The 288,358-nt window shown below is 40.2% G+C and overlaps 5 protein-coding genes across 8 annotated transcripts; 2 read left to right on the top strand and 3 right to left on the bottom strand.

Annotated features, from left to right (window-relative positions):
- Nucleotides 1–19,655: 19,655 nt before the first annotated feature.
- Nucleotides 19,656–45,111, bottom strand: LOC124148743 (thiosulfate sulfurtransferase-like). 2 transcript variants are annotated; one of them, XM_046520000.2, is made up of 8 exons: nucleotides 44,998–45,111; nucleotides 40,848–41,013; nucleotides 37,154–37,349; nucleotides 30,212–30,307; nucleotides 26,617–26,758; nucleotides 25,036–25,134; nucleotides 23,323–23,447; nucleotides 19,656–20,460 (listed from the first exon to the last, which is right to left on the bottom strand). In XM_046520000.2, exons 2-8 carry the CDS (start codon nucleotides 41,000–41,002, stop codon nucleotides 20,401–20,403), a joined length of 873 nt encoding a protein of 290 aa, XP_046375956.2. In that variant the 5' UTR covers nucleotides 41,003–41,013; nucleotides 44,998–45,111; the 3' UTR covers nucleotides 19,656–20,400. The 2 variants fall into 2 exon arrangements, with proteins under 2 accessions (XP_046375956.2, XP_046375957.2); XM_046520001.2 differs by lacking the exon at nucleotides 44,998–45,111 and adding an exon at nucleotides 44,823–44,964.
- A 34-nt stretch (nucleotides 45,112–45,145) lies between these two features.
- Nucleotides 45,146–53,950, top strand: LOC124148745. The gene is made up of 2 exons (XM_046520002.2): nucleotides 45,146–45,331; nucleotides 53,352–53,950. Exons 1-2 carry the CDS (start codon nucleotides 45,150–45,152, stop codon nucleotides 53,788–53,790), a joined length of 621 nt encoding a protein of 206 aa, XP_046375958.2. The 5' UTR covers nucleotides 45,146–45,149; the 3' UTR covers nucleotides 53,791–53,950.
- A 16,598-nt stretch (nucleotides 53,951–70,548) lies between these two features.
- Nucleotides 70,549–191,013, bottom strand: LOC124148741 (alpha-mannosidase 2x-like). Of its 3 annotated transcripts, XM_048403095.1 has the most exons (3): nucleotides 190,711–191,013; nucleotides 144,669–144,772; nucleotides 70,549–74,116 (listed from the first exon to the last, which is right to left on the bottom strand). In XM_048403095.1, exon 3 carries the CDS (start codon nucleotides 74,024–74,026, stop codon nucleotides 70,784–70,786), a length of 3,243 nt encoding a protein of 1,080 aa, XP_048259052.1. In that variant the 5' UTR covers nucleotides 74,027–74,116; nucleotides 144,669–144,772; nucleotides 190,711–191,013; the 3' UTR covers nucleotides 70,549–70,783. The 3 variants fall into 3 exon arrangements, with proteins under 3 accessions (XP_048259052.1, XP_048259053.1, XP_046375955.1); XM_048403096.1 differs by lacking the exons at nucleotides 144,669–144,772; nucleotides 190,711–191,013 and adding an exon at nucleotides 123,546–123,681; XM_046519999.2 differs by lacking the exons at nucleotides 144,669–144,772; nucleotides 190,711–191,013 and adding an exon at nucleotides 110,368–110,492.
- Nucleotides 191,014–261,470: 70,457 nt separating this feature from the next.
- On the bottom strand, nucleotides 261,471–262,733 carry LOC125384402 (suprabasin-like). Its single transcript, XM_048403454.1, has one exon. The coding sequence runs from the start codon at nucleotides 262,731–262,733 to the stop codon at nucleotides 261,471–261,473; it is 1,263 nt and encodes a 420-aa protein (XP_048259411.1).
- Nucleotides 262,734–262,748: 15 nt separating this feature from the next.
- LOC125384403 (dynein heavy chain-like) lies at nucleotides 262,749–263,165 on the top strand. The gene has a single exon (XM_048403455.1). The coding sequence runs from the start codon at nucleotides 262,749–262,751 to the stop codon at nucleotides 263,163–263,165; it is 417 nt and encodes a 138-aa protein (XP_048259412.1).
- Nucleotides 263,166–288,358: the final 25,193 nt, after the last annotated feature.

Consider the following 288,358-nt stretch of genomic DNA (forward strand, 5'->3'; position numbering starts at 1 on the left):
TGTTGTTATTGTTGTTATTATTATTTTATTACTTAATAATAATAATAATAATAATAATAATAATAATAATAATGACGACGACGACGACGACGACAACAACAATAATAAAAAATAAAAAATAATATAATTATGCATTAGACTGAATAACGATAACAGCAGATGTGTAGTGTGATGTTTTGTTTGTTTCTTTTGTTAGTTTAATGAACAGTCGTAATATTCCATCTACAACATGGCTGCTGCTTAAAGATAACTGTGTCTCCAACAAATATAAACCAGTGGCTCATATACCACTAAAAAGAAGTTAAAGAACACAGTTTTCTTTCATATTTCTATAGTTCTGGCATGATGGATTAACTATAGTAATATGATAGAATCAGGTTTTCCACTTTCTCCCTGTGCAGGTGTATGGTGCTGACAATCCTAGGAGTGAGTGAGTGAGTGAGTGAGTGAGTGAGTGAGTGAGTGAGTGAGTGAGTGAGTGAGTGAGTGAGTGAGTGAGTGAGTGAGTGAGTGAGTGAGTGAGTGAGTGAGTGAGTGAGTGAGTGAGTGAGTGAGTGAGTGAGTGAGTGAGTGAGTGAGTGAGTGAGTGAGTGAGTGAGTGAGTGAGTGAGTGAGTGAGTGAGTGAGTGAGTGAGTGAGTGAGTGAGTGAGTGAGTGAGTGAGTGAGTGAGTGAGTGAGTGAGTGAGTGAGTGAGTGAGTGAGTGAGTGAGTGAGTGAGTGAGTGAGTGAGTGAGTGAGTGAGTGAGTGAGTGAGTGAGTGAGTGAGTGAGTGAGTGAGTGAGTGAGTGAGTGAGTGAGTGAGTGAGTGAGTGAGTGAGTGAGTGAGTGAGTGAGTGAGTGAGTGAGTGAGTGAGTGAGTGAGTGAGTGAGTGAGTGAGTGAGTGAGTGAGTGAGTGAGTGAGTGAGTGAGTGAGTGAGTGAGTGAGTGAGTGAGTGAGTGAGTGAGTGAGTGAGTGAGTGAGTGAGTGAGTGAGTGAGTGAGTGAGTGAGTGAGTGAGTGAGTGAGTTGGGATTAACGCTGCTTTTAACAGCATTCCAGTTATATCACGGCGTGTCAGCTTAAAGTGGGAGGAAAGCCAGAAGTGATGCAGGTCTCAGATGTTTACCACTTCGGTGAAACCCACGAAACATAATCAGGGTGAACCGGAATTTAAAACCACAATCATAGGTTTCTGGCCTGCCCCAGGGACTCAACTCTGCACAGCAAATCTTGGCGCCTTAGATGACTGGGCCACCCGTGCCCCCCGACAATCCTAGGAACAGAATATAGGTAGTTGTATCTCACAATCCTAGGATTCTGACATGCAACTCAGCACAGTGTATTGTGTCGCCTTGAAAGACTGCCACGTGTTATTTTCAAAATGGAGAAGTCATTTCAGCATCTTAGCTTCATGTGGGATAAGGGCTGTAGAGCTTTACTTCGGTTAATCCCTTGAGCAGTGGTAATGGTAAAGAATCTGGGAATTCAACCCAGAACCTTTGGATCCTTGCATGGCCAAGGGATGTAACTCTGCACAGAGAGATGAAGCACCTTAGACCACAGGGCAACAAATAAAGTCAAAGGTCAAGTCCATTTTACCTGGTTTGAGTATTATTTTGGTTTTGTGAAACAAAATTCAATTTTTTTGCCACGAATGAGAAGTAATGCAAGCAGTCTTTTATAAATAGTATCACAGGTCAGTTAATATGTGATAGTGAGTGTGTTTGGCTGAATCCCTCTCAGGATTGTAGCTATATCAGTGTTACCGTAGTCTGATGTGAGAGGAAAGCATGACCATGTAGGTCATACACGTACACCACCGTGGCGAAACCCACAACAATACTATGTTAACAAACCAAGAAACACAATCAGGGTGAATTTGGGATTCAAACCCATGATTATCAGTTTCTGACAAGCCTTGGACAACTGGGCCACCTTTGCTCCATTAACATGTGATAATTAACCCCACAGCTCTATTCTGTGTCAGTGTTGCTAAAGTAGGTCAGTGCCAGCAGATAGGGTAGGTCACTCCGCCAACAGTCACAGAGATCAGTGCTTCACAAACACTGGTATTGTTTATGTATCCATCAAGGAGGCTCACCCTCAGGTAACAGATCCTTACAGGCCGTGTATGTAAACTACTCCCAAGTTAAACAACACTCAATTCTTTCATATTTCTATCGGCTATCTGTCACGGCTCAAAAAAATTAAAGAATCTGTCATTCCATGACAGAATAACTATAGAAATATGAAAGAATCGGTGTTCTTTAACTTCTTTTGAGTTGTATACATTCATATGAATCTGAATCGTGGAACTGATCAATCAAGTTCTGAAAATTATTATTCTGTTAAGTAATCAATATCTTATTCAAATAAATATCTTAATGTCATAATGTTTTCCTTGAATAATATATATATATATATTTTTTTATTTATCTGTAATTTACTGACGAAATGACGTGAAAATGGCATTTATAGTGAGGCTAGACCCAGGACTGGGCAGTTCTAGCATTGTTGGTTAAAATCCTTATTAAAATACTTCTTAACCTGCTAACTTCCATTTCTAAATTAATCTTGCAATTATTGAAGATCCTGATGACAGAATGTTCATGTCACATTTTCAGCATGGTGCATGAAGACCTGGGCTAGATAAGGACGCTGACCTTTAATCATACACTGAGACACTATGAACACATATTTTCCGGGTATTTAGGCATGAAATAATCAAACACAACAAAATCGTTGTACGAGTTCGAATCTTATTCAATGTGTTTTGAGATGGTCTGCACAAAAACAATTTCTTTCTGATTATGAGTTAAAGTTGATTTTGCGTTTTTCACAGCATCTCAGAATAGTCTCCCTTTAGTGTTTAATATAGAAGAAAACTGTATTTCAGTTACCGCACAGATATCAGCTTAATGTCGAGGAAGATTAAATTGATGAATGTTGTAAATATTTACTGCTTTGGTTAAATCCACGAGGAACTGCAGAGAAAAATGACAGTGGTAAGAGTATACCTGGGGTTCAAACTCACTGCCTGTGAGTTCAGTCACAGCTAAGGGACACAACTCTGCACAGCGCGATGTATGTGCTTCAGACCATGGGGCATCTGTGCCCCCCCCCGCTGAGCAGACAGGAGTTCATTAAGAAATAAGTCTTGTCTGGCTGAGCCAGTCACTGATGCCATCTGTCTGAACCCAAACACCCCAGCAGATAGCACTGAGGAATAAATAATTAAAAAAAACATTCCACCTCTGAAGTACCTGGCACAGCGATCTGTTCTTAGTGATGGTGGTAGTGTAGGGAGGTGATGATGGTGGTAGTGTAGGGAGGTGTTGATGGTGGTAGTGTAGGGAGGTGTTGATGGTGGTAGTGTAGGGAGGTGTTGATGGTGGTAGTGTAGGGAGGTGTTGATGGTGGTAGTGTAGGGAGATGTTGATGGTGGTAGTGTAGGGAGGTGTTGATGGTGGTAGTGTAGGGAGGTGTTGATGGTGGTAGTGTAGGGAGATGTTGATGGTGGTAGTGTAGGGAGATGTTGATTGTGGTAGTGTAGTAGGGAGATGTTGATGGTGGTAGTGCAGGGAGGTGTTGATGGTGGTAGTGTAGGGAGGTGTTGATGGTGGTAGTGTAGGGAGGTGTTGATGGTGGTAGTGTAGGGAGGTGTTGATGGTGGTAGTGTAGGGAGATGTTGATGGTGGTAGTGTAGGGAGGTGTTGATGGTGGTAGAGTAGGGAGGTGTTGATGGTGGTAGTGTAGGGAGGTGTTAATGATGGTAGTGTAGGGAGATGTTGATGGTGGTAGTGTAGGGAGATGTTGATGGTGGTAGTGTAGGGAGGTGTTGATGGTGGTAGTGTAGGGAGATGTTGATGGTGTTGATGGTGGTAGTGCAGGGAGGTGTTGATGGTGTTGATGATGGTAGTGTAGGGAGGTGTTGATGGTGGTAGTGTAGGGAGATGTTGATGGTGGTAGTGTAGGGAGGTGTTGATGGTGGTAGTGTAGGGAGGTGTTGATGGTGTTGATGATGGTATTGTAGGGAGGTGTTGATGGTGGTAGTGTAGGGAGGTGTTAATGATGGTAGTGTAGGGAGATGTTGATGGTGGTAGTGTAGGGAGATGTTGATGGTGGTAGTGTAGGGAGGTGTTGATGGTGGTAGTGTAGGGAGGTGTTGATGGTGGTAGTGTAGGGAGATGTTGATGGTGGTAGTGTAGGGAGGTGTTGATGGTGGTAGTGTAGGGAGGTGTTGATGGTGGTAGTGTAGGGAGATGTTGATGGTGGTAGTGTAGGGAGATGTTGATGGTGTTGATGGTGGTAGTGTAGGGAGGTGTTGATGGTGGTAGTGTAGGGAGATGTTGATGGTGGTAGTGTAGGGAGATGTTGATGGTGGTAGTGTAGGGAGATGTTGATGGTGGTAGTGTAGGGAGGTGTTGATTGTGGTAGTGTAGGGAGGTGTTGATGGTGGTAGTGTAGGGAGGTGTTGATGGTGTTGATGGTGGTAGTGTAGGGAGGTGTTGATGGTGTTGATGGTGTTGATGGTGGTAGTGTAGGGAGGTGTTGATGGTGTTGATGGTGGTAGTGTAGGGAGGTGTTGATGGTGTTGATGGTGTTGATGGTGGTAGTGTAGGGAGGTGTTGATGGTGGTAGTGTAGGGAGATGTTGATGGTGGTAGTGTAGGGAGGTGTTGATGGTGGTAGTGTAGGGAGGTGTTGATGGTGGTAGAGTAGGGAGGTGTTGATAGTGGTAGTGTAGGGAGGTGTTAATGATGGTAGTGTAGGGAGGTGTTGATGATGGTAGTGTAGGGAGGTGTTGATGGTGGTAGTGTAGGGAGGTGTTGATGGTGGTAGTGTAGGGAGGTGTTAATGATGGTAGTGTAGGGAGATGTTGATGGTGGTAGTGTAGGGAGGTGTTGATGGTGGTAGTGTAGGGAGGTGTTAATGATGGTAGTGTAGGGAGATGTTGATGGTGGTAGTGTAGGGAGGTGTTGATGATGGTAGAGTAGGGAGGTGTTGATGGTGGTAGTGTAGGGAGGTGTTAATGATGGTAGTGTAGGGAGATATTGATGGTGGTAGTGTAGGGAGATGTTGATGGTGGTAGTGTAGGGAGGTGTTGATGGTGGTAGTGTAGGGAGGTGTTGATGGTGGTAGTGTAGGGAGATGTTGGTGGTGGTAGTGTAGGGAGATGTTGATGGTGGTAGTGTAGGGAGGTGTTGATGATGGTAGTGTAGGGAGGTGTTGATGGTGGTAGTGTAGGGAGGTGTTGATGGTGGTAGTGTAGGGAGCTGTTAATGATGGTAGTGTAGGGAGATGTTGATGGTGGTAGTGTAGGGAGGTGTTGATGATGGTAGAGTAGGGAGGTGTTGATGGTGGTAGTGTAGGGAGGTGTTAATGATGGTAGTGTAGGGAGATGTTGATGGTGGTAGTGTAGGGAGATGTTGATGGTGGTAGTGTATGGAGGTGTTGATGGTGGTAGTGCAGGGAGGTGTTGATGGTGTTGATGGTGGTAGTGTAGGGAGGTGTTGATGGTGGTAGTGTAGGGAGGTGTTGATGGTGGTAGTGCAGGGAGGTGTTGATGGTGGTAGTGTAGGGAGATGTTGATGGTGGTAGTGTAGGGAGGTGTTGATGGTGGTAGTGTAGGGAGGTGTTGATGGTGGTAGTGTAGGGAGGTGTTGATGGTGGTAGTGTATGGAGGTGTTGATGGTGGTAGTGCAGGGAGGTGTTGATGGTGTTGATGGTGGTAGTGTAGGGAGGTGTTGATGGTGTTGATGGTGGTAGTGTAGGGAGGTGTTGATGTGCTAGAGCATGGTGATGACAATGCGCCATTATAACTCATTGTGAAATTAGTTGTTTTAAACAGTATTTCAGTAATACTATAGTTTGCATTTAAATCCTATGTTACTTTTTGTTAGCAAGGTTGAAGGCCTTTATCAAGGATCCCAATCTAGGATTTGAACCCCGGATCTTCACAGCTAGTTGCTAGTTATTTGTAAAAATATATAATCATTATTTTATGGTGGCCTTAAACATTATGAATACAAAGTTATGAAAACCATGTATCACATAACATGTTGTTTAATGAATGAAGATATTCTTAGTGCCTTGCTGATAAACAAAAGCAGTATAAAAACTTTCAGAGTTAGTAACGTGGCTTGGCTTACTTATCGCATGACATAAGCATGGAATCAGCATAATCCCCAGGGAGCTGAGAATGAAAATTGAGGTAATAATAATGTAACACCATGAGCATTCACTTGAGTGGAATTATGTTGATGATGATGATGATGACGACGACAACGGCGACGATGATGCTGATGGTGATGATGATGATGATGATGATTATATACTGGATCCCACTTGCTTCATATTTATTAAAAATAGTTAATAATTTAGTGTGAATGTACCCGAACGCCATGGGACGTTGCACATTCTACTCCCAATTACACCAGAATGGACATATATGACAGAACAGAAGTAACATCAACAAAAACGAACATTATTTTTCAAGGAAACTGTACATTTATGGAAAAAACAATATTAATCATTAGATAAATACATATAATTGTTCACAAATGTTATTGCTCCCAATGTTAGTGTCGATTAACTCTTGTTAAATAATCAAAACAGTCACAGGTCATAATCTCGACATGACAAGTGGGGCCCTACAATTGTTCCTGGCTATAGAGTATGAGGTCTGAGTAAGTTCCACATGGGATTATATACCTATGTACAATAACAGTCTGAAGGGGTCCCTTGATATGTGATAAGCTTAGATTATGCCTGCACTTAATGCCTCAGTGTTGGCAGAGATTTGCCTGCATTATATTCATTATCCAATAAGTAATTTCATACTGCATTCATTGGTTTGTCTTCATGCTGGAATGGTGTTTCTCATTTCAGTGCAGAACAATTCAAGTGTGTGTCTTCATGGAGTTTGGGGCTGAATGTTTTTCTATCTTAGTGACGCATTATAACAAAGTATTTTTGCTTGAAATCTCATTATATATTTTCCCACGCCTATAATGTAAAAAATTGCAGGTGGAGGGGACCTTGTCATGAATATATGTTTTTTTATACTAGGTGAAACAGTTTTTTAATTCTTTCACATATTCCACCAATCCAGTAAAATTTAATGATTATGATTATTTTTAATTGCCCTAAACAAATTTATGTCTTCATCACAAATATGTTGAGTGTCCAAAAGGTAAACAATGAGACAAGCTTAACTTACACCATAAACATGAGAACATATTCACCTGACATTTTCAAGACCGAAATATTCATTTCCCACCTACCAACAATGACTTTTCAACCCAAAAATCTGTAAAGTTGTAAATAAAGAAATCGGGCCTTACACTGCCCAAAAAAGTATGCATGGCAAGATAAGTTCTTACATAAGGTTCTGAAGGATTGTCCTTCTAAATATCAGCAATTCTTAAATTATGTTGTTCCATCAATTTTTTAAATGTTCTTTTAAAAATAATTCAAATTATGTTCTTTAAAAAATAATCATCCACAGTACCCTTACTTTAGAGAAAAATCAAATGAAGTTGTGGCTTAGAACTGATTCTTTCACAAAACTGTTATTATTACTTTGTACATGAACATAATTGTTAGTATCAAAGTATTTCTGCACTGAATTCATAATTTTTAATCATTAATTTCACAATGCCATATTTCTCTTGTAACACCAAAGAAATGATATCAGTTCACACCACAAAGCCTCCTGTAATTACCTAGTGTAAACTGGGATATTTTATCAATATGTTTTTGTCATTCAGAACAGGTTCTCGATATTACCTCGACATTGACTGTTATTCAATAGGTAAAACTACAGTGATTGTCAGGGTATAACAGGCCCTGTTAGACTCCTCTGTTAGACTGCCCTGTAATCCTTGACAACTAATATGATAATTGAACTTGTAAGATCATTGGGTACAAACACTCAGTACGTGCCGACTACCGTATTACATGTATTTAAAGCTGGAATTAGTAATATTTTCCTTATTTGATGTCAGTCTTCAGAAAGTGGCACAATAGGGTCAGTAGCCCACTATCTGGACTCTGATGTTAATGTTTGGGGTTGCAGATATACAAATGGAGACTCAGGTCAAATTGGCAGTCACACAAAGTTTGATTCATGGCATAAAAAATTACTTTGTTTTGGTGTAAACTAAAATTTTACAATGTACATCAATCTTGCTAACAATTCAGCTCAGGTTGGTCAAAATGCAAATAGAAGCATACTACTCACAAGAATTTAAAAAACACATGAAATCTTGTGTTCTTGAACTTCTTAATCATTTGTGTAGCTGTTTTGTGTGTGTTTTATTTGGCATGAATTTGTGTGTTGGTCATTTAGAGGGAAAAAATAAATGCTGATATTTTTGTAAGTGTAACCTGTTAAGTCTTTCTACATAGAAATGTGTATGTATTTACTTCTGGGAAGGGGCCCATGAAGATCCGGGATAGAATAGGTCTTCAGCAACCCATTCTTGTCGTAAGAGGCGACTAACGGGATCGGGTGGTCGGGCTCACTGACTTGGTTGATGCATGTCATCGTATCCAAATTGCGTGAGTCGATGCTCATGATGGCAATAACTGGATTGTCTGGTCCAGACTCGATTGTTTACAGACCACCGTCATATAGCTGGAATATTGCCGCGTGAGGCGTTAAACAACAAACAAACAAACTTCAGAGAAGGAATTGTTATCTTTATAAGAGGATTACAGTGACCAGAGACTGCATACACAATTAGTACAAGTTAGCAGTACATGTATCACGAGGGGTTTCAAGTGGTTTTATGCGTTTCATACCACGAGCAAGGAGGCGAGTGGTATAAAACCTAATGTGGGATGCATAAAACCCCATCAGTCCCCTTGTGATACAGCTACATTAAATTTTTTCTTGCCGACATGTTTTAATATGACATTGTAAAAGAATTGAAACAAACTCAAAATTGATAGACACCAGCTGTTCCATTGAGTTGAGGTTAACCTGTGCTATGTCAGGTGACTTTCATTGACTCGGAAAGAGAGTGCAGCTTTTTGGTACGAAGTGGGGTGTAAGTGATTGATTCTGCTTGTCCAAAATACACATGCAGTCTGTCTTCTTCATGGTGGGGTATAAGAGAAATTTATTTCCCTCCAAGGCAGGATACATAGCATTTTATCAAGATAAAATCAGGTCATATCATTCTGACATGGAGGTATTTTATCACTTAATAGTTGCTTGAATTTTGTATGATTTTTGTGTTAGTATATTTTATGTTCTCATATTCATCAAAGATGAAGTGGTCGTGTAAACACAATTAATTTAAACTAACAGTATTTTTATTTATAGCATTGTGGCTTTTATCCCATTCCTCTATTTCACTGACAGATTAGGCTATCACAGTGCCAAGTATGTAATGAAATATTGTCCTTGCTTCAGAAAAAACACACAGTCTCCAGTGTTGCAATAGATTTCCCCCAAACCACAGGACTGGCTACTTGAAAATCTTACCAGTCCTTGTCAAAAGAGGCCAGTCCAAAAGTTTATGCATATTTTTTTGTGTTGTCTATTACTTCGAACTTGAATTAGGGTTGTTTAGTTTTTGTACACAACAGACATTATGGCGATATGGATTACTTATTGACAGATAATATTGACACCGTCCTTTGTGAAATGAACCCGTCATGCGGGGTGTTTGTAACTCTGCATAAACCCACATACACATCCATGCATGCATGCATGCATACAGAAATACATGCACACACCCATGCATTGCTGAAACAAAGTCAACCCCAGCAAAGACAAACATGCTTTTCTCAAAGCAAGACATGTTCGTAACTGACAGCTCAATGTTGATCCTACAAATGCACTTTTATTACTGCAAAGAACCACGAGTAGATCTACGTCAATAATTAATGTCTGCTTTCACAACCATTCAGGTTAGCCTAGTTAGTATTTATCAGAAAATAGTAAACATGTTTTGAAGCCTTGGAGACCAAACTTTTTATTCCTGACACAAAGATGAACCATATCATGCAGAGACACAGAAATCAGAAACAGCCACCCAAGTGTGACGTGCCCGCTCCCCTGACAGTTGCCTGACACATGAGTAGTTAGGATACTGTTGCCATGAGGGAATACTGTTGACATGCCATGACATTAACTATAGTGATATGGGTAGCATGTATTGTACTTGGGGCCCATGCCCTATAACCTACATTGGGGCCTATGCCCTATAAGCTATATTTGGGGCCTATGCACTATAACATCTACTTGGTGCCTATGCCCTATAAGCTCTACTTGGGGCCTATGCCCTATAATGTCTACTTGGTGCCTATGCCCTATAATGTTTACTTGGTGCCTATGCCCTATAACCTCTACTTGGTACGTATGCACTATAACCTACACTTGGTGCCTATGCCCTATAACCTCTACTTGGTACCTATGCACTATAACCTACACTTGGTGCCTATGCCCTATAACCTACACTTGGTGCCTATGCACTATAACCTCTACTTGGTACCTATACCCTATAACCTCTACTTGGGGCCTATGCCCTATAATGTCTACTTGGGGCCTATGCCCTATAATCTCTACTTGGTGCCTATGCCCTATAACCTCTACTTGGGGCCTATGCACTATAACCTCTAGTTGGGGCCTATACCCTATAAACTATACTTGGTGCCTATGCAATATAACCTCTACTTGGTGCCTATGCAATATAACTTCTACTTGGTGCCTATGCCCTATAACCTCTACTTGGCGCCCATGCAATATAACCTCTACTTGGGGCCTATACCCTATAACCTCTACTTGGTGCCTATGCAATATAACCTCTACTTGGGGCCTATGCAATATAACTTCTACTTGGTGCCTATGCAATATAACTTCTACTTGGTGCCTATGCCCTATAATGTCAGGTATGGTAAGGGCCCTAGCTTCCATCCCAGGGGATCAGCCTAATTTAAGGAAATGAGGACAACTTTTACAAGTTATCATGAAAGTGTTCATCAGATGTGTCGTCATGATGAAAACTAAACTTCATTCATTTGAACAACAGAAATATTTGGGACTTAAAACAACACTTAATGCATAGGTAATGCTAAAATGTGTCTAAAAAGCTGATTTTCGAGGTTTTCGGGAAGTGCTTTTCTCATATTTGAGCATGAGCAAGTCTTTTGCCCCAAGCTGACTTTCTCTGGACAACAAGCTGGAGATGTAGGTTCTACTAACACCACAAGAAGATGGTACAGACTTTGTCTTACGTCACAGACAAGCTCATACTTGAATTTTCTCTTGAAATATGGTAAATCGACCTTTTTCACTCATGGCCATACTTATAATTTGATCTTGGTTATGACAAAAGATAAACCAACTGAACTGCATAACTATTTAAAAATATATATCCAGAATGTTTGAATGCATTTAAGAAATGAAAAAAATTACTTTGATTTTTTAATAATTGTTTTTGGTTATTCTTGAAACAGAAAGAACCTCAGTCCTAGGGAACACTCTGCTGTCACTGGCTGTCCTGTGTCTGGCCTTGACCTCACTATAAGTAGTGAGCCAGAGAGTTAAAAGTTTGTCAAATCAGCAATCTTTTAACACTAACAGGTCTTATGCCTTTTCTGGGATAGCATATGGTTATAATGTTATAAGGTTATGACTGTGATCTAATGGTTTTTGTGCAACCATTGCCCTATAATTAAGATCATACTGTTAAGCTGATTAGAGAGATTTGTAAGTACCGGTAATGAATATACCTGTCGGTTGCATGTTAATCATGAAATATTTCACGTCTACGTAAATTCATGTAACACTTGATACACATGATTATGCAAGTGAGATTATTTTCTTTAGAACATTATGTTCAAGACGCAAAACCAGTCTGTGTTGTTTGATAACAGTTATTACTAATCCCCATATATGGTCATTGTTACCCTTCCATTAGGCAACACTTCATATTTTCCGGTTTATGGATTCAATGGACCTGAAGCCAAAAGACACACAATGAAAATAAGATAAAATGAAAGTAATTTATATGTATTTGGATTTGCCTAGATGCGTCATCTTTGATGAATTAAATAAATGAAAAAATACATCTACAAACTCAAATAAAATTAAAGTAACTGTTAAGTTTGTAGTGAGTGAGTGAGTGAGTGAGTTTGGTTTAACACCGCTTTTAACAGTATTCCAGTTATATCACCGTGTGTCAGCTTAATGTGGGAGGAAAGCCTGAAGTGATGCAGGTTTCAGACGTTTACCACTTCTGTGAAACCTAGAAACATAATTGGGCGAAACCGGGATTCGAACCCACAATCATAGGTTTCTGGCGTGCCCAAAGGATGCGACTCTGCACAGCAAATCGCGGCGCCTTAGACGACTGGGCCACCCGTGCCCCCTGTTAAGTTTGTAAATGATAATTGATCAAATGCATTCATTGGATGTAGTATCCGGCCACTGCTCCCATCTATCAAGTGAAAAAGGTCTTTTCTGAAGCAATTATAGAAGATATTACATTTCGCTCAGGAAATAATGGAATTTAGACACTTGTGTCCTAAACACGAATATAATCTTCTATTTATTACCAAAGAAGATGTTTACATACAGAGACAAATTTTAGGGTTTACCTATAAGGACAGCAAGTTGCAACAGAAGGTTATAAATACAGATACTGTTCCTGTGAAAATAGCAAATGTCCTACACTTTAAACAGTATTAGCATGATCAGCATTCATTCTCTGACCAAACAGATTGCCCCACATGACTTTGTGGCAAATCAAAAACTAAAATGTTGAGCTATACAAATCTATTTTTGTTACTTATATGTCAACCTACCCAAGCTAACTGGTTAAATTCTGTCAACCTTAACATTAAAAACTGTCAAGTTAAAAAACAAGGCATAAAAAAGGCTAACCTCACAGAGATTGTTGGCAAAATTAGATTAATAAGAATTGATCATAAAAAATCTCTACATATCACAAAGGTGATGCACTGCAAATACAGCCAACAACCAGTCTATACTAAGTTACATGACAGAAGTCCATATACCCCTTCAGTTCCAGTGAGTTAAACAAGCAACATCTGTTTCTAAACAGACATATCAACTTATATATCACACAATGACATATGGCGATAAATAGCTCAGTAACGAACGAAGCTGACATTTCAACAGGCCAATCATGATAGCCATATACATACTCCATGTTTATTACGCAAGGAAACATCAGATAAATTATTTCCAGATAATGTTCACATTTATCATTCAGCCCACGCTCCCACAGGAGATATCGCTTGTGTGAGCTGAACAATATCTCCAGATGATGGCAGATTTACATAAGCGTTAGCTCGAGTTTATAATATTAAAATCTGACACAAGTTTTACAACTTTAGACTACCTTTTACTAAAAAATAAAATACAGTTACTGATTTTATTTAATTATTATATTACTAGGGTGTGTTATGGTGGGTCATTATTCTTCGTAACGATCTCAGCACACGCAACATGCTGAGGTCAGACCATGCGATTCAGTGAGTGAGTGAGTTGGGTTTAACGCCGCTTTTAACAGTATTCCAGTTATATCGCAGCATGTCAGCTTAATGTGGGAGGAAAGCCCCAAGTGATGGAGGTCTCAGACGTTTACCACTTTGGTGAAACCCACGAGCACGGGTATGGTGCTGACAAACCTAGAAACATAATCGGGGCTTACTGGGATTCGAACCCACAATCATAGGTTTCTGGCATGCCCAAGGGACACAACTCTGCACAGCAAATCCTGGCGCCTTAGACGATTCAGACGAGAGGGAGTGAGCCTCAGTTAACGGTTTTGGCTGAAGCACATCATGTTCGTGGCCCAAGTTATCGTTCCCTCTCTGTGGGAGGAGGGTGCTAACCTATACATATTAAATAGCCCCCAAAAATATACAACTCATTGATTCCATGTCTGTGACATCAAGCAAAATAATGTTACAGTGTTACTGTTCAGCTGTGTCATCAAGAATTAATGTGGCCAAAATGTACAAATTGGTCGGATTTAACATATAAAACTCTTGACATTTCGTCCAGTTTAACAATTTAAACTATTTTCAGTGTTGTCTTCAGAGATATCAATGGAGCACAGGTAACCCAGTTGTGTAATGTGCTACGTTTTATGTGCAGAGTTACATCCCTTGGGTGTTCCAGGATTCTATGATTTGAATGCCCGACTCGCCCTGATTATGTTTCTTGATTTGTTAGCACCATACCTGTACATCACATCAGACATTCCTCCCACATTATTTTGTTTGTTTATTGTTAGTTATTGTTAAGTTAAATTATGATGGCAGCATGTAAATAGTCATGTCCGGACCACACAATCCAGTGATCGATATTGTGAGCAACAATTCGGGCCTTTGGAATATGAGACCACACTATCGACTAAGTCACCAAACCTGACCACCCAGTCCATTCAGGCGCCTCTTACAATCAGCATTGGTTGCTGGAGTGAGTGAGTGAGTGAGTATGGTTTGACGCCGCTTTTAGCAATATTCCAGCAATATCACGGCGGGGGACACCAGAAATGGGCTTTACACATTGTACCCATGTCGGGAATCGAACCCGGGTCTTCGGCGTGACGACCTAACGCTTTAACCACTAGGCTACCCGACAGCCCCTGGTTGCTGGAGACATATTCTGACCTGGAATCCCCATGGGGCCTAAACATTAACATGACAATGACTTGATGAATGGAATTATTGAGCCACAACCCACCAGATTAAAAAAAATCAGCCTTGAAGCAGCACCAACAATAGCCCAAGTTATCGCTCCCTCTCTGTGGGAGGAGGGTGCTTTCACATCAGACATTCCTCCCACATTATTTTGTTTGTTTATTGTTTGAGATGAATTATGATGGCAGCCTGTAAATAGTCATGTCTGGACCACACAATCCAGTGATCGATATTGTGAGCAACAATTCGAAATATGAGAACACACTGTTGACCAAGTCTCCAAACCTGACCATCAACCTTGAAACAGCAACAGCAATGGTTGATAGAGTGAACACTTATCAAAGCCAAACGCATGATGTAACCATTACACATTTGTCCTGCTTGTTTGCTGTTAAACACCACACACAGCAATAGTTCAGTTACTGAAGTTTTTGAGTCAGGACCAAACGAGCAGGTGACTGATCTTGTGAGCGTCGCAAGCTGTTAGGGTATAATGACACACAATCAATCAAATCAGCCGATTCGTTTAGTTACCTCTTTCAGAAAGCATAGGTTATTGTGATAATCCGATAGAAAAACTTAGTCTGACACAAGTTACCTCCCCTTGATCCCTTCAGTTGTGGATCTTGTAAACATTACATGTGAAAGCATGGCATTCATCAAGAGCCCTAGGGTCCTGTCATTGTAGTGCAATGACCATCAGTGTAACTCAATGTTAATGTATATGAATACTGCATTCTTAATATATGCTTCTGAAATATGTGCTTTGAAGTTAAATTAGGACTGATATAGGCTGTTCTTTTGGGTACACAGAAATACATCCCTGGCTGAAATCAGAATACAGAAGTGTGCCTAGCCGGAGACTGCAGAGACGTGAAACAGTACACACAACCATATTCCTTTTATTTGTAGAGACTCATTTTGGTGGAACACATTATTGTTAAAACATGGCAACTGTGTGTTGCAGTCACAAAATTTCCGAGTCCCGTGATGGGATTCGAACCACGGACCTTCTGATCCGAGGTTGTACGCCTTGTCCACATGACCAAAGAGGCTAACCCCGTCAGCAAGCTGACAAGGTAAGGATGTCATCTGTGGGATGACGCCACACCCTGCTACATGTGCATTGAAACAAAACAGATCTTATGAGAATGCATGATTAAAGCTGCAAAAGTGGGTCTGAAAAACACAGTCAACACATCGTCAAGTCTTCCTGCAGGTGCGAACTAGTTAAAATGTTCAAGCACCGTTGATTTACATTGTCCATTGGCGCAAGCGCTATGCAGTGATCAGTTAGGGTACATTTCTGTACTCAGCTTCCACCTAGGGTACCCTGCATCATACGACCACTTCAGCGTGTGTCTTTCATAATGTAGTGGTCATAACATTTCCGAATCACAGGATTTGGACCATGGACCTTCTGATCCGAATTCAGACGCCTTGTCCACATGACCAAAGAGGTTAACCCCATCAGCAAGCTGACAAGGTAAGGATGTCATCTGTGGGACGACTCCACACCCTGCTACATACTCCCCCGTCAACAGAAGGCACGTCCCAGGCCGCATAGTGAGGTACTGAGGCTTATTTTGCTCAAATTTAATATGAACGTGCTCAGCCCCACGTTGGGCACCAATGTAGCGGCCATAATTTCCGAGTCCCGTGATGGGATTCAAACCACGGACCTTCTGATCACAGGTCGGACGCCTTGTCCATATGACCAAAGACGTTAACCCCGTCAGCAAGCTGACAAGGTAAGGATGTCATCTGTGGGATGACTCCACACCCTGCTACACAAGAACACACACCCACATGGATATACTCAATACAAGCTTTATTTTCAATATATCTTAGATGACATAAAACATCATCAGCTTCTCATAAACAGGCAAAAAGCAACTTATTCTAGCTACAGTTGTAAATACTTTTCAGACAACACTATGAGCCCTACACAACTTAGTACATGCAGCAAGGAACATTTCAAACAACAAAGTTTTTAATAAGTTCTATTCATTTTCCTCCATGTCAAGCTCATCTGAATATGTAATACTGCCCGATAATCAATATTACTTGATGTTGATGTAAACACTGGAAACAAACAGCTTAATTTCAGAATACAAAGCTGCTGGGTCTGACAGGCCACTCTGTTTCAAGTGTCAAGCAGCCTTTGCCAAAATGGTAATTAACGCCTCATACAGCCAGAACAATACTGTCAAACACAACTACTCCAATCTGGAAGAATCACATCACCTGTATTGAGTGATGATGTGGCCAAAGAATTCATGGCGTAGTGTTTTTAGTACCATATTTTGACGTAATAAGCGCCCAGGGCGCTCTCAAAATTAGAAATAGGGGCTCTTATAAGAAAATTATTTTGGTGAAAAAAAACAGTAGAAAGATCTAAATTTCGTGGAAATGTTTACACACAACAGATATATTTTCCCATAATTTAATTGCCCATAATTAAGGGTACATATAACACACGAGTGCGTATTATACGCGAATAAATAAGTCTTGTGTACATTGATCAATCAGAAGGGGTGCTAATTGGGATTGTTCAATAGCCAATATATTTGGAAATATCGCTGTGGGCGCTTATTACGTCGAATACTGTATATGTAATGGTGCTATGAAGACAGATTACAATACATATTTTTAAAGTATGTCAGTGTAGCATTGTTACTGATTGTATGGTAAGATTGTCTGGTGGTATCTGTGCCTTGCACTCTGTGTGTGAACAGCTACAGTAAGAAAACTAAATAAAAAAGGCTTTAATTATTTTTTTCTGAGTGCTAAATCTTTGATGGCTACGAAAGAATTTATGGGACAAAAATACATAAAAATAGTAAAATTACATGACACAGTCTAATGTATAAACTGTTTATTTTTTAGTCTGTTTGAAGCTAATAGCTACACTAAGTAACCCCACCCCACCCCACCCCCCACCCCCCACCCCCAAATTTCCTAAAAATTATACATGCAAAACATTACAAATCTAGCGAATAGCTGCATGTTTGAAATGACAGGTGTTCCATACACTAGGCCTGGCTAAAGAGATTGATATCAGAACTATCGTCAATGGGAAGAAATATTAGCGATTATTGATATGAAATTATTTTCATCCAAATCAACCAAGATAAACAATTGTGATGAAATAAAGTTTAGATTTATCAAAACAGAATTGTGAAAATTCTTCTTTGACATTTCCTTTTACATTTTTAAAAATTCTGTAAACAAATGGTTTTTTTAAAAATCTCTGACCATGGTCAAAAAGAATATCATATCCTGCTAAGTCTTCCTGATACTTCATCGTGACAGCCGTAGTATTCACTATCAACTGCCTTTTGGTTTAATTTATTTGACATAAACACAGTCATTTCATGGAATTCTTGTACAGCAATACTTCTGATGTCTGTTGCGTTTATGGCTCTGCATTCTATCCATTTCTGTCATAATTACCGTATTTGATGAAATATGCACCCAGGGCGCTCACAAAATTAGAAATAGGGGGGGGCACTTATTAGAATATTATTTTGGTGAAAAACAACCGAGTTGAAAGATCGTAAATTTCGTGGTTTATGCTGACAGCCTGAAATGTTTATATGCGACAGATATATTTTCCCAGAATTTAATTGCCCATAATTAAGGGTGCATATAACACACGAGTGTGTATTACACACGAATAAATAAGTCTTGGGTACATTGATCAATCGGAAGGGGTGCTAACTGGGATGGAGCTTATTAGAGCGGGGCGCTTAATACGTTGAATACGGTACATGTTTTCACATTTGTCTTTATCCTTAACTGACTATCAGGATTTGTTTCTTGCTTTCCTTTTACATCATATTCTTTTGTTTTTCATTCAGATTATGTTTATTTGTATTGTGATTGTATGTCTTAGTTTCCCTGTTGCACATGAACAATAAACAGGAACATCACTCATTAAACACACCCAACATTCGACCAGAACCTTTTCACTACAGGGTCGGAACATTTTCACTGAAATTTTATGTAAGTTAATATCCTGATATCCTGTGGTGAGATAGAGCTATTCCTGTAACAGTTTCACCTGAGAGAACCCATCTGCATCATCCAGCTTAAAAAGTCAAAACATTTATATGTACAGGTAAACTTTTTCTCGTCAAGTTAAATCTTTATCAAAAGTGGTATACATACAAGGCACTCGTGTGAAATCAGTAAAGTTCAATATAACAGAGTCAAAAGAGATCTGCTACGGAACATGTATTCGTTCACAAATAACACTAGGTATAAATCGTAACTTCTTTCAGTGGCATTTAGAAGTTGGTGTGATGAACATGATGAAGAAAGACAAATTCTATGGACGAACAACTTCTTTATTACAATTAGTGCGACGTTTCCAGTCATCTCTATCAGTCTGCTTGCTGACTGTGTCAATATTAGAATGTCCTCTGTCAGGTTTACAGGAGAATCCTCACCTTAATCCAACCTTACATCAATCCAATCACACACCAAGTAGCACCGCTTATTAGTGCTGAGTAAAGTACTTCCGCTAAAGCAATACATGCACGCTGGCTCGTGTCGTCCTTTGACGCAGTCACAAAGACCACTCGCATTTTTCTCATTTAATTCACACTCGCGTTAATTTCAAGATTTACAGTAGGCGGGGCGGTGGGGTAGCCCAGTGGGTAAGGTAGGGCTTGGACGAGTCCAAATTTACTACCCAGGTACCCGACCCTACCCGGGTACCCACTGCAAGTCTCAAGAGTTGGGAACAAAATGTCTGATTGGTAATTGTTTTATTGTTTTACCGCAGCCCTGGCTAAAACCAATTAGATACATGTATCAAACAATCAGATCATGTGTTCACTGAACGTTGCTGAAGCTTTATCTTTACTCAAACATATATACGGTAAGTCAAATGAATGTGTGCATCGTCAGAAAGAAATACGAACATTAGCGACTTGTAATGTAACCACTGAGCTATAGTGAGTTTTTGTCATTAAACAATATATCATGTGGCTAACCATGGGTCCGGGTAGTCCTGTGGGTACCCGGGTCCTACTTAGGACCCACCCGATCAGAGTACCCGAGTTACCCATCCCAGCCCTAGGGTAAGGCTCACCATGATGAAGCCCTGGGTTTGATTCCCACATGGGTATAATGTGTGAAGCCCATTTCTGGTGTACCCTGCTGTAATATGGTTAAAAGCAACCTCAAATCAAACTCACTCACTCTAGGTATATGAGACGTGATGTATGCCAACAATACATGTCTTGCTTCGTGAAACATCGCTACAATTGCAATAAAGTCCAATACTATCATACAATCATCTATACTATCTTGTCATTACCATATAGCTCTATTTCAGTGACAAAGACAACCAGTGAAATTATTATTATAAATGGTGACAAATTTCATCCAAATGGACATTCATTCGTACTTGACAACATGTAATGTGAAAACAAGAGAATGATTTGACTTCAATACATGAAACACAAGGTTGAAAAAACTTCCATACATTCAACACCTAAATATAATAATGACTAAAGTTATAATATAGTGTATAACATACAACCCTGTTTAGTGCAGACCGCAGATCTTGACACAGATCACTATCATCTTAAATATAATTTCAATGCAAGTTTTGTGTAGAAAATAAATTTTATTATTGCATTTAAATGTCAGTAATGAAAGTGCATAGTATGATTATTGCATATATTGTCAATACTGATCCTAGAGCCCGGCTGCTGTCACTTTCCAGTTACACACAAGTCAGTATCAGCTCTCTGTCCCCACTCAAGCCAAGAGCCCTGCAAATACACAAACATCTAGGTCAAAGGGGGACAACTCTTGTGTGACAAAGGTTTACTGCCAGTCGGACTCTATGTGACCAGCTGGGTGATCGCCAGTGGGGCAACATTAAGAAGTTATTTAAAATACAGCTATTTTAAGCTCATGCATAAATTCTAAACATGATCAAATCACACAAAAATGCATGGGCAGTACGAAATATACAGGCTAGTTCGAATGCAGCATGGATAGTGAAGCAAGAAGTTAAGGATTTTCCTGTATTAGATATGTATGCGATGTAATGTCCCTGCACCATTTTGTGTTGTATTTTTTTGTTTATTTTATATATGTTTTAACTTTCAGGCTGTACTTTAAATCTGAGTATGCAGTATTTTGTTACTTCGAGGGGCGGTCGGGTAGCCTAGTGGTTAAAGCGTTCGCTCGTCACGCTGAAGACCCGGGTTTGATTCCCGTCATGGGTACAATGTATGAAACCCATTTCTGGTGTCCTTCGCTGTGATATTGCTGGAATATTGCTAAAAGCGGTGTAAAACCACACTCACTTGTCACTTCGATGCTGTATTTTAAGTCATAACGCACACATAACTGGACATTTGTTACAATTAATGAGACATGCCAGCTTTTGATGCCTAAAACATAATTGGTAATGAATGTCCAGTTATGAGTGCATTGTCCATAAAATATTCTTCCTGGTCCCATTTGGTTAACTGATGAATACCGACTTAATGTGGGTATGAAACAATATGCTCACATTGTTACATTTTCCACCAAATGTTTCAAACATTTGTCCTGCGCCATGACTGGGGAATTTATATATACATATATATTTTTTTTACGAAGAGCCTTGGCAAGTCTAGATCAAACTAAACCAAGTCTAATTTCCTTGATTCAACATATATATATAGCAGAAGAGGAAAGGTTCTTTCTGAAGAAATTATTTTTTTAAAGAAATGTTTCACTGACTAAGTGTTAGTCTATTCAATGATATATGGCCAGAGGTATTAATTTTTATATTTTATATTGTTGAACAAAACATGGCAAATGTAAACATGAACTGCCTGCTGATGTGATTTACATATTGACAAGTATAGTCCCTCCATGGCAATGTGGTTAGAATGGCAGACACTGACATCGGCAACAGGTGCAGGCAGGTCAATTTCACCAGCCTGCTGGTAGCTGATTGTTTTCACGTCTTGGCACAGTTCAATAACTTCCCATAAAGAAACAACACAACATGTTTAGTGATATTCTTCATCTGTAAATGGGGACAAATGATGCGAGGGCCATTGGTAGCATGGCAGGTGGGGATGGATGAACTAGAATGTGTTTTTACTCCACACTCTTTTTTTGATACATTACCATATTCGACGTAATAAGCGCCCCGCTCTAATAAGCGCCCCGCTCTAATAAGCGCCCACGGCCATATTTGCTAATATACTGGCTCGTGAACAATCCCAATTAGCACCCTTTCCGATTGATCAATGTACAAAATACTTATTTATTCGCGTATAATACGCGTATAATCGTGTGTTATATGCACCCTTAATTATGGGCAATTAAATTCTGGAAAAATATATCTCTCGTATATAAACATTTCAGGCTGTCAGCATAAACCACGGAATTTATCTTTCAACTCTGTTTTTTTCGACAAAATAATATTCTAATAAGAGCCCCCTATTTCTAATTTTGAGAGCGCCCTGGGCGCTTATTACGTCGAATACGGTAGTTCAAGTTGTTACTGTAAATGTGTACGCAAGTCTGTAAAACAATACTAGCAACATATTGGTCGAGAGAAATAACGGTTTCATTCAGAAGTAATCATTAACTGCAGAGTTTTGCTGGGAAATAAACACTACTTGTTTGAGACTTTGTCCAAGTTGTTTCCATGGAAACACAACAAATTAAAAACTTTAAAAAATATGAAAATGCAATAGTTGAGAATATGGTCATTGTACTAGTTTCATGCAATATATTCATTAGTTTCCATGGAAATGTAACAAAATGAAATTTTGAAAATTTCAAAATAGCAAAAGGCACCAGTTAAGCTGGTGAGCAATGCATATGGCAAGTTTTGTAGAACAAGGTTGAACAGAGATTTACACCAACATCCATACACAGATACACAACCAACTGTGTCACGGAATAAAACGGTTCCTCAAAAAGAGAAGTGACGTGAGAGTATGTATGCTCAACTTGCTCTACAGGAACATTTGTTGTAGTTTGTTTACAACAAATGTATTCAAATAATATCATCATTGGAGGAGAAAGGTCTGAAATGACCAACAAGAAGTCGACAACAGCCAATTAGATAGCAGCTTCCTCGAGCTTTACGGCAATCGTTTCAACCTGGCGACTTCCATTTCAGACTACACTTGAAAAATATGTTGACACAGTTCTCGATTAAAATTTTGAAAACTGAACAAACGAACATTCCGGAATTTCTAATATAAGGTTGAGATTGTATGGCAGTGCTTCCCACGTACTGTGCAACGCCTCCTCCGTTCAAATGTTTATCCCATGGAAGCGACAGATAGACGATAATTTTGACGGAATCAGTTGTACGGGCCACAACTGTCGTTTGGAATACCCCGTCTGAACGTTTTGGAGGTTGCATAATTAGAAAACACATTGACTGTCACTTTCATGATCTGGTAAGCGACGCTTTGATTGGATGGATGAAAGGTCGTTCTGACGTGACCCGTAATGGGATGTCCTCAGATCTTTGTTTAGCGATAGCGAGAACTAAGATCTGATTTGAATGAGATTGTGACATAACTGGGATACTGTTAAAAGCGGCGTTAAACCCAACTCACTCACTCACTCATGACCTCTATGAATGAATACAGGAGTTTTCTACTTACATAGTAGACTGGTACAACTTCCTTTCCCAGGATGTGAGCTGCTGTAGAAAGACCACATGCTGTTAGTCCAGCCAGGCAAGATGCTACAAGAGGCTTGCCAAGGTCAATACCAGCCTGGTCAAATACTGTAAGGGAGATAACTCTCACAGTTAACATACAGCTATGCACAAGAAGACATTATCTGCTTATCTGGACCATGCTTCTACAAGCTCTACCACAGCTTGTTAGTTGACAGGTTTAATTATATCTATGTTAAGTCTAAGTTAGATATAAACAAGCATGTCATTACAACGTCCACGACACAACAGCTGCTTTTGTAATCAGTGCGTCACCTTCAACATTATAGCCGAAATATGGTTTTGATCATCATCAGTACTTCACGGGCTACACTACGTTCTTCCATCACCCATGTTTACATACATGGGGGTGGCCTGGGATTTTGTATCAAGATAAGATGTTTTTAAGCTTCAGTTACAAAACCATATATTTTTATATTTAAAACAAGATATTGTTTTATTTATAACTATGAGCCTGAATAAAAAACACCTTGCAGCAATGTAATTTTTGTGACCAGTAATCTATTCAATCAGCATAATTATTTTATCAAGAATTTTTGGGGACAATTTATTTTTTTCAATAAAATCTCAGGCCCCCCTACAGAATATCAAATAGTCGGTCCCTAATAGGTCCCCAGTAATCTACACTAGTCATATGAGGTTGGTTGGGTGGTTTGTTGTTTTACGTCGCACTCAGCATTATTCCAGCTATATACGAATAATAAATAAATATGGTCTATAAATAATCGAGTTTGGACCAGACAATCCAGTGATTGATATCATGAGCATCGATCCACGCAATTGGGTTACAATGACATGCTTCAACCAAGTCAGCAAGGCTGACCACACGATCCCATTAAGCCCCTTTTACGACAAGCATGGGTTGCTGAAGACCTATTCTACCCCGGATCTTCACAGGTCTGTTGTATGAGGATCAGGTGGTCAGGCCTGGTGACTGAGTTGTCTGCTTGTCATCATACCTGTTGATTGCACTGCATAGACTATCAATCACTGGTTTGTCAGGTCCAGACTTGATTCTTTACCACAACACACAGCTGGAATATTGCTGAGTGTGATGTTAAACAACAAACCCAATCTCATTAAAATCAGATCTTAGTTCTCGCTACCACAAAACAAAGATCTGAGGACATCCCATTAGGGGTCATGTCAGAACAACCTTTTATCCAACCAATCAGAGCATCGCTTACCAGATTATAAAAGTGACAGTCGGAATGCAATTTCTAATCATGCAACCTCAAAAATGGTAACTCCGAACGATAGTTACGGGTTACTGACTGAATCCATACAATCTAGACCACCTATTAGCCATTCCAGAATGTTCTTTTGTTCAGGTTTCAAATTTGTAATCGAGAATTTGTCAAAATATGTTTCGAAGTGTAGTCGCCAATTTGAAATTAGTGCCGTAAAGCACGAGAAAGCTGCCTTCTGATTGATCATTCCATTGGTCTGTCAAAGTTCGCGGAAGGTCGGTCTGACATGACCTGTAATGGGATGTCCTCAGATCTTTGTTTAGCGGTAGCGAGAACTAAGATCTGATTTGAATGAGATTGACAACAAACCCCAACCACAATATGTTTTACATGTTGCATGAAACTTGGAATAAACATATCCTAACTGATCATGCATGTCAACTTACATTTCTTGAGATCTTTCTCAGACTTGAATGTTCCATCGGGATTGAAGATATCTTCAAATGGAATACATCTTGATCCAGGAATGTGGCCAGATTGGATTTCTGGATGAAAGGCAGCAGTAGTCATGGTTACAGGAATGAAAACAAACGTCTTATATTATTATATACATAAGAATGAAATACTGGAATTTATCAGTGACGATAGATCAAGTTATCAGTCACTAGTGACTGATATAAAAAAGTTATATCAGTCACTAGTGACTGATATAAACAAGGTGCCGGAACTCCTGAATCAAAACATTACGTTTACGTCAGATGCCGACTCTCTCAACCGCAGGTGCACAGCTTCTCTTCAACTGCGTCACTCGTGAAAATATTAGACTCTCCCCACTTCACTCGATGAGATAAAAGTGGTATTTGAGAAAACACATTAAATATCCTCTATATATCCTGAAGGCTGCATAACTACACTGGATTTTTAGAACAAAGCCTCTTGCCTAAGGAGACACCACAAGTAACATGTGTTTCAGTTATTATTCAAAATATTTCATACTCTTACTTTTAACAGAATTAGCATCTTTATGTTTATACTGTAAACTATGGTCATAACGAACTCAAAGGGACCACTAACTTTAGTTTGTTATAACCGTAGTTCGTTATAAGCTTATATACAGCCTACACAGCAAATAGATGGGTCGGTTTTTTATATCCGTCAGTCTGTTATATGCAAGTTCATTATAAACGTAGTTTTCTGTATATATTTTGACTCCTCAAAACTAACTGACACGTAAATTTATCAGTATGCTGTGATTCAGAGAAAAGTGTGACCCTAGAATGCCATTAACTGTGGCATTTCAGGCCTACAAGGTATGAACATGTAGCGGTCATAAAATATCCGAGTCCCGTGATGGGATTCGAACAACAGACCTTCTGATCCGAGGTCGGATGCCTTGTCCACATGACCAAAGAGGTTAACCCTGTCAGCAAGCTGACAAGGTAAGGATGTCATCTGTGGGATGACTCCACACCCTGCTACAAACACCCCCGTCAATAGAAGGCACGTTCCGGGCCGCATAGTAGGGTACTGAGGCTTATTTTGCTCAAATTTAATATGAATGTGCTCAGCCCCACGTTGGGCGCCAATGTAGTGGCCATAAAATTCCCGAGTCCCGTGATGGGATTCGAACCACAGACCTGATCCGAGGTCGGACGCCTTGTCCACATGCCTAAAGAGGTTAACCCCGTCAGCAAGCTGACAAGGTAAGGATGTCATCTGTGGGATGACTCCACGCCCTGCTACAAACACCCCAGTCAACAGAAGGCACGTCCCGGGCCGCATAGTAGGGTACTGAGGCTTATTTTGCTCAAATTTAATATGAATGTGCTCAGCCCCACGTTGGGCGCCAAGGTAGCGGCCATAAAATTCCTGAGTCCCGTGATGGGATTCGAACCACAGACCTGATCCGAGGTCGGACGCCTTGTCCACATGACCAAAGAGGTTAACCCCGTCAGCAAGCTGACAAGGTAAGGATATCATCTGTGGGATGACTCCACGCCCTGCTACAAACACATTAACATGGCTACCTGGGGGCAGATCTGTCTCTCCCATGAAGCTCTCCACATCGCGGGCATCGACTATTTGTTCACGCTTCGTCTCGACATTGTCAACCATCGTGTCGTAGTCCCTCAGCAAATTGGGATTCAGACGAGTTGTAAAATTCCCTCTCTGAAACAGACAGCCAAGTTGGGTTTTCACCTATGTCCACAATAAATTTTCAGTGTAAGCATTACCAAACACAAATTCATATACACATGCACCATGTATGACATACCACCCATGTTAATGTGTGGAATAACCAGGCTTAGCCGCATGTACCTTCAGCATAACGACAAAAAGAAAGAAGACGGAATAATACTAATCATTTAAGGAAGAGAATACATGGATGTCAACTTCATTATAATGAGTGAGTTGGGTTTAACGCTGCTTTTAACAGTATTCCAGTTATATCACTGCGTGTCAGCTAAATGTGGGAGGAAAGCCTGAAGTGATGCAGGTCTCAGACGTTTACCACTTTGGTGAAACCCACAAGCACTGTATGGTGCTGACAAACCTAGAAACATAATCGGGGCGAACCCACAATCATAGGTTTCTGCCTTGTCCAAGGGACGCAACTCTGCACAGCGAATCGCAGTGCCTTAGACGACTGGGCCACCCGTGCCCCCTCATTATTATGAGGAACACAACATTTAGGAGTATATACTTACTTCTTCATCAGGTGAATGTATGCCATGAGGCAGAGGGCATATAAATATATATTATAGGGCTGTTATGATTCATTCATGTATTCGGTGAATCGAACTGTATCCCTTCATGAATTGAATTTGTTAATCGTGGACACAAGAATCGAATATTTACAACAAAAATAAAATGAGTTATTTTAATAAAAATATCCATAAGTACTAATAATATGCATGTGTAGATTTCTTTAAAGACAGCACTCTTATATATTTAATTTGACAGCAATGTGGTCACTGGTCATTGTCGCATTTTAGCAGATACTAGTACCTGGATAAGTGCAGTATATAAATGTATAACATTATAATAATCATTTGTTACCATCAACTGATGACCTGTTACTGTATTCGTGATTAAATATTCATATTCGTTACCATATATTCGTGATACGAATCATATTCGCCTCACAGTGTATTCATTGCACCGCTAATATATATATATTTGAACAATCGAATACCATCTGTTGATTATTAATTACAAATATATATGTGTGTGTGTGTAATTAATAATCAACAGATGGTATTTGATTGTTCAAAATTGGCACACATTGACATTGACCTTGGTTCAAGATGGCACACATGGAACAGTGGCCTTACAAGGTGAAGGTCTTTCGTTTTCATTATGCTGTATGGCCACCATTAGATTCCAAAACTGACTGGCATCGTCGTCCCATGGAAGCAGTCAGATCCCGAATTATGGGATCAATGCAGAACAGACCGATTACTTTTTGGTATTAATATTGTATGGATGTCAGCATCTCTGTCAGATATTTACAATTTTACTACTCTTGTGTTTCTATTCTTCTGGAGTACTTATGTTTCCTCATAAAGAAGTACCAAGGTACTGTAGCTCACCAAAAACATTCAAAATGAGCTGATTGTAACATGTTGTAAAACCTCAATCTCATTAAACTCAGACCTTAGTTCTCGCTACCGCTAAACAAAGATCTGAGGACATCCCATCACGTCAGCCCGACCTTGCGCGAACTTTGACCGACCAATGGAATGACCAATCAGAAACCAGCTTTCTCGTGCTTTACGGGATAAATTTTGAATTGGCTACTACGCTTCAAAACATATTTTGACAAATTCTCGATTACAAATTTGAAACCTGAACAAAAAAACATTCTGGAATGACTAACAGATGGTCTAGAATATATTGATTCAGTCGTTAAACCCGTAACTATTGTTCGGAATACCCCCTGTTAAAGTTTTCGAGATCGCATGATTAGGAATCACATTCGGACAGTCACTTTCATTATCTGGTAAGTGACGCACTGATTGGTTGGATGAAAGGTCGTTCTGACGTGACCCCTAATGGGATGTCTTCAGATCTTTGTTTAGCGGTTGCGAGAACTAGGATCTGATTTTAATGAGATAGTGTAAAACCTCTACTGATCGAGGAAAGCTAGTTTGGCTTCGAAGATAGAAGGTTAGAGCATATGACATTACTGAGGTATCGGTAAAAGAACATTCACTTTCAGATCTGGTATTGACTGACTGCTTTCTGACGTATCCTTATAGCTGCTGAGTGAGAGACTGAGAGAGAGAGAGTTGGTGTTTTTACGTGCGCTTTCCGACTTTTTTCGCACACGGGCCCGCCGGGCCAATAAGTGGTTTTACCGAGGGGGGTATGTCCTAAAAGAAAGGGAAACCTGGGGGACTAGGGTTGCTTATTCAACTTTGGGGAAATTTGGAATTTGGAAGAATGTCGTGCTATAGATGGGAGTTTGTGTGGTCTTTTTTCTTTTTTTTTATAGGGTTTTAGTGTGGTACAAAATGATTTTGTAGTTAATTAGATGCGGCCTAGTAGAACTGCTGAGCATCACAAGACATTATATAGTAGACAGATGCTGCAACCAAGTCGACATATCAGACAATAAAAACATTCATCACATACCACTGCACTGAACGGTTTAGGCCATACCCAAAAAGTTTGCTTTGGAACCTGATTTTGGATTGTGCTAATATCAGCATTTTCAAGTGGACATTTGAATACTTTCTACAAATGTTATGAATATTTTCTCTCTTCGGAATTGACTTAATGATATTGATATTCACAATGAAAGCGCAATCAATTTTTTCACCTTACTTTCACATAAAGTAAAATAAGAAGAAGCAGAATCAAAATCTGAATGTCAAGCTCTAATGTGAACCCCACTGTGCCAAAATATCAACATTTTCATCCTTTCAGTCTCTGACAGACTGGATCAGACAATTCAGTGATTGATATTGTGAGCAACTATCCACGCCGCGAGGATACAAATGAAGATGCTTAAACAAATTCCACTGTTGAAGGTTTGGTTTATTTTTCATTTTACTGCCATGAACAAATATGAAACCCATTATGGCACAAACTTGGGCTTCAAACCCACAAACAGGATTCTGGTACACTTAAGGGAAGCAACTCTGTAAAGCAAAGTGTTGTGCCTTAGACGTCTGAGCACCTTGTTCCCCACTCATTAGAGGTAGTTGTGAGGTATGTAGATTGTGAGTACCGCATTCGACGTAATAAGTGCCCTGCTCTAATAAGCGCCCTCGGCGATATTTGCTAATATATTGGCTAGTGAACAATCCCAATCAGCACCCTTCCGTTTGATCAATGTATACAGGACTTACTTATTTGTATATAATACACACTCGTTACTTTTATGCACCCTTAATTACGGGCAATTAAATTCTGGAAAAATATATCTGTCGTGTATAATACGCACAGACTTTTCTTTTGTATCATTTCAGGCTGTCAGCATAAACCACCAAATTTACGATCTCTCAACTCTTTCACCAAAATTATATTACAATAAGAGCCCCCTATTTCCAATTTTGAGAGCGCCCTGGCCGCTCATTACGTCGAATACGGTATCTCTTAACAGCATCTACTTACTTTGACTTCGGGTTCTTCGTCTGTAACTTCATACCCGTTCTCCAGCCACTTGTTCAGACCTCCGTCAAGCACCGATATCCTGTTGTGACCATACAACTGAAAAATAATGTCACTCCAGTCACCATGGTTACAAACAATTTAAATAGTTTCCTTTGTAATTCAGAACTACTTTTTATTATGTACAGGTAGTTTCCCCTTAAACATAAAACATATTGTATCACATGTATAACAGACAGACATTTTGCTCAACTTGATGATTTGAGGTGGGGTTAAGGTCAATCTACCGCTAAACATCCCATAACGGGTCACGTCAGAACGGCCTTTCGCGAACTTTGACCGACAAATGAAATGACTGACAAGAAATCGACATTAGCCCACCAGAAGGCAGCTTCCTCAAGCTTTACAACACAAGTTTCAAACCGGCGACTACGCTTCGAAACATATTTTGACGTATTCTCGATTAAAAAATTTAAAACTGATAAAAAGAACATTCTGGAATAGCTGATAGATGTCCTAGATTGTAAGTATATATTAAAAAAAAAATCAATAAATGTCGTTCAGAATACCCTCTGTTAAATTTTTCGAGGTTGCATGATTAGAAAACACATTCCGTCCGTCACTTTCATCAGATCTTTGTTTAGCGATAACGAGAACTAAGATCTGATTTTAATGCGATTGGGTTAAGGTGAAATAGGGTTGAAAGTCAAACTCGGGACGTAGCGACACCAGTATACATGATGCATATGCCTTAAATAAAGATCATTAGGCGAGTATGCTTTTGAATAGCAAATATTAAATATTAGGAATAAACAATGCCTTGTGCAAGGTTATGGTGAACACAACACTGTTTATTGCTAATTTATGATATTTACTTTATGATAACACACAAGTGTAATAATATCTTTATCTTGAAGTTGAGGACACATTTTTGTTTGCTAAAGTAATTTTAGAAACAGTGTAGGAATACAATGCCTGAGTGAACCGCCCTATTTATAACACAGTGCCAAATGACTTGCGACCATGATTGTTTACACATCAGGGAACCTAAATCAACTTTTGTGGAATGTCATATCAAGGTTATTGAATAAACTGGCATCAGATCTATATATACATTTATTAAAAGTAGTTCCTGTAGGATGACCTCATTTGCATATTTATTGGATAGGTATATCATGTTTATTAATATGGTTTATCACATCCATAACACATTTTATTACCTACGAGGGCAAACATATCGGAGTTCGTAAAAATCTAGGGTCATATCACATCATGAGACAACAGTGTATTGTTTCCGTCATTTGGACGGGATTGTTGATGTCATTTGAATCTTATTGTGACGTGAAGTCGGCATGACGTCATACTAGAAACGTCACAGCTGAAGATTGTTCATCCGCCAAATTGTGGTTCCGTTGCTGTTGCAACTTGCTGTCCTTATAGGAAAACACTAAAAATCGTCACTGTATGTAGACATCTTCAGTAATAAATAGAACATTATATGAGTGTCAGGGAGGATCTGGGATTCGAAACCTCATTCAGCGGTGTCTGGCATGCCTAAGGGACATAACTCTGCACAGTGAATTTCGACCCATTAGATAACTTGGCCACCCATGCCAGTGTCAGTTATTTATATTGCCATTTTCAAGATCGCTGATGCGTAGCATGTGAAGAGCTGGTCAGTCCTCATCCTAGTACATGTTCAGTCAGCCATAACCCTTTCCCCATCACAGACATTGTCCTGATGTAAATACACACAATAGTGTTTCACATCCTGGAATATACCCAGCGGTCATACAAGGGATCTAAAGAACATATACCGTATTCAACGTAATAAGCGCCCAGGGCACTCTCAAAATTAGAAATAGGGGGCTCTTATTAGAATATTACTCTGGTGAAAAAACAGAGTTGAAAGATAAATTTCGTGGTTTATGCTGACAGTCTGAAATGTTTATATACGACAGATATATTTTTCCAGAATTTATTTGCCCATAATTAACTGTGCATATTACACACGAGTGCGTATTATACTCGAATAAATAATTCTTGTGTACATTGATCAATCGGAAGGGGTGCTAATTTGGATTGTTCACTAGCCAATATATTAGCAAATATCGCTGTATGCGCTTGTAAGAGCGGGGCGCTTATTATGTCGAATACGGTAGGTATGTTGTGGGCAACTTGACATCTACAAGCAAACCAGTCATCCATGCTAGTTAAGAGGCTGCCTCCCCTGAATCCTGAACACCATGAACGTTTTCACTCCCACTGCTCACCCCTGAATCCTGAATACTACATAACATTAATATCAAAAGAGTAGGGAAAAAGGTGCCATTTAAAGTTAAATTACTGAAAAATATATATATAATAAATTATAAGGAACATGTTTACATACGCCATTTATGAACACACAACACCATTTAGAAAGAGGTCAAATGCAACAAATGTTATATTTGGGATAACACTTTCTGAGTAAAGTACAGATTCTCATACTTTTTTGGGTTGAGTCCTGTCCGGGTCTTGAACCCACACTGCCAGAGTGAGGCACCTAATCGCCAGCACACAAAGTCACCAATCTAACCCACTCAGCCACAGATGCTTCCACAAAAATGAAAGTCCGACAACTGGTAGTCCAGATCACATACTTTATGTTTAATTGCTGAATCAGTATATCAAATACGAATATATTTCCATCCTGCCCGTCACACAGCTGAGTCTTGTATACCTATGAATGGAACCCTGAATCTTGTGTACCAATTGTTGGCAGTCTCGGTAAACAGGTTGATAAATTGTTGCTTGATCAAAAGAAATCACTTGTGACCCAACTAAAACACACTGGTAAACTTGAGACAATCAAACTAGCAATTGTTAAGAAAGTTATAGTTATTTAAGAATTGAACATCAGTTTGGATGGGTTCATTGAAGTGTGAAGTGTTCCACAGTTTGGATGTTTCCTGCTCTAAAAAGTCATTTTGATGGAAGTTCTACGATCTGAGTCAGAGGACTATACACAGAGTGCCAGGGGTGTCACGAAATGTGTATCTTATGATACGATACATAACGCGATACAAGGATCACGATATGGTTAAAAAGTCGGAGCACCTTTAGAATACAGCAGCACAACTTCCCTTGATCACCATCTCTGTCGCTGGTCACATGTTACTAAGACAAGCAATTGGTTTCTGTGAGAATCCATCTGACTCGAACTTGCGACTTTCAAATTGTTCGTCCAACCGTGGTCTTGTGGAAGAGCGTCCGCCCGGAGAGCGGAAGGTCCGATCCCCGGCCGCGTCATACCAAAAGACGTTAAAAGATGGTACTTGTTTTTACCCTGTCTGGCGCTCAGCATAAAGGGGGCTAAAACAAGGACTGGTCGGCTCGGAGTCAGTATACTGTGTCTGAGTGGGGTATTCATGTTAAACTGCGGCATGGTATCTCAGTGAGCTAGCACTTTAAATCAGCATCAGTCCGGACTAGTACAAGCAGCCACGCAAACACGTGCATGCACGTCACTATATAAGTACAATAATCTTGGACGCGACGTTAAACCCAATTTCACCTCACCTCACCTCCAACAGCTAATCGACTGAGCTATGTCCACTCTTTTATCTAGTCATGACTAAATTGTTACAGAAATCAACGGAAAAGGTCAAATAGGTCACAGACACTTTGAGGATTATGGGTAGGCATGGTGTCCTTGTGATCCCGATGCCATTTGGCACATTCATCACATTCCGTAATCTACAAGATACTGAGTGGTGAGGAATGAGCGAGTGAAAGTGGCTTGGGTGGACAGTTTCAAATTGCCTCAATATTCCTCACTAAACTATACTCAACATTTAAGGGTCACCCATATAGCTAAGGACGATACAATTAAAGGTCTCCTATTCAAATTTGAAACTGACAGTTAGCAGCCCCAGTTGTCAAAGACCAGATTATTGTTAATGTTTGTGGCTATATTAATGAAAACAATATTTGACCCATGTTACTAATGCAAGGGCAGATAAACACTGACCAAATTTTTACAAATTTAAGCATTGTGTGCACGGTCACAAAGTCGTATCGCCCGAACACAACCAGTTGTCAGTAGCTGCATGTGCGAATCAGGGTATTAACACATGGTTTTAAACCCCATTACCGTATTCGACGTAAAAAGCGCCCCGCTCTAATAAGCGCCCACGGCGATATTCGCTAATATATTTGCCAGTGAACAATCCTAATTAGCACCCCTTCCGATTGATCAATGTACACAAGACTTATATAAAATACGCACTCATCTGTTATATGCACACTTAATTATGGGCAATTAATTTCTGGAAAAATATATCTGTCGTACATAAACATTTCAGGCTGTCAGCATAAACCACGAAATTTACCTTTTAACTCTGTTTTTTTTCATTAAAATAATATTCTAATAAGAGCCCCCTATTTCTAATTTTGAGAGCGCCCTGGGCGCTTATTACGTCGAATACGGTAACTGTAGTGAATGACAAGAAACATATGTAACAATGTGTCGCTTTTTGAGTGTTAAAAATCGAGGCAGAGCTATTGGGATGCTTCAAACTGGCAATGGTCAATGTCAGGTGGCTGTACATTGTAACGTCACTCAGAGTATGATTGGGAGGCCGTGGCAGATGTACCAGGCCACTGAAACCAACCCTAAGCTCGAGGACCAGGTCGTCCTGGGGTCACTTCACAGAGGCAGGATAGGTACCTTGTGAAGCCTGCCATACGTGACCGATTTCTGACATCACATCAGATGAGTGACACTTTAACACCAATAATGTCCGCATTAGCAAGAACACGGTACGAAGCAGACTGCGTTCTGCTGGGCTCTGTTCTCGACGTCCAGCAGTTCGTCCACAACTGACACCACGTCACAGACAAGCTTGCCTGCAACGGTGCCGACATCATATGCGTTGGAATCAACGTCAGTTGTCATCAGTGCTGTTTAATGATGAAAGCAGAATCAACCTGTCCTTCCATGATGGCCGTAGCCGTGTATACAGATGGCAATGTGAACGTTTTCATGATGCTACAGTAGTGGCGCACTATACATTTGGGGGTGGTTCCATAATGGTCTGGGGTGGCATTACAGCTACTGCAAGGACACGATGACACGCTGCAGAGTACCTATTGAACTGTTTCTATCACCAGTTACCTATTGACTACTTCCTATAGTTGGTAATAAAGTGTGTCATTAATGACAATAAACACAATTTTAGTCAATATGGCCTCATTATTTATATAAATTAGTTTTCAGTCCCATATGACATGGGGGACCCTTCAAGAGTTGCATTTTATCTATTTTATCTTGCTCTCTTGACGTTTTTGTGTGAAGAATTGTATAAATGAATGTGGAAATTTTAAAGCAATAGCTGACAAGTACATTTATTTGCACACGTCGACACTTCGTCTCCCATCTTGTAAATGCACGAAAAGGGGGTATTACCCCCTTAGACCCGCAGCACAGCTCTTACCCATCGCTAGCCTAGAAACCTCTTTGATATGTTGCTAAAGATAGATAGCGAGTGAGCAAGTTTGGTTTAACGTCGCTTTTAACAGTATTCCAGTTATATCAGGGCGTGTCAGCTTAATGTGGGAGGAAACCCCAAAGTGATGCAGGTCTCAGATGTTTACCACTTTGGTGAAACCCACGAGCACGGGTATGGTGCTGACAAACCTAGAAACATATTCGGGGCGAACCGGTATTCGAACCCACAATCATAGGTTTCTGGCGTGCCCAAGGGACGCAACACTGCACAGCGAATTGCGGCGCCTTAGACGACTGGGCCACCTGTGACCCCCTAGAGATAGATAGTGTTAGTACCGGCAACGTTGTGGATGTGTGCATCATGAATATTCATAATATACGTAACAGACGGCATTCCTGTGCATAATAATGGAAATTACTGTTTTGAAAAAATAATATATGTAAATTAGCTTCCATTTATGACCTATGAATTTGGTTGAAACCGAAAAATAAAATATATTGAAAATAGAAGTGCTTTCATAAATTAGCATTTGCTTTAAAATGCGCTGCTGCAGGCTATATTAAGTTAACAAACATTGAAGATAAAATATTCAATTGAACATAAAATGCGCCCCAATGTCACAGGACATTGTGTCAATGATGTGCTTTGCATCAAAATGTCACAAGTTACGCGATAGGGTATTGAGATATGTTTGTAAACGTTCGTGGTGCTAAATTCTAAAAGTAGGCCTAAAAATATATTGTTATGTACCACAATACTTAACTTGTGCCATATTTGCATGAAATTCTCCATGTTGCATTGGGCATGGTTGACAAGGGGTAATTATTTATTTAGTGTGTGTATCTGACAAGACTATATAATTTGGGTTTGTTCTAACAGTATCATGCAATCAGATTTCGCATCATGTTCCATGATGGGTGGTAAGAGGTAGCCAAAGTAGCTATCAGACCGGGTTATTTAAAACTTGATAAAAATTACTTTTTAAAAATCGATGCAAAATTAAAGCATAAATTCATTCATGGGTAGGTGCAGCATGTTTTGAAAAGTCATCAATGTATACTACTCAAAATAAGTTAAGGACCACCCAATTAATTTCATGTGACGATGATTAATCTGTCCTGGTAGTATACACAGGTGAATAATAAAGTGAATTGTGCTGTGTCACTCGGGGGCACAGGTGGCCTAGTCGTCTAAGGCGCAGCGATTCGCTGTGCAGAGTTGCGTCCCTTGGGCACGACAGAAACCTATGATTGTGGGTTCGAATCCTGGTTCGCCCCGATCATGTTTCCAGGTTTGTCCATACCCGTGCTCGTGGGTTTCACCGAAGTGGTCAACGTCTGAGACCTGCATCACTTCGGGCTTTCCTCCCACATTAAGCTGACACGCCGTGATATAACTGGAATACTGTTAAAATCGGAGTTAAACCCAACTCACTCACTGCTGTGTCACTCACCCTGAACAGCCACCAGGTACGCACAGAAGGCCTTGTGTTGAACCTGTCATATGCTATGATGTGAGTGTCACTTGAGATTCCGAGGCCCTGTACGTAGTCAGTGAAACACTTGGGGTCAGGGAGATTGCGAGGTATCAGAGGTGTAGGCTGCACGCATTGATTCAAGTCAAAATGCTTTGATCCAGGAATATGACTTCTGCAACAAGATTGGTATCAAAATATTAACCATTATAAATACTGTTATCGTCAAAATAGTTAACCTCTTCTATGCCTGGCACACTAGATACATGACATCCTGATCTAGCTGGAATATTGGTGACTGGGAGCTGAAACTAAAAACACAACTGACCTTGTGATGTGATACACAGACTTGTTTGTAATTTGTTTAACGCCGCACTAAGCAATATTCCAGCTATATGACAGCTGTCTGTAAAGAATAGAGTCTGGACCAGACAATCCAGTGATTGACATCATGTGCATTGATTTACACATTTGGGTTATATGCAGACCATTATAGTGATATTGTATGTAGGTATGCTATAAAGTTTAGCAGAAATTCAATGTCATAAATGAGGACTGTGGATGAAAATAGGGCGCGGTGTGGATGGCGCCAACGGGACAGTATGCGTGGGCAGCATAGTTGCAGACGGAAACATCAGGCAGGAAGATTTGGAATGCCGCTGTAGAAGCAGCAGCCACGAACCCATGGTAAAGTGACCTAGGGCACGTGAATGTACGGGAGTGACGTAATTGCCGGTTGCTGATGATCACGGAAGTAAATGGGGGATTACATGTGTGAGGTGAATTTTGTCTGTTACTAGTAGGCTTACTTACAGAGGGAATAAAAGGAAGGATGTAAAATAAATGCTGCCTATAAACCCATCTAGCGAATTACTGCTAAATGTTAATACGATGACATGCATCAACCAAGTCAGTGAGCCTGACCACCTGATCCCGTCAGTCCCCTCTTACAATAACCACAGTTGCCTCTAATGGCAAGTTTGGGTTCCTGAAAACCTATTTTCTCGAGGCTCTTCACAGGTTAACACATAGATAAAAAGACCAATGAGAAAACAGGCTGAATAACCCAGATTACATAATATCTCAGAGTCAAGATTGCTCAATTTGATAATGTCTTGCTAAAGAATATGATTACAAAATAAGTACTTATCATATTTTGAAATATATCAGTAAAACACATACTTCTCCCAGTTATGCTGAACAGTTGGATGTTACAGACATCCATTAGGGAGGAGTGTTAAAGATTAATACCACCAAAGATACAGGGGCTGTTTTTACCTTGGAGTTAACGAGGACACAGGTTAACAGGTAATCAGGACAAAATAACAATTATGTTGTGTCAGGAAACAGTCAGCAATATTCCAGCTAGATCACACTGGCCTGTACATAAACAAGCCTTAGGCAGATAACCAGTGGTTGATATTATGAGCAACATTCCCCAGCAAGCTTGAATCAGGTTACTGAACGGCATTTTACTCACCTGATATATCACGTCTTATGATCTAGCACACTAAGGCAATAAAGGATGACTCTAATTAGAATTCACCCAATGGAACTGTGTCAATTCCCATCCCACAATGCACTAAGAACAACATCTAGACACTCTGGGATACAAACTGGCACTAGCCTGCTAGCCGGGTCAGGTTTTAAAATGTCCTTATGTCATACATACTACGCAAAAGAAGTTAAAGAACACACAATCTTTTCATATGATTATAATTAGTCTTTCATGTCATTACAGACAGACCATTCAGACAGACAGACAGACAAATTTATTCGGTACTTCAGGCCACCGGCCCATAATACAATGGAAATATACTGTATATATATTTGCATGCTGAGTAGACTTAAAAATGATTTACCGTCCAACACTGTGTTTTCGTTCGAATGTTCATGACTTAGAGAGAAATTTACCTAAGCTTTTTATAATTTGCTCTTTTTCAGCTGACATGTCTTATAAAATTCTCAATAGAGGGAGGGGTAACGAGACGCTTGGGAAAAGAGTTTCTTCTTGCACTAGAATACTGGTCACAAATCATAAGAACATGGAATTCCTCTTCAACATGGTTATGTCCCTTCGAAAAACAGATTACAGATTAACTATAGTCACATGAAAATATTGTGTGTGCGTAGTATATATGTTGTCACTATTCAGGTTGGTAAATGTTTCTGACTAAAACAGGTACTCCTTGATTCAGGGATGTGAGCAGGTTTTCCGGAAAAAAGAGGAAAAGTCTAGGGGGGTCTGGGGGCATGCCCCCCCATAAATTTTTAAAACATTTGATTGCATTTTAAGCAATTTCGTGCAGTTTGGACAACATTCACACCAGGAAATGTAATAAGTCAATGGCAAAAGTCAATAAGTCAAATAAACAAGATGGCAGATGCAGTAAAATTCCGAAGTTAAATCAGTACTTTTAAAAAATCAGGGCATAGCTTTCGCGCACCTGGCTACCCGCCAGGTCTGGGAGCAATACTGCCATAAACTTCAACCCCCATCCCCCAGACACAAGGACAACTGTCACAAGCGTGCAATGTCTGACCCTTTCCCCATGTTGAAGCATATTGAAAAAAACTTACCTTTTGATGAAAAAAACAAAACTCCATTGCAAACATAAGACATTAATACAACATATATCCCCATGACATGGGGTTTTGGACGCTGAAGAAACATTCATAGTTTTCTTGCTTATCACATGAACAACTGTAAAACATCTCATTCACTTACAGGCTAAAAGACAACTTTATCTTAAAAACAAGCCATCAGATGACTCTGAGTATTTACAATTTCTGTGTGACGCCACACCCCACGTTATAGTGCAAGTATTCGTGACAGAAAACGTATGATGTCCGAAAACCTATGCTGGTGAAATCTCTGATCGAAAACAGGATAATCCGCGCCAATTGTCCAGTTTTCGATCATATTTTTCGGAGTGTTTTTTAAAAAAATATTATTAAATTTTTACGCGGAAGATGATTTTTTCTGAGGACTACTGTTTTAAAAAACGCGATTTTCCGCGTTTCCGCGGAGATTTCACATCCAGGGTATAACATCTCTATTTTATAATGATAAATACTTGGAACTTGAGCTTATGAACTTATGAGCAAGAAACATTTTGTGATAAGACAGATCGACTTTGTGATGGCTAGGGCTGCAACGAATACACTATGAGGCGAATACGATTCGTATCACGAATATAAGGTAAAGAATACGAATATTATTTCACGAATACAATAACAAGTCAGCAGTTGATGTATTATTTGTTGTATTCAGTGAAACAATAACAACATAAATTATTTGACATGGTTTGTTAATCATTAATATATTATACATTTATATACTGCACTTATCCAGGTACTAGTATCTGCTCAAATGCGACAATGACCAGTGACCACAATACTGTCAAATTAAATATTATGAGCGTGTTGTCTTTTGAAGACATCTATGCATATAATATGTTCTCGTGTATTTTTTAGGTACAGGGTATGTAAATGCACATGATTGCATATTCATAAATATTCAATTCTATATGCCACGAATAACGAATTCAATTCATGAATGGATGCGGTTCAAGGATTCTTGAGTCTAGCTTCTCCCACAACAAGAGCTATAATTAAAACTTTTAAAAGTGGCATTACACTTTAAGTAGCAAATGCAAATGGGAATGCTTACTTTTGATAGAATTCTGAGTAGCTATCGATACCAGGTTTTGGCAACCAGGATGTGTCAAGAATTCGCAGGACCCCATTGGTGCTGTGCTGGATGGAAGCTAACTGCTCACAGAGCCAATTGGTAGAAACTAAAGTTCCAAGTCTTATAACTCTCATAGTTCCAATATCTGAAAACAAAACAAAACAAGCCTTATATATATGAAATACCGTTTTCGAGGTAATAAGCGCCCTGCTCTAAAAAGCCCCCAGGGCGATATTTGCATTTTTTTGGCTAGTGAACAATTCAAATTAGCACCCCTTCCAATTGATCAATGTACACAAGACTTATTTATTCGCGTTTAATACGCACTCGTGTGTTAAATGCACCCTTAATTACTATTATGGGCAATTCTACCATGAATTTGGAATTTACTTGATTCTGATTGGTCAATCAGAGGCTATTAAATCACAATAAACCCTCTCTGATTGAAACAGCTAGTTTGACGGCTGCATCACCGCGGAAGCTAATATTCATAGAATAGTACTATATTCAGTCATTGTCGGTAGGCATATTTGAATAATTATATCTACAATTACAGGTTACAAAATGCACAGGTGGGGTTACTACAATATTCAAAGGATGTGTGGCCATACATTTTGTGCAGAAAAAACACGACAGAAATTAACAAAGGGAATGTATGTACGTTTTGGAAACAACAGATAGCTTGGAATTTTGGCGCTTTTCTATATACGACTGTGACGTCATATCTTTTGCGTCACAATGAGCGATATGACGTCATAATGGTGAATTGCGATGTAGAGCGAAAGCCTTGCAAAGCTTGCTTTGTTTTCTTTAGGGATGTCCACCTCATGTTAGCTTACCAAGTTGCTGTGCTTATATGCTTTCAATGCCTATCATATGTTCCAGTGAAGTATTACGGTGTTAACAAACTGCTTGAGTATAAACAGCACCATATTTTGTTCGGTGATTCCGTAATTCAGATCGATAACCCACTCAAAACACTGAACTCAACCCATGCGGCTTCACTCAGTATATATATGCTGACGCCAAAGAGTTCGCGTTTTTTATTTAGTCATGGTAGAATGGAGATAAACATACTGTGTTTTCAATGTAGAGCTTGTTACCGGTAGATTTAACCGCGCTAAATTTAACATTTGAAACCTCACGCTGCGCGTTCGGTTCCAAATTCAATTTAGCGGGGTTAACTCTACAGGTAACCTAGCTCTACATTGAAAACACAGTATGTTTATCTCCTAATTAAATTCTGGAAAAATATATCTGTCTTACATAACCATTTGAGGCTGTCGGCACAAACCACGGAATTTATCTTTCAACTCTGTTTTTTTTCTACCAACATTCTAATAAGAGCCCCCCATTTCTAATTTTGAGAGTGCCCTGGGCGCTTATTACGTCAAATGCAGTAGGTGATTTTGTTATCATTCTCTAAAAATAAGTAACAAATGTCATAAACAGCTGTAAACAAACAAACAGGTGATATCACACATATATTCAATCTGCTTACTCAATCAATATATGTCCTTTTGAATGTCATGTCTACATATACATTAAAACATTTAAGAACTAAATAGCCATGATTACAAGCATTAATCTGTCATACAGATCCTGAAACAAATACATCAATATACCTGGTGCAAGTCTACAATAGTTGGCAAGTCTAGATTACTGAAGAGTCTCTGGGTTCCTTCTATATATTTTATTAAGATAATGTAACAACAGTTTTTTTGGTAAAATATATTCATTTCAGAGACAAGATGTTGGTCAAGTCATGGATATAACCATTTGTTTATGTTGTTCAGTAATGTCAGACCAGTCTTTTGGTTGAATACAATTTTTAAGAGCACCTGATTCCAGCTAAGAGCAGTTGAAGTATAAGCATTTTAAAAGAGTGAGTGAGTGAGTGAGTTGGGTTTTACGCCGCTTTTAACAGTATTCCAGTTATATTACGGCGTGTCAGCTTAATGTGGGAGGAAAGCCCCAAGTGATGCAGGTCTTAGACGTTTACCACTTCGGTGAAACCCACGAGCACGGGTATGGTGCTGACAAACCTAGAAACATAATCGGGGCGAACTGGGATTCGAACCCACAATCATAGGTTTCTGGCGTGCCCAAGGGACGCAACTCTGCACAGCGAATCGCGGCGCCTTAGACGACTGGGCCACCCAAACTAATCATCTACATGAAACTGTAGCTCTTACAGCAGTACATACTATCTTGGACAATTCTTATTTTATTACCATTAGTTACACACATACAGTCAAGTCTCGTTAATCCGACACTCGTTAATCCGACACTTGGCTTTATCCGACACAAATGATGGGAACCGATTGATTCAGTGCTTTTTAGTCCTGTTAATCCGACATTCTCGCACTCCGACTCCGACACACCTAATTTGCAACGAATTTCCGAAATCACTCATTAATCAGTCTCGTTAATCCGACACTGGTCATCGTACTCCGTGGTCATCTGATGAAGCAAGTTGTTAAGACAGTAGCACTTGCATTTACACGAGGAAACGTGTGTTGTTGATGTGATAAATTCAGTGAGTAATGTATTGTTATGTATAAATGGGAAAATTATTATTATTTTTTGCACCGTCATTGATTATAAATTAAGGAATGAATGAATAAACAACATTATAATATAAATATTTCGTTTTTAATGATTTTATTACAAGGCACACACTTATTATCTGTCGTGAAGACGTCCGATTTTCGATCACAAATCACTTAATTTCGTTAATCCGACATACTCGTTAATCTGACACAATCATGTGCAACCAACGATGTCGGATTAACGAGACTTGACTGTATATATATATACTGAGTATAGGCAAAAGTAAGGCATGTGAATAATTGTGACACATATACACTAAATGGTAATGCATGCATTAAATTAAAACAAATGGTTTGGTTGCAAAATGATGGCCCTATTGCTGCAAGACAGAAACTTTGCCAATGAATTTACTTATTTTTTACCACTATTATTATTAACTATATCCCTGTGGATGGAAGCTGTGGGTCTGACTAAACTGAACATTAAGGGATTATGTCCAGGCTTTGTGATACAATGTACATTGGCCTATATTTAGTGTTATTAGCTTAATTGCATAAATAATAAATTAAAATGATAAGATACAACATTTACTTCCTATTAAGCTATGTTAAATGGAGAGAAAACGCCCTGGTAATATTAACACCAGAATCATGAACATGCCATTAGACAACATAGAATACAAATACAAAATGTCTACATTATGGTCAGTATATATATATGTTCATGTATGTTTCATCAACTCAATATGTTAGAATATAGCATGAAAATGTTACATATATTAGGTCAGGGTTTTACCTTGACTAACAAAAGTGGGGGTGCAGACGACCCTCAGTAATTACTTTTAAGGGTCCTTGCAGGCAATATGAGGGTCCTGTGAAGTAATGAAATGGTGTAGTGTACTGTACGTTTAGATAATTACTTTAGAGCCTGGAATGAATCAATGATCATATGGACAGTGGTCATGATTGATGGGCGAAATAACAGACACCATGACTGTTCCTGATGCGCTGTAAGTACAATGAATGTTACTGACTTTCCGTCGAGACGTAGAATAATTGTTTTCTGTGTCCATTCTCTACATTTATGCATACTGGACAGACATTTGTGCGTCTTGTAAAACCCTGATATATCTAAAGTTGGTTGTAAATTATGCACTAGAGACATTGTCAATTATAGAAATTTGTCTCATTTTCTTGATAACATCAATAACAAAAACATAGAACAAAATAAAAACTTTATCTTACTTATCTGATTATTATCATTGAGGTCATTAACTTTTCTAAGTGTGTGATCGCTACATAGATCTACTGGCTTAGGATAAATGACGATATAACTGTACAAAATCTCAACCGGTACATACATGTATTCAAAGCTCTCTGAGCTGACCTACTGACCACTGACCTACTGACCACTGTCTGACCAAACTTGACTGCTGGCGCCTTTTGCAGTGGACTCAGGCCTCCCCTCACCAACAGCTTACCAGCAACAGCGAGCAGATGTGATTATTACCGTTGTGTTTGCTTTCATGGATAACTGTGACAGCGACTGCAAAGCACCTAAAACTAAAAATACTCACATAATACTGCTCCTGGCAACGAGAAAAAGTGTCTACGGCAGCGTGCAGCTCGTGCCAACTGCTTTGCGAACGTGATCACAACGCCGTGCGAGTGACATGTGACCTTGACCTGTAATGTTTTGGAATGCAACATTTAGCTTCCGGCGACGTTCATGTCACGTGACTATGTTTCTTCCGGGTCCATTTTGACGACATGTTTGTTACAGAAAGCAAGGAACATGCCACACTGTTGTGTTCCACAGTGCAGAAATAGAAGTGAAACAAATCCTCATTTGTCATTTTATCGTTTCCCTGCGAATCCTGCGACTCGAAGGAAATGGATCTTGATGATTCAGTAAGAGACACCGATTAATTCATTTTTAACATCATGTCTGTTGTCAGTGTGGTTTATTGGGCTAATGTTGCCTTGATGACTTTTCCTGCGATTTAGGCATAAGGAGGATTTGCTTTAGACAGTTGTAGTTACATTCAGCCCATGTTATGTTCTGTGTAGAAACTTTTAAGTGCATGACGTCTTCCAGAGTTGGACCTTACGATTCGTCTCACGCAATGTTAATGCAGGTTTTGGTACTTAATAAATACTACATTGCTTCGCTTTTCTACCATCAACGGGCCTGCTAGTCCTATATCAAGCAATGTAAGCAAGCTGACCAGTATGCCATTGATAGTAGGTTAGTGTAGCAATATATCACAAGGGGCGTAAACATAACGTAGTCTCTGATATCTTGGAGACAGTTCCAAAACAATGTCGAAAATGTATGTATAGGGCCTATGATAATTTTTTTAAATGAACAGTTGTTTAAATTAGTATTATCTTTATAAAGAGTATGTGTCCTAATGATATGATAACTGCGACTCAAAAATAAACATGTGAGTGACACCTGTAATCATGGTCATGGCTCTGGATTTGCGCACACTCGTTAGGGCTGGGACAGGTAGAAATACAGGCTGGGAATATGGACAGGGAAATATCTAAGTAGGGTTTGGTAGTATTTCAAACTTAAATCATTTCACAAAACTAAATATCTACTTTGTTATGTAACTTACCCTGAAAAACATAAGAAGTAAATAACAATATTATTATTTCGTCTATCCCCATCACTAATTTGATGAATTGTCATAGGTGAGGTGAGGTGAAATGGGGTTTAACATCGCGTCCAAGATTATTGCACTTATATAGCGCTGTGCATGTACGTGTGTGTGTGTGGCTGCTTGTACTAGTCCTGACTGATGCCGATTTATAGTGCTAGCTCACTGACATACCATGTCGCAGTTTAACATGAATACCCCACTCAGATACAGTATACTGACTCCGAGCCGACCAGTCCTTGTTTTAGCCCCTTAATGTCGAGCCCCAGACAGGGTAACAACAAGTACCGGATCGAACCCCGGACCTTCCGCTCTCCGGGCGGACGCTCTACCACTAGACCACGGAATTGTCATAGGTATGTCTGAACTGGCAAGATAGTGAGGCAGGAAGACAACATCTGGAGTTACAGGTGGAAGCCTGGGACATTAAGTTCAGTTTGTTGTGGAAAACCTTGGTGTCCATTTACTGCATCAACATTTACGTCTTTGCCTAGGAAACTAGTAACTTGAATCGTGACCCTCTTGTTCACTACATGCATGAAATATATATTGGCACTTGAATACTTTTAAGGTCCCGGTAAGTTTTGTCTTTGCCACAAACTTCTAATAAATCTATCTAAACAGAAAATGAAACATGGGACTCATTATGAAGGGTATATTTCTTTATCTGCAAACATGGGTCTGGTAATTCATTCAATTCAATAACCTAGGGTACCCATCCCAGCCGGCGTCTAGCCGGGAGAGCCACATTTCAGAAATGGCTATTGCCGGTAGAGCCACATTTTCAGCTGAGTGCATTTCACCTATTCTAGCGGGTAATTACTTAATCCGATTACCAATACCTTTATATGAGTGTCCCACATTTAAGTTACTAAGCGTGGTGTTCTTTAGAGATACCTTTAAATGAGTGTCCCACATTTAAATTATTAAGCGTGGTGTTCTTTAGAGATACCTTTAAATGAGTGTCCCACATTTAAATTATTAAGCGTGGTGTTCTTTAGAGATACCTTTAAATGAGTGTCCCACATTAGTTGGACTTTGAACGTGCAGCTCACAATGCCGTGACTGATGTATTTCCTGGGACATTAGTTAGAGGGTGTTTCTTTCACTTCACCCAATGTATCTGGAGGAGGGTGCAGAAAGAAGGTCTGGTGATGGGCTATAAGGAAGATGAGGAGGTGAAGAAGCTGGTGAGAAGAGCTGCTGCCCTCCCTCTACTACCTCGTGACAAAGTGGATGATGTGTGACTTGATGCCATTGCTGACTCTCCTGCTGGCCCTAAAGTGACTGCCTTCATGGACTACGTGACAACCAGTTGGGTTCAAGGAGGGGCCTTCATGCCAGAGATTTTGAACCATTTCGAAAACCAAGGCCACCGTACCAACAATCACCTTGAAGTGTGGCACAACAAGATAAAGAAACTTGCCAAGAAGTGCCACCCGAACATCTAGGAGGTAGTGAAGCTATTTCAGCGAGAGCAGTCACTCAAAGAGGTTGCAGTCTTGAAACTCTCTCACCAGTGGTCAGAACCTTAACGAAGAAAAAAGTACAAGGCAATCGATGCACGTATTGCGTCCCTCAAGATCCAGCTCCTGAACCAACACCTGAGTGAGATGGAATATGCTGACCACGTGGGCGACCTCCTTCATCTGCAGTAATGACATTAAATCCATTATGATATTCATATGCTATTCATATTCATCAATGTAAAGTTTTGATGAATATGTTATCCTTGTTGAATAAAAAATGAGAAAACAAGATTTGTTTTGTTATATACGGTAACCTATTAGAATCACAAAGCATGTTTGGACAGCATAGCCGCGAGAGCCACATTATACAATCACGCAACCATAACCACTGCCGCGAGAGCCACATCAATTTGGGCTATCTATTTTCGAAATGTGGCTTTGCTGGCCTGTAACCTCCCAGCCTCCATTAGTACAGTACTCAAAAGTTAAACGAGATTAACGGGTTACTGTAAATTGTGAAATTAATGTGTCTCCAAAAGAATGATACCACTGGACCCTAGCCAAAAATGCGACTCAATATGAACGCGACACCCCCTCCTCTCAAGCATCAGTGGATTTCTATCTAAAGATGTCATCAGTCAGGTTTAGAATCCTCACCTTAATCCAACCTTACATTAATCCAATCACACACCAAATAGCGCTGAGTAAAGTACTTCTGCAAAAACAATACATGCGAGCTGGCTAGAATGAAGGGTGGCGCCTGTCTGGACTTGTGATCAGTGATGACATAAGTGAGTTGAACTCTTATCTTGACCCCAGCAGTGACAATTCACAGGACGTAACTAGTGTTTGAATGACATTGTTTATATACTTTATATACATGTGCTGCTCAATAAACAGTGGTGTGGAATACATCAGAGTATGTCTAAGTTGGTATATTTGCTATCCAAAATGTCTTATTGTTGATATAAATACGATGTTTAAAAATGCGAGCAAAGACCACTTGCATTTTTCGCATTTAATTCACGCTCACGTTAATTTCAAGATTTACAGTATTCAAAAACTCAGTCCTTCATCACCCATCATCAGATTGTATTCTTTTGTGTGAGGATGAGGAACCAATACTACGTCCTATCAGCAGCACTCTGCTCTCCATCTCTGACATGGTCGCTTCTACATACTGTAAAATCTCTCCTAAAGTATTGTCTTGCACCTTCCTTCTTGATGTAAGCTCTCTCTCAGGAAAAATCAATGAGTATCATGGGAATTTTTTTATCCCAAATTTTGGATAAAGGTAATATTCAAAATGGACCCAATATTTGAACAACTGAAAGTTTATGTTATATGATGGTATTAGGGCTGGGACGAGTCCAAATTTACTACTCTGGTACCCGCCCCCCTATTACCCAACCCTACCCGGTACCCACTGTAGGTCTCAGGAGATGTCTCAAAATGTCCGATTGGGAACTTTTTTAGCATAGCCCTGGCAAAATGTATATACATGTATTAAACAACCTGGTTATGCAGACACTGATGTTATATCTTTATTCAACCATTTGACAAATCAGAAGGAATGGGTGCATAGTCAGAAAGAAAAGCGAACATTAGTGACTTGTAGTGTAACCATAGAGTTGCAGATAATTTTAGTCATTAGACAATGTATCATGTGACTAACCACGGGTGTGGGTAGTCCTGTTGGTACCGGGTCCTCCTCAGTACCCACCCGACCTGGGTACCCGAGTTACCCGTCCCAGCCCTAGTTTGTATGACATTTATATTCCAACTGAGCTTTTCTTACTTGCCATTTATTTTAAATACTTACCAATTTCTGGATTGATATTTTTGTCACATCTGTATTCATGACTAGCGTAATTCTTATTCATCCTGTATACACTGACACAGACATGGAAATAACCCTAATAAATCCATTTTTAGCTCATCTGACTTAAATTCAAGTGAGCTTATGTACAGTCAAGTCCCATTAATCCGACATTTTTGGTTGCATATGATTATGTCGGATTAACTGGTAAGTCGGATAAAAGAAATTAGGTAGTACATGTATCAACGTTCGTTGCAGTTGTTGAAGTATGCAGCTACCAGCCGACTCATCTCGCATCAAAACACGGGGCTGTGTACTCGCGGGCAGATGACCACGGAGTACTCTGATCACTGTGTCGGATTAACGAGAGGGTGTGTCGGAGTGGGATTAACAGGTCTAAATAGCACTGATTTAATCAGTTCCCATCATTAGTGTCGGATAACGTGTGTCGGATTTACGAGACTTGACTGTAGTGACTTGTCTGTCATGCGTCATAAACATCTTCTTAGAAACCATTGGACCAATGAAGTTGAAACTTCACATGCTTGTTTCAACCAATGATGACACCAAATTAGTTAAAGAACTTTGAATCTGATTTTCAATATGTGCATCCATGGCAGCTGTGTTGAAAGACCTGTTTATGGCAATTAATCAGTCATGTCTTGTTCCAAATGTAATGGGGTGGTCGGGTAGCCTAGTGGTTAAAGCATTCGCTCGTCACACCGAAGACCCGGGTTCGATTCCCGACATGGGTACAATGTGTGAAGCCTATTTCTGGTGTCCCCTGTCATGATATTGCTGGAATATTGCTAAACGCGGCGTAAAATCAAACTCACTCACACTCCAAATGTAATGAAAATTGGTGCAAGTGTAAGGGCTCAACATATATGTCCTATTTTGGCAATATTTTACATTGTGACCTTTGCACTTTGACCATGCTCCTAAATTTTCTTAAAAGGCATTTTTTGCACTGTAAATATAATCTGCTCAGAAACCATTAGACCAATTAGACTTAAAGTTCACATGCTTATTACCTGAATTTGTCCAAGAGGTTTGAATCCGACTTTCCATCTGGCAGCCATACTTGTAAATAGTTTCCTGCAGGAAGTATTGTTGGTATACTATGGCGACTTCAGAATTGTAACCATGGTAACACAGCTATAGTTTGTAACAAGTAACTGTTACACTTTTTATATCTCCTCTGAAGCTTTAAGCACCAGGTACATGTTTTTTTTCAGAATAACGTAATATGTTTTAGGCATATCACTGCATTTGTGACATCTTGTCTTAAACTACAAGGCCTATGTAGCTGAAAGTTTGTTTGAATTATCCCAGCCATGGTGTCACGAAGAAATGCTTATGGAACTCGGATCCAGTTTAAAACATGTTCACCGGAGCGGACATGTATCGCACCATTAACGGCTTTTAATCGGCCATCAAATATCAAATGAATTTCCAGTACTTTCTTGACTGCACAGTGAGTCTGGTGCAGAACAGGTTCCCAGAAAATTCTAAAAGCGTTTAATTTTTTCTGACAAAATATATGAAAGAAGGGAGTTTCTTTGGTCTAATATGCTAGGGTTCTTGACATCAGAATATATCCTTCATGGACTTCTTCCAAGCGGTCCTGGGAATTTGTTTTGCACCTCATCAGAATATCAGAGGTCAAGGTCATGAGAGAGAGAAATGTCAGTGAAAGTTTGTGGGTACACTTTCTCTTCAAAAAGCTGTATCATAAAACTTTGTAAATGCCTTCTCCAGGATTTGAGGTCAGCATTGAGGTGTCTATAGGACATAGTTATGACATTGTCAGCTTTTGAGGCATCATTTAATACCTCTACAGACATGGAACTTTATATTTGCATTTACGTCATCTTAACAGATTCTACCACCTCAAATGTACCTATTTTTTTAGTATAGTGCACTCCCAAGTTTAATGTGCAACCCCCTCGAGGTGATTCATTTTTTTGGAATATATATTTTTTTAGTATTATGTAAGTGGCATGTTTATCAAAGGTCAAGGCTATCTTGGATATCAGTATAATGCCTTGGGCCCATGTACAAAAGTAGTTTACAAATAATATTTACCGTATTCAACGAAATAAGCTCCTCTCGGCGATATTTACTAACATATGAGCTAGTGAACAATCCCAATTAGCACCCCTTCTGATTGATCAATGTGCACAAGACTTATTTATTCGCGTATAATACACACTTGTGTGTTATATGCACCCTAAATTATCGTCAATTAAATTCTGGAAAAATATATCTGTCGTTTATAAACATTTCATATAAACCACAAAATTTATCCTTTAACTATTTGTTTCACCAAAATAATATTCTAATAAGAGCCCCCATTTCTAATTTTGAGAGCACCCTGGGCGTTTATTACGTCAAATACGGTATATCTGAGTTAGTGGGATTCATGATGTTGCAGGAATATGACACTAAGTGAGAATGTCAATCTCAAGGCTTGCTGTTATTTAAATACTCGCAGGACAAATAGCACTAACATTTACATATTGATCTAATTCCTTATGCTACTTAAAGTTGACCATGGTCAAAACATAGGTCGTTGTTCTCAAATCTCGCTCCCAAGATTTGTGTGTGTAATCAACGATGGCGGAATCTACTAACTACTCCGACTAGCAACACCAAATTCTGAATTCTCTCAAGTTAAGATTGTTTTTTATTCATTAATATTAGGTTAATTGTGAAGCCGAAATTATTTACAGAATACTGTAAGCAGTCAGGGTGACCTCTTGTTTATGCAGCTTTTCGAGGGGTCAATTTTCATGGCTCTGTGTTTGAATTCAATAAGGGCATTTCAGACCAGAATTTACACATTTGTCCCCTATTTATTATAAAAAAAGATGCAAACTCATTTTAAAAAAGATAAAAATAGTTCTATATATTCATTGTAATTATATTATTTCATTTTTCAAAGCAAAATAACAGTAATCTATGGTTATAACGAACACAAGGGGAACAGTAATTCTAGTTCATTATAACCGTAGTTATATACAGCAAATTGCAGGACAAAAAAACCCTGTTCGTTCCATCCAACAATTCGATATAAGTGTAGTTTACTGTAACAGTAATCTTGTGGGGTCGTTTCAGCTGCTTACTGCAGAGCTCATATATCAAATTTTGTTCTAAAACTTACATATGGTAATAATTATGTTCTAAAACTTACATATGGTAATAATTATGTTATGATACTTACATATGGTAATAATTATGTTCTAATAAAACTTTCATATGGTTAAATTATGTTATGAAACTTACATATGGTAATAGTTATGTTATGAAACTTACATATGGTAATAATTATGTAATAAAACTTTCATATGGTAAAATTATGTTATGAAACTTACATATGGTAATAGTTATGTAATGAAAATTACATATGGTAATAATTATGTTATGATACTTACATTTGGTAATAATTATGTTCTAAAACTTACATATGGTAATAATTATGTTCTAAAACTTACATATGGCAATAATTATGTTATAAAACTAACATATAGTAATAATTGTTATAAAACTTACATATGGTAATAATTATGTTATAAAACTTACATATGGTAATAATTATGTTATGATACTTACATATGGTAATAAACCAAGTTGATGTCAATAGACACTCGGGTGAGATTTTATTTATCATCCAACATCATTCTTCCACCATTTTCATTTTGTAGATGGTAATAAGCAGTGTCTTAAGTTTAAAAAGTACTGCCAACAGCTTCAGTAGCAGAACTACTAGTGATGTCATTTGATTGTGACGTCATGGTAACCAATGATGTCACATTGGTCTGCAAAGCATTGTGATGCAATTTCATTGCAGCGACATCTACAATGTAGATATTGGTTGATCTCATCCAAGCAATATCTCCTGTGGGAGCCAGTTTTAGTTTTGGATGATAAAGTAGACTTATTCTCTCTTACATACTCTGTTTGTGTCATTTCAGGCGAGATGACTTTGACCCAACACCTAATACGCGAGTTTGCAGTTGGCACTTCCCCCATGGCAAGGAGAGGGGACCATCCAGATTTCACTGGACCGAGAACCTGAAGGAGGGACAGGACACTCCTCAAGATGAGGCTTCTGATGTGAGGAAAACGAGGCAGTCAAGGAAAATGGGTGGCAGTACTAAGCATTACGCTAAATCAGACAATCCACTGGAGATTCTGGCTTCTGCTGCTTCAGTGATGGAGGCACTGGCACCACATCCTGTAGCCAAGGCAACAAAGGATCATGGGAACAGATACTTCAGAGTCATTGATGATATTGAACGCTACAATTTACATGCTTATGCTAAAAAGCCACGGTCAGCAGATCATGTACATGATAGTAAATCGGAGACAACAGTTGACAGTGGTGTGTCTGAAGACTATGTGGCCATGTGACCATCAAGACTTATTTTTGTACATATGTATTTGCGAGATATATTTGTATATTGTTTATTGTGATATTGAAAAAAATATTTCCTATTTTGTCATGTACTGGTAATTTCTATTTCAGCTATGTGAACTGATTAATTTTCAAATAAAGATTTGGGACAAGTGATTGAGTTTTATTTAGCGTTGCTTTGAACACCCATGGGACACTTAATGTTTGGGAAGAAAGCCAGAAGTGATGCATGTCTTAGACATTTACCATCTTGGTAAAACCCATGAGCATAGGGATTGTGCTGGAAAACAAAGGAATAGGTATATGAATCTGGGATTCCAACCCATCATAGGATTCTCATAGGATCCTTCCACTCGTAAGGGATGCAACTCAGACTGCCCATGCCTAGAAGGTAGCATGCAGCTTTTGATTTTCAACATTTTACAGGCCTACACGCACCAATGAAAACTGATAGACTGCAACAAAATCTTGATCCTCACGACATGACTGTCAACTTCCCTCTTGTTCTGCCCATGCCCAGTTCGTCAGGGATGGAAACTGGACTTTTATAGTCAGTTAACTCCCTTTCCTTGGGAGGATGTCATGACACGACGGTCAACTTCCTTCTTGTTCTGCCCATGCACAATTCGTCAGGGATGAAAACTGGACTTTTAAAGTCAATTTACTCCCTTTCCTTGGGAGGATGTCATGACACGACTGACAACTTCTTTCTTGTTCTGCCCATGCCCAATTCGGCAGGGATGGAAACTGGACTTTTATAGTCAATTAACTCCCTTTCCTTGGGAGGATGTCATGACACGACTGTGAACTTCCTTCTTGTTCTGCCCATGCCCAATTCGTCAGGGATGGAAACTGGACTTTTATAGTCAGTTAACTCCCTTTCCTTGGGAGGATGTCATGACACGACTGTGAACTTCTTTCTTGTTCTGCCCATGCCCAGTTCGTCAGGGATGGAAACTGGACTTTTATAGTCAGTTAACTCCCTTTCCTTGGGAGGATGTCATGACACAACTGTGAACTTCTTTCTTGTTCTGCCCATGCCAAATTCGTCAGGGATGGAAACTGGACTTTTATAGTCAGTTAACTCCCTTTCCTTGGGAGGATGTCATGACACGACTGTGAACTTCTTTCTTGTTCTGCCCATGCCCAATTCGTCAGGGATGGAAACTGGACTTTTATAGTCAGTTAACTCCCTTTCCTTAGGAGGATGTCATGACACGACTGTCAACTTCTTTCTTGTTCTGCCCATGCCCAATTCGTCAGGGATGGAAACTGGACTTTTATAGTCAGTTAACTCCCTTTCCTTGGGAGGATGTCATGACACGACTGTGAACTTCTTTCTTGTTCTGCCCATGCCCAGTTTAGAAGGCTGCAGTCTGTGTGTTGAAGTGTTTCCGTTTGCATGTTTTCTGCAACATATTCTCAGATTTATGATGCTGTTTCTTAGTGTTGGGTTATGTTCTCATTGTTTTCTGTTGCCAATTCCTTGTGAGGTGAAATTGGGTTTAACGTCGCGTCCAAGATTATTGCACTTATATAGCAACGTGCATGTACGTGTGTGTGTGTGGCTGCTTGTACTAGACCGGAGTGATGCCTATTTATAGTACTAGCTCACTGAGATACCATGCCGCAGTTTAACATGAATACCCCGCTCAGACACAGTATACTGACTCCGAGCCGACCAGTCCTTGCTTTAACCCCTTAATGCCGAACACCAGACAGGGTAATAACAAGTACCATCTTTTAACAACTTTTAGTATGATGCGGCCGGGGATCGAACCCCGGACCTTCCGCTCCCTGGGCGGACGCTCTACCACTAGACCATGGAGGCGGTCTCCGATTCCTTGTGTGTTGTAGACATGTGACAGTTTCTGTTGCAGTCTGTCAGTTTTCATTGGAAGGCCTGCTTTAAGTTCCTGTGGATGACAAACTGAAACATCCTCCGCAGTTACATAATTGAGGCCTTAATTTCATGGCCCTTTTTGATCTACAGACTCTGCGCTTTCATAAACACTTTCATATGTGTTCTTACAGTAGGAACTGTTTTGTACTATTAGTTTGTTTGTTGTTTAATGCCGCACTCAGCAATATTCCAGCTATATGATGGCGGTCTGTATGTAATCGAATCTGGACCAGACAATCCAGTGATTGACAACATGAGCATCGATCCATGCAATTGGGATTGATGACATGCGTCAAACAAGTCAGCGAGCCTGACCACCCGATCCAGTTAGTCGCCTCTTACGACAAGCATAGTCGTCTTTTACAGCAAGCATGGGTTCCTGAAGACCTATTCTACCCTGGATCTCGACAAGCCTTGTAGTATTAGTAAAACTGTGGGTATAGATAAGGCTAAATGTGTCAAAAATGATTATTTTTGTAAGAAAACTTACTGAGTCTTTGTCCCAATCTGTGTTAGGAGATGTAGAAAAGAAAGTACAAGCTTGCCAAAAATATGTCACAGACTTGTTCATAATTAGACTTGTTCGAACAATCTTCCTTTTCACTCATGTTAGCCTTATGTATGTTTTTGGATCATGTCAGAAAATTTTACTGCCTACAACATACATTTGGTTTTCAAGAGCGGGGGGTCTGAACCCCTTGGGATCTGCCTGTGGGCAGGGACACAAACTTTCTGTGGAACATGGAATATTTTATGTGTGTTTCATATTGTACGCCAATATCAGTCCTCTGACTCATTTATGACTGAGATTCTAATCAGAGTTACGTCCCTTTGATTGTAAACCTGAATCTACAAAGGTGGTGGAAGCTGGAGGTTTCCAGTGTGGGCAGGCTGTTAAACATTCAGTTTGATGGTAGGTTTGTTTATTGAATTAACCATAAACGGTATAAATGTCGATGTCACCACAGTAATAGGGTAGGGACCCGTGAAGATCCGGGGTAGAATAGGTCTTCAGCAACCCATGCTTGCTGTAAAAGGTGACTATGCTTGTCGTAAGAGGCAACTAACGGGAGCGGGTGGTCAGGCTCGCTGGCTTGGTTGATGCATGTCATCGTATCCCAATTGCATGGATTGAAACTCGTGATGTCAATCACAGGATTGTCTGGTCCAGACTCGATTACATACAGACCGCGCTCATATAGCTGGAACATTGCTGAGTGCGGCGTTAAACAACAAACAAACAAACAAAACAAACAAAGTAATAGGGTAGGGGTGATACTTTTCCATCCGTCCATTCATAGTGAGTGAGTGAGTTGGGTTTAAGTGTTTTCAACAGTATTTCAATTATTTGACAACATGTGTGCATAATGTTGCTGACAAATCATGGTGAATCTGGAATTTGAACACACAAATTGTGAGGCCTTTGCGACACCTTTGCCCAATCCATTCACTGTGACAACATAAGGAATTGTGACAAATGTTTTGACAGTCATTCAGCATGGTACTTACATTGCTGCCCTGCCCTTTTAGGATTGATGAATCGATGCTCATGATGCCAATCACTGAACTGTCTGGTCCAAACTCGAGTATTTACAGACCGCCATCATAAGGCTGGATTTGTCTGAACGCAGCGGTTAAGCAACAAATAAAAACAAGCAAGCAAATGTACAGGCCTACACATGACACAATTAGTTGCTGCCAAGTAGTCTCGTAACTACCCAGGCCGTGACCTCACAATGGCGGCCATATCATTTTTTTCCCTCATCTAATACTAGAGGTAGATGAATTGGGGAGGTTGGAGTAATTTGTATGTAATAGAGGTAGTATTCTTAGAAGTATAAACAATGATAACTACTGTTCGATAATTCTTACCTCCATTGCATATCTGCCAGAATATGTCCGGGGGACATATCTGGTGGGATCTGCTAACACTGTATTCGTGCGTGCGTGATTCCCGTGCACCCGTTCGAGTTGAGTTGATTGGTTCAACTGTGTCATATGGCCCTGTGACGCAGGGGTAGCATTATGCAGATGGCTGTTTCAATGAATGCTTGTTCCACCCGTGACGAACAGGTCTGGTTGTTGATGAAATATAGTGATAGCTAAATAGACAGATTTTTTATTCATGCACCGATTGTCTTTAAATGTAATATCCAGTTATGTATGACTGTTTAATAATTTCAAACCAACTTTGACTGGAGTAGGTCTGATAGTTTTTCAGATATTGTAGTAAACGTGGGTACTTTAAATTACCTTCCAGACTATAGTTGTAGTTTGGAATTGTTCTGCAGTGTCTTGTCTCACTTCATCTATCACGTGTCTGTTTCTGTTGAATGTTGTGGTAGCTGATACAGGTTTTGTTGTTATCAACCTCTTGGTCTGGTTAGAAACAGCTCTTGATCGGATGTGGGCTAAACGTTGTTGACGCTGTAGCCATAGGAGTTGTGAAGACATCCAAACTTGTGAGGAGAGTAAGTCTTCTTGCATTCTGACAATAGTAGTGAGTGAGTGAGTTGGGATTAACGCCGCTTTTAACAATATTCTAGTTATATCGCGTCATGTCAGCTTAATGTGGGAGGAAAGTCCGAGGTGATGCAGGTCTCAGACGTTTACCACTTCGGTGAAACCCATGAGCACGGGTATGGTGCTGACCAACCTAGGAACATAACTGGGGCGAACCAGGATTTGAACCCACAATCATAGGTTTCTGGCGTGCCCAAGGGACGCAACTCCTCACAGCGAGTCCGTGGTGTAGCTGTACGGTGTCCTAACGTTGGCGGCAGAGCCATGGAGTCTGTGCGACAACCATACAGTGTGTTAAAGGCTGGCTTGACTGCTTGTCGGTCGGCTGGGTTGCCATGAAAGGCAGGCCCATGGAGTCTATGTAACCACCGTACGGTGTCTTATGCTGGCTGGTCGGTTGTCTAGATAGCTTGATTGCCGTGGACGGCTGGTCCATAGATACCATGAGGCTCTTGTACGGTAATGTGGCATGGTATATCAAAGCCTGCTGCCTTATACCCGAATAGCTGGTCGGCTTGGTGGTGGGCTGGATGGCCGTACAGCCTAGCTTGCTGGTCATCTGAAGAAGGCCCTACGGCCGTGTAGGAAGATTGGATTTCTTCATCCAGCACTGAGAGTTTTGTCTTGAACATGCATTTCATCATCTCCCGTTGTTGCTGGAATAGTTGATTAATAAGACTCAGCTGAGATGTTTTCCACCTTCTTAGCGGCCTCACATCTCTTGGCCTTAGTCGCAGCCTCGGCCATCTTGGAGAAGATCTTATCAGATGTGTTGACGCACTTCTCACATCTTTTATCCTTATTACAAGAAGTGCCTCTGCACTTCGTGCAGCTTTCATGAGGATCCCCTGTGACCATGAACCGGACACACTTCTTGCACCAGGGGGTAGAGGGAGACCTCACAAAGAGCACCAAACTTACTTACGTGCGTGCTGTTATTACTTCAGCAGCAAAATTAATGTATACTTATATGTCTGTTATTATAGAAAACTATTAAAATAATCTTAGATTGATGTGACTTACCACTAAGTGCTAGATCGTTACTACTAGTATAGTAGGTGTTGACTCTAGCACACACAGGAAAAAAGTGATATTGCTGCCAATATGATGTCATGGCTTGGGTAGCTGCAAGACTACCTGGCGACAACTAGTTGTGTGTAATTGACAGTGAAGAGGACGTCTGTTGAAAATTTTAGTTAGTGTGATTGAAGCCCAAATACAGGATTTATGTAACAGAGGTAGAGATTTTGTAAGAATTATATTAAAACTGATTCCGTGACATTTGATTGGCTAACCAAGCAATTTGTTTTGCATTTGTTTCCATAAATGACCACAAATAGATTGATAGAGGAACCGAGTTAGAGAAATGGAATTTTACACCTTGATGTTACTGGTCAGGATCTCAAATGAGTTCGAAAATTTATGTCATAAATAATATTTTCACAGAGTTATGGCCCTTGCTCAGTGCTTTTTAACTTATATTGCATTAAATGGGGACAGGTTTTACAGAAACTGATGAATTTACATGAATGAAAGTATGCATGCTCATCTAAGAGATACTTGTCGAGACAGAGTTAGAAAATTGGTGCCGTAAAATATTTCTTTTACACAGTTACGGCCCTTGATCAATGTTATTTTACTTCGTGCATAGTGTCTGCAATGGGGACAGGCTTTTCTCAGAAACTTCTTAAGATACATAAATGAAAGTAAGCTTATCTAAGAGATACTTATCAAGACTGAGTTCAAGAATTGGTGCCATGATCTTTTTTCAAAGAAGGGGCCTCCTGTGTGAGGCATATATACATTTTATGCCGGGGGGGGGATAACAATGTCATTTACAGAATAGGAATTACACAATAGGTATCTGGTGAGTTATCACTGCTGGGGTCAAGAGTTCTACCCACTCGTGTCAAACTAGGCGTCATTGACCACTCCAATCAGTGAAGTGTTGTTGGTTCAATTTTGTTTATTGCCTTTGAACTTCCTTAATTGCCAGTCATCAGAATAAACATATAAACTGTGTGTTGTTGTTAGGAAAACACTGTTATTGTTATTACCTAAATGTTTAACTCAGTGCTAAGAAGCAGTCATTAGCTGTTTGATTGGATTAAGGTAGAATAGGTATCATTCCAGTCGTATTAATTTGGAGATGCATAAATTTCAAGATTAACAGTAGTTAACATTAACTTCAATGTTATTCCCTACTGAATGAAGAGACAAAATTCTCATGTGCTGTTTTCTCCTTGTTGCTGGATTGGTTGATAATAGAATGTGTGAGACTTGTATTGTATTACTGCACTGAAAGAAGTTGCAGATTTAAATTACACGGTATGCATAGACACATAAGTGAGTGAGTGAGTGAGTATGGTTCTACGCCGCTTTTAGCAATATTCCAGCAATATCATGGCGGGGGACACCAGAAATGGGCTTCACACATTGTACCCATGCCGGGAATCGAACCCGGGTCTTCGGCGTGACGAGCGAACGCTTTAACCACTAGGCTACCCGACCGCCCCGCATAGACACATAAAATATTGAAGTCAATTTTATAAATCACATCACACATACATCCTGCCTCATATCAGTTGAGCACACGCTTACTGTCAAGCTCCAGTCCATGAATACCAACGGATCAATACCCATCTTCCCGAGGCAAGAGAGTTAACTGACTATAAAAGTCCAGTTTCCACCCTTGCCGAACTACGCTGAAATTCCTGGGCTCGATCGTAGCGCCACCAGTGGCTATTATGAGTTATGTGCTTTCTATGCCTCTCCTATTGACCAATCAGATTCAACCTCTCTTATCACTTGCATCTGCTTCAAACAAAACGGTGGCGCCCAGTCAAGACGATCTGATCCATAATCAAGATCTATATTGAGATAAAACGAGTCTTACATTGCGAAGTGCATCAAATCACGTGAGCACCTTGATTAAAAACATGAAAAGATTTGGAAAATATCTGTTGACAACGAGTTAGCGGTGCACATGTTTTGCAAATGCTGCAGTCGACTGAAATCTGCATGACACTTTACGAACCGGATTTCGATTTCGGTGCGCGATTTTGATTGGACTATGCATAGACTCGTTAGTCCAGCCAAAATGTAACTCCATAATACCAGCCTAGTTCGGCAAGGGTGGAAACTGGACTTTTAAAGTCAGTTAACTCTCTTGCCTCGGGAAGATGATCAATACCAAGCAAAACATTAGACCGTCTTGGTTAGATTATTTTATTTCCAATCAACATGATCAGTTCAAGGCATGAAAAAATCGGACATTCAAACTGAACAAACATTTCAAACATATTCACACAGTTAATGATGAAATTCCTGTATAGGTTATTGTAAAAACCATTGTCGGGACAGAATCGACATGAGGATAGCGTCACATGAATACATCTTAAGTAGACCACCATGGCCTATTCTGCACCAATGGAAATCAGGATTTATTACAACTGACACACATCACTCCACATGTCTTCAATGATGGTATGTTTCAAAGAATCGTAAGACTATGGAATACATATTTGAGCATCAGACATGTTCTCTGCTATTAAGTGGAGTGAGTGCGTGTCTTGACTCTGCTTCTAGCTGGGGATGAACCAGCCACACCTGACATGGAACACAATATGGAAATATACCCACATGAAGAATTAAACCCATGCTGTCGGGATCCCAGGCCCACTAGGGCATCAGTACCTCTGTACTGACGCCTTCGCGTGTACGATGTAGTTGTTCCAATGACATATGTTGTCAAATTTTTAAACACTTTTTGATAAGAAAATGGAATTCCAATCAGCTCAGCTAAGTCAATGAGGGTAATTAGTGTAATAATTTTCTTCTTAAATTTCAAGAATTTCAAATATTTAAACAGGTGACATTTTGTCAACTGAGGACCATTATGTTAGGACCTGATTTCAGCTTAAACACAGTCTGTAGTTTAGCAGTTGATCTACCTTGTGTAGGGTTGTAGTTTAGCAGTTGATCTGCCTTGTGTAAGGGTTGTAGTTTAGCAGGTGATCTGCCTTGTGTAGGGGTGTAGATTAGCAGGTGATCTGCCTTGTGTAGGGGTGTAGATTAGCAGGTGATCTGCCTTGTGTAGGGGTGTAGATTAGCAGGTGATCTGCCTTGTGTAGGGGTGTAGATTAGCAGGTGATCTGCCTTGTGTAGGGTTGTAGTTTAGCAGGTGATCTGCCTTGTGTAGGGTTGTAGCTTAGCACGTGATCTGCCTTGTGTAGGGTTGTAGTTTAGCAGGTGATCTGCCTTGTGTAGGGGTGTAGATTAGCACGTGATCTGCCTTGTGTAGGGGTGTAGATTAGCAGGTGATCTGCCTTGTGTAGGGGTGTAGATTAGCACGTGATCTGCCTTGTGTAGGGTTGTAGTTTAGCAGGTGATCTGCCTTGTGTAGGGGTGTAGTTTAGCAGTTGATCTGCCTTGTATAGGGTTGTAGTTTAGCAGGTGATCTGCCTTGTGTAGGGTTGTAGTTTAGCAGGTGATCTGCCTTGTGTAGGGTTGTAGTTTAGCAGGTGATCTGCCTAGGGGTGTGATAGCATACAAGCAATCTTGGTATAGCAGAACTACTCGACCAGTTCACAGACACCACAAATGGATATCCCTCACATAAATATGGCACATGATATTTTCTAAATATTTCAAACATATAAACCTCGTAAAACGTTAAGCACTGCTAACTCAATCAATCTACGTAAAAATACAATTTTGAAAAATTGTATCCTTTTTCAAGTTTCTGAAGAAAGTATCTGTTTTTCTTTGACAAGTGACGTCTTCAAAGACTGAAACTAAATCAATTATCTGCTGACATGTTTTTTAATTGTTCAATTGTACTAATTGATTGCCTACGCTTGCTATTGCATCAATGACCTAGTTCTTGCGACCATCTGGAGAAACATACATTGTTCTTGTACCAAGTTTCAGCAGGTAATGGTTGTGATAAATGTCCAATGTAGATATTTCCGAGCTACATATTCAGAAGAAATGATATCCGTAATGTTGTTCCTGCAAACATAATCATGGAAGCAAAACCATCATCACAGGTTCCTGTCGTGCACAAGGGATGCAACTCTGTACAGCACAATGTGATCTTGGACGACTGGGCCACCTGTGCCTCCCATGACAGAGATTGCCAAGCAACAGACACTCAGATTTTTCTACTATTTACCTGTACATTCTGGCAAACGTGCAACATTGATAATTAAGTGCACAATATTTTACAAAACTGGGAAACTGACAATTATTGAAAAGGACGGTCCCTGCTGCTTTCACAGATATATTCATGAAAAGTGGAAACATTTCTTGAAATGTGCAAAGCTTTTGAACAAGACAACCCTCTTTTCGTCCCAGTTTGAAGCCATGTAATTAACCTGCCATATTTTTAATTAACTTGGCAGAGATAGTTTAAAATAAAGTCTTAAATAATATATCGTCTTACCAATTGGATTGGTCACAGGAGTAATCAAATAAGCTATTGTATATGGATATAATACCTCGTACAAGTTTTGCACATGAACGCACAGATTAATGTATGGCCTAGTATATATATATGTATCATCAATATTAAATAACTACTGAATAAATTTAATAAACATTTTTTATGACCTAATCCAATATTATGTAATGACTACACTCCTGGATTTTAGGCCTGGGACGAGTCCAAATTTACTACCTGGGTACCAACACCCCTCTTGCCTGACCCTACCCAGGTACCCGCTGTTGGTGTCAAGAGATAGGTACAAAATGTCCGATTGGGAATAATTTGACAGTAGCCCTGGCAGAATGTATCTAGATGCACGTATAAAACGATGTGGTCATGCATACACAGAAGTTGACTGAAGATTTAGCTTTGTTCATACATATATAAGACAGAAGGAACGTGTTCATAGTCATAAAGAAATGCGAACATTAGAGACTTAAATTTGTCGTGTAACCAATGTAGTTATATAGTGAATTTTTATATCAACAATATATCACGTGACTAACCACGGGTCCGGGTAGTCCTGTGGGTACCCGGGTCCTACTCAGTACCCACCCGACCCAAGTACCCGAGTAACCCGTCCCAGCCCTACTGGATTTCATCAGAAACTTGCATAAACTGTGCTCTTATAAAGTCATTGATTTAAATAACTATATCTAGGTTGAATTTGTTAATTAATAGGGGTGTCATGTTATGCCTATGTCGTTTATCTGTACATATAGTGATACTTGCATCATGATAATATAATTATCCTGATTCTGAAGCTTCACTGTTTAACATTAAATCTTCCATGTTCCATGTGGCCTCGCTAAAAAATATTATTGCTCTCATGTCTTGTGTGACTTGTTGGTTTTGGCTTGTCTCTGCTATGCAATAAGATTTAGCAGTTTGTTTTGTAGTAACAATACGATAGGCGAAATCAAGAAATTATGATGGGCTATTTTGTAATGTAAATTGATACAAAAGTAAAATATGAATTGATATAATCGCGTATCACAGCATCGGATGAAAATTGTGATGCACTGAAAAAATGACACTCCTATTAATTAGTAATACCGTATTCGACGTAAAAAGCGCCCCGCTCTAATAAGCGCCCGCGGTGATATTTGCTAATATATTGGCTAGTAAACTATCCCAATTAGCACCCCTTCCGATTGATCAATGTACACAAGACTCATTTATTCGTGTATAATATGCACCCTTAATTATATGGGCAATCAAATTCTGGAAAATATATCTTTTGTGTATGATACGCACATATTTTTCTTTTGTATCCTTTCAGGCTGTCAGCATAAACCACGAAATTTACAATCTTTCAACTTACGTTGTTTTTTCTCACCAAAATTATATTCTATTAAGAGTCCCCTATTTCTAACTTTGAGAGCGCCCCGGGCGCTTATTACGTCGAATACGATAACAAAAATATGCCAACAATTATATCAGTCCACTCTCAAGTTCATTACCTCCCTCTGGAAGTTTAATAGTAGCAAGTGGACATATATATATTCACAAGTATCAAACAAGTTTCTACAACTGGAAATACTCAGATGAAGCTAAAGAACAATACATTTGTGAAAAAATAAATTCAGAAACATTTACAATATTTCAAAAGCTTATTCCCATCACATACAAGCCTGTTCGTAATGATTTCCAACTTACAACATTTCGGTCTTATAATGTACTGTACTTCCTCTAATAAGCGCCAGTCTCTGATAGGCATCGCCAGAATTCAATAACCACTGGGTACAAAACAGCTACAACACAGTAAGCATTGGGTATGTTAGATTTAAATTGCTTCATTAATTAACACTTATCGGTACATACCGTATTCTACGTAATAAGCACCCAGGGCGCTATTAAAATTAGAAATGGGGGCTCTTTTTAGAAGTTTGGTGAAAAAATTGGATACAATTGGATTTTGGATACAAAAGAAAAGTCTGTGCGTATTATACACGACAAACATATTTTTCCAGAATTGAATTATGGGTGCCTATAACACAAGAGTGTGAATTATACACGAATAAATAAGTCTTATGTATTAATCAATCAGAGGGGGTGCCAATTGGGATGGTTCCCCAGCCAATGTATTAGCAAATATCGCCATGGGCGCTTATTAGAGCGGGGCGTTATTACGTCAAATACGGTAATTGACACTCGACAGCATTTTTGTTGCAATTTCTTCGTACTATGTTCACATTCACTCTCTATCTTGAAATACATTCCGTATGAAGAACATAAGAAGTGTATTTATGTCAATTTATTAGTGACTGCAGCTTATGCAATACCGTAGATGAAATATTAGGCGCCATGTTTCTAATTACTGCCGGGCCTGCATTATTCACGGTGTTTGGAAGGGCGGGAGGGAATCTGGTACTCCTGCCAACACCTGTCAAAGTTCTTCAGTAGCTGCTCAGTTACAATACAGAGCTCTATCAATAATTCAAATATATATCCTTTGCTCATGATTAAAAAGTGTCAGACTTCTACATGATTAATACTGCAATACAATATATGGCATCATCTATTGTTAATTTAATCACAGCATATGATCAATACATGGTCAGATATCATCCAAATAATGATTAATATATTTTTGCTCTATCATACAATAACACAAATATTTGTATAGAATTTAGACTTGGTAACATCAAGCTACTCAAGGTAAATATTCACAATAACAATCCTTGTTAGTTAACAAAGTGAAGTGCTACCATCAAGTCTACAATAATTATTTATTTGTAGGTTTTTGGGATCATAAGTGGAATGCTGCCTGCAAATATATTTTTGTATATTTCTTTGTTAAAATCAAAATAAAATGCTTTCGAAATAGCAAACATTAATTTACACCATTTGGCCTTACTGTGGCCTAATCACAACTGTAAAGATGATCAATTTCTTTATATAATTGTGGCAACATCTTACTGTATTATTCTACCATTATTATCTACATATTATACAATGTTAATCCATGAAAAACAGTGACCTTTTTAGCCTCATGGTAAAATTACCTTAAATAGATGTAGCAGTGATTCTGACTGACATATGTGATTCTTTTGCAGCACTTTAATGTTTGGTGTTACCGTATTCGACGTAATAAGCCCCCAGGGCGCTCTCAAAATTAGAAATAGGGGGCTCTTATTAGAATATTATTTTAGTGATAAAAAACAGAGTTAAATGGTAAATTTCATGGTTTATGCTGACAGCCTGAAATGTTTTTTCACAACAGATATATTTTTCCAGAATTTAATTGCCCATAATTAAGTGTGCATATAACAGATGAGTGCGTATTTTAAGCGAATATATAAGTCTTGTGTACCTTGATCAATTGGAAGGGGTGCTAATTAGGATTGTTCACTGGCCAATTTATTAGCGAATATCGCCGTGGGGCGCTTATTACATCGAATACGGTATTTTATAGAAATATCCCTTCTCCATCTCAGAAACCATCTAGTTACCACATCCCTGTGGTTTTGCTTCATCTGAATACTCAATGAGTAAAAACAATGGAAATAATATATACAAACAAATAATACAAATATTTACAATTAAAAATATCCATCACTGTATCATGCTGGAGTGTACAAATGAACACGAGACTGTCTGACGTTCACTCATCCCTATGTCAAACATTGGCAGTTGTGTTAAGACAATTACACACACAATATTGTGACCAGCCAGGAGATAAGGGACCTTATCGGTGAAAAAAATCACATTTTGACTTTTTATTATGTTCTTTTACTGCATCTTCGGAAAACAAAACTACAATTCACAAACTTCAGTTCATATTTATTACAGTGATACATGACTTCAAACATTTGGACTCATTTTCCGACATATCTGTTTATGTAATAATAAGTTTTCAGACATAATGTCTGATGAATTAATTGTAGATAGTATGCTGAAAGGTTTCTAAATAATGTTTTTTTTACAATACAAACTAAAAAGAGAAAAATACGATTTTTTTTGTAGAGTCTGTATCATAGTGATCTTCACTGAAGTAAGTTGACGACAAACGTCTTTATGACGTCACAGCACAATTGTATCCTTGCACCAATAGTCCCTCTTCTCCTAGTGGGTCACATTTAATGTTATTTTAAGTTATGGGCACAGATAAGATATTGGGAGTGAGTGAGTATGGTTTTACGTGGCGTTTAGCAATACTCCAGCGATATCACGGCAGGGAATACAGCGTGAAGAGGAAACGCTCAAACCACTTGGCTACCCCGTCGCCCCAAATTATCTAGACTTTAGAGGGGTAGTAATGGGACATTTTTGAAGAAGTTTGTTACTGGAATGATAAAACACTTCTCTACCATGTTATTTTTCAGGCATAACATGCTGAATTATTCTCTCCCAAGAGAAATGTATCTCTTGTTTAGTTGCCTCTAAGAGTTTTTGAAAGCATCACTTAATGAACAAACACTCTATTCACCAAGCAAACAGTGATATGTAACAATGACACACTGTTTTATTTAGATAAATATACTTGCGGTAATCAATAAGGAAAAACAGGGCTTATGTCCGTTATCTTAAGTTTCATGAATTTCTCATAGCGATGAATGTGCTGGAATATTGATCAGGGTATATGGTTTGAGATTTTCTGATGGTACTTAGGGTAAGCGCTTAATCATCACAAGATGAATACAAAATTAATGAATTCACGCATCTACATTCAGAGCTAGATAAAACTAATTTTTCTACCTGCAATGTCATGTCACAAATAATCCCATGGTATTGATGGCCATAAATTATGTAAGTGATCTAAGTACAAATGACTCCCTCTCATGAAACACTCTCCTTTCAAACACCTTTCAACTATACTTAGCACGAGATGAAATTGACGAGATTACTTTTTGTGTGTAATTGCGACTTTGAAAACCAATCACTTTTGAAAATAAACTTAATTTTCTGCTAGTTTGGTTTCAAGCATCTTAAATCATACACATCCTGATGAAAGTTTCAATACTGAGATCAAATTTGCTAAAAGTGTTAATTTTTCAAGTAAGATCAGTGTTCACCTAAAACAATAAAGTAGTGATTTTGGCACAAAAGACATCTAAGAATTTGACAATGTATAAAATCAGCACCATTGGTATAGTTTCCTGTGCTGTGGAGACGAATTAAGCTGTAAAAGTTCTTCTCTCCAAGATGTAAAACTAATGATAACGTCTGCATGAAAACAAATCCTATATGAAACGTGTAGGTCTGGTTGAAAGCCTCCATTAGACTTACTGCTACACTATCCAAGCTAGGTCAGGCCAATTTCATTATTTTGTTTTCAAAATTTGAATGTCATTTTGAAGCCATTTCCACCAAAATATATTACCAAAGTATGTAAAGGGGAATAATCCTGTCTTGAAAAACCTGTTATCTCAAACTTTACGTTTCATTTACATGAATTTTTGGTCTCTTTTGCATGCTCTTAACTGAAGCAAAAGGATAACATTCACCTACTCACATACAAACACAATACAAAATAACTCAATAAATGTCAGTGTGTCCTATGCAAGAAATGGGCAATGGGGGAAGTTATGTACCATGTAGACATTGATTTCTTTTCTAAAAAGTGTTAATTACTCCCCACCCTCTATTACTTATATTTAGGACGTAACAATCATAAAAAATAGTAAGAGTTGGGATGAGATCGTACATGTAAAACCCTTTTTTCCTGTCCTAAAGTATGAAACATATATTACACAGACACTCAGGGTTTGGGCCAGATATATACACGCAAACACACCCATAGCAGTGTTGGACAATATTAGTAAATAACCTAGCTTGGATAGAAATGGTAGCAGCTGAAAATCATAGATGATTATTTATATATACTGTATTCGACGTAATAAGCGCCCACGGCGATAATTGCTAACATTGACTAGTGAACAATCCCAATTAGCACCCCTTCCGATTGATCAATGTACAAAAGACTTATTTATTCACGTATAATACGCACTTGTGTGTTATATGCACCCTTAATTATGGGCAATGAATTTCTGGAAAAATATATCCATCGTACATAAACATTTCAGGCTGTCAGCATAAACCACGAAATTTATCTTTCAACTCTGTTTTTTCCACCAAAATCATATTCTAATAAGAGCCCCCTATTTCTAATTTTGAGAGTGCTCTGGGCGCTTATTAAGTCGAATACGGTACTCTTGAACTAGTCAGCAAGTTTGGTGACAATATGTAGAATATGTTGCTTAATGGACTAATACTATACAAAACATGTTAAAGAACACCCACAATTGGATGGCTGTGTTACAGATTAACTATAGTCATATGAAAAAATCAGGTGTTTTTTAACTTCTTTTGAGTAGTATATATCACACCCAGGAAAATACCAAGCATTTAATGCAAACTAATATCCTCTCAGTAAGAAGCACAAGACAACCACGGATGCTCTCATTCTATACTGCCCCACTTACGACAGGGATAAATTTTTTTAGTGATATTGTTTTTGCATGACACGCAAAACTGATTCTCATGTCATGTGTATATTTAAATAGTGTGACTTATCTGATTATTCCTATCAAAAGTTGAGTGGTATATAAATTACTAGATCACTAAACGCATACGCCGTGGTGGTATCAAACACAAGAAACTCCTAACATACTAACAATTGTCTGTCTAACTAGGCTTCTATTTAAACTGTGTCATATGAACAAAAGGACCTGATATCGGATAGTGGGTAATGTTTCCATCGAGCAGAATCCATACATGCATCCATCCTTTGCATTTAGAACTGAAAAAATACCCAAGCCGTTTGACTTTCTGGAATTTTGTTGAAACCTAACAATCCACTGTTTTGGAGTATCACTGAAATGATAACACTGTATAGAAAATAAATAATGATCTGTATTTCTATCTGCATGAATACAGTTATTGTTAAAAGGACAGCACTTATGCATGATTTATGTCATCACTGGAGTCTTATGCTTGACCTAGTGCTTACACTGGTGGAAATGTGAGAACAAAGTCACTGACAGGCATTCGTACCATATCTGTCTATGAAGTCTATGCTTGTTGGGTGTAGATGCCTTTTGTTTCCAGCCTGTCCAATCCTTTCACAAGACTACCACCGTATATGGTATGTTACAATTTCCATGGGAGATAACTCTAAAGGAGAATGAAGATCAACAGTGGCTTTGTCATAAAGATGGGTGAGAGTTGTCTCCCTTAGAGACCCCACTGGAAAGTCCTTGAGCAATGATGCAAGAGACACAGACCTGTCAGTCACAGCACATTGCAACCCTCTAGCAGGGAAATCACAGTTGTAACCACGGCGATGTAAAATCAAACTTGTACCATTGTAGGCCAGGTTTGCTGTGGAGAGACTACGGAAACTAACCACTGTCGTGTCACAGGGCAGTGCTGCTCCCAATGGCAGCAGAGTTCGCTGAAATATGTCGGAATCTACAAGACTGAAGTAAATTATGACTGGCTGCTGGAGGATGTCGTTTAAGGAAATGCTGAGCAGCGATGGTAGTGCATAGTGGGCATCTGGCTGTTTGGAAATATGGTTCCGCTTCTCAAGGAGCAACAAGAAATCCAATGTAACCTCCTTGATATCCTCAATCGACTCCTGAAGTCCACGGTTGTCATCGTAGATGGTCTGCCTGTCTAGCATAACCTCCAGCCAACCAGATTCCAGAGCAGCTACACCATGCGACTGACTGGAGTGTAACGTCAGCCTTCGATGTTCATCCTCTAAGAATGCTGTCGAGGTCATCGGGTAGTAGTTAGCCTCAATGCGAACATTTTTATTTGTTTTGCGTTTGATCATTTGGAATCCATTTTGGTCCGTGTAGTATGATGAGTCTTTGTTATGAATGTCTGTTTTCATTCTCATAATGATTTCCTTCTCCTTCAACATTTTGATGTTGATGGTGTTGGCGATGCGGACTCCGGTCGCCTGCAGCTCGGGGTGGCTGTACAGTTGGACTGAATGCTGCAGGTACGGCTGAAATAGTACCTCCAGTCTCGACATCAGAGGTCCTTCAATCACACGAATAACTGGAATGTTGTTGATGTAGAATGCAGGTTTGGCCTCACTAGAAGGATAGAAAAGATAGGCGCCACTGCCCTGGGATTTATAGGCTAAAAACTCCAGACCAATATCGGTCTTGTTGCCTGTGGCTTTTTCGATTATGTATTGCAGTCCTCCCCTGGTGGGTTCAAACACAAGCTTAATATTCTCATTCTCCATCACTATTGGGTTAGTGCTGTCTTTCTTGGGCCTTGCCTGGGGAAATCTGAGGTCTGGTGGTACTATAAGAGTCTCAGTATTATACACAGATATCTTGGCTGGGAAGACATTGTCACGATCAAATTCATCTGTTTTGAATAACATGAAAGGTGTTATACTAAATGGCGCCAACTCAGCAATAAACACCACCTCAAATTTCATATTTGAGACAATTAAGCTGTCATCCCATATTGGATTTATCTGGCAAGGGATCACATGCAACTTATCATTTTTAACGATCAGATGATCCGTGTTGACATGGAGATGGATGACTTCTCTCCTGTACTGGGCGAGAGGGTTGAACAGGACTACCCTGGAGCCCTCCTCCCCCACCTCAATGTTCTGCTTCCTGGGCTGCTCATTGAAGTTCCGCCTCACTGTTTCTGGGCGGAACACAAGTGGTGTTTCCACCTTGCCCTGCGACAGCAGCGACTGGATCGTCATCTGCATCACCGACTGCGTGGCATTGTAAGCCTGAAGGAGCTGAGTTTCATAATCCACAACCACATATTCCTTGGAGGTTCCTGTGATGGCATCATGATGAAGAAACAATCCCAGACTTCTGCGAGCCTGTTGTAAGAAAGTGGCGTACTTGAAGTAATGATCTCTAGTTGGCATCCTCCACTTTTTGAAATATGCATACGCCACAGTGTTCAGTGTGTCTGCAGCCTGGATATGGTTCTGGACGTCCCGGGAAAACTTCTTGTCAAAAGGTCTTGTAGTGTAGTAACCTGTCCAGTACTCATTGTTCCTGTCAGAATAGGGGAAGAAATCCCCGCTCAGGACAGGGAGATCTTTATTCTTCTTGAAAAACATCTTGTTTTTCTGCTCCTTCATGTGATCAAAGTAGTCCTTGAGGGTTCCGAATCTCACATTAATGTTCCAGTCTCTTCTATTGTTCATATAGTTCATAAGCTTCCCATAGTTTGTGTACTGTTGGTCCCACTCAACCTCGTAGTCGAAGCGGAAGTCGTCCCCCAGAGGGACAAGGATAGTGTTGTATTTATAAAGGTAGGACTTTTTGCGATATTGTTCATACAAATATTTGGCTTGTTTTTCAAGGTTGTCAGAGGTAATACCCTTTGCTCTGCTCTCAGAGAATTCATTTGGGACCTGCCTGAAGTCAAACAGTAAGCAAATGAACCTATTTGGTCCACAGGTGTATTTGATGCTGTACAACATGTAGGGCATGACGTGACACAGGATGTCACTGCTTCCCTTTGTGTCCCAGTACTGTCGCCACATGAACTCAAGACTGTTTTTGGATATGAGAGATCCTTTGATTGCCTGATGCACTCTCTGAATCACCATATTCTCCATGCCAGCCTTCTTCCACAGATACGGCATAGTCCCAGAATATCCGAATGGGTCAATTGACCAACTGTTCTCGGGTTTCACCCCCAGGTTCTCCCACATCCACTGATGTCCCTCCAGAAGCTGATCGATCACAGACACATAGTGGGTGGATGCTTCATCAGGCATCACCCATCCACCCAGGACAATCTCCAGCTGCCCACGACGGACCAGGCGGCGCACGTGCACTTTCACAGCGTCCTCCAGCTCGTTCCACCACATACTGAAGTACACTGTCTCTGCCCAAATGAAGGTCATGTTGGGGTAGTCGGTCAGTTTGTTGACCATGTTGGTAAGAATGTGCTTGGTCTGGTCCACATAGTACTCGTCTACAGTCTTCAGCCATCCTGGATCGTTGTGCGAGTGGGGCACCACAATCACCTCAAGATGTTCTAGATCATGGTCCACTCGGCTGGGGAAGTCAGGAGGTGCTGTCGGCATCTCATAGGACCCGTCAGGGTGCAAGTTGAAGTCTGTCTGCTGGTACACGTCAAATGTAGAGATGTTTGAACTGGATTTGGCTGTCTGTTGAAAGTGACACATGCTGGCGTCCTGTTCCAAGGAGAAGTGTTTGACTGGCCAGTAGTTGGGCTCCACCAGTCGTGCATGGTTGATGTGGGGGTTCTCGTACAGGCCATCGTCAGTGTAGTAGTACAGAACTGTAAGGGTTATGAATGCAGAGCTGCATAGGATCACAAGTCGCTGCCAAAACTTCATCCTGGAACAATCTTGTTGTGGGTGACGGCCAGCCTCTTACACATCTTAGCCTCCACCCGCCTCCCTCATATAGTCACTGGGCAGTGCTGCCTGGAAACAGAAGCACATTCATTAGGCTTACAGAAAACAGTACATAAACACACAAACACAACCTGTCATTGAGTCGAGGTAGGTGGAGTTGAGTGGGGTGAGGCATGGTGAGGCATGGTGGGTTGGGGTGAGGCATAGTGTGTTGGGTGAGGCATGGTGTGTTGGGGTGAGGCATGGTGGGTTGGGGTGAGGCATGGTGGGGCATGGTGGGTTGGGGTGAGGCATGATGGGGAAGGGTGGGTTGGGGTGTGGCAGGGTGGGTAGGGGTGAGGCAGGATGTGGCAGGGTGGGTAGGGGTGAGGCATGGTGGGTTGGGGTGAGGCATGATGGGTCAGGGTGGGTAGGGGTGAGGCAGGGTGAGGCAGGGTGGGTTTGGGTGAGGCAGGATGGGTAGGGGTGAGGCAGGATGGGTAGGGGTGAGGCAGGGTGGGTTTGGGTGAGGCAGGATGAGTCAGGGTGGGTAGGGGTGAGGCAGGGTGAGGCAGGCTGGGTTGGGGCAGGGTGTGTAGGGGTGAGGCATGATGGGGCAGGATGGGTTGGGGTGAGGCATGATGGGGCAGGGTGGGTTGGGGTGTGGCAGGGTGGGTAGGGGTAAGGCAGGGTGTGGCAGGGTGGGTAGGGGTGTGACAGGGTGGGTTGGCAAGAGGCAGGATGGGGCAGGGTGGGTTGGGGCAGGGTGTGTAGGGGTGAGGCAGGATGGGGCAGGGCGGGTTGGGGCAGGGTGTGTAGGGGTGAGGCAGGGTGGGTTGGGGTGAGGCAGTTAACATGTGACATTTCTATTTACCGACTATTTTGTGAAAAATTGATAAATGTGAATGAGGGGGGAAAATATAATATAAAAGATATTCAGATAAATATTGCTGTTCAAATGGTATACATTATATATCTATATCTATCTACATCTACATCTGCATCTATATATATATGGCTATGTGTGCAGTGGTAGCTGAGCTTGTCTCATGGTTTAACCTATTGTAACCTGATCAGATAAACTATTTATTGCAATAAGCATAAATTTCATTTTGTAGTACAGATTTCTTTTTGTAGAGCCACTACTTATATAATAATCACTTATTCAACTTGCTTCAAAAGGTGTTTCTTTTCACTTTTGCTTGTTGAAATTATGGCATGCTTTGCTACTCGTTAAATTTCAAATAGTGAATTAAACTAAACTGAGCTGCAGCAATGGCTGAAAAGACAGAAACATAATCTGTGGCTCTGATGACAACAGACAAAAACAGATAAATGCCATTCTCAAGGCACCAAACAGAACAGTTTATAAAAGTCATGCAACTTAAAAGCTGCCTTCTCTAGAATTCTGATTTTATCAATATTACCGTACCACCAAATCTATCGCCTTCTCTAGAATCCCAAGTCAAATTACCAACTACCAGATCTATCGCCTTCTCTAGAATCCCAAGTCATCTCAATATTACCTTACCACCAAATCTATCGCCTTCTCTAGAATCCCAAGTCAAATTACCAACTACCAAATCTATCGCCTTCTCTAGAATCCCAAGTCATCTCAATATTACCGTACCACCAAATCTATCGCCTTCTTTAGAATCCCAAGTCATCTCAATATTACCTTACCACCAAATCTATCGCCTTCTCTAGAATCCCAAGTCAAATTACCAACTACCAAATCTATCGCCTTCTCTAGAATCCCAAGTCATCTCAATATGACTGTACAACCAAATCTATCGCCTTCTCTAGAATCCCAAGTCAAATTACCAACTACCAAATCTATCGCCTTCTCTAGAATCCCAAGTCATCTCAATATTACTGTACAACCAAATCTATCGCCTTCTCTAAATCCCAAGTCAAATTACCAACTACCAAATCTATCAACTTCTCCTCCTGTGATTACAACATACCTGTGAAATTCTGACTTCCATGTTAGGACCTGTTTTAATACTTTATTGTTCACAACAGCTGCCAATGCTAGCTTGGATAACATCACAAATATGTAAAATGGCTTTTATGAACAAATATTGTAAATGAAAGATAAACAGATATTTTTCTAATCAGTCCTGTGGCTGACAAAGGGTCCTGTTTGGTCCTCGGTATATAATTAGTTAATAAATGAGGACAGTCTTTACAAATCATTATGAAAAGTATCAGTAGATAATATCAGTGAGAATTAGCCTATGTTCATTTCAATGCTTGCATGTTTAGGATTTACAAAACTATCAAATTAAAGGTATGGTGAAAATGTCATAAAGATTTTTTTCAGAAGTTTTTCAGAAAGCATATTTCTAATATTTGAACATTAACAGGCTTTAACCAAATCTTATTTATGAAGATAGAGCCAGCATGTAAAACAATCCATCTTGGGTCACAGACATTCTTAGTTTTTCCCTTCAAGTTTGAAAAATCTGCCTTTACCACTCATTTCAGTCATTTGAACACGGCTAAATAATTTCAAACTAATATTTCAAAGTTTTCCACAACCTTAAAAGTGGACATTTTGAGTGAGCCCAAAAGGGGCCTTAACCTAGTTCGTCCCTTCCAAAATTTCACATCTTCGCTAAATGTAATTTCTCCTTTAGTTCTCGGCGACAGATGACTAAATCTCAGTTCATGTTGATAGAACAAAACCCATATACTTCTGTATGCCATGGCAGATTAACTAAATCTCGGTTCATGTTGATAGAACAAAACCCATATACTTCTGTATGCCATGGCAGATTAACTAAATCTCAGTTCATGTTGATAGAACAAAACCCATATACTTCTGTATGCCATGGCAGATTAACTAAATCTCGGTTCATGTTGATAGAACAAAACCCATATACTTCTGTATGCCATGGCAGATTAACTAAATCTCGGTTCATGTTGATAGAACAAAACCCATATACTTCTGTATGCCATGGCAGATTAACTAAATCTCGGTTCATGTTGATAGAACAAAACCCATATACTTCTGTATGCCATGGCAGATTAACTAAATCTCGGTTCATGTTGATAGAACAAAACCCATATACTTCTGTATGCCATGGCAGATTAACTAAATCTCGGTTCATGTTAATAGAACAAAACCCATATACTTCTGTATGCCATGGCAGATTAACTAAATCATGGTTCATGTTGATAGAACAAAACCCATATACTTCTGTATGCCATGGCAGATTAACTAAATCTTGGTTCATGTTGATAGAACAAAACCCATATACTTCCGTATGCCATGGCAGATTAACTAAATCTCAGTTCATGTTGATAGAACAAAACCCATATACTTCTGTATGCCATGGCAGATTAACTAAATCTCGGTTCATGTTGATAGAACAAAACCCATATACTTCTGTATGCCATGGCAGATTAACTAACAGTCATAGGAAAAATATTGTGTGTTTTTTAACTTCTTTTGAGTTGTATATAAATAAATATTCTTTGCGAATAACAGTTCATGATCAAACAGATGTAGAATGCTGTAATTTCTTTTTAAATAATAAAATATGCACAGACTTTTCTGTAAATAGACAGAAATACACGTCATATACCGTATCCATATTAGAGGATGATTATGAAGATTACTTGGTTAAGATTGGCCTAGATGTTTGTGAGGTGGGACTTTTTGGAGCAGAGCATTTAATATGGGAAATACAGTATGTTTATTTGATAATTATTTCATTGTTTCAAAAGATTGTGTTCCTTGAAATTCATACACAATGTATAACCGTGAATGTCAGTGACATAAATATGCAAATGGCAGACAAAGGAAAAGTTGGACTCAAATTTGGAAGCCTGCATGTCAGGTCAAACCTCTTTCACACCAACTACAGTTGACACATACATCTCACTAGAAACAAGAGTGAATCTTTTTATCAATGGCTAAATCATTCCCATAAAACATTAAGACACAAACTGTGAACAATCCATTAATCTTTGCCAGCATGTTAATCTCCTTTCAGAAGGGTTTAAATAATGCATTTAACACTGGAAATGGGAGCCAAAAATATGCTTTATCCATAAATCTGCAGGAGAATCAATGTTCTGTGGCATTTAAGCATAGGTACAAATGATGTTCACAAAATTAGACGGAGCAGTGAAGGTAGCCTGTTGGACCCATGCATGACATATCTAAGCAATGAATTATAGAGGTTAGTTTCGTTTTTTCACAAATTTTGATTTCTACCCTTGTGAGACACATTGGTCATTAAAAGAATAAAACAAGTACACAAGTAAAACAAGTCACAGTATGGCATTTATGATATATGTATCCATTCTCTGTCAACTAAAGTTCGTTACAAGGAGTCAATAGCGGTAATCTGACCGTGGTTGCTGTTAATTACGGTGAGTTGTGCGATCTTCCGATCGCTTCACACACGATTTTGCCGAAATTAATTAAAACAATATTAAAAGGAATTTTGAATAAAACTATGAAATAAGTTACAAACATAAGTCTAGATATACAAAGAACACTTTTTATAGCCAGTCAGTGTAATTACATGATTAATTTGCGTACTTCAGTATGGATTTGTTGACATGGTATTTCCGGTGTTACGTGCTCACGGTAATGTCTTTCCATGGGGGAAAAACATCAAAACTCATTAATTCGTGTATAATGCGCACCCCCTTCTACACAGCTGTGTTTTTTTGGGAAAAAGTGTGCACTATACTCAAGAAAATACGGTAATAATAAATTAACACCAAATTTTAAAATATGCACAGTTAGAAATGAGTGAGTGAGTTAGTTGGGCTTAATGTCGCTTTGAACAGTATTCCGGTTACTTCTTGTTTAAAGCCAGAAGTGACACAGTTCTCAGACGTTAACCACTTCGGTGAAACCCATGAGCACGGGTATGGTCCTGACAAACCTAGAAACATAATCGGGGCGAACTGGGATTTGAACCCACAATCAAAGATTCCTGGTGTGCCTTAGGGACGCTACTCAACGAACTGTCGCGCCTTAGACGACTATGCTTGATATAACAAACATTCCAACCCAAAGATTTTACAGTCAAACCTTGATATAACAAACATTCCAACCCAAAGATTTTACAGTCAAACCTTGATATAACAAACATTCCAACCCAAAGATTTTACAGTCAAACCTTGATATAACAAACAATACTAGTCATGCTCTTGGTATTACACAAGGACAATAATGTGTACACAATGAATATAAGTAAATATAATATTTAGACATTTTAAATAAGTTCCAAAAGTCAATGGTTTGTATCAAAGGTTGACAAGACTTTGCATATGAATCAGACCTTGTTATCACACTAAAATTACTGGTGCTCCTTCACCCTTGCCATCTAGTGCATCCATGCTATACATCATCACATTATCTTTCTAAAGTGCCTCGGAAACCTGGTAATACAATATATGAATCCTGATTATACACACTGCATAAGTTATGAAAAGAGCTAGATGACATTTACTAAAAGTTGACAAATTCACTGTAAATTATTGATGATGATGATGATGATGATGATGATCATCATCATCATCATCATCACCATATCACCATCATCATCATCATCATCATCATCATCACCATATCACCATCATCATCATCATCATCATCATCACCATATCACCATCATCAACATCATCATCATCATCACCATATCACCATCATCATCATCAACATCATCATCATCATCATCATCATCATCATCATCATCATCATCATCATGTTGCATCGATCATGAGCACTGATCTACAAAATTGGGATAGGATTACCGGATCTTCATGGAGAAGCTGCTACTAATTTGCTACAGTAACATACTAATACCCTATTTATAAAAACACCCCTTTATATCAGAACAGAATTACATACCAAAGTAAACAAGGAGAATCCATTGATTGTCCTAGTGATACAGTTTGTGATCAACAAGTTTCCACAAATCAACATTGAATATCAGTTCCCAGTACTTGGAAACACTTAACCCCCAAATCAGTTGACAGGTATGCATGATTTAAATCGGGCTAAAGATACTGGATATGTGAATCAATAGTTGACTGAATTCATTTGGATGGAAACCGCCACATATGGAGAATTTCAGTTGAGTGACTTATGTTATAAAATGTATCAACACGGGGTCGATAAAAGTTTAAAACTCTGAGATATGCAAAGGAGTCTTAAACTTTTATTGACAAATGTTGATATATTTTATATTAAAAGACTTGTGGGGCAGATTCTATATATATCCCCAAAACATTCTTTTTTATTTGTGAAGAGAAATATCCAGCATCTTTAGTGTAATAAGTACAGCTAACCAGCTTCAGTGACAGAGAGATTAGTGATGTCATTTGATTGTGACGTCATGGTAACCGATGACACCGCAATGGTCTGCAAAGCAGTGATGCATTTTCATAGATCTCACCCAATCATCTTTGGAAGCCAGTTTTGGATGGTAAAACCAGTTATTCACAGAAGAGTGAGTGAGTATGGTTTTATGTCACTTTTAGCAATATTCCAGCCGGTGACACCAGAAATGGGCTTCACACATTGTACCCGTGTCGGGGATCGAACCCGGGCCTTTAGCGTAATGAGTGATACTTTAACCAGTAGGCTACCCCACCACCCCCTATTCACAGAAGAAGAAACCTTGAGTAATACCATGGGTAAAAAGCCACAAATGTGTGCTGACTGTTTCACAGGACCCCAACGGCACAGGACATTGCTCACAATATCAACCACTGGTTTGTCTGGCTAGACTTGATTATTTACGGGCCACAGTGATATAGTTAAAACAAAAGCTGACTCCAGTGTGAAACAACAAGCACATGAGCACCATTGAAATGGTTTCTTTGTTTGATTGTTGTTTAACGCCACACTTAGCAATATTTCAGCTAATATTGATATTGTGAGCAACGATCCATGCCATGGGGGTATGATGACACACAATCAACCAGGTCAAGAAGCCTCTTACGACCAGAATGGGTTGTCAGGGAACCATGAATCACCTCGGAGGACCAATCAAATGAGGTGTACCATATTCGACGTAATAAGCGCCCACGACGATATTTGCTAATATATTGGCAAGTGAACAATCCCAATTATCACCCCTTCCGATTGATCAAAGTACACAAGACTTATTTATTCGTGAATAATACACACTCGTGTGTTATATGCACCCTTAATTATAGGCAATTAAACAGTATATAAACAGTTCAGGCCATCAGCATAAACCACGAAATTTTTCTTTCAACTCTGTTTTTTCCACCAAAATAATATTCTAATAAGAGCCCCCTATTTCTAATTTTGAGAGCGCCCTGGGCGCTTATTAGGTCGAATACGGTATATAGTTTCAGGGCAGAGTACAGACATGGACATCCCATCTGAAACCACTCACTCTACTTAACAGAAGCCTTAATGCTGACGAAATACTGATCCCAAACCTCTGACATGATTCCCTCAACAAACGAGCTAACAATCCGTATAAGAATGTGAAAGACTTTATCCTTCAAGTTTACAGTGAGATTAGTCAGGGTTTTATTTCTGTAAACATTGAATACCTACTTAAACATTCTCTTTAATACTGTCGGGATCCCCCCAAAATAGTACCTTGCAATGTCATCATCAACCTTGGCATTAAGTGTAAACATTCGTATGCTGTTCAACGTTCAGTTGAGGAATCAGGAGTTGCCAGTTTACTCACAAAGTAAATACAGAGAATAGCACAGCTTCTGAGCTCCACCGAAATAAATAAGATTAGTTTTGAATCCCAACATGACAGAATATCTCCATGTCTCATCAAAAGAGTCTCACTAAGACAGACTAGGCAAGTTGTCAACACCTTTGCTCAGAAGCACAAACCTTTAGACCCCCTTTAAGAGTGCAAAAAACAACAGTGTTACACAATTGTTGCAGATGATGTTTTGTTGTCATAATATGATTTGTTTCATAACAAAAACAGTTTGACTTCTTCGGAATAGGAATATGAACAGCTTCATCATTGGTTATTAATCATCAAGCAACAGTATCCAGAAGATGAAGTATGTAATTTCCTCGCTATCGGAGACACAGAACTCTTGATGTGTTCTTCACACCCATAATTGCATCAAATTTCTTCCAGAAAATAACGGCATCTTCAAGCAGATACTGTGTGGGGAGTGGATACTATGTGCTTAACATGGTAAAAAAGCTGAGCAAGGATCAACATTTCATCTATTTTGGCCACTTTTGAGGTATTTCCGTGCACATAGTCAAACCATTATCACAAAAGAAATGTGCATTGTCAAATCTGTTCGAAACATGTGTAATTATCAGAGTCAAAACAAGCCCAGGTTTATTTTTATACCATATCAAAGGTTTAGCAACACCAACAGAGCGCTTGACTTAGGTTTTGTGTGAAACCTTTTCACCTTGACATTTTTATCTTGCATGCAGAAATCACTTAGCTCGTTCAAATGCCTTCAGATAATGCAGACAAGAAAAAACAGGGATATCTTGTACAAACACTAGAAAGAGGATCTCGGGAAGAAATCACTTTCATGTATCACTGATAATTAACATGAATAATATTTACACTGAACCATTCAAAGAAATCTATGGCTATTAATACATCAACACCTAAGAAGCATTTTTGTTTTTACAAGCAGATAAAATGGTCTTAAAATCAGAACAGTTTACATTCAATGTGAATGTCCAAGACGATCTTGAAGTTGAACACTATGACAAGAATAAATCTTTGTCAGTGATAGGCTGTGAAGAAAAGAAAGAAAAATCTTTTTCATCCAAAACCTTTTTTAAAATGGAACTTGTTAGCAGCCATGGCAACATGGTGAAGGCAGACATGTCAAAATCAGATTTTTACCGGACAAAACCAAAACTTATTGATCATCTTGTAACAAATGTAAGATAACCAGGTTACAAGTTACAAAGAATTAATGTTTGTAAAAACTTAGTCTGGACCAGACAAGCCAGTGATTGATATTATGAACAACAATCCATGCAGTTAGGGACCTATTACAACCTGTCATCCCCATAGGGTTTACAAGCAAGCAATGCAACATGATACATTATAAAGAGATAGTTGCAAAGACAGCCCCCCACAGACAGACAGACAGACAGACAGACAGACAGAGACCATATTGCTCTGTGTCCTCACTTCAGGGCAAAAGATCCGAAGAACAAATACCGTATTCGACATAATAAGCGCCCAGGGCGCTCTCAAAATTAGAAATAGGGGGCTCTTATTAGAATATTACTTTGGTGAAAAAAAACAGAGTTGAAAGATAAATTTCGTTGTTTATGCTAAGCATAGACTGCCTGAAATGTTTATGTACAACAGATATATTTTTCCAGAGTTTATTTGCCCAAGATTAACGGTACATATAACACGAGTGCGTATTATACGCGAAAAAATAAGTCTTGTGTACATTGATCAATTGGGATTGTTCACTAGCCAATATATTAGCAAATATTGCCGTGGGCGCTTATTAGAGCGGGGCGCTTATTACGTCAAATAAGGTAATCATTTTGTGATGGTCTAGTATGAACCTGACTCTTTGACAATAGGTAGGGAAACAAGAATGTGGACAGCTTCCCAGGACATGAAGGTAACCAATAATTTAGAAACATAAGATCTGGTAGGATTAGCTAATAAGATGCTGCATGGTAGATACTATCACATGCTTGTGAACCTACTTGTGTCAGAAACTGTTCTAAGTAATGTTAATAGTCCCTGGCACACAGCTCAGGTTTCACAAAAACAACAACAACTGTACCAGTTCAGGAAGACCTGTATAATATAAGTGTGCCTCTTATAAACCTACCTCATGCTGGTGTTCCCCCGTCCACCACCCAATACTGGTGTTCCCCCATCCACCACCCAATACTGGTGTTCCCCTATCCACCACCCAATACTGGTGTTCCCCCATCCACCAGCCAATACTGGTGTTCCCCCATCCACCACCCAATACTGGTGTTCCCCCATCCACCACCCAATACTGGTGTTCCCCTATCCACCACCCAATACTGGTGTTCCCCTATCCACCACCCAATACTGGTGTTCCTCCCAGAGTATAACCATGTACAGTTCCACATCACACTTCAGGGAAATCCTACTGACTTACTTGTACGTCAAAAGGAATAGGAAACCAGGATCTCTCTCCAATGTACAACAGACCTGGCAGCCCTATACTTGTAAACCTCCCTACTCTCTCCAGCAATATACAACTGAAGCTAATTACCAGGGCCTATTTTATTAGTCGCACTTGGGACTGTGTGCTTCATGAAGCATGACCCTCCCCTCTGTAAATGATCCAGCGTTGATGAGTGGGGCACCTACTTCCTACTCCACACACACCAGTCCAGGGCCCCGTTCCTCAAAGCCATCATAGCGCCAAGATGATCGTAGCTCCCATACTTTAACCCTGGCTTACGATAGTCATAGCGCTAAGATCGCTTCGTGGAACGGTGTCCAGTGCCACAGGCAGAGACATACCTAGCATGTCTCCATACACGATACACTTATCTCATTAACCGTATCACTTTGAGATCACAATAAATTTATTATTACATTTTGTTAGCAGGGGTGTGCACCCCCCTTTCTTCCAACACCTCTCATGTCAACTGTGCACTCTGCCAAGTAATGTCGTGACTTTGTTATCATGTGCAGTCGCTATTTCCAATTGGATCAGCAACTTCCTTGCCTTGTATTAACCATAAACAATCAAATTGTCCCTGTAACTTGGAAAAAAACTCATCTGTTGATGCTGGAAGTCATGTCTATCTAATGAACTCAAAACATTTACATTCCTTGTGTATCTTGTTGTCTTGATTTTTACCTATTCTTTTTAACTCATCAAATATTTATTAAAATTGTAAAATGTCAAAGAATCTGAATAGGGTTTTGTGCATATCAGAACAGCGTGAATATTCTAAAAGGACAAGATATGATAAGGATCCTTTATAGCCCACTTAAACTGTGAAACTTACAGTAAAGGCTGCGATAGGAATTCATTATCAAAGTGCCAATCTGACTTTTCTAACATTTGCCATTTCCAAGGCTTGAAAGTTTTAGATACAGACATTTGGCTTGGATGTTTGAAAAAGGATATGCTATACTACTCAAAAGAAGTTAGGGACCACTCTTTTCTTTCATATTACTATAGTTAATCTGTCATGAGTGAGTGAGTGAGTGAGTGAGTTGGATTTAACGTCGCTTTAACAGTATTCCAGTTATATCACGGTGTGTCAGCTTAATGTGGGAGGAAAGCCCGAAGTGATGCAGGTCTCAGACGTTTACCACTTTGGTGAAACCCATGAGCACGGATATGGTGCTGACAAACCTAGAAACATAATTGGGGCGAATCAGGATTCGAACCCTTAATCATAGGTTTCTGGCGTGCCCAAGGGACGCAACTCTGCACAGTGAATCGCGGCGCCTTAGACGACTGGGCCACCCGTGCCCCCTAATCTGTCATGGCATGAAAGAATCAGGTTGTCCTTAATCTGTGAGTAGTTTATCAAACTATACAATCTGTGAATGATATTTTCCAGTCACCTACTCTTATTCCTAAACAAACTCCTAAGTGGCTGAAATCCATTTGAGAATTGCCAAAATACAACTTTAGTTAATCACCCCCAAATGAAATGAGTTGCGAAGGAGTCTAAAATCTGAAGACATATGTTACAGGAGCCCCGACTGTCTTCAAACATATGGTAGTTAGAAATGCAGTGAGCCAGAAAAGAGTCGGAAACTCGAGCCAAATGTATAACAGTTCTGCCAAGCTGTAAATGAGGTTTGTGCTTTGAGGGGAGCATGCGGGGGCCGTTACAAGCTCTTTTAGGTCTAAACATGAAGCCTTACCCTCGTAATGAAAACATAGCCTGTTTTTTCTGGCTTGTCCCTTTTTTTGTTTTGGAAAATAGAAAAATAAACACGAAGTAGAATTCCTGCATGTAGAAATACATTAAATCAGAGTATCCATTTGTCAGCGAGGAAATTGAGTGACTCAACTTAAGTGTGATGTACAGCGATACATTAAAAAACAAACTGTGAAAAGAATGTAACACATTGAGAATGACAGGAAAAAGTGCGACCATTTAATTGAAAGAAAAGTTCACACTGAAACACCATTGATGAAAAAGAAAAAAATATTTGTGCATAAACTTGAGCATATGGTTTTAAAACATAAACAGTAATTGAATCAACGCTGGGTTTTTTCTTCTTTTGTGTTAATCTAGTTTGTATGTTAACAGAAAGTGGACTGTTTTAAAGGTAGGGAGATCAAAAGTATCACAGAATTTTTCCATAAGGAACAGGATCGCATTTTGAAGGCAATATGTAAGCTGACACAGTGAGTGAGTGAGTTGAGTTCAAGGCCGCTTTGAGTTGTTTCCATTAATATGACAGCATGTCAGTTTCATGTGAGAGTGAGTGAGTGAGTGAGTGAGTGAGTGAGTGAGTGAGTTGGGTTTAATGCCGCTCTGAACAGTATTCCAGTTATATCATGGTGTGTCAGCTTCATGTGGGGGGAAACCCAGGAGTGATGCAGGTCTCAGACGTTTATCACTTCGGTGAAACCCACGAGCACGGGTATTGTGCTGAGACACCTAGAAACATAATTTGCAAATGGTTACCAAAGACATTCTATCTATACTGATCTCACAAGAGTGAGTGAGTTGGGTTTAACGCCACTTTTAACAGTATTACAGTTATATCACGGCGTGTCAGCTAAATGTGGGAGGAAAGCCCGAAGTGATGCAGGTCTCAGACGTTTACCACTTCGATGAAACCCACGAGCACGGGTATGGTGCTGACAAACCTAGAAACATAAGCCTGGATGTTTGAAAAAGGATACACTATACTACTCAAAAGAAGTTAGGGACCACTCTTTTCTTTCATATTACTATAGTTAATCTGTCATGAGTGAGTGAGTGAGTGAGTTGGATTTAACACCGCTTTTAACAGTATTCCAGTTATATCACAGCGTGTCAGCTTAATGTGGGAGGAAAGCCCCAAGTGATGCAGGTCTCAGACATTTACCACTTCGATGAAACCCACGAGCACGGGTATGGTGCTGACAAACCTAGAAACATAATAGGGGCGAACCAGGATTCAAACCCACAATCATAGGTTTCTGGCGTGCCTAAGGGACGCAACTCTGCACAGCGAATCACGGCAATTTGACGACTGGGCCACCCGTGTCCCCTCCATCATAGTGTGTCAAAGTGGTGCAGGTTCTACGCCTTAACCACGTTTATTTCATGAACTCAGGCAATAAACCAGGATCTTCATCTGGTCAAATCTGGGATTCAAACTCAAGATCATAGGTTCCTGGCATGCCAAAGGGATGCAACCTAGACCACTGGACCACCCTGGTTCATCTGTGAGATACAACTCTGCACAGTGAATTGCATATAGACCATAGGTTCTACAGAACCCACAAATGCTTTTTTGTGCTTCTTTGTTTGTTGTTTAACGCCACACTCAGCAATATTCCAGCTATATGATGGTGGTCTGTAAATAATCGAGTCTGGATCAGACAATCCAGTGATTGACATCATGAGCATCTATCCATGAAATTGGGATACGATGACATGCATCAACCACCTGATCCCGTTAGTGGCCTTTTCCAGCAAGCATGGATTTCCGACGACCTATTCTACCAAGGATCTTCACGGGTCGCCCACAAATGAGATAGATCCATTTATTCTACTGATGACAGTTCAATAAAGAAATCTTCCAAAGCGATCACTGAATATGAAATGTTCGAGGAAACGGTGTAATGGATTTGATTTTATAATATATCAATGTCAGCAGTGTACAAAAAATAAAGAAGCTCTGCTAACGTGCCAAGAGATTGAATCAAGACAGAACTTTTGAAATCCAGTATGTCAATGACTGTTCATCTGCAGAAAGCTGAATTCTAGAAACCTCACGCCGGCGCACGTTAAAATGTCATTACTTCTATTCATTTTGAAGAACCTATAACAAGCCAGTGTTACTTGGAAAATGAGATAACGAAGGACAACAACCATTATTGCTATTACGCAAATTCCCGGAGGTACAAGACAGCACAGCGGCCACACTCCCCTCACCAACTGTGACCATGGGAGTTAAAAGCACTCCGTCAATATCTAAGTACGGCCCTAGGCTCAGCAATAAACTAATGGGTTTATAGAGTCGTCTTGATAGCCATGTTCCTGTAGCCCGGGAAGGGAGTTAAGCAAATCTCTTGTTGTGGTCGTCCATAAAGACTATCATTACTCCAATGTTTTAGTGTATATCTATTGAATTGTGTAGTTGGTGAGTAGTCACTAAGTGATTTTTCCTTTTGATGTCTGAGTGGTAAAAATCCTCTGGATCATATCTTTTTACAAAGAACATACTTTAATTTTCAAGGGTTATGTTTAAAAGGCCGATTTAGTTGTTTGGAGAAAGTATTTTTTGCATTGGATTACATTGATTGTGTTTTTAAATGCTATTCTATATTAGAAATACAATGATAAACTGAAATTTATATCATCTGAGTTGGATTAGAACAGAGAGATACCACAAAATCGTACAACAATATAGTAAGAATTCACTTCATCAAGTGCCCTGGCTGTGCGAAGCCTCAGGCAACCATGGCTGCTGCAGTCCTCTCGTAAAGAGATCAAAGGCTTCTCTGATGAAATGTTATATACATGCTTCTAACAAATGTTATATTTGGGATAACACTTTCTTGTACTTTTTTGTTTTGTTATCCCAAATATAACATTTGTTACATTTGACTACTTTCTAAATGGCATTGTGTGTTCAAAGGTTTCGGCCATGGGAGCCGTGCCAATTTACACTTGTCAGAGGGGTACACAAAGTATGTGATCTAGACTACCAGTTGTCGGACTTTCATTTTGTGGAAGCCTCAGTGGCTGAGTGGGTGAGGTCGCTGAATGTGCTGGCGATTAGGTGTCTCACTCTGAGAAGTGTGGGTTCGTATCCCGGAAGGGACTCAGCTCCCTAAAAGTACGAGAATCTGTACTTTACTAAGAAAGTGTTACCCCAAATATAACATTTGCTACATTTGACCACTTTCTAAATGGCATTGTGTGTTCATACATGTTTCTACATAAATACTAAACATTCTGTACTTTAATCAGTACGTTTGTATCTTGTTTCATCCAACCATAGCTTCAAGTGTTTGCATAAAATAAAAAAATGGGGACTTATTGTTTAAGTGAGTGAGTTTGGTTTGGTTTGCTCAAAACAATATTTAAGTCATATCATCAACTGGCACGTAAGTTTAATGTGGGAAAAAATGAAAAAAACCCTCAACATTTCCATGATCATAAGATTTGGTTGGTTGGTTTGTTGTTTAATGCTGCACTCAGCAATATTCCAGCTATATGACGGCGGTCTGTAAATAATCGAGTCTGGACCAGACAATCCAGTGATTGATATCATGAGCATCGATCCACACAATTGGGATAAATGACATGCATCAACTAAGTCAGCGAGCCTGACCACCCGATCCCATTAGTCGCCTTTTACGACAAGCATAGTCGCCTTTTACGGCAAGCGTTGGTTGCTGAAGACCTATTCTACCCCGGATCTTCACGGGTCCATGATCATAAGAGATCTCTTCCAAAAGCAAAGTCCTCTGTATGATTGCCACTACATCATGAGCATATGAATCATTATCAAATAGAGATGATACCAGGTGTTTGTGAACATGTTAGTACATCCTGCCCCATTGCGGCACCCATCACAAACACATGTAAAGGCAAGTCAATTGTTCACCTGAAGAAACACGGGAACATGATCCAAGTCAAAATAGATAATTGCATCAGATATCTCTTTGGTCACTGATGCATCAATTTTGGAACTGTCCTCTACATGTCTATCATAAAACATTTTGAAAACTTAACTGAGGCCTTGAATGTTGTAACCCTGATCGAACAGGAAAGTGATGCAGGTCATCAACGTTTACGACTTTGGTGAAACCCCTCAGCAGAGTTACATGGATCAAGTTCAGGACAAATCGGGTATTTGAACCAATGATCATCGCTTTCTGTCACGACAAAGGGACACAACTCTGCACAGTGATTGCACCAGCATAGACATCACAGTGAGTTTCAGGGTCTCCATGTGTATATACACCAGCATTTTCCCGAGGCAAGTGAGTTAACTGACTATAAAAGTCCAGTTTCCACCCTTGCCAAACTAGGCTGGTATTATGGAATTACATTTTGGCTGGACTAACGAGTCTATGCATAGTCCAATCAAAATCGCACACCGAAATTGAAATCCGGTTCGTAAAGTATCATGCAGATTTCGGTCGACTGCAGGATTTGCAAAGCATGTGCACCGCTAACTCGTTGTCAACAGATATTTTCTAAATCTTTTCATGTTTTTAATCAAGGTGCTCATGTGATTTGATGTACTTCGCGATGTAAGACTCGTTTTATCACAATATAGATCTTGATTATCGATCAGATCGTCTTGACTGGGCGCCACCGTTTTGTTTGAAGCAAATGCAAGTGATACGAGTGGTTGAATCTGATTGGTCAATAGGAGAGTCATAGAAAGGAAATAACTCGTAATAGCGACTGGTGGCGCTACGATCAAATCCCAGGAATTCCAGCCTAGTTCGGCAAGGGTGGAAACTGGACTTTTAAAGTCAGTTAACTCTCTTGCCTCGGGAAGATGATACACCAGTTGAGGCAGTCAACATGAGCAAATCATGTGAAGATTTGTTTAAAATATGAAACTTTTCCAGTTTGTACATGCCAACAATATTGGATATGTTTCCTCAAGTAAACAGTGATCGGAAGTGAAACCAATCCACCAAATTAGATCACATTTACAAGCACCCCATGATTAAATGTCAAACATTTCAACAACAATATTGTTATCGCACTAAAATGGTACTGTGTCAAATTTCCGAGAAAACAGTCATAAATGTAACAGCATATTAACACATACCTCTAAATTGGAAACATACTTAGTTTGTCTCCAAATGAGCTGCAGTCCATATATGTTGCGACATGTCTGCTTGTGTGTCAGACCAGCACTGTTGGAGACCGGCTGAGGCCACTATTGAAACAGACGTTTATCATGTGCACACCAGATTTTCTCAGACAAATTATTCCCACAAATCCCTTGGGATATTAAACAGTCCAGATAGCAGAATGAGTGAGGTAACTTGTTTTCTTAAAGAAAAACACACATGAAATATAAGCCTGACAAAATACACGCTCACATCTGTCAACAAACAATCCCAGCTCTGAAGCATTCTAGAACACACAACATTCACTTGTGGGAAAATGTTGAAAATACAGTTCCAAAATACAGCTTCTTTTTCCTGAGTATTCGATATGGCACAAATATTTCACTTGTAGAAGTTACTCAAGTTGAGAGGAACCACAACATTGATTTTTTCATTCTATGACATTGCACTGTGTCCTCATGACACTGCATTCACACTTCAAGAGGCTGCACTCATACTTCAAGAGGCTGCACTCATACTTCAAGAGGCTGCATTCCCACTTCAAGAGGCTGCACTCCCACTTCAAGAGGCTGCACTCCCACTTCAAGAGGCTGCACTCCCACTTCAAGAGGCTGCACTCCCACTTCAAGAGGCTGCATTCACACTTCAAGAGGCCGCACTCACACTTCAAGAGGCTGCATTCACACTTCATGAGGATGCATTTATACTTCAAGAGGCTGCACTCATACTTCAAGAGGCTGCACTCATACTTCAAGAGGCTGCATTCCCACTTCAAGAGGCTGCACTCCCACTTCAAGAGGCTGCACTCCAACTTCAAGAGCCTGCACTCACACATCAAGAGTCTGCATTCACACTTCAAGAGGCTGCACTCACACTTCAAGAGGCTGCATTCACACTTCAAGAGGCTGCACTCACACTTCAAGAGGCTGCATTCACACTTCAAGAGGCCGCACTCACACTTCAAGAGGCTGCATTCACACTTCATGAGGATGCATTTATACTTCAAGAGGCTGCACTCATACTTCAAGAGGCTGCACTCATACTTCAAGAGGCTGCATTCCCACTTCAAGAGGCTGCACTCCCACTTCAAGAGGCTGCACTCCAACTTCAAGAGCCTGCACTCACACATCAAGAGTCTGCATTCACACTTCAAGAGGCTGCACTCACACTTCAAGAGGCTGCATTCACACTTCAAGAGGCTGCACTCACATTCCAAGACTGCATTTACATTTCAAGACATTGTATACACTTCAGGACACAATATTTTAGGTAAATTAGATTGAATTTTCATTTTCTGGCTTGAAATTTGAACTGCATGATAGATATTTTCAGTCAATGACATTCTATGGTTAATTCCATTCCATTTATATTCAGAACATCATATTGCCTCTCATAATATTCAGGTTTCTACATGATTGCACTGTATGTAGTCTTCTCAGGGCCATGTTTGTTTTCACCCTTGATATTTCATGTTAGCTGTCCTCTCTTTCACTCAAAGGCTTGGAAAATCTACCAGAAACAGTGGCAACATACAGATTGTTCAAAAGAATTATCTTAATTCATCATACTTGAAACAACAGATGAACTAAAGAATGACATCCTTTTCCACGTCAATACATTTTGATTTAACAGCAATACCTTTATATCAAAGAATATTACACAGAAAATATTCTACATTTGCAACTTGGCAGGCCCAAACCTGTCACTGTTATGGACAGCATATGGCTTCCAGAACACGAATGTACCGCTCAAGAGGGAATATAGTCTGCCTGTCTACAGCCAAGCTCTCGACAGGGCAATTGCAACAGACATATTGTCGAACAATAATTCTAAAATAATTATCAAACTCCCACAACAGTACTCAAATCAGACATGACAACTGAACATTGACAGCCTAATGAGGATGCTGTTGTTGATCCATTGTGAGTGATAGAGTGAGTGAGTTGGGTTTAACACTGCATTGAACAGTTATATCATGGTGTGTCAGCCTCATGTGGGAGAAATGTTCTAGGGGATGCAATTGGACACAATCATAATCAGACCTCTCACTCCGTTGGTTGGTTTGTTGGTTTGTTATTTAATGCCGCACTCAGCAATATTAGAGCTATATGACGGCGGTCTGTAAATAATCGAGACTGCACCAGACAATCCAGTGATTAATATCATGAGCATCGATCCACGCAATTGGGATCGATGACATGCATCAACCAAGTCAGCGAGTCTGACCACCCAATCCCGTTAGTCGCCTTTTACGACAAGCATAGTCACCTTTTACGGCAAGCATGGGTTGCTGAAGACCTATTCTATTCCGGAATCTTCACGGGTCCCACTCCGATACAATGTAACCTCTTTGCTTGAAGATCTGAGGACACCTAGCTAAGGGAAACAACTCTGCACAGAAAATGGTGGTGTCTTAAACGACTCTGCTACCCTTGCCACTAATCCATTATGAAGAGATAATGTTGAACTCAATGCATACGTACACGCATGCAACCAGTGATACTTAATTCTGTAATACCGATAAGGTTTAAGTTGTGGCCATTCAGACTTGAGCTCTCATCTTCCAAGCTCTTAAACACACAACAAACAGACCTCTTTTCCTATAAAAATTAATATCACTACAACCATAACAAAGACAATCTTGACTTTAATGAGTTTAAAGTATTAAACTGTGGCCCTTAATAATTCAAGGATTACATTTTCAGTCTATTTCACTTGATTCTATCACACTGCATGAGGAGAATTTTTCAAAAAGAGAATTTTTCAAAAAGAGAATTTTTCAAAAAGAAAATTTAATCCATAAAGATGACAAGTTCTGAAATAAATGTCATCGATTTTTAGAAACAAATAAGAAGAAACTCAAACGATAGCAGACTCACTATTGAAAATGACTTGGATGAAAATCTGCCTCGGCAATGTTCCTGATGCTTATGCCGATGGTGAACTATTGGTTATATGGGATGTTAAGACTATCCAATATGCGTGTCAGGACGACTGTCAGTGTCAGACTTATTGGGCATAGGTCTACTTAGGATGGAAATGTCAAGTGATATTTGAGGAAACGCTATGATATGTCATGAAGAGGTTTATCAGGTTTAAGGATGGAATTACCAATGAGAAGGACTGCTCATAATTTCCATATTAAGTTTCACTCGTTATTGTATATTGTTTCACGTCTCAAATGAGTTTATCTAAATGATAATGAAATATTCCATGCTGTACACACTCTGTAACATGTTAAGAGGCAAAACAAATATCAAATGACAAAAACAAAAATATGTCAAAAATATATCAAGAGGAGGCAGTTTAGTCTTAAGCTTCTCAATCAGAACGAATTTCACAAAATGAACCATGTTGGGAATCAAACCCAGGTCTTCTACACGGCAAGCAAACACACAATCTCATTAAAATCAGATCTTAGTTCTCGCTATCGCTAAACAAAGATCTGAGGACATCCCATTAAGGGTCACATCAGAACGACCTTTCATCCAACCAATCAGAGCGTCGCTTACCAGATCATGAAAGTGACAGTTAAAATGTGTTTTCTAATCATGCAACCACGAAATATTTAACACGGGGTATTCCGAACGACAGTTACGGGTTTTATGATTATATCCGTACAATCTGGGCCATCTTTAAGCCATTCCAGAATGTTCTTCTCATCAGTTTTAATTTTTTTAATCAAGAATACGTCAAAATATGTTTCAAAGCGTAGTCGCCAGTTTGAAACTAGTGTCGTAAAGCTCGAGAAAGCTGCCTTCTGTTTGGCTAATGTCGATTTCTTGTCAGTCATTTCATTGGTCGGTCAAAATTCGCGAAAGGTTGTTCTGACGTGACCCATAATGGGATGTCCTCAGATCTTTGTTTAGAGGTAGCAAGAACTAAGATCTGATTTTAATGAGATTGGCAAACACACTACCCACTGAGTTACTGCATCAGTGAACAAATTTCAACATATCTCTGTTTTCAACGGTATTTAAGTTACTGTCAGTTGTGAGGAAAGCAGGTTGAAGGGATGAACACTTTGGTGAAACCTACGAGCATAGTTTCACAGTATACAGGCAAACGTGGGTCCATGGGTGGTCCATTGTATAAAGAGCCCAGAATTGGCTGTAAAAAAAAAATGGATCCCTTGGGAATGACCGGATCCGATGACTGAATCCTAGTTTGCTCTGGTTATGAACCTTGGTTTAAATTGTCAGCACTGTTCCCTTGTAGTGGGTTTCACTTAAGTGGCAAACATCTAAGACCTGTATTGCTTCCAACATTAATCGTCATATCATGACACAATTGAAATTCTGTTCAAAGCACTTGCCCATAGACAACAGATCCCAACTGTTGCTAATCCGGGATTTGAACCCATGACCAACCGATTCTTTCAGCTAAGGGACACAACTCTGCACACATGATTGAACCATCCAGTCCCCTATAGCACCTAAAGATGATGATCTGCTTACGGAGCGTCGAATACTTCTCGATTGCTAACAGACACTCTATATTATTTCTACACTGGAACAGTGTGTACTCGATTTAATTCTCAGCTCCTTGGGGAGTATACAATATAAGCAGCCTGGGAGGCACATCACCATCTCATCCTACCTGGTACCCATTTACTGCTGGATAAACAGAGGCATGTTTCAAACAAAGTCACTTGCCTCATGAGCTACAGGTGTTTGCATGTGGACACAGGACCGAACCCCTACAAACTCTCTGGGGCCAAGCTGCAGAACACAGTCCCCAATCCAACTACCATATTCGATGTAATAAGCGCCCCGCTCTAATAAGCGCCCACGGCAACATTTGCTAATATATTGGCTAGTGAACAATTCCAAATTAGCACCCCTTCCAATTGATCAATGTATACAAGACTTATTTATTCGTGTATAATACGCACTCGTGTGTTATATGCACCCTTATTTATGGGCAATTAAATTCTGGAAAAATATATCTGTCGTATATAAACATTTCGGTCTGTCAGCATAAACCATGAAATTTATCTTTTAACTATTTTCACCAAAATAATATTCTAATAAGAGCCCCCTATTTCTAATTTTGTGAGCGCCCTGGGCGCTTATTACATCGAATACGGTACCCTGGACAACCGACGCTGCTTAACTTCTGATTTATGAGTTGTGTGCTATAAACAGGACCTCATGCCATCACATGACATGAAAAGTTAGTTAACAGTGTGTTAACAACTAACAATGTGACCCAAACCATCTCAAATGGTTATGACACTGTACAATAGGAAAATCTCGCCTAATTCGCTATCTCTGCCCTCAGATATTGAACAACTGATTCACACAAAGCTCAAATAGTAGAATATAATAATCAATATGGGAATTATCGTACACAAAAAAATGATAAAAAAAAAAGAATAAAAAACAAAAATCCTTCATACAGGATTTATCCCCATGTTTGGCGGAGCGACTTCTCTAAATAAATATTTATATAGCAAATGTACATGAACAGTGTTTTAAGAGCTTTACATCAATTACCCATTTGCATTGATTAAAGTCTGACTTGGATTTCCAGTAGTCGGGGGCTAGACACTGTTCACAATGACTCTGTTTGACAGGGCTCGACTTCACAACACAGTCTAATGATTGCATAAATAAGAGCTATCCCTAACCTCTGATGGCTGGTATTGTGTGATCAAGTCGAAATGGTATGGCTGAATTAATGAATGCTCAATATGAAAGGATATATAACTGAATCATTTGTATGCAACAGGGTGATGTTTGACTCAACATGAAATATCAGGTGACCTGGCCTATTCATTTTAACTTGAGGTCATGTAAAAGGTCAATGATAAACTTTATTTCTGAAAGACAAGGACATCGTATAGAGAGGTAGATCAAGGATTCTGATTAAGTGGGTGTGGGTGTGCGTGTGGGTGTGGGTGTGGGTGTGGGTGTGGGTGTGGGTCTGGGGTGGTACTCTTTAGATCAGCCGCTGTCTCTATAGCTTACCTGGTTATACAGGAACACCTACAGTCAGGCCTGTAAATTTTACCTTTGAAATCTGTGATTTAGGTTAGCTAAATGTGGCCTAACTGACTCTCTACTTGACAACATCTTTCAACTGGTATGGCTTTCTAAGACTTTAGCAATATTCCAGCCACATCACTGCTGGGGACATCAGAAATAGGCTTCCTGCTAGTACCCTGGTATTCAAACCAGGATCATCTGCATAACAGGCAAACACCTTCACCACTGCCCTACATCACTTTGAATTGAAAAATGGGTTGTAAGGTTTCCAAATAATTGTTGTCTCCTTTTTCAGAGTAAAAATGTGGCATTTCCTGCAGCAGTAATTGAAAACATTATGTCTATCTTGCAAGCAACCCTGGCTCCCTAAATATTAAATGGTCATTCAAAATGTCACCCAAAATATTAAATGGACAGCCAAAATGTCAACTAAAATTTTCAATGGTCAGCCCAAATGTCACCCAAAATACTAAATGGTCAGCCCAAATGTCAGCCAAAATACTAAATGGTCAGCCAAAATGTCAACTAAAATTTTCAATGGCCAGTCCAAATGTCAGCCCAAATATTAAATGGTCAGCCCAAATGTCAGCCAAAATACTAAATGGTCAGCCAAAATACTAAATGGTCAGCCAAAATGTCAACTAAAATTTTCAATGGTCATGCAGTCCAAATGTCACCCAGAATTTGCAATGGTCAGTTCAAGTGTAACCCCAAAATAATAAAGGGCCAGCCCAAATGATACCCCCAAGTTTCACTGGTCAGCCCAAATGTCACCCAAAATAATAAATGGCCAGCCCAAATGATACCCCCAAGTTTCACTGGTCAGCCAAAATGCCCCCCCAAATTTTCTATAGCCACCCCAAACTTCACAATCTCTGTTCCACCAAGCTGCTCCCACGGGAAGACAGTCAAGTCATTTAGTGTTCAACCAAACACACCATTTAAATGAATGAAATTTGACACGTGTGGAATTTACCTAGAATGCTCTAGGGGACAGTGGACTGGATGGCAACCATCTACCATTCAGCCGGCCAGCAGACAATGTTTAAACAAAGACGGGTTGAATGGCTATCTGACCACCAATGTGATGCTGATCCAGGTAATCTACATACCATCCACCTGACATGAATACTAATGAACGGGGTAAATAAACACCGAGCTGCCACCATGTGATGATTAGTCAACAGTCAACAAAAGAGGGGATTGTATACAGCCAAACTGAGCAAGCAGGGAACGTCTACAAACACGCACTCATCTTTTTCCAGGCATTAGCTTACTGACTATTTTCAACCTTATTTTCAATTGCTTGGTAAAAAAATGTTTGGCCTGAATAGATTGCATAAAAAAATAAAAAAATAAAAAAATATCCTACCCCCCAAAAATGAATGACCACCCAATTCTTTCACATAACTATGGTTAATCTGACAGAATGAGACACATGACAGATATACTATATAATATGAATGGTGGTCCTTAGCTATTTCTGAGTAGATTATTACAATTCCAATTTAATGGGATACCGTATTCGACGTAACAAGCGCCCAGGGTGCTCTCAAAATTAAAAATAGTGGGCTCTTATTAGAATATTATTTTGGTGAAAATGACACAAATACTTGCAGTGAAAGTTGAGAACATGAACCATAATTTTGGGGTTCGCGGAATCTGTAAACAAGTTCTTAAAACCAAGCCTGACTAATAAATCAAATTATTTCAATTTCTCATGAATATGAGGGTAATCTAAAAAGGATCACTTACACCTGATTGTATTAAATTTTATTCTCCTAAAACTGTAAAGATAATCAAATACTAAAATACAATTTCACATAAAAATACAATTAAAATTTGAATTGATATCAAACTTAGAATTACTGAAAAAGAATCCAGTCCTACTGAAAAATGAATGTGAAAATGTTAACACAGAAAGCAAGAAGCAAGAAGCAAGAAGCAAGATATGATCAAAATATGATCAAGATATGATCAAGATATGATCAAGATATGATCAAGTATGTCAGGTATCTAGTACCTGTTCGGAACAATTATCAGGCCACATCAGTTGATGTGGCGTTTGTACTTTCAGTTTCTGTTCTTATCAGTTCAAATATTAACATTTTTACATTCCAGTCCTCATGTCTTAAAAATATCTTAAATACTTCCATTATCAATACCATATTACTCTGCTGCAAACGGATATGTCTAGATATTCAATACCATATTATTCTGCTGATAACGGATATGATGCTAAATCATGAAAAACACATTACTCTGATGATAACGGAAATGTTTAGATCATCAAACATATATTACTCTGCTGATAACGGTTATGTCTAGATCATCAAACACATATTACTCTGGTGATAAAGGTTATGTCTAGATCATCAAACAAATATTACTCTGGTGATGTCGGTTGTGCCTAGATTATGAAAACCACATTACTCTGCTAATAACGGAATTGTTTAGATCATCAAACATATATTACTCTGCTGATAACGGATATGCCTAGATCATCAAACACATATTACTCTGGTGATGGCGGTTGTGCCTAGATTATGAAAACCACATTAATCTGCTGATAACGGATATGCCTAGATCATGAAAACCACATTACTCTGCTGATAACAGATATGTCTAGATCATCAAACATATATTACTCTGCTGATAACGGATATGTTGAGATCATCAAACCATACTTCTCTCCTCATAACATATATGCCTAGATCAATGCCACATCAGTCTGTTCATAAAAGATATGTCTAGATCATCAAAACCATATTACTATGCTGATAACGGATCTCTCTAGACCATCCATACCACACCACACTGGTGATAAACGGATATGTCGAGATCATCAAACCATACTACTCTCCTCATCACATATATGCCTAGATCAATGCCACATCAGTCTGTTCATAAAAGACATGTCTAGATCATCAAAACCATATTACTATGCTGATAACGGATCTCTCTAGACCATCCATACCACACCACACTGGTGATAATGGATATATGAGATCATCAAACCATACTACTCTCCTCATAACATATATGCCTAGATCAATGCCACATCAGTCTGTTCATAAAAGATATGTCTAGATCATCAAAACCATATTACTATGCTGATAACGGATTTCTCTAGACCATCCATACCACACCACACTGGTGATAACGGATATGTCGAGATCATCAACACCATACTACTCCACAGATAACAGAAATGACTAGACACAAGAAACAGGTGCTTGCTCCTGTCTGCATCCTAACACAGAGGGCCCCATGCAGAAACAGACATTAGAAACCCTATCATGTACAATCTGATGTCAACGAAAAATAAATGAATTGTGACAGCATGTAGCTGGAAGCAAAAGTCAAGTGCACAAACTACTTGGGTCAACAACATTGAGATTTCTATAGGAAAAGAAGCCATGAGAAAGCAGTGATCAGAAGATGATATCCACACACACAAGCAGACAGGTGCAGATCAACAAGCCAATAATAACATGATCGCTCCATAATGTTATTCAAGGGACAATTGTGCCAGTTCTTGCGGGTTTTTTACCAATATTCCATGGGGATATTTGTGGGAAATGGGCCCCCAAGGGATGCCCCTGACAGTTTATCAGCTTGACAGGACTTATTAAATCAGACCCACATCAATTGTGTAGACACCCTAGTTTAATTCACAGCATGGTGTCGCCGATATTGAATTAAATTCCGGTAAAATCTCAGGCTCTCCGAAAAAGCTGTTGATATTCTAGAAGCACATGCGGACTTGCATAAACATGCCTGGCTTTCTATGGATGTAACCTTCATTACAATGAGTCTGTATTTCTTCTATCCTGAGGTATTACGACTACAGCGATACCTGACATAGAGTGTCCAATCTCACACACAAACCTGTGTGGAATTGTACCACTAACAGGGGCATGGGTGGCCCAGCTGTCTAAGTGAGTGAGTGAGTTGGGTTTAACGCCACTTTTAACAGTATTCCAGTCATATCGCGGCGTGTCAGCTTCATGTGGGAGGAAAGCATGAAGTGATGCAGGTCTCAAGACATTTACCACTTCGGTGAAACCCACGAGCACGGGTATAGTGCTGACAAACCTAGAAACATTATTGGGGTGAACCGGGATTTGAACCCACAATCATAGGTTTCTGGCGTGCCCAAGGGACGCAACTCTGCACAGCGAATCGCAGCGCCTTAGATGACTGGGCCACCTGTGCCCCCTCCCAGCTGTCTAAAGTACTGCAATTTGCTGTGCAGAGTTGTGTCCCTTTGGCACACCAGGAACCTATGATCGTGAGTTCAAATTCCAGATTAACCCTGGTAATATTCACATTATTTCGCCAAAATGTCTGATACCTGGATCACTTCAGGATTTCATCCCATATCAAGATAATACACCAAGATATAACTGTAATTATGTTGAAAGCAGTGTTAAACCCAACTCACTCACTCACTCATGATAAACACAGTTGTAGTCTGCACATGGTTTCACTTCATTAACTTGTTTACAAATGTCATTTAGTTGCATTTTTATGATCTTCTGTTGCTGCTCTTCCCATATCCGGCACAGCATCCATGTACATCACTGTGGTTGACCTTTTCACTTCTACTTAATTGATAACAAACTTTTTAAAATGTCATTGAGTTAACTTTTTATGACCTGTTATTGCTGCTAATTGTTTTGTCCTGACGTATTCAGCACAAACTGAATTTGCAGCATAGCTCAACAAACAGATAGAAAAACATGGCCGTTACTATGAAGAAATGAAGCAAAAGTCCAGATGCTGTTGGAGATATTTGCGATGGCTGAAGTGATAATGTTTTAAGTGTAAGCAATTCATTATTTATAATGCCTCAAAATACAAGAAATGATAATCCTCTTTATTTAAATAATCTGGATTACTTTTTTTTTCAAACCTTAAGTTGACCAAAAATGAAATAGTGAGCAAGTGAATAGGGTTGGGAACAGTATTCCAGTTATATAACAGCTTGTCAGCATAAGAGTCAGTGAGTGAGTTGGGTTTAATGCCGCTTTTAACAGTATTACAGTTATATCGCGGTGTGTGAGCTTAATGTGGGAGGAAAGCCCCAAGTGAAACCCACAACCACATGTATGGTGCTGACAAACCAAAGATAAGGCTAACTGAATTTGGGATTCAAAACCATTACCATCAAATCCTGGCATAACTAAGGGACACCTCTCTGTGAAGTGAAATGTGCCCCAGACCACTAGGCCAGCCTGCCCTAGCCACTACACAGAGAGTGACATAACGGGAGGAGATGTGTTTGTGGAACCCTGGTGTAATTACACAACCATGCCACACACCTAGAGCAACTCCTGCCATTTGTGACTGCCGCCTGTTTGTGAAGATTATCTGCACAAACATTGGGACAAACATGCGATGCTGATGCTGGTGGGATGGAGAGAATGCTGGCCGCCACTGCGTCAATACATTACATGACTGCCTTTATCCTTGAAATATTATGGTCATCACAATATCTAGACAACCAGACAAGGTCATCTGAGGGGGGATTGCTGTAAGATAAAAAATGGATTCAGCCAAAGGTAATAATTGGTCTGTATTGTATCCCGCTAACACTTACCTCCACCTACTCATTTTATGGAGTGAGTGAGTGAGTGAGTGAGTGAGTGAGTGAGTGAGTGAGTGGGTGAGTATGGTTTAATGCCACTTTTAGCAATATTCCAGGATAATCACGGCGGGGGACACCAAAAATGGGCTTCACACATTGTACCCATGTTGGAAATCGAACCTGGGTCTTTTTGACGAGCGAACGCTTTAACCACTGGGCTACCCGACTGCCCCACCCATTTTATGGAACATAATGTTATCTTTTAAGAGGTTGTAGTACAGTCAGCTCATATTCCTAACTTACCACAAGCCAGTCTGAATTATCAAAACAGCGTCTGATGCGTAATATCTTCAGACGTTCGCACAATGAAATATTCATGTGACAATCTTCACATACATTGCAGATTTATGTTGGGAAGAATAGCCCTGCTGTTATATCTGAGATACTAATGTCAGCTGTTACATCAGACTTGAACATCAGCAGCACAATGGATGCACTGAAATCAAGATAAAGGGGAATGTTTCTGAAATATGATGACAATATTGTGAAATATTTGTCTCGGTCATGTGAGATATGATCGCTACAAGTAAAACGTAATCCTCTTCAGTGTGTTAGCTGTCTGGCGTGTTAGCTGTCTGGCGTGGTAACACTTCAGCTGGCTGAGAGTCGGGATAATCCAAGCCTACTTGATGACTTGGCACACACCAGTGGCACATGGACAGGGGGCCGCAGACATGATGCTCATTAAGTAAACTGCCAGTTAGATCTATCACAGGAACTTTGGTAGTTATTTATTCCATACTGGTCAACAAGTGGATAGTGTAAGTTGGTTTAATGAATCTTTGAAGAGTGTTTTACAGTTGTAATACAAGTCGTTTTTTATATGGGAGGAAAGAGAGAAGAGATACTGGTCTTACCACAGGTATGGTGCTGAGAAACCTAGAAATATAATCATAGGTTCCTGGCATGCTCAAGGGATGCAACTCCGCACAGGTTTCTGTATTTCACTATCGGAATGTCACTTTGTAAACCAAATCAAATAGTATAGAGGATACAATTTTGTGAAAATGGATATTTAATATGGAAATATATAGTATAAAGCGTTACTTTTGTCTTTCAATGTGTATTAGCTGTTCAACTAGGTTCAATCAGATCTGACCGCCTCCCTGGTGTAGTAGTAGAGAGTCTGCCCGGAGAGAGGAAGGTCCGAGATTCGATCCCCAGCCGCGTCATATAAAAAGACGGCTGGTCGGCTCAGAGTCAGTATACTGTGTCTGAGTGGGGTATCCATGTTAAACTGCGGCATGGTATCTCAGTGAGCTAGCACTATAAATCAGCATCAGTCCGGACTAGTACAAGCAGCCACACACACACACACACACGTACATGCACGTTGCTACATAAGTGCAATAATCTTAGACGTGACGTTAAACCCCATTTCACCTCACCTCTCCTCAATCAGATCTGAACGTTCAAGTATTTAACTGCTTGGTTTGGCCCCCCAGTTATATGCACATAGATAACAACACTGTACCAGTGACACAAACACATAACTCATCACAGCTCCATAACTTCATACAAACATACAAAAGGGTATACCATATTCGACGTAATAAGCGCCCTGCTCTTATAAGCGCCCACGGAGATATTTAATAATATATTTGCTGGTGAACAATCCCAATTAGCACCCCTTCCCATTGATCAATGTACAAAAGACTTATTTATTTGAATATAATATGCAATTAAATTCTGGAAAAATATATCTGTTGTATATAAACATTTCAGGCTTTCAGCATAAACCACGAAATTTATCTTTCAACTCGGTTTTTATCACCAAAATAACATTCTATTAAGAGCCCCCTATTTCTAATTTTGAGAGCTTCCTGGGCGCTTATTACGTCGAATACAGTAATGTACAAGTATATATACATACAGATTATCATACAAGCATGTGTGTCAAACTGATATTACGAAACGAGGGTGAGAATTCTTGTATTTTCCTAGAGAAAGCGAGTGTAATATATGAATTTTTACACAGGTTTCGTGCATATGAGTGCCCTGATTTCTTTGTTACCTAATTTTTCTCAATAGTTTTGAGATCTTTAGAAAAATGCACTTATCCTGACCGCCGTCTTGGAAAACCACAATTGTGGAATAACGTCAACAATCATCAGTTATGACATCGTTTCTAGCGTGACATCATTCCGACCTTGTGTCACAATAGTAACCAGTCCAGGATGATTCAAACACTAAAAATGTTATTGTCTACTGAACCTGAAAAAATGTGCCCCCTTTCAGCGAAAAACAATTTATGCTTTAAATGAGTAAATGAAAATATATCATCTCTGTGACAGCAAACAAAACCCAGCCCCCCTACCCAAATATGAATTAGTTGGTCCCTATTACATATCCAAATATCATATTTTTCAAATTCTATAAGGAATCATAATGTATCTATAAATAGGGTCCTGTAAAGGCACAACACTCCTTTGTTCTGAAGTCTAAGTTAGCATATTGACTCTCCACTCAAGGAACTCAGAAAACACAGAAAAAAACTCTGTGATGATCTGGACATATGTTGAATGGTTAACAACCCCATACACTTTGCAAATGTCAGTGCAGTGGGTCGCGCTGACATTGGAATGATCCAAGGATGTTATACACCGTAATGCACATGTACTCAACCTATAAACATACATGTATTATTTGTTGCGAGTGTATTTTGTTACAAACTTAATGTTGCAAAAATTACTGATTTGATATTTCTGAATATCTTTCAGCAAACAAGTAAAGTTCTAGTGCAGTATATTAATAATCAATGTCAACATTCCCAATTTAGATAATGAACGCTTTTGTATGCATGAGAAAAACCGAAAAACCTAGGCCTAATACATATAATAGTGAAGTTACTAGAGCTGGGACGAGTCCAAATTTACTACCCGGGTACCCTGCCCCCTGACCCTACCCGGGTACCCGCTGTAGGTCTCAAGATGTAGGTACAAGTTTTAGATACTTTTTGTCATTAAACCATATATCACGTGACGAACCACGGGTCTGGGTAGCCTTGTGGGTACCCGGGTCCTAGTCAAGACTCACTCGACCCGAGTACCCGAGTACCCGAGTTACCCATCCCAGGCCTAGAAACTACACTTTACATTTACACTTAATTTTAAAACAGGGTAGGTAGGATTTTCTTTTTGGTAATTTTTTAAATCTTCCTGAACCTATCACTGTAAAGTTAGAAGTGGTGTACATTTTAATGTCAGTCTGTTAGCCCCTTGGATTAGGAGTGATTAGGTAATAGGAACCACATCATTTGTTCTAACTAACATATAGTCAATAACAGCTATTACACAAACCATTTCTCTCCTCTAAATTGTTTTCCTTTCTGGTGGTATAGATCTAGCTTAGACTTTGTGTAATCTTGATCTTTTTTCGTTTCATAAAATGCATATTTTTCACAATGGTGGTGCAGGACTAATCCCTTCAGGCCCTATATAGAATTAACACATGTGTTGAGAGATTTTGTTTGTCAACAATATGCTAAGGCTGTTGGTATTGACGATATATCATGTATTACAATCAAACCAGTTTGCCTATTTCAGAAGTTTTTGAAACAATTGATCATGAATGATAACTTGAATGCCTCCATGCTTACACATTCTAGGGTATAACCAGTTTCTGGGGAGATAAAATGACATTTTCATGCTATATTTCATATAAAATATCAACTTATATATAGGTATTAAAAATATATAGCAAACTCTAAATAATTTTTTTTAGGTGACTTAAATACTTATATAATTGCAAACAGATAATATATATATATATATATATATTATTAGACAATCAAAAGACGTATATATAATAGTATGTACGTCTTTGGACAATCCTACAGCCAGGATAACACTAACCTTTGGTTGTAGAAAGTATCAATCACTTAGATAGAATTAAATGTCTTCTACCATCAGTATACAGAAGTTTATTACTTAATTTAGACCAGTCACCATTATAAAGTAATCGTCTGTATCGGAGTGGTAAAGGGTCTCATCGCACCATGCTAAAAATACGTTCAGGTTAATGCCTTAATTTCAGCCTGAGTATTGCTGCGGATCAATCAGTTGGAGAGAGTCGACTCTATAACCTTTTAATGCAAAGCAAACACAACCAAACAAGCAGCCCCACCACGCACATGACAATCTCACAACTTTCAAAAATTACATAACGGAAATTCTGATAGCTCTTTTCATGTGCATGAGTCCCCCCGAGCTTTCCGATTGTCTTCTATGAATTATAGATATCGCAAACACCATTTCAAAAGGCGGAATCAGTGACGGGTTAATATGAAGAGCTATCTGAGGTTTCCTTGTATTGTTGAGGGATGCTGGCTACCAATCTCAGCCCTGGCAAACATACCCCTCAAAAATCATCCTCGTCATTTGGGAGGCGGACAAACACTGATTGGAACTGATATGATGATAGAATCAATAGCAGCGATAGTCTTCTCAGTCTGGTGTGATACCCTCAAAATGATAAAGCTCACTACAGTAGCTTGATCCTGGCCTGACAAGTCATGCCCCACTCACTTGAGTCAAGGGATGCACAGCAGGTACAGAGCAGTTGCCTGGAAAGCAGTGGGGGAATCGTGGGAGAATTTAGGGTCATCTTCGTGCCCTAGTTATGCAATAACCTAATCTCATGTTGTCACAGTGTCAAATCTATGTCACTGCAATGTCAAATATTTGCCCAAATAACTTAGCAAAAGTTGACATGGTTTAAGACCAAGCTTAACAATTAAGACGGTATCTTTAGCAAACCAGTTATGTTCAACTGGGCATTAAAGGCAACAAAAGGCGACAAAAGACCACATGATACCTCAAGGAAGTTTGGTGATGGTTATGCTGCACATAAATGTCGACCTCTTTCATAGCCGTGAGAGCCGCGGTGATGAGGTTGGTAACACTAGGAAATCTCTCACTTGGTCGTACAGCTGGTGCCAGACCTGGTATCAATAGAGTCTTATGGTAATGTGCAGTGGAGAGGCCTGTGTCAGTCAGGATGCAGCGTCATATTAAAGAGATGACTTAGCAGTGCAAGCTTGTCAAATAGCTAGGCTTGTATTTTGTTCCCATGAAATGGCTCACGAATGTAATTTATGACTGACATTTATGATTTAACATAAATATTGCACTTTTGGACCATACTCATATCCTTCCTGTGAATTAAATTTATAAGTTCTTGGGTTAGTCTGAAATTTAAATATTAACGAAAAAGAGTAATTCAAAGGCACTTTTGAATGTGAATTGAATTCTTGAACTAGCCGGCTTTCTAACTTAGGCTCCAGTTGAAAACATGATGCATGCTGTTCCTATCTGTATCAACACCTCAACTTTCTATTTCTTCTCAATGTAAAAAGATTTATTTTTTTTAAAAACATAGAAAAAAAGCTTTTTGAAAAGCCCACATTACTGTGTAATGTATAAATTGTAAGTCAAACTCTCCCATTCTTTTTGAAGTGATGTTAGTACCTTTTTCCATCATCAATTATTAAATGACCCAGTATCTGAAGGTGAAATTTGTTGAGTATGAAGGCTCTGCTCGTGTGAACACATACTGGAAATGGGCAAATCCAATTAATTGATGAAAGTTCAGACAATTTAACAAAAAAAAGGATTTTGTAAGGAATACATTCCGATCACAATCAAAGCATACTATGCTCTCAAATCCCTTCACAACTTGATATTCATCTTGATCACACATGCAATATTTATTGCAATACCGGTGTTGAAAGAGAACTAATTTCGTAGCTAATTAGGGACGTGTGTGGAAAGTTATCAACATACAAAACACAATGTTCCGGGATCAAGCTTCCATATTCACAAACAACACCTTAATGCCGGCACGACGGAATGAAATATTAATATTATTGACTGTTCACACTAAGAACACTATAAATGTATATGGTATACAATATTTAAGAGAATCTGTGCCATTGCAGTTTACTCTGACGGCCCACCCTCAATAAGGTGAAAGCTTTTTCTCTTCATGTGTTCAAATATAAATTGCGAACCAACGCCAGAGAGTAACCAGTCTCGATTATCCAAGAAACAGATTCTAGTTGGCGTAAAAAGCGAAATAGCAGTGAAAATTACCGTATTCGACATAATAAGTGCCCAGGGCGCTCTCAAAATTAGACATAGGTGGCTCTTATTAGAATATTATTTTGGTGTTAAAAAAAGGAGTTGAAAGATCGTAAATTTCCTGGTTTATGCTGACAGCCTGAAATGTTTATATACGACAGATATATTTTCCAAGAATTTAATTGTCTATAATTAAGGGTGCATATAACACACATATTATACACGAATAAATAAGTCTTGTGTACATTGATCAATCGGAAGGGGTGTTAATTGGGATTGTTCACTAGCCAATATATTAGCAAATATCGTCGTGGGCGTGTGTTTACCACAGTAGTGATACCCACGAGCATGACAAACCTAGAAACATTATCAGGGATTCCAACCAATTACCACAGGATCCTGGTACTCCCAAGGGCAGTTACTCTGCTTATTAGAGCGGGGTGCTTATTACGTCAAATACGGTATACGAATGTATCACTGAAAATCAGTGATGACACCAGGTGTTTTCAAACAGGATACAAATGTATTTAGCTGGCTCCTATCTTTAGACCAAAGGGAATTATATTTTACGACTGATCAATTATGTATTGAAGCATGGATGTGCTCGTTGCGAATGGGATCTAAGTGGGTTTACACGTCTTGTTATAGACCTGGACACAAAGGTAGATCTATCAAGGGCTCTACAAGTTCATTGGGGAAATTCAACTTTTGGTTTGATCTGCCAATGTGGTTAAAACTTTTACATTAGTTAACTCAAGTTCTTAACATACTATTTCCTATCATAGTCTCAAAGTCAGTAAAAACGATACACACTTCAAAGGATCTACCCTATGCACAGACAGTTCTGCCAGACACAAAGTCAGTAAAACGATACACACTACAAAGGATCTACCCTATGCACAGACAGCTCTGCCAGACACAAAGTCAGTAAATCATCTTAATTATTTATTATAGTAACATAAAATATATACAAAATTTACTCAAAGACAGAATTTACCTCAACACATTAAACTGAACCGCAGCAGTAATTTATGTAAATATTTTATTAAATCAAAATCCATGAATAAAAGTCCAATATTTTCAAATTGTATCCATGTAAATCTTAACTTTGTCAACTTCTCAGATATATTGTTGGTGTGAGTGAGACTCTACAAACACTGTGCTATGACACTGTCAGGTAATTAAAAATATCACTCCCTAAACCCGCCTCACTCACCTACAAATAAGTTGACTGTCATTTTAAAAGCTTCTATTACTCATCACAAAGGACACCCACTAAGTAACATCCAGCTTAATTCAGTCCAACATCTAAACTTGGTCAAGCAGGAGAACCTTCCGTTGTCAGTTTCCTGAGATGCCGGCCAGGCCAGGTAAGATCATTAGCAGCTTACCTGGCTGCGAAAGTATGCATGAGGGACAAGTTAACAGTAGCATGTAACGTGTCATGCAGGACCAAACACATGAACAGTAACAACTATGACTCATATGTATATCTCCAACCGATTGACACACTTTGCTGTTATAACACACCTGTGATTTACACCTGAAACCAGCATTAATAAACATGTGCTACAACTCAACTTGTTTTTTGGACTAGTAACCACATTTCACACACAACTATCCACCTACCTTTCAAACTCCTGTAGAGACTCACACAACCTCAATAGTCCCGTACCTAAAGGTACAATGACAGAAAATCCCTCTGCCTGACTAAATATAACTCAGCTCAGATCAATGGAGACTTGCTATACGACCTTAACCTTGCACCAGCATTCAGCCTTCACCTTTACAGATCAGGTAGGTTTGCTGGTGAGATTTCCTGTGCTTGCTCACCTAACTGGGCCGTCCGGGTGTAATGTTTTCAATTATTGTGTTTACAGTATTTGCCAATAAACTTGTTCTTAATGCACTGACTCCTGTCTGAATAATTCATAAAGTGTTTTATTTCTGTTATAATTGTCTGACAGGAATTAATTGGCAAAAAATCTTTATTTGTAAAATGAACTTGTTTGTCATCAAGTAATTATCTGGTTTGTTTAGACAAGTGGAAACTAATAAATTTTCTCAATTGAGGTTAATAGATTAGGTACAAGGTTTTGTGTTTGTCGGTATTGATGGATGTTTTATCCTCTTGTATAGGTAATGCTTGAAATTATCAATTTGTTTGCTCCAGTAGACAATATTCTATTGTTACTTGATAACAGTTGTTAGGAAAGTGTATTTGCTCAGTAATTGTTGAGGATATTTGTACAACAACTGATCTTAGACTTGGTTCATCAATTATAATATTTGATAACAATCTTGCTATTTTGTGAAAACATCTGATCAACAATCCAGTCTAATCCCAAAATGTGTGACAACTTGTATTTTTTAAACAGTAAATTAGATCATGTGTAATTAATTTATTATCAGGGATTTAAGGACCGGTTAAGGTAGGTTCATTTGAAAATTAGACAATTTCTATGTTATGATTGAGAGGTGTGTTTTTATTGCATACTGGTGTCAGGAAGAAACACACACATCAAATCTGCTGAACAGACATTTTCCATACCTTGTGTGAAAAACACAAACATTGTGAGGTAGAATATTAAATTGATTTTTTAAATGTTAAATTTTATTTTTCACATTAAAAATATTTATGAAGTCTACAATCATCTTAGGCCCAGTTATATTCTGTGGATATTAAATATTCAAAGATGAGGTATTAAGATTGAAGCACTTCTCAGTTACTTCTGACTTTAAGAATATTCACATAAACGCACGATTGCTTTCTCTGTCAAAAAAAGATAACTACACACAGCTACTTTCTTCATTAAAACCATAGATAACAAATAAACATTATTTTCTGAAAACCTACTGAACATCTTTTACAGAAATATTTTAATGAAAACAAGTATGAAACATCCCCCAACCTTCAACCCCCCCTCCTCTGTTTGTTTGTTGTTTAACGCTGCACTCAGCAATATTCCAGCTATATGATGGCGGTCTGTAAATAATCGAGTCTGGACCGGACAATCCAGTGATTGACATCATGAGCATCGATCCACACAATTGGGATCGATGACATGCATCAACCAAGTCAGCGAGCCTGACCACCCGATCCCGTTAGTCGCCTTTTATGACAAGCATAGTCGGCTTTTACGGCAAGCATGGGTTGCTGAAGACCTCTTCTACCCCGGAATCTTCACCCCTCCTCTGATACTTTCTGTCAATCATTAACTGTGAAGAGTCGTCCGATATTTGTGAAAAATGATGCAGTGTTCAACAGTGATGAGTGAGTGAGTGAGTGAGTGAGTGAGTGAGTGAGTGAGTGAGAGTGAGTTGGGTTTAACACCACTTTTAACAGTATTCCAGTTATATCACTGCATGTCAGCTTAATGCGGAGGAAAGCCCGAAGTGATGCAGGTCTCAGACGTTTACCACTTGGGTGAAACCCACGAGCACGGGTATGGTGCAGACAAACCTAGAAACATAATCGGGGTGAACCGGGATTCAAACCCACAATCATAGGTTTCTGGCTTTCCAAAGGACGCAACTCTGCACAGAGAATCACGGCGCCTTAGACGACTGGGCCACCCGTGCCCCCTTCAATAGGCATCGTGGTAAGCCACTCCACTGTCAGATCAATAAGTCATCAGCTCCGACTTCATCCACCACAAAAACCTGTGCAGGTGAATGCATTTGATCAGTTGCTCTCTATAGAAATGTGTGAAGCCTTGAGTGGGAACTTGCATGGAACATGTCAGGGATATTGTCGCCAATCACGAAGGTGTGTTGTGTGCTTCAGGACGGCTACAGGAAATGACAACATGTTGTTGAATATATAAAAGAGGCACATGACAGTGTACCGTATGACACTGCATGCCTCCTGAGGAAGCCATGGCCATGTCTTGTGTCTTGTGCTATTAACATTAATCCTATAGAGATCCTATCCTCAAAACGATCTGTTAGTGTTATTCATGTATAAAATCAATATCGTATTCTAAATCATATTTGATGATATTGTTTTGACATGATTACGTATTGGTATCTTTTCAGGAGGAGATGCTATTTGGGGATGGACTAGCTTCCACATCGGTTTGAAGTTCTGCTTCTTTTTCACGATGTAAAGCAATGAAATCGGAACCTGGTTTAGGAAATCTCCACAGGATGTTTTATGTGAAAGTCTATTTGTTTAATCACTACCAATGTTTAAGGTCGCAGCATATATCATGACAAACATTGGGTATATATCAAATATCATGATGGACAGACAGTATATCATATCTCATGATGGACATCTGGCATATGTGAAATATTATGGACATCCGTTATATATCAAATATTATGATGGACATACAGTATAACATATATCATGATGGACATTCGGTTTATATCAGTGAGTGAGTATGGTTTTATGCTGCTTTTAGCAATATTCCAGCAATATCACAGCGGGGAACACCAGAAATGGACTTAACACATTGTACCCATGTCAGGAATCGAACCCAGATCTTCAGTGTGATGAGCGTACGCTTTAACCACTTGGCTATATCAAATATCATGATGGACATACAATATAGCATATATTATGATGGACATCCAGTATATATCAAATATCATGATGACATTCGGTATATCAAATATCATAATGACATTCGGTATATATCAAATATCATGATGACATTCGGTATATATCAAATTTTATCATGGACATCTGATATATATCAAATATTATGATGGACATACAGTATATCATATATCATGATGGACATACAGTATATCATATATCATTATGGACATACAGTATATCATATATCATTATTGTTATCTGGTATATATCAAATTCTATCATTGACATCTGATATATATCAAATATTATGATGGACATACAGTATATCATATATCATGATGGACAAACAGTATATCATATATCATTATTGATATCTGGTATATATCAAATACCATGATGGACATACAGTATATCATATATCATGCTGGATATCCAGTGCAGATAATAATCCTTCATCAGAAGATTAAAGCTCTTTTCATTGCAAGTCAAAGATACTAGTCTGAATGTAAGATCCGAATTCATGAACTGAAATCGCATACTTTGTAATGAAACAGAAATAACAGGATTGACATAACAATTTTCATTTTCCTCCTGGTAAGAATAATTTGATGGTAAGTAGTTTGAATAAAGTCCTATTTTTGGATAAAGTACTTCATATTTCTACCTTGATGGTCATTGGTAACTTGAAGGCTTTAGAACATATACACATTCAAAGTAATTGCCCCCACAAAGATACCAAAATGTATTATAACAGTAGAAAGATTTTCAAGTTCGGTTAGATCACGGACGTATATACGTCTTTGGTTAGATTGAAATATATGTTGTAAGTGCCATAACTTTGTTTTTTAATCAAATTACTACTTTTAGGTATGCGATGTGATCAAACATGATTAATAGTTCACATGAACATAGCTTTTCAATGCCAGTTCATCTAATAAAAAGCGAAACATGTCAATATTACTAACCAATGAGATTCTCTATTTAGTGCCCTACATCTGTTTCCTGGCATTTGATTGGCTAACATTATCTCTAAATGGCTCAGCAAACTGTAACACATTCCAGTTTAATTGTAATGACGAGTCATTATCAGAAATAGGTCACGCCCAATGCTGGAGAAATAACAATCTTGAGTTTACTATCACAAGAGAGATGGCTCTCCTAATTTAACCCCCACCTGACGAGTCTCATCGCTTACAGCGCTGTAAACTACATGTGTTTCGCCAACAAGTGTGAAGATTATCTCCCTCCGAAAAGTTCACTGCATTAATTCAAGGCTGTCTCGACTTCTCCCGCTTCAACCACATACAAAAAGTAAATAAATCATTCCGCTTCTTCAGGTGGAAGTCATTGAGAAGCTTCCTGCTTTTTCACTATCTGTTTCTAACAAGATTTGTCACCATGCCTGTCATGAATGCTGGAGCAGACGTACAATGGCAGCCATGTTTGCTTTCAAGACACTGGCTCCAAAATTGCAGCTAATTATATGAATCCCTTCAATGAAAAACTTTTGAAGCTTCAACAAATAAAGATCTTGAGATCCTGAGAAAATATAACTCTTGAATGAAAGAATAGATGAAACGATGTGAAACAAATTATCCGCAGTAAAAATTGAGATTACACCATGCCTGTTTCTTTATCAAGTCAACAAATATTGACTACAGTGGAATAACTTGGTTGCAAAACGAAATGTGGACATGCTTAAAAAGCAATGGAGCAGACGTCACTCACAGCATTCATGGCCTCACGAATAAGTGACACAATAATCATATCATGAAAATTGCACTGTCACTTCTCAGCAGACATGGGTCACATTGAGTGTTTGATTCCGCAACAATTCTACCTAATTGCCTCAAACCTTTTCTAACTGCATTATTTTTTCAGAAATACTCATGCAACATTGTGATGAAATTATGAAAAGGTTTCTTTATAATATTTACACTTCATTTACAACCAACCCCTCATTTGATTGATAAACTTTTTAAGCAAACATATATGCTTGCATAATATATTTACTGAGGTTAGAACATGGTTGTAGGTAGTTGAAATATTTCATGAAGATCCAGCACGTAAAGTCATCGTCAAGACGTAGCCTTGCTCAAAGGCTGTACTGAAAAACAAGTCCATGGATGTGTACTAATTCCATGCTCCTGATAGGCAAGTCTAGATATGTTGACAGTCTACGGACTTGTTGGGACAACTTGTTCTTATTATTTATGTAATCTAGAAATTATGATTTAAACGAGTAATTATTGCCTTAGAGACTTGTGCAAGTCTAGTCAAGATGTTACAATTGGGGAAGACTTATCAAGACAATAAATAACACTTACTCCAGGTGAAGCAAGCATATTCAAAGACAGCGTTTTCCATACATACATTACGAAAATAAACAGTTCAAAAAATTTCTGATTTAAGGTAGCAAAGTGCATGTGAATTGACATGTTTACATTGTTATTTGCTGGGTACATCAACAAACTGCACCTGTGTTCAAGCCAAGTTTTGTGTGATCTGCATTTACCAGCAGACATTGCATATATACACACAAGACACTAGCTGATCCCTAGTGCTATGTAGTTGTAGACTTTGTACAATGTTCCCCACCCAAAAAAATTAAAAAGAGAAGAAAATCAACCTAAATATATGGAAGCCTTTTAAGGTCATTTGTTTTTTAAAATATTTTTTTCGATACTATCTTGAAATTTCAAGATACTAAGTTGAAATTTCAAGAAACTAAGTTGAAATTTCAAGATAGTATCGAAAAAAACAAAAAAAACGAATGGCCCTAAAAGGCTTCCATAGAAATACCATACATGCTTTCAGATAATATTTCTGGTTTACATACATTTGTATCATTCTTTTTAACTGTGCATACATATTACCTGACAACTATTTATCATCATGTATAGCATGCAGGTATACAGAAGCGTTATTAAAAAGCTGTGTCACTGCTGTACTAATAACATGACATTTTTATAAATTGTTAAAATTTGATCAAACATAATGCAGACACATTAAATACCTTAAGTACTTGAGACATAATACTGTTATATTTCCTTCTGGAGATAATATTTCCCAACTAGGACATTTCCAGATCGAATACATGTATATCACTTAGTAAATTATTGCATCATGCTGTAAATTGTACCCGAGGTAAAAGATGGCAAAATATGTCATAATTATTGGAGTTGATACACACCAATAATCATACTGTCTTGATCCCTGTGCTGAGTAGGGTGGTGGTGAGGTGAAATGGGGTTTAACATCGCGTCCAAGATTATTGCACTTATAAAGCGGCGTGCGTGTGTGTGTGTGTGTGTGTGTGTGTGTGTGTGTGTGTGTGTGTGTGTGGCTGCTTGTACTAGTCCGGACTGATGCCGATTTATAGTGCTAGCTCACTGAGATACCATGCCGCAGTTTAACATGAATACCCCACTCAGACACAGTATACTGACTCCGAGCCAACCAGTCCTTGTTTTAGCCCCTTAATGCCGAGCGCCAGACAGGGTAACAACAAGTACCATCTTTTAACGTCTTTTGGTATGACGCAGTCGGGGATCGAACCCCGGACCTTCCTCTCTCTGGGCGGACGCTCTACCACTAGACCACGGAGGCGGTCCTTTCCCAACTAGGACATTTCCAGATTGAAAACATGTATATCACTTAGTAAATTATTGCATCATGATGTAAATTGTACATGAGGTACAAGATGGCAAGATATGTCATAATTATTGGAGTTGATACACACATACTATCTTGAGTGCTGAGTACGGAAGGTGAGCTACCTAACACCATGACACTCCATCCTGACTGTGCAGCTTACTCACACACACGGACACTATCAGCCTCATCAACTGTTCCCAGATACACTGCTCTGATACCTTCATGTTGCCTCTTCTTATTAACAGGACCAATTGTAGTGATAAGAAGCCCATCTGTTCCCTCAGCTTGGAAGCTGACACGCTAACCACTGTTGTATGTTCTATTCTTTACCAGGGACTCTTACGGCATAAGCTGCTTGATGGAGATTAGACAACATGCATGTGTCATATTTTTCCTCGTGTTTATCCTCATTATGAGGGTCAAGTCAACCTCAGCTCCTTATGGACCGCCTCCGTGGTCTTGTGGTAGAGCGTCCGCCCGGAGAGCGGAAGGTCCAGGGTTCGATCCCGGGCCGCGTCATACAAAAAGACGTTAAAAGATTGTACTTGTTGTTACCCTGTCTGGCGCTCGGCATTAAGGGGCTAAAACAAGGACTGGTCGGCTCGGAGTCAGTATACTGTGTCTGAGTGGGGTATCCATGTTAAACTGCGGCATGGTATCTCAGTGAGCTAGCACTATAAATCGGCATCAGTCCGGACTAGTACAAGCAGCCACACACACACATACACGTGCCTGCACGTCGCTATATAAGTGCAATAATCTTGGACGCGACGTTAAACCCAATTTCACCTCACCTCACCTCAGCTCCTTATGCCGACAGAGCTTGTTTCAGAAGGGACAGTTCAGTTCCAAACACACAATACAGGTAGCAATCTCTGGATTCAAGAATGAAATATATGTAGCAGTATGCTTGTAAATAGAATATTGCTAGATTTTTAAGTATATAGTACCAAACATGAATTAAATTAATAAGCTAACCTACATATTTAACATGTATTTTTCTTAAATACTTGTGTTACCTTCAGCACTTGCACAAACCTACTAATTCCCAGGTGAGCTAGTTCTGTATATAGCTTGGGTAGTTCAGCCATTTCGTTCTTTGGTTCATGGCTATTGTCACTGGGTCGTTCAGGGCTTGGCCTGGGATTAGGTGCTCTTTGTTATCAAGCTTTTTGCATGTTCTCTGCAATCATGTGGATACCCTGATCACAACTTCTACTGGTCAGTCAGCACATATTTCTCAGCATGTTTTCTTCACTGTATCATATAGGGTAAGTTCATTTAATTATTACTAGATTTATCTGGAAGCTAAATGTATTTTAAGCATTTTTGTTGTACATATTGGATATAGTATTTTGGCTAGCATTGTATTATGACATTGTAATGTATTCTTAATTTAACTTAACCGTGTATTTGACTGAGGTAATAGCCAAGTGTACATTTTATAAAATAGATATTAAGTGGTTAGAAGTGAAATGTATATGTATCATGTATATATGTATAGTATTTTGTTGAATTGGTTATGCTTGTATTTCATACATGCTAGTGTAACGGTGGCTATGTAATATATTTATATGTAGTATACTTATTTGTGCAGGGCTATTCACTGTACATCAGGGGGAACGGGTAGCCCAGTCGTCTAAGGCGCCGCGATTCGCTGTGCAGAGTTGCGTCCCCTGGGCACGCCAGAAACCTATGATTGTGGGTTCGAATACCGGTTCGCCTTGATTATGTTTTCACTCACTCACTGTACATCAAAGAAGGAGGTTCCAGCCTGCATCCCTGAGACAAGGTATGCTATTTATATTTTATTAATTATGCATGATTAACTAAATATAGAGTGTAATTTGTTTTATCTGGAAGGATTTGTTCAAATATATATGCCAAAAGTAAGGAACTATAGATCCAAATTTATTATTAGTATTGTTGTTATCTAGTGCCTTTATACTGTCCATACCCATGATGTTTATATGAGCTTATGTATGTTTTAGGGCAGATCCGGACTACCGTGTAGTTCTCACTCTACACCCATTGAAAATAAATCCCTTTTGACCCCACAATGACTTCCTTATCTTTGAGATGAACAGAGTGAGTGAGTGAGTTGGGTTTAACGCCGCTTTTAACAGTATTACAGTTATATCACAGCGTGTCAGCTTAATGTGGGAGGAAAGCCCGAAGTGATGCAGGTCTCAGACGTTTACCACTTCGGTGAAACCCACGAGCACAGGTATGGTGCTGACAAACCTAGAAACATAATCGGGGCAAACCGGGATTCGAACCCACAATCATAGGTTTCTGACGTGCCTAAGGGACGCAACTCTGCACAGCGAATCATGGTGCCTTAGACGACTGGGCCACCCATGCCCCCTGAGACGACCAGAGTACCATAATGGAACGGAGAAGAATATAATGATAAAACCAAAGAAGTATGGGGGTATGTAAAAATTAAAATACCGTATTCAGGGTAATAAGCGCCCTGCTCTAATAAGCGCCCATGGCAACATTTGCTAATATATTGGCTAATGAACAATACCAATTAGCACCCCTTCTGATTGATCAATGTACACAACATTTATTTATTCCCGTATAATATGCACTCGTGTGTTATATGCACCCTTAATTATGGGAAATTAAATTCTGGAAAAATGTATCTCTTGTATATAAACATTTCAGGCTGTCAGCATAAACCACGAAATTTATCTTTCAAATTTGTTTTTTTCACCAAAATACTATTCCAATAAGAGCCCCCCTATTTCTAATTTTGAGAGCGCCCTAGGCGCCTATTACGTCGAATACGGTATCCCTTTGCTCAGAGAGCTGATGTAAAAAACTGAGTTCAGGGATTTCAATTTTGCATCAGTCCTCTAAGAAAGCTTGGGCGGTCGGGTAGCCTAGTGGTTAAAGCGTTCGCTCGTCACGCCGAAGACCCGGGTTTGATTCCTGACATGGATACAATATGTGAAGCGCATTTCTGGTGTCCCCCGCTGTGATATTGCTGGAATATTGCCAAAAAAAAGCAGCGTAAAACCATTCTCACTCACTCACTCACTCACTCTAAGAAAGCTCTCTGTCTGATTCACCACAGCTTAGTCATTGCTGTCACTCACTTACTCACTCTGTGGACCCTGGCCTAAAGAGGAGGCCACTCATCTCAATTGCAGCCACTCTTTATGCAGAGTTATATCCCTTAATTGTGCCAGGATTTGCTGATCTGGTTTTGAGTGAGTGAGTGAGTTGGGTTTAACGCCGCTTTTAACATTATTCCAGTTATATCACGGCGTGTCAGCTTAATGTGGGAGGAAAGCCCGAAGTGATGCAGGTCTTAGACGTTTACCACTTCGGTGAAACCCACGAGCACGGGTATGGTGCTGACAAACCTAGAAACATAATCGGGGCGAACCGGGATTCGAACCCACAATCATAGGTTTCTGGCGTGTCCAGGGGACGCAACTCTGCACAGCGAATCGCGGCGCCTTAGACGACTGGGCCACCCGTGCCCCCCGATCTGGTTTTGAATTAATCTACAATTGTCACCCCAGCTTTTTCTCTGATGGACACAGGCATGGAGGCATGGATAGCCAAGTTTTGTTTATTTGTTGTTTAACGCTGCATGGTGGTAAATAATTGAGTCTGGACCGGGCAAGTGGCATAAAGTGGTCTAAAATTGCAATCTGTCATCATTAGGAAGGTAATGGGTTTAAAGCCACCATAGTCATGCTTGACAGTTTCATCAAATTGATAAAAATCTACCAAACCTGCATCACTCTTGGCTTTCCTCCCACACTAAACTGACACAAAGCTGAAACATTGTTCAAGGCAGTGTCAAACCCAACTGGTTCACCCACACACAAAGAGACCAATGTTTTCCTCTTGTAACATTGCAACCATAGTCTAGACATTCCCCACTGGGTACTTCCATCAACCACAAGTATATTTCCTACATGCAAAGACCTCCCCTAATGAAGCATATCAGATCAGCATTTGAATTTTCAAAATGGCAGAAACAACAATGTCATGCACGGCAACAAGCTTAAACCTTTCAGACTGGAACCAGGAAACATTTATCATAATCGGTCACTTGCACATTCCGGCAGTCCCCGAGTTCCCAGGCTACATAAAGCACCCGCTGGTACATCTGCTCAGGGCTTATAAACTCTGCTTGACATGCAGAAATAACAAATTATTGGGGAAAAACCTGCGTCCCCATCTTGTTGTGCCTCATCATTCATTCCTTCAAGGGGAACTGGTACACCCAAGATAGACTCTGATTAAAGGGAGGCAACAGCCATATATCACTTGTTGCAGCCTTTCAAATAACTGGAGAGGTTGCAATGAATAATAGGAATTTATGTTAAACTTTGAAATATTTTGGCTACAAGCACGAGGCAACTGTTAAGATTGTCATAATGACCCTCCATGATATTGCCACATGCATTGCTGCCACTGATGTATGTTGATAATAAACACCTTACACCTGCTGAGAGATTCAAACAGAATTAGATTGAAATTAAAATTAGAATTGATTAAATGTTTGAAACTGCATTAAATTCTTCTCAAGTTTTTCTGTATTGTATCTATTTCTATTATTGTAATATTGCCATGTCTATAAATTACATCAGTAGATAACAGTTTCTCATATTGCCACGGAGATGGTGCCACAAATAGTCAATACTTGCTGACTGAGTTGCAACCTTGGCAACAACTTGCCTCATATTTATTCAACTTCTTTTTTCATAGTCTATTTTAGTGGAGTGAGTAATGTTATTTTTAAAATAATTTTTATCGTCAGGAAGCTTTATATGTCCGGAACCTGACACAATGTAATAGCCGATGACTCAGACCTGGAGGAGCAAACCAGTGGTTGACAGCGTGAGCATCATATCATCACTTCAAGAAGGTAACAAGAGAACAATCTGTATACAACCAGTGAGCTTACCATGTTATAAATAACGTGGAGTGAGAGAATGAGTTGAGTTTAACGCTGCTTTTAATAGTATTCCAGTTATATCACAGCGTGTCAGCTTAATGTGGGGAGGAGGCGGTCAGGTAGTCTGGTGGTTAAAGCGTTTGCTCGTCATGCCGAAGACCCGGGTTCGATTCCCGACATGGGTACAATGTCTGAAGCCCCTGTTGGAGAATTTATGACATAATTAAATCTAAACAAACCCTAACCTTTTTTAACCAAGGTGGAACTTGTCATGGAAATTGTAAAAAAAAGAAGAGTTTGGAACCTAAGTCCATCTTGTTGCCATGGAAACGTAAAAAATAAAAATTTATATAATTCCTAAATAGCACAAGGCACAAGTTCAGCATGAGTCTGATAGACATGCAAAGTTTCGTAGAGAATTATTTAACGGTTTCTGAGTTATGCTCTGGAAACGATTTCAGGACGCACACACACACGCACGCACACACACACACACACACGGACGGAATCCATTTCTATATCCCCTGCCAACTTCGTTGGGGCGGGGGATAAAAACAGGTACACACAGACACACACCACATGCACATAGACAGAGACACACACACCACATACACACACCACAAACCCCACCCAAACATCCTCTGCATGCTCAATAGTTCGATCCACCAGTGCCAGTACAACAGGAAAACCTTAAATGTCAACATAAGATCTGTATTCTCATAAAACTGAGGCTCATAGTTAATTTAATATAACATCAGACTAATCACCAGTATTATGTCTAGACTTAGAGGTTTACCTATACATTGGAATTGGCTTTTGATTACGCAATAGAATGCTCACATTAAAGTTTGCTGGTCATGAAACTGAGCTGCAGTTACAACATAGATCAGTCATAAAATGAATTAACTTCAAACATGAATACTATTCATTAACCAACCTCAGGACCATATTGCTATTGAATTGAAAAAATAGCACACACGCACAAGTTCATAAAAATGGAAGAATATCATTGTAGAGTATTTGAATGGATGCAGACAGGAGGCTTGTCAGGTGAGAAAGTGAGTGAGTGAGTATTGTTTGACGCCACTTTTAGCAATATTCCAGCAATATCACGGCGGGGGACAACAGAAATGGGCTTCACACATTGTACCCATGTCGGGAATCGAACCCGGGTCTTCGGTGTGATGAGCGAACGCTTTAACCACTAGGCTACCCGACCTCCCCCAGGTGAGAAAGAGCTGAGTCTTAAATCAAAGATTGATTCAGAATTGAAACATCTTTTTTTCACATGTGATAATGCAGTGGACATATGTCAACCGTATGACAAAATGAAAATATGTGCACAGATAATTCATCATTATGGATAAGAAAGGCACATGCAATGATTATATATACGAACGTCAACTTAATAAATGAAAAAATACATGTAACACAACATACCCCATGATATACAGAAGTTAGAACATTTACAGTCTTGACCATGAACAGATTCAGAATCATATGTGGCACCTGACTGTGTATTTAATGAAGCCTAAACCCATTAAAAAATTCTAGCCAGCTCTATTAAATGAGCATCAGGGAATACAAATCTGAAGAGAAATATTGTAATAAATGATTCATAGACTATGATAGCATACAGCACATACAGATATCAATCCTATTTCAAGCACCTACCTTTCCCATTCCATGACATCAATGAACACCGATATAACCAGCACAGCTTTTAATCCTTCAACAGAGCAGCGAGGGAGATTAGTGGCAAAATTACTCCTTACCACTCTCTCACTACATCCAGCCGAGAGAGAGAACAACGTTTACACAGCAAGCACACAACATGCTGTGTGATCACTTGTAAGTGGCGCTATTTGTCTATATAGTCCAGTCACATGACTACCAGAGCTTTCGTCAAAGTATAAACGCAGTGGAAATGAAAATACTGTGGCTCTATCAGAAGTAGGAGGCTATGAGAACACCATGAGGAGCTTCTGATGGGTCCTACAGATGTTTTAGGAAAATAGATTGCTGTTTTACAAAAACAAAACTTTGGAATTGATTGTCTGGTGGTTCAATTTGAAAGACTGATTGTGAAGATTTCCCAGAAAGGAGTCGGATGTGATACCGAGAAGTGGATCTGTCTCTAAACAGGTCTCCAACAGAAGGAGCTTACCATGTTATAAATACACGTCATTTGTTTGTGTAACGGTGTCAAAGTAGTTAAAATGTTGATAGTTTAGTGCAAGTGCACGTGGTTGTTATGTGTGATAACATCGTGCATTGAGACACGATACATCTGACAGACACCATGGACTAAGTAAGCTGATGATATTTATAAGTATGTACACCTTAAACCTTACCCAAATCAATATACCGTATTCGATGTAATAAGCCCCCCACTTTAATAAGTGCCAACGGTGATATTTGCTAATATATTGTCTAGTGAACAATCCCAATTAGCACCCCTTCCGATTGATCAATGTACACAAGATGTATATATTCGTGTATAATACGCACTCGTGAGATATATGCACCCTTAATTATGGGCAATTAAATTCTGGAAAAATATATCTGTTGTATATATTCATTTCAGGCTGTCAGCATAAACCACAAAATTTATCTTTCAACTCTGTTTCTTTTTCACCAAAATAATATTCTAAAAAGAGCCACCTATTTCTAATTTTGAGAGCGCCCTGGGTGCTTATTACATCAAATACGGTAAGTTATGACAGGAATGAGGAATCGGAAAGCTGAAATGATTCTGAAACCGATGTTTCTTATTAGGACATTGATATATATATATTGAATCAGATTTGATGGCACATTAGCTTGTAATCTCAAGTTTAGATGTTACAGACTTATGAATAACAAAACTATCAAGTTAGTTTTTGCCTTTACAAGAGAAGATGGAGTTACTGACTCATAAAAATGTGAATGTATTAAAACTTGGATGAATTCATCATGATATATCTACTGCAGTTGTCAAAGAAGATATTAAGAGATCAGAAAATGCTGTATTTTAAACGAAATGGTAGTCTGTCTTACAGACCCTGATACAAATATATATCAAATACAGCCCATGCAAGTCTATATTGTTTGGCAAGTATAGATCACTGCAGTATCTGAAAATGAAGAGAGTCACTGGGCTCCTTTTTATTATATTTTTATTAAGATAACTGAACAACTGTTTTTTTATGTACGATATGTTCATTTCAGAGACTAGATTTTAGTCTAACGAAATGGGTGAATTCGTTTTTTTCATTAATTGATTGAAATGAATTTTTTTTACATCTGCTTTCACTTTATTATCACACATGGATGTCGATGAGGGTGTTTGTGGAATCTTTTTAATCTTATCCTGTCATCCAAATTGGGGTTCAACCCTGATCTTCAGTCAGCACGAAGAGCTCACACGATGACCACTTGACCACCTTGCAGTGTTGAGATACAAGGCATGTTCGCCCTTATCGTGGACCAAGTGAGTATTAGGGCTGTTACGATTCACTCATGTATTCAAATCGAACTGTATCCATTCATGAATTGAATTTGTTATTCATGGCCACTAGAACACTAAGAACATATTACATGCATAGATTTCTTTAAAGACAACACTCTTATAATATTTAATTTGACAGTATTGTGGTCGCTGGTCATTGTCGCATTGGAGCAGATACTAGTACCTGGATAAGTGCAGGATATGAATGTATTATATATTAATAATTAACAAACCATGTGAAATAATGTATGTTGATATTGTTTCAATGAAGATAACAAATAATACATCAACTGCTGATTTGATATTGTATTCGTGTATTAATACTTGTATTCGTTACCCTATATTCGTGCATTTTCCCGAGGCAAGTCCAGTTTCCACCCTTGCCGAACTAGGCTGGTATCATGGAGTTACATTTTGTCTGGACTAACAAGTCTTTGCATAGTCCAATCAAAATTGCGCAACGAAATTGAAATCCAGTTCGTAAACATTTGTGCAGATTTTGATCGATTGTAGGATTTGCAAAGCATGTGCGCCGCCAACTCGTTGTCAACAGATATTTTCCAAATCTTTTCCTGTTTTTAATCAAGGTGATCGCGTGATTTATGCACTTTGCGACGTAAGACCCGTTTTATCACAATATAGATCTTGATTATCGATCAGATCGTCTTGACTGGGCGCCGCTATTTTGATTGAAACAAATGCAAGTGATACGAGAGGTGGAATCCGATTGGTCCATAGGAGAGGCTTCGAAGGGACATAACTCATAATATCCACTGGTGGCGCTACAATCGAGCCCAGGAATTCCAGCCTAGTTCGGCAAGGGTGGAAACTGGACTTTTATAGTCAGTTAACTCTCTTGCCTCGGGAAGATGATATTCGTGTATTCGTTGCAGCCCTAGCACTGAGTATACACATTTAAATTCAAATGTACTTCCTGAGATGACATCACAGATCATCAACAGGAAAGGAAGCATGGAGATGTTTAAAGCAGCCAAGTTCCACCATGATCAGTTCCGTCATGTGCACAATGGTTTGGTCAACGAGAGCCCTTCCAACAAAATAGCAAGACAGCAGTCATTGATCAAAACAGCTAGATTTTGTTATGAAGAATATAAGGATTAATTTTGCATCGTACCATTTCACACACACAAAAATAACACCCTTTTCACAGAACAATAACAACAATAAGTAAAGGAAAAATACATACCGTATTCGACATAATAAGCGCCAAGGGTGCTCTCAAAATAAAAGGGGGCTCATATTAGAATATCATTTTGGCGAAAAAGAACAGGGTTGAAAGATCGTAAATTTTGTGGTTTCTGCTGACAGCTTGAAATGTTTATATACGACAGATATATTTTTCCTGAATTTAATTTCCCATAATTAAGGGTGCATATAACACATGATTGCGTACATGTATTATACACGAATGAATAAGATCAATTGGAAGGGTGCTAATTGGGATTGTTCACTAGCCAATATATCAGCAAATATTGCCATGGGCGCTTATTAAAGCGGGGCGCTTAGTACGTTGAATACGGTAACACAAATCTTACGCGTCAGATATTGAATCACATGTCATGAAAATGGCCAAAAGCATAACAATATAGTTATCCCTCCCTGTGAGGAATCGTGGGTCCATCTTCCCATCTGTTGTGGGAGGTACCTAGACTAACATTTAGTCTCTGAAATCTTATATTACACAATATCCTTCTTGACTCTAAAAATAAAAGAATTTCCCTATGCTGATTTCAGATAGAGCTAGCTTGAGCTGGCTAGACTTGCTTTTGTATGAATTTCTAGATTATTATTTTTTCATAAAATAAATATATTCCACGGTCATAGTGCAGGACTAGGAGGTACCTGCCCTTTCTGTTTACAGGAGAATCTGACAGTAGAGTGTCTAATTGCTATGATGACAGGCCTGGTTATGACCTAGATAAGTGTTGATTAATGGCAGTCTATCGGAAGCTCAGCCCACATCTGGCAACTCTGCACTGATAAAACAGCAAGTGCCACAACTAAAAAACACTAATATTAACTTGCCATTTCAATTACAGTTCACTGCAGTGCCAAAAAAAAAGCTTGTCCATTGAAATGAAAAAGGATGCCTTTTACAAAGCCTTGAAATGTTGGTGGAAGGGTGGAAGTGTTGTATACTGTAGAACCTCATTACAGGGGTTGATCACATCATTACAGGGGCTGATCGACTCTCGAACCCAAAGCCTTTCACTTTTTTATAAGTTGGTTTACAAAACTTTGGCCTTAAATTCAATGTAGGTTTTTAAAAAAACCATCAACTTTAAAAAAATGTCAGTATTACAACTAATGAGTGAGTTGGGTTTAACGCTGCTTTTAACAGTATTCCAGTTATATCACGGCGTGTCAGCTTAATGTGGGAGGAAAGCCCGAAGTGATGCAGGTCTCAGATGTTTACCACATCGGTGAAACCCACGAGCACGGGTATGGTGCTGACAAACCTAGAAACATAATCAGGACGGACTGGGATTCGAACCCACAATCATAGGTTTCTGGCGTGCCCAAGGGACGCAACTCTGTACAGCGAATCGCGGCGACTTAGATGACTGGGCCATCCGTGCCCCCTGCAACTAATGAATGAAAAACAAACTTGTATGTCAAACAGAATTGTGAAAGATACCGAAAGATTTGTATACATATTAAGGCTGGGACGAGTCCAAATTTACTACCTGAGTACCCACCCCCTATTACCCGACCCTACCCGAGTACCCACCCCCTATTACCCGACCCTACCCGAGTACCCACCCCCTATTACCCGACCCTACCCGAGTACCCACCCCCTATTACCCGACCCTACCCGGGTACCTACTGTAGGTCTCAGGAGATGTCTCAAAATGTCTGATTGGGAACATTTTTAGCATAGCCCTGGCAAAACATATTTAGATACATGTATTAAACAATCTGGTCATGCATACACTGAAGTTGAATTAAGTTATATCTTTGTTTAACCATATGAAAAATCAGACGGAATGGGTGCATAGTCAGAACGAAATGCGAACATTAATGACTTGTAGTGTAACCATAGAGTTCTCATTAATTTTTGTCATTAAACAATATATCACGTGACTAACCTAGGGTCCGGGTAGTCCTGTGGGTACCCGGGTCCTACTCAGTACCTCATCAAGGCCACAAGCAACATTATTTATGACTGATTATTTATACTAAATCAGGACACACTGTTATCATGGTGAATGTTTTACATATTTTATCCTCATTTGTGGAGTGTAATGTTTCAATGTGTCTGCCTTCTTTATGTTTTGGCTGCTGGAGCTGAGAAAGATGAAGAGGGTGGAATGGTAGTCTTACACCATGTGGACTGTGGAATTTATATTTTTTAGGTATTTTTTTTCACAGCTGAAAGCCTAGGCAAGTCTTGATCAAACTGACCAAGTCTAGTTTGCCTGATTCCACAAAGAGGAAAGGTTCTTTCAAAGAAAAAGAAAAAACATATTTTAAAAACATGTTTTCATTGACTAAGTGTTAGTCTAGTGGAATGGGAGTGACTGTTTTATTTAATATACGCACTGTATGCCGGGTCTGTCAGAGTGTATAATTCACGATGAAAGACAAACCTTCTCTTTTTCATTCAAAAGACAGTGTTACCCCAAAAGCACAACACCAAAAGAACTTTACAATCTTCTGTCTTTTCAATAATTTAAAGCATCACCCATCAAATGCACAATTGTCCCTGTCCTGTTCCATTATCCCAGTCAGCATAAAAAGAAGTGTTTTGCAAAGAAGATAAATTAGCCATGTGTAGAGGAAGTGGCAACAAGTGACACATTCCTGCTGCCAGATAATATACGCACCACTGACAACTTCTCCCAGTAATGACATAGGCCCTGACACCGGTAAACCTCAAACCGCTGATCTACTGTGGCCAAACATCAACAAATACATTCTTTCTTGGCATAACAGCCCAATACACAATCTTGCTGTGTTTATTGATCATTGTGTGGTGCTTTTTACAAGTTTACTTGTCAGCAGGCCTAATCATATCAGTGTGCTGTGGTGCTTAGTGTCCCCCACAATGGGGCACTTTGGGCTGGTGGTTGACGAATTCATCTATTTCCTTCCACTTGAGAAATACAAAAAGAAAATTCCTCAGCACCAAAGTTGTCCCTTGAAAGTTGCCTCCTTTGAAGTCCACTTTCTTTTAAGTTCCTCAACAATGATTTAAGGACAGGTCTAGAGGGAAACATTGCTAAATTGAATTTCATTTTCAAACTGAACAATTTTTGAACAAGAAATAATCATAACAATAACAATTGATTATGTAAATAAAACCAAAATATTGCCATGAACATTTTCATTATTGCAATTTAAAAATTAGTTTCCAAACATTTAACAACATTTCAACAATCAACAACAAATTGAATTAGAAACAAATAACCGACATGACAATGTTCATAATCTTAATTAAAACATTAAAAAACAAAACATTAATTTTGGCAGGTGAATGGTTATTCCTTGCAAAGCATTGAAGATAAACGATTAACTTGACATTGTTCCACAACATATGCATATTGTTTATGTATGTCATGACCTTCCTTGGCAAGCAAAGGGTGTATATTATGTCAGAAAACAAACATTTTCATTGCTGCCTCAAAGCAACAGCAATATTCTCGAATAACAAGCAGCAGGGAGATCCCTTTAAACACAGGCTGCCGAACACATTGTCACTCGCTGAACATTTGTTTGGACTCACTGCTTTTGCGCTGTTGCAGCAGTGAGAATAGCTGCTGCATAAAATCACACACAGTCCTCGTGCTAATGAAATCACTGTTGCACCTCTGTGAAAATAAACTTCAACGTGCAAAGCAAAACAGCAGGGCCAATTATGAGAAATATTTCCACCGCTGGACATTTTTATAGTGAAACTGACACTGTAACATGTTGCATACTGCCACTTGTCCACCTATTGTTTAAATAAGGTTGTGAGACTTTTGGAATGAACATACACACCTAATTACTATCAGGTTGGTGGACAGACTGTATTAGTCATACAATTGCTGTACACTTGAGTTAAGTATCACATTAGATCAGCCTTGCACTTTGCCTTCCACGCTCCAGGAAGTGGAATGGCTCTCATAGTCGAAGCTATCTTGCTCTCCTTCGGGTGGATCTCAATACCCGCTACCCTTTACTGGAGATCATATACATGATCTCTGCCTTTTCTTATTTATCATAATGGGGGCGTTTGTCTGTTTGTTTGTTTGTTTTGTTTGTTTAACGCCACACTCAGCAATATTCCTGCTATATGACGGCAGTCTGTAAATAATCGAGTCTGGACCAGACAATCTAATGATTGACATCATGAGCTTTGATCTACGCGATTGGGATCGATGACATGCATCGACCAAGTCAGCGAACCTGACCACCCCATCCTGTTTGTCGCCTCTTACGACAAGCATACTCAGCTTTTACAGCAAGCATGGGTTGCTGAAGACCTATTCTACCCTGGATCTTCACAGGTCTATTAAATAGGGGCGTAAAGAGTCCATTATCTATACAACTAAAAAAGGTAAGGATCACCCGATTCTATCATGGTACTATAATCTGTCCAGCCATGACAGATGAACTATGGTCTAGAAAAAAATCTCTAACATGTTTGGAGTAGTATAGATCCCACAGACTATAACAATATGGCTTACACACCAGTAGCTGGTGTTCCACCATATAATAATAGGCTCTACATATCACATCTGTTTACCCTTACCGTCACTACATCCCTGGGTTTCAACAGATGGCAGTCTCGCACTGGAACCTCTGCACATGACCTTGGCTAGAAAACCATCTGATGCTAAGAAAATCTGTTTACCTGGTGATTATTCCCACTTTCAACAGACGACATTTGTGATGCTTCTTTTTCAGTCAAGCCTGATGAGTAATTTCATGGAGAATATGACACAGCTACTGTAGCAGCAGGCTCGACTACACTTCAAAATCAAAATCCTGAATTACTGTCATGTATATTAACTGTATTCTTGTCAAAGTGTTCACGTAACTGTGTATAATGTGGGATGATAAATGCCAATGACGCACTTGTTGATTCACATGATTGTACATGTGAATATTATTCTTATACCTGGAGTGACTGAATTGGGGTAAATTGCAGATCATAATCAGAGCGAACCTGGGATCAAAAGTCATGACCAAGGGACATAACTCCGCACCTTAGACCACTGGTCCAACCATGCCCCTGCAAACGTGTAAGGTGAGGAGTGAGTGAGTGAGTGAGTGAGTATGGTTTTACGCCGCTTTTAGCAATATCACGGCGGGGGACACCAGAAATGGGCTTCACACATTGTACCCATGTGGGGAATCGAACCCGTGCCTTCAGCATGACGAGCGAACGCCTTAACCACAAGACTACCCCACCGCCCCGTGAGGAGTGTATGGTCAGACGAGTGAGTGGGTGAGTGAGCGAGTGAGCGAGTGAGCCAGCGGGTGAGTGAGTGAGTGATGAGTGAGTGATGAGTGGCAGGGGGAGCAATGAGGAAACGAGCGAGTGAGTGAGTGAGTGAGTGAGTGAGTGAGTGAGTGAGTGAGTGAGTGAGTGAGTGAGCGAGCGAGCGAGTGAGTGATGCCACGTTGAACACTTTTTCAATCATATGACTGGACATCAGCTTGATGTGGGAGAAAGCCAGAAGCTTGTCTGACACATTAACCCACCAAGTGCAACCAATAGGTACTGATATGACGCAAACCCGTGATCATAGTTCATATGGGATTCAAATTCATGATGGTGGCAAAGAGTAAATTCAAATAAGAGAAATCTCATAAAGCTCATCAAACAAATCTGTTTCAGAGTCATCAGAAGATCAGACAAACAGAAAAGACATTCCATTAAACATTTTCAACCACACAAGCTTGATGCCACAGCCCTACATAGAGGTGTCATAGCGCTGATTTACGACAACCATTGTCTGAATGAACATTTAATTCCAAAGGCTAAGTACCCTGGAGCCATGACATCTATATGCCTTTAAACACTTAATTGCCGTTATTTATAAGATGCTAATCCCATCTGTTAATCCCCATTGTATTGTATATCGACTGTCTGCCATCCTGAACAAGATGTGCAAGAATGTCACTGATGAATTATTGTTTACATTTATTTATGACTTACTAAATGTCAGTTGACCTTGGCTATATAAGCCTTGATCCAGAGATGAAAAGAGCTCTGCTTAGTTCTACTCCCCAACCCCATCGGCATCTATTCCAAATCAAAATTCCCAAATTCTGTATAAGCAACCCCTAAAGCCCCCTCTTGGGTTGCACACACCACTTTCGCCCCTTTCGGAAACACATTAAATGGCCTGGCTGGGCCTGTGTGCGAAATACGCATCAGTCGTAATGCGCACATTAAATCTCCAAAGTAAGTAAGTAAGTAAGTAAGATGAAAAGAGAGAGAAAGGGAGAAAGAGGACTAAGAAAGGCCTTACCCTCAGCCTAGCTAGGGTTAGGCTGGGTGCTCTCATTCTTATATTGCTATATTTCATATGAACTTGCAGTCATTCAGCCAGTATGTTAGGAGTCCCTCCCCCCCCCCCCGTTAGCTATGACATTCCTGTTTGATAGTGTTACTCTGACCTAAGAGGCTGTGAAACCTGATCTGACAGCTGCTTGACAAATAAGTTTGAAAATCCACAAACACTTGGATTGTATCAAATTCTACATTCATAATGCACAGGCTCAACACACTGTAAGGCGCTGTTTCAAACTGTCTACTTCACAGCCACTGTCTAAAAACTTCAGAAGCATCTTTCAAAAATAATTTTTTAACATGCTGACGATAACAACTGTTAAACCAGGAAGTATATTTCAAAACTGACAACCGTTTAACCAAACTTTGAACGGTATTACAGTTTATGTCAGTGAGTTGGAGATTGTGGGAGGAGGGCGCTGATGTTGATGCATGTCAACTCATAAACAGAGGATCCTGGCATGACCAAGGGGAGCAACTGATATGTTCTTGGCAACCCTCAAGACTAACATCTAGTCTCTGAAATGAACATATCGTACAGAAAAAACAGTTGTTCAGTTATCTTAATAAAAATATAATAAAAGGGAGCCCAGTGACTCTCTTCATTTTCAGATACTGCAGTAATCTAGACTTGCCAAACATTATAGACTTGCATGGGCTGTATTTGATATATATTTGTATCAGGGTCTGTAAGACAGACTAGGCAACCCTCTAGTTGATGGCATTATACATACTTTGCATTCTTCAGATATTCATTTCTTATCCTTAACATTTATCAAATTGACATTTCGAACAAAGAGTAATCAGATCTGAAAACAAAAGTGCATAGTTACTTATTATCTATTGCCATGTTAAAATCATGGCAGTTGCATGTTAAGGTTCCTATACACCCACTCAAGTTGACAATTTAATTGACTGTCATGACAGCTGGAGTTACGAGTAAATTTCTTAAAGCTGTCATCACGTTGCACAACTTGTAGAGCACAATACATCTATCTCTGCCTCCTACACAAGGACGCGAGTAGGTGGCTTCAAATGATATAGTTACTTGCATTGACAAAGGCAACAAGGAATAGTCTCGACTTTTTTAAACAGCTACTTACAAAACCAACTTCATTTTACATCTGTTAAAAGCAGAATGAAATTAATCTCTATGGCCACATTTGACATACTTCATAAAACCTGCATCAAGAAGATTTATGTGTCGGTCATAATGGAACTGAGTTTTTGAAAATTGAGTGAGTTGAAATTTAAGACGTAATTCAAACAAACTGTAACCAAAATATGGGATGGGAAAAATATGTTTTGAAGCCAACTGTGTGACCTTGACTTTCATGTCAAGAGGGCAGACATATTGAACTGTTTTGCAAATAATTTTATAATAATTTGTGGTAGTATTTATCGTGTCACATTTATGTTGACTGCTTTCCTTTCGTAGAGATATATACTTAAAAAATAGAAGTTAAGATGAAGAATATTTTTGGGGATATTTTTATGGAATTGTGTGCTCAATCTTTACTGCAGAAAATTATCCTCAAAATATTCATGATGCCAAACGTTTTTGTTCAGCATAGATGCAAGTATGTACACATTGGTGATGTTGTTAAAACGTTTATATATGAGTGAAAAAGTGAGTTATGTTTAACAATGCTTTTAACAGTATTACAGTTATATCACGGCGTGTCAGCTTAATGTGGGAGGAAAGCCCGAAGTGATGCAGGTCTTGGACGTTTACCACTTCGGTGAAATCCATGAGCACGAGTATGGTGCTGACAAACCCAGAAACATAATCAGGGCGAAACAGGATTCGAACCCACAATCATGTTTCTGGTGTGCCCAAGGGACGCAACTCTGCACAGCAAATCGCAGCACCTTAGCCAACTGGGCCGACCGTGCCCCTGTTTATATATGAAGTGCATGGCTGCAACTAGACTAACATTTAGTCTCTGAATTGAACATATCGTACATAAAAAAACAGTTGTTCAGTTATCTTAATAAAAATATAATAAAAAGGAGCCCAGTGACTCTCTTCATTTTCAGATACTGCAGTGATCTATACTTGCCAAACATTATAGACTTGCATGGGCTATTTTTTATATATATTTGTATCAGTGTCTGTGAGACAGACTAGGCTGCAACCTATGCTTGGTGTACAAGAAAACTAAATAGATCTTGTGGTCAGGCTTGGTGGTTGGGATGTTTGACCATGCAGAATTTACTATGCAAAAGAAGTTAAAGAACTCTATTAGTCGAGTCAACAATTATTTCGGTAAAGGCTGTTCAGTGCATGGCTTAATTGGCTCATGAATTTTGTTCACAGACAAATTTGTAGAGGATCATTGAGGATTTCTGAGGTTCACATGTGATTATCAGTAATGACATGTGCGAGTGTTAATTTTCACACTGATTAACTCTAGAAACTGTATCTGCAATTCAATTAGAAATGGAATACAAAAAATGCGCCTGATTACACATGCCCTTGGGGATGATCATGCTCACACTGAAGGAATCTGGATTGCAGAGCAATTTGAAACCAGCCCAGTCATATGAAATATTGACATAATTATGAAACTGTTTGACATAACTACACACGGTGCTCATCACTATAGAAACAGCGCATAAACTATGTCTACACTCCCAGTAGGTTTTATGCGTCAGAATATTTGTAAAATGCAGCACCCATAACACGGATATACTCACAAAAAAAAATGTAATTTTAACTGAGAAAAAGCTGATATTTGGCTGAACATGTAGCGTGATAAAACATAGAAAAATGTTGCATTGTAGTGAGACCTTAATCTTCAAAACATCCTTTTTCCAAGTGATTTCAGCTGAAACAGTTTGAGGGTTTTGGTTTAAACTTATATTATGATTCAGAGTGATTCAGGTCCTTGTGGTTAAAACCCTGGGTAAAACCCATAAGCACATGTATCGTCAAGTCCCGTTAATCCAACATGGTTGGTTGCATGTGATAATGTCGGATTGCGAGTATGTCGGAGAAACAAAATTAAGTAATATCAACGTTCGTGATAAAAAATCAGACAACTATATGATAGATAACGGTACAAAAATGTAATAAAAAATAAAAATGAAATATTCATATTGTTATATTACATTGTTAGTGGAATATGTTTTCTAATCATGCAACCTCTAAAGCTCAACACAAAACAACTGTTACGGACTGTATGACTTATTCAAAATACTTCAAAAAGCATAGTCTGGAATGGAAGTCACAAGTTTGAAACTGGTACCGCAAAGCTTAAGAAAGCTGCTTTCTAAGTGGCTACATTGACTTCCTGTTAGTCATTACATTGGTCGGTCATAGTTTGCTAAAGGTTGTTCTGACGTTACCTGTAATGGGATGTCCTCGGCGATTAGCGAGAACTTGTATCTGATTTTAATGAGATTGAGGTAATCCAAGCATGGGATTAATCCTGTTTTCTTTATTTAAAGCATTAATTGTTTGTTGCTAAGCAAGTTTATCTCTGCAGCCATTGTAATATGCAGCTACCAGCCGATTCGTCTCGCATCAAAACACAGGCTGTTTATCGCAGGCAGATGACCAGGGAGTATGCTGATCACTGTGTCGGATTAACAAGACTGATTAATGAGTGATTTCGATAATTCGTTGCAAATTAGGTGTGTTGGAGTCAGAGTGTGAAACTGTCAGATTAACAGGTCTAAATAGCACTGATTTAATCGGTTCCCATCACTAGTGTCGGATAAAGCCGATTGTCGGATTAACGAGAGTCGGATTAACGAGACTTGACTGTATAGTGCTCTAAAATCTACGGATAATAATCAGGGAAATCAAGGATTCAAACCCCAAACAAAAGGGTGAGCGGGTATCTCAGGGACACAACAGTGATCCAGTTTTAGGCCTCAGTTCACCAATAGATGTATTCAGAGAAAGGGTTTGCCTTGACAGGGTTTCAATAAGATCCCATCATGTCAGCTGGATGTTGAAGGAAAAAACCCCAAGTGAAGCCAGTACATGTCTCAGTAGACTAACATCTATCTCTGAAATGAACATATTTTACAGAAAAAACAGTTGTTAAATTATAATTATAAAATATAATAAAACAGAGCCCAGAGACTTTCTTCATTTTCAGATAATAATCTAGACTTGCAAAACATTATAGACTTGCATGGGCTGTTTTGGATATATTTGTTTCAGGGTCTTTATGACAGACTAATGTCTTGACCACTTTAGTGAAACACATGGCCATGGGTATGGAGCTGATAAAGGTAGAAACAAAACCAGGCGAATCTAGGATTCGAACCACGATCATAGGTTTTGGGCATGCCCAAGGGATATAACTCTGTGTGCAGTGAATTATGGCGTCTTATATGATTTGGCCACCAGAGACCCCTGGAGGGGACCAGTAAGTCCAAAAACTTCCGACTTCCAATACAACAAAAAATGTCCCAGATAGGCATCAGTAGCTTGCGGCGTTTGATGCAGAGTGACACATGAGAGAACACATCATAATGTTGACATTAGATCACAAGTATTAAGTTACAGCCAGCTCTACCATCACGCAAACAACAGGCACAAGTCATTGATCTTCCATTCCAGCCATCATACAGATTGTCAACATGTCACTCTCCACCCATCACCCTCCAATCAGGTGTGACATCTCATGGGATGAACTGGAACACTAGAAGCCCTTCAGAATCAAGAACAGATCTGTGTTCTGACCTGGAACGTCCTTTTGTGGCAGAAGCTTATGGAAAGCATTAGTTGGGCATCATAAGTTTTGTAGTTTGGCGATAGTTTTTCCTACGTACTGTGGAACATTCTAAGGCAATAGAGCCATGACAGAGGAGCAAAGTAACGAGTGTCGTAAGTCTGTGGGTTGCAGGAACAGATTGTCGTAAGTCTGTTATTTCAGGAGCAGTTATGACTGACAAAAGATTTCGGTCTATGTTTTAACAGCGGAGTTATGACTGTTCCAGGAGCAGAGTTAAAATTGTCACAAGTCTATGTTTTAGGGTCAGAGTTATGACTGTCAAAAGTCTATGTTTTAAGGACAGAATTGTGACTCGCACTTCAAGATTTCACTTCGTGAAACAAGGTTTTAAGTAATACAACTTACAGACTGAAATGACAGACTTGAACTGTAATAACATCACAATGACATAATATCACTAATTAATCCCATCCACTGTTGCAGTTGGTGTAGAAGAACCACTACAGGAATATAATGGTCGTATCAAAGACATTTAGTTTCAGACTTGAAAAGTTTTGTGTAACACATTGCTTTCTTTGAATAATAAAGTCAGTTCTGGAACTTCAACATGTCTTTGGCAGTCTGAGTTATTCAAAGAAACTGAAATAGTATTTGTAATTGATGGGAGACAAAAATCTTGATATATCTGTTGTGGTCACGATCAGACAGCTAGGAAACAAAACCATGAAACATAGGAAATGTTTCGCTGAGTGGCCTGTTTTTCTCAATTGCATCACATAAAATGTAACTGTGGCTATCTCCATGGCAGTGTGGGAGGCACATCCAGACTGAGGCAAATCCAAAAGTCACTTGTCCTCATAGGTGCTTGCATCGTGGTGAAACCTTATAGACAGTAGATGCAAAGTTATACAAACATCCTCCCAACTTCCCAGATTTATCACGCCGATGTCTATATCTACCCTCTTATACATGCATTACAAAGGGCGCTGGCAATAATTAAGTATGTAGACTTGTCTGCCTTCAATAGACTTTCCAGGTGAGTTAGAACAATCATTTAAACCTATATTACCATATTAGAGTATAGTGCACATCCAAAAGAATAATGCGCACCCCCCTCCAGCGGATTCAGTATTTTGGAATTTTTTTTCTCCAAATATTATGCACAGAAAAAGATTACACCGTACCCCTTCAGCAAATTCCGGTAAACTATTTTTTTATCAGAACAATATATTCCAATATCATGTTATTTTAGTTGCAGCTTTAACTTAATATGTTTAAAATAATAAGGAGCATAGCACTTCAGAGCAGCTGATCGCTATTGCTGGTTATGGAACAATTTGACCAGTCACCGTCGAGGCTCCCGAGAAATACTTGTTGACATAGAATCGTCAAACTACAATAAATATGACACACTATTTCGCCAAAATTAATTAAAACAATATTAAAAGGAATTTTGAATAAAATTTATGAAGTCCAGATATACAATAAACACTTTTTATAACCAGACAGTGTAATTACATGATTAATTTGCGTACTTCAGAATGGATTTGTGACATGGTATTTCGGGTGTTACGTGCTCACAGCAATGTCTTTGCGTTGGTGGAAAAAACATCCAAACTCATTATGGCATGTATAATGCGCACCCCCTTCTACACAGCTGTGTGTTTTTTTAAAAAAGAGCATGCACTATACTCAAGAAAATGTAGTACAGTATGTCTGAAAATCATTGCGGCGTTCCATCCAGGTGACAAATATGTCTTCTGTTCTAGTTCTACTGGGCCCCGTTCCACAAAGCCATCTTAGCACTAAGGTGATTGGAACTCCCATACTTTAACACTGGCTTACGATAGTCGTAGCGCTAAGATCGCTTTGTGGAACAATGCCCTGGACTGAAATACAAGCCAGTCCTGACATAGAGATGGAATGAATGAAGAAGGTTTATGACTAGGTGCAATTACCGTATTCGACGTAATAAGCGCCCCGCTCCAATAAGCGCCAAAGGCGATATTTGCTAATATATTGGCAAGTGAACAATCCCAATTAGCACCCCTTCCAACTGATCAATGTACACAAGACTTATTTATTTGTGTATAATACACACTCGTGTGTTATATGCACCCTTAATTATGGGCAATTTAATTCTGGAAAAATATATCTGTCGTACATAAACATTTCAGGCTGTCAGCATAAACCTCAAAATTTATCTTTCAACTCTTTTTTTTTCACCAAAATAATATTCTAATAAGAGCCCCCTATTCCTAATTTTGAGAGCCCCCTGGGCGCTTATTACGTCGAATACAGTATTGCAATAGAGATGACAGATTGAAGAGTAGGACTGTATCCTATTTTGCTGGGCCCTCCTCCTTTTTTATGTGAAAAAAATTCATCCTTTCAATACATGTACCATTTTTTCATGACCATCCCCGGACCCCCATGTGAGGAAATAGGACTGTCAACAAGAAAAGGCCTTGTGTCAGCTGATTGCTTCGGAAGTTGTTGACAAGAAAGGTATCTCTAAATATATTGTCTGATATTAATTCTGTATGCATTTTACAAAACTGATAATAATTTTGGCTATTGGGTATAGTTAAACTTGAGCACATCATCGCCATCGCTGCCTTGTAAATAGTTCAGCTGATAAGTGTTTCATTTCCAGACCAGCTCCCCATGACAGGGTATAAATACCGTCATCATACTTAGTTATCGGAGTTAATGTATTAGCAGGAAGAGGATTTGGCTTGGGTATCACATTGCATCAAATATTTCCATCTCCATTTGTGCTTTCAATAGAAGTTTTAATGGGAAAACTTTCTTGATCATCATCATAGTTGTCTTAATGTAGTGAAAAAGCAATTCAAACAGGAGACATTTACACTGAAGAAATGTGGCTTGGTAGATGTTAATCTGAGCTGCATGATGTTTCTTGCAACTTTATCAAGGCCGAGGATGGAACACGCCACAACAGGTTAGAGAAGCTTGGCAGTACAGACACTGGCAGATACAGGAGATGGGGGTTCACCGGGGGACCCAGGGGTGGTGGGTGGTGGGTGGGTCCGGGGTGGGTGGCGCCCGGTGATCACTGGCAGAAAAAGGAGATGGGGGTTCAATGGTGGACCAAGGGGTGGGTGGGTGTTGAGTGGTGTTCACTGGTTGACCCAGGGGTGGCAGGTGGTGGGTGGTGGGTGGGTGGTGAGTTGGTGGTCAGTGTGTGGGTAGGTGGCGGTTGGTGATGACTGGTAGATACAGGGTGTGTGGGTTCACTGGAGGACCCAGGGGTGGCAGGTGGTGGGTGGTGGGTGGGTGGTGAGTTGGTGGTGATCACTCGCAGATACAGAAGATAGGGGTTCACTGGTAGACCAAGGGGTGGTGGGTGGGTGGTGAGTTGATGGTCAGTGGGTGGGTAGGTGGTGGGTGGCGGGTGGTGATGACTGGTAGAGACAGGGTGTGTCGGTTCACTGGAGGACCCTGGGTGGGTGGGTGGTGGTGTGTGTGTGGTGTGTGGGTGGTGATCACTGGTAGAGACAGGGTGTGTGGGTTCACTGGAGGACCTAGGGGTGGTGGTGGTGTGTGTGTGGTGTGTGGGTGGTGACCACTGGTAGAGACAGGGTGTGTGGGTTCACTGGAGGACCCAGGAGTGGGTGGTGGTGTGTGTGTGTGTGTGGTGTGTGGGTGGTGACCACTGGTAGAGACAGGGTGTGTGTGTTCACTGGTGGACCCAGGGGTGGTGGGTGGTGTGTGGTGGTGTGTGTGTGGTGTGTGGGTGGTGACCACTGGTAGAGCGAGGTGTGTGGGTTCACTGGAGGACCCAGGGGTGGTGGTGGTGGTGTGTGTGTGGTGTGTGGGTGGTGACCACTGGTAGAGACAGGGTGTGTGTGTTCACTGGAGGACCCAAGGGTGGTGTGTGGTGGTGTGTGGTGGTGTGTGGGTGGTGACCACTGGTAGAGACAGGGTGTGTGTGTTCACTGGTGGGTGGGGGTGTTGGGGGCAAAGTATGTATACAAAACAGTTCTGGGGCCTTGCAAAACATGACAAAGGCATTAAGACTATTGGTCCCATTGTTTAACACAGATTTACAATAGAGTTGCACTTCAATCGCAATATGCAAATGACTAATTGACATCACTTGGAACTGATGATGTCATATGCTTCTTCAACCACCACCCTGCTTAGACAAACATGACATTATCAAGAAATGTTAATAAGGCTGTGATTAGTTCAGACTATTCTTCAAATATCTTTTCACAATGTTTGCAACCAATCAGATTACAGCACACAATTTGATCAACACCTCAAGCTGCTGGATTACAGTGACACATAAATGACGCAAAGGGGGGCATGGGTGGCCCAGTCGTCTAAGGCGTCGCGATTCCCTGTGCAGAGTTGCGTCCCTTTGGGCATGCCAGAAACCTATGATCGTGGGTTCGAATCCCGGTTCGCCCCGATTATGTTTCTAGGTTTGTCAGCACCATACCTGTGCTCGTGGGTTTCACCGAAGTGGTAAACGTCTGAGATCTGCATCACTTCGGGCTTTCCCCCCACATTAAGCTGATACGCCGCGATATAACTGGAATACTGTTAAAAGCGGCGTTAAACCCAATTCACTCACTCACTCATGACGCGAAGTCTCTCCCTACTTTTACAAGTGATCCACTGGCCTGAGTGGTTTGGGTATTGGGTAATTAGTCATCTAAGCCTGCAATGCCAGTTAGAATATCCAGCCACATACCCTTATAACATAATCAATCATTTCCCCCAAAACAGACAACATATCTTCACCTTCTACACTGAACTGCTGCCTTGGAATTCAAAAATGAAACTGTATTTTAGTATACCGGTAATGTAAACACAAAAATGATCAAAAAGACACTGAACTGTTTGTTTGTTTGTTGTTATAGCAATATTCCAACTACATTGTATATGACGGATGTCTGTAAATAATCAAGTCTGGACCAGACAATCCAGTGATTGATATCATGAGCATCGATCCACGCAATTGGGATCGATGACATGCATCAACCAAGTCAGCGAGCCTGACCACCCGATCCTGTTAGTCGCCTTTTACGACAAGCATGGGTTGCTGAAGACCTATTCTACCCCGGAATCTTCACGGGACACTGAACTGTCATGACTTCAACTCTATTATGTGGTAATCCATAATTAATACAATTTTGCCCCTCTAACACGAACATAACTCCACAATTGAATTGACAAAAACATTGAAAGTCTGATATTTGCCTTACGGCAAAAAGACTGAGTCTGCTGGCCGAGCTCGGACACATTTGCTCCAGGTGGTGGCCATTATCTCTTCCAAACTGTATCCCCACGTTCAGATAGTTAGACCCCAGACTCGACATTTACATTGTCTGTATATTCCTGCCTCCAGGTTGAGCTCCAAACCAGGCACAAAGTCGTGTAAACATACTTTGTTCTTCAAAACCATTACCCCAGCCCTATAATGTTGATGCAGACAGCTCTAGGCGTGCACAGCCACGATTGAAAATGTCATCTCAATGACGCTGTAATGATGGACATTATTGAAACATGCATCAAACGTGCACTTCATCAAATGGCTGTGTTTATGCATCAAGGTTTAGAGTTTAGATAAATCAAGTCTAATTGTACAGTAGTCCGCCTCCTCATGATTTTTGTCAAATACCACGGATAGTTGATTTGAAAAATACTTAAAACACACGTTGTGAAGGTTATAACATGCCAAAAATATTGAACTTTCATCTGAAGAAATCCTGTATTTTGCTTTTCTTATTAGCTTTTATTATGTAAAGTAAATATCACTAACTTGTACTCCTAAACTGAGAGAGCACAAGATAGAGCAAGAAAACACATAAGATAAATTGTTTGACACAATGTCCATTTATTCTTAAGCTGTGCAATACTTGTTGGTCAAACAAAGGATATTCCAGCCAGCTTACTATATGATACCTGTTGACTTGGTGGTACCACTTCAAGTCTACACCAGAATATGTGCCTGGAGCATGGCCATTCATGAAACAGATTCTTGTAGAATGTCCGATAATTTATTGGAATGAAAACTTTATTACCGTATTCGACGTAATAAGCGCCCCGCTCTAATAAGCGCCCATGGCGATATTTGCTGAAATATTGGCTTGTGAACAATCCCAATTAGCACCCTTCCGATTGATCCATGTACACAAGACTTATATATTCGTGTATAATACGCACTCATGTGTTATATGCACCCTTAATTACGGGCAAATAAATTCTTGAAAAACATATCTGTTGTGTATAATACGCACAGACTTTTCTTTTGTATCATTTCTGGCTGTCAGCATAAACCACGAAATTTACGATCTTTCAACCCTTTCACCAAAATTATATTCTAATAAGAGCCCCCTATTTCTAATTTTGAAAGCGCCCTGGGCGCTTATTACGTCGAATACGGTATATCTGTTCAATGCAACATCCTGGCTATTTTAAAGCAACACTGTGCAGAATTTAATAACAGTGTTGAGAACTGCTCTGTTCTCACAGCACGAGAAGACATCACTAACACTGTTTGGCATTTGTTCACAATTTGTTCACAGATTCCAATGGCCCCCAAAATGACCCCAACACTGAAACAACAATGAATCACAAAAACACTATTTTTTCATTTTTATTCCATCGAAAGCAAACATGTGCGTTCTTTTGCATTCAATAGTTTAAGCTGCAGACCATCAAGACAAGTCTAACAAGTACTGCTTACACGGCAACATATTAAAATAAATATTTGAATTAGAAACAAAAAATCCATTTCTGTAAGTTTGCAACTTCGATATTGTTTGGACCAGTCGAAAGAGATAGGAGCATTTTAACCCTAACGCGTTGTCATTCATACCACCTATACCTGCAGGTATTTACTCATTTCTACATTCTAGCTCATCAACCGATATTCACTAATATATCCAAGTCAAAAAGAACCATTTCCCCAAAACAATCTTAAGTGGCATGAAGATCCAGTATATACTTCTATTCAGTTTAACCACCTCATGGGGTTATCATGCCAAGGAGATTTATGAGATAATCTGGCTGGTGATCTTTGACTGGGTTAATCTGCAGATGCTTACCTCATCCTGACTCTGACAGCTTCCGTTTCATTTCTTCTCGGATGTAAAAATATCCCGATGATACGAGCGGGGCTCAGGAAGAAAGCAGAGGAATATCCCAGGTCCTGGAATGGAGAAAGATCATTGTAAACTCGGCTCTGTCTAGTGATGACATATAACAACATGAAACATCGTGATCTGAAAATGCACATTGATAGATAACAAAGATGTAACAAGAAAATCCACTTATTGGTCTCAATGACTGATAGTGAAGTCAGGTAAAAAAACACCACAGCGATTACTACTCCTTCATTGTGAAGCCAGAACATATTCTACAATTTGGCGGTATTTGCCAGGCAGCAAGATCCAATGGTGGAGAGCGTCTGATTCAACAAAGTCAAGCGGTGAGGTAATTGATTGCGGGATTGCGAGGAGTGGAAGGGGATGGAGAGCCTGGATGATACGGGACGAGGGGAGGAGGTGTCCATGGTCATCAATAGCTGCTGAATTGATTGCAATTGATACTAATGATGGGCCCTTCCTGTGCAAATCACACACGCAGTTGGACAAATTCCCCACCCCATCATACAAACAATCCCTGCCCCTGTTTCTGGGCAGGCTCTCTTGGAATAAGCAGATGAAACAATTGTACATCATTTTCTTTCCAAATATGAAATTGATAGGGAAGTGATGTAGAAGTGCGACTGATATTTTCCACAATGCCGTCCTCCGACTGAGGAATTATCAGGCAATATTTTGTCAGTTATCTCTCAATTACATGGAAGCGCAGGTCAGTAACGCTGATGCTTGTACAGTCAGGGACAATGGTCTTGGTAAATAGCGACGTGAATTGTGGACACGCATCATGCGCACCTGCCTTAGAGCTATTTGCTCGGTGAGAACGATCCGCTGGAGAAAGTGACGACAACAAAGATTGGAACTGACAGAAACAACAGAGGCTGTTTCAGAAATTAACACAAATTACACAGTTAGCGGACAAAGTCAACAGTCAACGATGTGCCAGTCATGATGATAGAGAACGATTTTAGCTGAAGTGAGAGTTGATGGGATCAGGCAACTAGGACAATGCCATGCTCAATTAACCTTCCCAATATACTCAAAGTAACAATAATAAACTTCATACTTATACTCAAGGCCAATCCAAAGGTAGCTCTTAATTATAGATTCATAATAACTGAAAATTGATGATATACTACTCACAAAAAGTTAAGGACCACTGGATTCTTTCATATTACTATAGCTGATCAGTCATGGCACATCATCATCTATTGTAATTACATAAAGTAGCATGAAACAACAGGGTGTCCTGAACTTCCTGAGATTTTATTTATCCTCCAACATCATTCTTCCAGCTTTTTCTGTTTGTAGACAGTAATAAGCAGTGTCTTAGTGTAAAAAGAACTGCTAACAGGTTCAGGAGCAGAGCCATTAGTGATGTCATTTGATTGTGACGTCATGGTAACCAATGACGTCACAATGGTCTGCAAAGCATTGTGATGCAATTTCATTGAAGCGATATCTACAGTCTAGATATCGCTTGATCTCACCCAAGCAATATCTCCTGTGGGAGCCAGTTTTGGATGATAAATAGAGAATCTCACCCGAGTGTCTTTTGATATCAAATATATCAACACGAGTTGATAAAAGTGGAAAAACTCCGAGGCTTGCCGAGGATTTTTTTCCACTTTTATCGAGTGTTGATATATTTGATATCAAAAGACACAAGGGAGAGATTTTATTTATCATCTAACATCATTCTTCTAACTTTTTCAATTTGTAGAAAGTAATAAGCAGTGTCTTAAGTGTAAAAAGTACTGCTAACAGCTTCAGTAGCAGAGCCATTAGTGAAGTCATTTGATTGTGACGTCATGGTAACCAATGACGTCACAATGGTCTGCAAAGCATTGTGATGCAATTTCATTGAAGCGATATCTACAGTGCAGATATCGCTCGATCTCACCCAAGCAATATCTCCTGTGGGAGCCAGTTTTGGATGATAAAAAAGCATCTAAACCCTTTCCATAATCAAAATCTCTACTAAAATCAGAGTCTATTGTATGATTCCGACTATATCATGAGCATGTGTTTATGAATCACTATCAAACAGTGATGACACCAGGTGTTCGAGAAAAGTGAGCATATCCTTCCCCACCCATCAGAAACACAAAGACATGAAATACACAAAACAAAAATGGCCTTATGAATGGTATGAAAAATATATGACTTCACTGACTGATCAATCCGTGTTCACATCGATGAATGAATCAGGGAGTTTAGTCTCTCCATCATTCTCCATCCATCTACCTCTGTGGTATTATGAAAACCTAAATGATGCAGGTCCTGTTTTAAGATGGGTCATATTGAAAAAATATACCAAACGAAAGAACTGCGACTTTTACAGTATGTACTCTGGATAACAATCATTAACATGAATGTGTTGCTAAATATTTTAAGATACGGCAACACTTAAAGAGAACAAATATAGTATCTTTGCTTGGAATATGAAACATTGATGCATGACATTAATAGTCCATAGAGTGCAGGGTTCACGGGGTGCTCCAGACAGGGAGGATTAACTCTCTCACTTACATCAACTGAAAGTTCTGAATGTCAGCTATGGGAATTAATCAATATTACAGACATTTTAACTTATTTTTTTAAAACATGAAACAAAACTACAAACAAGGTTGGAAGTGAATATAGAGTAAAGCTGATGAGTGAATTCCATCTGTTGCCTATTCCCTGCCCTTACAGCGGAATCCATGAAGATTCGGGGTAGAATAGGTCTTCAGCAACCCATGCTTGCCGTAAAAGGCGACTATACTTGTCGTAAGAGGCAACTAACGGGATCGGGTGGTCAGGCTCACTGACTTGGTTGATGCATGTCATTGATCCCAATTGCGTGGATCGATGCTCATGATATTAATCTCTGGATTGTCTGGTCCAGACTTGATTATTTACAGACCGCCATCATATAGCTGGAATATTGCTGAATGTGACGTTAAACAACCAACCAACCAACCAACCAACCAACCAACCAACCAGCCAACCAACCTTACAAGGGAAAATATTGAAGGAGTTGGGTTTGATGCCGCTTTGAACAGCTCGTACATCCAGCTTGCATCAGTTATATCCTGGTATGTCAGCTTGAGGTGGGAGGAAGGCCTGGAGTGCTGAAGGTCTTGGTGAGCGAAATACGGTTGAACAGCTTGTTCAAGATTATAGCCCATTACAACGAGGTGCATGCTCGTGTGCTGTGTCTGTGTGTGTGGCTGCTTGTACTTGTCTGGAGTCATGCTGAGTTTGTAGTGCTAGCCCATGGGATACCACACAGGGATCGAACTCTCAACGTTCCACTCTCCAGGCAGATGCTCTATCCACTAAACCACGACGGCAATCTTGCAGGTCTTTGATGAGTTTGTGAGTGAGTTGGGTTTTAACGCTGCTTTTAACATTATTACAGTTATATCGCGGTGTGTCAGCTTAATGTGGGAGGAAAGCCCAAAGTGATGCACGTCTCAGACGTTTATTACTTCGGTGAAACCCATGAGCACGGGTATGGTGCTGACAAACCTAGAAACATAATCGGGGCAAACCAGGATTTGAACCCACAATCATAGGTTTCTAGCGTGCCAAAGGGATGAAGCTCTGCACAGCGAATTGCGGCGCCTTAGATGACTGGGCCACCCATGCCCCAAGGTCTTTGATGAAACTCAGAAGCATGTGAATGGTATCATAAGTAGAGTGGATTTTCATAAACAGGAGAGGTGCACTTTGTATTAAACATACAAGTGCTGGATGAATGCAGATAATCTGGTTATGTTAAAGCATTTCTCTAAATGGGTTGGTCATAGTGTTGTGATATGTCTTCCTGTATATACCTGATGGTCTATGAGACAGGATAATTTCTGTATTCTGATTTCTGCTACTGTACATTTTTTGTACTCTGATTTCCACCAGGGAACATTTCTGCTTTCTCAGATTTCAGACAGTGTATGTTACTGTATTCTGATTTCAGACGGTAGGTTACTGTATTCTGATTTCAGACGGTATGTTACTGTATTCTGATTTCAGACAGGGTACATTTCTGCTTTCAGATTTCAGACAGTGGATGTTACTGTATTCTGATTTCAGACGGTAGGTTACTGTATTCTGATTTCAGACGGTATGTTACTGTATTCTGATTTCAGACAGGGTACATTTCTGCTTTCAGATTTCAGACAGTGGATGTTACTGTATTCTGATTTCAGACGGTAGGTTACTGTATTCTGATTTCAGACGGTATGTTACTGTATTCTGATTTCAGACAGGGTACATTTCTGCTTTCAGATTTCAGACAGTGTATGTTACTGTATTCTTATTTCAGACAGTGTATGTTACTGTTTTCTGATTTCAGACAGGGTATGTTCCTGTATTCTGATTTCAGACAGTGTATGTTCCTGTCTCTGATTTCAGACAGGGTATGTTACTGTTTTCTGATTTCAGACAGTGTATGTTACTGTTTTCTGATTTCAGACAGGGTACATTTCTGCTTTCTGATTTCAGACTGGGTATGTTACTGTATTCTGATTTCAGACAGGGTATGTTTCTGTATTCTGATTTCAGACAGCGTATGTTACTGTATTCTGATTTCAGACAGGGTACATTTCTGCTTTCAGATTTCAGACTGGGTATGTTTCTGTATTCTGATTTCAGACAGGGTATGTTACTGTATTGTGATTTCAAACAGGGTATATTTCTGAAATCTGATTTCCACCAGGGTATGTTTCTGTTTTCAGATTTCAGACAGGGTATGTTACTGTATTCTGATTTCTGCAGCACCCTACATGACTATGACCCCTCCAGTGACACTTGCAATGTATGACATAAAATGCTGACATCGAAAAAACTTTTGACAGTTAATTCACATCAACCACGCGCAGACATGACCGAGTGTGTAGGACAAGAGGAGCACAAGATAAAAAGCGAAGAATGACAATAGCAGAAAGTAGACATGTACGATGTATCAACAATATTGATTGTGCCGATGTGGAGGGTGACACACATTCCCTCACACTGACCGGAATCGGCTCCACAGCGTCAGTCTCACAAAACGTCCAAACACAATGAGTTACTGAGTTTGGTTTTACACCACTTTTAGCAATATTCCAGCAATATCACGGCGGGGAACAACAGAAATGGGCTTCACACATTGTACCCATGTCGGGAATTGAACCTGGGTCTTCGGTTTGACGAGCGAATGCTTTAACCACTAGGCTACCCGACCACCCCTCCAAACACAAGCTCAGCTAGGAGTTCTCATCTCAGATGTAACAACACTTCCGCCTGTATGTCTCTGTTGTCTTAGGTGGGCTGAAATAGGGCTTAACGATGTGTCTTAAATTAGGTCTAAGATTTTGGGCCTTAAGTCATTAGGCAATGAGGTCTAGGGCCTTAAGTCAGTAGGCAGTGAGATATAGAGTCTAGTCAGTAGGCAGTAAATATTTTATCAAGTCATTACCAAACAGTTTAGACTGCCTACAGTATGAAATGCCTTGAGGGACAATAAGAATGAGTTTATATTTGTCTGCTTAGCGTTTTTCAACGTTTATGATTTTGCAAATTCTTATTCTATATTAAGCATAGACTAACACTTTGTCAATGAAAACATGTCTTTAAAACAATAAAAATATTTTTTCGAAAGAACCCTTCCTCTTCTGCTGTGGAATCAAGCAAACTAGACTTGGTTAGTTTGATCTAGACTTGCCTAGGCTTTTATAAAAAAAATACCTCAAAAATATAAATTTCACAGTCATGTTGCAGGGCTATATTAAGCAGTATTTCAGTGTCTTTTGACAATAATCTTTGGTAGTGTGCCCTACATTTATACTTATGTTAGTGACCCGCAAAGATCCGGGGTAGAACAGGTCTTCAGCAACCAATGCTTGCCTTAAAAAGCGACTGACGGGTTCAGGTGGTCAGACTCGCTGACTTGGTTGATGCATGTCATCGTATCCCAATTGCGTGGATCAATGCTCATGATGTTAATTACTGGATTGTCTGGTCCAGACTCGATTATTTACAGACCGCCATCATATAGCTGGAATATTGCTGAGTGCGGTGTTAAACAACAAACAAACAAACAAAACTTATGTAAGTGTTTTAAACTAGCTATATAAAGTCTGACCTCTGTGAATGCATGACTTAGTTTAATAGACTGCTAGAATGGAGCATTCTCCATTGCAATATTACATATAGAGAACTTCTCAAAAAAACTTAAACAAGCAATAAAAAATTAACATTGGGAACTGGGACTGCTTTTGTCTACATAGCCTGAGACCTCTTGCATTGTTTCTGCTTTGCTGGTCTTCTATCATGGTTTGTGCCGTTAATGCCTTGATGTTGTGTCTACCTGTTTCTGGCCTTGCTCCATAACAGTTCTTGGCTGTTTCATCTTCAATGCTTCCACTTAGGTTAGCCTTAATTGTTCTGTTATTGACACAGCATTGTCTTTGTGACAAAGTACATTGTTAAAACTCATTGTCTCCACATCATCACAGACTTGACTCAATGTTTGTACAACAAAGACCACTGTTGCTGAATGGTTGCAGTAGTCTTCCACAGAAAAGGTTTCCCCAGTGACCTTTGCTTGTAGTATGAGGTGACCAAATGGGTATTAGGCTTGGTGCCTTGGTTGATTACAAGTCATCGTACCCTGATAATTGGTATTTATCATTCCAACAAGCTAAAACAGAATCAGACCCTTCCCGAACCTTTTCATGAATGATCCAAAGCTTGCCCATCAGAAACACGTATCATGAACCATTTTAAATCCAGATTCGGACAGTTTATCTATCTCAATTACGAAGTTATGAGCACTGATTTAATGACCTTGACCTCCAATCTCCGCCATGAACTGCTTAAACAGAGGTCACCCGAGAATTGATACAATGAGATCATGTGCACCAAGTTTCAACAAATTCCATTTGCATATAGTCCTGTAAACAAGCTTTTCAGACACATAGTTCACTCTGGTTGACCTTGACCTTGACCTTGACCTTGTCATCCCTTGCCATCAAATCATCCATCAGAAAACTTCTTCCAGCTTTGCCTCCATATTGCCACTACATCTTGCAATGTATAAGTATGGGTCAGCAGGGGGCTCGGATTGTTAAAGACATAATTCTTATTTGGTCACTGTTTGTTTCAAGACATACCAAAATAAATTCTGAAAGGAAGAGATTATTTTTCTTGCAATATATATCTGATGCAGGTGGAAAGCATGACCTTTGAACAGTATTGTGTGTAGAACCCTGTTGGGGCAGAGATTTGCTTTTGCAGTATTTTCGAGAACAACTTATTTGAAATAAATAAATTCCATCCCCTCAAGAAGGCGAAATGGTTGTTCCCTATTGTTTAATGTAATAGCCCATCATTGATTCATGCCCTTCACTACTTGTGTGTGGTCCTCGTTGTTGTATCATTCCCTCTTGATTGTTTCTTTACATGCTTGACAAAAAAACTGATAATTGACCCAACCTTTCTCCCTGCCCACGATCTATCATGCCAGAGTGTCATATACATGTCGTCCCGAGTTAGCAACCTCAACAACTTAGCCAATCACATCAACTAAACATCTATTTCTCCTGAAACATGTATACCACACAGATACAATGACGTTCCAAGCATGTAAGTTCTGAGGGAATTTCAAATGGCAACTGCTGTTAATTAAACCTGGCTCCCAAAGGGTTAACAATGAAACCCACTTGTGGGCACCGCCAGTCACAACAGCTAACAGGCCATAAGGTCTTTCAAGTGTTTCTAACATTTTCATTTCTTTGAGCACGTGAGGTTGCGATACATTATGCTTCACTTCAGCAGTATAACCTTCACTCCCAATGGTGGTCATTCTGATGGATATCCAGTCATTCCCAAGTACTGCTACATTGTCATTAAGAGCGAAAATATCAAAGAAAATGTGTTTATTGCACTGTTGACGGCCTGCCTGGTTATTGTTCTCATGTGGAGTACAGCGGTTCTTTATGCACATATGGCAATGAACTGGTTTCCATGGGAGACCATTGCGGCCATTTCTCTGCCTTTCAAGATCTTACATAGTATTTTTTCATCTTTTTACTTGCACTTTGACAACCCAAGATTAGTTACTATGGTAACATGCAGTGAAGTCCAAACAATAATATTTGGACATTTCAATTTATCTTTTGATTATTTTATTCTTTTCTGACAGATTTCACAGTTCTTGGTTCAGATGCAGACATCATGACACTGTCAATCAACTGAAGAAATATACAACCTTAATCAATAATGTTCAATGTTACCAAACAGTATGTGCCTCCAGCGACTGAGTCAAGCAAACTGCCAATGTCTCAATAAATATATAGGGGGCATGGGTGGCCCAGTCGTCTAAGGCACCGCGATTCACTATGTTCGAATCCCGGTTCGCCCCGATTATGTTTCTTGGTTTGTAAGCACCATACCCGTGGTCGTGGGTTTCACCGAAGTGGTAAATATCTGAGACCTGCATCACTTCGGGCTTTCCTCCCACATTAAGCTGACACGCCACGATATAACTGGAATACTGTTAAAAGTGGTGTTAAACCCAACTCACTCACTCACTCCTTATAGCAGACAAACCTAGAAACATAAACGGGGCAAACCAGGATTTGAACCCACAATCATAGGTTTCTGGTGTGCCCAAGGGACGCAACTCTGCACAGAGAATCGCGGCACCTTAGACAACTGGGCCACCCATGCCCCTCAACTATAAGGACTGACTGACTGACTGAGTATGGTTTTACGCCGCTTTTAGCAATATTCCAGCAATATCACGGCGGGGGACACCAGAAATGGGCTTCACACATTGTACCCATGTCGGGAATCGAACCCGGGTCTTCGGCGTGACGAGCGAACGCTTTAACCACTGGGCTACCCGACCGCCCCTCAACTATAAGGAAGCTAGAATCCATATCATGTTTCTGTACACATATGTGAAATCAAATGATCAGAAATATGACACAAAGTAGAAACAATTTAGAAATGCAGTGATAAAGCATCATTCAGACAGAGCAATACAGGCATTTGGGTCAAATTACAGAATGGTCGGAGAATAATACCTAAAAGCGTGATAATATGCATGACTACCCTCCCAGATATTTTTAAGCATCTGACATCTGATATTCAGGGGAATGTCATTGTGTTAGAGGCAGTAGGGGCAGAATTTGTTTTCTGCCATGGATCTCGACTCAAAACATATATTTTTTGGACCACAACACATTTTTTTTGGACAACCACTGAACGATTACTTTTGTGTGTGAAAAACCTGAGGCTCTTTTTCCAGCATTTTCGAAAACAAACTATTTAAAAAAAAATCATCATCCACCCCCACTACCCCGGAATGGTCATTCTGTTTGTGAGTTCACACTTCAAGGTAGTCATGTGACACCAATTTTATTCCTTATTTAATAGATTCCTTGAACCAAAACTCAGCAGAGAAAAAACAAGTGTGGCTAATCTCGTACCTAACAACCACAATATATCGCACAATTTACAACATGCTACCAGACAACAAGGCAAAAAATGTCTGTCTAATGGTTTTGTTGCTCTCATACCAAGCAGAAAGATGAGAAAAAAACGCACAAGGCTTGAGATGTTGAACAGTTTACGTCTTGCTACAGTTTATCTAGAGCAGTCATTGACTGTCGATTGAAACAGACTAATGCCACCTCACCACTCAACTACCTATCTATGTGGAATTCATCAATAACACTTTCGAGTTTTTTTTGTTCTACTTTCCACTGAATGATCACATTAATGGGTTAAGCAGGGTGCTCTACAGAGTACTGGAATAGGTACGAGGGGCTGGAGAGATTCTTGAGGACCTTCTCCACCAGGATCACTCAGTGTAATCCACTTCACCAGCTATTAACCCGTGCAGAAACTACAAAAAATCTTTATCTACTCGGAGGTCAGCTTAAATGTATCGTAGAATGTTAAATGTTGTTTTTTCTGGGAAGTGCAGTGATTGGCATCTAAGGGGATGCAATTGGAACTATTTCCTGGCTTTGTTCTGTCGTGACATTTGAATGATTTTTTTCAGGAACTGATTGGAACATGAAGATTGAACAAAAAAAAAAATATGTACATCGTTTAACAAGGATATCCTGACATTCATACAAATGATACAACATGGTTAATATAAACAGTGAAAGAAACACATATGAGAAATTGAACAGTTTATTTTTTTCACTGAAATGTTCTATTTAAGGCGGACAAGGTTAATTCCAATGTCACTTGCATCAAATCTGTGGGTGAGTGAGTGAGTGAGTGAGTGAGTGAGTGAGTGAGTGAGTGAGTGAGTGAGTGAGTGAGTGAGGGGGGTTTAACACTGCTTTTAACAGTATTCCAGTTATATCGCAGCGTGTCAGCTTAATGTGGGAGGAAAGCCCCAAGTGATGCAGGTCTCAGACGTTTGCCACTTCAGTGAAACCCACAAGCACGGGTATGGTGCTGACAAACCAAGAAACATAATTGGGGTGAACCGGGATTCGATCCCACAGTCATAGGTTTCTGGTGTGCCCAGGGGACGCAACTCTGCACAGCAAATGGTGCTGACAAACCTAGAAACATAATCGGAGCGAACCGGGATTCGAACCCACAGTCATAGGTTTCTGGCCTGCCCAAGGGATGCAACTCTGCACAGCGAATCACGGTGCCTTAGATGACTGGGCCACCCTGCCCCCGTATCAATCAAGATACAGACTTGGGCTTTAAATGGTAATTTCGTCAAAGTATTGGGCGGATTCAACTTGTGCATCGACCTGAAGACACAGATATATAGATATATATGTATGTATGTATGTACTGGTGACCTTTACTAATCGTTGTGATTAGGACAATTCCATTAATTAATTGCCTACAGAATGAACCATGAGCAGTAGACTTGGAACTGCCAATCAGAAGGTGATGAGGTCCCTAGGGAACAGTTTATATACCTGTAATTGGCGGAATCCTCTACTTCTTGTTTGCATTATTGTCTTCAAAATGTACAAATGTCCTTACAAAGAAATATCAGAGTAGTATTTGTGTGCTTTGATTGTGGTTTAATGCTGCACTCCACAATATTTCAGGTATACGGATCACTTACCCCTTGTCTGCAATATGTTAATTGTACAAATGTCAATTCAGGTAAGTATCAGGAAAGGACTTGTTTGGTCTGTTTGTTGTACACAGGTCAGGGTATAATCACACACGACAGGCAGGCCAACAGCTGGACATGATAGCATCACCAATGTCCCACACGGAAATTACCCTCTCCGTAAATAAAAGCAGAAGAAATAAATTCCACTGTCAAAAGAAATCTTTGCTTAAAGCATTGTTCATTGTTGGATTAATTAAGTAACCTGTTCATTTGAACCAAAGTGAACCACTCTCCTGTAAAATAAAGTGACCTGTCCATGTGAACCAAAGTGAACCACTCTCCTGTAAAATTAAGTGACCTGCGTTTTGAACCAAAGTGAACCATTCTCCTGTAAAATTAAGTGACCTTTCCATGTGAACCAAAGTGAACCACTCTCCTGTAAAATTAAGTGACCTGTCCATTTGAACCAAAGTGAACCACTCTCCTGTAAAATTAAGTGACCTGTCCATGTGAACCACAGTGAACCACTATCAGTGATTACATGTCAGTTTGTTTTGTTCAAGATGTTACATTGAGGTCAGACCAGTCCACATCTGATGACTCCTTGCAGTCACAGTCCAGATTTAATCACAAGGACAACTAATCACGCCACAATGACTGATGTGTTCACCACATTGAAATTCATATCAGATGATTCCAGCAAGAAACCATTTGCTGGAATCCCTCACAAATTCCTACTGTAACCGGTCATGCAATTTTGATGTGGAAAAAAATTCTCAAACGTGAAAGATTTATTTCTGGATGAGTCCGTGTAATTGCTATTGTTTCGCAGTGCAAGCATGATTAGACCCACGGGGCAGATGTTCCGGAGTGTATCAGGTACGTCATGTGATCTGGGTTAAATGGCACACGAACAAACCAGCTACCTCCCAACATGGCCAAGAAGTCACCAGTATCTGTCAGAAGCTGTCTATAATAAACTGAGAAGATTCAGCTGGCAAATTACTCCATCACCACAATTTCTTTCCTAAGTCCAACATGTACTTCTGTGACACTTTGGTGAGTGAATTGGGTATGCTTTTGGGAATCCTTGGTATTCCATGAATTAACAATTGATAATGATTGCACTCAGATAAAATAAACATGCTCTTGTTAAGAAGTTAATATGAGCTGCTAAACAAATAAGAGGTCAAAATAAATGTATTAGAATACACATTTTACTCCTCTTAAAAATTCATTTGTGCAGCCTATTTTGTAGAATATGATGTTTCGGTACTTTAATACTGACAACGGGACTTATCAAGAAGAAGTAAAGCTGTATACGGTGAAACCTGTGGAAAAGCTGCTTTCCTCACGACTACTTTTGAGAATTTTGAAGCCACATTTCTTCCAGATGACGTGACCCAGTGGTTAAAGCGTATTCTCATCACACTGAAAGTCTGGGTTCCATTTTCACAGAGGTTCAAGGAATGAAGCCCGTTTCTGGCATCCCCGGCCATGATATTACTGGAATATCGTTAAAAGTGGCATAAAACCCAACTCACTTATTCTTCAGTTTTACCCAAAATACATGAGCACAATGGTTTGATCCATGAAGAAAATGATATATAAAACAATGGATGAAAATGATATCTAATTTGATTTGAAATTAATTGATATACTCAATTTGTTGCCTGAATAGCCGAGGAGATTAAGACTAGATTATCTCCCGACATGGCAGTGTGTCCAACCACATTCATGCATAATATGAACGTTTCCGACTGTTGCGAAACATCAATCTCTCCTATCGGGAAGGGGAATGTGCAAAGCTGGACATCAAAGTGGATCTGGTTTACATCATGTATGGAAGTGTCTCCGATTACCATAGATTTTCGCATAGAAACATTTGTTACCTCAAATGGTGATAACATAAATAAGGAATTTGCAACACAAACTGATTTCTGAGGAAAAAATTCAATCATGGTTCTGGGAAACACGTTGTATATTTGATGCCTGATATTTCAGAATTTTTTTTTTTGCCTAAATCCATTTAGATTTCTTGTAAATTTAAATTCGATACAAGTGAGTCATTTAAAAGGTATGATAACTTGATAATGTAAATGTATATCATGTTACCCATTCCCCAAATGTCATTATGCACACTGAATATCACAAGATGATTTCATCAGAGTACAGGGTGCATGGAGGTTGTGCCTGAATAGCTCTACCTACTTCAGGGGGCACGGGTGGCCCAGTGATCTAAGGCGCTGTGATTCGCTGTGCAGGGTTTCGTCCCCTGGGCAAGCCAGAAACCTATGATTGTGGGTTCGAATCCCGGTTCGCCGCAATTATGTTTCTAGGTTTGTCAGCACCATACCCGTGCTCGTGGGTTTCACCGAAGTGGTAAACGTCTGAGACCTGCATCACTTGGGGCTTTCCTCCCACATAAAGCTGACACGCCGCGATATAACTGGAATACTGTTAAAAGCGGCGTTAAACCCAACTCACTCACTCTACCTACTTCAAGGCTAAAAATCAGTGGTTTGTTTGTTTGTTTGTTTGTTTGTCATTAACGCTGCGCTCAGCAATATTCCAGCTATATGATGGCGGTCTGTAAATAAACGAGTTTGGACCAGACAATCCAGTGATTGACATCATGAACATCGATCCACGAAATTGGGATATGATGACATGCATCAACCAAGTCAGAGAGCCTGACCACCCGATCCCGTGAGTCGCCTCTTACGACAAGCATAGTCGCCTTTTACGGCAGGCATGGGTTGCTGAAGACCTATTCTACCCCGGATCTTCACGGGTCTAAAATCAGTGGTAGCAAGTTGCAAACTATCAGCTCAACATGTGTTTTATGTCCACAATAAGAACACATTTGGAAGCAGGTGTTTGTGAGTGAGTGAGTGAGTGAGTTTGGTTTTACGCCGCTTTTAGCAATATTCCAGCAATATCACGGCGGGGGACACCAGAAATGGGCTTCACACATTGTACCCATGTCGGGAATCGAACCCGGATCTTCGGCGTGACGAGCGAACGCTTTAACCACTAGGCTACCCGACCGCCCCTGCAGGTGTTTGTGACACAACACAATCTAAAAAGCGTTTTTTAATATTTTATTTGAACTTTGTGAGTACAATGTTTATGAACTTAATTTTTGTTTTGTGATTATTTTCCGTAATCAAACAATTCAAGGTATTTGGGTATTTAGTGAGTGAGTATGGTTTTATGCCGCTTTTAGCAACATTCCAGCAATATCACGGTGGGGGACACCAGAAATGGACTTCACACATTGTACCAATGTCGGGAATCAAACCCAGGTCTTCGGCGTGACCAGCGAACGCTTTAACCACAAGGCTACCCCACCACCCTTTATTTGGGTAATTAACTGTGGGCAGATGAAGCATGAATGTTTGGGAGGCTACTTATATGGTGTGTTTCATTAAGGAAGGAGCGATGGAAACACACACAGACATTTTCTTCATCTGCAGGTACCAGAGGCAATAAGTGAATTGAGGTTGGTTGCTGGGAAGTGAGGACGGGTGGGGGTGGGGGATGGGGGTGGAGAAAATGATAAATATATAATGGCCTTATGGTTCTATTTAAACAAAATAGTATCGTCATGTTTCAATTTCACTACAACGAAATGAATGCTGTAATGAAACAACCGCTAATCTGGTAAACAGCTCTTTACTTTGACTGCATTATTCCCCTATTATTATATGACCATTTTTAAAATCAAGACATTTTTGTAAATATAGAAATATATCAAAATGTTCATAAGACTAAAAATAACATACCTTACAATAAGGGAAATGGTCTTACATCAAAATATTCATAAGACTAAAAATAATTTACCTTGCAATAAGGGAAATGGTCTTACATCAAAATATTCATAAGACTAAAAATAATTTACCTTGCAATAAGGGAAATGGTCTTACATCAAAATATTCATAAGACTAAAAATAATTTACCTTGCAATAAGGGAAATAGTCAAATATTCATAAGACTAAAAATAATTTACCTTGCAATAAGGGAAATAGTCTTACATCAAAATATTCATAAGACTAAAAATAATTTACCTTGCAATAAGGGAAATGGTCTTACATCAAAATATTCATAAGACTAAAAATAATTTACCTTGCAATAAGGGAAATAGTCAAATATTCATAAGACTAAAAATAATTTACCTTGCAATAAGGGAAATAGTCTTACATCAAAATATTCATAAGACTAAAAATAATTTACCTTGCAATAAGGGAAATGGTCTTACATCAAAATATTCATAAGACTAAAAATATTTTACCTTGCAATAAGGGAAATGGTCTTACATCAAAATATTCATAAGACTAAAAATATTTTACCTTGCAATAAGGGATTCAGTTTCATCAAACATACTACGAAAAAATAAGTTAAAGAACCCCCATTGATTCACATGACAATAGTTAATCTATCATGGCTTGTGGGTATCGAACACACACTCCTCCAATTGTGGGTGTTCCTTAACATGTTTTGAGTAGTATATATAAGAGCTACAACTAAACACTCTTATTAATAATGTTTATAGACACTGCTAATGGAGTCCCCTCAAGACAGTGGTCTCAGAATGTACATTAGCTAAATCACTGCCAAAACAATGGCAGAAGATTCTTTAATGCTCATGATGGCATGGTATACAAGCAATATACTTCTCATAGCATTAATTGTGGAGAAGGTACTTCTGTTGTCTTTGATGCAAAGATTCCTTCCACAAGCCATATACATAATCTATCAGCATTATCCAACCTTAGAAAAATCAGGAAGAGTTGTAGTCACAATGAGAGATCTAAAGTGGATCTAATTTTGCGATCAACCTATTTTTCTTTGATATTCAAAGCAGATAACCTCTGATTATTGAAAAGTACAGCTGATGTTCAGTGGAAGTTGGTTGGTTGGTTGGTTTGTTTGTTGTTTAACGCCGCACTCGGCAATATTCCAGCTATATGATGGCGGTCTGTAAATAATTGAATCTGGACCAGACAATCCATTGATTAATATCATGAGCATCGATCCACACAATTTAGATCAATGACATGCATCAACCAAGTCAGCGCGCCTGACCACCCGATCCTGTTAGTCACCTTTTACGACAAGCATAGTCACCTTTTACGGCAGGCATGGGTTGCTGAAGACCTTTTCTACCCCGGATCTTCACGGTCTCAGTGGAAGTGGAAGAGATCAGTCATTAGATTGTGACATCATGAAATCAGATGACATCACATACACCCAACCACACGTCCTTTCCCGCAACCCGAAAACCATTTTACAAACAGAACCATATTCCACTGACCACAATATGTTACGTGGAATAAGTTTCGCTTAAAGTACATGGAAGGTTGAACTAATAGCCTATAGACTAATGAAACAAGCTTTTCCAGCTCTGCTCACTAGGCAACTTATTGAGATAACTTTTGAAAAAAAGGAAAGAAAAAATATGTATCTGAAATGTCTGTTTTATTTTCTTGTTTTTTCCTTCCTCATGACCATTTTTTCACACACAAAAATGCTTACCAAGAAATAGGTCTTGTCTCAGAGGTATGTGCAAGTCAATGTTGAGATGACTGCCAAATGACAGTCTGAGATGAGAAACGTTCACGACTGAATAAACTGTTTTTATATTACCAATTTACTATCACAGAACTGGCATCAGAGGTGCGTTAACCAGGCTGTCAGCCATCCAATCAGCCAGCATCTGCTGGTCATGGGTTTGAATCCCAGATTCAGTCCGGGGGCACGGGTGGCCAAGTCGTCTAAGGCGCCGTGATTCACTGTGCAGGGTTGCGTCCCTTGGGCACGCCAGAAACCTATGATTGTGGGTTCGAATCCCGGTTCGCCCCGATTATGTTTCTAGGTTTGTCAGCACCATACCCGTGCTCATGGGTTTCACCGAAGTGGTAAACGTCTGAGACCTGCATCACTTGTGGCTTTCCTCCCACATTTAGCTGACACGCCGCAATATAACTGGAATACTGTTAAAAGTGGCGTTAAACCCAACTCACTCACTCACTCACCAGATTCAGTCCAGTGAATTCCTTATTCAGTTCTGGCAATGCTTGTGAGTTTGAGCGTGTGAGTTTGATTTAAGGCCACTTTGAACAGTTATATCCTGTGCGGGGGAGTCACTCCAGCGTGATGCAGGTCTTAAACATTTACCATCAGGAGATGAACATGGATATGGTTCTGACGACCATTTGATGCCCGTGGGTTTCACAAGTGTGGCAGCCATCAACAACAGGTGTCATTGCAGCTCTCATCCCACTGATGTGACTTGTATCACAAAAATGACACACTGTTCAAAGTTTGTCGCCACCAGCAGCAAGTGACAGGCCCGCCAATATTCTGATTGGCTAACCAATGATAATGAGTGCTGTTACCCCGCGGTTGAGACCATCCAAAACAGACTTATCCAAAGTGTCCTCATAAATGACATATCATTGCTGAACCCACTTCAACAAATGTTCTTGTGTGTCAGCGTTATTAACAAAATATACAACAATGGATGAACATGACACAAGACAAGTACTTTCATCCCATCAAGACTGAGATTAACCTAGGCAGGTGTGCATGTGCATATGTTATGCATACTCTCTTGAACCAGTTTGCACAATCCTGTTCAGGAACACACAGTGAGAGGGTGAAGTTATTTGGACCTCATCTCAGAGGCTGCAAAGAGACCTCCGGGTCAGTGGGTTGATAAGAATTTGGTCTTTCTCTTCAGAACAAGGTCTGTCTTTTCGAAGACCTCCCTCTTGGCCCATATGAAGCCTACAACATCTACCTACCCTCATACCAAAGCCACTATGCACACTACATCAAGGTACCCTGACCTTTTTTTCAGAGGCTTTACACACCTTCTGACATTAGCCAGAACCTGATAGCCTTGACCTTGCCATCACATCAAACATCTAGCCTTGCTGCCAACTGGCCTCAGACGTACATCAGCATGTTTACTGCTGGTCGTGATCATGTTTGTAGCTGGAGTATGTTGACTTGGTGCTGGGCAGAGGGAACCAACTCTCAACAACTGTCAGGGCATCCTTAGTCCTGATGAAGCTGGAGATCACACTCAACGATGTTTATCCACACACTTGATCAGATTCATTGCACAAATGATAAGAACATACAGTATGTGATAGTGGAACATACAGACTCCATAAGGAGTGATAGGGCTTTCAACATTATTCCAGCTATATCATGGCAGGAACATGATTCTCACATAGTACCCATCGGAGAGCTGAACCAGGCCTTTTGATTTCTTTTATCAATTGTGCCTCAAACTGACTGAAAAGATTAAAATGAAAAAATAAATTTTGGAAGTACTACAACTCAGAGCTGTGGGGGGCACGGGTGGCCCAGTCATCTTAGGCACCGCATTTCGCTGTGCAGAGTTGCGTCCCTTGGGCACGCCAGAAACCTATGATTGTAGGTTCGAATCCCCATTCGCCCCGATTATGTATCTAGGTTTGTCAGCACCAAACCGTGCTCATGGGTTTCACCGAAGTGGTAAACGTCTGAGACCTGCATCACTTCGGGCTTTCCTCCCACATGAAGCTGACACGCCGTGATATAACTGGAATACTGTTAAAGGCGGCGTTATAACCCAACTCACTCACTCAGAGCTGTGATCGGAAGAGGAAATCACCAAGACTTACACAGCCAGTGTCAAGTTAAACATGTTTGGTTTTCAATCATTAATAGTTATCATGGGTAGGGCTGGGACGAGTCCAAATTTCCTACCCGGGTACCCCCCCTATTACCTGACCCTACCCGAGTTCCCACTGTAGGTCTCAAGAGATAGGTAAAACATGTCCGATTGGGAAAAGTTTGACTTTACTCCTGTCAAAATAAATTTAGATACACGTATAATCCGATCTGTTCGTTCATACACTGACGTTGACTGATGTTTTATCATTATGCAAACTTATAAAGTCAGAAGGAATGTGTGCAAAGTCAGAAAGAAATGACTTTTATCACTTATAGTGTAACCATAGAGCTCTAGATAATTTTTGCCATTAAACAATATAATCACGTGACTAACCACGGGTCCGGGTAGTCCTGGGGGTACCTGGGTCCTACTCAGTACCCACCAGACCCGGGTACCCGAGTTACCCGTCCCAGCCCTAATAATGGGGTAATGTCTCAGCCAACACTTCAACCAACTGGGTGCCCCAATATTGCCACACTATCGCATGATCAAATCACTGCCTGCTATATAGAAAGAGAATAGGTATTTTTTATTTCTAAAAAGGTGATACAGCAATTTTGTTTTATAGAATTTTTCAGACCAATATATTTTCCCTTGCTTATTTACGAAAGTGTCTTTGCCTGACTCATTTCATTACACACTCTTGTCTTAATCCAATACGGGACAGAATAGACTAACGCTTAGTCTCTGAAAACATATAATTTTGATGGAAACAAAAATTCCACTTACCGTATTCGACATAATAAGCGCCCAGGGCGCTCTCAAAATAAGAAATAGGGGGCTCTTATTAGAATATTATTTTGTCGAAAAAAAGAGTTGAAAGATAAATTTCGTGGTTTATGCTGACAGCCTGAAATGTTTATATACGAGAGATATATTTTTCTAGAATTTAATTGCCCATAATTAAGGGTGCATATAACACACGAGCACGAATAAATAAGTATTGTGTACATTGATCAATCCAAAAGGGTGCTAATTGGGATTGTTCACTAGCCAATATATTGGCAAATATCGCCATGGGCGCTTATTAGAGCGGGGGCGCTTATTACGTCGAATATGGTAATTTGAAAAAGAGCCCCTATGAGATGGGACATTGAGAAGCTATATCTAGACTTGCTTCATTTAGAGCTATGGTATACAGTAAGGGATGATAGGAGAGGGAAATAGCATGGTTCAGTGACTGTGAGACAGACAAAGGATGGAAATGGTCTAACTTTAGAAATAAGTTAATCAGTTGAGCGTAATAACGACAAAACTCACACATCAAGTGACGGGCTTCACCAAACACATGTGTTTACTATTACACAACAAGTTATTTATTTTCACATCAAACCGCTACCATAAAACAGTGTTCATTGCTTCCATGTGAGGTTTATTAACACATTAATCTGTATATTTGGATGAGTAATTAAAATATCACCATTAGAAGGGATGTGTTTCCTGGAGGCATGGATTTATTACCCTGATGCTGGAACACTACCAGTAACCAGAGCCTGTTTCAAACACCGAGACGGACACCGTTCCCAGAGATTAGCTAATGTACCAATTATACAAGCTGTCAAACTGTACAAAGAGAAGTGAAGTTCTTGAGAATTCTATCTATGGCACAATGATGATCTTAAACATAAATTAATGTAAAGGTACTTGGCAGCATGCCACTTAAACCGCAATAGCTTTTATGAATGCGAAGATCAATAGACATCCAGTCAACATCATAAAGATTTCACAAATTTCAACTTTAGATAATATGACAACCTCCAAGGGAACCATCAAAACAAAATCATACACTGAACTTGTTACTCGAATAACAATGTTCAATAACTCAGCTCAGGGGATTAGAATAAATTTCATTATGGCCGATATCCTATTCAGATATGTAAAATATTATAACAGCTAATTACCAAGTTTGTGATGGTGAGGTGTCTTCTAACTTCTAGAAAGGCAGTTTCTTCCTTTGGCAGATGTTTCAATTAGATTTCAATTATGTGTGTGGTGAAATAGGGTTTAACGTCGAGTCCAAGATTATTGCGCTTATATAGCAACGTGCATGCACATGTATGTGTGTGTGTGTGTGTGGCTTTATAGTGCTAGCACACTGAGATACCATGCCGCAGTTTAACATAAATACCCCACTCAGACACAGTATACTGACTCCGAGCCGACCAGTCCTTGTTTTAGCCCCTTAATGCCGAGCACCAGACAGGGTAACAAGAAGTACCATCTTTTAACATCTTTTGGTATGATGCGGCTGGGGATCGAACTCCGGACCTTCTGCTCTCCTGGCGGACATTTCAATCATGTGCAGGGTGAATAGGGACTATACAGTTCTCAGCTTCATGCAGCAATATCATGGCAGCCTGTGCAGTAATTAAAACTGGACCAGCAAACCGGTGGTCGATATTGTGAGCAACAACAGTTTTAGGGAGGGGAAAATCATCCAGTATAGTGTAAAGGCACTGTCCAGTAGTCGCACTGAGAAATGAAGGTCACAGACACGAAGAATTGACTTAATATTTTTTTCACAATTTTGGAATCAAACCCAGGCCAAGTACATGACCCATTAACCTAATGAGCAGGGCCTTATTCTAGACCAACATTAATTCTCTAAAATGAAAATATTTTTTTGGGTTAAATTGTCTTAAATATATAATCAGAAGGATCGCAGGGAATCTCTATATTGTCAGACAAAAAAGTCAAGACTAGTTGTAGACTTGTTAGGGAATTTCTGGATATGTTTAGACCGCCTCCGTGGTCTAGTGGTAGAGCGTCTGCCCGGAGAGCTGTAGGTCTTGGGTTCAATCCCCGACCGCGTCATACCAAAAGACGTTAAAAGATGGTACTTGTTGTTACCCTGTCTGGTGTTCGGCATTAAGGGGATAAAACAAGGACTGGTCGGCTCGAAGTCAGTATACTGTGTCTGAGTGGGGTATTCATGTTAAACTGCGGCATGGTATCTCAGTGTGCTAGCACTATAAATCGGCATCAGTCTGGACTAGTACAAGCAGCCACACACACACACATACGTGTGCATGCACGTCGCTATATAAGTGCAATAATCTTGGACGCAACGTTAAACCCCATTTCACCTCACCTCACCTCACCTCACCTCACCTCACCTCACCTCACCTCACCTCACCTCTGGATATGTTTGTATAGCCAAACATGAGAGACTGGGTCCTGTTCCCAATAAAGAGATCATAGCATATGATGGTCGTAGGTCAATGTAGAAGTATGGAAGATATGACCGCCTATGTGTTCAGGTCATTTTGTGGCCCTGTATGTTATGTTTACACTATCCTGTTCGGGGCCACCAGAAATGAGTATCACACATTGTACCCATGTGGGAATCAAACCCAGGCCTTTCGTGTAATGAGTGAATGCTTTAACCACTGGGCTACCTACCATCCCACTGGAATACAATGGCCGTGTAAGTTCCTGGGAACATTAAATATACTAGTGAGTGAGTGAGTGAGTTGGGTTTAACGCCGCTTTTAACACTATTCCAGTTATATCGCGGCGTGTCAGCTTAGTGTGGGAGGAAAGCCCCAAGTGATGCAGGTCTCAGACATTTACCACTTCGGTGAAACCCACGAGCACGGGTATGGTGCTGACAAACCTAGAAACATAATCGGGGCGAACCAGGATTCGAACCCACAATCATAGGTTTCTGGCGTGCCCAAGGGACGCAACTCTACACAGCAAATCGCGGCGCCTTAAACGACTGGGCCACTTGTGCCCCCACATTAAATAAACTACTCAAAAGAAGATAAGAACAACCCACTTTCTTAATATTACTGTATTTAATCTGTCATGGCATCACAGATACACTATAAATATGAAAGAGTCAGGATGTCCTCAACTTCTTTTGAGTAGCATAAGTTTGACATCAGGCTTTTCCTTGGCTTACGAGTCCTGGAAGTAAGGTCATAAAAACACACCTCTTACAACATTTGAGATGCGTTTGAAGCACTCAGCAGAGAATTGTTATCTATGAAATGTAGCGACCTGTGAAGACAGCCAGAGACGTTACAAGTGTTGCAGTCATTAGTTGATGAGCTGCTCACTTTAGCCCTGCACCCTGGGGCTAACCCATCTCACAGACATCGTAGCCAGTAAGGAGAGACGAGTCAGCCTCACGTCTACTTGCCCCCCAGGGCTTGCCCAGGCATCAGAGATCATACACAGTCTATAGTAGCAAGGGTCGTGACGATTTGGCACAGGGTCTTACCCATATCACAGCATCTCGACTTATTGAAAGGAGAGCTTGTTACATTTGCCAGTAGGTTCTCCATACTCCAGGGATCAGTCATAGTATTATGCCATCAAGAAAGTACCGGTACCTATCACAGAGCATAAGACCTGTTATAGGAGTATTCACAGTATCATTTTGAGAGCAGTACCACTAATACTTGGCCCTGGGAATAATACTTGTCATAAAATTATTAACAGTTTCAATCTCATTAAAATCAGATCTTAGTTCTCGCTACCGCTAAACAAGGATCTGAGGACATCCCATTACAGGTCACGTCAGAACAACCTTTTGCGAACTTTGATCGATCATTGAAATGACTGACAAGAAATCAACATTAGCCAATCAGAAGGCAGCTATCTCCAGCTTTAAAACACTAGTTTCAAACTGGCGACTATGCTTCAAAACATATTTTGACGTATTCTCCGTTAAAATTTTTAAAACTGATAATAAGAACATTCTGAAATGGCTTACAGATGGCCTAGATTGTATGGATATAATCATGAAACCCGTAGCTGTCGTTCGGAATACCCTCTGTTAAATATTTTGAGGGTTGCATGATTAGAGAACACATTCTGTCTGTCACTTTCATGATCTGGTAAGCGACGCTCTGATTGGTCGGATGAAAGGTCGTTCTGACGTGACCCGTAATGAGATGTCCTCAGATCTTTGTTTAGCGTTAGCGAGAACTAAGATCTGATTTTAATGAGATTGTAACAGTTTCATCTTGAGAGCAGTACCACTAATACTTGGGCATAATACTTGTCATAAAAGTATTACAGTATCATCTTGAGAGCAGTACCACCAATACTTGGCCCTGGGAATAATACTTGTCATAAAAGTATTCACAGTATCATCTTGAGAGCAGTACCGACAATACTTATAATCTACAAAAATGTCAATCCACCCAAAGTACCAGCCACACTGGAGATGGAGTACAGGGATGATGAGATGGGTTTCAGGCTGCTTTGAACAATATTCCAGTTGTAGGACAACGTGTCAGCTTCATGGTCGAGTTAGTGAGTGAGTTGGGTTTTACGCTGATTTTAACAATATTCCAGCAGTATCACCACGGGGGACACCAAAAAAGGGCTTCACACATTGTACCCATGTCGGGAATCGAACCTGGGTCTTCAGGGCGATGAGCGAATGCTTTAACCACTTGGCTACCTGACTCCACCTGCTTCATGGTGGAGAAAAGCCTGGAGTGATGCAGGTCTTGGATGTTGAACACTTAGTCGAAACCCACGTCCATTGGTACAGTGATGACAAACAGAGGATCATAATCTTTGGGAATCAGATATTCAAATCCACTATCATTGCTCCTGCCACAGCCAAGGGAAGTAAATCTGCAGAGTGAATTGAGGCTCATTAGTCCATTGGGCACACGCCTCCACTTATGTAAGAGGTGATGTGAGGTGAAATGGGGTTATTGTGTTTATATAAAGATATTCTTGCATGTATTTGGTGCTGATTCCGATTGTACTAATGCTGGTTTTATAGAGCTCCTAGCCAACCAAGCCTTGTTTCATCCCCTTAATGCCGAGCAACAGGCAGGGTTACAAGTACCAATTTTTAACATCTGTTGGGACGATGAAGCAGGGGATATAAACACCGACCTTCCGCACTGCGGGCAGATGCTCTATCCACTACACCACAGAGGTGTCAACTAGTGTAAGTAAGAGTGAGTGAGTTGGGTTGAACGCCGCTTTTAACAGTATTCCAGTTATATCACGGCGTGTCAGCTTAATGTGGGAGGAAAGCCCCAAGTGATGCAGGTCTCAGACGTTTACCTTCTGCATGGGTATGGTGCTGACAAACCTAATTGGGGTGACCGGGATTCGAACCCACAATCATAGGTTCCTGGCGTGCCCAAGGGACGCAACTCTGCACAGCGAATCGCGGTGCCTTGGACGACTGGGCCACCCGTGCCCCCCAGTGTAAGTAAGAAGTAAGAACTGAGCCATATGAGAGACCTCAGTAAATTGACTCACTAATAGGATAAAACTGTCAAAAACATAATCCCCTGTATAAACTGTTGTCTCGGGCAATCGCTTAGTATGATGACTTTATCACAGATCAACAAAGAAACTTGAAGACACTTTTTCATGCATGCTTAACTACAAGCAAGAAGTGTTGGCACCATGTGTACCAAACCATCTGTAATTAATGCCTTCTAAACCTCAACACTCTTTTGACAGATTCTTGGGATTTATGAGGCAATTACTAATAGAAACTATGATCTACCTTTCACGCACCTGGTAATCTTGCTAGTCTTCAGCTTCGTTACTGTGTATGTTATTAGATCAAAGCTGAATCTCCTGGCGGTAATTAAACATGTGTTGCCGTCTATTTCCAGGCCTGTGTAGTCACATGAAAACCATTCATAATCCCATAATACCTGGCACCCTAAACATGGTATCCCCAGCATAGGACCCACAGCAACTTGGGACTTAAACACCAGGGCGAGCTGGTAATTGGGAGGTGGTACTTATCTCCCAGCTCTATCATTGTGCCCTGCACTTTGTGAGTGAGTGAGTGAGTGAGTGAGTGAGGGGGTGGGTGGGTGAGTGAGTGAGTGAGTGAGTGAGTGAGTGAGTGAGTGAGTGAGTGAGTGAGTGAGTGAGTGAGTGAGTGAGTGAATCTCCATAGGGGAGACAAGCATGGAGAACTGGGACCTAGCTATTCTGCCTTGGAATCTCCATAGGTGAGACAAGCATGGGGTCTGATCTATTCTACTATTGAATCTCCTAGATAGTGGTGACCAATTCATCCTAGGACTCTGCCAAGGAATCCCCACAGGGGAAAGAAGCATGGGAGACAAATTAGTCCGTCTCACAGCCACTCAACCATCATTGCCCCTTCCGCCCAACTCTTTCTGTAATGAAAAAGCCCTAAATGAAGCAAGTCTACATTTTCCTCAGGTTCTGAATCTCCCATCTCATTGTTTCTCCTGTTCAATTTAAATGGGGTTATTTGAATCAATCAAAATTATATATTTTCCATGTTTTCTGAGAAGCGTTAGTCTAAGGAATCTCCAGTGCACATCGCCCTCATCAGTGCTTTCTGTACCCCATATCAGTCGTCCGAGCTGCAGTGTGGCCTTCCCAGGTGCCGGCCTCCCCGGGTGCCGGCCTCCCCAGGACCCGGCCTCCCCAGGTGCCAGCCTCCCCGGGTGCCAGCCTCCCCAGGACCCGGCCTCCCCGGGTGCCGGCCTCCCCAGGACCCGGCCTCCCCAGGACCCGGCCTCCCCGGGTGCCGGCCTCCCCAGGACCCGGCCTCCCCGGGTGCCAGCCTCCCCGGGTCCCGGCCTCCCCAGGACCCGGCCTCCCCGGGTGCCAGCCTCCCCGGGTCCCGGCCTCCCCAGGACCCGGCCTCCCCGGGTGCCAGCCTCCCCGGGTGCCGGCCTCCCCGGGTGCCGGCCTCCCCAGGACCCGGCCTCCCCGGGTGCCAGCCTCCCCGGGTCCCGGCCTCCCCAGGACCCGGCCTCCCCGGGTGCCGGCCTCCCCATTCTTGCTCACTTCAGTTGGTAAATGTTGCCTTTATATGCTTGCTTTACATTCAACACATATAAAAATAAGATGAACAAATTGACATATATAAATTATTAACAGAAAAGAAAGCTACTAAAAGAGAATGTGTGAAATGTTTCATAAGAGCTTCATTGCTGAGATGAGTGGATCATATAAACTTATCTAACACACACCAATCATTGTGCCAAACCAGCAGAATCTCAACTGAGCAAAATCAATTACAAATAGAATTCATGAAAAGATTTTTTTTTCCACTCTCCAGATATAAAAATCTCAGGCAAATCCACATGTCATAGCACTACTGACATGGCCTTATAAACCAATCTCTGGCAAGCATGTTGTCAGAAATCCAAAGATGTCAAAAAATCTCCCATTACATGCTTCCATTAAACTGAAGCATTTCCGAATTATGTGGAAATTCCCTCTGCCCACATGATAAGATAAAATCAATTGGGTAAAATATGAGATAAAAATGTTCATCTTGCCTAAGAACCAGCAGTTAATAACCTTTTTTTTCAGCTTCTACAATTAAGTATATTACTTTCAGTCAATGATTCAGCTCCTCACAGAGATTTGTTCTCTTTCCATGAGCATCGACAAGACCTGATTACGTTGAGAGCATGGAGGATTAAAGAATACATATTAAATCCTACTGTAGCAGCCCGACTTCATGCCCACATGTCCGGTGGAAGGTTTAGATCGGAAATATAAATTCATTCTCTTGCTTCGTTACAGGCCATGATTGGTTCAAAGCTTGGATGGTTTTGATAATGGCCATTCAGCTGATAGGTGGTTAATGCAACTACTTGATGATCATGTTCACATGCATAATAGACCCGCAGAGGATTTTTCAGAACAGTGCAACGTTCCATGTGACAAAGCCTGAAGCATGATATGTATTGAATTGTAAGGAACTAAGCAGGGAGTATTGTCTTTTTTTTGTGAGTGACAGGACACGTGTTCAGTCACTACATATTCTGTTTTTCACTGAAAGGAGAAGCTGAATTGATTTCTTTCAGAAAATATCCACAGATTTTTGAAAAAACTTTTTTTAAAACTGAAGTATTCTTTTCCAGATTGGAAAGGTGCTTGTGTACACTGTAGGTTCAGTGTAGCTTGCATTATATGCCCCTGGGGGGCTGAAAGATGAATACACTGGTCTTCCTAACATCCTCATTACCTCCCCCACTCACTCACTCACTCACTCACTCACAGACTCACTCATTCATAAACTCAGAAATTATCCATTGCACAACTCACAGACTCACTCATTCATAAACTCAGAAATTACCCATTGCACAACTCACGGACTCACTCATTCATAAACTCAGAAATTACCCATTGCACAACTCACAGACTCACTCATTCATAAACTCAGAAATTGCCCATTGCACAACTCACCCACTCACTCATTCATAAATTCAGAAATTACTCATTGCACAACTCACAGACTCACTCATTCATAAACTCAGAAATTACCCATTGCACAACTCACAGACTCACTCATTCATAAATTCAGAAACTGCCCATTGCACAACTCACAGACTCACTCATTCATAAACTCAGAAATTACCCATTGCACAACTCACGGACTCACTCATTCATAAACTCAGAAATTACCCATTGCACAACTCACGGACTCACTCATTCATAAACTCAGAAATTACCCATTGCACAACTCACAGACTCACTCATTCATAAACTCAGAAATTACTCATTGAACAACTCACAGACTCACTCATTCATAAACTCAGAAATTACCAATTGCACAACTCACAGACTCACTCATTCATAAACTCAGAAATTACCCATTGCACAACTCACAGACTCACCCACTCACTCATTCATAAACTCAGAAATTACTCATTGCACAACTCACGGACTCACTCATTCATAAACTCAGAAATTACCCATTGCACAACTCACGGACTCACTCATTCATAAACACAGAAATTACCCATTGCACAACTCACCAACTCACTCATTCACCCCCCCACTAATTTTTCTGAAACAAATAATTTAATGAAAAATAAAATAAGACAGACTAGACATCATAGTCAGGTTGAATGTGAGATTTAAACCCAGCAGATAGTGGGAGCTAAAATAAGCCGGTGAGTTGTGGCACCCTAAACCACTGTGCCACCTGTGGCCTCCTTAATGAGACCATTACCTGAAACCAGGAAGTCTTTGATGAGGAATAATTCAATCATTGCTGACCCAGTTGAAGGTATATAGATGTTCTTTATCCTCTAGATTGCATTTATTATTCCTTTGATAAGGAATCAAACAAACCGATCAATACGACCCCTTTTAAGAGTACACATAACTCAAGGAGGCCCATAGCGCCAGTCACAAGCTGGGATGGACAGATATGCCTTCATTTAGATGCTAGAGTGATGTGTTCACTCACGACATGGGTATGAAACAGTGTGTGAAAGAGTGAGTGAGTGAGTTGGGTTTAACGCCACTTTTAACATTATTCCAATTATATCACAGCGTGTCAGCTTAATGTGGGAGGAAAGCCCGAAGCGATGCAGGTCTCAGACGTTTACCACTTCGGTGAAACCCACGAGCATGGGTATGGTGCTGACAAACCTAGAATCACACTCGGGGTGAACCAGGATTCGAACCCACAATCATAGGTTTCTGGCGTGCCCAAGGGATGCAACACTGCACAGCAAATTGTGGCGCCTTAGACGACTGGGCCACTCGTGCCCCCAGTGTGTGAAAGAAAGTTTGCTGCGTTTAACAGGGCTTTAGGGATTAGATGGTAGGGAAGAGATCAAATGTGAAGCAGGTTGTCCATATTTATCACAAAATGTTATTTAAAAAAGATGAAGCTCCAATGGACCAGATGTCACCGTGACAACACTGTTACTCCAAATGGTACCGTTTCCAATGAATTTAAATCTTCCTGATCCACGAATTTCTCCATGAATCATGGGTACTGAGTCATGTTCTTGACATTCATAGCACTAATTGTCGAGAGTACCGTTCTGACGTTCATAGCACTGATTGTTGAGAGCAGCACTTCTGGAATAACCACAGGGGCAAGACTATCAGAGGTGTCAATGTAAATATACGACAGTAAATATATGAATATATGCCTCATAGGGCATAGGGCATAATCACTAATAGTTATACTCTCTCTTCATTTCTTTTCATTTTTTGTCCATTTTTATTGCAGGATTGTTTTTGTAATCAATTACGATGGTGCAAAACAATCCATTTTCCAAACATAGTTCAATTTCAAGTCAAAGCCTTGTTCTCTCTTGAGTAAACGATAATAGAAATCGGCATTGAAATTCAAGCCCACACAAAAGAACAAATGAACTTAGGGATCTCTGCCATTGTTTTTCTTCAGTCAGGGATGGAGCTGTGAGAAGATTGATTCGATCTGTGCAGAAGCACTTTAAACTGACAGGGATAGCGATTGGGAACACAGCAACACCATCCCCTCTCGATTACTGTCAGATTAATCGCGCTACGTACACATGTGTCATAGGGGCAGATAACTCTTGTCTATCTACACTCCTCACTAAGCCAATCATCTCCCTCTAAGTCGGACAGTCAACTTTACGTGCCGACAGATATGTTTACAACACTCTTTGATGTTGAAAGAATTCCCTGGGTAGTTTGTTAACGTTTGCATCTTATTTTCCTTTTTGAAAATTTATACCTTAGTTCTGTAGTAAAAACAATCAGTAATGTTTCTGATGTTACCTTATGCACTCCTGAGAAAACTCCTCACTGAAAAAATAATTACTCCCCTTTCTCAATATGTTAACATGAACAGTGACACATGGATATAGTTCGGGTTTTTTTAAAAACAATTCTTCAGCTTCAATCCAGAGGCAGATATTTTTCATAGCTACAGAAGGAGCTCAAGGGTCATATTAGGTCCCCTTATCTGGCTTGCTCTTGATATGCCACAGCTGATATATACATGCTGTGTGTGCTGGATTTATGTGGAGGTGCTTGAACGACAACCACTAGTCAGTGATAACAGGGACACACATCCACAGTGGCGTGTTTGTTGTTTCATGTTGTTTAACGCCGCTCTCAGCAATATTCCAGCTATATGACGGTGGTCTGTAAATAATCAAGTCTGGACCAGACAATCCAGTGACTGACATCATGAGCATTGATCCACGCAATTGGGATATGATGACGTGCATCAACCAAGTCAGCGAGCCTGACCACTCGATCCCGTTAGTCGCCTCTTACGACAAGCAGTCACCTTTTACAGCATGCATTGTTTGCTGAAGACCTTTTCTACCTGGGTCTTCATGGGTCCCACTGTGGGGTGAGTGAGGGAGTTGGGTCTGATGGGTCGGCTTAATGTGGAGGAAAACGTTAGGTGATGCAACTTGAAGTGATGGAGAAACCAATTGTATAGGTATGATGCAACAAATCAGGAATCAGAATCAGCGTGAATCTGGGATTTGAACCCATGATCAAAGATTCTGACATGCAAAAGGGATGCAAAGCAAATGAGGCAACTTAGCCATCTTAGCTACCATGGTCCCTTGTTGTGTACAACTCCTATATACCTCCACATACATACTGGTAGACTAACATTAGTCTATGAAATCTTATATTAAACATTACCCTTCTTGACTCTAATATTAAACAGGGCAGTCGGGTAGCCTAGTGGTTAAAGTGTTCGCTCGTCATGCCGAAGACCTGGGTTCGATTCCCGACATGGGTACAATGTGTGATGCCAATTTCTGGTGTCCCCCCGATATTGCTGTAATATTGTTAAAAGCGGCGTAAAACCTAACTCTCACTCACTAAAATTAAACAAATAATTTCCCCCAAATGTTAGAGCTAGATAGAGCTGGCTAGACTTGCTTTTGTGTACATATCTCGATTTTTTTTCTTCCATAAAATAAACATATTCCACAGTCATGGTGCAGGACTAACACAGTGGCAAATCATGAAATAAATAGTATCATTTCTTATTTGTGGGTGTTAATCAGTATTTGATACCCCAAAACTCCATCAAGTTAACAAGTTAACATATACTTAATAACACCTCAAAACCGTGATAATTAACTAGATACATATATTTCTAACTTGTCAGTAGTTCAGAAGAGTTCAAATCCCACTTAACCATTTAGTCTACATGTCAGATTGTGGCACAGACTTGCATTTGTTTCATATTTCTCCTTAAGATTCAGTAGACACTTCTTCTTCAAGCTTGATTTATCAAAATGTTTTTCAACTATATACAATCAAGATATCGCTAAGTTTAGACACAAACCAGTCAGTATCTAGTATCAACTCTTGCCAGCCAGTAAAATGAGAGATACGTTGACATCCAACACATGCACACATTAGCTTTCATCACAATGAACCATATCAAATTCCTTGCCTTCAGACACCTGAAGACTTATTGATTTAGTCTCAAAAACTCATGTCTTCAGTTTTTATAATTGTAATTTTGATTCCTGCAGCTCGCGTACTTGAATCTGTTCTGTTATATCATCTGCTGATGTGGATGATTGTGATTCCTTCAGTCTGTCATGGGTTCAACATTTATCACAGCAGTTGTGGCTTTAGCTCAGTAGCATTTATCAATTATGCTGAATCAACAAATAAAGAACTGTTTAGGCTGAGACATTAAAACTGCTCCTACTGTCCGTAAAGCAACATATTTCTTAAATGTTTTTCTTTACTTACAAGCAGAAGAATCTTTGCACTTGAGTGAGTGAGTGAGTTGTGTTTAACGCCGCTTTTAACAGTATTCCAGTTATATCGCGGCGTGTCAGCTTAATGTGGGAGGAAAGCCCTAAGTGATGCAGGTCTCAGACGTTTACCACTTCGGTGAAACCCACAAGCACGGGTATGGTGCTGACAAACCTAGAAACATAATTTGGGCGAACCAGGATTCGAATCCACAATCATAGGTTTCTGGCGTGCCCAAGGGACGCAACTCTGCACAGTGAATCGCGGCGCCTTAGACGACTGGGCCACCCATGCCCCCCTCTGCATTTGACCACAGCAGACGTAATTAAAAAATATATTTAGTTTTAACAAAATCAGTTGTTGCAGTATCGTGACACCTGATTTTCTGGTTCATCACTTCACTGTCTGGTTTGTCAGGCAAAAAACACTTATTTTTGTGTGCAAAATGTGAAAGTGGTCAGTGATGCCGTCGTTCATACAGTTTGGCCCTCCCTCTATGAAGGTTCATACTCCAATGAACTCACACAAAGTGAAAGTCAATTCTTATAATTTTTTTATCACAATTCCTTACCTCAAAGGATGTAGGCAAAGATCTAAACACAATTTCATTTAGTACGTGTGACTTCATGTTTACACTGACAGCCATACAACAACCAGCTATATCGCAGAGTAAAATAGTTCCTCAAAAAGAGAGGTGACATGGGCGTATGGATGCACAACTTGCTCTTCGGAAACATCTTACGCAGAACGGATCGAGTCAATACTACGACAGTTTAGATGTGCATTTCTTCTTTTGTTCATTAGGATGGGCCGTAGCGAGGATATTCGTGAACAATCATGCAGTCACGCTCTCTGACATCTCTCAATGTATACTTAAACGCTGAGACCAGGAATAAAGGTTCTAAATGATCAGAGTGAGTGAGTGAGTGAGTATGGTTTTACACCGCTTTTAGCAATATTCCAGCAATATCACGGCGGGGGACAGCAGAAATGGGCTTCACACATTGTACCCATGTTGGGAATGGAACCCGGGTCTTCGGCGTGACGAGCGAACGCTTTAACCACTAGGCTACCCGACCGCCCCTCTAAATGATCAGAAAGAACGCTTATGCATGTTTTCATGCTAGGGAATTCCCAGGGGTTTCCCCAGGAATGTGGAAGTAGTCCGTCAGTGTTTACATCATTTCAAGAACAAGGTCTCGTGAAAAACGTATGAACGTCAAATTTTGTCGTTCATACACTTATAAACGTCAATTTTGCGGTCATGTGACCGACTTCTCGTTCAATGGAAAAGCCGTATATCATGTAAACTTCAACTTAAAAAAATATTCTTTGGTGTTGACGTTTTATATTTGCATTGTCAAACAACATCATTCATCTTGCTTCAAAGCATTGTCATTTTCAGAAACTCCAAACATCAAACAGGTTTTACGGCTGTGACAAACACTTTCCACTCAATATCTCCCATAAAAAATATCACGTCTTTTTAAAAAATGGGACTCAATTACTATTGAACTTTTTGCTATCCCTAACGCCTGGCCAGTGTCAGTTTCTGCCGTCTGCTGATATATGACTGTCATTTTTTTGTGACAATACTTTTTAATTTCTTCAATGTATCTCTGCGGGTTAAGATGAGAATTTATCTAAAAGAATTTGTGACAATTATATATAGGCCAATAATTAACGTCAGACAATTTCAATAACTCACTTTACATCTACAAATCATCAGGCGGGTTGGAAAATAATTGAAAAAATTAACCCATAATATCACAGCACACATGGGCAGCAAAATAACACTAGAGTAAACAGTCTTAAGTTATCAGATCATAAGTTTTCCCTGAATGCTTCTGCAAAATAATATATATAAATAAAGACAAGCGTATGTGAATGAGTGAGTGAATTGGGTTTCAAGCCACTTTTGACAATATTCCAGCAATATCAATGTGGGGACACCAGCAATAGGCTTAACACATTGTACCCATTTGGGAATTGAACCCGGGCCTTCGGTGTGACGAGTGAATGCTTTAACCACTAGGCTACTCCACTGTCCCATATGCGAATCATGAATGAGTGAGTGAGTGAGTGAGTGAGTTTGGTTTTATGACGCTTTTAGCAATATTCCAGCAATATCACGGCGGGGGACACCAGAAATGGGCTTCACACATTGTACCCATGTCGGGATTCAAACCCGGGTCTTCGGCGTGACCAGCGAACGCTTTAACCACTAGGCTACCCGACCGCCGCCATGAATGAGTGAATGAAATTTTTAGTGCACCTTACCTTGACCAAAGTCTCTCTGTGCCCAACACATAACTGTTTTAATTAATAATCTGACCAATATAATTAATACAATTACATCACTTTAGTTTAGTCAAATGTACATGTTACATGATATGAGTAGCCTCCCTTGGACATTTGGATTTGATCTGTTAAACCGTGAACTATTGGCAATAATGTTTTACCAGGTATTATATTTTATACATTACATGATTAATTGGTTGCAGTTTAGGAAAAATATCATGGGCACGTCCATAAAACAGGAGTAAACAAGTTGAGAGGACTAATAAAGAATGATTCCCCTAAAACTACCTTCAGCAGATATCTGGCAAATGTCCGAACTGTTGGTGCTACATTTACAACTATGGCGAATCTGGTTCCTGCCACTGCAGATACACCACTACTAGAGTCATACGAAGCATGCTACAATCCTCGTGACGTTTTGATTAGCCAATGGTTAACATATTTTACATTTAACGCGAATCTGGTTCCCGCCACTGTAGATACACCACTACTAAAGTCATACGAAGCATGCTACAATCCTCGTGACGTTTTAATTAGCCAATGGTTATCATATTTTACAACTAAGGTGAATCTGGTTCCCGCCACTGCAGATACACCACTACTAGAGTCATACGAAGCATGCTACAATCCTCATGACGTTTTAATTAGCCAATGGTTAACATATTTTACAACTAAGGCGAATCTGGTTCCTGCCACTGCAGATACACCACTACTAGAGTCATACGAAGCATGCTACAATCCTCGTGACGTTTTAATTCGCCAATGGTTAACATATTTTACTACTAACGCGAATCTGGTTCCACCACTGCAGATACACCACTACTAAAGTCATACGAAGCATGCTACAATCCTCGTGACGTTTTAATTCGCCAATGGTTAACATATTTTACAACTAACGCGAATCTGGTTCCACCACTGCAGATACACCACTACTAAAGTCATACGAAGCATGCTACAATCCTACAACGTTTTAATTAGCCAATGGTTAACATATTTTACAACTAACGCGAATCTGGTTCCACCACTGCAGATACACCACTACTAAAGTCATACGAAGCATGCTACAATCCTCGTGACATTTTAATTAGCCAATGGTTAACATATAATCCGTTGTAATAGGACAGCTCTTTTTATATGAAAAGAAGCAATCCAAACAATATATTTGCAGGGTAAACATCAAGAATGGGCACACAATAGTGTCCCCCGTGGGAAACACTTTCGACAGTGTACTCTGTTGGGCAACACGATTCCCTTGGATTGCTTCCATTTCCCCTGACAATGCCTTCACCATAATCTTTGAGCTGGGAACGCTACACCAAACAGTGTGTACGAAATTAATGCTGTATCGAAATTCATTAGGCCTGATGACACTGTGCATAACATGCATCGTGATGCAAGTGAGATGAAAGCATCTGTTTATCTTGTGCTGTGACTAGGTGCAGTGATGGGGCAGAATATATGATGTTGACATGCATTAATACAATTGTAACTAGCAATATTAAACAGGAATTTCTATTTGATGTTCTTCAGATGATGGAGAGTTGGAGTAAAAACTGACCATGATGAATGCTCCGAATCCTGTACATCAGTACGTGAAAAGACTGCCTCACTGTTTAAATCTTTTATATACCACTCAAAAGAAGTTAAAGAACACGTAATTTTTTCATATAATAGTACAGTGAATCGGTCATACCAAGACGGATAAACTATTTTATATCTAAAATACATAGAATTATCATTAAACCGCCCGCATATTATCAAAAATGAGCGGGCCACTGTAACTTGATAATGCCCTCATATTTCTTGATGACGGGCCATTATCACGCCCATTGTTTGGTGATGTCATAGAATAGGGGTAGGTGACGTCACGTTCAATAGTGACGTCATCTGGTTTGTTCTATGACAGTTCCATATTTGTAAAAGTGGGTCAGTGGCATTCGTGTTTATTGCAGTAAATGTTTCCAAACCGATATTGTTGTTTCTTTTTATTTGATAATAAATTCCATCCATTTTAGCTATAATAGCGGTAACGCTCTTTTTCAGGGCATTATCATTTGCAGAAGTCCTCGGTCTTTTCAACTCCCCTCCTTCGTCGGGCAGTTAATGGAAGACCTCAGGCTTCTGCAAATCAGAAATGATAATGCCCTGAAAAGTAGCGTTACCCTTATAGTAATATAATCGGGTGTTCTTTAACTTCTAATCAGTATCGCGCTATAGTAGTATATTATGTATCAGGATACATCTCGCATATTGAAAAACATGAAGCAAGTCTTGATTAAAGTTTGAATTAAAAGAGCAAGCTTACATTTAATATTAAACAAATAGTTATGAGGTCAACAAAGACTCTAACTTTATGGTGGAACTGTACATTGGCAACAATATGTCATCACCTTATATAGTTGGCTACATGTCTTAGTTCTCACAAGGGGCAGTCGGGTAGCCTCGTGGTTAAAGCGTTCGCTCGTCACGCCGAAGACCCGAGTTCAATTCCCGACATGGGTACTATGTGTGAAGCCCATTTCTGGTGTCCCCCACCGTGATATTGCTGGAATATTGCTAAAAGCGGCGTAAAACAATACTCACTAGTTCTCACAAGGTTCTTTGACCTGGATATCTATGTCAACAGTGTTTTCAGACAAAAGGGAGGAAAAAAACGACATTTCTGTTGGTTTCATAATGGCTGGGCCTTCTTACACAAGACGAGATGTGAATTTTTTTTTATGAAATCGTTTGAGGATTCTGCAGGCTCGGTAAAAACTAACATGGACAAAAAAACAGATCTGAAAAGCAGTATTTCTTTTCTTCCTCCAAATGCGAACTTATGCGTTCAAACACAAACCAAAATGTGCCTATAATAGGTAAAAAAGCAAGACAATATGTTCCATAAGAAATAAACGATGAGTGGGAGTTGTTTATCGCACAAAAAAACACTGCAGGGAGAATAAACCATAGGGGCTCAGTTGTTTATTTCTTATACGAGATATCGATGTAATGAACAGACTCTTTATGGATGATGATAAAATGTACAAGCTTTAAAAAAATATTTAATGTATAATAATAATGATTACTCCCTGCATAGAATCCAACCTTGGCCATTTTAAGAACAGGTGGGTTTGGTACTGGTATTTCCCACATATTCTCACAATCCTCACGTTAGTTATCTGAACCTTTTATTTGAATACTGATTTTCATATGTCTCCCACTTTTGGATGCAATTATTCGGCCACTGCGTTTATCTGCGTTGCCCAGCTAAATCTATGGGGAACAACTCACTAGACACTTCCCTCTCAAGAATAACGTCGTCCAGTATACGACGTCGTCAAGTTGCGAGCGCATGTTCGAATCTCCAGAAATGACATAATGACAGAACGCTGTTTTACTATGAAATAAACCACGCTTCGTTTTTTATTGTTCTTGGCAATTTATCGCATAACTATCTCATATAATGGGATAAACGATGAGGCAAGAGCAGCCAATTATGCACAGATGGAAAAATAATAATCTTAAAACGTCCTTTATACTCCCTCCCACCTATCAACTGGAATAAAAACTCTGTCCATAGCTCTACACACATGGTGACCCTTGAAGATCCAGTGTAGAATAGGTCTTCAGCAACCCATGCTTGCTGTAAAAGGCGACAATGCTTGTCATGATCGATGCTCTTGGTATTAATCACTGGATTGTCTGGTCCAGACTCGATTATTTACAGACTGCCGCCATATAGCTGGAATATTGCTGAGTGCGGCGTTAAAAACATGTGGTAAGCCTATGTTAAGGCATGGGAATTTCACGACAGATGAATCACAGAGAAAGCTTTGTTGAACCAGGCCTAGAATTGAAACTAAAATAACACTTACATAAATAATGTAAAACCCATAAACAATAATAAACGGATATCAATTACGATGATGTAGGTAAATACATCAAATATCAACAAAAATAAATCCAATTCCTGACAGGAAATCACACAAAATAAACCCATCACATAACGACCATAGTTCACATGATGAAGTCTGTGTGATCTGACCACCAGAACTCTGATTCATTCATGGACTGGCCAAACAATGTCAGGTCCTCGGAGACCACCAGGCGGCTATTTGTTAACAATCGCTGTGCATTTACAAACTGGGAAGCCCTCCATATGGGGAATCAAAGGTGGGAACAAAACTGTTGGAACTCAGCGCTGGGAGTGTTGGCGCTGTTGAACTGTTCCCCACTGTGCTGATATCAGTTGCTAGGGAAATGGTGTATATTGGGACACTCACCAGCAAATATGCTTATCTAAAAAAGCAAACAAGTTTTTTTAAGAAAAGGGAAAATCATGAAATGGCTCCTAAATTTCATGAAAAACAACAACATATTAAAGGCAGTAGTTGGTCAGAAGTTCGCTCGAGATTGATCGAGAAACTGTTCAAAGTAGAAAGACTGCCATGATAAATATTAATCTAAAAACGTTCTTTACACCCCCACCTATCAACTGGAATAAAAAGTCAAAGGCTCAGCAAATACCGATTAACTAAGACTCGGTTGATATTTCCCATATTAAAAAACACTTGTGATGAATCCTCTAAATAGAATACTAATTAAAAGAAGTTTAGGATCACCCGATTTCACATTACTACAGTTGATCTGTTATACCATGAGAGATTTACAATAACAATATCAAAGAATTGAGTGGTCCTTAACTTGTTGTGAGCAGTATACATGGAAACCCGCTGAACAGTGGTGTGAATCACCGTAAGTGGTAGTTAGTAAAAGGATATAGTTACCACATGGCATTCAAGTAAAACAAAACATCATCACCAAATATGGGCGTTAAATGCCTTTTTAAAGACAGCCATGGCGGTTCTAAGGTCTAGTGCACATTCCCAATTGAGGCCAAGATGTCATTAGTGGTTTCTGTGAAAATTAGAAAAAGACCCTGGGTAATTAGGATAATCAGTTACGATCCGATGGATCTTGCTAATTATACCGGAGTTAACAGAAACATGTAAGTTGTTGGAGGTGAGGTTAAATTGGGTTTAACGTGGCGTCCAAGATTATTGCACTTATATAGCGACGTGCATGCACGTGTGTGTGTGTGTGTGTGTGTGTGTGTGTGGCTGCTTGTACTAGTCCGGACTGATGCCGATTTATAGTGCTAGCTCACTGAGATACCATGCCGCAGTTTAACATAGATACCCCACTCAGACACAGTATACTGACTCCGAGCCGACCAGTCCTAGTTTTAGCCCCTTAATGCCGAGCGCCAGACAGAGTAACAACAAGTACCATCTTTTATTGTCTTTTGATATGACACGGCCGGGGATCAAACCCCAGACCTTCCGCTCTCCGCTCTACCACTAGACCACGGAGGCGGACCGTAAGTTGTTGGAAGGACCTGATTCAAGCTTGTTGGGATTGCACACTGCACGGTCTCAGGATAATTTAAACACTCTTAAAATGGGGATCAGCTAACCTCTCTGGAGTCCATTTCATGCATTGTAATTAGTGCCTTGTGTGAAAATAATCTATTTATCTGTGTAAACTGTAACATTACATGTTAGATTAGAAAATATTATAAAATTTTGGTAAGAGGAAAAAACAAAATCACATTGACTGTGATCTGAGTCAAATAGCTGAAATCTTCCAGTTTCAGAGTGAGTGAGTGAGTATGGTTTTACGCCGCTTTTAGCAATATTCCAGCAATATCACGGCGGGGGACACCAGAAATGGGCTTCACACATTGTACCCATGTCGGGAATCGAACCCGGGTCTTTGGCGTGACGAGCGAACGCTTTAACCACTAGGCTACCCGACCGCCCCTCCAGTTTCAGAAAGGAAAACAATTTGATCTGTGTCATTCTGGTCACAAAGAGATATAAATCTCAGACTCGCCTTCTGCCATGTTGCCATGTCTTGACAAATATTTCTGACTTAAATTTGAAGTAAAAAAAGGAAAATAATGAGCAAATAGATGTGACTATAGGCAAGAGTGAGTGAGTGAGTGAGTGGGTGGGTGGGTGGAGATGTTGGACACAAAGGATGCTGTTTTCATTCTGAGTTTCCACTACAAAATATCTAAACCTGATATTCACTTTTCATTTAAAATTTCACCAAAATCTTTAAGAATACTTTGATAACAACCGTCTGTGAAAATCGGTCTATCAGTCTCTGTACAGGAAATCAAACTCTATGCCTGATGTACTGAAACGACATCAATTCAAAATGTCTCCTTCAAGAAACTGTTGCATGTCCGGAATGCTGGGTCCAGACGCTGGCGGCCTGGTACTGATTACAGAGCTCCCTTCACTGGCCGGACATTGGTCTCGGACATCATCCAAACATGTCTGACCTTTCTTCAGGTGAGGATCAAGGGCTGTAAGTGTGGGCAGTCACATGACCAGGTACTGATTGGTCAATATTTATTCACCGTTTCTTCATATTTCCGCTACAGGAAGTCAAAGAATTGTCTACAACAATGGCTTTTCCCTTCCATGAAGACCGTGAGCAGGAAACACTTTACTCTTGAACAGACAGGGTATTCCTGCTGGAAGTGATTCTTATAAATGTCAAGATGTATTACTGCATAACGGCTGTATGAATACTTTTTTCCCGAAATAATGGTTTCTAAACATCAATCAGTAGTAAATCCATCCCTGTCAACATGAACTGATCCAGGCTAATTCTAGGCCCCTACAAGATGTAGTGTTCCTGCAAGTGTTCCTACAAGTATTCCTACAAGTGTTCCTACAGCCTAAATAGAACATATTGAGAATTATTTTACTCATTGTAAAAACATGGATCACTGGACACATTTATCAAAACTAAAAAAAAGGAAAAAGCTGGTAGATATACAAAAAACCAACCTCATTAGAAGAACGTCTTTGTACCACCCCATGTAATTTCTTAGAGGATGAGCAACACTATGCATTGTCTTGTATCAAAAATAATCAAGAAAGATTCCTTTTCCACAGAATCCTCAATAATGATCAAGAATTTAGTAACTCAGTACAAAGGAAAAATTCTTAATAATTCACAATAATCCTGAAACAATTTCCACGACCTGTTATCATATCTACAATATTAAATAGATTTCTTGCATGTATAACATTACAAATTTGCTCAATTATTGTTTCCTTATCATATTGCATTACATCATGTTTCAAAATGACATTGTTAGAATAGCCCTCCTTTGTGTACCCGTGAAGATTCTGGGGTAGAATAGGTCTACAGCAACCCATGCTTGCCGTAAAAGGCGACTATGCTTGTCATAAAAGGCAACTAACAGGATCGGGTGGTCAGGCTGCTCACTTGGTTGATGCATGTCATCGATCCCAATGGCGTGGATCGATGCTCATGATATTAATCACTGGATTGTCTGGTCGGGACTCGATTATTTACAGACCGCCGTCATATAGCTGGAATATTGCTGAGTGCGGCATTAAACAACAAACCAATCAGCCCTCCTTTGTGTCTGGAACGTACCAGAGTTTTGTATTCACAGTGCATACCGTATTCGACGTAATAAGTGCCGAGGGCGCTCTCAAAATTAGAAATAGGGGGCTCTTATTAGAATATTATTTTGGTGAGAAAAAAAAAACAGAGTTGAAAGATAATTTCGTGGTTTTTGCTGACAGCCTGAAATGTTTATGTACGACAGATATATTTTTCAAGAATTGTATTGCCCATAATTAAGGGTGATATAACACACGAGTGCGTATTATACACGAATAAATAAGTCTTGTGTACATTGATCAATCGGTAGGGGTGCTGATTGGGATCGTTCACTAGCCAATATATTAGCAAATATCGCTGTGGGCGCTTATTAGAGCGGGGCGCTTATTACGTCGAATACGGTATATGTTGTAGTTTGTAGAACACTGGCACTGTTCATTCATGGACTGTCATGCAATAAGAATCTTATCCTATTTAAAGTGATTCCAGAAGAGGCATATTAGAAACACTGAAATAACAAAGCTAAATAAAGTCGAAATTGAAAATCTGTCAGCATTCAGCTCTTTCTTTCATAGACCTGCTTCGCAACTGTCAAAAATGTGGGGAAAACATTCATTTTCATACAAAAACATCAATGGTGTTTTCTTTAATGACATTTTCATGACCATATTTACTCTTCATTCATAAATGATGCATACATATTCTTGTTCAATTAGCAGGGATATGGATGAAAAACTCAAGGAGGCATTTACGTACAGGCATAAGGGACTTCCCTTCAACTGTGAGGGCCAAGTAGAAGTGACAAGTAATTGATTCAATGCCTGGTTGGCACCTAAACCTTTCCATTGAGATTAAAAAAGCACTGTTTTATATTATTAAATATTCCCCAGCGGTTCACAGAAATTAGAGATCAATATTACTTTATTCCTCAAAGAAAGAAACATAATTGTTTTTATTCAAAAGGGGCTTGAGCACATCTGACAAGCATCTGGCATATATCTTACAATCGAGGAAAGCTTTGATTATTTATGTTAACAAAATCATTTTGAGGTTGCTCCATAAGACAATGTCAGTTTTAACCAGAGCACTAATGGCAACCTCTAGGCTAGTCCTGCACCATGACCGTGGAATATATTTATTTTATGAAAAAATAATAATCTAGAAATGCATACAAAAGCAAGTCTAGCCAGCTCAAGCTAGCTCTATTCCACAGCATAGGGATTTTTTTTATTTTTAGAGTCAAGAAGGATATTGTGTAATATAAGATTTCAGAGACTAAATGTTAGTCTACCTCTAGGCCTATACTGAAAATAGGCAAAAGGCTTAATAATCTCTCTTTAAGGATTCCCCTTCACTCATTTCTAGTCATCTGATCAAAACAATGGATCCTTGATGTGGTAGGTAAGTGCTAGTTACCTGTCAAGATAGTATGAGGGTCTGCTAATGGTCTGTCTGGAGGAGAAGATATATTCTTCCTATTCATCAGAATAAATATGTGGATCTATTTTTTCCCAATGGTCTGTGTGGAGAAGAAGGTCTATTCATTTGCATAAATAAGTGGATCTAGTTATTTCCAGTGGTCCGTGTATAAAAGAGACCATTTATTCATCCTATTCATCCATATAAATTTGTGGATCTAGTTATTTCCAATGGTCTGTCTGGAGGAGATCTATTCATTTGTATAAATATGTGGATCTAGTTATTTCCAGTGGTCCGTGTATGAAAGAGACCATTTATTCATCCTATTCATCCATATAAATTTGTGGATCTAGTTATTTCCAATGGTCTGTCTGGAGGAGATCTATTCATTTGTATAAATAAGTGGATCTAGTTATTTCCAATGGTCCGTGTATGAAAGAGACCATTTATTCATCCTATTCATCCATATAAATTTGTGGATCTATTTATTTCCAATGGTCTGCACCAAGATGGTGGAAAGGTCACAGGATTCATCAGCCCATGTGCAACCACATTGCTTGACCACATGTCCGCCCATGCCAGCCAAAGTGCCGGCAAACTTGGAACCATCCTGTTGTGTTTTTTTGTTATATGACCACCAGGGGGCGTGTCAGAGTTGGTGTGGATAGGAGCAGTCATGACCACATTGTGGCACACACGTGTGAGAGCACAGCGGTAGCCACCCATATCACCATCACACATTATAGTCACCTGTTGGAGAGAGTGTTGTTAATGCCATGCTAATCAAAGGAATGATCAGATGCTTGAAAAGGCCAGCTTGTCAGACAAGGACCCACCCCATATAATAATCTTTAAAGTGTTGCTGATGGATAAGTCTTGATGAAAAACATTACTTCCAATGCTAAATACTGATATTTCTATTCATATAAAAATGGCTAAATATTTCTTTTAATGGAGCTTTAACCAACTTTCATCACAAGCAGATATCTCTTCCATGTCATTGTTAAATTGGTCTGCCATACAAAGGACAGTCTAAGATTCAAATTTCATTGACTCTTAAGAAAAATAATTAGAATAATAACCCTATCTATAATGCAGCAGATTCCATTCACCAAGTGAACGCTCAAAGCGTGAAACCATTTTTACCCCAGTCAATGGATCCGTGTGCCCTCGACTTTCATCCAGAGCTTTTATTCTTAACACGGACATTACTATTTTATGTGATTTCATTTCATTACTCAGTTACTGAAGTTTAATAAACGTATGACATTTAAAAATGTAATTATCTTTGATTTGTCAAATCCAAAAGATTTTAAATTTTGTTCTTTGTTACCGTGATGTGAATAGATTCATTCTCACCACAGTTAACCAATAAGCACAAGCCTTCTTAAAAGTGTTTGAAACTGAACGCCACAACGCTACAGCATGAAATCAGTTCATGTGAACATGAATCCCACATGAATCCCACATGAATCCCGTATCTCCAACCTGAATTACATGTGATAAACTTAAAACACCCCCCCTTACAATGGCATCATCTTGAAGTTCTATATAAACAGTGCTATCTCGCTGATACCCACAGACAGGCATTACCAGACACACCAATACAGTTAATGTCACAATCACAAACAGAACCCAGCTGGGCAGCCGTGGAGCAGGATAGAACCACAGAAACTAGACCAAAGTGTAAATAATTCACGTCTATAATTCCACCAAACTTTCTAACCTCCTCCTGTCTCCGTTATTGTTAATACACTGCCAGACAGGTGTCACACGCTCAGCTTAAAGACTGATTATTGATACAAATAATCAGATTGAGGTAGGGTATTATCCGAGCTGTAGTCCGGAAGATATTACAAATGTGGTTAAATTGACTACATAATACATTAAAAGAATAGCAAAGCGTAAAATTTCACAACAATAGATCGAACATGAACATGTTTGTTCTGTGGGCATTATATATTCTATTAAGCTAGACTTCATGTCATGTAAGTACATTGTGAAATTTCAATCTTCCTGCAAACCCAGATGAGATTATTCCATCAACATATAAGTGTTTGCAATATGAGTCTACATATTGAATTATTAAAGATTTATGGATGGGTTTTAGAAAAATGTACTTTTCTTTAATATTTCAATGTATGAAAAAATGAAAACACGAAAGAAGGCCGTAAATCAGTGATGGGAACTGATGGCTGATCAGGTTTCACGTTAGTAGAGTGATACGTAAAACAACCATATACTCTCATCAATAACACCACATGGACGCCATCAGGACTTTGTAAATGTACCCTTTCCAGATTTTAACATTTAAAAGGTCTCATTGTTTTTTAAGTACTAATCAATCAAGTGCCTCGTTGCTCATAAAGAATGTAAACCTACAACTATATCAAACTTTGAAACAATTTCAAAGTCAGTGATCATTATTTGGATTATAGGTAAAAATAACAAATTGACATATCAATAACACATCCTAGCTCAATTCCGTATGGTGGCCACAAATTTGAAAATAACGAGTTGTGATATTCAATAAGCTTACTCACAATTCAGACGTTCCTCTGACAAAGCACTAGTATTAATCCAGTAGTGAGAAAGGTACACCTTGTAACATGTAGAGCCTGGTCGCCTCACTGCAGCAATAGGCACCGACAGAGCTACAGCGGCAATGACACTATGGTAACTTGTAAAGTCCTGTTAGTTAATCAGCCAGCTCAGATCTGCTGCTGCAGATAACTAGACTCTAATCTGCCAGCCAGATGAAAGTTTAGTCCTCGGCTGGGGAATAGTAAAGGGATGGCGATGCTTCTCCTGCTGGGGGTCTGACTACTCTCCACCAATCGCACGCTCCGATACCTGGCCAGGAGATCACGGCAGGGGTAGAGGGTGTTAGTGGTTTGTGGAGCTGAATGAGAGATGGTGGACTACCGGAATTGTGGAGATAGTTATATGTGTAGGTGGACGTGGACAATTTTAATTTTCTATTGTGATTCAGGATTGGTCAATGAAGCCGATTTTAGCAATTCAGCCTTGAATGGAGAACTCATTTAGTCTTGTACATATAAAACTGATAGTTCACTATATGTCCTGGATGTATTTATGTCAAAGTTAAGGCAAAAATTGATATTTTATCACACAAGCAGAATACTGTATGACCTTATACAAAATTCAACATTTCCAAACTTCAGAATTCTGTTATTTTGTTGAATTTTGATGGAAGGTTAATTGGAACTTATATTTTCAATCTTATCAACTCCTATTTAATGTATTTAAAAAATGTACAGTAAAGCTTAAAGGGCCTTTACGCAAAAAGTAAAAAATACCATTTACCTTCAAATCCACTTGCAATTCATTTCATTAAATAGACTTTGAGATTTATCATAGGTTAAGACCAGCAACTTTTGAAATCTTTAAAAAATGAGGTAATTACTTTCAATCAGAGTAAACATAGTCCATGCTTCACTCCATGGAACCAACACAGGCTTATGCTGCAGTAATTTGTCTAACAGCATGGGGCTGCAAGAGACGCTTATTACACGGGCATCAACTGTGGCAGTGAGCGCAGCTGACGGATGGTGAGAAGAGCGCTGGGATCGGCTACGTTATGCAATGCCGCACTGTCGGAGCTTTCAATGGACGGCTATCTGATGGATCAATGCAAGACCCGGGATAATCTCTGTCTCTTTTCATGCATCATCACTCAAAAGCTGTTCAAGTTGAAAACAATATTTCGGACTGATAATGAACACGGTTGCAAGGTGATATGCTCCCTTGGGTCCAACCAAAGGCTCCTGTGAATCCATTTTAATTCTGTTAATTGGTGAGGATATTGTGATCAGGGGCTAGAGACAGAGCTGGCTTGATAGTGGTAGACAGACTACAGCAGTGCTTCCAGGGACGCGGTTACAGGAAGGCTCCCGGACGAGGGTCCCCCTGGTGTAGTTACACAGACAGACATGGGCGTGTTGTGACTACAGCCGAGCTAAAACGTCCACTCAAGCTCGACTGGGTGGAGAGCGCAGCATGATTTAAAATCTAAATTAATTAAAAAGTTTTTTTAACTTGGTTGGTTGTCAGACAAGTGTACGTTTAGGTTGTAATTTGATGGGTCAGCATTTGGCAGCTTTCCTTTAAAAAATTTGTCTGAATCATGGCTATATTTGGTATGTAAGAAATCCAGTCATCTATACTGTTGTGTGACAAATTTGAAGAAAATTTCAGAGAATGAAATGTGGTGTGGTGTGGTGTGGCGTGGCGTGGCGTGGCGTGGCATGGCGTGGTGTGGAATGGTGTGGTGTGGCATGTGGCGTGGCGTGGCGTGGCATGGTGTGGAATGGTGTGGTGTGGCATGTGGTGTGGCGTGGCGTGGCGTGGCGTGGCGTGGAATGGTGTGGTGTGGCATGTGGTGTGGTGTGGCGTGGCGTGGCGTGGCGTGGCATGGTGTGGAATGGTGTGGTGTGGCATGTGGTGTGGTGTGGCGTGGCGTGGCGTGGCGTGGCGTGTGAGCACAAACACTGGCTCAGTTTCGGTGGTCAGCTGACACAGCTGATATCTGACACATGTGTCATCTGTCATGCATTGAAAAACATACACTGCACTAGATGGTGACAGGTGACACACCTGGGCCAGCACACCACTGCACTGTCGTACTTAGCAAACTGTAGTGCCTCAGAAGACTGGGCCACCTGTGCTCGGATTGCTTGGGATGTGAATGATGTAATTGTCCAGGTTGCTACCATACTGACTACTAGACAGCATTACCAACCAGATCTGCCTTGACAATTAGTGACTTTAAGATTTGAAACAAAAATGTAAATACATATATGCAGGATAATTTTGATGATTAGTAGTACCCCTGGTGTATAGCTAAGTCAGAAGCCAAAAGAGATGTATGCTTCATGGGATACCGTCTAGGATGGGTGTCCTATTTCTTCCAGTCTAGGATGGGTGTCCTATTTCCTCCGGTCTAGGATTGGTGTCCTATTTCCTCCAGTCTAGGATGGGTGTCCTATTTCCTACAGTCTAGGATGCCCTATTTCCTCCAGTCTAGGATGCCCTATTTCCTCCAGTCTAGGATGGGTGCCCTATTTCCTCCAGTCTAGGATGGGTGCCCTATTTCCTCCAGTCTAGGATGGGTGCCCTATTTCCTCCAGTCTAGGATGGGTGCCCTATTTCCTCCAGTCTAGGATGGGTGCCCTATTTCCTCCAGTCTAGGATGCCCTATTTCCTCCAGTCTAGGATGGGTGCCCTATTTCCTCCAGTCTAGGATGGGTGCCCTATTTCCTCCAGTCTAGGATGGGTGCCCTATTTCCTCCAGTCTAGGATGGGTGTCCTATTTCCTCCAGTCTAGGATGGGTGTCCTATTTCCTCCAGTCTAGGATCCCCTTTTTCCTCCAGTCTAGGATGGGTGTCCTATTTCCTCCAGTCTAGGATGGGTGTCTTATTTCCTCCAGTCTAGGATCCCCTTTTTCCTCCAGTCTAGGATGCCCTATTTCCTCCAGTCTAGGATGGGTGCCCTATTTCCTCCAGTCTAGGATGGGTGCCCTATTTCCTCCAGTCTAGGATGGGTGTCCTATTTCCTCCAGTCTAGGATGGGTGTCCTATTTCCTCCAGTCTAGGATGGGTGTCCTATTTCCTCCAGTCTAGGATCCCCTTTTTCCTCCAGTCTAGGATGCCCTATTTCCTCCAGTCTAGGATGGGTGTCCTATTTCCTCCAGTCTAGGATGCCCTATTTCCTCCAGTCTAGGATGCCCTATTTCTTCCAGTCTAGGATGCCCTATTTCCTCCAGTCTAGGATGGATGCCCTATTTCCTCCAGTCTAGGATGGGTGCCCTATTTCCTCCAGTCTAGGATGGGTGTCCTATTTCCTCCAGTCAAGGATGCCCTATTTCCTCCAGTCTAGGATGCCCTATTTCTTCCAGTCTAGGATGCCCTATTTCCTCCAGTCTAGGATGCCTTATTTCCTCCAGTCTAGGATGCCCTATTTCCTCCAGTCTAGGATGGGTGTCCTATTTCCTCCAGTCTAGGATGCCCTATTTCTTCCAGTCTAGGATGGGTGCCCTATTTCCTCCAGTCTAGGATGCCCTATTTCCTCCAGTCTAGGATGGGTGCCCTTTTTCCTCCAATCTAGGATGGGTGCCCTATTTCCTCCAGTCTAGGATGCCCTATTTCCTCCAGTCTAGGATGGGTGCCCTATTTCCTCCAGTCTAGGATGGGTGCCCTATTTCCTCCAGTCTAGGATGGGTGTCCTATTTCTCCAGTCTAGGATGGGTGCCCTATTTCCTCCAGTCTAGGATGCCCTATTTCCTCCAGTCTAGGATGGGTGTCCTATTTCCTCCAGTCTAGGATGGGTGTCCTATTTCCTCCAGTCTAGGATGGGTGTCCTATTTCCTCCGGTCTAGGATGGGTGTCCTATTTCCTCCAGTCTGGTGAACTCATGCTCACGTTCACCACGTCACATGTTTATAACAGGGTTATTAATAAAACAAATTCTGCCTGATATTTGGCAAATTTTTATGGCTATTCAACCATGCATATAAGTTTGTCGCTTTAGGTTGGTTTAACTTGTATTGTCCAACAATTTAACCTATTGTCTAGAAGTTTAACCTATTGTGCGGCAGTTTAACCATTGTCTAACAATCAATGACTTACTGGGTTGATAGTAAGCAACGTATCCATATTGTTATATTTCCTTGTCAGTCAACCAATCAATGACTGACTAGGTTGATAGTATGAAACGTATCCATGTGGTTATATTTCCTTGTCAGTCAAACAATCAATGACTGACTAGGTTGATAGTATGAAACGTATCCATGTGGTTATATTTCCTTGTCAGTCAAACAATCAATGACTGACTAGGTTGATAGTATGAAACGTATCCATGTGGTTATATTTCCTTGTCAGTCAACCAATCAATGACTGACTAGGTTGATAGTATGAAACGTATCCATGTGGTTATATTTCCTTGTCAGTCAAACAATCAATGACTGACTAGGTTGATAGTATGAAACGTATCCATGTGGTTATATTTCCTTGTCAGTCAAACAATCAATGACTGACTAGGTTGATAGTATGAAACGTATCCATGTGGTTATATTTCCTTGTCAGTCAAACAATCAATGACTGACTAGGTTGATAGTATGAAACGTATCCATGTGGTTATATTTCCTTGTCAGTCAAACAATCAATGACTGACTAGGTTGATAGTATGAAATGTATCCATGTGGTTATATTTCCTTGTCAGTCAAACAATCAATGACTGACTAGGTTGATAGTATGAAACGTATCCATGTGGTTATATTTCCTTGTCAGTCATTCAATCAATGACTGACTAGGTTGATAGTATGCAACGTTTCCATGTGGTTATATTTCCTTGTCAGTCAAACAATCAATGACTGAGTGAAGTTGGCAACATGAGCTTGTATCACTGAAGACATCTTCCCAAGGCAAGAATGTTAACTGACTATAAAAGTCAAGTTTCCACCCTTGCCGAACTAGGCTGGTATTATGGAGTTACATTTTGGATGGACTAACGAGTCTATGCATGGTCCAATCAAAATCGTGCACCGAAATCGAAATCTGGTTCATAAACTGTCGTTCAGATTTCAGTCGATTGCAGGATTTGCAAAGCATGTGCACTGCCAACTCGATGTCAGCAGATATTTTCCAAATCTTTTCATGTTTTTAATCAAGGTGCTCACGTGATTTGATGCATTTCGCGATGTAAGACCCGTTTTATCACAAAATAGATCTTGATTATCGATCAGATCGCCCTGAGTGGGCGCCACCATTTTGTGTGAAGCAAACGCAAGTGATACAAGAGGTGGAGTCTCATTGGTCAATAAGAGAGGCATAGAGGGGACATAACTTGTAATAGCCACTGGTGGTGCTACGATCGTGCCCAGTAATTCCAGCCAAGTTCGGCAAGGGGGGAAACTGGACTTTTAAAGTCAGTTAACTATCTTGCTTCAGGAAGATGCACTGAAGACTGCACATTGTTAGATTTGGTGCCGACAAACTAGTGGTTAACTGCATGAGAGCAATCTAGTGAGGTACAATGACACACAATCAACCAGGACATTGTAAGTGAGTTGATTGTGGAACATCAAGTACTGGGGACGTATTCTGCCCAGAATTCCCACAGCTTAGTTTGCAAAGTATGAGTCAGTTGAAGAGTCACTTTACACAAATGATCACCTATCAATAATGGTATCTGAGCCCAGGCCTTTGGGCTGTTGGAGTACTTTGTTGGTGTCTCTTACAAGAATGGCATACATGGCACCACTTCTATCCCACAATCCCATGGGAGCACCATTGCTGAACACACATTACTATTATGTGTAATGATCACATATCTATATTTCATGGAAACGACTTTTTCAAATGGTGGTCTGTATAAAGCACTTATGCTGATTGAGCTCATGCCTTTTATGTTCATCCTGGGACATTGACAACTATATCTCCATCTACAGCAACAGACACATTGACAACTACATCTACAGGGACAGACACATTCACAACTATATCTCCATCTACAGCAACAGACACATTGACAACTACATCTACAGGGACAGACACATTCACAACTATATCTCCATCTACAGCAACAGACACATTGACAACTACATCTACAGCAACAGACACATTCACAACTATATCTCCATCTACAGCAACAGACACATTCACAACTACATCTACAGCAACAGACACATTCACAACTACATCTACAGCAACAGACACATTCACAACTACATCTACAGCAACTGACACATTCACAACTATATCTCCATCTACAGCAACAGACACATTGACAACTACATCTACAGCAACAGACACATTGACAACTACATCTACAGCAACAGACACATTCACAACTACATCTACAGCAACAGACACATTCACAACTACATCTACAGGAACAGACACATTGACAACTACATCTACAGCAACAGACACATTCACAACTATATCTCCATCTACAGCAACAGACACATTGACAACTACATCTACAGCAACAGACACATTGACAACTACATCTACAGCAACAGACACATTCACAACTACATCTACAGCAACAGACACATTCACAACTACATCTACAGGAACAGACACATTCACAACTACATCTACAGCAACAGACACATTCACAACTATATCTCCATCTACAGCAACAGACACATTGACAACTACATCTACAGCAACAGACACATTGACAACTACATCTACAGCAACAGACACATTCACAACTACATCTACAGCAACAGACACATTCACAACTACATCTACAGGAACAGACACATTCACAACTACATCTACAGCAACAGACACATTGACAACTACACTCACAACTATATCTCCATCTACAGCAACAGACACATTGACAACTACATCTACAGCAACAGACACATTCACAACTACATCTACAGCAACAGACACATTCACAACTATATCTACAGCAACAGCAACAGACAAGCAGACAAAGCAGACTCACACAGACACATCAACAACATGAGAAACACAGACCTTGACAGACTCTCACAGACACATATGAGGTGGTGAGGTGAAATGGGGTTTAACGTCACGTCCAAGATAGTTGCACTTATATAGCGTGTGTGTGTGTGTGTGTGTGTGTGTGTGTGTGTGCCTGCGTGCGTGCGTGCGTCGAGCGTGTCTGCTTGTACTAGTCCGGACTGATGCCAGTTTATAGTGCTAACTCACTGAGATACCATGCCACAGTCTAACATGAATACCCCACTCAGACACAGAATACTCACTCCGAGCCGACCAGCCCTTGTTTTAGCCCCTTAATGCCAAGCGCCAGACAGGGTAACAACAAGCACCATCTTTTAAGATCTTTAAAACAACAGGGATCGAACCCCGGATCTTCCGCTCTCTGGGCGGACGCTCTACCGCTAGACCACGGAGGCAGTCCACAGACACATGAAGGCCTGATGGATACAAAGTTGATGTGGTCTCAGACATGACTTTTCGAGCTGAATATACTAGTGCTGATATATCCAGTAAGGTGGCGGGGGGGGGGGGGGGGGGGGGGGGGGTAATGTGCGATGTGTTGACATAAGGCCTGTGTTTACATCTTAACTAGTCATGTATCTAGCACACAAACCTCTTGAAGAGAAAAGGAATATGGTTATCTTGGCACATGGTGGCAATTGTTTGGCGTGATGATTTTAACACTGACTTGCTTGCCATGTAATCTCCCTAGATATGTGGCACATTCTTGGAAACCAGTACATTATTATTTATACAGAGACTGCTTATCTGAAATAATATATGGGGGTCACAAAATTGGTACCTAACTTTACCCCGCTGTCGTATCTACATCAGGGAAAACCACTCAGTGTTGAACTTACGATTTATAATAATATTTACAAGGGGCCTTACATTTTGTAGAACATTTACACCAGGGAAAACCAAACACTGTTAAATTTACTATTTATTGTATTATTTTCAAAGAGACAAAGATAGACCAGAGACCATATACTGTCAAGACCTAAGACTTTAAACATGCATTCTGACTGAATATTTATTTCCTCATTAAGCCAAAATAAATTAATTATCAGATCTGTGTACAAACTTTACAAACATGATGGGTTGGAAATTAGTTTTGAAATTACTTTTCATGAAACCAACCTGCTCAATGCACCTGTGTACAGTGCTAATAGATTCCATGAAGCCTGAATGTTTGGTAGAACTTTATATATGGCGTATTTCATCAAATAAAGAAGGCAACACAGAAAGAGATTTTTTTCAATAAGGAACTAAGGATAATGTAATGATCCGAAAGAAAAGAGACACGTAGTTTGGAAGTGGAACATAGAGGGGAAAAAATATAATACACTGTGGTTGCTGTAAATAACGGTGAGTTGTGCGATCTAATGATCACTTCGCATAAGATTACGCTAAAATTATTGTAAGCATTATTATAAACATTGAATGAAATTTTGAATATAATTAATAAAATATATTGCAAACATTAGTCCAGATATACAATGAACACATTTTTAATAACCAGATAGTATAATAATAGGATTAATTTGCGTACTTCGGTTCGGATTTGTTGACTGGTATTTCCGGTGTTACGTGATCACGGTGATCAGCTGATAATGTTTTCTGAGATGGGGTAAAACATTGTGTCATTGGAAAACTTGAGTTTATTAAAAATGTTAGTAAATTTTGGGAGCCATGCTTTACCGCGCGATATAACCGCGATATAACCGAGTTATACTTCAAGACTATAATCCATTGAGACATTGTTTGAGAATTACAAATGTCGAAACTCCAATAAAATAAACTGAAAGAAAACATCCATACCAAATTTGACATCAACCAGTTTAGAGGATTGGATAGAATGGAAGCCCCAAACTAAATGGAACAAAGTATTTAAAGATGAACAAAAACCATTTGGTCTTCTGTGAGTTGTTTGCTGTCAGCCCAACTCAGCTTCCATGGCAACAGAATTCAGAGACGTGCTGACATGCTGGAGTCATCACCTATTGTAAATTATCCTCATAATGTGTTAAAGACCAAACTATACATTTCCAACTGAGTCTGCCGGTGTTTTATAGGGTGTTTACAACTGGCGAGCATGGCAGGAAATGGGGTATCCAGGCCTGCTGCAATAGCAAACTACATCCTCCCCTGATCACGATGCTCTTCTGCAGGCTTCATCGCACAGGCCTTACAGCATGGAGAGTCTTAGCATGGTCCTTGAGTCTTAGCATGGTCCTTGAGACTTAGCATGGTCCTAGAGTCTCAGCTTTGTAATAGAGTCTTAGCATGGCCCTTGAGTCTTAGCATGGTCCTTGAGTCTTAGCATGGTCCTTGAGTCTTAGCATGGTCCTAGAGTCTCAGCATGGTCCTTGAGTCTTAGCATTGTCCTCGTCTTAGCATGGTCCTTGAGTCTAAGGATGATCCTGGAGACTGCATGGTCCTTGAGTCTTTGCATGATCCTTGAGTCTAAGGATGATCCTGGAGACTATGGATGCTCCTTGAGTCTAAAGAGGCTCAGCATGGTCCTAGAGTCTCAGCATGGTCCTAGAGTCTTAGTATGGTCCTGGCGTCTCAGCATGGTCCTAGAGTCTCAGCATGGTCCTAGAGTCTCAGCATGGTCCTAGAGTCTCAGCATTGTCCTTGAGTCTCAGCAAGGTCCTAGAGTCTCAGCATGGTCCTTGAGTCTTAGCATGGTCCTTGAGTCTTAGCATGGTCCTAGAGTCTCAGCATGGTCCTTGAGTCTTAGCATGGTCCTCGACTTCGCATGGTCCTTGAGTCTAAGGGTGATCCTGGAGACTATGGATGATCCTTGAGTCTTAGCATGGTCCTTGAGTCTTTGCATGATCCTTGAGTCTAAGGATGATCCTGGAGACTATGGATGATCCTTGAATCTAAAGAGGCTCAGCATGGTCCTAGAGTCTCAGCATGGTCCTAGAGTCTCAGCATGGTCCTAGAGTCTCAGCATGGTCCTAGAGTCTCAACATGGTCCTAGAGTCTCAACATGGTCCTAGAGTCTTAGTATGGCCCTAGAGTCTCAGCATGGTCCTTGAGACTCAGCTTGGTCCTAGAATCTTAGCATGGTCCTAGAGTCTCAGCATGGTCCTAGAGTCTTAGCATGGTCCTAGAGTCTCAGCATGTTCCTAGAGTCTCAGCATGGTCCTAGAGTCTTAGTATGGTCCTAGAGTCTTAGTATGGTCCTAGAGTCTCAGCATGGTCCTTGAGTCTCAGCATGGTCCTAGAGACTCAGCTTGGTCCTAGAATCTTAGCATGGTCCTAGAGTCTCAGCATGGTCCTAGAGTCTTAGCATGGTCCTAGAGTCTTAGCATGGTCCTAGAGTCTTAGTATGGTCCTAGAGTCTCAGCATGGTCCTAGAGTCTCAGCATGGTCCTAGAGTCTTAGCATGGTCCTAGAGTCTTAGCATGGTCCTAGAGTCTCAGCATGTTCCTAGAGTCTCAGCATGGTCCTAGAGTCTTAGTATGGTCCTAGAGTCTTAGTATGGTCCTAGAGTCTCAGCATGGTCCTTGAGTCTCAGCATGGTCCTAGAGTCTCAGCATGGTCCTAGAGTCTTATAGCATGGTCCTAGAGTCTTATAGCATGGTCCTAGAGTCTTAGTATGGTCCTAGAGTCTCAGCATGGTCCTAGAGTCTCAGCATGGTCCTAGAGTCTCAACATGGTCCTAGAGTCTTAGTATGGTCCTAGAGTCTCAGCATGGTCCTTGAGACTCAGCTTGGTCCTAGAATCTTAGCATGGTCCTAGAGTCTTAGCATGGTCCTAGAGTCTCAGCATGGTCCTTGAGACTCAGCATGGTCCTAGAGTCTTAGCATGGTCCTAGAGTCTTAGCATGGTCCTAGAGTCTCAGCATGGTCCTAGAGTCTTATAGCATGGTCCTAGAGTCTTATAGCATGGTCCTTGAGTCTCAGCATGGTCGAAGAGTCTCAGCATGGTCCTAGAGTCTCAGCATGGTCCTAGAGTCTTAGCATGGTCCTAGAGTTTTAGCATGATATTAGCATGATTGTCATCTATCTGATCACAATGAGACGATCACGTGAGATGTATCCTGGAACAGTTAGTACAGAAACATGTGGGTTCTTGCTCTTAGACTAGCTGCTGAAGTAGAATATGTGTACACTGACAACTTAACTTGATTGAGGCCCAACAGATCCAACAGGATGATCAAATTGTTTCTGTAGATACAGGACCCATGTCACAACATATCTTATCAACTATCAATAGAGTCCCACAAAAGCTATAGTACTTCCCACAAAACTGCTTTGTGGAGAACAGCTTCCAGGTCAGAACCAGATCTGTATTGAAGCAATCAGGCAGCGAGGACTATTGTCAGCAAATGTAATAGACTTATGGTAATAGTAATGCTCAGATCACATTAAACAGGGAACAAAGCAATGAACTTCTGAGTCAATCCAAAGGATATAGACTTGATAATGCTATCTGTCAGAAATACTACTTACCTCAAAACTACCACAGACCCTATGAATAATAAAAGACATATACAAAATATTTATTATGTATTTAGTGTGAAATAACATTTTATGACAGAAATAGTTTCAGACAGAGTCAGTGAATAAGATCATGTAGATCAGTACGAATATACATAATATTCATGGCCTGAAACAGATGACATTTTCACTCATGGCTGCATTCCTCATGAAAATCAAGTTTTTTGTGAGGTCATTCATTGAGATATACATGTCATTTGACAAGAAAAGTCAAATATATATACGATTTCCACAACTCTGCAGGAGGACTTGCAGACATTTGTCATGATGGGATTTGAACTGTTTAGAGTCCAGATATGGCTAGCCGTGGTCATCCAGCACCAGTGCGTGTTGTCTGACTACTGTCCAGGGTAGCAGAACAATGTTAGTGTGTTCCGGAAACTAGTAATGGCTTTACCATATCCCGGCCAGGTTCCGTCCAGGTCAAATCTAAAATCCTGGCTCTCTTGAGGACCAATCTAATCATGGCGAAACAGATGCTGGCTGGAGAAAAACATTTCTTGTTTGTTTTGGGATTCACCTTGTTAACTTGCCAGCAGGTCATTCCCATACAGTGTGAGAGAGAATAAGAGCCTTCACCTTTAGTGTTGATGTGGGGAGTTACCGGGGTACCATACTCAACTCCAGCAATTACCACTAATTACTGCCGTGTTTACTCACAACTGCACCACTGGTTCCTATGAACATAGACCGCCTCCATGGTCTAGTGGTAGAGCGTCCACCCAGAGAGCGGAAGGTTCGGGGTTCGATCCCCTGCCGCGTCATACCAAAAGACGTTAAAAGATGGTACTTGTTGTTCCCCTGTCTGGCGCTCGGCATTAAGGGGCTAAAACAAGGACTGGTCGGCTCGGAGTCAGTATACTGTGTCTGAGTGGGGTATCCATGTTAAACTGTGGCATGGTATCTCAGTGAGCTAGCACTATAAATCGGCATCAGTCTGGACTAGTACAAGCAGCCACACACACACGTGCATGCACGTCGCTATATAAGTGTAATAATCTTGGACGCGACGTTAAACCCAATTTCTCCTCATCTCACCTCATGAACACAGTGTCTATAGTTGCTGACGACACTATGTCAGATGGCAATGTATATATATATATACAACTCAAAAGAATATAAGGACCACCTGATTCTTTCATATGACCATAGTTAATCTGTTAATCTGTTAATCTGTTAGTCATGCCATGATATATAAACTTCAGTGATATGATTTATTTGTTTGTTTGTTGTTTAACGCCGCACTCAGCAATATTCCAGCTACATGACGGCGGTCTGTAAATAATCGATCTAGAGTGGACAATCCAGTGATTGACAACATGAGCATCGATCCACGCAATTGGGATCAATGACATGCATCAACCAAGTCAGCGAACCTGACCACCCGATCCCATTAGTCGCCTCTTACGACAAGCATAGTCGCCTTTTACGGCAAGCATGGGTTGCTGAAGACCTATTCTACCCCGGATCTTCACTGGTCTGCAGTGATATGAAAGAATAGGGTGGTCCCTAACGTCTTTATAGTAAATGCTTTTCAACTTTAAGATAGCAACATGTTTATTTATTTCTTGCTTGACATACAGAAATGTCCCTTAAATTGCAACATGTGCGTAGCATACACAATCCAAAGTAACGTCTTATGTTTTCTTGAGTGTAATACACGTTATATTTTCAAAAATTACAGCTGTGAATAAGTGGGTGTGTTCGGTGGGGGCAATACATCTTAACACCCCCCACCCCCACTTCCCCCCTATCCCAAAGCATATTACAGCTGGCATGGAACATTGAAAAATGATGAAGAACAGTTTTATTTACACAAGTTTGTTGTAAAAAGGTTCAATGTAAAAGTGTCTCTGGCTTTTAAGTTTTTAATTACAATTACGTGTGACACAACTGTATAAAATCATAAAAAGAAAAGAAAAAATAAGTCTGTCAAGTTTTGTTCCAGGCATGACTTCATGAGGTGAAATGATGTAGTTTTTTACAGCACACTGAATACAACACAGTGTTTCTGAAAGCTGTACCCCAAGAATACAAGAAATGTATTCTCAATTTGATGTTCAGAAGCATTTTAAGTACAGTTAAGAGTGTGAAAATTGCAAATTAGTAACCTACATTACCGTACAGTGAGCAACTTGACCATAGAGTCAGCAACTTTACAGTTTAGTCAGCAACTTTATAGTTTAGCCAGCAACTTTACAGTTTAGTCCGCAACTTTACAGTTTAGTCAGCAATTATACAGTTTAGTCCGCAACTTTACAGTTTAGTCAGCAACTTTACAGTTTAGTCAGCAACTTTACAGTTTAGTCAGCAATTATACAGTTTTGTCCACAACTTTACAGTTTAGTCAGCAACTTTACAGTTTAGTCAGCAATTTTACAGTTATAATTTTACGATTATCATAGGATAAATGAGTTTGAGCAAACATCTGACAGATTGAGCAACTGGTTTGAGCAACTATCAATCACACCCAGTTGATCTGTGGACACAGAAGAGAATTTTATTTCCTAACAATTTGATTAAAAATGACAAACGTTGAAAACAAATTTAAGGACCATTATGCCAGAATTTGAACAATTTGCATGTACAAAATAGAATTCCAAGAATTTGGTTTCACAAAAGAGAATTCCTGTGTAAGATATGTCTTTATGAATTACTATGAATGATTATAAACCAACATACTGTTATATTTAACATCTAAAGAAAAATAACAGGTGTTCTTTTTCAGGACTGGGAATGCATGAAGAGCTTTTCTCTCAAAATCTGACACAAACTGTTCCTCGGAGGATGAGTACTGGAGTACTGTTGGATGCTATAAACAAGGAAATTCAATTTCTCGGGATTTCTGAAAGTCTTTCATACAGCGACATCTTTGAAGGCAGCTGTAATTGCTTGGTGCAAACAGAGATTGATTCAGGGTAAAACCAGGCAAGAGTTTGTGAATGGAGTAAGGTTGTGTGAGTTAAGTACCTACTATCTACCTGAGTTTTACCTATCTCACCTGAACAGGTATGCCTGTCCATGAAGGTTTGTTATTGATTCCTATAGTGTCGTGATTTGTTCTCATTTATTCTTAATGTGCAGGACCAACATCACTAACTACCACTGACAGCAGCCCTCATCGCCTTCCACGTAAAACACCGCTAAAGCATCTGCATCAAAACAAAGTGTTTTGTGCTGGCACTAACACGTTCCCGCAATGCTTACAAATACCCTACATGTGACACAACTTAAAAGGCCATTATACATTTTGACGAGTATTTTAGTTACATGTATTCCTTTTAACTGATTTCAATCTTGTTTTATGAAGATCACGTCGGAGATGAAGTCTTCGCTGACTCAATTACTTTTTCTGGAGATTGCTGTGAGGTGAACACACGACACAATTGCTACTGCTGGAGCCTACAGAACACAATGTGTCACCATTGTTGCTGATGATGCATTATAAAACACAATGGGTCATCATGGGTAGAGGGAAAGTAGTCCATAAATCACTGTCAGACCTTTTAGGCAAGATTTCTATCAGGTTCCAGACAAATTTGAAGTTGATGTAGACAGGAAGCTATTGCAAGTTGTATATATTGTGAAGTACAATGATTTAAACATGTTCAGAAACTAAATCTGTCTCAGTTAAAACTACAACAAATTACCTTCAATGAAAACCTGTTAATCCGGACTACAGTGTTCCCTGTGAAATAACCCTGTGAGAACAGTTAAACATAGAGTGAGTGAGTGAGTGAGTGAGTGAGTGAGTGGGTGGGTGGGTGGGTGAGTGAGTGAGTGGGTGGGTGGTTGAGTGAGAGTGAGTGAGTGAGTGAGTGAGTGAGTGAGTGAGTGAGTGAGTATTGTTTTACACCACTCTTACCAATATTCTACACACATATAAATGTTCACAGAAGAAAACTTCAAGAAGGTAACAGAAGCCAAATTGCGGGGGTCTGGATTAACGAGGTTTTTGAATTTGACAAATTACAAATATATACAAGTAAGTTTATTACCTTTATTTCATTCCAGAATATCAAGAATTAGGAAGCTCTTGAATGAATACATGCATGTAGTTTTATCACTGCTTTTCTATCTCAAAATATGGGTTATCCTACTGCTTCACTGGTATGTCTTTGCGGCCATTCTATCATGGTGCATACAAACCCTAAACCACCAAATTGTCATGGCAATGCTCACACTTTGCAAACAGGACATTCTTACCTTATTTCATTATTAGAATGGCACCATTGTACATGCAAATACACCTGTGTTTCAATATTAGTTATTGATGAACTTACAGACTAGGTCTTACTACAGAATGTCGTCATACATTGTTGGAGAAAAATAAGATATATTTATTTAGCAGTTGTGGCAAGGCATTTTATCAAATTCTAAGGCCTTGTCAAGACTTGATTGCGAAGTTTATGGCCTTTCCAAGACTGTTCAAATCTTGAGAAAAAAATCATAGGTGAAGAAAAAACAAGTATGTGGGTCCAGGAAGACAAAAAGTCTTTCGACAGCAATGGTCTCTTCGGCAGGAGGCATAGTAATATGTCGGAAAATATCAGAAAAATCCAAAGCAAGTCTACACTACTTTGCCAGTTGTAGATTTGATCAGGTTCAGTTTCTGCCACTGACAACCACCATGTTCTTCTCCCTGTCAGTAGTGCTGGCTCAGTTCACTCCCAGTCCTGACCCCGAGACAGATACTCTGACATCAGGCCACTGATACTGACAACAGGAACCACAAACACTCCTTGCATGATTTATGATATTTCATCTTTGTCAAAGCCATACATTTCTCAGAGATACTTCATGCGTCTTATCTTTCACACCTTGTTGTTGCTGGCTGGTGGAAATCGGAAGGTAAATGCAAGCTGTCTGAGGCTCTGCGGGAGGTGTCTGGGAGGCCAGCTGGGTACCAGGATCCATGGATACCTTGATGGACAACTTGATGGACACCATGATGGACACCTTGATGGGCACCTTGATGGACACCATGATGGACACCATGACAGACACCCTAAGGAACATCTTGATGGACACCTTGATGGACAACTTGATGGACACCTTGATGGACACCATGATGGACACCTTGATGGACACCTTGATGGACACCTTGATGGACACCATGACAGACACCTTGAGGAACATCTTGATGGACACCTTGATGGACAACTTGATGGACACCTTGATGGACACCATGACCAACACCTTGAGGAACATCTTGATGGACACCTTGATGGACAACTTGATGGACACCTTGATGGACACCATGACCGACACCTTGAGGAACATCTTCATGAAGACTGAGTCAGGATTGCATTGATATGAAGGATATCTTCATGGATTAATTTTTTTTCAATAGGGATGGTGTAAGAACAAGAAAAATATGGAGGATGCATTCTTGGATTCCCATAGCTCTGTAGGAGTGGTATTTATAGCAGCAATCTGAGGAACATCTTCTTGGATTGCTGTAGCTCTGTAGGAGTGGTATTTGTAGCAGCAAACTGAGGGACATCTTCTTAGATTGCTGTAGCTCTGTAGGAGTGGTATTTGTAGCAGCAATCTGAGGAACATCTTCTTGGATTGCTGTAGCTCTAGGAGTGGTATTTGTAGCAGCAATCTGAGGGACATCTTCTTGGATTGCTGTAGCTCTAGGAGTGGTATTTGTAGCAGCAATCTGAGGGACATCTTCTTGGATTGCTGTAGCTCTAGTCTAGGAGTGGTATTTGTAGCAGCAATTTGAGGAACATCTTCTTGGATTGCTGTAGCTCTAGGAGTGGTATTTGTAGCAGCAATCTGAGGGACATTTTCTTGGATTGCTGTAGCTCTAGGAGTGGTATTTGTAGTTGCTTGTACTAGTCCAGACTGATGCTGATTTATAGTGCTAGTTCACCGAGATACCATGCCGCAGTTTAACATAAATACCCCACTCAGACACAGTATACTGACTCTGAGCCGACCAGTCCTTGTTTTAGCCCCTTAATGCCAAGAGCAAGACAGGGTAACAACAAGTACCATCTTTTAACGTCTTTTGGTATGACGCGGTCGGGGATCGAACGCTGGACCTTCTGCTCTCTGGGCGGACGCTCTACCACAAGACTACGGAGGCGGTCTGCTTTGGTAGGTAAAAGTCTGGGTGGGGCACGGTCATATTCCAGCAATAACCTGTTGATGCTGATCATAAGGTTGTCTATTTCAGCTTCCTTTGTGATCAGACCCAACATACAGTAAACATTACCAGAGTTCAGAATTTGTGAAGAGACCCAAGGCGGATCCAGAGGGGGGTTCCAGGGGTCCGGGAGCCCCCCTTTTGAAAACCAGTGTAGTATGTTGTAGGCTGTAAAATTATCTAGAGAGGGGATTTTGATATTTTGGACCCCTCCCTTTTAAAAATGTTGGATCCGCCCTTGGAGATCACACATTTTCCAAGCCGTGTCCTGGGATTCAAATCATGGACCTTCTTTTGTCCATTTGAGAGAGTGAGTAAGTTGGGTTTAACGCCGCTTTTAACAGTATTACAGTTATATCTCGGCGTGTCAGCTTAATGTGGGAGGAAAGCCCAAAGTGATGCAGGTCTCAGACGTTTACCACTTCGGTGAAACCCACGAGCTTGGGTATGGTGCTGACAAACCTAGACATCGGGGCAAACCGGGATTCGAACCCACAATCATAGGTTTCTGGTGTGCCCAAGGGACACAACTCTGCACAGTGAATCGCGGTGCCTTAGACGACTGGGCCACCCGTGTCGCCCTCCATTTGAGATGTTAACCCTATCAGCAATCTGATGTCAAGTTAGGATGTCATCTGTGTGGTCACACCATGTCCTGCTACATTTGCCAAACCAATGATCTCAGGACCGGGTTGTATCAAAGCCTCATTAACTAATGGCTACATTAAACCCTAATGATACATTAAATGCTTAATTATATATTTATTTCAAACTTGCTGAGTTTCTAGTGATGACGTGTTAATTATCAAACATTTACCTGTAGTTCAACACTAAGTGTAGATTTGGGCTGTAATTCATCTCTCAGCAAGATCGCAGATATATCTGATGCTTGCCTTCCTAAAATGGTAGCATGCCCTTACTTCTTCATTGCTCATGGATTCGAGGTGTTGAGTTCGTTTTCTGAAAACACGGTCTTTCCTTGTGCGTCTTAAGCGTTCAAACAATATGTTTGCTGCCATGTTTGTTTTTAATGACACGCTAATGATGCCCCAGAACCTTCATTAAGTTATTGACGCGCTAATGACAGCACGACGTCATTAAAACGTTAGTACAACTGGATTTAATGATACATTAGTTAATGAAGGTTTAATGACATGTTAATGCATCATTAAAGTTTGATACAATCGGGTCCTGATCTTATCTCACTTGTCTTCATCCAAACTGATGCAAAGGCACGGCAAGAGGAATTATATTTTGTATTTTTTAATTGTTTTATATCATCTGTAAGTATTATATGTCAGGGTCAGAGAAAATACCAGTGTTGATGGCAATGACAGTTCTGAATCCCTTGCAGTTGTTCTGAGATGAATCATTATGGTCAAGTGAGGTGTGGGATCCAGAGTAGGTCAGATGGGGTGACAATCTAACAGTCCATGTCTTTTGACTTAGGGGGCTTAACTCTCGATGGCTGTCAGGCAGTTGGTATTGCTCTTGACCTGCTTGGGAACAACGCTGACCTTTCATATCAACGCTGGTCAAGACATGCAGGATTGAGCTGGAAATAACTCATACTTGTATACAAGAAGTTACTGAAGTAGCCTCACAAGCCTGGATCACTCCAATGGGCCCACACCTCATAAAGTATCAGACAACCAGCTGGGCTGATGTTCTTGGCTGGAATTCTTGTTGCAGAAGTAATGTATTCATAATTTTTGCCCTTAAATTCTTGCAAAGGAACTAAACATTTGTTTCACATTTATAATGTATCAGTATTTTCTTCTTTCAGTTACATGTTTCTTGTAAAAAAATGAGCTTTCATTCAGCTTTTCATGGTCAAATCAAAACATTCCAACTGTGATATCTACAGAAAGCACAGCTCTACAGATAAAACAGTAAGTTCAGTGAAATGATGATGATCATCATCATCATCATCATCATCATCATCATCCCTAGAGTTTCTGGGACCTGTCTGGAATCCAAGCAAATGTAAAGGTGAGGTGAGGTGAGGTGAGGTGAGGTGAGGTGAGGTGAGGTGAGGTATGTCGTGCATGCGTGCGTGCGTATGTCCTGACTGATGCCGAATTATAGTGCTTGCCCACTGAGACACCATGCTGCAGTTAACATGAATACCCCACTCAGACACAGTATTGGTATGAGACAGCAGTGGATCAAATCCTGGACCTTCAACTCTCCAGTCAGACAGACGCTCTGCCACCAGACCACAGAGGTGGTCTCAAATGTGAAGGAACAAAATATAGTGACGGGATATGGTTCACTATCCCACTATCCATTACAACAAATCAGATACTGGGGACAAAACCTAAATCAGTATTTCAACATTAAATCTTATAGATTTCCACAAGTCTCTGAGGAAATGATTATAAGTTTGAATCATAATTCCCAGATTACATAAATAATAAGAACAAGTTATCCCCATGAAAGACTAGTGTCCTCATTGTACTGTCAGATTGTCTAGTCTTGCCTGTTATAAGGATAAAATTACTGTACATCGATGGACTTATTCGGTACAGCCTTGGAACAAGTCTAAAAGTCTTATTATCAAAGATACTAATGTATCACTATGCATGACAAAATTGGATGTTTTATCCGACTTCACCTTTAACTATCAGTCTGTTCCAAAAACATTTGAGTTCACTTGCTCAAACTTTCTCATCCTTTTCAATAGATGTTGAAAGATAAATTTTGTGGTTTATGCTGCCAGCTTGAAATGTTTATATACGAGAGAAACATTTTTCCAAATTTAATTGCCCATAATTAAGGGTGCATATAACACATGAGTGCGTATTATATGCGAATAAATAAGTGTTGTGTACATTGATCAATCGGAAGGGGTGCTAATTGGTATTGTTCACTAGCCAATATATCAGCAAATATCGCCGTGGGCGCTTATTAGAGTGGGGCGCTTATTACGTCGAATACGGTACTCCTTACATGCAGGTCGTCAAACAATACATATTAAGCTTACAAGACTGAAAGACATGATGGTGGCTAGAGTCACACATTGTGAACTGTCTCACTCACAGCAATTAGAATCACACTTTGTAGAAAACAGCACAAAGAGGCTCTTGAAAACCTATATCAATAACCAAGAAACAACAACTGACCTGACATAAAGTAAGTTAATACATTTATCATATGCATGTTTAGGAAAATAGTGTGATCAAAGACATGAAGACATTCATGTTATGGAGACATAAAAACTCCCATGATGCAGTTTAGTTATTACATTTACTGCTTACATGTTACAAAAATAGTCCAGATAAAAGACATTTAAACACTCGTGAATTCACACTAAAGCTTATTAATCCTCATCAAAGGAGCTTCTACCACTTATGGCATCAGACAGCCAGCTGAGATGCCACATGGAGGCAGGAGATGATGGCGGACACAGATGGATGGCCCGGTCCAGCTGTCGGCAGGACACACACCCTCTGTTGTAAGATTATATAACCAGAAAGTGAACTTTCCAAGGGTTTGAAATTTTTGTCCAGTGGGTGGGAGACGAGGAACATACCGTTATCTGCCTTTGATTTAATACGATGGAAAGGATTAAAGAGTTGGACTTTGTGTTCTTCACTTCTCGAAATGCTCACGTATCGTGTTTCAATACTGACAGAGTATTTTCATAAAACAAATGAACAAAGGGATGAGGCTGTTGGTGGTGATATTTAAAACTAGCGGCTACTGGGTCAATAAATATCTGAAAGTCTACAGATGTGTTTCACCAGAGACCATATACCGGTATATGGTCTCTGGTTTCACTTTCATGTTGTTGTTTTGTTGTGATGTGTGAGAGATGAGCAGTGTGGCAGCTTCACCAGATGGACCAGGAGCATGGAGCATCTTCATCCATTGAACTGAGCACACATGGAACACATATCTGGCCATTGAGACATGGAGACTTGCAAGGTGAATGATTTCATCATAATTGTAATCCTCAAGATTTTGTTGGTTTGTGATTTAACGCCGCACTCAGCAAAATTCCAGCTATATGAGAGTGGTCTGTAAATAATCGAGTCTGGAACAGACAATCCAGTGATTGACATCATGAGCATCAATCCAAGCAGTTGGGATCAATGACATGCATCAACCAAGTCAGCGAGCCTGACCACCTGATCCTGTTAGGTGCCTCTTACGTCAGGCGCAGTCGCCTTTTACGGCAAGCATGGGTTGCTGAAGACCTATTCTACCCCGGATCTTCACGGGTCGTAATCCTCAAGAAAGAAATGTCCCTGTTTCATCTGTTGTTTCATGACACACTCACCAAATGACTATTCCAGCAATCTGACAGCTGAATCAGACAAAAGAGTGGTTGATATTATGAGCAACATCTCAAGATGGCAAAAATGGCAACCAACCCTGCCACACATCCATTCCATTTAAGTTTGCTTGTTGTTGCCACACTCAGCAATATTCCAGCTATGTGATGGCAGCCCTGAAAATAATTGAATCTAGACCAGACAAACCAGTGATTGATAGGGTGAGCAATGAACCAAACACAACGCAGTACATGTTACCTGCATGTTGACTTTTCACAGAAGCAGAGATAAACTTATTTTTATTGAAGATTGTAAAGATCATACCAAAGAGTCATAAAAGAAAATATGGAGAAATTACAAGTGTTTTTACAACAGACAGAACTGCATTATGTCAAATTGCACATTTATACATCACTGAGTAGTTTTAATTAGATTTCAACAAGGTTGCTGTGGCAGCCACTTAAAAATTGCTCAGAGTTGTGTGAGCAGCCATAAAGACACCGCTTCATCTTTCATCAACACTGATGCTTTGTCAGCAATTCTAGGTTTTAGAGCCACATGAAAGTCATAAGGCTTTAAAGTGTAAAATTTCAAAATAGATCCAGGATCACATTACCTTTCATAGACAATTACATTGGGTATTGAATTACACACTGACACAAGAATAATAGCATTCCAATATAGTATCATTATTGCCATGTTTATAAGTAAATATAATTCTGGGAGCATATTTAGAGAATATTCCTGGTATGACTCATGCTGATGTACTGATGAAGAGCTGATTGCGTAGGTGCGCTATCTTGACATGAGGTGACATGCGGTTTGGCATCGCTCATGTTAAAGATTACTTCATTCATCGGGTCGGTTGGGTAGCCTTTTGGTAAAGCGTTCGCTCGTCACGCTGAAGACCAGGTTCGATTCCCGACATGGGTACAATGTGTGAAGCCCATTTCTGGTGTCCCCCGCAAAAAGCTGCGTCAAACCATACTAACTCACTCACTCACTCACTCACTCACTCATGCACGTGTGTGGCTGTTTGTACTTGTTGACCGACTTATACCGGGTTTATAGGGCAAGCCTACTGAAATGCCATGCCACAGTTTAACATGGATACATACTCCTTCCACATTATGCTAACTGCAAGCTCGCCAGTCCTTGTTTCGTCTCCTTAATGCTGACTGCCAGGGTAATAACAAGTACCATCTCTCACACTTTTTGGTATGACACAGTCAGGGGATTGAAACCACCAGCCTTCCACACTTGGTGGCAGACACACTATCCAGTACTTATTAATGTATTATGAAGCTGTTATAACATTAGGCCATTATTGTTAATTTGTTGTGAGTGTGTGAGGGAGTAGTGAGCTAAAGAGCAAGTGAATATCTCCTGATCCGCTTGTCCTTCAGGCAACCTTTCCACTAAGTGATCTTCGTGCCAAGACTTTCTAACTCCCATACTTTAACATGGATTTAGGGTGGTCACAGCTAACATTGCTTTGTGGGATGGGGCCCTCGTTGTTTCACAATTAGATGTCACCCCATGAATGTGCAGGTGATGTAATTTACAGCTGTTGTAGAATGATACCAATCCTGTTTTCAAACTGCTTGCTGCTGGTTTAAGAGTTGACAAATAAAACCCAGATTGACATACTGGCTGATGTTCTCCTTGACCACGGCTACAAATATGACCGGGTGAAAGGAATCATGGCAGAACCTGTGAAAACCAAAAATGTTCAACACAACCAAACTCAACGCCCTCAACATAAACAAGCTCAATGCCCTTCAACACAACCAAGCTCAACGTCCTCCAACACAACCAAGCTCAATGCCCTCCAATACAACTAAGCTCAACTCCCTCCAATACAACTAAGCTCAGTGCCCTCCAACACAACCAAGCTCAACGCCCTCCAACACAACCAAGCTCAATGCCCTCAAATACAACCAAGCTCAACACCCTCAACATAACCAAGCTCAACACCCTCAACATAACCAAGCTCAACACCCTCAACATAACCAAGCTCAACACCCTCAACACAACCAAGCTCAATGCCCTCAAACACAACCAAGCTCAACACCCTCAACATAACCAAGCTCAACACCCTCAACATAACCAAGCTCAATACCCTCCAACACAACCAAGCTCAACACCCTCAACATAACCAAGCTCAACGCCCTCCAACACAACCAAGCTCAATGCCCTCAAACACAACCAAGCTCAACACCCTCAACATAACCAAGCTCAACGCCCTCCAACACAACCAAGCTCAACGCCCTCCAACACAACCAAGCTCAATGCCCTCAAATACAACCAAGCTCAACACCCTCAACATAACCAAGCTCAACACCCTCAACATAACCAAGCTCAACACCCTCAACATAACCAAGCTCAACACCCTCAACACAACCAAGCTCAATGCCCTCAAACACAACCAAGCTCAACACCCTCAACATAACCAAGCTCAACACCCTCAACATAACCAAGCTCAATACCCTCCAACACAACCAAGCTCAACACCCTCAACATAACCAAGCTCAACGCCCTCCAACACAACCAAGCTCAATGCCCTCAAACACAACCAAGCTCAACACCCTCAACATAACCAAGCTCAACGCCCTCCAACACAACCAAGCTCAATGCCCTCAAACACAACCAAGCTCAACACCCTCAACATAACCAAGCTCAACACCCTCAACATAACCAAGCTCAATACCCTCCAACACAACCAAGCTCAACACCCTCAACATAACCAAGCTCAACACCCTCAACATAACCAAGCTCAATGCCCTCAAACACAACCAAGCTCAACACCCTCAACATAACCAAGCTCAACGCCCTCCAACACAACCAAGCTCAATGCCCTCAAACACAACCAAGCTCAACACCCTCAACATAACCAAGCTCAACACCCTCAACACAACCAAGCTCAATGCCCTCAAACACAACCAAGCTCAACACCCTCAACATAACCAAGCTCAACACCCTCAACATAACCAAGCTCAATACCCTCCAACACAACCAAGCTCAACACCCTCAACATAACCAAGCTCAACACCCTCAACATAACCAAGCTCAATGCCCTCAAACACAACCAAGCTCAACACCCTCAACATAACCAAGCTCAACGCCCTCCAACACAACCAAGCTCAATGCCCTCAAACACAACCAAGCTCAACACCCTCAACATAACCAAGCTCAACGCCCTCCAACACAACCAAGCTCAATGCCCTCAAACACAACCAAGCTCAACACCCTCAACATAACCAAGCTCAACACCCTCAACACAACCAAGCTCAATGCCCTCAAACACAACCAAGCTCAACACCCTCAACATAACCAAGCTCAACACCCTCAACATAACCAAGCTCAATACCCTCCAACACAACCAAGCTCAACTCCCTCCAATACAACAAAGCTCAGTGCCCTCCAACACAACCAAGCTCAACGCCCTCCAACACAACCAACTCAACATCCTTCTTAGTTTATTATTTATTATCAGTAAGCCAATTTGGAAGTTGTATTTTCATTGATATGATGGCATAAAATGAGAAAAAGGTATGGCAAGGACTATTTTTTTGGACCGCACAAACACGTGGCAAAAAATTCATGTTGGGAGACAGTCTTGCTTATCTTTGGTTTTCTCTCATAGTTAAAAAGATAGGCTTCTTGACAATCACAGTGATAACTTTGATGCCATTATTACATTTTCTTAAACTTTAAAATTTCCACTGGGCCAAAAGAGGTACTCATCCTACCTCGTCCTTTCGTAAATCAACTCATGTCCACATGGCATACAGGCGTGAGGGGCGGTGGGGTAGCCTAGTGGTTAAAGCGTTTGCTCGTCATGCCGAAGACCCGGGTTTGATTCTGACATGGGTACAATGTGTGAATCCCATTTCTGGTGTCCCCCGCCGTGATATTGCTGGAATATTGCTAAAAGCGGCGTAAAACCTCACTCACTCACTCACCCACACAGCTGAGTGACACAGAAGGTGGTGTCACACATTTGATCCATATTGGACCTGAACCCAGGATTTTCAGCACAAGTGAACGCTTCCACCACCCGACCGTCACTGTAAACTCAGGAAGAACTGAACGGATTCCTATGTTAAGGTTCCGATCGGAGCTCACTCCTTGGCCTTGTATTGATTGACGACCACAAGATGAAATGTGTAGCAGACACATTATTGGCACAGCTAAAATGCGATGTTTGTCTACTGCTGGATCTCTGCTTCGTCAATTAACTCCTCTTTAAAATTGTGTCCTGTTTTCGATTATGAGGCTATAAGCTCTAAATCATATTTGATCAGGTAAGATTTACGAAGCTCATGGCATTCTATGGAGCTGAATGGTGTGCTTGGTTTTGTGGGCTTACATGGTCAGCACAGGGGGCGAGACTGAGTTCACCCACTGTAGGAGGGACAAGTCAATAGACGCCGGTTATCATAGAAAACATGGGCTTCAGTATCGCACTCAATGGATATAAATGGAAACGGTTGAAATTTTATTATGTTTTATTTTAATTGAGACCATTGAATCTGTATTATGATTTGCCAAGCGGAGAGAGCTGAGTCTACAATACAGTGATGTTGCTGGACGTAGCTATGATGTTGTTTCGGTATGATGAAGCTGGCTCCATCTATAGAACTTTCTAAGTGAAAGATAATAGCATGTGTGCATTTCAAATGGTTTATTAATTATCAGGTCTTCTTATCTCCATTCACGCTGTATAATAACAAATTGACCAGCTTACCAGCTTAGTAAGTCAACAGTTCCATTTCGTTCTCATTCTGTCATATATCAGGAAAAGGGTTTTGCTGAAAGTGAGTTAGGTCGAACACCACTGATAGGATTTGGTCGGTTGGTTTGTTGTTTAACGCCGCACTCAGCAAAATTCCAGCTATGTGACGGCGGTCTGTAAATAATCCAGTCTGGACCAGACAATCCAGTGATTGACATCATGTGCATCGATCCACCCAATTGGGATCGATGACATGCTTCAAACCAAGTCAGCGAGCCTGACCAGCTAAACCAGTTAGTCGCCTCTTACGACAAGCATAGTCGCCTTTTACGGCAAGCATGGGTTGCTGAAGACCTGTTCTACCTCAGATCTTCATCGGTCCACTGCTAGGACAACACCTTGTGAAGATAATGAACACAGGTTGAATTGTCCCCTGGTAGGATTGTCCCCTGGTAGGATTGTACCCTGGTAGGATTGTACCCTGGTAGAATTGTCCCCTGGTAGGAATGTACCCTGGTAGGATTGTACTCTGGTAGGATTGTACCCTGGTAGGATTGTACCTTGGTAGGATTGTACCTTGGTAGGATTGTACCCTGGTAGGATTGTACCTTGGTAGGATTGTACCCTGGTAGGATTGTCCCCTTGTAGGATTGTTCCCTGGTAGGATTGTACCCTGGTAGGATTGTACCCTGGTAGGATTGTACCCTGGTAAGATTGTACCCTGGTAAGATTGTACCCTGGTAAGATTGTACCCAGGTAGAATTGTACCCTGGTAAGATTGTACCCAGGTAGAATTGTACCCTTGTGGGATTGTCCCCTGGTAAGGATTGTACCCTGGTACGGTTGTTCCCTGGTAAGAATGTCCAATGCCAAGATTTTACACAACTCACATTGTGCCCAGCAAGGAATCTACCCTGCTGTGAGTGCCACTCCAAAGACATGAGTAGTTCTCTGCTAAGAGTGCATGCCTGCTCATCACGTCTGTACGTGCGGCTGAAGCTGCCGGCAGTGCATTGATTCACCTGGCCAACTCACGGGTACAGAGATGGAGCGCCAGAGGAGGGAGACCCAGGTATGGGGGGGGGGGGGGGGGGGGGGGGGGGGGGGACTGGGAGGGTGGAAGACGGGGGACACAGGGTGCAGAAGAGTTGCATGTCACATTATTCTTTGATAAGAACAGATTACATATAAGCTGTTGTGTAAGTGACAAGGATGAGGATGACAGTTTATCAAGCCACATCAGAATGTCATGAAGTACAGTGAAGGGATGGTGTTGTACTGTTAGCCCAGTAGCGTGCACAGACAGGGAGCCTTTCACTCCTTGCTTGGAGTTCAGCTTTCTTCATTGAAGTTAAATACTATGCAGAAGTGTCAATTTAATTTCCATTGTACAATGTTTACATAGTTCAATGATTGTTGACTCGTGGCGATTGTTTATACAGTACATTTGTCAACTCAGTACAATGACTGTCGACTCAGTACAATGACTGTTGACTCAGTACAATGACTGTCGACTCAGTACAATAATAGTCAACTCAGTACAATAAAAGTCAACTCAGTACAATAAAAGTCAACTCAGTACAATGACTGTTGACTCAGTACAATGATTGTCGACTCAGTACAATGATTGTTGACTCAGTACAATAATTGTCGACTCAGTACAATGATTGTTGACTCAGTACAATGACTGTCAACTCAGTACAATGACTGTTGACTCAGTACAATGATTGTCGACTCAGTACAATAATTGTCGACTCAGTACAATGATTGTTGACTCAGTACAATGACTGTTGACTCAGTACAATGATTGTTGACTCAGTACAATGACTGTTGACTCAGTACAATGATTGTTGACTCAGTACAATGACTGTTGACTCAGTACAATGACTGTTGACTCAGTACAATAATAGTCAACTCAGTGCAATAATAGTCAACTCAGTACAATGATCGTCTCAGAACAATAATTGTCGACTCAGTATAGTGATGATCACCTCAGTACAATGATTGTCAAGTCTGATCCCTATGTAGGTCGACCCATGAAGATCCAGGGTAGAATAGATCTTCAGCAACCCATGCTTGCCGTAAAAGGCGACTATGCTTGTCGTAAGAGGCGACTAACTGGTTTAGGTGGTCAGGGTCCCATACTTGGTTTGAAGCATGTCATCGATCCCAATTGGGTGGATCGATGCTCATGATATCAATCTCTGGAATGTCTGGTGCAGACTCTATTATTTACAGACCATTATATAGCTGGAATATTGCTGAGTGCGGCGTTAAACAACAAACCAACCAGCCAACTACGTAGGTCACCATATCCATATTTTGGTGGAAACTGGTACCTGCCATATAATCTCCTCAGTGGCTCACAAAGCTGGGTATTTTATTGTTAAATGGTGACTAAGTGGATCGGATGGTCAGACTCAGTGACTTGTTTGACTGTCATCGTATCCCAATTGCATGGATGGATGATGAAAATCACCTCATGCCCTCATATTGGGTATCAGTTCAGCAGTAAATAATTTCATACTTTGAAGTTTACACTGTTTCTTTCAAGCTGATTGGCTGAAGGGGTAGTCACGTGATCTGATATTTGGAGTTCACACACCTGTGAACGGACAGAAAGAGTTCACACGATGTGAACAATTTTTGGTGAAATTGATCGTGTGAACTTTTGCCGGAACTACTTTCCGGGGTTTCCCCAAATTCTCGACCGGTGTTTATGATCAACTCGTTTCGTATGTCTGATGTATCGTGCATGTGGAAGCAGATTCAAAGATTGAATCATTTCAAGTTTAATGGATGTGTCAAAACTGGGCATGAATTCAAACAGACAGGCGTGCCAAAATTACATATTTTAGGGGCTGAAAAGTCAAAGGTTATCTTTCTAAACTTACAAGTGTCTGTCAAAAACGTAAACACTGGAAACATTAGACAAAAAATACATTATCCCCTATATATACAATGTTATAAATGTCAACAACGTGTAAACAATCTTACACTGCAACTAAAACAATGCTGAACTTAAGTGCTCCAACACAACCATGCAATATGAAGAATGCGAGAAATACATTATCATATTGCACAAGTTTGACACACGTATCACACCTCGATAAGACCTTACAGATATTTCTCGCCACGCTTCAACAATATTATGTCACAATTAATCTGTTTCATTGAGCCTCATGGTTGTGTTTTCAAGCCAGCCTCCCTAATGTAATGTTTGGGTAACTATCTATTCCGTTTTTTCAGTTTAATAGGCCTGTTAAATACAGAAACAGTTAGCTTAAAGCATCCCTGCAACACTTGATATGATAAAATGCTTCTATCTAACCTAATACCAGTTTGTTTTTTTGTGAAGCAGAGATTTAAAGCATTATCTTTACTGGTTAAACATACCACTTCTTTCCAGCAACAACAGAAGATACTGTAATCTTTGTCTCAGGTAGCAAGGCAGCTGCCATTTTCTGGCAATATTCCTGGAAGTTGTGGTGTTTGTACATAGAGCAACAATGTATATAATGTAGATGTGTCTGTATACTGAAGGAGTTGTGTTTCCTTCCAAGTTCCCACCCCCAGGTCACTCCGTCATGTGACCCCCTGTTTTAAGAGAACAATAATCCCTTCACTCTGGAGTCGGTATTTCTGATGATGCTGCACGACTAGAACATCCACATTCTAAAACCAGGGTTATCAGAGCTCTGCAAACATATATCAGTGCCTCTAATACTGGAATGATATAGGACCTGTTAAAAATGAACCTTATCAAATGAAAGGGAAACTTGCACATGGGATTGTGAATCAGCTGTAGATGAAATGTAGCCAGATTTGCCATCAGAGATGAGGGTGGGACAAGTGATACATGGCTGAATGAAAACAGGAACACATTCCTTGACTTGATATGATTTGTTTGATATCTACATGTATATGGCGTGTACAGTGTGGAGCAGTAGGCTTGTACAGTGTGGAGCAGTAGGTCTTGTACAGTGTGGAGCAGTAGGGCTTGTACAGTGTGGAGCAGTAGGCTTGTACAGTGTGGAGCAGTAGGGCTTGTACAGTGTGGAGCAGTAGGTCTTGTACAGTGTGGAGCAGTAGGTCTTGTACAGTGTGGAGCAGTAGGTCTTGTACAGTGTGGAGCAGTAGGCGTGTACAGTGTGGAGCAGAAGGCTTGTACAGTGTGGAGCAGTAGGCTTGTACAGTGTGGAGCAGTAGGCTTGTACAGTGTGGAGCAGTAGGCTTGTACAGTGTGGAGCAGTAGGCTTGTACAGTGTGGAGCAGTAGGCTTGTACAGTGTGGAGCAGTAGGCTTGTACAGTGTGGAGCAGTAGGCTTGTACAGTGTGGACCAGGAGGGCTTGTACAGTGTGGAGCAGTAGGCTTGTATGTGTGGAGCAGAAGGCTTGTACAGTGTGGAGCAGTAGACTTGTATGTGTGGAGCAGTAGGCTTGTACAGTGTGGAGCAGTAGGCTTGTACAGTGTGGAGCAGTAGACTTGTATGTGTGGAGCAGTAGGCTTGTACAGTGTGGAGCAGTAGACTTGTATGTGTGGAGCAGTAGGCTTGTACAGTGTGGAGCAGTAGGCTTGTACAGTGTGGAGCAGTAGGCTTGTACAGTGTGGAGCAGTAGACTTGTATGTGTGGAGCAGTAGGCTTGTACAGTGTGGAGCAGTAGACTTGTATGTGTGGAGCAGTAGGCTTGTACAGTGTGGAGCAGTAGACTTGTATGTGTGGAGCAGTAGGCTTGTACAGTGTGGAGCAGTAGGCTTGTACAGTGTGGAGCAGTAGACTTGTATGTGTGGAGCAGTAGGCTTGTACAGTGTGGAGCAGTAGACTTGTATGTGTGGAGCAGTAGGCTTGTACAGTGTGGAGCAGTAGGCTTGTACAGTGTGGAGCAGAAGGCTTGTACAGTGTGGAGCAGTAGGCTTGTACAGTGTGGAGCAGTAGGCTTGTACAGTGTGGAGCAGTAGGCGTGTACAGTGTGGAGCAGTAGGCTTGTACAGTGTGGAGCAGTAGGCTTGTACCGTGTGGAGCAGTAGGCTTGTACAGTGTGGAGCAGTAGGCTTGTACAGTGTGGAGCAGTAGACTTGTATGTGTGGAGCAGTAGGCTTGTACAGTGTGGAGCAGTAGGCTTGTACAGTGTGGAGCAGTAGGCTTGTACAGTGTGGAGCAGTAGGCTTGTATGTGTGGAGCAGTAGGCTTGTACAGTGTGGAGCAGTAGGCTTGTACAGTGTGGAGCAGTAGGCTTGTACAGTGTGGAGCAGAAGGCTTGTACAGTGTGGAGCAGTAGGCTTGTACAGTGTGGACCAGGAGGGCTTGTACAGTGTGGAGCAGTAGGCTTGTACAGTGTGGAGCAGTAGGCTTGTACAGTGTGGAGCAGTAGACTTGTATGTGTGGAGCAGTAGGCTTGTACAGTGTGGAGCAGTAGGCTTGTATGTGTGGAGCAGTAGGCTTGTACAGTGTGGAGCAGTAGGCTTGTACAGTGTGGAGCAGTAGGCTTGTACAGTGTGGAGCAGTAGGCTTGTACAGTGTGGAGCAGTAGACTTGTATGTGTGGAGCAGAAGGCTTGTACAGTGTGGAGCAGTAGGCTTGTACCGTGTGGAGCAGTAGGCTTGTACAGTGTGGAGCAGTAGGCTTGTACAGTGTGGAGCCCTACAAGACAAGTGTGGAACCTACAAGATAAGGTCATGTCCACCCTACAAGACATCATGTCCACCCTACAAGACAAGGTCATGTCCACCCCTGTAGGAAACAGGATATAAACAATCAATCTCAATTCCATGCCGCCTATTAGGAAACCCTGGAAAACAGGGAATAAATTCTTTACCAGGATATTCTCAGAAGTATCCATTGGATACAAAAGATACAAAGTGAACTGGAATTCAAATCGACTTTTCAACTTTTCAAACAAAAATCAGAGGCTGTGTGTCTTATTTTTCCAAATTATATGATAATTACATAGTAAACTGACACAGGGATATGGAAAAAACCAGTGAGTTTGGTTTGATACAAGGAAATATAATTCCTACTACATGTGTATCTCAAATTCTGCTCAGATCAGAGTTTTCTTCCCATCCCTCAAATTTATTACTGTAATTAGTAGCCAAAAAACCATAAAATATATATATAGTCATGTTACGAATCAAATCCTCCCAGTTCCTTGATCATCCTGTACTCAAGGTTGAACAATCCATTGAAAGAACACGTACACATATTTCAGTCTATTGTTAGCATTCGTGTTAATCTTGTAAGATCAAACACGACCACACCAAGGTGCACAATGGGGATGTGTCCATTGATTACATTCTTGACTTGTGTTTTTTCACCAGTCAGCCATTTCATTAGTGTTTTTCAACCCTCATACTGTTTCCTATACATCCATAGCCACAGAAACAGCAACACAGAAATGAATCCTTTGAAGACGGCTTTACCACACTGTTCATGTTTTTTTCCCAGCCTGTCAACATGTTATGAAATGTAAATTAAAAAGGAAAAATCTATTGCAGGCCTTTGCATGTTATGGCTTAGGGCAAATGTCTTTCATGTTCCAAAGGTGTCCGAGCGATTGATTTGTCAAATTGTGTCATTGTTTCACTGCTTCTGCTGTTGCGGCACTGTTGGTGGGCATGGTTGGGAAGTTGGCGAGAGGAGAGTTGGAGCGTGAGTTGGTGAATATTGTTGTCATGCCATAGTCCACAAACCTGAGTGTTTGTTTGTTTGTTTGTTGGCGAGAGGAGAGTTGGAGCGTGAGTTGGTGAATATTGTTGTCATGCTACAGTCCACAAACCTGAGTATTTGTTTGTTTGTTTGTTTGTTTGTTGGCGAGATGAGATTTGGAGCGTGAGTTGGTGAATATTGTTGTCATGCTACAGTCCACAAACCTGAGTATTTGTTTGTTTGTTTGTTTGTTGGCGAGATGAGATTTGGAGCGTGAGTTGGTGAATATTGTTGTCATGCTACAGTCCACAAACCTGAGTGTTTGTTTGTTTGTTTGTTTGTTGGCGAGAGGAGAGTCGGAGCGTGAGTTGGTGAATATTGTTGTCATGCCATAGTCCACAAACCTGAGTGTTTGTTTGTTTGTTTGTTTGTTTGTTGGCGAGAGGAGAGTTGGAGCGTGAGTTGGTGAATATTGTTGTCATGCTACAGTCCACAAACCTGAGTGTTTGTTTATTTGTTTGTTTGTTGGCGAGAGGAGAGTTGGAGCGTGAGTTGGTGAATATTGTCGTCATGCTACAGTCCACAAACCTGAGTATTTGTTTGTTTGTTTGTTTGTTTGTTTGTTGGCGAGATGAGATTTGGAGCGTGAGTTGGTGAATATTGTTGTCATGCTACAGTCCACAAACCTTAGTGTTTGTTTGTATGTCTGTCTGTCTGTGTGTGTGTCTGTCCGTACGTACGTACGTACGTACGTACGTACGTATGTATGTATGTATGTATGTATGTATGTATGTATGTACACAACACCCAGCAATATTCCAGCAATATGACAGCGGTCTGTAAATAATCGAGTCTGGACCAGACATTCCAATGAATGATATCATGAGCATCGATCCACCCAGTTGGGATACAGAGACATGCATAAACAAAGTCAGCAAGCCTGACCACCCGATCCCGTTAGTCGCCTCTTACGACAAGCATAGTGGCCTCTGATGGCAAGCATGGGTTGCTGAAGACCTATTCTACCTCGGATCTGCACGGGTCTCAACCCGAGTGAGGCAAACCAGTGGTCGATATCACAGTGACATGCACATAATGAAGTCACAACCAACCAGGTTTCACGATATATTTTCAAGTTGGTTTTCCAATTTTTTAAGCAATATTCCAACAATATCACGACCGGGACACCAAAAATAGGTTTCACACATTTTACTCATGTGGGGAATCAAACCTGGCCTTTCAGACTGACAAGCAAACACTTGAACCACTGTCTACCCCACTTTGGCACTTATGACATGGATGGTTACATTATAGATATTATCTCTGGTTCACAATGGGTCAGCACCATCACAAAGCTCTGATGAAAAAAATGGCAATCCTTGGAAGAAAATGAAGGTCATCATCACAGCTTAATTTGAGCCTTAATAGTGAGTGAGTGAGTGAGTGAGTATGGTTTTACGCCGCTTTTAGCAATATTTCAGCAATATCACGGCAGGGGACACCAAAAATGGGCTTCACACATTGTACCCATGTCAAGAATCTTGGTCTTCGGCGTGACGAGCGAACACTTTAACGACTGGGCTACCCGACCGCCCCGTTGAGCCTTAATAAAGCCTATGTTTGAGTCTTTATGTGGCCCAGTGAGAAGGGTCAATTATTGGTGTAGCAAAACATTAAATGGGTGTATTATTGGCGCCCTTTGCCATAATGATAAGTGAGTGAGTGAGTGAGTGAGTGAGTGAGTGGTTTGATGAGTGAATGAGTGAGTGAGTGAGTGGTTTGATGAGTGAGTGAGTGAGTGGTTTGATGAGTGAGTGAGTGAGTGGTTTGATGGGTGAGTGAGTGAGTGAGTGAGTGAGTGAGTGAGTGAGTGAGTGAGTGAGCGAGCGAGTGATTTGTTTGCTGAATAACCTTCCACTCATATCATGTATGCTAGGGTAGACCGAGTAACCACAATTTAAAACACTTATTGTCTTCTCAGAATAAAGAAAAATGCCCATTAATGAACATACTCTTGTTTCACTGAAACCAAATCCTTCAAGGCTCTGAGTAATGATAACTTTGTTACAGTAGTTGGAAGTAATGAAATTAATCGGCTGAACATTCCTCATACGCAATGCTTTGCTCTGGGGTGTACCCCAAGACCTTTCAGCTGGTGATTCCCAACCACTCCATTACTGACATAAAACTCACACCACTTCCACACATGCTCAATGAGCAATTGTTTTCTGCAAGATTCCGGATTTTATGTTCACATTTTCTTTCAAAGAAAACTTAGATGGCGTCGTTGTTGTCCCTGCTGATGCAGGAGGTGGGGTTGCTGTCGTTGCAGTAGGTGGTGTAATCAGGGACCCCAGGGTCCCGGGATGTAGCACACATCAGTGCAGGAACTAACAGATCAATGTGTTGATTAAGCAACATCAAAACCCAATCAGAGCTCATGCATAAATCAGACTGACTTCATCTGCACCTACAGACGGATTTAATCTGGCTTCTGAGCAGACTGCTCCCGCTAGTCATTTTTACCCCATTTGACCACCGGCACTGCCAGGCCACGATTGCCCCTCTCAGACAACCAGTAATGGAATATTGCTAGTTTTCTTCATGAGAATAAGATTGGGAGGAATAACACTGCTTGATATACAAAGATATCTGGTTGATTTTTTAACACGTTCTTATGATTTCAAAATGTCAATGCCAGAGAATAATAAGCCTTGAATATCAGTCAAAACATGATTCCCTTCGAGGGCGCAAAACACACCATAGCAATGAGACATATTTAAATTGATCACTGAAAATCAGTGGGGAAAGGTAAGTATATCCTGTTCTTCCTGTAGCACTTGCAACTGGGACAACTTATATACATAATTTCATCAAAATTTTCCAGTGATGTCAATGCCACGGTGTCATGAAGTCACTGCTATTAAACCAACAATCTTACAAACACATATATTACCAGTGTTATGTAAAGTGTCTTCCAAGGATTGTGGGGGCATGGGTGGCCCAGTTGTCTAAGGTGCCGCGATTTGCTGTGCAGAGTTGTGTCCCTTGGGCATGCCAGAAACCTATGATTGTGGGTTCGAATCCCAGTTCCCCCCGACTATATTTCTAGGTTTGTCAGCACCATACCCGTGCTCGTGGGTTTCACTGAAGTGGTAAACGTTTGAGACCTGCATCACTTTGGGCTTTCTTTTCACATTAAGCTGACACGCCGTGATATAACTGGAATACTGTTAAAAGCGTAGTTAAACCCAACTCGCTCACTCACTCACTCACTCACTAGATTAGAACCCAAAAAATGTTTTTGAAAAGGGTGAAGAAATGCAGCCAACCAATGTCGCTGCTATTGCATGTTTTTTTGCAAGAAATAACGAATATTCGGCAGAAATTGCTCCAAATGTTCTCAATAAAAGGCCAGACATAGAACCCCATTTCAGTGCCACTTTAATCAATCTTCATAAGTGCAGAGTGCAGGAAAATAGCACTTTTGATCGTTTTGATTCGCCCCGATTATGTTTCTAGGTTTGTCAGCACCATAACCGTGCTCGTGGGTTTCACCGAAGTGGTAAACGTTTGAGACCTGCATCACATTGGGCTTTCTTCTCACATTAAGCTGACACGCCATGATATAACTGTAATACTGTTAAAAGCGGCGGTAAACCCAACTCACTCACTCACTCACTCCAAGGATTGTATTACATTTGCTCATAAAGTTCTCTTGTGATTCTGATTATGAAAACAGAGCTAGGTATATATGCCATGACAAACGACCTGATGCCTCAAGGTGGCAAGCAGACAGAACTGTTCGTTCACAGGGACCCAGGCAAAAGTTATTGTGACATACTAAAGGCATCAGAAATGCAGAAATACGCAGTAAAATTAAATCAAATACGCAACGAACATTACAGATACGCTACTAAAATAAAACTTGTGCATATCATCAAAATGTTGTGAAGTAACCCTGTGTATTCGATTAGCAAATCGGCAACTTATTTTGAAATAATAAACGGGCATTCCGTCAACCTTGCTAAACTCCACGATAACAATTACATCATGATCATTTGCCAACACACTTTCTTGTGGAAGTATCATAGTATTTTTGAGTCCTATAAAGCTCTTGAACCCACACGACACCAGTTTGCAGGGACTAGATGAATAGTGTTTTTAAATATTTAACTTAAATACCCACATGTGTAAAAACTAGTGGGTAACAGAAATTTGAATACCCAGATAGAATTACTGATACCCAATGATTTTAAAATGCATGGGTAAAATACCCACAACACAAAAAGCTTATCTGGAGCTCTGGAAATCACAGCAACAGTCCATGTGCATTGTTCAAAGTCAGTAACGAGTGAGTACCCATGCATTTTGAGCTTTGATGCAGGCGAAACAGCTTTGCCTTACTGAGGCCACTACATGTTCAAAAAGCCTTGAGGAATGAGATTCCATGTCTCAGGAGATATGCCGAAGTTGCAACATTGTTGGAGAATTTTGAATCTCAAAACACGTTAATATTACCATGGCCTGCAAGATCCACTGATCGGTCACCACTCAGAGGCCAGACACTGCTGCACAACTGTGGAACTGCTGTCTATAAAAAAAGGTAACTTAAGGTACCGACGTTTACTACAATATCTGAAAAACTATTGGACCTACTCCAGTCGAAGATGGTATGAGATTATTAAACAGTCATACATAACTGGATATTACATTTAAAGACAATCGGTGCATGAATAAAAAATCTGTCTATTTAGCTGTCACTATATTTCATCAACAACCAGACCTGTTCGTCACGGGTGGAACGAGCATTCATTGAAACAGCCATCTGCATAATGCTACCCCTGCGTCACAGGGCCATATGACACAGTTGAACCAATCAACTCAACTCGAAAGGGTGCACGGGAATCACGCACGCACGAATACGGGGTTAGCGTTGGGCACCCTTTCGAGTTGAGTTGATTGGTTTAACTGTGTCATATGGCCCTGTATTTGTGTCATATGGCCCTGATATTGTAGTAAACGTCGGTACCTTAAATTACCTTCCAGACTATAGACTCTGCGGTCTTGAACGTGTGACGAAGATGGAAAATTCAAATCCATATATCTTGGCGAGTGGTTGTCATGGGTGGGCGGTCACAGTGGGGACAGTCTCTGATGTGGTTGTTGTGTTGATGATGTCCCCATATGTACCGTATGGTGTGTGTGCATTTGTTGAAATGATATGCCATTTTCTGCTGCAAGGACCCACATTCCACCATTCCTAAGGCTCACATACTGTCATGTTCACTTTGGGGTGGCATGGTGAAATCTCTTCAAAACGATCAAAAGTGCTGTTTTCTTGCACTGCACTTACGAAGATTGGTTAAAGTGGCGATGAAATGGGATTCTATGTCTGGCATTTTATTGAGAACATTTGGAGCAATTTCTGCCGAATATTCGTTATTTCTTGCAAAAAAGATGCAAAAGCAGCAACATTGGTTGGCTGCATTTCTTCACCCTTTTCAAAAACATTTTTTGGGTTCTAATAAGTTATATCACGGCGTGTCAGCTTAATGTGGGATGTAAGCCCGAAGTGATGCAGGTCTCAGACATTTACCACTTCGGTGAAACCCATGAGCACAGGTATGGTGCTGACAAACCTAGAAACATAATCGGGGCGAACCAGGATTCAAACCCACAATCATAGGTTTCTGGCGTGCCCAAGGGACACATCTCTGCACAGTGAATCGCGGCGCCTTAGACGACTGGGCCACCCATGCCCCCTCTTATCTAGTAATAGTATAGCTTTTATTATGGGATTGGAGGTAAATGTAGAAGTGTTCACGGGGTTGGAGGTCAACATAGATGATTGGTTGGTTGGTTGGTTGGTTTGTTGTTTAATGCTGCACTCAGCAATATTCCAGCTATATGACGGCAGTCTGTAAATAATCCAGTCTGGACGAGACAATCCAGTGATTGACATCATGAGCATCGATCCACGCATTTGAGATACAATGACATGCATCAACCAAGTCAGCGAGCCTGACCACCCAATCCTCTTACGACAAGCATAGTCACCTTTTACCGCAAGCTTGGGTTGCTGAAGACCTGTTCTATCCCAGATCTTCAATGAAACACAGGCCATGTAGATGTATTGACAGTCAACATGACCCACCACCCTCAGCAATTGTTTCCCAATATCATTCTACAAATTACCTAATCACATTTCGTTTCTTGATACTGCATATACCTTCATTTGTTGTGTAAAATATACGCATGCACGTTACACAACAGTCAGTTTCCAAGGCTGGCAATAAATCACAGACAACGTACTAAATCAGCGAAGTCTGGACGGCGATACGAGCCAACATCAATTCTTAATTGTAGACTGACTCAAACAATGAACAAATGAAGCTGACATCAAATTGTGTCTTTCACTTTGCTTGGTTGATGTTCAGCCCAATAAATGAGTGAGTGAGTATGGATTTACACCGCTTTTAGCAATATTCCAGCAATATCACGGCGGGGGACACCAGAAATGGGCTTCACACATTGTACCCATGTCGGGAAATCGAACCCGGGTCTTTGGCGTGACGAGCGAACTCTTTAACCACTAGGCTACCCGACCGTCAGCCCAATAAAAATGCTAAGCCCCTTAACCCAAACTTAAAACTTACAACAACTGCAGTTCAAACATCTTCAGTTCCACAAACAATACATCCTGTTAGTTGTACATGACTACTTAACGGTACTTCCAGCTTACACTGCCTTCAAGAACAGTCACGTATTTGACATGCCCCTTGCACGGCAGGCAACTGCATCGCTGATGACATAAATGCATGTGATGACCAACGGTGCAGTGGATTATACTAATTAACACTGTCCTGAAACAGGTCGTGCATTTGGTACAACTTAAACATAAGAATGAGAACCAGCCCAAGAATAATTTGCCTCCTTAATCACATTTTTTTCAGAAATCTATGAGATTGCCACAACATCAATTTGCGCGATAGGCGATTAGATTGCGACAAGGTTTAATTCCAATGACTACACACTGAATGACCTGACGAAGAATGCGATGCCCTGAAGCCCTAGTGTGACGGGAGACATAAGAACAATCTCAGTGCGGTGCCAATCAATCGTTATTATAAGACAACATTGGCAACATCATTAAGCATTGTTGGAACATGAGTTGGATCATGGAACATCATGCTACAGTGATGGTGGAACTGTTAATTGTTTTCCTGTGTGTTGTTGCACTAGATAATATCACAGGGTTGTTCAGTTCATACCCATCCTGTGGAACTACGATAACAAAATGCTTATTTTCAAACAATTCTGTTCATCATATATTTATTTCTTGTTCATTGATGCACTTCTTTTTTTTTATCAATGACACATCATGAGAAAGGGAGTGTTTCAGTTCATCCTGGTGACATGGCAGACACTATGGTCATCAATAAAACATCCGTATATTGTCAACAACAATGATGTGACACATGCCCATCTGAACTCAAATAAGTATCACTGAAATTCTGCATTGGTTATTGTATGCATTACTTTGTAATGCATTGCTACTCCTTTTGTGAGGAATGAGTATAGATTTCAAAATGTATTGATGTCTTATTTTAATTAAGATAATTGAATTGTAGAGATCCATTCTGGCTTCTGGGAGTTCCACATTCTCCCGCTCAAAAAACAGTCTCCCTGAATAAACAGTCATGGGATTCCTTACCATCCAAACAATACCCAACACATTCCACAAGTTCCATCTTACCTCCTCCCAAATACCATGCCAACCTGAACTCAAATAAACATCAATGTTTGTTTGTTTGTTTGTTTGTTGTTTAACGCCTCACTCAGCAATATTCCAGCTATATGACGGCTGTCTGTAAATAATCGAGTCTAGACCAGACAATCCAGTGATTGACAACATGAGCATCGGTCCATGCAATTTGGATCAATGACATGCATCAAACAAGTCAGCAAGTCTGACCACCCGATCCATAAGTCGCCTCTAACGACAAGCATAGTTGCCTTTTACGGCAAGCATGGTTGCTGAAGACCTATTCTACCCTGGATCTTCACGGGTCCAATATCACTGTAATACTGCAATGGTTATAGTATGCATTTCTTGTAACTTTTGTTACTAAAGGACTACTCCTTTCATTAGGATCTAAACATAGATTCTGAAAAATTGATGATGTTTTATTTTGATCAAGATCATTGAATTATAGAGATCTGCTCTGGGTTTTGGAAGATTCACATTTTGTGATTCATGATTAAGAACACATTTTCTTTCTCCACCAACGGTCTCCCTAAATCAAGACAGACGTGGGATTCCTATCCATCCAAACACTACCCAACACATTCTGCTGGTTGCATCTTACCTCCACGTTAGGGTCAGAAGAAACAAAATCCTACACTGTAATAAAGTTGTTTTATTCTGCAATACAAGTTGTGTTTTATTCTGTAATATAGTTGCTTCACTCCTTTATAAAGTTGTTTCACTATGTGATAAAGTTGTTTCACTTTGTAATAAAGCTGCTTCACTCTGTAATACAGTTGTTTCACTTTATAATAAATTTGTTTCACTCTGTAATAAAGTTGTTTCACTTTGTAATAAAGTTGTTTCACTTTGTATTAAAGTTCCTCTTTAATTCTGTAACAGAACTTGTTTTATTGGGTATTACAAGTTGTTTTATTCAGGAAGAAATTTCTGTTTCATTCTGTAATAGAAATTCAGTTTTATTCTGTGAGGAAGTTCTGTTTCCTTCTGTAATGGAAGTTGTTTTATTCTGTGATAAGGTTGATGATAAAGCAGACTTTCTTTACTGCTTGTCAGTTACAATGCTACATCTACCTCAATAATGAAACAAGAATTGTATTTAGTTACATGTCCATTCCCAAATTGAAACAATATGTTAACCCAGAAATCTATATGTAAAACAATGTTTGTAAAACAACTTAGTGTGTAACCAACAAACAAACAACAAATGGTATACAATTAATAATTGTATTACAAAATTAACTAGTTTAACAAATGAACACAAATTACTGCACAGCAATTACAATGGCAGTACACAATAGAGTGGTAGTACAATATCACAGACAGTATAATAATATGATGGCAGTGGTCAGTATGAAATATAAAAAATACAGTGGTGATGAGCGATCCTCACATGAAAGCTGGTTCTGATGTGATGAAAATGAATGAGAGATACATAAACACACACTGTCTCCTTATATACAACTTAACAAGCTACTGGAAAGTTCCATTCTGTGCCCTCACCACATAGAACATTACAGAAATTTCAGTACCCGGACTGGAAGCTTACACACCACACTAGCAGCTAAGTATAGTAATTTCCTGACGACTAATCACTGTCCAAACACAATGCAGCGAGCGTCTATCGAATCCCAACAGAAACAATGCAACACAGCTACAATCACTGTTAAACAATAAAATACACTACAATATAACAATACACACTTATAAACATATCAGATGCCATGCAGGTGATTTTATTTGTTTGTTTGTTGTTTAACGCTGCACTCAGCAATATTCCACCTATATGACGGCGGTCTGTAAATAATCCAGACAATCCAGTGATCGACATCATGAGCATCGATCCATGCAATTGAGATTGATGACATGCATCAACCAAGTCAGCGAGCTTGACCACCCGATCCCGTTAGTCGCCTCTTACGACAAGCACAGTCGCATTTTACGGCAAGCATGGGTTGCTGAAGATCTATTCTACCCTGGAGCTTCACGGGTCTGTGCAGGTGATGGGGAATTTGAAAGTTGCGGAATGTAAAGCAAACCTATTTTAAATGTTTTACAGGTTTCACTGACCCTAAAAATAAAAAATATATCTGAAAAGAGTAATTGTATTTTATTCTACGGAAAGCACACTTATGTGTTTGCCTCAAACACTAAAAACCTTGAACGCATAGAGAAAAGACAGATTGCGATAAATGATGAGACGTACATATTTATGTAACAATACTCAAACACACGACAAAACAGAGAGGTAACCTTTTGAAGAATGAGACAAATAATCTCAAATGATTTTTTCACTGACCTAGATACAAGAATTGCTGACAAAACAAAAAACAATCAGTAAAACAAAGTGCATAGAAGTTTTCTGTAATATGAGTAATTATTTCCTCCAAACAAATTTAAACGTGTTGTGAAATAGTTTCCTAACTTCCATAACTCAATCTAGAATTTCACATGTGATATCACAAAACAACATCTATGCTTGAAAAAGCATGTTTAATTTTGTTGTAATATTTGGCAAAATGGTCACACAAGTCATACTAATTTCTGTGAGGTAATCAAACATAACGATGTTGTTGTATGGGACGAATCTCGTTCGATCTGTTTGGAGATGAACTTGGGCACAAAGACAGATCACTTCTGGTTTTGAGTTAAAGTTGATGAAGCGTTTTTAAAAGTGTTTCAGTATATGTTGCTTTTATAACTCAAATTAAAATTTCACATGTGATATCACAAAGATATATCTCTTTGAATGGATAATATAATCACTAATAAATACAACACACAGCCTACTTCAGGGATGATAGAATATTAAAACTAATACCCTGTTAAGAAATATATCAATGATTCAAGTTTCAGGATATTCTGCAAGCTAAAGTGCTGACGGTGATCAATACAAAAGTCAAGGTGAGTTTTGTCATCCCCTGAATATTTCATACTTCACAAACCATATTCCTGAAGATTCCCCCTAATCTCAGGCTTCCATTCACATTTCAGGGATGCATGAATTCATTGAGTTTGAGCTTGTTCTTGAACCACATATTCACATCCTTTTATTTTTGAAACCGTATCCCTTCCATCTTTGGTTCACTGAGTTAAGATTTTGAAAAGGTGAACTATTCCAGTTATATCTCTGCATGTCAAATTAATGTTGGATGAAAGCCTGAAGTGATGCCAGTCTTGGATGTTTACCACTTTGGTAAAAACCCATCAGCCTGGTGCTTACAAACCATGGACAATAATGAGGCAAAACATGGTTTTGAACTAATCTCAGGATCCAGGCATGACTAAGGGATGCAACTCTGCACAGAGAATTGCTGCTGCTTAGATTGCTTAGCCAGCCAAGCCCTGAAAAAGAATTGTAGTCATGGCTGATGTGAGCGATATGATAGGACGAGGCAAACCAGTGGCCAGTGGGACTAATGATAGAACCAGCAGTCCTTCTGACCAACAGGTCCTCCACAGTCTCCAGTGGGACTACTGATGGATCCAGTAGCCTGTCTGACCAACGGGTCCTCCACAGTCTCCAGTGGGACTACTGATGGACCCAGCAGCCCTTCTGACCAACAGGTCCTCCACAGTCTCAAGTGGGACAACTGATGGACCCAGAAGTCCTTCTGACCAACAGGTCCTCCACAGTCTCCAGTGGGACTACTGATGGATCCAGAAGCCCTTCTGACCAACAGGTCCTCCAGAGTCTCCAGTGGGACTACTGATGGATCCATCAGTCCTTCTGACCAACAGGTCCTCCACAGTCTCAAGTGGGACTACTGATGGATCCAGAAGCCCTTCTGACCAACAGGTCATCCACAGTCTCCAGTGGGACTACTGATGGATCCAGAAGCCCTTCTGACCAACAGGTCCTCCACAGTCTCAAGTTGGACTACTGATGGATCCAGAAGCCCTTCTGACCAACAGGTCATCCACAGTCTCCAGTGGGACAACTGATGGACCCAGCAGCCCTTCTGACCAACAGGTCCTCCACAGTCTCCAGCGGGACTACTGATGGATCCATCGGTCCTTCTGACCAACAGGTCCTCCACAGTCTCAAGTGGGACTACTGATGGATCCAGCAGCCCTTCTGACCAACAGGTCCTCCACAGTCTCCAGCGGGACTACTGATGGATCCAGCAGTCCTTTTGACCAACAGGTCCTCCACAGTCTCCAGTGGGACAACTGATGGATCCAGCAGTCCTTTTGACCAACAGGTCCTCCACAGTCTCCAGTGGGACAACTGATGGATCCAGAAGCCCTTCTGACCAACAGGTCCTCCAGAGTCTCCAGTGGGACTACTGATGGATCCAGAAGCCCTTCTGACCAACGGGTCCTCCACATTCTCAAGTGGGGCTACTGATAGACCCAGCAGTCCTTCTGACAAACTGGTCCTCCACAGTCTCCAGTGGGACAACTGACGGATCCAGCAGCCCTTCTGACCAACAGGTCCTCCACAGTCTCCAGTGGGACAACTGATGGATTCAGAAGCCCTTCTGACCAACAGGTCCTCCACAGTCTCCAGTGGGACAACTGATGGATCCAGAAGCCCTTCTGACAAACTGGTCCTTCTGACCAACAGATACCATAAATGTCAGTCTGGGGCTCATGTATTGCTCTTAAACCAAGCATGGAAATGCTCAAAGTTCACAGCTAATGTAATCGTGATATGGGCTTTGGACTCTGTTCAGAAAATCACATATGGATCCCAATGACTAAACTTCCTGAAATACCAAAGTATTTTGACATTTTTTCAGAATATTTGACATTAACCCTGACTGAATTTAAAAATTTAAAATGTTGAACCTCCCCTTAAATAAATCCTGAACCTGACAGTGTTCTGGGCACCAACTCCGTGCAGGAATCCCCATGGGTAAAGGCATGACTGGCTTGATAGCACAAGTCTTATTTGTGTATAATGAATTCTTATATTTAAACTTCTGATGCGAGCTGAGTTGAGATGAAATAGGGTTTAATGTCACATTCAAGAAATTTATACAAAAGCAAATACACAGACTACTGACTCCAAGCCAAAAATACGACTATAGGACAGCCATATTGTCCTCAAGTTAATCCAAACATCTTTATGTGTAGATTCATTTGTTGTTTGATTAAATTACTTGATTCATTGTTCCTGAGATTTTTTCAGATGAACAATTGACTTGTCTTTGCATGTATTTGTGATGGTGGCCACTGGTGGGGCAGGATACCTGGTATGATTACTATTTGATAAAAATACTTGATCCATTGTTCCTGTGATTTTTTCAGATGACCAATTGACTTGTCCTTGCATGTATTTGTGATGGTGGCCACTGGTGGGGCAGGATACCTGGTATGATCACTATTTGATAAAAATACTTGATCCATTGTTCCTGTGATTTTTTCAGATGACCAATTGACTTGTCTTTGCATGTATTTGTGATGGTGGCCACTGGTGGGGCAGGATACCTGGTATGATCACTATTTGATATTGATTCAGAAACACATGCTTATGACATTGTTGGAATCATACAGTGGTTTCTGCTTTAGTTTTACTGTCTTTCAACAATATTCCATCAATATCCAAGTGACAATCGTCTTCATTCACAAAATCATGCTGGTAATAAAACACGCATCTTCAGCATAATGGGTCAAAGCCTTTAGCACCAAAATACATACCCTACTGCATGATCTCACCAAGCAAAAAAAAAACATAACGTAAACATGGATTTGTTTGTTTGTTGTATAACGCCGCACTCAGCAATATTCCAGCTATATGACGGCGGTCTGTATGTAATCAAGGCTGGACCAGACAATCCAGTGATTGATAACATGAGCATCGATCCACGCAATTGGGTTCGATGACATGCATCAACCAAGTCAGCGAGCCTGACCACTCGACCCCGTTAGTCACCTCTTACGACAAGCATAGTCGCCCTTTACGGCTTTGGGTCACTGAAGACCTATTCTACCCCGGAACTTCACGGGCCATGTAAACATTGAAAGAAAGCTATCAGTTCATTCATGATCTGTTTTCCTGCAAATGATAACTTACAGCCAATCTCCTATGACCTTTACAGACTAAACCCAACGAAGTACGCAAAATTAAACCAATTTCCTAAAACTCCCATGAAAGCAGATATAGAAGAGTCTAATCAAGCATCCAATTACCCCGCATAGCATAAACTTCATAATTTGACATCCATAAAATCTATCCGATGATGTGGTGTTGTGATACAACATTATCGCAGCCATCAGAGTAACTCTTGAAGTACTCAGCAAATAGGGGTAGTAAACCCAACATAAAAAGCCCTATAATGCCGTCAGCTGGCAAGACAATGTAGACCTCGTTCAAACTCCAAGCCCAAATGGTTGGTAATGTGTCTAGAATCTGACATTTATCCGTCAAGGATGCCATATTTGCTTTACCCTCTTGACAATATGGGCTGTTTATGTTTACTGTTTATTTGGGCAGTGTGTGCCTACTAGTCATAAAACAGGAGAATTTTCTCGTTTACTTGTTATTCTGTTTTCATGTGAACGCTTTTAGAAAGGTAAATATGGCACACGGTGCATGGACACATATACATGACATGCTGCTGACTCTAGCACAGGGGAGACCTAGTTACTAGCTGTGATTGATCTGGGAACACAAGGGAGGTAATTTATGGACAGGTTACAGAGGGTACTCGGTTGTACAAAATATGCGGACGCATGACGTTTTGGTGAGGCTTTTTGTTTGACTAACGGATTCATCTGAAACTGAAAATAGGAAAAATGGAAGATTGTTTGATTGATTGTTTGTTGTTTAACGCTGCACTCACCAATATTCCAGCTACATGACGGCGGTCTGTAAATAATCGAGTCTGGACCAGACAATCCAGTAATTGATATCATGAGCATCGATCCACGCAACTGGGATACGATGACATGCATCAACCAAGTCAGTGAGCCTTACCACCCGATCCGTTAGTCGCCTCTTACGACAAGCATAGTTGCCTTTTACAGCAAGGATGGGTTGCTGAAGACCTATTCTACCCCGGATCTACCCGGTAGGGTCGGGTAATAGGGTGGTAATAGGTAATAGGGTGGTGGGTACCCGGGTAGTAACTTTGGACTCATCCCAGCCCGACACCCATGTGTCTTTTCACATCAAATATTTCGATATGGATCCATAAAAGTTAATCTCTGAGGCTTGCTGAGGAGTTTTAGACTAGTATTGATGAATGTTGAATGTCTGATTTATAAGACACAAGGGTGAGATTCTATTTAGATTCATCCAAAATCATTCTTCCAACTTTTTTCGGGGGCATGGGTGGCCCAGTCGTCTAAGGCGCCGCGATTCGCTGTGCAGAGTTGCGTCCCTTGGGCACGCCAGAAACCTATGATTGTGGGTTCGAATCCCGGTTCGCTCCGATAATGTTTCTAGGTTGTCAGCACCATACCCGTGCTCGTGGGTTTCACCGAAGTGGTAAACGTCTGAGACCTGCATCCTTTGGGCTTTCCTCCCACTTTAAGCTGACACACCGTGATATAACTGGAATACTGTTAAAAGCAGCGTTAAACCCAACTCACTCACTCCAACTTTTTTCAGTTCATAAACAGCAATGAAAAGTAGAGCTAACCAGTTTCAGTGGAGAGAGACTACTAAAGGCATTTGATTGTGAAGTCATGGTAACGGATATGTCACAATGGTCACCCAATCTCCCGAGGAAGCCAGTTTAGGATGCTACTTATTTGTATCAATGTATCATGTTCTGATATAATTACAAACAAGGCAAAACATTCTGGCACCATCATCGAAAAGATTGACTCGAGACCTGATATTAGCCGACTTGTAAAGACTAAAGACATACACCTCAGTTGTCATATTATACTGAGAGATGCAATGAAACACAATGTACAGACATGTACTACAGACACAGAAAACAGTGCATCATATATCCATTTAATAGGTCATCATGAGAGTGTTCATATGAGACATTTCCAAAATTAACTCAAAACTAATCCAGATATCAATGGAGATTATATTTCTTATTCAGGCTATAGATTCACACACAATTCTACCCTAATCACTTTGTATTTACCAAACTTAAATATCATCTCCTATCTATTGGAATAACAAGAGTCATCAGAAAGATGACATATCCCCCCGGCAGCTGTCTGTAAAGTAACCACTAGTAAATGTGCAATTCTGTATGTAATGAGTCAACAGTTGAATGTTCTTTTAGAAGCATACATTGTTTACCCACTGAATTGTTTTCGAATTCTGCCCCGGAAACGAACCCCATCCCCAATTGAGTCTATGTCCAACTTCATTCCATAAAAATTTTAAAATTAAAAATTAGAAAAATCCCAAAATATCAAAAGGCACCACTTCAGTATGTGCCTGATAACTTTGCCAAGTTTCGATCAAATACACTGAATGGTTTTCGAATTCTGCCCCGGAAATGAACCCCAACCCCAATTGAGTCTAGGTCCAACTTCATTCCATAAAAATTTAAAAAAATAAAAATTAGAAAAATCCCAAAACATCAAAAGGCACCACTTCAGTATGTGCCTGATAGCTTTGCCAAGTTTCGATCAAATACACTGAATGGTTTTCGAATTCTGCCCCGGAAAAGGAAATGATTACGGACGGACAGACGGTCAGACGGACAGACAGACAGACTGGCTGATCGCTATATCTCCCCGCATTATGTGCCGGGGGGATAAAAAGCGTTGAATGGGTTTAAAATGAAGGCGTATTGGTAGCATAGGTTCTGCATTGGAACTGAAAGTCTTTACTACGGAAATGAAAAGAAACATCAGATTTGACAGCGGTTGGTCGCAGAACACGTGCACAGCCTCCATGCGAAAATCGGTCAAATGGAGCGGAATAACTTCAGCTGTATCAATCAAAAGTTGATCGTAGTTAATTGACAACACCCGATCCGAAAAAACAGCAATCGAGAAATGGCGACAATAAACAAATAAGCGACAAGCGAAGTCATTTCTTTGGTTGGTCTAACCAGAAGTGTTGACTATAAGGCATAAAATCCATGGCACTGGGCAGTCAGTATTCATATGCAGTAGGAGACATGTTTTCTTGTACCAATTATTGCCTATAAATGGGTTGTAGTCGTGGAAGATGTCAGACATGTCGCCCATCCGTCCACCAGATTTCAGGAAACTTGGCAACTATGTGGTTGCATCAATATAGTATATTACATCGATAATGCATACAAAATATGTTTTTGCTGATAATGAATAATCTGTATTGAAAGGGAAACCTGAATAATGGTCAATGCCAATAACTTTTTAATTAAACTTACATACTCTGGAAACAAGCTTTGATGAAAACACTTCCGCGTTTCTCCAATCTCATTAAAATCAGATCTTAGTTCTCGCTACCGCTAAACAAACATCTGAGGACATCCCATTACGGGTCACGTCAGACCGACCTTGCACGAACTTTGACCGGCCAATGGAATGACCAATCAGAAGGCAGCTTTCGCGTGCTTTACGGCACAAATTTGAAATTGGCGACTACGCTTCGAAAAAATTCTCGATTACCAATTTGAAACCTGAACAAAAAAAATAATTCTTAAATGGCTAATAGATGGTCTAGATTGTAAGGATTCAGTCGTTAAACCCGTAATTATCGTTCGGAATACACCATGTTAAAGTTTTCGAGATTGCATTATTAGAAATCACATTCCGACTGTCACTTTCATAATCTGGTAAGCGACGCACTGATTGGTCGGATGAAAGGTCGTTCTGACGTGACCCTTAATGGGATGTCTTCAGATCTTTGTTAGCGGTAGCGAGAACTAAGGTCTGATTTTAATGAGATTGCCGTTTCTCTTCTCCGCGACAGTCAGACATGTTTCGCATGCTGTGATGACAGTAAGTGTTGTAGTTCGGCAAAAAGCGGAATTTAACAGACACGACCGAATGTGATCGGTGGCCGACACGTTCAGTTCCAATACCGACCGTGTGTTGATTCCAATGCTAACTGCTGTTATGATGATAGTTATTGCATTCAATTAAATCACACTTAAAACTATTCCTTCACACTTATTTGTTAGACACTCAATATTGCTTACATTAATTCAGATAATGCTTCTTTTTGTTAAAATAAATAGGAGGGCCTGAATCTTGCTGGACAAACTATCTCGACTCTTAACATCTATCAATAAAAGAAATTTGTTCAATATTTGTCAAAATTCAAGGGAGATAGGCAGCACTGTTTGGGGTAATTTTCAGTTGTCTAGACGATGCAGTTAGTGTCGTGCCTGAGACATTGTCTCTGATGTTATAAGATTTATCACATATTGCCAGATTGAGTAAGGTGTTAAAATTTGGATTAGTAGATTAGTGAAATATCTACCAATATATCACACTTGACATTGTTGTCCAAGGAAATGAAGAGTGGTTTCGTGATTGGTCCAGTGAGTGCTTAAGTGAGTGGTTGAGTGATTGGTTGAGTGATTGGTTGAGTGAGCGGTTGAGTGAGTGGTTATGTGAGTGAGTGAGTGGTTGAGTGTGTGGTTGAGTGTGCATTGAGTGAGTGAGTGGTTGATAGAGTGGGTGAGTGTTTGAGTTAGTGGTTGGGGGAGTGAGTGTTTGAGTTAGTGGTTGAGGGAGTGAATGGTTGGGTTAGTGGTGGAGTGATTGGTTGATAGAGTGGTTGAGTGAGTGGTTGGGGGAGTGAGTGAGTGAGTGTTTGAGTTAGTGGTTGGAGGAATGAGTGAGTGAGTGTTTGAGTTAGTGGTTGAGGGAGTGAATGGTTGGGTTAGTGGTGGAGTGATTGGTTGATAGAGCGTTTGAGTTAGTGGTTGGGGGAGTGAGTGAGTGAGTGCTTGAGTTAGTGATTGAGGTAGTGAGTAGTTGAGTGGTTGAGTGAGTGTTTGAGTTAGTGGTTGAGGGAGTGAGTGGTTGAGTGAGAGGTTGAGTTAGTGGTGGAGTGAGTGGTTGAGGGAGCGGTTGAGTTCGTGAATAATCGATTGAGTGGAGTGAGCTTATTGTAGATTTGCCTTTCAGTTGAATCATGGCATGTCAGCTGGAAAGTGTAATATGGCATTTTTATTTCCAGTGCATGTCAAGAAATCTGCCTGAAAATAGTTACTTGCATCAAACCAATCACATGTCTATCTTTAATGAGCGTAATTGTTAACTGCTCAATTTACAAACTAGATTTTTGCCAACTGTCCCAAGTTTAATCCAACTCTTATGAATGTGGTAGCAAATCCCAAAGTGATGCAGGACTTCGATGTTTAAGACTTTGGAGAGACCCACAAGCATGGGTATGGTGCTGACAAATCTAGAATAATAACCAGTGTGAATCTGGTACACCTTTGACATGCAACTCTGTGCAGCTAATCCCAGCACCTATGATGACCAAGCCATCCATTCCCCAAGTGACAAATCAATTACTACTGGTGCATATATTCAATTTAAGTTAATTGTGAGAAATATTATTAATTATCAATTCACTCAAAGACGATAATGTACCTCTAAATTTCATTTATTGATATTCATTAGCTTAACTGACATAAAGAATCTAAAGTGTCTGACTGCATTCCACATGCACTTTGATTCAGTAAAGTGTCATCATCCCAATTCACTGATATTCAAGCTCATCCAAACAGTCTCTGACAAGATTAAAGTACCATTTATCCTATTCTAAGATTCAGATGATGAAAGTAATCCACAAATGTCCAATTTGAACAATGGTTATATAATCAATATGGTGTCCCGGGGTTGTTCAGTACGTTCCTCAGTGGCCAATCAGACATTATCAGGGTTTCTATCTTATTATCAGTTGCTTTGTCACAAAATGCAATATGGGGGGAGGGGGGAGCGTTGCATTGTGGTGAGTGTTACAGAAGAGTGAGTGAGAGAGTGAGTGAGTGAGTGAGTTGGGTTTAACGCCGCTTTTAACAGTATTCCAGTTATATCACGGCGTGTCAGCTTAATGTGGGAGGAAAGCCCCAAGTGATGCTGATCCCTGGGGGAAAGGTTGATGAGAACAAGATTCAAGACTCTTCTTAACCAGTGGAATGCCCAAATCTATCCGGGGGAAGTTGCCTGTCAATTATCAACCAATAAAACTGAATACACATTGAGACACACTTCTACCATGCTATACAAACACTGAATGAGTCAATGTTGTTTTCACACAGCCAGCAATATTCAGTTCTTGGAGGTCTACCATTTTGGTGAAACCCATGAGATGAGGTGAGGTGAGGTGAGGTGAAATTGGGTTTAACGTTGCGTCCAAGATTATTGCACTTATATAGCGACATGCATGCACGTGTGTGTGTGTGGCTGCTTGTACTAGTCCGGACTGATGCCGATTTATAGTGCACACTGAGATACCATGCCACAGTTTAACATGAATACCCAACTCAGACACAGTATACTGACTCCGAGCCGACTAGTCCTTGTTTTAGCCCCTTAATGCCGAGCACCAGACAGGGTAACAACAAGTACCATTTTTTAACGTCTTTTGGTATGACGCGGCCGGGGATCGAACCCCGGACCTTCTGCTCTCTGGGCGGATGCTCTACCACTAGACCACGGAGGCGGCCCCTTATGAGATGAAGAACAAAGGAGCATAATTAGGGTGGATATTGGACTCAGACCCATGATCATAAGATCCTGGCATGCCTAAGGGATGCAACTGTGCACCACTCGACCCCACAACACCATCAAGCACACCAAAAATACAAAACATTTGTAAAGAGGCTTGAATGAATCAGTGAGCTTTGTTTTATGTCGCCATTACACATATTCTAGGAATATCCAACAGGGACAGTATAAATGGGCTTAACATATATCAACCATGTTGGGAATCAAACCTGGGCCTTCAGAATGAGGAGCAAATGTTTGAAACCATTCGAATACTCCATCATCCCAATTAAGACAAAGGATGCAGCAGCAGCAGCAGCCATGATGGACAGGGCATGCTTGGATGCTCACAGTGTGCCAGCTAATAACACCTCTAATCTGACAGATTAATATGAATGGATTGTGCAGGGAGTGTTCCAGGGGTGTCAGAAGAGGACCATTATTTGTCCACCTACATAGCCACAAGGCAGGCCTCCAGCATGGTGCCTCTGTTGCCAAGTGTCTGGCAGGGCAGGAGTAGTAAACCCATCAATCACACCTATCACCATCCTGCACCTTATCCTTTTATACAGCAGACAGCAATTGATGGCCGCAGTGTAAACATGGCAGCCATGTCTAACAACTGATGACAGGGATCACTTTATTTCAGAGGCAGCAAGCACAGATGGATTGTTTCTCTTTGATATCAATTGTACAGGAGATGATCTCACTGAGAGATTGTTTACACCCACAGTGAACTGAGCCAGCCATCCATGAAATTATTGAAAGAAAACTGTGGGGGAAGGCTAACATCATTTGTAAGTCAGGTCACCATTAGTGTGTGTGTGTGAGTTGGGTTTAACACCGCTTTTAACAGTATTCCAGTTATATCGTGGCGTGACAGCTTAATGTGGGAGGAAAGCCCCAAGTGATGCAGGTCGATGTTTACCACTTCGGTGAAACCCACGAGCACGGGTATGGTGCTGACAAACCTAGAAACATAATCGGGGCGAACCGGGATTCGAACCCACAATCATATAGGTTTAAGGCATGCCCAAGGGATGCAACTCTGCACAGCGAATCACGGCACCTTAGACGACTGGGCCACCCATGTACCGGGTTACCATTAAGATGATAGTATGGGTGTATTCTACAGCACTGAAGATTGAAGGTGGTTGGATGTTCTGGTGATGAAAGAAGATGGGTGCAGTAGTTTGAGCATCAAAGCACCATCATTTAATGCGTTTAATAGGTCGTGGTGGGTATTACCTGCAGTGTTCAATGCATGCTGCAAGCAGGGAGGCTCACCTTCATGACCTGCCCCATGATCTGTGTACATTGATAAGTACAGATGCTGTGGGCAGAGAAGAGGCTTTGTTGCAATCAACCTGTTGGGAAGAATCTTGCAGACTTGGAAGTGTTTGTTTGTTGTTTGACTCTGCAGCCAGCAATATTCCAGCCATGCAACAGCCGCCTGTAAACAGGACAAACCTGTGCCTCGGAACCTGACAGACACGTGGTTGGAATCATAAACAACATTCCTGGCTGGGGTACAGAGATACACCAACAACCATGTTGTGGAGTGATCACCGATTACAAGTTGGTCAACTCATGACAAGCAGCAACAATGGCGCGGAGTGATCACCGATTACAAGTTGGTCAACTCATGACAAGCAACAGCCAGGTTGTGGAGTGATCACTGATTACAAGTTGGTCAACTCATGACAAGCAGCAACCATGGCAGGGAGTGATCACCGATTACAAGTTGGTCAACTCATGACAAGCAGCAACCATGTTGTGGAGTGATCACTGATTACAAGTTGGTCAACTCATGACAAGCAGCAACCATGGTGCGGAGTGATCACCGATTACAAGTTGGTCAACTCATGACAAGCAACAGCCATGTTGTGGAGTGATCACTGATTACAAGTTGGTCAACTCATGACAAGCAACAACCATGGCGCGGAGTGATCACTGATTACAAGTTGGTCAACTCATGATCAAGAAGAGGTTGCTGGGACTATTGTCACTTGCAACCCCTTCAAGCTGAAACTAGTTAGGGAATCAGGTTTTCAATCCTTCAAACTAGCAATACAGCATCTGATTTGTTTGTTTGTTTGAGTGTTTAACGCCTCACTCAGCAATATTTCAGCTATATGACAGCGGTCTTTAAATACAAAAAAAATTGAATCTGGACCAGACAATCCAGTGATTGACATCATGAGCATCGAACCACGCAAATGGAATATGATGACATGCATCAAGCAAGTCAGCAAGCCTGACCACCTGATCCCATTAGTCGCCTCTTACGACAAGCATTGTTGCCTTGTACGGCAAGCATGGGTAGCTGAAGACCTATTTTATCCCGGATCTTCACGGGTCACAGCATCTGAAGTCACACCACCCAATCCACATCAGACAGCTATTATGAAAAGCATGGATACCTTTTCTGCCCCGGAATCTCCACAGGGTACAAATGATTAAAACCTGGATCCCCATAAGCATTGAGTCGGACCAGAGTTACTGCTTTTCATCTAACTTTAAAGAGGATCACCGATAAGGAACAACGATAACACTTGTTTAAAGTTGGCCCACAAAGTGAAAGCTGCGAAATAACTAAAGCCATCATATCAACGGTTTACATAATTAAATCTAATTCTAAGATATCCAGTTTGGAATAAATCACTTCACGCAGATAAGGCTCATCAAATGGTGGAATGCCAGTTCTACAGGTGTAGATGAGAGAGATATAGCTTGGTGTACAAGAACTGGAGATTTACTAGCAGTCTTGTTTGTACAAGTGGTGAAATACAGATGCTTGTCCAGGAGATGAGAAATGAGTATTAGATGATCACAATGACTGATGGTTTACACGAGAGTCTGGTCATTAATTACAGAGGGAGGTGGGCAGATCAGGAGAGCAGGGTGCCCTTGTACAAAGCGATCTTAGCGCTAAGGTGATCATAACTCCCATACCTTAACATAGACTTACGACAATCGTAGTGGTAATGTTGTTTTGTACAACGGCACACTGGTACATACCGTATTCGACGTAATAAGCGCCCAGGCCGCTCTCAAAATTAGAATATTATTTGGGTGGAAATAACAGAGTTGAAAGATAAATTTCGTGGTTTATGCTGACGGCCTGACTGTTTATATACGACAGATATATTTTTCCAGAATTTAATTTCCCATAATTAAGGGTGCATATAACATACTTATTAAACGCGAATAAATATGTCTTGTGTACATTGATCAATCAGAAGGGGTGCTAATTGGGATTGTTCACTTGCCAATGTATTAGCAAATATCGCTGTGGGCGTTTATTAGAGAAGGGCGCTTATTACGTCGAATACGGTAAATATGACAGTGTTTACGTGAAGGTCACAAATACCAAAACTGAACTTTAGATTTGCTTTGGTATAATGGACAGTTAATTCTCTTTTGAACTTTGATCATATTTAGTATGTTAAGGAGAAGGACATGTAAAAATGGAGTAACCCTGACGTATTCACTAACATAACTTTCTTTTCTTAGTAGTTGTTTAATGCTGCACTCATAAAAAATCCAGTTATATCACGTCTGCCTGTTAAAAATCAAGTCTGGTTCAGAGAAACCAATGATTGATACACTGTCAACGCCATTGGGGAATGAAAGCGCTCAATGAACCAAGTCACCACCTGTTCCATTAGTGAGTGAGTGAGTATGGTTTTATGCCACTTTTAGCAATATTCCAGCAATATCACGGCGGGGGACACCTGAAATGGGCTTCACACATTGAACCCATATCAGGAATTGAACCCGGGTCTTTGGCGTGACGATGAACGCTTTAACCACTCGGCTACCCGACTGCCCCTTCCGTTCCATTAAGCCACCTAGTATGACAAGGATAGGTTGCTGGGGACCTTTTTTAACCAGAATCCCAATGGGGACCAATTCAAATGACACAAGGCTAAAAATAACGATCTAATCTAATTACACTATGTGCTTGCAAATGTGAGGTGAGGTGAATTGGGGTTAAACGTCGCATCCAAGATTATTGCACTTATATAGCGACGTGCATGCACGTGTGTGTGTGTGTGTGTGTGTGTGGCTGCTTGTACTAGTCCAGACGGATGCCGATTTATTGTGCTAGCTCACTGAGATACCATGCCGCAGTTTAACATAAATACCCCACTCAGACACAGTATACTGACTCCGAAGCCACCAGTCCTTGTTTTAGCCCCTTAATGCCAAGTGCCAGACAGGGTAACAACAAGAACCATCTTTTGACGTCTTTTGGTATGACGCGGACGGGGATCGAACCCCAGACCTTCCTCACTCCGGGTGGACGCTCTACTACAAGACCACGGAGGCGGTTCAAGCAAATGTGATAAGTGAGATTAAGATGGTGAAGTCAGAGACCAAACAAAGCTGTGGTAACCTTAGACTTGCACAAGTCTCTAAGGCAATAATTCTTAGTTTAAAACATATTTTCTAGATTATGTAGATAATAAGAATAAGTTGTGACGAGCGAACGCTTTAACCACTAGGCTACCCGACCGCCCCTCCCCTTGAGAGACTGGAGTCTTGTACTGTCCACATATCTAGACTTGCCTATTACGAGGATAGAATTGGAGCTTGGAGCAAGGCTATACTAACCTCGATAAACGAAGATGAATTGAAGCACACTAAGAATAACAGCTTCCCTAGTTTCTGTTGGTTGGTTTGTTGTTTTTTACGCCGCACTCAGCAGTATTCCAGCTATATGATGGCAGTCTTTAAATAATCGAGTCTGGACCAGTCAGTCCAGTGATTAATATCATGAGCATCGATCCAAGCAATTGGGATTGATGACATGCATCAACCAAGTCAGCGAGCCTGACCACCCAATCCTGTTAGTCGCCTCCTACGACAAGCATAGTTGCCTTTTACGGCAAGCATGGGTTGCTGAAGACCTATTCTACCCCGGATCTTCACGGGTCAGTCATCTCTGTAAAAGATGTCTGTTTTAGTTGGTGTTTGCAACAAGAATGGTAGATGCCTGGAAGAGATTCAACCCTTGTTCCCTCATGGTTCAACAGTTCAGTACTTACCAGTATCGTCACAGCTCCTTCTTCTTACATCTCACACATCTGAAATGCAAGAATCATTGTCCTGTTGAATATGAAATAAAGTGTGTATATTTATGTCATATTTCTGACCATACTTATTATAACTGTGCTCAGTAAAGTTTTACGAGGAAATAGTGAATAGACACACAGTGTCTCTCTGTATCCCCACAAAATTAGTGTGGGATGAAATTTGTTTGGACAGTATAATACCTTAATATACTCAAAATGTGCACCAAAAGGGTTTATCACACAATCATATTCTGAAAACATATCCAATTTCTATTTCAGGTTGTTTGACGCCGTACTCAGCAATATTCCAGCAATAATTGAGCTATGTGACGGCGGTCTGTAAATAATCAAGTATGGACCAGACAATCCAGTGATTAATATCATGAGCATCGATCCAATTGGGATCGATGACATGCTTTAACCAAGTCAGCGAGCCTGACCACCAAATCCCATTTAGTCGCCTCTTACGACAAACTTAGTCACCTTTTACGGCAAGCATGGGTTGCTGAAGACCTAGTCTGTCTTACAGACCCTGATACAAATATATATCAAATACAGCCAATGCAAGTCTATAATGTTTGGCAAGTCTAGATTACTGCAGTATCTGAAAATGAAGAGAGTAACTGGGCTCCCTTTTATTATGTTTTTATTAAGATAACTGAACAAACTGTTTTTTCTGAACGATATGTTCATTTCAGAGACTAGATGTTAGTCTACTGAATACCTTATCTACCCCGGATCTTCACGGGTCTGAAAATTAGTTTGAACCTCTTGACCATTGTCTTCATTAGTGGGAACAAGAATGAGAAGTTTTACCTTAATTCAATCTCATTAAAATCAGATCTAAGTTCTCGCTGCCGCTAAACAAAGATCTGAGGACATCCCATTATGGGTCACGTCAGAACGACCTTTCGCGAACTTTGACCGATCACTGAAATGACCCACAAGAAGTTGACATCAGCCAATTAGAAAGCAGCTTTCTCGAGCTTTAAGGCACTCGTTTCAACCTGGCGACTTCCATTTCAGACTACGCTTGAAAAATATGTTTACACAGTTCTCGATTAAAATTTTGAAAACTGAACAAACAAACATTCCGGAATTTCTAATATATGATTGAGATTGTATGGCAGTGCTTCCCACGTACTGTGCAATGCCTCTTCCGTTTAAATGTTTATCCCACGGAAGCTAGAGACAGACGGAATCAGTCGTATAGGCCGTAACTGTCGTTCGGAATACCCCGTGTTAATGTTTTTGAGGTTGCATGATTAGGAAATACATTCCGACTGTCACTTTCACGATCTGGTAAGCGATGCTTTGATTGGTCGGGATGGGATGTCCTCAGATCTTTGTTTAGCGATAGCGAGAACTAAGATCTGATTTTAATGAGATTGACCTTAATTGGTCCTGTGGTTGCAGAGGAAAAGATGTTCACGACAGATGATGGATGATGACATATGATGGACAAACACGTCATGACATAAGATCAATTGACTTTCAGTCAGGTGAGTTAAAAATAAAAATTAAAAACATGCTGTCTTTGGATAAGAATAGGTAAGTTGTTAGGTAAGTTGTTTGTTACATATATCGAGATATAGTACAGAGCTAAAGAAAGGTTCATTTTACTTCTATGAATAGCAAGCACTGTTTAATGAAGCAGGGATTTGTTCCTATCGTCATAGCGACTGATTTACGACACCCAATGTCTGAAGAACATTTTATTGCAAAGCCTCATTACCCTGGAGCCATGACATCTATATGCCTTGAAACATTTAATTGCTGTTATTTATAAGATGCTGATCCTAATTGTTAATCCCCATTTTTGTGTACATCGACCTTCTGCCATCCTGAACAGGATGTGCAAGTATGTCACTGATGATTTACTGTTTACATTTAAATTTATTACTTACTACGGTAAATATCAGGTGACCTTGGCTATATAAGCCTTGGTCCAGAGAGAAAGAGGAGAGAAGGAGAAAAAAAGGTCTTACCCTTAGCCTAGCTAGGGTTAGGCTGGGTGCTCCGGGGCACCTAGACAACAACCACAACCACTATGTGCTGACTTGGCACATAGTGTCTTTTGTATGTATATATCGACATGTATAAAGTAAAACTGTATATACCGCAAGCCATCATCTCCGACTTGTCACTTCCTACTGAGAACCATACGTCGCCCCCATATACGAGTATGCAAATTATTCATTAATCAACGTCCTAGACCGCCACACGTTGATACTATTTATTCACAGATTCAGGTGGGAGAATTGGTTGATATGAATTATTTTTGAGTGAGTGGGTTTGTTGAATTTAACACCTCAATGAACTGTATTGTTGTATCACAATGAGTCAGCGTGATGGAGTGAGTGTGTGAGTTAGGTTTATCGCCGCTTTTAACAGTATTATAGTTATATCAGCTTAATGTGGGAGGAAAGCCCGAAGTGATGCAGGTCTCAGACATTTACCACTTTGGTGAAACCCACGAGCACGGGTATGGTGCTGACAAACCTAGAAACATTATCGGGGCGAACCGGCATTCGAACCCACAATCATAGGTTTCTGGCGTGCCCAAGGAACACAACTCTGCATTGCGAATCACGGCACCTTAGTTGACTGGGCCACCCCCAGCGTGATGGAAGAAAGTCCAAAGTGATGCAGGACTCGGATGTTTACCAGTTCAGTCAAATCCACACATGCATGGTGCTGACAAACCTAGAAACATAATAAAGGCGAATCTGGGATTCGAAACCACACATCGCAGGCTTCTGGCACGCCTAAGGGAGGCAACTCTGCACAGTCAATTACAGTGACTTGGATGAGAGGGAAATCAGTACCACAAATATATTCTAACATTTTTTGGGTGGAATGTCAATTAAGGACCAGCGTGGAATAAGAGAGACACAAAATACTACAGACAGCGTGACTTGGTATTCTTGGAATGCAGACAGGCTAGTTCCTGATACACCCAACCGATGAATATGACCACTGTTTATTTGCTGGGAAAGCTCCATGTTTACCCACACCAAGCATCGCTGAGTTAATGATGTCTTTCTGTGATTATGTCCACTGTTTATTTTGTAGTAAAAGGAGAGATATATTTATGGCTATTCTAGTTTGTAATGTTTAGGAGATGTATACTGCATTTGTTTACTGATAAATCTGAAACATCTTTGAAACAAATTGTCGTGACATTGAGGGCATCTTGATCGAAACAACTCCACCTGTCACGTCAGTATCTCTTGCGAAAGTTTGACATCCACAGCTAAACAATAAGGGAAAGTATGAAACTTGTTTTATCAAGATTTGACACATTCAGGACTTTCACCAATACAGTAAGTGGTGTTCATGGCATTCATTTCAAAGATGGCTGTCCGAGGATAATGCTGCTTCCTGTTAACTTGGCTGATAAGCAGAGATGAAATGTAGTGATTTATTTATTTTCACCGCTGGAGTCATTCTAAAGTCAGTGATTCTGGACATGGATAAATATTAGAAGGAATGTCTAATTAAGAAGGATGTCTGCGCAAACGTGTTGATAAACTTGCGAATAATGACGTTTTTGTAATGAATCTCATATCAGATAAAATTTGGTCTGAGGAGTTTGTGTTCAGGTTTGCCAAGCATTTCATCTGGTCATGTTGAAGATGCCAACTTGAGGCTTGATATTGAAATACATGAGCCATATTTCCAGAATCAGCAATATCAACAAGAACTGGGTCAATGCTATCACCAGTTTATCGCAATATTAACATTTAATAAGTTCTGTGGCTACCTTCCAAAAGTGAGCCAGATTAGTCGTGTAGATAGAAATGAAGGAAAATCAACACCATTGACTTTGAGATTATTGTGTATATAATTGACTATACATTTTATTTCAGTATAAAGGGCACAGGCCCAAGTACAATATAGATACACGTATTATATACAAAGTGGTGTACAATATCAAAAGGACAGTGTTCAATTAAAGTACAAATTAGAATTATAATAATAAAGAACGTAAAGATAGGACATCTTTAATGTATTTAGCACATAATGACAAGGTTTCAAGTTTAGAATTTTGTAGTAAAGTTCCGAGTACACATTTTTTAAGTTATTGTTGAGAAAATATGCGTGTCTTAAAATATCATTAGTTGGGCAGACTAACAAAAAATGTAGCTCATCTTCTGTAATATTTTTACAAAAAGGACAAAATCTAAGGTTTCTAGGTACACCCTCCCGTCTACCTATATTTGTCATAATTTGTAATTCTCCAATTCTTAATAATGTTAAATATCTTCTTTGTCTCTTTGGTGTACATGAAGCAAATATGGTTCAATTGCGAAAGTTGACTTCATAGTGGAGTAAAAATCTAAATTTGAATGCTCATTTATCTTTGAAAAAATAGATTGAACACAACAGTCTTTAACTCTTTGTTAAATACTAAATGAAATAAATCAATATTACCGACTCTTTGATTATTCCATACATAATTAAAACCATATGAATAAAATAATTTCTTAACATTTCAGGCCCATGTAATTCTGCCTTGCTCGTCCAATCTTCTCAACATGTCATAACATTGCTTTGGATATCTAGTATCCAGCATACATACAAGTTTACACTAATATTTAATGCATCTGGTGAATGAATCGCAATATATATTACACCAACCACACTTACTTAAAACAACTGCAGTAGTAGAAGATTTGCCATCATCTAGAACATATTTACAATAATTTACATGGCACTGTCCCAATGCCTCCCATTTATGCCAACCCCATACCTCCCATGAATACAAAGAAAAAGTGCTTTAATCGCTTTATTAATAAGTGTTTGTACTGATTTGGACCATGACAGCCTGTTTGAAAATATGATACCAAGGTAACTATCGTAGGTTGAGGTTTCAGTGCAATATCATTGTACATCCATTTTTCAGTATTCTTAAGTATACCACCGTTGTGGAACACAAGGATTTCCATTTTTTTTAGATTAACTTTCAAGCCCCACTTTGAACATAATTTATGTATTTTCTTTTGCAAACCAATAACACTGTCAGGAAACAGATACAAATCATCTGCATATAGTAATAAAAGCAAATCTAAAAAGCCTGCAACAACAAAACTACCTCTCCTGCCATGCTGCTGTAATTCTTCTTTAAGTTGGTTTATAAACATACTACATGTAAATAGAAGTTGACTTAGAATACAACCTTGACGTACAACGCTTAAACAATCAAAATATTCGGAAATGCTAACATTTGATGTTTTAACAGCTGCTGTTGTCTTAGAATACATATCACAAATTATATTCAGCATTTTGCCTTTATTATCTTGTTGAGTTGACACATACCACAAAAGATCTCTATTGATAGAATCAAAAGTTTTATGGAAGTCTACGAATAAACAATAAAATCTACCCCTGGATTTGGATAAATATTTCTGAATTAGTGACTGTAACTGTAAAAATATTATCAGTTGAAGAGTACCCAGCAGGAAATCCAGCTTAACACTCAGGGTTTTTGTTAAACAAGTTTACGAAAGTTTTAAGTCTATTATTTAAAACACACATAAATATTTTACTACAGATATCGATTAAAGAAATTCATCTTTAGTTCATCTCATCATCTATATTGCCTTTCTTATGGAGTGGGAAAATTTTACATTTAGACAAATGCAATGGGAAATCAACAAATTAAAAAATACAATTGAAAAGAACATGTAAGTATAGAAGTAACACATCACCTCAATGTTTCCACATTTCAGGAGGAATTCCATCTGGTCCAGCAGCTGTACCACACTTTAAAGTGGACAGTGTTTTAACCATTTCTTCTCTTGACATCTCTCTATTTATAAGTATCATTATCAATATGAACAGGTATATCTTGGGAAAGGTAATGTCGAGTAAAGGAGAAGTCATCATCAAATATATTATCCTGAATATTCAAAATATTTTTAAAATAGTCAATCCACTGAGAACTGCGTTTTGTTTGTTTGTTTGTTTGTTTGTTGTTTAATGCCGCACTCAGCAATATTCCAGCTATATGACAGCTGTCTGTAAATAATCAAGTCTGGACTAGACAATCCAGTGATTGATGTCATGAGCATCGATCCAAGCAATTGGGATACGATGACACGCATCAACCAAGTCAGGGAGCCTGACCACCCGATCCCATTAGTCACCTCTTACGACAATCATAGTCATCTTTTACGGCAAGCATGGGTTGCTGAAGACCTGTTCTTCCAGATAACATACCCATTAGCATGCCATCCTTTCAGGTACAAGGCTGTAAACACTGGGATAAGTGCATAGCAGCCTCCGAAGTCTCATTACAAACTAAGTGTATGGACTGGTCCATAGAACAGTTAGACAGATTATTCCTAAGGCATAGAATAAATGTGTGGGAATGTTGTGGTCTCCATCTGCATCAAACAATTGGGATAACAGCTTCTTTAGTTATAGCCTTTTGCACATAGTTACAGTTATCCCTGATTGAACAAGAAAGTGGAAAGTGATCAGATTCAGAGCGTGTGCGAGCATAAAAAAAACCCCAATAAATTCAAATAACTTTGTTGAGCACATTATATAGTGAACAGGACTTGCCTCGTTTTGAGGTAAAACAGGTAAAGGTACCACTTGGGTCATCTGGGAAACGACCATTGAGCATATGTATTCAATACGTACAACACGGGTTGAGAAGTTCTTTTCCAAAATCGTTTACGTCTTTATCTCTTGAAAGCCTGGGTATATGAAAGGAATCTTTTATATATAGCATATCATTCAGATTCTGAATGTAAACATCACTATCATCATCATCATCATCATCATCATCATCATCATCATAAAGTATAAAATCCGTTGATGATCCTGTTCTGGCATTGAAATCGCCTGCTAGTATAATGTCAATATTACAGAACAGCGTCATTAGTTAAGGATATGACATGACTCAACATAGTCAATACACTGAATATCACGCGTGTCAGGCTTAACTGAAGATTATTATTATTATTATTATTATTATTATTATTATTATTATTATTATTAAACTACACATTTATATACTGCAGGTATCCAGGTACTAGTATCTGCTCAAATGCAGTTTTATTTGTTCCCCCAACCAGTGGATCCATTTGCATTCCAGTTATCATTCTCAACTCCCTGGGGAGTATACAACCCAAGCTGCCCAGAGGCGCTAGAAGGATATTACGTCCACCTCACATATCGGGTACCCATTCCCTGCTGGGTGAACAGAGGCACATTTGAACTAAGTCAATGCCCAGGGTGACACCACACCATAGCTGTCAACCCCTGGATGTCTAAATGAGTGAAAAGCCAGGGTGCACGGGCTGCAAGCCCTGTCCTGGTGGGGGGGGGGGGGGCGAAAACTAAACTGGTTTTGAATGATTTTTAGACCATTTTAATGGCCTTAGAGAGCATGGATTCTGAAATAACAACAAGTAATTGAGCGAAAGAACCCAGTCTCGCCGTGTTGGGTGCAATCGCGATAAATCGAAAGAGAAAAGCGTTTCAAAATATTTTTATCTACATTTTATATGAATGCGTGAGAATTTCCCAACCTTGCATGTGAGCGTGATATAGGTGATAAATGCGAGAGACTCACGCGAGATGCATGAGAGTTGACAGGTATGCCACACGTGTTTACGCTTGTGTTTCGGGTGTATGAACGTATTCGTGTTTCCACCATCTGGTCATCTGCCATCGGACGAGTGGGTTCTTTTGAGTCCACAGGGTGTATGTACAGTACACTGGGGGTAGTGACAACACTGTAAAGACCTGTGAACATTGTTAGTATCAAGGCTGAATAACAACCCAGTCACTAGCGGGATACGATCTCAGCACCTGGCGCTTGCTAGCATGGTGCTTTTGACCACTTGCCACTCCGCTCCCCGAGTAATAAGATAATAAAGGGTGGACATAAAAAAATTCAAGCAAAATGTCTTTTTCAAATCCGAAAAAGTTAGCGTCTATGATAACATAGATGCTATCACTGAAGTATAAATTTACATATTTCACTCCCTGTTTTAACCCATTTCTGATCAACAGTGAGACTCCATTGTTGTACTCGCGATAATATACATGCACTTAGTGATCTGGAAAACACTTCTCAATGTTATCCTCTGAACAATTACAAATACTTCAGTTAATCCAAAAATATCAAACGAATCACAAAATAATTGAATTCTCTATTTAGTATTTTGTTACCTAAGCCGTGTACATTCCATGTCATGAGAGTAATGACCTTTGACCCGGCCTTCTTCGTATCTGCAACCTGGGTAATTAGGTTGAACCATTGACTGTGAGACATTCTCATGCATTTCTCGTGCACCTCGAGATCCCTCAACAGGTATCAACAAGCGCGTTTTGGTGAATTCAACTGTTGTTTTCAAGATCAAATGATATTGTGTATATTTCTGTCTAAAGTGATACAGTGAGTGAGTGAGTGAGTATGCTTTCACGCCGCTTTTAGCAATATTCCAGCAATATCACGGCGGGGGACACCAGAAATGGGCTTCACACATTGTACCCATGCCGGGAATCGAACCCGGGTCTTCGGCGTGACGAGCTAACGCTTTAACCACTAGGCTACCCGACCGCCCCTGAAGTGATACAGAGACGAGGGAGGCATAGTACAGCTATCTGGTGAAGATCTATCTTTTATTGTCTGGCTGTAGAAACATGGAGTCATGTTTGACAGCAAATTGTTTGATGTGAATTTATTGCATTTTATCCAAACTTCTCACAGAGCTCTATGATGTGAAATGTCAAAATTCCAAACTGACATCTTATGTGGAGTCAGTGAATGAGTGATTGAGTATGGTTTTATGCCACTTTTAGCAATATTCCAGCTGTATCACAGCGAGGAATACCAAAAAATCGGCTTTACACATTTTACCCATGTAGGGAATCGACCCAGTGAGTGAGTGAGTGAGTGAGTGAGTGAGTGAGTTTTTTTCAATGATAACGTTAATAGTATTTCAGTTTTGTTTTGGTATGTTATCTTAAGGTGAGTGGACAGCTGGAAAGTGCAAGATTAAGGACACAAGTAAGGATTTGGTGCTGACAAACCAAGACAAATAACCTGGGATTCAAACCTGTGATCATAGGTTTCTGGCATTTCTGTGGGACTCAAATTCTGAGGGCCAGTCAGTGATGATGTTCTATACCATGATTCATACCATCTTCTATACCATGATTCATACCATCTTCTACACCATGACCCATACCATCTTCTATACCATGAACCATACCATCATCAATACCAAGAGCCATACCATCTTCTATACCATCTTCTACACCATGATCCATACCATCTTCTACACCATGATCCATACCATCTTCTATACCATGACCCATACCATCTTCTACACAATGAACCATACCATCATCAATACCAAGAGCCATACCATCTTCTATACCATCTTCTACACCATGACCCATACCATCTTCTATACCATGAACCATACCATCATCAATACCAAGAGCCATACCATCTTCTATACCATCTTCTACACCATGATCCATACCATCTTCTTTACCATGAGACATACCATCTTCTATACCATGAGACATACCATCTTCTATACCATGATTCATACCATCTTCTATACCATGCGCCACACCATCTTCTACACCATGATTCATACCATCTTCTATACCATGATCCATACCATCTTCTATACCATGAACCATACCATCATCAATACCATGAGCCATACCATCATCAATACCATGAGCCATACCATCTTCTATACCATGATTCATACCATCTTCTATACCATGATTCATACCATCTTCTATACCATGAACCATACCATCATCAATACCATGAGCCATACCATCATCAATACCATGAGCCATACCATCTTCTGTACCATGAGCCATACCATCTTCTATACCATGGGCCATACCATCTTCTACACCATGATTCATACCATCTTCTATACCATGATCCATACCATCTTCTATACCATGAGCCATACCATCATCAATACCATGAGCCATACCATCATCAATACCATGAGCCATACCATCATCAATACCATGAGCCATACCATCTTCAATACCATGAGCCATACCACCTTCAATACCATGAGCCATACCATCATCAATACCATGAGCCATACCATCTTCAATACCATGAACCATACCATCATCAATACCATGAGCCATACCATCATCAATACCATGAGCCATACCATCTTCTGTACCATGAGCCATACCATCTTCTATACCATGGGCCATACCATTTTTTACACCATGAGCCATACCATCTTCTATACCATGATCCATACCATCTTCTATACCATGAGCCATACCATCATCAATACCATGAGCCATACCATCATCAATACCATGAGCCATACCATCATCAATACCATGAGCCATACCATCTTCAATACCATGAGCCATACCACCTTCAATACCATGAGCCATACCATCATCAATACCATGAGCCATACCATCTTCAATACCATGAACCATACCATCATCAATACCATGAGCCATACCATCATCAATACCATGAGCCATACCATCTTCTACACGATGATTCATTCCATCTTCTATACCTTGAGCCATACCATCTTCAATACAATGAGCCATACCACCTTCAATACCATGAGCCATACCATCATCAATACCATGAGCCATACCATCATCAATACCATGAACCATACCATCATCAATACCATGAGCCATACCATCATCAATACCATGACCCATACCATCTTCAATACCATGAACCATACCATCATCAATACCATGAGCCATACCATTTTCTACACCATGATTGATACCATCTTCTATACCATGATCCATACCATCTTCTATACCATGAGCCATACCACCTTCAATACCATGAGCCATACCATCATCAATACCATGAGCCATACCATCATCAATACCATGAACCATACCATCATCAATACCATGAGCCATACCATCATCAATACCATGACCCATACCATCTTCAATACCATGAACCATACCATCATCAATACCATGAGCCATACCATCTTCAATACCATGATTCATACCATCTTCTATACCAATGCGCCATATCATCATTAATACCATCTTCTACACCATGAGCCACACCATCATTAATACCATGAACCATACCATCTTCTATACCATGAGCCATACCATCTTCAATACCATGAACCATACCATCATCAATACCATGAGCCATACCATCATCAATACCATCTTCTACACCATGAGCCACACCATCTTTAATACCATGAACCATACCATCTTCTATACCATGATTCATACCATCTTCTATACCATGATTCATACCATCTTCTATACAATGCGCCATACCATCTTCTACACCATGAACCATACCATATTCTATACCATCTTCTATACCATGGGCCATGCCATCTTCTATACCATGAGCCATACCATCTTCTATACCATGAGCCATACCATCTTCTATACCATGTGCCATACCATCTTCTTTACCATCTTCTATACCATGATTCATACCATCTTCTATACCATGCGCCATACCATCTTCTACACCATGCGCCATACCATCTTCTATACCATGAGCCATACCATCTTCTGTACCATGAGCCATACCATCTTCTATACCATGAGCCATACCATCTTCTACACCATGATTCATACCATCTTCTATACCATGAACCATACCATCTTCTTTACCATCTTCTATACCATCATTTAAACCATCTTCTATACCATGGGCCATGACATCTTCTACACCATGATTCATACCATCTTCTTTACCATCTTCTATACCATGATTCATACCATCTTCTATACCATGATTCATACCATCTTCTTTACCATCTTCTATACCATGATTCATACCATCATCAATACCATGCGCCATACCATCTTCTACACCATGCGCCATACCATCATCAATACCATGAGCCATACCATCATCAATACCATGAGCCATACCATCTTCAATACCATGAGCCATACCATCATCAATACCATGAGCCATACCATCTTCTATACCATCTTCTATACCATGATTCATACCACCTTCTTTATCCATGATTCATACCATCTTCTATACCATGAGCCATACTATCTTCTATACCATGGGCCATGCCATCTTCTACACCATGAACCATACCATCATCAATACCAAGAGCCATACCATCTTCTATACCATCTTCTACACCATGCGCCATACCATCTTCAATACCATGCGCCATACCATCTTCTGTACCATGAGCCATACCATCTTCTATACCATGCCCCATACCATCTTCTACACCATGAGCCATACCATCTTCTGTACCATGAGCCATACCATCTTCTATACCATGAACCATACCATCTTCTCTACCATGGGCCATGCCATCTTCTACACCATGATTCATACCATCTTCTATACCATGATCCATACCATCTTCTATACCATGAGCCATACCATCTTCTGTACCATGAGCCATACCATCTTCTATACCATGAGCCATACCATCTTCTGTACCATGAGCCATACCATCTTCTGTACCATGAGCCATACCATCTTCTGTACCATGAGCCATACCATCCTTTGTACCATGAGCCATACCATCTTCTGTACCATGAGCCATACCATCTTCTATACCATGCACCATACCATCTTCTACACCATGAACCATACCATCTTCTACACCATGGACCATACCACCTTCTATACCATGCGCCATACCATCTTCTGTACCATGCGCCATACCATCTTCTATACCATGGGCCATGCCATCTTCTACACCATGATTCATACCATCTTCTATACCATGGGCCATGCCATCTTCTATACCATGAGCCATACCATCTTCTATACCATGAGCCATACCATCTTCTATACCATGTGCCATACCATCTTCTTTACCATCTTCTATACCATGATTCATACCATCTTCTGTACCATGAGCCATACCATCTTCTATACCATGATTCATACCATCTTCTATACCATCATTCAAACCATCTTCTATACCATCATTCAAACCATCTTCTATACCATGACCCATAGCATCTTCTATACCATGGGCCATGCCATCTTCTATACCATGATTCATACAACCTTCTATACCATGAACCATACCATCTTCTATACCATGAACCATACCACCTTCTATACCAGGAACCATACCATCTTCTATACCATGGGCCATGCCATCTTCTACACCATGATTCATACCATCTTCTATACCATGGGCCATGCCATCTTCTATACCATGGGCCATGCCATCTTCTATACCATGGGCCATGCCATCTTCTATACCATGAGCCATACCATCTTCCATACCATGAGCCATACCATCTTCTACACCATGAACCATACCACCTTCTATACCATGAACCATACCATCTTCTACACCATGAACCATACCATCCTCTACACCATGAACCATATCATCTTCTACACCATGAACCATACCATCTTCTACACCATGAACCATACCATCTTCTACACCATGATTCATACCATCTTCTATACCATGAACCATACCATCTTCTACACCATGAACCATACCATCTTCTACACCATGAACCATACCATCTTCTACACCATGAACCATACCATCTTCTACACCATGAACCATACCATCTTCTACACCATGAACCATACCATCTTCTGTACCATGAACCATACCATCCTTAACACCATCTTCAATACTATCAGCTCTATCATCTTTCTATACCATGAGCCACACTATTGTCAGGGCAATACAATCTTTCCTACCTGATCGCCTCATGCATAATGAAGCTGATGTTATCAGTGCTGATGCTAGGTATACAGCATCTATGATAACACTTATCAGTGCCATGGTTCCCTATGCCAGATAAGCCATGATACGCTGCGGAGGAGGAAAGAGACGCTGATATTCAGTGAATATGCTGAGACTTTGCCAGGAGATTAATCTGACCTCAGGTGTCCTTGATCCCTTCCAAAACGATCTGGTGGGTGAGTGGGTTAGTGGGTGGGTTAGCGGGTGGGTGAGCTGGTGAGTGGGTGGGTGAGCTGGTGAGTGGGTGGGTGAGCGGGTGAGTGAGCTGGTGAGTGAGCTGGTGAGTGGGTGGGTGAGTGGGTGGGTTAGCAGGTGGGTGAGCTGGTGGGTGAGCTGGTGAGTGGGTGGGTGAGTGGGTGGGTGGATGAGTTGGTGGGTGAGTGGGTGGGTGAGTGGGTGGATTAGCGGGTGGGTGAGCTGGTGAGTGGGTGGGTTAGCGGGTGGGTGAGTGGGTGGGTGAGTGGGTGGGTTAGCGGGTGGGTGAGCTGGTTGTGAGCTGGTGAGTTGGTGGGTGAGTGGGTGGGTTAGCGGGTGGGTGAGTGAGCTGGTGAGTTGGTGGGTTAGCGGGGTGGATGAGTGGGTGGGTGAGTGGGTGGGTTAGCGGGTGGGTGAGTGGGTGGGTGAGTGGGTGGGTTAGCGTGTGGGTGAGCTGGTGAGTGAGCTGGTGAGTGGGTGGGTGAGTGTGTGGGTGGATGAGTTGGTGGGTGAGTGGGGGAGTGGGTGGGTGAGCTGGTGGGTGGATGAGTGGGGGAGTGGGTGGATGAGTGGGTGGGTGAGTGGGTGGATGAGTGGGTGAGTGGGTGGATGAGTGGGTGAGCGGGTTAGTGGGTGGGTGGGGGAGTGGGTGGATGAGTGGGTGGGTGAGGGTTTGGTTCTTTAATTGATCTGAGAATGTACTGCCAATCAGCAATATTCCAGCAAAATCAAGACTAACTATTAACAGCCAAAATCCATCAAGGACACCAAGATAGCAACAGTCCTTTCAAACGTCTCACCATCACCTTGTTCACAGACATTGTTCACATTCCGCACTGATGTGATGCATATCCACTGACAAAAATTCAATCCTGGAGTTGGTAACAAATCTACAGCCTCTTCTTTACCTCACTAAGAATACCTCCCGAATGGTGTTGTCATCAAATATTAACTGAGAGAAGGAGAGTCATGCTGGACAAATGGCAGGGAGATAACTTTCACAATTCATCATCACTGATAGAAGAGGCTGGAGCTGCTTATTGACAGCAACGTGTTTGAAATATCTCACAGGACTCACAAAGCTTCTGTTGAACCTGGTTGTTTCAAATGTCATTTGAGTCATTAGTGGTATAGCATTTCATCCGATTCTCTCGGGGTATATAAACACTGTAACTAAATAGTAGAAGTGTTGGGGTAAGAACTCAACCATCATTATCTGCACAGTAGGCAGGATTATAGACTAACTTTTAGTCTCTGAAATCTTATATTACACAATATCCCTCTTGACTCTAAAAATAAAAAAAAAATCCCTATGCTGATTTCAGAGACTAAATAGAAATAGAGCTAGCTTGAGCTGGCTAGACTTGCTTTTGAATTAATTTCTTTATTATTATGCAGGAATAGCATGATTAGTTTTAGTTGATAAATCACTGTTGCTTTGATACAATTGAGTGAGTATGGTTTTACGCCGCTTTTAGCAATATTCCAGCAATATCACACTGGGGGACACCAGAAATGGGCTTCACACATTGTGCCCATGTGGGGAATCGAACCCACGTCTTTAGCGTGACGAGCGAACGCTTTAACCACTAGGCCACCCCTCCCCCCTGCTTTGATACAAACAGTGCCAAGGTGCTGTAGCTTTATATGTGTCCTCAACAATTTCATGGCACCAAAGACACTCGCTTAGCAAAAACATTTTTACGCAAGTATTGACGTCTAAATGCTACATTTTAAACAAGTAGCTATATTTCAACGATGGTTCTTATCTACAACAAATAATGGGACATGCAATATTGAACAACATTCTGCAGTGACTATTCACATGCATGCCTGTTTGTGTGTTATGTGGTTGGTGTGTGTCTTGGTTATATTTCATTAGTTAGGATCTAAATAGGTCTACCAAGGCCATTGAAAATATCATTTTCAACCTCGTTATGTCCTTGTAAAATGGATAATACAGAAAATGCAGCAAAATCTTGTTTATATATATTTTCATATTTTGTTTAACTCAAGTGATAAAAGTATCCAATAACATAAATTTCCAATTTGGGCACAAATCAAAATTCCTTCTGGTTTAAGTGAGTGAATGAGTGAGTTGGGTTTAATGCCGCTTTTAACAGTATTCCAGTTATATCGCAGCGTGTCAGCTTAATGTGGGAGGAAAGCCCCAAGTGATGTGGGTCTCAGACGTTTATCACTTCGGTGAAACCCACAAGCACGGGTATGGTGCTGACAAACCTGGAAACATAATCGGGGCGAACCGGGATTCGAACCCACAATCATAGTTTTCTGGCATGTCCAAGGGACGCAACTCTGCACAGCGAATCGCGGCGCCTTAGACGACTTGGCCACCCGTGCCCCCCCTTCTGGTTTAAACACTGATATGAGTCCAAACATTCTTGAATCACGAGTCTAAAAATACACAACCCATGTGACTGAACAGAAGACTTTGTAATTCAAGGAAAACTATTTTTACTGAACAATGAAAATATAAGGTGGGAGAAAGTAGACAAAATGTTGAAAGTGTTTGGATAACTTTGGTTAGTTGTTGTTGTTTGTTTGTTGTTTAACGCCGCACTCAGCAATATTCCAGCTATATAACGGCGGTCTGTAAATAATCAAGTCTGGACCAGACAATCCAGTGATTGATATCATGAGCATCGATCCACGCAATTGAGATCGATGACATGCTTCAACCAAGTCAGCGAGCCTGACCACCCGATCCCGTTAGTCGCTTCTTACGACAAGCATAGTCGCCTTTTAGGGCAAGCATGGGTTGCTGAAGACCGATTCTACCCCGGAATCTTCACAGGTCACTTTGTCTAGTAATAATAGTAAATGTTTCCTGAAGTGATACTTTTTAGTCTTCTTTTGATGAAACGAAAAATATAAATTCTCATCCACAATCCAAATGCCCATTTCAAAACACAATGTCCAGAACCTATGCTTGTAAAAACAACCATGCTTTGATAAACAAAGCATATGCTAGAAATCATTTTGTGATGAGTTTTTCACCAGTTACTTTTACAGTTACAGAAACCCAACATGTGCGCCTGGAAACCCAACATGTGTCACAGAATCCCAACATGTGCCCCAAACTCCCAACATGTGTCACAGAATCCCAACATGTGCCTCAAAATCCCAACATGTGCCCCCAAAACCCAACATGTGCCCCCGAATCCTAACATGTGCCCCCGAAACCCAACACATGCCCCAAAATCCCAACATATGCCCCCAAAACCCAACATGTGCCCCCGAATCCCAACATGTGCCCCTGAAACCCAACATGTGCCCCGAATCCCACCATATGCCCCAGAATCCCAACATGTGCCCCAGAATCCCACCATATGCTCCAGAATCCCAACATGTGCCCCAGAATCCCAACATGTGCCCCAGAATCCCAACATGTGCCCCAGACTCTGTTCATCAGATGATATTCAATGTGCCTGTCCTCTCAACCACTGACACTGTCAACATTACCAGAGATTTATATAGGATTCCAATCTATGTGCCCATGCCAGGCAAACTGGGAGAAAATAGTCCCTTTGTTCAAAATTGAATTTTTTTTGAAGTTCTTATTTTCTTAGCATGTTCAAGATTGGCAGTAGTTTAACATTGCATTCAAAGCAACACTGTAAAACTAAGCATCAAAAGTCATCCCAGGTCACCCACGATCTAACTTTCAAACATCTGTAGCTAGCTGGTGTTATCAGTTTTTATCATGAGGAAGGAGGCATCATGTTTATAGGTATCAATTAGCCCTGTCAACTCCTGGAAGGTCACTCCTACATAACGTTAACTGTTGGCCCAGTTCTGGGTTTTGGCTACCATCGATAAGAAAGTTTTTATGAATATGAGAATGAATAATAACTTAAAATAAAAAAAATATGAATTCTTAATTGCATATTTAATACCCAATATAAGATAGCCACATGATAAATTGCAAAGAACAATGAAGAACGAAACATGATACATGGCATAACATAAAACAGTGTTCTATCATGACGTCATTTCTGGAGATTCGAACATGCTTGATGATGTTATATATTGGACAAAGTTTTTTTGACAGGGAAGTGTCTTGTGAGTTGTTCACCATAGATGTAGCTGGGCTCCGCAGATGAACGCAGTGGATGAACAATTGCATCCAAAAGTGGGAGAGATATGACAATCGATATTTGGAGAAAAAAGTACAGATGATCGACATGCGGATTTTGAGAATATGCAGGAAATACCATGCTAAACCAAACTGTTAGCAAAATGGACTTGTTCAACATATCCGAGGTTGTATTCTATTCAGGGAGTCATCATTACTTAAATTTGGGTAATATATTTAACGCTTGTTCATTTTATCACCATTCTTAAAGAGTCTGTACATAATGTTGATATCTCATATAAGAAATAAACGACGAATGTTTATCATACAATAAAACACTGCAGGGAGAATAAACCATGAGAGGCGCAGGTGAGGTGTTTTATTGCACAATAAACGACTCCAACTTCATTTCTTAAATATAAAACGAATACAACATTGTCACTTATAAAACCAAATATGTATTTCTCTAATGAAGTTAATGAATATTGATATACATGTATCTATATAGGCTGCTGTGTTCTTTAAGAAGAAATAAGATGTATTTAGTAGTAGATAATCTTAATCTCTCTCCAACACCTATTCCAACTCCCCTACCAAAATCCAGTGCCAGACAGGTCCAACATTCCAAGAGACAGTGTGATGACAAGCTGAAGAGATGCCACTGATAACAATCAGTAGGGGGGGGGGGGGGGGGGGGGAGTAACCCAAGCCGTTTTCTATGACACTCACCTGGTTGACCTTTACTTTGAGGCAGGGTCTAAAATGTGGTACCTTCTTTTGGTTGGCCTCCTTACAAGGTCACGAGGGGTCACACAGCCTCTTCGTCTCACAGGTCAGTGAAATACAAATGAGTGAGTTGATTTTTAGCCTTGAAGTAGGTAGAGTGAGTGAGTTGGGTTTAACGCCGCTTTTAACAGTATTCCAGTTATATAGCGGCATGTCAGCTTAATGTGGGAGGAAAGCCCGAAGTGATGCAGGTCTCAGACATTTACCACTTTGGTGAAACCCACGAGCACAGGTATGATGCTGACAAACTTAGAAACATAATCGGGGTGAACCGGGATTCGAACCCACAATCATAGGTTTCTGGCATGCCCAAGGGATGCAACTCTGCATAGCGAATCGCGGCGCCTTAGATGACTGGGCCACCCGTGCTCCCCTGAATTACAAGTGACCACTACAAAAAGTCATAACCTCATAATAGTTAACTAGGAAATTCATGATTCCAATTGTTACGGACTTAAGCCAAATATTAGCTTCTGAACAGGTCCAGATAAATCCCTGGTTAACACATTCCCTATATATACACAGCCTATATTTTCAGTTCTACTACATCACAAGACCATGTCCAGTATAGAAAGGATTCCACATTACTGAGGGGTCTTACAAGCCAACTCCGCCTCCAGTAGTTGAAGTCCACCTGATTAGCCTGCCTGCTATCACTGCTAGCAATCAGCGGAAGGAGAGCCGATAGACAACACATGAATTATTTCCAACAAGGACCAACTTTTTCTTTCAAGTTGTGCTTTTTCATCAATCAATTTTACACCTATGTGCATCAATCACCAGCTAGAAGCTGACACACCAAGGTGCTGATAAGAAACGGGTGAGAAAATCAATGCTTGTAATGTGATGTTCCTGGGATGGAGGAATGTATGACTGGGTGTATTTCTCAACACAATATTCGGTTGGACTGTCATGATGAATAGTCATTGTCAGAGGAAATGGGTAACTTCTGCAATTCATATTCCTGAGCTGCCATTTCCTGGAACAGGGATTGACAAGATAGATGCTATTTTCCATGCAACATCTATGTCCATGTGTTTGTGTTTAACCATCAAATCAGGTGCAGGTCTCAGACTTTTACCACTTTGTTGAAACCCCCAAGCAGGGGTATGGTGCTGACAAACCTTGAAACGTAAATAATCGGAGCGAACCACATAATTTCTGTGTGTATTGTTACTGTTTCAAAGCGAAACTACCGTATTCGACGTAATAAGCGCCCCACTCTTATAAGCGCCCACGGCCATATTTTCTAATATATTGGCTAGTGAACAATCCCAATTAGCACCCCTTCCGATTGATCAATGTACACAAGACTTATTGATTCGCGTATAATACGCACTCGTGTGTTATATGCACCCGTAATTATCGGCAATTAAATTCTGGAAAAATATATCTGTCGTATATGAACATTTCAGGCTGTCAGCATAAACCTCGAAATTTATCCTTTAACTCTGTTTTTTTTCCACCAAAATATTATCTAATAAGAGCCCCCTATTTCTAATTTTGAGAGCGCCCTGGGGGCTTATTACGTCGAATACGGTAGTTTAAATAAAACATGCTTTAATACAGTTTCTTTTCATTCATTCATTTCAACAAGCAAATCTACCAGAGGGAGGCACTTGAATACTTTGTAAGAAAACTGCGTTGGAACATTTGTACATCCATGCAGCTACTCTGTGATGTCAGATGCTATCTTCACAACTACTCCCAACTAATATGACTAGACAGGTCATCTGGTGAGAAAGCTCTTGTTGAAGGGCTGTCTTGTTAACAAGAATCCAAACTGTCACTTTAGCACTGGAGTCAAACATGCATTTTGTCACACAACAAAAACAGCCATTCCTCCATTTTTCAATTAAATATGAATGACCTTGCATTTACTTTGAATGTTGAACTTTAAATAGGAAGAAAACTGATCAACTGTTTGAAAATATAATAATTTATATATCGCATTGGATTACTGGAAATGTAATCATCGTTCACTTTCCCTGAAAAGTGTTGCTCTCGTAACAAAAAGTTGGATTTTCATGACAGGAAGTACTTGCGTTAAAACTTGAAGAGTGAGGAAGAAAAATATCAAAATGCCAATGAATGTTTGACATTTGCATATTAAATATGTTCATTTTTTATTTATGGATTTTCCGTAAGATCTCATCCTAATATAACTGTAAGTCGGCTAAAAAAAACAGAAAATCACAAAACAATATAATATTCTGAATATTGCATGTTTTTTCTCCAGTACTCAGACAAATACAGATTCATTAAAATGGTAGTTACCAAGAATCAAGAATTTTTATTGCACAAAAACACCAACATGGGACCTGGTACAAAAACAGAACATTTATATGGTGCATAAGATAAGATAAGAACACCATTTAAAGGTTTCTGACCAGGAGATAGGACCAAATTAAATAATTAGATTTTCATCTACATCTTAAAAGATTATGAGGTTGGAGGCTTTTTCTAAAATAGTGAAGCAATCGGGGGTAAAAAACAAACAATTCATTTTTTAAGTTCAGTTCAAAGACTCCAGATTCAACCAGCCAGAGTCAAAACCACAATAACAAAACAGCTAAAATCAATTTGTATTTGAATAGACTGCACCATCTTTGATGAATTAAAGGAAAATGATACAACTCTCAAACTATAAAAGAAAGATGATTGCTGACTTTTCAAATAGGAATTCATCCAAACATTGCAAACACGGTGAAACCCTGATTAGAAGATAATGTAGAAAAAAATCTGTACTTAACATGAACACACAAAGCCATTTTGAAAGTAGTCAGATGTGACAAATGTTTTATTTGGGATAACACATTCTTTGTAAAGCACAGATTCTCATACTTTTTGGGGGCTGAGTCCTGTCCGGGATTCGAACCCACACTGCCAGATTATGGCACCTAATCGCCAGCACACAAAGTCAGCGATCTAACCCACTCAGCCACACTCTGGTGCCTCACTCTGGCAGTGTGGGTTCAAATCCCGGACAGGACTCAACCCCAAAATGTATGAGAATCTGTACTTTACAAAGAAAGTGTTATCCCAAATATAACATTTGTTACATTTGACTACTTTCTACATGGCTTTGTGTGATACCGTGATATTGCTGGAATATTGCTAAAAGCGGCGTAAAACCATACTCACTCACTCACACTCACTGTAACTATACCACTCAAAACAAGTTACAGAACACCCACAATTGGAACACTGATTAAGTACAGGCATATTGAAAAAAAAATTGGGTGTTCTTTACTTCTTTTGAGTAGTATATATTTAACATTTCACAATTTAAATAAAATTAGCATTTATTTGTTCCCACAAAACCAAACATTTCAAACAAGTTAATGTAAAATAAAACAAAAATCCAAACCAATTGGTCAGCAAGATTCTGTAAGCTATCAAATCAAGGTGTGTCCAAATAAATGCAACACCCACTCAGTCTAACACCATACAAATGGTAAAAGCCAATTTGTGGCTACGGAAACCATTTTGTCTTTGAGGGTAATATTTAGAGAAAAAGTAGCTTTGCTCAACTATTGGAGTGAGTTTGGTTCTACGCCGCTTTTAGCAATATTACAGCAATATCACAGCAGGGGACACCAGGAATGGGCTTCACACATTGTACCCCTGTCCGGAATTGAACCCGGGTCTTTGGCGGGATGAGCAAACGCTTTAACCACTAGGCTACCTGACCGCCCCCTCAATTATTGGAGGAAATATGTTTTTAATGATGTGTTAGCAGAGATTCGACAACATATTGTGGATGTTTTCTTGTTCAGTGGTGCCATGAACTGTGCATGATTTCAGCAATGCAACATTTATACACATCTATTAACACATTCCCTATGTATACACAGCCCATATTTTCAGTTCTACTACATCACAAGACCATGTCCAGTATAGAAAGGATTCCACATTACTGAGAGGTCTTACAAGCCAGCTCAGCCTCCAGTAGTTAAAGTCCACCTGATTAGGCTGCCTGCTATCACTGCAAGTAGGATTTTACCATGCTTTAGCAATATTCCAGATATATCACAGAAGGGAACACCAGCAATTAGCTCATCACAACGTACCATGTATGGAATCAAACCAGGTCTTCAGCCTGCGGAGTTAACACTACTGGGCTACCCCACTTCACTTTAAGACATTCAGATCTTTACCAGTAGTATTCTGTCAGCGTTCACCTCATTCTATGAATGGTCCTAATGATGGGTTTGACAGACTACAAAAGGAATAAAAATATTATCGTAGGAATAAGTGAGTGTGGTTTTGCACGGCTTTCAGCAATTTCCATCAATATCACAGTGGAAGACACACAAGTGGGGAATTTAACCCGGGGCTTCGGTGTGACGAGCAAACACTTTAAAGGGACAGTACATCGATGGGTGTGTGTGTTTTTAAATCATGCATGAAATAATTTCCGAGTGTGACGTCACATGCCCGATTCAATTCTCAAACCAAAACAAGAGAGCTCCGCACAGCAAAGCCAACATCTCAAGCGCTACACAGAGTAAACTGGCTTCAGTCTTGTTTTGTAATAGGGGCAAATTGAAGTTTTTCTTACGACTGAGTTACAAAAATACTAATCGCCAGCTTGATTAGATTTGAAGCCAGTGTTTATCAAAGCCTAGATTACAAAATAAATATACCGCTGTTGTATGATGCCAATCACTCTACCCAGAATTCCTTGCAACCAGCCGAGTACCTCTGTCACGTCTTACACAGTTCATTCTTGTGTTTTTCACACGTTTCATTTTGGACGATTCTGCACAATTAGATAGACATACATCATGAAATGTTTATCTTCATTCAGAAAATATCCTAAAATGTAAAAAACTAATTTCACTTGCGTATTTATCCTACATGTCCGGTCATCGAAACCCTAACGAGAGCTAGCGATATATGGTCTCTTAGATGTGAATCATATTGTTATGCACCTCACTGACTAAGTTGTACAATAGAACATGGATATAACGAATTACAAGGGACCGGAGAAATCAGTTTGTTATATACTGTAAACTACGGTTATAACGAACTCAAAGGGACCACTAATTTTAGTTCGTTATAACCGTAGTTCGTTATAAGCATAAATGCAGCAGATAGTCGGGACACGGGACAAAAAAGTAAGTTCGTTATATCCGTCAGTTCGTAATAAGCGTGTTTCGTTATAAACGTAGTTTACTGTACGTTATTCGTTTTTTACGTTTCGACTTGGAAACGTCCGCCATCTTGGATAAAACAAAACACAATACACGCAATTGCAGCATGTACTATATTAGCAGTGATCACTTCATATCATTCAAATAATAGCATTTAATAACATTCATTCAATAACAAGGGGCGGTCGGGTAGCCTAGTGGTTAAAGCGTTCGCTCGTCACGCCGAAGACCTGGGTTCGAATCCCGACATGGGTACAATGTGTGAAGCCCATTTCTGGTGTCCCCCACCGTGATATGGCTGTATTATTGCTAAAAGCGGTGTAAAACCAAACTCACTCACTCATTTAATAACATTTAATTCATAACATATTTAGAACATTGTTTATCAAATATATATTTAGCATTTCACGACTTACATACGGGGAGATGTATAGTCGGTAGTTTTGCTCTGGCCTCGTTTTTGCTGACCTCATTGAAATTGCATAGGTTTAATGTTTGTTTTACAGACAAGATTAGTCCAGTTACTTGTACAGGTAAGGTTAACATAAAGCAAGTTTAACAAGATTGAATCGTCTTTGCTGATTGTATTGATTGGCCGCTGATTGCGTATAGCCAATTCTCAGTGACACGTGACACTGAATGAGATTAATCAGTTCGCTAAACACGTCACTTATTAGTGGTATTTGGGATTGTCCGGGATCAGATATCCGTTTGCTATATACGTTAGTTGATATAAACATATTTATTTCCATAAAGTTGAGGGATTGGCAAACAAGCAAATTTTGCTTATCTGAATGCCTCTCCCAAACATGATACATATACAAATAGCAATGTATTGATAGTGACATGAGAATTAGCATACATTGTATAATTGGCATTAAAGGTAAGTATTGTTCTGTAAGTGTTTAATTACTGGATTATCTTCCATAACTACAGTTACAATATTATTTACATTCAGCACAACAACATCGCTGTATCATATAGCAAAGCCATCATCTCAGACAAAATCTCTAAATCGGCAAGAAGATAGAATAAAATACGTTAGAATATACGTTAGTTCGCTGTAGAGAGTTTGTTATGTACGTAAATTTTATATGATAATATATAGGGGATAAATCGGGGATTTTGTAAAAGTTCGTTGTATCCGTTTGTTCGCTCTATCCGTGTTTGTTATATCCGTGTTCTATTGTATGTCTGAATAATTGCAAAAAACATTTGTAAAGCACACCGAAAGACTTGCATTAGGCCCGTCTGTTATTATTTCAGAATAAGTGTGTTTGTTTATAAAACAGGAGGAAAATCCGGTCATGTGATAAGCCTACACCTGTGTGGTTACTGGAACGGAAACAGACTGAGGTGAGCAGAGCCAAGAAAGCTCGAGGGGTTTGTCTCCAAACAAAGCTTCAGAAAGGTTGATATCATGTCCTTTTAACTACTAGGCTACCCCACCATACAGGTAAAAATAAGAGTGAGTGAGTGAGTTGGGTTTAATGCCGCTTTTAACAGTATTACAGTTATATCACGGCGTGTCAGCTTTATGTGGGAGGAAAGCCCCAAGTGATGTAGGTCTCAGACGTTTACCACTTCGGTGAAACCCACGAGCACGGGTATGGTGCTGACAAACCTAGAAACATAATCGGGGCGAACCGGGATTCGAACCCACAATCATAGGTTTCTGGCGTGCCCAAGGGACGCAACTCTGCACAGCGAATCGTGGCGCCTTAGACAACTGGGCCACCCGTGCCCCCAAAAATAAGAGTAAACCAAAGGATCCGAAATCAGAATAAGGAATAAACATTTGTTTGTTCAAACATTGCCTGTTTAAGATTTCAAAATCCATATTAATTTTACTGAATAAGTAAAAATATATTTTTTGACTGATGACCCCCCACTCAAGATCCCCCAGGCTGTTACAACACACACATAACATTGTGATAATACCGACGTTTGGCATAGCATCGCAAACCTGATATGATAAGCTCCCGAATCTCATTATCTTTTTATTACCCGATTACCTCTTTTGATGGAGAAAAGCTTGCCAACATCACCCTTTCATGATTAATTTTCAAAAACAACACTGTAATATAACTATATAGGATCTGGCATTAAGTCCTAACTGTTGAAGTGATTGTTTTTGGAGAGACAAGTTACACCCATTCACTTATTGAAATGTTTGTTGAGGTTTTCTAAGACCGAAATGTGCGTGTGTATATATTCATACAGATAACCTTGTTGAAACCACACACACCATATGTTTAATACTCAAGTCTGGAACTCGGTAAAGTTGGAAAAAAACATGTTTGTGTGTGGTAGCCGAGCCTCTTGGCGTACAACACAGCTAACCTAAAACATATGGACACTGGCAAATTACAGGAAATATTAAATTCAAAGCATTAAAACAAATTAAGAAAAACAAGCATATTTTTCTAAAGCTAAGTGCCTGCGTAATGTTTCCCAGAGGCCGACACCGTTGGGGTGGAACCCAGAAATGGTCATTGTGATGATGAATACTATGTAATCCACGTTGTATTTACAACAAATCATTTTTAAAAACCCAGCTCGGTCAATATTTAGATTGGGGACCACCCTGTCTGTGATGGAGACAGGAGATGATGGCTTGAGATGCGGACATACGGGGTCTCGATGGTCTCCTATTGGCTGTGAGTAATGATGCTGCTCAATGATGGATGATTATTATGCAGGCATGGTGTCCATGCCAATATGGGCACTCGTAGAGCCTCGGCAACCTTGACTTTTTTATACGAGAAAATTAAGCCAACATGTTCATGAATATTAATATTATACTGCTTTTTGTGTTGTTGTTTTTAATGCATAAAATGCGTGAGTAGGATTTCTGAAACATCTTCTATGTTATTGGTGACGATGTCAGAGCATCTAAGACAAATAGCCCCACCAAAGTTTTCTAAGCTTCTATGTGTGTACTTTACCACAAAAGACTTGTGCGAGCAAGCGAGAGCTAGCGTGTGAGTGAGTGAGGGGTTGAGCGAGAAGGTGAGTGCATGTGAGTGTCTGTAGTCTGTGTAACGCCGCACTCGGCAATATTGCAGCTATATGACGGCGGTCTGTAAATATTCAAGCCTGTTTGTTTGTTTGTTTGTTTGTTGTTTAACGCCGCACTCAGCAATATTCCACCTATATGACGGCGGTCTGTAAATAATCGAGTCTGGACCAGACAATCCAGTGATTGACATCATGAGTAAAGATCTCTGCATTTATGATACCATGACATGCATCAACCAAGTCAGCGAGCCTGACCACCCGATCCTGTTAGTCGCCTCTTACAACAAGCATAGTCGCACTTATGGCAAGCATGGGTTGCTGAAGACCTATTCTCTACCCGGACCTTCACAAGTCATGTGTGAATGGATGCCAAGCATGACTAAATCCCACTCCATCCCACCACCTGAGAGGAGATATAACCCATGTGTTGGATTAGCGTGAATCCTGTTGCATGGACCACAAACCAGGATACTGATGGTTCAAAGCATCAACTTAAAAGGGATTAAAGTTCTTGTAATTCATTCAAAGAATTTTAATCTCATTCAATCAGTTAATTTCAAATCATTTTTCGCAATTTTGGTAAAATGATTTGTTTTGCAAAATAAAAAAGAAGAAGAAATATTAATTAGATAATGTAGCGAACAATATTCCATCAAAATGTTATTGATACTTCTTTTTAGGAGAAAGTTCAAACCAGCTAACTGCTCAAAAATAAATAATCCAATGACTGAAAAATATTGAGGATCAAATAGACTGTGATAAAAACTACAATTTTGAAGCCATTTATTCTGAAGGTATTTTCATTCATGTAAATCTTGCTATTTCTTCCTCTTTATGGTCTTGTATTGATTATATAATCTGTTAAGAAGATTACAGAACGTGCATCTTTAACATTAAAATGTCATTTGGTCTAAATCTGTGGAACACAGATAATTTCTTAGGTAACAAAGAATGTAAAAGACGCCGAACAAATGTCTGAAACATGTGATAAGGGATACAATGTCACAAAATACCATCATAAAAGTCTCTAAGCATTGTGTTAGGTTTTATAGGTCAAATTAAATTCCTTTAATTTCATTCTGAAATGAGATTTATAAAGACTACAACAGTTTGAGACCAGACACACGATATCTGTACCAGAATATTGTCACTGATAATATACATGCTGAGATACCTAGCTGTCTCAGAAATCCCTGGAACCATTAAAATAATTTTCCAATCCACAGTTCCATACACATGTTTGTTTGTTGTATAATGCCCCAGTCAGCAATATTTTGGCCAAAAGTAGTAGTGTTAGACTGAGTGGGTTTTGCATTTATTTGGACACACCTTGATTTGATGGCTTACAGAATCTTGCTGACCAATTTGTTTGGATTTTTGTTTTATTTTACATTAACTTGTTTAAAATGTTTGGTCTTGTGGGAACAAAAATGCTTTAATGTTTAATATATACTACTCAAAAGAAGTAAAGAATACCCCTTTTTTTCATATGCCTGTACTTAATCAGCGTTCCAACTGTGGGTGTTCTGTAACTTGTTTTGAGTGGTATAGTTGCAGTGAGTGTGAGTGAGTGAGTGTGGTTTTACGCCGTTTTTAGCAATATTCCAGCAATATCACGGTGGGGGACACCAGAAATGGGCTTCACACATTGTAACCATGTCGCGAATCGGTCTTTGGCTTGACGAGCGAACCACTAGGCTACCCGACCGCCCCTCGTAGCCTGAAAATAATCGACTCTGGTCCAGACAAACCAATGATTGATATTATAAACAATGTCCCAGCGCCATCCGGGTGCAATGCATTTGGAATGAAGTAATCAGTTGACAGATTTGTTTGTGGTAAGTAATGGTAAACCTAGAAACATAATCGGGGCGAACCGGGATTCGAACCCACAATTTTAGGTTTCTGGCGTTCCCAAGGGATGCAACTCTGCACTGCCAATCGCAGCGCCTTAGACGACTGGGCCACCCACCCCCTCAGATGTGTGGAGATTGGCTAAAAGATACAACAGAGATGGATAGGAAAGCTTGATGTGGGCAAAAGGCTGACAGTTTTGGAGGCCTTAGATGATAAAAACTTTGGTGAAGCCAACGAGCACAGCTTTGGTGCAGACACACATAGAAATTTAATTTGGTAAAATGTGGGAATTGGACCCCAAATCATAAGATTCTGGACCATAAGGGATGCAACTCCGCACAGCGAAATGTACATACGCAGTGACTGGGCCACCCTTGCATCCTTAGTGCTAAGACAAATATGACACCACTCCACTTTTGAAAGGGATATTTTCATAATTTTCGTGACACACAAAACTGATTGCCACAGTATATCAAGTGTATGTCTAAATAGAATGAGTGAGTGAGTGAGTGAGTTTAATTTTACGCCGCTTTTAGCAATTTTCCAGCAATATCACGGCGGGGGACACCAGAAATGGGCTTCACACATTGTACCCATGTCGGGAATCGAACCCAGGTCTTCGGCGTGACGAGCGAACGCTTTAACCACTAGGCTACCCGACCGCCCCCTAAATAGAATGACATATCTGTTATCCCTATCAAAAGTTGGTAGCAAATGTTAGAATATGGCAGTCATAATGACCCCTGCACCAAATTGATCTTCTGGAACTGGCTCTAGCTCCAGCATTCTCTAAGGATGTGAAACAACCTGCCATCCTGTTTGGCATGTTGCATAACCGTGATAAAGGAGAACTGACAGTAATCACTTAATATGTAATTATCTACATTAGCAGGAAGTGTATGATAGTCTCATTGTGAAGTTAATAGGGGGCAACAAGGACCAGCTGTGCAGTGCTGGGACAGACAGTTTGTTAATTAGTGTCCAACTGCTTGATTGGCGGCAGCATGATGGAAAGAAACCCTATTTACATGCATGAAATAACAATAGATAAGATGCTAACCGAAAAGGTTGGTGAGCAAGTTATGCTCGGTTTGAACTCAACTACCAGATTTTTGCTGCCACTTGGTGACCCATTCAGAATTCATTAACGCTTCTTTGTTTGTCTTTTGTCAAATGCCATACTCATCAATATTCTAGCTATATGAAGGCAGTTTGTTGGTGAGGTGAAATGGGGTTTAACGCCCTTTCAAGATTATTGCACTTATATAGCGACGTGCTTGCACGTGTGTGTGTGTGTGTGTGTGTGTGTGTGTGTGTGTGTGTGTGTGTGTGTGTGGCTGCTTGTACTAGTCCGGACTGATGCCGATTTATAGTGCTAGCACACTGAGATACCATGCCGCAGTTTAACATGAATACCCCACTCAGACACGGTAAACTGACTCCGAGACGACCAGTCCTTGTTTTAGCCCCTTAATGCCGAGCGTCAGACATGGTAATAACAAGTACCATCTTTTTAACGTCTTTTGGTATGACGTGGCTGGGGATCGAACCCCGGACTTTCCTCTCTCCGGGCGGACGCTCTACCATTAGACCACGGAGGCGGTCAGGCAGTTTGTAAATAATCTTGACCAGACATTCCAGTGATTGACATAGTGAGCATGAATTTACACAACTGGTTTGCTTGTAAATTAGTTCATTGGGATTTTTGTTTGTTTTATAAACATTAGACTAACATTTAGTCTCTGAAATCTTATAGTATGCAATATCCTTCTTGGCTCTAAAAATAAAAAAAATTCCTTATGCTGATTCTAGGGCTGGTTAGACTTGCTTTTGTATGCGTTTCTAGATTATGATTTTTTCATAAAATAAATATATTCCACGGTCATGGTGCAGGACTGTAGACATGTCTGCTTGTTGATTTCTGCAAACAAGAACATCCAGATTTGTCCATTTCCTTTCTATCCTTCACACAGACCCGGAAACAATAATACCCAATAAAGCCCATGCAAGTCTATAATACTTGGTCTCTGGGCTCCTTTTCATTACATGCATATTCCATAAATATAATCTAACAACTGTTTTTTCCCTGTAAAATAGCTCATTTCAGAGACTAGATGGTAGTTTATACTATCCCCAGACCAAAGATATATTTACCACAAATCAGATCCCGAGTCTGACAGCAAGTGGTCTGTATTCCCATACACCATGCTCCCAATGTTAGGCTCCAAAACAGATGAAACCTATTATTCACATCACGGTTGTCCCATGATTCCTACCTGAACACCGTTGTCTCATCAACACCCAGACCATAATTCAATCTCTATTCATCATCTATTACTAAAAGTGTCAAACAGTCACATTTAGTTGTAAGGAGAACATGATCTTTGATAATGATGACTGCTATGACCTTTCTCTCTCTCCTGGCGCTGGCCCAACATGAATGATATGGTCTTGGAGAGGCTTTTGTCCTCACGGTCCCCTTGGTGCCAACGTTATCAGACCATCTTGAAATATGCCAAGTTAATATATTCCTTTCTGCAGAAGGTTCAAAGTATCCTTTACTTCCTATCTATCCGGTTCCATGGGACGGAAGGGCAATAATTTAGATTGTCAAGTTGACAGGGTGAAGTATTTAGGTGCCTGGAAATGATTTAATCTTTGGTTTTGAAATAATATTTTCTTTGATCTTGGAGGAGAAAACACATTTTGGAACATTAATTTGTTCTGTAGATAGTGTGTACTGCATTTCCTGAACTATATGTTCTTCGGAAGTTGTCATTCTTTCAGAAAGGAGGAAGCAATAATCAAAGATATCTTTTTAAAGTAATTTCCAAGAAAACACTCAAAAATCAGGAATTCATAATTTCTAAACAAGGATTGGTTATGCAGATAGTTGAGTGATAAATTCAAAATTAATCGGTGAATAATCTTTATTGATACTTTATGTAGAATTATCAAAATTAAATGGAATTTCTTATTTAGAATTATTACAATTAAATAGAAGTCTAAGCATTAAAATTTAAAGAGTTGGGATTCTTTGATTTGTGGAAATTGAAATAAGTTCTTACAATGCCATTTCTGTGATCTATCAAATAAATGCCTGGTGTTCTAAAATTAAAATATTATTATTAATTATTATATTTATTCTTCAAGAAACATTACCTGCAATGCTTTTTGTGAGGAGGACGAATGTCAAGAAGAAAAATATTAATCCACTGAGTAATCATACACATCATCCTCAATAATATATACTGTAAAACACATCATCCTCAATAATACATACTGTAAAAGTCGACTATGCTTGCCGTAAAAGGCGACTATGCCTGTCGTAAGAGGCGACTAACGGGATCGGGTGGTCATGCTCGCTGACTTCGTTGATGCATGTCATCGACCCCAATTGCGTGGATTGATGCTTATGACGTATATCACTGGATTGTCTGGTCCAGACTCGATTATTTACAGACTGACGTCATATAGCTGGAATATTGCTGAGTGCGGCGTTAAACAGCAAACAAACAAACAATCATACATACTTCTCATATGAAAAAAATCAGGTGTTCCTCAACTTCATTTGAGTAGTATACGTCAAAGGAGAAGAACATCCTGTTTTAAGTTTCTATTGTTCCTCATTTCATGTGGTATAGTTGACCCCAAAGTACAATACTGAAAATAGAAAATACAAGAGGCATAATATTGCTCTGTGCATTTTTGTCACAGTGTGTGTTTGTTTGTTTGTTGTTTAACGCCGCACTCAGCAATATTACAGCTATATGATGGCGGTCTGTAAATAATCGAGTCTGGACCAGACAATCCAGTGACTGACATCATCAGCATCGATCCACGCAATTGGGATGCAATGACATGCATCAGCCAAGTCAGCGAGCCTGACCACCCGATCCCGTGAGTCGCCTCTTACGACAAGCATAGTCACCTTTTACGGAAAGCATGGGTTGCTGAATATTATAGCCACAGTTGAATCTTATTTAAGATTCATATGATGTTGTATGGGTGACCTCAAATTACAAGAGTTGTCATGAAAGAGGCCACAGGCTTTCTCATATGCATAACTATAACTTAAAAATATGTTGGAATGTTGTTTGGCCACAATCAGCGTGACTACAGCTACTTTCAAACCTCATTTAGTTGAAACCGTTTTAAGTGATAAGTTGACACTTTTGTTCGTCCTGCATCATACTTTATTTATGTTTATTTGAAACTGAATAATTAGAATCTTATAAGAATTAAAAACATGTCAGTAGAACATTTCTTTAGTCATCAAATTTATCATTTTACCAGAATGTGATGTTTATCGATTGTTACAAAGTTCATATTGATGAATAAATTATTGAATTTGTTTTTAATTTGGACATTTTCTCAAAGTAAAATTAAATGTGATTATTATGTTTCTGATTCATAAATGTTATATTGTGAACCCACATTTTCGCATAACAGTGAGTGAGTGAGTGGGTGAGTGAGTGAGTTGGGTTTAACTCGGCTTTTAACAGTATTACAGTTATATCACGGCGTGTCAGCTTAATGTGGGAGGAAAGCCCGAAGTGATGCAGGTCTCAGACGTTTACCACTTCGGTGAAAACCCACGAACACGGGTATGGTGCTGACAAACTTAGAAACATAATCGGGGCGAACATGGATTCGAACCAAAAATCATAGGTTTCTGGCGTGTCCAAGGGACGCAACTCTGCACAGCGAATCGTGGTGCCTTAGACGACTGGGCCACCCGTGCCCCCTTACACGTAACAGAGTAAATACTGTATCTAACAACGTTCAAACAATGTGTTTGATGATTGATAATAACAGTGCATGAGTTACCTGCCTTGGATATAACATCACTTGTCCCAACAATTGTGGAAGTTCTGATCTGTCCATTGAAATTCCTGGACTCAAAAGAACTTAAAAAAACACATGATTCTTTCCGATTCATGGCACGACAGATAAACTATAGTAATATCAACGAATTGGGAGGTCCTTAACTTTTTTTGAGTAGTTTATATGTATAACCATGTCGAGAATCAGAACTACGGTACGTGTCAACTGTATGAACGTGTTTCAGAATACCGAGAAAAAATGTAATATGTCTAAAAATTTCAACAGGAATGTTAACTTCACTGGTTCAGTTACCTGTTTTGGCCAATCATGTCATTGCATCAAGGTGTGCAATATGGCACCTGAATTCAGAATAGTGTAAAGAAAATATGAAATAAATAGAGAATCTCACCCGAGTGTCTTTTGGTATCAAATATATCAATGAGTGTTGATATATTTGATATCAAAAGACACAAGGGTGAGATTTTATTTATCACCCAAGATCACTCTTTTAACTTTTTCAGTTTGTAGATGGTAAAAAGTAGTGTCTAAGTGTAAAAAGTACTGCTTACAGCTTCAGTAGAAGAGCTATTAGTGATGTCATTTGATTGTGACGTCATGGAAACCAATGATGTCACAATTGTCTGCAAAGCATTGTGATGCAATTTCATTGCAGTGTATATACAGTGTAGATACATCTTGATCTCACAGAAGCAATATATCCTGTGGGAGCCAGTTTTGGATGATAAAATGTGGTCTCATTCTCAACCGAGAGGTCTTCATAATAGAGCATGTCTACTTCTCACGCCGAATCATTGATAACCAGCAGCATAATAAAGAATGCATTTTGTCTCTGAAGTAGAGAGGTTCATGTTCAAGTTGCATATTTGTACACTTGCTCGAGGCTACATTCATTGCACCAGTCCCTGACAACCCCGAAGGCCTGATTAATAGCTGTTCGTTTAATAACTCAAAATAATCGGAGACATTGGCTGTTATGATAAGAAAGTTATTTTTGAATCGTTTTTCATTTTTTCATTCCTGCATCGAAGCATAACAGTCACAAATTGTTTAAAACCGTGGAACAATTTTATGCCAAATTTTTTACTGTTATACTTTGATGCATGCACAATAAATGAAAAACAATTCTTATAATTACAAAATCGACCCTTATCTGATCATTTCGCTGCACATCGTAACATGCACAAGGTAACATAAATACAACTTTCTCGCTATGTCATACAAATAACAAATCAGTATTTTTGCTAACATTTAACAATTTTATTAGATGGATACCAAAATATTATAACGTTTGTGTGAATGTTTTACTTTCACCGATGTACCTGAGCGGGAAAAACTAAAAGAAAAAACACTATATATTTTTGTGAGGGACTGTATTATGAAGGTCATACCAGCATGACATTGACAGCAGGCATTGAAGCAGCGGCAGCTACTGTCACATTTCAGGTGTGGTCCATGTAAATTGAGACAAGACCGTTTATAAAGTTTGAGTTAGACAAAATGCCATGAGAAGCAGAACGTGATAGAGAAACAAATGTTATATTTGGGATAACACTTTCTTTGTAAAGTACAGATTCTTGCACTTTTTGGGGTTGAGTGCCTCACTCTGGCAGTGTGGGTTCGAATCCCGGACGGGACTCAACCCCAAAAAGTACAAGAATCTGTACTTTACAAAGAAAGTGTTATCCCAAATATAACATTAGTTACATTTGACCACTTTCTAAATGGCATTGTGTGTTCATAGCTTTCGGCCATGGGAGCCGTGCCAATTTACACTTGTCAGAGGGGTACACAAAGTACGTGATCTAGACTACCAGTTGTCGGACTTTCATTTTGTGGAAGCCTCGGTGGCTGAGTGGGTTAGATCGCTGACTTTGTGTGCTGGCTATTAGGTGCCTCACTCTGGCAGTTCGAATCCCGGACGGGAATCAACCCCCAAAAAGTACAAGAATCTGTACTTTACAAAGAAAGTGTTATCCCAAATATAATATTTGTTACATTTGACCACTTTCTAAATGGCATCGTGAGTTCGTAATAGAGAAGCCTGCAAGTCGAGCTGGGACGGGTAACTCGGGTACTCGGGTCGGGTGGGTACTGAGAAGGACCCGGGTACCCACAGGACTTCCCGGACCCGTGGTTAGTCACGTGATATATTGTTTAATGACAAAAATGATCTACAACTGTATATGGTTACGCTACAAGTTGCTGATGTTTGCATTTCTTTCTGACCATGCACCCATTCCTTCTGACTTTTATGTTTGAATAAAGATAAAACGTCAGTCAACTTCAGTGTATGCATGACCAGATCGTTTATATGTGTATCTTAATACATTTTGCCAAGGCTACAGTTAAACTATTCCCAATCGGACATTTTGTACCTATCTCTTAGGACCTACAGCGGGTACCTGGGTAGGGTCGGGTAATAGGGGGGTGGATACCCGGGTAGTAAATTTGGAAACGTCCCAGCCCTACCTGCAAACGACCCGTGAAGATTCCGGGGTAGAATAGGTCTTCAGCAACCCATGCTTGCCGTAAAAGGTGACTATGCTTGTCGTAAAAGGCGACTAACGGGATCGGGTGGTCAGGCTCGCTGACTTGGTTGATGCATGTCATCGATCCCAATTGCTTGGATCGATGCTCATGATATCAATCACTGGATTGTCTGGTCGGGACTCGATTATTTACAGACCGCCGTCATATAGCTGTAATATTGCTGAGTGCGGCGTAAAACAACAAACAACTAATATGTGAGTGAGTTGGGTTAATCGCTGCTTTTGATATTATTCCAGTTATATCACGGCGTGTCGAAAACCCGATGCAGGTCTCAGACGTTTATCAGCTTTCTACGGTAATTCATATACTTTAGAACTTATCAACACAAGTAATGATGAAAAGCCAGGTATATAAACTGATGTTCACGTAATATGTGAATGTTTGCATGTTTGTGAATGTCAAACCTAGAAATCGCAGCGCCTCAGACGACTGTCCCCCGCCCCCGTGCCCCCTCATCTTAATATGTCTTAATACCTACAAAAACTTCATGACATTGAAGCTGACATCATTAAAGTGTCATAGACTTATTTCCATCTTGCCCATGGCGGGGGCACGGGTGGCCCAGTCGTCTAAGGCGCCGCGATTCGCTGTGCAGAGTTGCGTCCCTTGGGCATGCCAGAAACCTATGATTGTGGGTTCGAATCCCGGTTCGCCCCGATTATGTTTCTAGGTTTGTCAGCACCATACCCGTGCTCGTGGGTTTCACCGAAGTGGTAAACGTCTAAGACCTGCATCACTTCGGGCTTTCCTCCTACATTAAGCTGACACGCCGCGATATAACTGGAATACTGTTAAAAGCGGCGTTAAACCCAACTCACTCACTCACTCACACTTGGCGATCGTGATACACCGATAGTTTGATGAATCGTTACAAACTAAGTGAAGAATAAGACAATCTGTGATGGAGGAACTGGTCCCAAGGATAGCCAGGTTTGCTCGGCATCTCGCAGTTCAATCTGCTTGGTCAGATCCCAGTGCTGCAACCTAACATATGTTGTGGTGTTTGTTTCCTCACCTGCTGTTGTGTTTTCTCCTAGTTTCTCCTGGACCGCCATGTTATGACAACATGTTTGTTCTAACCCGATTACAAGGGTGTCACATTCCCCCGACACACAATTGGCCATATCCAGGGGCCCACCATGTCCACCAACCTTTATAAATAGCCTGGTTCAAATTCCTCAAAGTACAAAGCTGTTTTGAGATGCGATATCAAACTTCAATATTCTGGTATTCAGGCGCTTGGCATTTCAATGCCCTTAACCTATAGGGGGCACGGGTGGCCCAGTCGTCTAAGGCGCCGCGATTCGCTGGGCTGAGTTGCGTCCCTTGGGCACGCCAGAAACCTATGATTGTGGGTTCGAATCCCGGTTCGCCCCGATTATGTTTCTTGGTTTGTCAGAGCCATACCCGTGCTCGTGGGTTTCACCAGAGTAGTAAACGTCTGAGACCTGCATCACTTCGGGTTTTCCTCCCACATTAAGCTGACACGCTGTGATTTAACTGGAATACTGTTAAAAGCGGCGTGAAACCTCACTCACTCTCTCACTCTTAACCTACACTTCTCAAAAGAAGTTAAGGACAACACGATTGTTTCACATGACTGTACTTAATCTGCCATGGACCGCCTCCGTGGTCTAGTGGTAGAGCGTCCGCCCGGAGAGCGGAAGGTCCGAAGTTCGATCCCCGGCCGCGTCATACAAAAATACGTTAAAAGATGGTACTTGTTGTTACCCTGTCGTTACCCGGCATTAAGGGGCTAAAACAAGGACTGGTCGGCTCGGAGTCAGTATACTGTTACTGAGTGGGGTATTCATGTTAATCTGCGGCATTGTATCTCAGTGAGCTAGCACTATAAATCGGCATCAGTCCGGACTAGTACAAGCGGCCACACACACACGTGCATGCACATCGCTATATAAGTGCAATAATCTTGGACGCGACGTTAAACCCAATTTCACCTCACCTCACCGAATCTGCCATGCTAATGAACCCACATGGACCTAATTATGGTGACTATCTCACTAACCAAGTCTCAGGCTTCTTCCCCTGTAAGCTTGTATAGAAGAGTGAGTGAATATGGTTTTACGCCGCTTTTAGCAATATTCAAGCAATATCACGGCGGGGGACACCGGAAATGAGCTTCATATATTGTACCTACGTCGGGAATCGAACCCGGGTCTTCAGCGTGACAAGCGAACGCTTTAACCACTAGGCTACCCAAATACCCATTGTATAGAAGATTTTTTACTGTTGGTTTCTTTAATCAAAGATGTTAATCTGTCGGCAATTGGACTTTCAATTTTGATGCCTTGAACAAACTTTGATCCCCTTTTAGCAAGACACATCCACACACAATTTCAGCTGAATCCATTAAGCCTTTTTGGAAAAAAAGCCAAACATGTATAAATGTTCAAGGACGACAGATGACTGACGACTTAATTGCAATGACACAAGCTCACATTGCCTTTCAGGCCAGGTGAGCAAACCACATCTGTTTCACCAGAACCATCTCTGATATTTTCACAAAATAAAACTGACATTTTGTGTCGTTGACAGGTAAAACAAAGTCATGTAACAAATGCTATATTTGGAATAACACTTTCTTAGTAAACAGTCAGCGATCTAACCCACTCAGTTGC

The sequence above is a fragment of the Haliotis rufescens genome, unplaced genomic scaffold (genome assembly GCF_023055435.1).
Source record: "Haliotis rufescens isolate VD_foot unplaced genomic scaffold, xgHalRufe1.0.p SCAF_3, whole genome shotgun sequence".
NCBI lineage: Eukaryota > Metazoa > Mollusca > Gastropoda > Lepetellida > Haliotidae > Haliotis > Haliotis rufescens.

Coding starts and splice junctions, on each gene's coding strand:
- LOC124148743 (XM_046520000.2), bottom strand. CDS start 41,002: ATGAGAGTTATAAGACTTGGAACTTTAGTTTCTACCAATTGGCTCTGT. Junction 23,448..25,035: donor TGAGAAAGATCTCAAGAAAT/GTAAGTTGACAT, acceptor TCTCCCTTACAG/TATTTGACCAGGCTGGTATT. Junction 20,461..23,322: donor AAGTTGTACCAGTCTACTAT/GTAAGTAGAAAA, acceptor GTGTATTTGCAG/GGCTCTTGGCTTGAGTGGGG.
- LOC124148745 (XM_046520002.2), top strand. CDS start 45,150: ATGTCACGTGACTATGTTTCTTCCGGGTCCATTTTGACGACATGTTTG. Junction 45,332..53,351: donor AAATGGATCTTGATGATTCA/GTAAGAGACACC, acceptor GTGTCATTTCAG/GCGAGATGACTTTGACCCAA.
- LOC124148741 (XM_048403095.1), bottom strand. CDS start 74,026: ATGAAGTTTTGGCAGCGACTTGTGATCCTATGCAGCTCTGCATTCATA.
- LOC125384402 (XM_048403454.1), bottom strand. CDS start 262,733: ATGGCTCATGGTATGGAAGATGGTATGGCTCATGGTATAGAAGATGGC.
- LOC125384403 (XM_048403455.1), top strand. CDS start 262,749: ATGAACCATACCACCTTCTATACCATGAACCATACCATCTTCTACACC.